General features: G+C 38.8%; 4 protein-coding genes and 1 long non-coding RNA gene across 14 annotated transcripts in view; 2 read left to right on the top strand and 3 right to left on the bottom strand.

Annotated features, from left to right (window-relative positions):
- Nucleotides 1–88,274, top strand: part of LOC308056911 — a 348,740-nt gene extending 260,466 nt beyond the window's left edge. Inside the window, exon 2 of the long non-coding RNA XR_013925018.1 lies at nt 71,219–88,274. This is a non-coding gene — a long non-coding RNA (uncharacterized lncRNA). The remainder of the gene's footprint in view (nt 1–71,218) is intronic.
- A 41,124-nt stretch (nt 88,275–129,398) lies between these two features.
- On the bottom strand, nt 129,399–227,829 carry IPO11 (importin 11). 6 transcript variants are annotated; one of them, XM_080372820.1, is made up of 33 exons: nt 227,604–227,829; nt 226,085–226,158; nt 222,376–222,451; nt 218,179–218,262; nt 217,757–217,900; nt 210,888–210,988; nt 204,193–204,265; nt 200,681–200,884; nt 195,551–195,683; nt 194,569–194,627; nt 193,855–193,903; nt 192,108–192,187; nt 190,606–190,798; nt 189,013–189,165; nt 188,712–188,755; nt 187,492–187,582; nt 185,999–186,046; nt 185,069–185,174; nt 181,477–181,603; nt 180,343–180,376; nt 180,132–180,172; nt 178,929–179,045; nt 177,436–177,549; nt 171,913–172,028; nt 170,256–170,332; nt 167,163–167,242; nt 166,525–166,605; nt 163,070–163,165; nt 161,453–161,566; nt 160,513–160,634; nt 140,322–140,417; nt 135,925–136,009; nt 129,399–129,720 (listed from the first exon to the last, which is right to left on the bottom strand). In XM_080372820.1, the coding sequence occupies exons 5-33, from the start codon at nt 217,892–217,894 to the stop codon at nt 129,556–129,558; spliced, it is 2,937 nt and encodes a 978-aa protein (XP_080228946.1). In that variant the 5' UTR covers nt 217,895–217,900; nt 218,179–218,262; nt 222,376–222,451; nt 226,085–226,158; nt 227,604–227,829; the 3' UTR covers nt 129,399–129,555. The 6 variants fall into 6 exon arrangements, with proteins under 6 accessions (XP_080228946.1, XP_080228948.1, XP_080228945.1 ...); XM_080372822.1 differs by having other exon boundaries at nt 227,615–227,829; XM_080372819.1 differs by lacking the exon at nt 227,604–227,829 and adding an exon at nt 226,834–226,932.
- Nucleotides 146,612–160,502, bottom strand: LRRC70 (leucine rich repeat containing 70). 2 transcript variants are annotated; one of them, XM_080372841.1, is made up of 2 exons: nt 149,607–160,502; nt 146,612–149,148 (listed from the first exon to the last, which is right to left on the bottom strand). In XM_080372841.1, the coding sequence occupies exon 2, from the start codon at nt 149,135–149,137 to the stop codon at nt 147,203–147,205; it is 1,935 nt and encodes a 644-aa protein (XP_080228967.1). In that variant the 5' UTR covers nt 149,138–149,148; nt 149,607–160,502; the 3' UTR covers nt 146,612–147,202. The 2 variants fall into 2 exon arrangements, with proteins under 2 accessions (XP_080228967.1, XP_080228966.1); XM_080372840.1 differs by having other exon boundaries at nt 149,691–160,502.
- Nucleotides 227,830–227,835: 6 nt separating the features above from the next.
- DIMT1 (DIM1 rRNA methyltransferase and ribosome maturation factor) lies at nt 227,836–234,387 on the top strand. 2 transcript variants are annotated; one of them, XM_080372855.1, is made up of 12 exons: nt 227,836–228,026; nt 228,308–228,381; nt 228,811–228,897; nt 229,282–229,343; nt 229,451–229,544; nt 229,634–229,683; nt 230,488–230,611; nt 230,720–230,812; nt 231,569–231,633; nt 231,925–231,988; nt 232,481–232,587; nt 233,764–234,387. In XM_080372855.1, exons 1-12 carry the CDS (start codon nt 227,966–227,968, stop codon nt 233,804–233,806), a joined length of 924 nt encoding a protein of 307 aa, XP_080228981.1. In that variant the 5' UTR covers nt 227,836–227,965; the 3' UTR covers nt 233,807–234,387. The 2 variants fall into 2 exon arrangements, with proteins under 2 accessions (XP_080228981.1, XP_080228982.1); XM_080372856.1 differs by having other exon boundaries at nt 227,850–227,974.
- A 1,538-nt stretch (nt 234,388–235,925) lies between these two features.
- On the bottom strand, nt 235,926–278,369 carry KIF2A (kinesin family member 2A). 3 transcript variants are annotated; one of them, XM_080372839.1, is made up of 21 exons: nt 278,183–278,369; nt 269,948–270,042; nt 268,569–268,670; nt 268,091–268,145; nt 265,962–266,093; nt 265,304–265,404; nt 262,894–262,989; nt 262,093–262,147; nt 258,631–258,793; nt 256,470–256,560; nt 255,665–255,728; nt 255,173–255,264; nt 254,781–254,923; nt 253,854–254,058; nt 250,435–250,545; nt 246,713–246,780; nt 244,904–245,017; nt 243,642–243,792; nt 241,938–242,039; nt 239,499–239,634; nt 235,926–237,668 (listed from the first exon to the last, which is right to left on the bottom strand). In XM_080372839.1, the coding sequence occupies exons 1-21, from the start codon at nt 278,244–278,246 to the stop codon at nt 237,583–237,585; spliced, it is 2,226 nt and encodes a 741-aa protein (XP_080228965.1). In that variant the 5' UTR covers nt 278,247–278,369; the 3' UTR covers nt 235,926–237,582. The 3 variants fall into 3 exon arrangements, with proteins under 3 accessions (XP_080228965.1, XP_080228963.1, XP_080228964.1); XM_080372837.1 differs by lacking the exon at nt 244,904–245,017; XM_080372838.1 differs by lacking the exons at nt 244,904–245,017; nt 262,894–262,989.
- Between the last annotated feature and the right edge of the window lie 9,989 nt (nt 278,370–288,358).

Here is a 288,358-nt window from a genome sequence, read left to right as displayed (position 1 = left end):
GGAAGTAGTACATACAGGTTGCTCTAGTGTCTGTAATTCAAGATGAAGTTTAAAGTGAAAGATATTGTGCAAAATTAACTCATTTGATTTTCTGTTTCTAGATATATTTACAACAGCCCCCACTAAAATAATAAGCCCCAGACTTTTTCTCATTCTGCCAAACTTTGTGTTCTAACTAGCAATAGCCTGCAAGATATTTTCCAGTTAAAACTTGATTTTCATTTTGTGAAAGAAAATGAAAGGAGACCTGGCAGAAATTTGGACGGGAATTGCTATACCAGAATGGCTAGACCCTTCTGGGAAATGAATGATCTGGACATCAGTCAGACATTTAAATGGATATAGATAGAAAACGGAAGAGTAAGAAACAATGGCAAAATTGGTCTCAAGAGGTCTGTCAAGGTCTCCCACTGCCTCTCCATCTTCCCACGTGTTAAACCTGTTATTTTCATTCCTTTTCAAACTGAGCTCTGCAATTTCCCCTGCCTGTGGGCTGGCCCACCGGACTGCAATGGAGCTTGGGTGACTGCATTTCCAAGGCTGGCCTGGCAAGATTTTCACTTTTCTCTTAGATGTTCCATCAGGAGCTGTGAACATTATGAATGTATAGAGACATCAAGAGTGGGTCTTTATGCATGGCATTGCAGCCACTAGGAATGCTACTATAACATACATCTGCACATACATCCTGTCATACCATAAGATTACTATTTTCAGCCATCCACAGACTTTCCTCCTGATTGTCTGTCCCCTGGAGGACAGGCTTCTTTAGACCTTTATTTCACTGTTTTCCCTGTTTGGCTTTCCTTCATTGCCACAGGGTGATCCATCTGCCAGCTGGCCATGGCAATGATAGGGGTGATCGCTGAAGAAAGTGTTACTTGCATGGGTTGCCAAGACCTGGGGACGGGGATAGGTACAACCGTTAGCTTCAGTTGCAGCAGATCTGTGAAAAGAAACCAGGACTGAATTTACTAGACACCCTCATAGCAACAATATGACCTTATAATTACTCAGACAGGGTTATATATTATATTTGCATAATATTAGTTATAAAAGAACACAGACATTTAACATTATTTTCCATTATTCCTCATCCTCTAGAGGTAAAACTTTTGCAAAACCAATACCTGGAATCAATTTTGCAATGTGTCAGGTGTTTTCAGCAGCATTTTCCTGGCTTTTTTGGCTCGCAGAAAATCCTTGTAGATTTATGCATAGATGAGGCATGAATCCATTGTAGCAGTTGCTGCTGCCACCCTCTAATAGCAAACATATTGGCATCACTGTGATCCCAAACACCTCAGAGACGGCGTAACTGCTCTCCAGAACTCCCAGCGCTGAGGTCCTCTCACTGAAGCATGACCACAGGCTCGGCTTAGAGAAAGCCTACTCTGCAAGACAGGCTTTGACACATGTTTCAGTGAAGTGCAAACAGATGAATGCCCATGAAGAGGCTTCATCCAAAATTCATGTCACTTTGGCAAATACTAAATTAACACTGTTTGATTTCCCCGTGTCGTGGTTTAACTCCAGCTGGTAATGAAGCCCCACGCAGCTGCTCGCTATCCAAGGGATAGGGATGAGAGTTGGAAAGGAATGTAAAACTCAAGGGTTGAGGTAAGAACAATCTAATAATTGAAACAGATTAAAAATGAAAGAACAATAATATCAATGGTGACAATAACAGTTATAATGAAAAGGGGGAGGGAAAGAATAAAATCCAGAGGGAAAGGAAGAAAGGAACACACGGTGCAGCTGCTCACCACCGGCTGACCGATGCTCGGACAGTCCCTGAGCAATGACCTGCCCACCATGGCCAGCCCCCCCTCCCCCCTGGTATATATACCAGGCGTGACGCCCCATGGTATGGGATACCCCTTTGGCTAGTTGGGGTCAGCCAGCCTGGCTGTGTCTCATCCCCATTCCTTGTGCCCCTCCAGCCTTTTCACTGACAGGCCCGAGGAACTGAAAAGTCTCACACCAAAGCCAAAACACAGCACCACACTAGCTCCTAAGAGAGTAATTAACCCCATCTCAGCTGAAACCAGGACACCCTGTTTCACATATGCTTTCTGATACAGATGTTCGTATCCAGAGACCACAAGGCCACCTTATATTCATCATGTCCTTAACCCCTTTTCCACAGGATTTTGTATCTCATACCATTCTCCCAACCGCACTAGCACATTCTTACACAGACTGCACATTAAGAGTGATGACTTCTGTGAAATCTTCCTTAGTCAATTCTTAAGGAGACTCCTAGATGATTATATTTACCAACCAATGCTCCAGCAAGTCCCACAGTACCACGCATGTGAAAGACATATAGAGAGCTATAAAAAGATATTGTTGATAATGTTTGAAGAAGACACGGAAACAGGCAGCTGCACCACTTTATTAAAAGAGAGGATCATAGGCTCTGAAAGTTGCTGAGTGCTGGGTAGGATCCAGCCCCGGGCCAAACTTGATGGTAACGTCCATGAACTTCCTATCAGCTCCTTGCTCAGTACTAGACAAATTCAACAAGACTGATAGAAGTTGCTTATGTTCAGTGCCTATCAAAGCTTGACACAAAGTAAATAAAATGAGACAGAAAGTAAGGCATGAGTGAACGAAAGAAAGATGGAGAGGAACAACCTATGGCTGAAAAACAAGTATGTGAAGCAATGAAAATGGAGAAAAGTGTTTTCTTAGCTCCTTCTGTTCTTACTGTTTCAGTGAATAAGGTGTTAGAGAGAGATTAGAAAGTAATAATCTTTTTTATGACCCACCTTGCCTTGCATTTTTCCCTGTCTTGCACTAGCCTTACGGCTGATTCTACATTTATTTACCTCTTGTTCCTCACACAATTACTCTGATTTCTTTTGCTCTTTTTCTGCTTACTTCAGAATTGATTTCCTGCCAACTTTACTCAGACTGCTCCTCATGATCACCAGAATGATGCCCCAAGATTATGCCTCTGAGGCCAAAGTTAACACATTAGAAACTCTCCCTGAGTTTTAAAATATTTCAGTATTCTTCAACTGTTTCTAGCCTAGTGCTGATCAATCTAACAGCAAAACAGCAATATAAAGCAGTGAGAAGCGAGTGTGGCAATTTCAGCACACGAGGCACTTAGTTTTCCCCATTTCATAGCTGCATTTGCAGGTCCATATAGTTTAACTTCTCTGCTTACTCAGCTGATCCATGAGGCATTATGGGCTCACAGTAAGGAGAGAGCATGGGGAAAAGTGATGAGACAGAAAGCCAAGATGACAAGCAGGGCTCATTCTCAGGCTTTAGTCAGCCAGAGTAGTTTGATGTATTTAGTTTCTTGACAAAGGATCTTGGCAGTTGTCACCATCTGACCTATATTACTAATTCTCCATCTGATACTGGCTGGAAGATAGCCATTCCTTAATCTGCTGACACAATGGCAATAGTGGACAGATTAACTTCAGGCAGGAAAGGAAAGAATTAAAAAATGAGATAAGTAGCATAAAATCCACATGGCTTCTAGGCAACTTAACAAAACAGTCCAGCGACTGGCCTTGAAGTCATCTGCTTAGCCTGGTTCCATGTGAAATGAGGAGTCTTTGACACAGCTTCATTTTAACGTGTTCTGTCCTCAGCAGATGCCAGGCACAGCACAAAGCAACACTGACTGGTCCTTTTACATCTCAGTGTAAGAACAACAAGGAATTTACACCAGGTGGTGATGGACTGTTATGGAGATTAAAGGCTTCTCTTGCAAGAAGGCTGTTCAGTTTGCAAATAGACATTGAAACCACTTCTCAGCTACGAGTCAGTTTACCATTTTAGACAGAACTCTTATTTATCTTATAATAACATACACAAATTTACCTTATATCACAACTTCCTTGTAGATTACAGTGAGATGGTGATAGTCCTCCCTAACACAGTGCAATACAGCTTCCACCATTGCCACAGGAGTAATAACATTTTATGTAACATATCTGGGTTTTTTCACAGTATGTGAAACAATTCATCATGCTTTATTGTACTGTCACAGTACTACAGGCAATGTCTGATCCCAGAGTTTACCCTGAAAATTAGTTAAATAATTACGTAAGTACAGCAAAGAATACAGAAGGAATTCAGTGTTGTATTAAAAACCTGGCATTCATGGTAGCAAGAACTGGGATCTTATAAGTTTTTAATATGCTGACCTTATAGTGGCAACCATTTATTTTGTGGCTAACCTTCAGGTATGAGAGATTAACATATATTCAGAGTTAATACTTGGTGTCTGCACACGATACAGTCTGCAATGCAATATACATTCTAGTTCTCTAAGATAAGAGAAGACCCTTGACCTGTGCAGTGAATCCACTGTAATGGACATTGTAGAGCAATTATCTGCAGTGTTGTTCTGGCAGAATGGGGTAAATCTGTGAAATTTTAAAAAAAAAGGTATGGTCAGCTCATCCCTGACTGTGTAAAGACCTACCAACATGATCTATAACTACATAGTCAAGCTTAATACTAATACTTTCCATGCAGAGGTCCTGACAAGAGACAGAGCAACTGCAAACAAAACTGTGCTTTCCACTTGTTTTAAAATTTGACTATTTAAAACACACATGTTGGTTTTAAACCAGTAATGATTTTTTTTACTAACTCTTCTGTGGTGATCAAAAAGACAAGAACTATATAAAAGAAAGAATAGATGCTGACTCTACAGGGCCAGACTTTTACTTGCCAAGTAAAAACTTGATTTAATTCAGAATAGAATGGTTCAGTTGGAAGGGATGTATATCATCTAGTCCAACTACCTGACCACTTTCATATTTAATATGGAAATATGCGAGACACGCAGGAGAGAATCACCAGGTAATGTCAACAGCCCCCTCTAAACTGGGAAGGAAGTTCCTGTCACCTTGAATTTCATTAAACGAAACACATCCGATTAAAATTAATTTAAAAATAATTGTGTCCTGAAAATGAAAATTTTAGGATCAATCATCACAAGTCTTCGGGAAGTCTTACAGGCCACCACACACATTCCCAATACATGTTTTAAAATAAAATGCAAGTGAAAGTGTTTAGTGGGTCACTATGTATCAGCTGCAGGTGACTTGCCCTGGCCCTACAGCTTGTCCACTCCCCAGACCATGGCTGGAGAAGAGGGACACTGTCACACCTTCAGACAAGAAACAACACCCAGCTTTTGGCTGGCATTTAACCACTGATATTGATTTATGTGTTAGCAACATTCAGATTTTTGTAATTGATTTCTCTGAGGATAAAAAAGTAAATGAAAACTCAGATCCATTTGTCCCAGGTATGAGTCATAGGAAACTATTAGTTATTTAAAGCAAAAACTTTTGCCGTTATGGCAAATACCTCTGAGGTTTTTTCCCCCATCTTTACTTTTTGACAAATTAATGAAAATAGACGATTATTTAAAATACGAGCACAAAACTACTGCTGCTTTGGTGAGTCAGCTACACATAGAAGCTAATACCATTTTGGCCTGAAAATGAAGAAAGTAAGATTAGAGACCAAAATAGTATCTTTAATCCCATTTTTCACTGCAAGAATACATGTATTTGAAGTCTTAGATATAATCTTTTTCTTTAATTACAAATTGCTCTAAAACACTTTAAAACCTGAACCGGGCATATGACATTCATAGATACTCAGAATCACAAGCAAATCAACATTTAAAAGCTCTAAGATTCAAAAAGCCTTTTTCACCGGTTGGTAGAGCAATACAAAGGATAAGTGTACTTTAGAAAGGTTAAAGATCACTCAGATTTTTTTCCCTTTGAATACCTACCTGGAAAATGTTCAGCAATCATCTCTGATTTCCAGGTGTGTTTCTGACAAATGGGAACCAGAAGAAGATTTCAGGGTCTAAAGCAAAGTGGAGGAGAGGAAAAGTGGACACAATATGAATACGACAGTAAAGAACAAAAACAGTTATGAACATTTGTTTTTCTAAAATACCTTTGGATGATATCATAATTTAAATGTCAAATTTCATTTTTCCACATTAGCACATGTCCAAGTCTATAAATACAGTGGAATATGTTTTTTATATTTAAATTGTTATTACACTACAATCTATAAAGAAAAAGGGTTTAATGCCACAAGCATTTAGATTCAAATCAGGTACAGCCAGATTTTTACTAAAAATGGGCAATTAACATTAGAAAAAGCAGTCTAGTTCCTACATAAACCATCCAAAATGCTCTCCCTTTCTGCTGCAGACATCCACCATTCCCGCATGAGTAGGAAAACCTTTGGTACAAAAGGCGGGGCAGATCAGTAGACTGAAAAGTAAGTACAGAATAAAATAAATAAAGATACTGAGGTGATGATTACATTTCCTGGGCCTGTTTAGTGCATCTGAATTCTGCCTGTCTCTTGAGTTTTGAGAAGATCTTGACAGATTTCCAACTTTATTTTCCTAGAGTTCAAGCTTTTAAACTTAATATCGTTATATAATAAACACCATAACATAGTGTCTCAGCTTCAAACATAACCTAAGCATGAAAAACTGCATAACTGAATGGCATGTAACTCTGATGCTGAAACTGTCCTACTCATCTTCATAGATTTTTCTCTCTAAAACTTTATTACTATAGCAATTTAAAGGAACAACTACTAATTGAGTGTTTCAGTTTTTTATGACTACTTGACATATAAATGACCTCTAATATGCTCAAAGTGAGCATCTTTAAACCTTGATCACTCTGCATCAGCTGTGAGGAACATTTCTTCTCTGGAGGCTGTTTATGAATTTGCTGGCTGTGACAATAACACATACCTTCGCATTACCCAATATTAATGTGAAAAAAAGACTTGAGATTCACCTTTAGTGAGTGCATGAACATTCTCAATGGCTATGCCAGATCAAAAATAACACTTCAAATTAATTTGGGTGAAAAAGTTTTGACTAAGCCTACTCTAGACATAAGCAAACTATGCCTAGAAATTTCCAGGACTACTCCCTCATTCTATTACCTACTTTCCCCTGGATGCACCTATGAGCCAGTGTAACCCCTTACTTGTCACCAAGTGTGAGCCTCAGTATTAGGAATTCTCTCTCCCAAGGGGTCCATGGTAGCAGTGGATTTTGTCCTAGCACAGCCCCTGCACCTGCACAAAAAGCCTTAATTCTGGCAACAGAGCAGTTAAAACTCTCCTCATTTTTTTGTTGTGCTCTACTCACTATATACTTGCTGTGGTAGTTTAACAATATCATTTCATGCCCTAAGGGCAATCAACGTTACCCTTAAATTTTTAATGGGCTTTGTCTTCAAATAGAAAAGGTTCTCAGTATCAATTACATCTCATTGCAGTTCATTTATCTGGAGAATCAGCTACTCAAAAGCATACTGGATTTGAGGCAGAGCTTAACAAATTTTTCCAAGGGCAGGAAACCAGACACTGTTAAAATAATTCTCTCCAGCTCTGGTGTCTGGCTCTGATGGTGACAGGAGACATCTGTCATGTCCAAATGGTGCTGGTTTATTTGCATTCTTGTATACTGTAGCTTTAATAGGGAATAACCCTGTTAATTTTAAGTGATATTGCCAAGATTAAGTTTATTTAGGTGGAAGAACAGAAGAATCCAATTGGAAGCCACATTGCAATAAAGCTAAACAATAGTTAGTTTGGACTGGAGTTATGATGGCAATTAATCCCCAGTGACTGTGCTCTCTAATAAGTACTGCATCCTACAGCTGTTCAAAAGCTTTCCATCACAATAACTTTACAAATGAAATGCCGGGTTTTTTCAAAAGACAAATTCCTTTAGGGGTAAAAACTTTATTTGGTAAAACATTCTGATATATTTCTTGGCAAATTTCTTTTGTGTTCTGCACAGTTCTTAAGGATTTTGTTCTAGTTGCAGTTAGTTCTGTTTTCAGCCTGTGGATACCTAAAAGTAGGCAAAATGAATTCTCCCTTGTTGTTTTCCTGAACACAGAAGTTTCAAATGAGTCCTGGAAAATAGTCCATTAATTTCCTCTCCTAATATACTTTCCATAGGTATTGCCACAAGAGTGGGCAATTCAACTTTGTTTTATAATTGTTTTTTAATGTTTTTTGTTATTTTTAATATATTTTATTAATTATTATTATTTTATATATTAATAAATTTATCATTTATTATATTTTATATAATATATTAATATATTAATGTATTAGTTATATATAAGTAATAGATAATTACTATATAATTAATATAGTAATATTAAATTAGTATGTTTTAATGTTAAAATATAAACATAATTTATAAGTGAGATCAAAGAAACAGAATTCAACACTGGCTATAATCTGAAATTATCAGCTTTAAACAACATATACAACAACAATTATATAGTGGCGTTAATCCGGCAATAACTCGTGATATCAAAAGAGAGAAATGTCAACATTTAAAAGATAAAGCCAAGCCTCTATTTTCTCACACAAAACCACTTTAGCAGGATTGCATAATATACCAAACAGTCCACAGGCTGACCCTTAGCAACAGAGGTGTTCTGATGTGCTTCAAGAGATACAGATTTCCAAACAGTGTTTAAAAAAGAAAAGAAAAGATGAAGAAAAAGCCACCGTCGGACAATCCCCAGAAAAGAAGAGCACAGAACCGGGCACAGAAATGAATCAGCACTCTCCAATATTAAAATATCCATTAACAAATATCAAGATGTCAGTAAACCCATTTATATGTTATGAATAGACGCAGCTGAGCTAGCTCTAACCTGTCCTTCCTGAGAGAGAGATGGGATGCGATTCTGGTAATGAGTTTTGAAATAAAATAAAGTTTTTATTCAGTGCATGTCAGTAAGAATTCAAGTCAAGCCTCACACAATTAAAGCAATATAACACTGCCCAAGTTATTGAATTGATGCAGGACTACCTGATAGCCTGTATATTACAGTGTAGAAAGGAAGTAATGCATCCTATCATTCCAAAATATAGATAAATTTAAAAGGACTTTATTTCTGCAAATAGAAAGTATAACTGGTTTGTTAATTACAGAGAGAAAAAAAATTCTACCAAGGTTATAAAGCATATTTTATATGAGTATAAAACTATATTTGTGTGCAGAATGTCTTGTAAACTAGATCCACACTCACAGTTCTGTTATAGGAAATCCTAGTGGATTCCCTTGGATAGTCCCGGTCACCTCTGTCCATAAGAAATTCCTTGATATGGGAACCTTCCCTCCTCTCTATAAGAGGGGGGACTGAAACATTTATCTCAAGTTTAAATAAAAGATTCATTAATGTGATACTGAAGTTGATTCAGAGAGGGGCAAGTAGATCAGTTAGAAGGATTTATGAAACTAAAAATATTCAGCACTTCCAGTTTAAATTGAACTGTGCTACAGACTAGCACAGAAAATCTCTGCTATACATAGAAATTAATTTCACAGATTAGAACAAATTACAAAAAAGATTGTTCCTGTGATGTGGAATTTTAAAAAAAAAAAACTGAAAAAACAGTGTATAAAGATTCAACCAGAAACTAAAATTGTAGGTAATAAAGACACAGGTGTAGCAAACACTGTGCCTTACTTTCAGTCTGCTATTCTCCACTCAAAGAAGAATAGTACAAGGCCAACTGCTGAAGGGCTGGAGAGTACCAAGATAGGAATAGTTAAGTATCATCCTGCAGTCATATCAATCACAACAGAATTCCATAGGTCAAGGAGAACTCCTCAGGACTTGTGGTATTTACTGTTCAAGCTTTAAAGTAAATCTGACCCCTGAACTGTAAACAAGAATTTGAAATTATAAATGTTTTCAGTGGTAGACTTGACCTGATAAGAACACAGGGATGCAGGAAAGTTTTAGAGATGTGTCTCAAGTCACTGGAGGTGCTCAGTGCGTGATGTCCTTTGCACATGAGATAACATATGCTTATCCATAGAGACCTTCTGAGCTCACATTGATATCCCTGCATCACTTGGTACACAGGCTAGAACCAAATCCTCACCTTCTCATCTTTGTCAGGCTCCAGGAGACATTGTCTGCGTTCCTCATTGAAGAGAAAGTGGGAGAGCTGATATGGTGTTACAGGCACCCCATCCCACAGAGCTTACAGGTCAGGCTGGGGGGAGAACACAAGGTGTCCTTCCAAACAGCTCAGCCAGAGAGGCTCGGGTGTCTCCTAGGGATCTCAGTATGGAGCCAAGACACCTTGAGTCACATCTGGAGCAAAGCTTCTGTATGATGGCAGACGTGGGAACAGCAGTGATCCACATGAGACAGGAAAGAGTGCCCCTGTCACAGGAATGGATCCCAGGCTGGTCAAGGAGCTCACACAGACAGAAACTGTCTTTTGGTTCTAAGGGAGCAACCCCACACCAAGCTGGCTGTGAGAATGATGTAGTCTGAAATTTGTAACTTTTGTACCTGCTGGAAAAGTATGTGAACATATCCTCTCCGGGCAAGAATTTTTTTTTTTCCTTTGTGTGTATGTACGCTCACAGGGCAGTGTATATGTTGCTTCATTTGAACTAGATCACCAGGGAATGAGAACACTGGAAAGCTACAGCCCCACTTGACTTTCAACTGAAGATGTGGGAAACAAAGAAATGACATTTAAAAGGCAAATCTGAAGAGCATGGTGACCACAAGCAGTCAGTAATATTTACCAGCTAACTGCAGATATTATTTTTATTTGATATGCCTACTAGTTTTATGTACACTATCCATTTTGACAGACTTATCTTTTTCTTTCTGTACCATATTTAAGGTATTCTTACTGAAGTTCTTATAATTATTTAAAAACCTTTATTTTCAGGGCATTTTAATTGATCTCCAACGTCCACACAAATGTAAGCAGACAAATATTGACTAAATAAAACGCCAATAATCTGAAAAGTAAGTATGCAATTTCTCATTTTCCAACAAAACTAAACTGTGAAATTTTAAAGTCCCAATAAATATTTTCTTAAGTAAATATACAATGATCCTGTACAACTTTATGGTCAACAAAATATACTGAAGCTATTATAATAATAATGCAGTATTTAATTTGAAATCAATATACCTTTGTAGCCATCAATCTATGCAAAACAACTTTTACAAGCAAACATTTAAACAAAAAAATGCAAAAGTGAGATTAAAATTGATGTTGCTGAGGTATATCAGTCAAAGACTGACAAAATCCTTTTGGCAGTGTTAGGCAGCAATCACTCAGGCAACTCCTTCTGAGCCTTTCTGCCAGCTGAAGCATTTGGTGCTGGTTTTCAGTGCTCAGCCATGTCTTCAGAAGGCACTTGAAGAGTAGCAATTGGCTTTGCAGTTATTTCCATCACTATCTTCCAAAGAGATGTTAATGGGCCATGTGTTCTCAGTAAAGGATTTATTTCTATTGAATTCCTCTGCATACTGAGGAAGGAATATCCTGTCATGTCACTGGGAAGTGTAACACAGCCTCATAGACAATCAAAGTACAGGTGCCTTCACTACTTTCTTCCTAGTGCAGGAAACAATGCCAGGTTACACTAAACAGACTTAAGCACCAACCTGCAGCAGGGCAGCATTGCTCCTGGAGTCTTTTGGTTCCAGCTGCAGTGCAATGCTGCAGTTAGAGCTCTGCTACCTGGTACGTGTACCCCTACAGAACATACTTGGCCAGTTCAGTGACAGCTGTCCCTGTTTCAATACGAGAAGCAGCACATTTTTTGCAAATACCAAATTATTTTTTTTTCTTGGTAGAAAATGCATTCACTTTTCACATAGGCTCCCACAGCCTTTCTGGCTTGTCTTGTCTTCAATATGGCTTAGCAACTCCCTGCTTCTTCCAAACCTGCCAAGAAACAAGAGTGTACCCTGACCAAAGCAAGCCCAGGTTCACATAGGTAAGAGCCCAGCTACAGACATCATGTTTGTAAAATGCCACATCATTTCTGATGATTGAAGCATATCTCAACAGCAAACAGTGCAAGTGTGTGGTGGAAATCTTAACCACTGTCTTGTTTTTTAACAACTTCAGCTTGTGAGTAACTCAACTCCCCTCCAGAGTTTACAGAGCAAATGTATATATTTGATCATAATTTATGTATATTCAAGTGATAATTTCCTGGTATATTATCATTTTGAATACAGTAATGACAATTGTAGCTTGCATAACATGCCTGAATTAAGAAATTAATTTTTGTATATTCACATTTCATGAATATTATCCCCATGAGCAGGAATAGTGATCTAATGCAAAATGTCCACAGGGAAGTAATCGGTATATCTGATTATGCTTTCGCTTTTTTAATTATTTTTTTTTTAAGGCAGAGGCTTTCCTTAAGCGATCTGCCTGAAATGTTACCTCACTCTCAGCATGCTAAAAACTTGACTACAAACTTGCATCAAATCTCACCAGATGTGTACGTGTTAGAGTCAGTGTCTTGGTGCAAGTCTTTCAGAAACCCCGGGGACCAGATCCTTACAGGTTGCACCACTCAGTGCAGCCAGGTGCAAACTCCTGACCTACCAATGCCAATGGGCAGCTTCCACCCTTGGGAGGCTCCAGTCCCTGCTGTGGAACAGGAGGGAAGCAAACCTCCTCTGGGGGACCTGCACCAGGAGAGCCCAAAGGAAATCTTGAGAAAAGTGCTGAGGCATGGGCAGCATGCACTGGGTTACAGGGGAGGAAGAGACTGCAGGCAGGTTTTGGATGGCCTGGACAGCCCTGGGTTTGGATGTCTTCCCTCCAGGCATCCCAAGACAAGCCTCCTCTGAAGCAATGAGAGCCTGGAGCCATTGCCAAAGCAAGCCAAAACACCCTCCTGACAGGACTCTGCTGCCCTTGGTAGTGTCTGGGCAACAGAAAAACACTTGGCCTTTCCATGGGGAATGGGAGAAAACTCCTGCTGGGCTTAACAAAGCCTTTTTTTTTTGTTTTTCCTGACTTTAAATGAATTCTTTTTTTACCTGTTTCAGGCTTTATAATCTAAAAGTTTCATTTTTTTCATACTTCTGTTTTGTCTGTATGTAAAACCATGCACCGATTTCTACACAAATTTTAAAAGAATTTCGGTATCCCACCACTCCAAATTTGGTAAGCAAGCTATTCAAGATCAATTGCCCAGCCCAAGTAATAGGCAAGAAAAAAATATCAAATGTTCTTCAATGATAGCAGGGATATTAACAGCGAGAGATCAAGAAACTGTGATATACATGTGATGCTATGATCCTTTGTGAGGATATGTACATACAGCAAAATGCAGGTATGGCTGCAGCATTGGCTAACTTCAGTTAGTTTAGGCACTGATGGCCGTGAAGACATTTGCATGGGCTTTTTCAGCTATCAGCAACCATTCCTACCTCTCCATGAGTGTTAGCTCTCCAGTTGCATGGCTTTATTTGTTAGTACTCACCTCACGCTGCTGTTTCTTCAGTGATGTTCTTTTATCCAAACTAAAGAGGATAAGTTTTTGCAGGTTGGACATCATGTGATACAGATAATTTCATGATGTGCCATTGATCTATCCTGCCTCACTATAAGGCCTTCTGGAGTCACTTATCTGACTTATTCCTCCTGTCTCCCAGGGGTCCTTTGACAATTAATGACTTAGTAATTGCAAACATTTTCACTGACATTTTCATATCATTTATGATAGAGTTGCATATGTATCTGAGAACGATTCGATGCATGCAAATCCCCATTAATACTCTGATTTTCTGCAATTTACTCAATAACATGTTTACCCTGCAGCTATCACAACCCTAGTTTTCTGAAGCAGGATTGCTGTTCCAAGACTGAAGAAGGTCTTTACAAAACATTCCCTTAACTTGTCACATCATTTAAACAGCTGTTGACTACAGTGTTCACTACATAGCTTTCAACGGATGTGTTCTTCAGCGAGCAAACTCAATGAGCCAGAGACTTGTGCACTCTCTCCCTCTGAGCAATAGGAGACTGTGTGGTCTTGTGCTGCAGTACCATCAGTAAGCTCACTTTGCACCCCCTCACCAAAATACATCTCGTTCAGGCTGAGATCTAACACCACTTTCTTGTTTGGAATGCCACGTTACATTTCATCAAGTCGTCTGACTTCCAAACCCTTCAAATGCTCTGCTAGGCAAGGCATGAGTTGCAGAGCCCATCTGTCAGCAGAGCCAGTTGTCTGGCAACACAAAGTAACATTTCTGAGCACCAGCTTCCAGAAGAGGCAAAATTACTGACGTTTGAGCTTACAGAATCACTCCAGCTCCCCTCTGTTGCTACAAATCACTGTCATGAAAGAGGGTAACACGCGAACATTGAGGAATAATATAGAAAAATTAAATCCATCAGATACTTAACACATCATTATAATTAATCATTATTTAATACAGTTTTGTATCATGTTAAAAATCTGAAGCCTTTATCAGGAACAATTGTTCATTATACTAATTGCTGTACCACCAAAGCAGGGCTGGAAGGAGTTGTGATTTGAATGTGGATTGGAGTGCTGATGAGGAAAAGGAGACTGTAGTGGAAAACAGTGCTATGATCAATGGTGAGGAAGAGTTACCACACTCCATTTGGTAAATGATATTTGAACAAGTGAATTATACAGAATATGCAGGCATATTCAAACAACATATTCTGGCATTGCAAACAAGGCATGCCAGCACAGTCCTCCTCATTTACTGCTGTAGTTCCCTTTCATCAGGAGTCACTGGAGGCAGAGTCTGAAAAAGACTTCTCAGTTACTATTTTTCTTTCTTTTTTGCTATGTTACTTTTTCATGTGTTTTGCAGGAAGACCAGAGTGCATTTACAGTACACAGCAATATATATTTCTCACAAAGAAAATAAAGGCATTTTTGGTCTTTTTGATGTATTTTTTGGTTGCCCAGCTTCATGATTGTCAGTTGTTTCTGCTTATGTAACAACAGTTTCTCATTTCCCTTAGCACACTGGTGTTTTCCCTTATCAACTAAATGTTTTGAAAACATGGAAAACCACTCAAAATAAGCAATGACTATTTTCCTCCCCTGTTAAGTTGCAGCCTTTCATCAACCCCATTGAGTATTAGTCAGCATTTGCTGTCAGTGAAGGCAGAGGTGATAATACTGGCTTCTTCTGGGAGAAACAATGTTTGCTGCTTCTCAAAGACCCAAAAATCTCATTCTGGAGGACAGGTCCTCAGCCAAAAGTTCTTGAAAACACTGGATGATCTTCCTGGAACTGACAGCACATATACATAATTTTACAGAGTTGTTGTTTCCATCTTTATCCAGCATCCTTTAAAAGACCTGTACTTCTTAGAAGGTACAGCTATGAGTGCCAAGGTGTTATCATTAATTCAGGCTTTCTCCAACTGCAAAAAGTGCTTTATGGAGGACAGGTAAGTTACTATAGCAGTGCAAAGAATATTTGTTGGGAATCCTCTGTGGCATCTGAATGCAAAATGTACCTGTTGAAGACACACATCCTAGCTAATGGGGCCACAGACACCGGTAACAATGAAAAGAAGTAGAATTTCAGTATTCTGTATTTCTGAGATACAGAACTAAAAAGAGTAACTCCAAAGAGCTAGTGCATTTTCTTAGTGCTGTGTATGTTACAATAATTAGGTTACTCGCCTCAAAAACTCACTTTAGCCAACCCATAATTTTCTATGCCATTGGGCATTTTGCTGATAATACAAATTCATATTAACTGCAGGAAGATGCCATGCCTTTCGTTGCCACACTACAATGCTGTCAGCACAGAAAGAGAAGCCAGGATTGCCACCAGGAATTTAACTGTGTTGGATGCCTGGTTCACAAATCTGAGGTGCAGTGTGCTTAGTTTTTGACAAATTATTTCAGATCTAGTGCCTTGCTTTCTTTCATGATGTCCTATAAAATTCTAACCAAATTAAAAAATGTTTAAATTATTCCTCAACAGTGATGTAAAAATAGTTTTAGGAGGGTAAAAAATCATTGTCATGCATTTAAAGTTGAGATATGTGGCCAAAAGAAAGCTTTTGGACCAGACATTCAATTGAAAGTCACTATAGCCAGGTCTTAACCATGGTTTAGAGTGGTTTGTCCAGGCTGTGGACACACACCCAGCACCAACACATCAGATCCAAGCAAACTGGAGCCAGGAGAGAGACCGGTTGAAATACTGTATGAAAGTAGCTGCCTTGCCTCCAGAGCCAGCTCCCAAAATCCCAAAAGGAGAAGAGGTGCAATGAAGAAGGAGTATTGAAGGCAGCCATCAGGGAAGGGGGACAGACCACATTTGGTATAAACCAGGGTAGGCTCAGGGTCCAAACAGGAGCCTCGCTGGTGAGTAAGTGGAGAGAGGGCATGGCTGGCCACAGGCTGGTGGAGAGGACAGCAAAGAGTGTTAGACCCAGTGGGGAAAGATACCAGACAGGGTATGAGTGCTGCAGAGTACCAGCCCAAAACTTAACCCAGGTCAAGATTTGAACTTCAGTCTTTATACTGAGTTGCAGTGTAGAAGCTGCTATAATGAAGGTCCTGAAGATTTCACTGTTCCCAATGAATCCAAGGAGGGTTTACCTGACTCTTAAAAAACAAAGTAGTAAATTAAAAGAAAAACGCTCCCTCATTAAGAAAACAGTAATAAACCTGCATCCCTGTAGGATGGTTTGGTTAGATGTAACCGCCAATAATCAAACATCTTAAACCATCTGCCCCAGTGTGCACAGCCTTTAATTTAACCCATTGAGTATGACTGAATTTGTGCTAACGCCCTTACTGAGAGACTGGAAACCAACTGCTGCAAGGAAAACAGTTAGTAAGAGGACATAAAGCCTAGCCTTTGGTTTCCTGGAGAGGAATGTAGACTAATGCAGAGTGGAAAAAACTGACGTGTGGAGTAATTCTGTTGTCACTGACATCAGAGGTAAAAAAGCAAAGCAACAAAAAATGGTACTTAGGGGAAATAAGAAAAGACTCCTGCATGGCCTCTCCCACTGAAAGGCAAAACCCAACAGCTTGTTTGCATTTTTCAGGTGCCATCATGATCTCATGTTCAGCAATAACTGGTTTTACACTGGTGTTCAGAATTTCAGTCTGTCTATGGACAAGCAGTTCCTTTGTCCTCAACTCTACGATCCTTCCTGCCTGTTTATTTACACGGGGAGAATCTGATAGTTTCTTTCCTCGTTCCTTCTGTGTGAAATGTTGTTCTTATTCGAGAAAGGAAAACCTGACAAAATCAGTACAAAGTAGAGAGAAGACATTGGGTGACAAAATCATAAGGAATATAGGATAAAGGAAAGCTAAAGTATTATAAAGTATCCTAAGCACTCAGCAGTTCATTGACAGCTGCTTAAAAAAAAAAAAAAAAAAAAAAAAGCCCATCAATAGCACATGATTACCCTGTTGCTTAGAAGACATTTTAAACCATAACATAAATTGAATATAACTTATTTTCACCTTATCCAGGACAAAGAAACTTACAATCCCTGGGATACATCAGCTATAAATAAAACAGCCTCAATGCTTTCTCACCAAGTGCAGATATCACCTCTCAGCAAGCAAAGCCTTCTGGGTATTATCAGTTAAACCATAAAGCTCTTGAAAGTGGAGAGGATCGCCAGGTCACAAACAAAGTGTAGGCTTTGTGAAAAACTGAAGATTCTCATGGATTTTTCATGGGAAAATGTTCTCAATCAGAGAGAGTTGTGTCGGAAGAGCTAATTGCCCAGCAGCGGGGGAAAACAGGTAAACCAGCTCTTTCTGCATAGAAGAAAGCCTCAGGTTAAAGTTTAACGATGTGCCATAAAATGGTGCTCTTGTTTTTCAGCCAGTCCTTCTCACAAGGTAAGTACCAAGTGAGAGACATCATGTTACCTTTTCTGAGACTACTGTTTCCTTGTGATTAAGATCAGAGTGTCATTTGAGAACATTTCTGAAGATTAAAGTGAAAGTAAAGATCTTTGAGAGTGGTCAGAAGTGTTCTGGGTTGTCCAAATAATTTGAATTATTTTATTGAAACAGAGCCTGGAAACATAATGTTCTGTACAAAGAGGACAAAACATGATTTTTTCCCTCCCTGTTTAATTGTGGGCTCCAGGTATCATGTGAGTTTCAGAGAAAACAATTTCAGAAAAATAGCTGTTTGATTTTGGAAAGCTTCCTCTTGTTTAATCTTAAATTAATTAAATCTAGAGATTTCTAGGTGTATTGGAGGTAAAGATCACAGCAAATAGATGTTTTCAATGCACAGAAAGTGAGCAGAGATGTTTTGTTTGATTCATCATTTATAGCTTGTTGCAGAGATTCCACAGAGAAAAGTGCTTTGGCCATCCATGTTGATATTCAGAAAAGCAGCTTCTGCATGCCAGACACTGCCTCTTTTATTGACTTTTCAGTCCAGTATCACAAGTTGCAATGTTATTTGGCCTTAACAGAAAATAAGAAGAAATGGAGGCTTAGGTCTGGGTTGTTATCTACTCTCTCCTCACAAATTACAAGCCTATTTTATTCAGCTTCACCATCGCTGCCACAATAGCTTTGTCCTTGCTCTTATTACTCGTTTTTTTATGGAGAGCTGAACACCCCTCTACAGCTGAAACCACTGTGGTGACCCAAACTGCAGCAAAGCTCAGTGTGTCAGAACAGGAAAAAGTAATGTCAAGCCAGAAAATCAGCCTCCTGCAGAACCTGGAGGCAAGACCCAGTCTCTTCTGCCGTGACTGGCCCTGGGGGCTCGGGGGCTCAGCAGCCACCCAGGGACAGAGTAGTGGAAGAGCTGTTTAGCCCCAGGAGCTGAAGCTGGAAAACCTCTTCTTTCCCTCTAAGCAATGCCAAACAGTCCCCTGCAGACCTTTTCTGTGGCCTTTCCAACAAGGGCAGCAGCCACAGGACTTCTGTGTAGCTTCACTGGCTGATTATTCTACTTTTTAGGTGAAAAGCTGGCTCTGCTGGTATAAAAATGGTGGTGGGGGTCAGGGCAGGTTTGCAGCCCGTCCTGTATTTCACCGGCAGGAAAGTTTATCTTGTCACTGGTGTTCATGTGCTGCTTGCTTTTTGTCATCTTTTCACGAAATCGGTCTGTCAGACATCTGGTTTCTGACTTGTCTAAGTCACTTCTTGCAACACAATGAAAGAAAAGTAATAAAAATGCAGTCAGAAGGGACTTTAAATCCTACCTCACCCATCCCTCTGCAATAGTAAATTGTAACCAAGCCACCTCTGAGAAATATTTGTTTCTATGATTTCTCTGCACAGCTTGTTCTAGTGCATCATTTCCTGCTAGTGGCAATCTTTTTCTTACCAATAGTTTTATTCTCCAGGTGCTCTCAGTTTTGCCTTGTACTATCCCACCAGACTTAGACATTCTTTTCTTCTATAGTAAGGTTTGAAAAATTGGAAAAAAACCCAAGTTCTTACGGCTTTGTTCATTCAGCTTTTTCTCAAGGGACAGCATCTCTTACCCCTGCTGCTGGTTTTCCTCAGATTGTCTCCATTTGCCCCTATTTTCCTTCAGGTGTGCTCCTCCAAACTGGGGGAGCTATTTGAAATACGGCTTCCCTATTTCCAAGATTATATTAGCTGTTGTTCTCCACAGCATCATTACTCTGTTGACTCATTGTATGTGAACACTTCTAAGCCCTCCACAGATGCTTTCCTGCTGGACTCCAGCCCAGCCAGTTATTCCCAGTCCTACACCTGCAAAGTTAATTTTTGATCTTTCCATGCCACGCGTTGCAGTTGTCCTCTCTGAATTTCTTCATGCCAGCTCTCGAGTTTATAAAGCTTATTTGTCGTCCAACCCTGTTCCCTTCTCTGCTTCGCAAGGCTCTCACTTTGGTGTCACCTACCAAGTCACTCACCAGACACAAGCCAGGACAGATACCTGCAGTGCCAATTTGAATTCTCCTCTAGGCAGCTCTCTTCGAGTATTAACTTGTGTGCTTATTTCAGCCTGATTTAATTTTTGCATCTATTTTTCAGGTCTCTCTTTGTTACAATGTCATGTGAGACAGCGTGAAGAGGCTCACCAGAGCCCACTTCTGCCCATCTAGTTCTGCAGCCCTAGTGGGAAAGAGTAGTGGCACTGGTGTAATTTATTTTTGAAAAATCTGTGTTGGCTTCCACCTCTATTTTTATTGGCACCTACATGTTCTTGAAATTAACTAAAAGTACTAGAATAAATATTATGCTGTAAACTGAAAACAGGCAGATTGACTGCCACCTTTCTATTAATGACAATCTTTGACAGTCTTTCATCCCTTGAACTTCACCAGCTTCAAAGACCTTTCTATTATTTTTTTCCTGAACTTTCTCCAGTTTTTCAGGATTAAAAGTTAATAATATCCCAAGACCTACCTTGCATGAAGAAGAATGGTCTATCAAACTCCAACAAATACATAATGAAAAAGTGCAGTATATTACTCCATGCTCTGATAGTTTGAAGATGCTATGCACAAACTATGAATCAGACTTGAGCTTATGAATTCTACACCTAAATCAGCCATGCAGTAACACACACAATACATCTGCTGGAGAAAAGCTACAGTACAAACAAAACCCAGTTAACAGAAAAGACCCTAATGAATCACCACAACCAATAAAGACTTAAGAGGAAACGTAGACATTTTGATGGAAAGGGATTTCTTTGAAATAAAGTAAAAATCATGAGGAATTAGTGGTTTCATTGAAAAAATGGGGATTTAGAAAGACAGAGGAAGATGGCTACAAAATAGGAAAACAACATTTTAGACAAAAAAAAAAAAAATAAAAATCAAAGGAGAATTGGAAGAAGGTAGCACTCAGGCATCTGCAGAGCAGAGTGCCCACAGTCATTGAACACCACTGACAGTCCAAGCTGCAAAGTTAACACATACTTTAAATAATTAGTGGAAATTAAACCTTCTGAACCAGGCAAAGATAGTATTGGAAGTCCGTGACTTTTTGTGTCAGAGAGTGTTCACGCTTTTATCTCATTCAAAACAACACTAATCTGATAGATCAGCCCCATTTCTTCCCATCTTCTATAACCATGTGAAAGCTTCTAGCTACCTCCAACAACTTACTCTCTTCAAGCTCTCACCTAAGGATGTATAGCAAATCCAACCTTCTCTTTTGGCCTTCAGGTCTTTTGTCTCTGGCATGACCCAAGCACACAGATTTTTATAGCTCCAATGAGCAGGGTAGATGTCTTCCTCCTTACTGAAAGTGAAATTAACACATAACTTGTGATTTAACTGATTTACAATAAACTGAGAACATCAGGTACCTAGCTTTTTAAAATATGTGTTGATCAAATTCAGTGTTATAGATGATCCAACAACTAATTAATATTTTACATTCTACAAGATGGTGGGCTACACCAGGTCATCTTCAGTCTGCAGTTGTCCCACACTGGAAGAAGTCTCTCTGGTATCTTCAAGCTCCTTTGAGGAACAGCACTATTAGAGCAAGGAAACACTTCAGCACTATTATATTTTTACTAAAGCTGTGCCCAGAAGCCCAGGCACATACATGAATGAAATAATTTTTCTCCATGAAAACTTCTTTCTGTAAGTGAAAAGCTAACAAAGGTGGAAGAAAGTGATAACAGAACAGAAGCAGATGATGCAGGACTCCCTCTTAAGTGAGCAAATGCAGAAAATGTCACGGTTTTCTACAAGTAAAGCTAAGCAAAAGCAAATTGGTATATTGACATACAAAGACTTGGAAGATGTCAGAACAAGATACTTGTACAAGGTAATGTGACATAGATGAAAACTTATTCTATAACGTGGGAGGAGGAAGAATAGGCAGGGAAATTACCCAACCATTTACATAGTTATATATGGAGTTAATGCACAGGATCCTGATTACAGAACATTTATGTTTATGTGTTATATACATGTATATGACCTGTGTGTGTGTATATATATATATATGCATATGACCATTTAGTTGAAAGAGATGATTCCTCATTTAAAATAGTATGCAATAAACAGGTAAAATAACAGCAGATGTGTTAATCTGAAAATCAAGTCATATCCGATCTTTACTCTCCCTTCTTGGTCTGGAAGAAGCAGTGTCCGCACCGCACTGGACCTGCGGCACACTTAGAAGGTGGGGGTTTTCTTCTCCAACAAATCCTGCACAGCCCTGTGCACTTTTTTAGTCTGCCTGTTTATCTTCTACTGAGATTTCTAATCTGCACAGCACCGTAGTAGCTACTCACTGACAGTTTTTAAGAAGTGCAAATGGCACTAACTGTGAGGGTCACCAGACTTCTTATAACTTGAGATCAAGTGCATACTGAAATCTGGGAGAAGGAAGTTAAATAAGCACATTCTAGCTCTGATCCTGCGGTGCACCTCGGCCCTGCTGAAAGGCTACACAAGAAACCCCGTGGCAAAGCCGCACCCAGACATGGGAGACATTTCACTCAGCATAGCAGTTTTGAGAGACACATTTTAGATCCTGTTTTACAAATCTTACTCCCTGCTTCACCTTCCCCACCGGCAGCCTGTGCCTGCTCAGGCAGTGGAAATGGGAGCTGACAATGCAGATCCACCTCCTGCTGTTAAGCGGACCTAGAGTCAAAAGACTTGCCCTCCCCTTCCCTTCACTTCTAAAGCAAGAGCTGAGCTTCAGCAGAGGTGTCAGATGAGCGGGGATTTTGGAGGACCATAACCAGCAGAAAGGCAGAGGACAGGGAGCATGAGCCACACTGCTCTAAATCTGTAATCTCTGCAGATGAACCCAGTGAGGGACTCGGAGGGCAAGCCCTATTGTAACCTACAGGAGTCTGCAGTAACTGCAAGCACAAGAAGCATCACACAAATCATAGGTATGGAAAAGCAGATACAGGAAATGAGCCAAAGATTAGAAGCTGAAGTATTCACACTTTTTCTTGATAGCTTTGGAAAGCAGAGCAGCCAGGTTCCCATATTCCTGCATGGTTCTTGCAGAATTTCGCATCATTCCAGAGGCAGCTGAGTGTGCTCTTCATACCCAGATTATGCCTAGAAGCTGAGTGTATTCAGCACCTGAAAGGTTAGTTCCCCGCTTTTGTCCCTAGGGATACAGCTCCCTAGGAAGTCTTTGACTTCACTGTTTTACAATAGGTGGTATAAACAATGAAATGAGCCATCCCACAAAGCACATTTTTTATTTTTTTTTAGATGTAGCTGTGCTAGACCAATGTTATTAAACTCTTATCTACTTGAAGCTAGGCATAAATCTGCACAACTGGTTATTCAGGAGAAAGGATTTCAGAATTCTGCATTATAAGACTATCCAGAACATCATTCTTGCTTATCACACATCGGTTCCTTGCTCTCTACTGAATTCAGGGAGCAGAGCTTACTCTGCCTGCATTGCCAAAACAACTTCATATATCAAGATGTATTTGTTACTTCCCAGGCTTATAGCTGATGTAAAGGTAGGTTAAGAGTTTTGAATAAACACAGCAGAGATGAGAATAAATTACCAGATCAAACAGTTAAAATGGTTTGGGGAAAGTGACAACTTAAAAGGTAAAATGATACTTTTCCAGCAATTTAACATGCTATTGTGATCAAGATTGCATTCACAGGATGAAAGAAATAATTTTCAAATAAAAGTACCACTGACATATCAAAACTTTCCACATGTGAAATGTAATTTATTTTTTTCCTGTCTGATAGTAGAGGATATTTGATCTTGTTGGCTTGAATACGATTCTGTCACCTCAGTTAAAAATACCTTTTAGTTTAAGGTTTACCCTTGAAAGATTAAGAGGATTTCCGTAAGTTTTCTGGCAAAAATCAGGACTTCCTTCTTATCTTAACAGTGTTAGCATGCTCTGTCCTGGTCATATCTGCATGCCTGAAGACACTGGGCTCTCAGCAACGCTATCTAATTGTCTGCATTCAGGTTTGAGAGAGAAGACCAAACTTGTGCTCTGACATTTAGGCATAGGAAGCATTGTTAAAATCTACTGGACACCAGCAGCACAGAGGAAAACATTAACAGATGGAACCCTGGTTTATGTTAATGTTACTGTTTCATTTCCACAAAAGATGTGGTTTCCATCTGTTCATCCAGAAGAATGCTATGCTTAAGGAGGCTAAGCCACGACTGCACTGAAGAGGTCACCAAGCTACCTGCTAAGGTTGAATTTCACCCAGTTTGGAGCATGGCTTTGATTAGGTACCTCCAGCAGAACTTCTTCCACCAGTTTATGATGTCCTGCTTCCCCACATGGATTTTTATGAGGTTGGCAGTGCTGATATTATACTGAAAAAGAACACACTCTTCCATGACATAACCTGCAAAGACACATCACTTGAGGTGATCCTCCAAAGGACCCTTTTTCTTGCCAGGAGCCATGGCTGCTCCTCTAGGACAGCCTGGTGGTATTTGTAGTCCTGTGGGGCCAGCAGAGTCCCTGGCTCAGCCAGCTGATCGCTGATGTGAGCTATCTGGGATCTCCCAGAGGAGGAGAAAGTTTGGTATGAAAATTAGGTACATACAGTGAATATGTAAATCTGTGCAAAGCAGAGATTTTGGCAATGCAACTACAGGAGACAAACATTCAAAGAAAGAAATCTTTTCTATCAGGAAATAGTGCAAAACACTATTAAATCTTTCATGACCTTTTACTGGTGTGTTTTTCCAATTTCTTTCTAGTCTTAAATTTATTATGCATTCTATTTCTGAAACAGTATTTCTCTCTCACCTCTGGAAATTTCTACCTGCACCTGGAGCTGCTCATCCCACAGGACTCTGCTGGCACTCTGACAGGTTTAGAAGAATTTAGCAATGGAGTTACTTGCAACATGACATTGCCTAAAGATCTTGTAACCATGATTAATGTTTATGAGATTATTGTCCCTCTGTAAATTAAGATATTTTCTATATATATTTGACATTTGAAATGTAAGTCACCTTCTGTTTATCTGCATTGTCACCTACTGAAAGAGAACATTACGGATCATTTCCCATAAACAGCAAATTATGGGGGAAAAATGTTATCCCTTTTCAAAATAAGTGAACTCAAGCAGTATCTGCATGTCAATTTTGTACCACATTTTAATGGATGGATGCATTGCAGGAGATACAGTAAAACAGCAAATGCCAAATACACTATTAAGTGTCTTTCTAGATGCTGGAATGACATGTTTGAAGCCCTTCCTGTGACAGGCAGGGAAGGAAAAAGTCTGAACACAAAATGTGTGTCTTCCTCACTGGTAGGACAGTCTGTCCACAGGGAAATGCCCGTCACAGCTTAGCAGCCCAGGCTGTAGCTGCTTGGGAAAGCAGACAGAGCTCTCATCCTTAAGCACTGGTGGGTATAATGCGTACAAGCCTTCAGCCTTTCTTCATCATTCTTGCAATACTTGCGCAGGATCCCTGCCATAAAAATCACACCACCAAATAGTCTGGCAGCTTCCTTTGTACATCAGCTGGGCAGACAGCAGTTCCCCTGGCACTTCACCGTTTTCTTCTTTACATTAGCCATGCTGGTACGTTCTCTGCCTTTCATCCCTTCCTTCCCCCCAGCCACATTTTCTGGTCTGCTCACTGAAGAATACATGGGACCTCGCCTTTTTGGGCAACATACCTCAGCTCTGCCTCATCTCTGGGACACTGCTGCAAGCCCCCAGAAGAGCCATCTGCCACCTGCGGACAAGCTGCTGCCTGCAAAGGCTAATGGCAGCTCTTGTGTTTGTACACAGACAGCTCTTCGTCCACACCACAGTCTGAGACCCACCAGTGAACCTGCAAAGAAATGAGCAACCACTCACCCAGGAGACAAAGGCACAGCAACACCCACAAGCTATTCTCCAATTTTCAACTACTAGCTCCTTGAATTTATTGATTTTTTTCATACCTCCTTTATCTTCCCCAGTAACTAACTCCTTAAGATCTCACCTGTTGAGGTCCTGTTGCAAACTGCTCTGTAGGCATCCTCCACCCAGCCTGAATGAAGGGAGCCCACGTGGCCTGGGCAGCCTTAAAAACCATATCTTGCTGTTTTGCCACTGAAACCTCCTTCCCTGTTCCCTCCTATTCATTCCTATGATCAAAGTAAAACAAAAGCAGCTTGTTAAGATGACCTATAATGGCTCGGCCAAACCATTCCCATCTCCCAGTCCCTTAGCCTTACTGCTCCTCAGCACCAATGCCTGGGTGACCAAATTGACCAATCTTCCACTACCTGTAAATAAGCCCAAAGTCCATCTGAAACACATTATCTGGGAACCTTTCTTTACACTGAAGAGCACCATGCAAAATCTTTAACTCATTTTGTGAGCCTTCTGTGGGCCGTTGTGCTGTGGTGCTAGGTACTGTGGCTGAAGGCTACAGCGGGGAGACCAGCCTGGCCTTTGGGAAAACTTCCTGCAGGAAAAGCACTTTTTTTGTTATACTGCCTGGGTCATGTATCAAGATACTGGACTTATGCCAGAACCAGATGGTTTGTCCAGGCCGAAAGCAGGCTGGGAAGGTTCCTGGCAATCCCTGATCAGAAGAAAGGAGAAGGCGAAGGGAAAGGGGAAGGGGAAGGGGAAGGGGAAGGGGAAGGGGAAGGGGAAGGGGAAGGGGAAGGGGAAGGGGAAGGGGAAGGGGAAGGGGAAGGGGAAGGGGAAGGGGAAGGGGAAGGGGAAGGGGAAAAGAAAAAAGAAAGAATAAGCATGAATATGGTCAACTCTTTATTTTTCACTTGTCCTCTTTCACTCTCACAGGCACATAGACCCCCTTGCCCTGTCCAGCCACACACAGACATACACACGTGTGCACACACTCACTCCTCTTTGGCTCCCAGCATGGGGGTAATTTTTTTATACCTTCCATAACTTTCAAATGTCCCGTAACTTGTCAGTGGGACAAAAGTCCCATTGTCTGCCACCCAGAAAACCCTCCCCCCTCCCACATATATGCTCTGAGAGCACATTTTGGGTGTGGTCTTAATTTCTTAATTAAAGCAGGTAACCTTTTCATGCCATCCTTGATATATGACTTTTCATAATAATTTTGCCTCATCCATTATAACAAATTTCTTACAGGACTGATTGCCATGACGTTCTCTTTTCCCAGTGCCCAAATGTTATGGGTATTCAAGTGTTACACAGGACTTTTCCCCATATTATTAATCTGCACATTCCTCAGAGTCCCCCAAAAAAGAGTACGAAAAGGACAAAAAACTTGTTTTGCAACACCTCATGTGTTCAGCTAAATATGAAGTCACGTGAGCTGAATAGAAGCCAGCTGAAGTCTGTGTAAAACTGTCCCATGAAAAAGGAGATGGTAGAAGGGCAGAAGGTTTTGAGGGAGAGGAACTGCTGTATTGGAAGATGGAGACCAGCTTAAAGGACATGGCAGAACTGGATCAGAGGTGCTTGTTTGAACTTCTAAATGCTTTTTCAGAAGGCCACAGAAGAAGAAATAAATATATTTTCATCCTTGCCTATTCCTTCAGATACAGTTGAATAGACTGCAAAAAAATGAGCCTGTATGAAATGCAGAAAATTTAGGGTTGATCTGACCTTTTATTCTTTTTTCAGTCCCCCATTCTTAGTGCCTTTGCTGATAATGATATTGGAAACAGGAAGATCAGTGCAAGGGAAATATACCATCCATGTAGGATTCCTGTTAGGGATCTCGCTAGGTTCCTCTGTGAAAACTAGAAAAAAAGTGGATTTTAGGTTATATTTCCTCAGATACATGTGCAGCTTCTGATGTAACTCTCAAGCTCGTGATGTTAGTATAGTTTCATCAACAATGTTACAGAGGTCAGTGTAAGTGCTCAAAGTAAGACAAAGAGCCACGTGCTTCGTTTGGCAGACCTTTGATATGCTGAACTTCTCACTCAGGAAACCCAGCTTCCTTTCAACATTTTGTTTTCAGCCAAACATTTTTGCCTATGGTAAGAGAAAGATGCTGAGTTTGTTTCTACAATTTTGCTACATTGTTCAGGAATAAAAAACATCTACAAAAATAATATGTTTTAAGGGTTGGATAATTTTTTATATTTATTAAGGTAACACATATCAAATGGAAAACTGTTTAAGGTTTTCTCTGGTGTGGTCTTCCTCTGGAACATACACCCTGGTTGACAAACTGTGCCTTGAACTTTTGTGGACCAGCAGTGAAAGCCAAACTTTCTGGAGTGAGCAGCAGGAATCCATTGACCATCCACAAACATTGTAAGCCTCTTGTGTGCCGGTACCAGCTTCCACTGAAATAACACATCTGGGTAGCTTGGGAAAAAAATAATGCTGCAAGTATTCATTGCTGTATCTGCCTCTACACAGGAAAAGTTAGGAACAATATTTTTCAGACCTGTTGATTCATTTTGACAAGATCATTAACTGCTCTGGATTTCATTAAATTTTGCACATTTTAAAAATGTAATTGTTTCTCTCAATGTAATCTCAATTTACACCTGTAGCCTAATTTTGAAATTTGTTGGACAAAAATCCTCTTCTAATGATAATACATTTAATGGGAATATTTACCTTTTTCTTCATTGACACTCATATTAAACTAATTATTGCAATGACTATAAAAAAATAAAATACATTGCCAGAATAGTGAGTGTCTAAATTTTGTTTATGCAAAAAAGCATGCTTAAAATATCTGTATTAACATACTTTTAAATATTACAATTTATATTTTTACATTTCAAAATATATTTGGGGATAAGTCAGTTATAGGTGAAGTCATTTTTGTTCCTTAATTACTGCAGGATGAAAACTATGTGGGAGTATTGCTAAAAAGCGGTATGTTTTTTATCTGCCTTTTTTTTTTTTTTCGCTTACCTTAGAAATTACTCCAGTCTAGCAGAGAACTGCCTGGAGGAATGAAGCAAGCTGAGTTCATCTGTACTGCAAACAAGGTTGAGGTCTATGCAGTTTGCAAGAGTGGGATGCCAGTAGACATCTATGCTTGAGTTCCCCTGACAAGGACACTGTGGAGAAATGCCCAAGCCGATTGCTAAATCCAGCACATAGCCACTAAAGAGAAACTAAAAGAAACAGAAGCCTGTTCAAGAGCAGTAGCTCTGTAATATGTTAAGAGCTACATCAGTATGGAACATCTGTGCAAAACAGAAGTCTAGAGCTTGAACTATACATTACTGAAATTTCCTGCCCTTTCTGAAGTCATCCAGTGAAGATTAATATGCAACGGCAATTAGATTTATGTCATGGGTGAAATTAGTAATTTAGAGTAATTATTCCTGGCAGGACTGCCTAAGACACAATGGGTGAATTTCTATCAAGTCCCCAACACATTGTTAACCCATGCTCCCACTTTGCAGCTTTGTAGGGTTCAACAGAATAATCCCTGGGCACACAGACACACATTAACTTATACTGCATCTGCAGGAGGACATGAAATAACATGTCACATCCCACTTGTGTAACAGTAAGGTCCATTTCTGCTGCTCTGGACTACTGAACAACATCAGAATATTCCACATTATTAAACAAATATGCTGCTGCTAAACCAGTATTTTCTGTTTCCACCCAAAGCACTGCACATCAATCATGAATGATTTCTTCATCTCTCTGTATTGCTGATCACTATTCATAAGGGTATTTTATCTTGAGACATTCCTCTGAAATTGTCTAGGGCCTTGCTCATTTTGTTTAGCTCATTTAATGCCCGCTTCTTTTGATAGCAGAGCTATTTTTTTGTGCCAAGATACCTTCCTAAAAAGTGTTCCTTTAAATTCAGAAGTCCTGATTCAAGATGTATATGGCAGTGAAATCACAGATGAAATTGTTGTAATAATACATCACATTTAGCAACAGGTAGTTTTTGCAAATATTGCAGCAATAAACAAATTCATGTGAGAAAACAGTCTATCCCAGTTTTCAATAACTGTACAGGAGTCCAGGATATTAGGTTTGCAATGTACAAGATTCACAGGCTTTTTTCGAATGTTCACCGTTACTAAAAGCCAAGGAATAAGTTGTGTTTGACTGTATGTAAACATGGGCAGTAGACCCCATGTTACAATGGTATGTTTTGTGATAATGCAGCACAATGCATTATATTATGATCTGATGTGTTTTATTTTAATATAACTGCATGTTTCAGGGAGAACTGTTGAGATTAATCCAAGTAAAACTCAGTGATGGCAACAGGCATTATTATATATAATACAAAGCACAAAACACTCCCCCTACATTACAAAACAAGAGCCCACTCACAAATGGAAGTTATTCTGATTGCAAGTAAATACATAAATATGATCACACAACAGAAAGAGTACCAAAAATGCTCAATACAGACATGTCTGTGTTTGATGTCCTCTTGAAAAGCAGACTTAATGGGACTGAAATCTGTCCCCCATTTCACTGGTTACTCTCTAGATGCTTTACAAACAAAACAAAACTGAGCCTAAATCAGGCAATCTGTTCTTAAGTGTGAAAGCTATGCCTATTTGTTTCCAGAGTGGCTTTTTGTTTTTTTCACTAATGGCTTTGCACTGCCTGAAGCTGACTGACAGGTACTCCTGAACACACCATTTTATCTCAGTGTTCCCTTCTGACTGAAATATGTGCAAAGTAAACGATCCTGATACGCGTGTGAGAGGTAAAGGAGAACAGAGGGGGAGGTTTTTAAGCCACTGTCCTTTAAAGTACTGCCAGAAATCATCTGTAACTGGACCACGCTCTGCCATCATCATTATGCTATAAGTATTTCAATTATAATTAAACTACCATCTAGAAATCAAAACATAATTTAAAGAGTAATTTCCAAACCATTTCAAGTCTTCCATTAAACACTATTATCTCTCTCTTTTGTTCACCTACAGTTCAATGCCTTCAGCTTCATTTCAATCAAAGCCTGAGTGGTACATTTCACTCCCCTGAAACCTTCTCCCCATTTTGATGAAATCATTCTGAAATGCCATTACTCCGCATCGCTATGCTTCACTTGAGCAATTCTTTGTTACTGCTGGGTGGTTCAGCCTGAATACCAGGCTACAGGCTACCACTTTAGCTCCTCAGCATTAGATATGACTGTAACTGTTCCATATGATAACAGTTTAAAAAATACATGTTTCTCTGAATGTTAAGTAAACATACTGTATTGGGTTGTGTGGCAAGGTTTTGGTAGCAGAGGGGCTACAGGGGTAAATTCTGTAAGAAGGTGCCAGAAGCTGTCCCTATGTTGGACAGATCCAGTTCCAGCTGGCTCCAAGACAGACCCACCACTGGCCAAAGCTGAGCCCATCAGTGACATTGGTAGCAGCTCTGTGATAACATATTTAAGAAGGGGAAGAAACTACTGTGTAACAGCATCTAGGAGGGAGGAGTGAGACTATGTGAGAGAAACAACCCTGCAGACCCCCAGGTCAGTGCAGAAGGAGGGCAGGAGGTGCTCCAGGCACCGGAGCAGAGGTTCCCCAGCAGCCCATGGTGAGGCAGGCTGTGGCCCTGCAGCCCATGGAGGTCATGGTGGAGCAGATACCCACCTGCAACCCATGAAGGACCCTACATCAGAGCAGGTGGATGTGCCCAAATGAGGCTGTGACCCTGTAGAGATTCCATGCTGGATCAGGCTCCTGGCAGGACCTGTGGCCCCATGGAGAGAGGAGCCCAGGCTGGAACAGGTTTGCTGGGGCTTCTGACCCCACGGGGGACCCACACTGGAGCTGTTCCTGAAGGGCTGCACCCCATGGGAGGGACACATGCTGGAGCAGTGTTTGAAGAACTGCAGCCTGTGGGAAGGACCCATGTTGGAGAAGTTTGTGGAGGACTATCTCCTGTGTAGGAAACCCACTCTGGAGCAGGGGAAGAGTGTGTGGAGGAAGAAGCAGAGACGTGTGATGACCTGACTGCAACCCACATTCCCTGTCCCACTGCAGGGTAGGAGACAAAGAAATGTGAAGTTGAGCCCAGGAAGAAGGGAGGGGTGAGGAGTAAGTGGTGTTTTAAGATTTGATGTTCTTCTTATTCTACTTTGATTTGATTGCTAATATATTAAATTAAATTCCCCAAGCTGAGTGTTTTGCCCATGAGAATAATTGCTGAGTGATCTCTCCCTATCCTTACCTCAACCCACAAGCTTTCTGTTGTATTTTTCTCCTCCTGTCCAATTGAGGAGGGGGGTGATAGAGTGGCTTGGTGGGTGTCTGACATTCAACCAAGGTCAATCCACTACACACATTCACTATCAGTACAGTTTGGTTTTATTGTGTGCACCTGTATTGCCTGCATGAAGTTATATCACCTTACCAAAGGCAAGGTCAGTGGTCAGTTTCCCAAGGCCACAGAACCAGCCATCAAGGAGCATTAAATATGTGTATTTCAGGAAGAACTTTTGAGATTAATGAACAAACAAACAAACAAACAAAAAGATGGCAACACATATTATTATACGTAATAAAAAGCAACTGGGATACCCAGGAATTTTGAGGGAGGCAGTGACTCAAAGGTTAAAGCATACACACCTGGTTAAATCCAGCTTTTCTGCAGAATTCTTACCAGGTCAAAGTTAGCACTGCAGCAGCCTCAGTAAAAAGTGAAACGCTGTCTATGAGCTATCCTACCCCACTCTGTGGGGCAACAAAAACTTGTACTTGCAGAAGAATATTGAATGCTTGTAAGATGTGAGATGTTTAATGAGAAAAATAAAGATTTGTTGAAATAGTCCTTAAACTATTTCCCAACACTTTTCTGTTCAAATGGATTGCAGACTTATTTAAGTTTTGGAATAGTATAGCTAATACATTTTCATTTAACAGATCACAAAACTGATCCCTTAAGTGTGTGTGGTGGGGTACCTGAATACCACAGCTGTATTCAGAGGGTTATCACTGAAAAAGTCCAGAAAAATACTTATCCTCCAGCTATGACAGAGAATAAAACCAGGTGTTTTCCATTCTAAAGTGACAAGTAGGTAAGCAGGCATGCTTGGCCTGATGCATACAAGTACACTTAACTTGAACTTGTTTTTGTACAAGTAAAAAACTTGTAAAGTAAAAAAGTTTAATTTTAAGTTAAAATTTTTTGTAAAGTTTAAGTTACATTTTAACTTTAAACTTTCTTTAAACTTGTAAATATGTTTTTCCTTCATAATAGCCATTTCAGGCAAAAATATGCACTCAATCCTTTTTACTTTCCTCATACTTCTCAGTTCAAAACATACCAATAATCTTCTGAGATTTTCATGTTACTTTTCACCACCCACTAATTCAAATAGCAGCTCTTTTCCAGCCTCCTAGCTAAGCCTGGGTCCAAGATGCATTTACCTGTGTTCCAGTACTACTGTAATGAAAGGGCCATGCTCTTTTCTTATCCTTGGTGAATGCAAATCTTATTTCTTAACATAACATTATAGTGCTTTAGACAACAGTGCTGTATATTCCACATAAATATATTCTAGCAAAGCTTTAAATGACGGCTCATGGACAGTCATATAAAAGCACCAAAAGGTTTGGTATTGATAGTCCACCTAATACTTCATCTCTGCCCTGGTGAGATGAGAATCCTGTTTATTGGAGTATTTGCTTGTAGTGGAGCTCTCACATTGTCATCAGGAAAGGACAATCAGCATCGCACATCATGGAAGTCTGAAGTGAGACTCAAACACATGCACTTCTGTCTCTGCAACAGAAGAGCATAGCTGGTCCATCACAGAACCGTGGGTGATTTCAACTGAGAACTAAGGGTCAGATTTTATTAATTAAATGACTGCTTAAATTTTCTCTTCAGTTCAAGAAACAAATATTTCAGAACAGATGCTCCCATGAACGTGGTCAGCAACATTTAATTACTCAAGCTAAAAAGACAGCAAAACAGTATTAGCATTGCTATTATGTTCAAAATGTTTTCACCTGCTAAAGCACTGCACCTTCAGCTCTGTGGGTGAGTTTAATCAGCATTAAAATGTCCAGAAAAGAAAACCTGAAGCACACAGAATTTCAATCATCATATTTTTGCAGGCTGTGCTACTGATTGAATAATAGGTATTTAGTGCATACCAAATAAATTTAAAAGCAAATGAAAACGCTTTTGGAATGTAAAATATAATCTCAGTTTTCTCTGTCTTGACAGATGTTAACGTTAATAGATTTGAAAGGTAAGGTTTGGTTTGGAACACAAATTAACTGAAAGTATCAGTCAACAAATAGGCTCATATCTAAACCCAAGTGATTTCCTAAAGTATAAGCTAGTATTACCACTATTTCAAAACTTAAATTTGTCTGAAATCCATTTTGTGGAAAAACCACCGGGGTGGGGGGTGGGGGGAATTAGACAAAATTGGGTCCTAGCAGAAGTATAGCATTACAGAAAGGTTTTTAGGGTAAAATGCAGCTATTAATGGCTTTCAGGATGGCTGGCACGGACGGAATCTCCCTGGCCAGGGCTCCCTAACCACACACCCTGCCGTCTGAGCACCTGCTGGTGGGAGTAACGGAGGCTGGAGCGGAGCGGAGACCCCGCGGCCAGGCTCTGCTGTGCTCCCTGCGGGAACGGGAAATCGATGGCTCCACACAGCTGATACGTGCATAGCGGTTGTCACACCAAGAATACATGAGAAGATGTCCACTGCTGAGCCGACCGTTGTGGTGAAATTAATTTTCTGGGATGAAACATTCTCATTGCAACACCAATGCACACCTCCATCCCAAAGTCACCCGCCTCTGGGGCACTGCCACACCTCACTGGGCAGGCGACACCAGCCCGTAACAGAAGTGTGTGTGACTGGAGTCAGTCAAGCTCCACCTAAATGTAAGGAAAATGGACTGGTCCTGGACTGGAGTAAGTCCAGAGGGAGGGGCGTTGCTGTCTAAACTCCTGGATTAACCAACTCTGATTCAGTGTTCAAAAAGCTAGGTTAATCTGACTCACTCTAAAGTTGTTATGAATGAAGGGACTTCTAATCAAAGTAGTCAGCCTTGGGGAGGATGAGAAAAAAAAGAACAGATAGTGAAAAGAACACCATTATCTAAATTACACAGAAAGAAGCTTTTCAGTGAAGAAAGTTCTGGCTATGGGAGGAAACAGAATGATAAGGTGTTGCAATCTACTGACATCAACAGAAAATTAGTTGAAAATAAGACAAAATTATGGCAGTGGGAGATCACAACCTCCAAATCAAATAGCCCCCCACCACAAAAGAGGGCAAAACCCCTCTTCAGGAGCATGCGTAGTTGGTAGAGAACTTCAGCAGTGGTCTCTGAGGGTGTGTACTGATTTGCATTAGAAGCAAGAAATTTGTAATCAACCTTATGTATGATGAATGAACATGCAAAGTACTATGAAGTATAAGAGGTGGACAAATGAGGGGAGAAGTTAGGAAAGACTCCACCGTAACTTCTGGGATCAGTCAACAGGCTGAACCTGCCTTCTGCCCCATAGGTACACCTATTGGGTAAGAACTTTGTCTTATGCATGCTAAATAACTAACTCACAATAGCCGTTATTAGTGATTATATTTTTGTTGTGTATGCTTTAGTTGTATATCACTTCAAGCTTGTTTTTGCGGATAGTCTCTATCACCAGCAATCACAAACCTTAATTTGTGATGGTTTTATATCAATGAAGAGTGTTATTCTGTAAACCGTTAGTGTGAGTCCTTTGTGGGCACCAGCAGTTGCCGGCAGCGGGTAACACACTCAGGTAAAGCGGGAAGACCTGACGAGGGGCCCCCCTGATGCTGTTGGCGTGTTTCCCTGAACAAGGCAGTCAAGCTGCCCCCTGATCCAACGGGGATGTTCATTGTGGGGTCCCTGTAACGTGACACTGACAGACTGGTTGGGCACAAGGGTCTCGTCTTTTCTAGGGCACTGATAGACAGATCAGACACCAGGGGTTCAAGGAAATCTGTCCCCTGCCCTTTTCATGTGACACATTTTAACAGAAAAGCATTGGGAAATATTTATTTTAAGGACTATTTCAATCAAACTTTATTTTTCCCATTAAATTTAAAGGCTTAAAGATCTCTAAAAATCAGAAAACTGAAAATGCTAACATGAAGGTAAAAAACAAGAGGTAATTAAAAACACATGGAGTCAGCAAGGCATGCTGATTTCTTAAATAGACATTTCTCAAATTCAGAAACATGCCTGAAGAGATACAATGCAAATGGGTTTTGTTCCACTTATGCAGAGAAGGAATACAATCACAGAATATATATATATATATATATATATATATATTTTTTTTAACAAAAATTCTAGCCAAACGAAAAATGCTGGGGAGCACATCCTGTCATGATCTGGGTTACAAACATGGACAGTTACTGCAATCCAATATTTAACACATGCTAGGAACAGAATGGTTAGATAAAGAAGCTATCAGGTAATTTTGCAGAGCTTTTTTACTTCCTCCTTTGAAAGGACAAAACTGGCATTCTAAGAATTTGTTACATATATTAAGGATATCAGCGAGAAGTGAAACAGCTGTAAAAAGAGGATGACCATAAAACCTGATGACTAGGAGAAGTAGGGTTGCAGCCTCTTCTCAAATTTCAAGAATATATTTCAAATAAGGAGTATGGAAGATGGCTAAAAATTCAAATCTCCATCCACCTTTTCTGGGTTGTTTATATCCAGTGTTTTATCAATTCCATTGCAGAGACAGGAGCTACCCAGTAAAATTTGCATCTGGATAGAAGTGCTTCAGCAAAGGTTACTTAGTAAGTTCAGTTTAATCTGTTCCTGCTTCAAATTCAACACTGTTCCAGGCCAGTTTCTTCGCATCCTTCTGTGTCAGTCACAGAAATAATTTTCAACCTGCTTCATTTCTATTTTCTTCGTATACCCCTGCCCAATGCAGTTATGTGATCTCTAATGAGGTGGAAATGTTCATGTCAACTGGAGAAGGAAACAAGACATAAGGCTAAGTATGATTAACATGTGAAGAATCAGGTACAGAAAAATAATGATGCTAGAACGTAAAAGTAATGGTGCATTCTCCCACAGTTTACTATTCACTGCACAGCTAACAACAAAAACAGAAAGGCTACAGGGAAACTTGATGGCTGATATTTTCAAAAGGACCCAAGTGATGTATGGGCTGAAATTCCCTTTAGAAATCTCAGTTCCATGTAAAAGGGACTTCAAGTGTTCTTAGATGCAGAAGCTTAATTACACTGACACATGCATCTGATTGGTGGCAAACACTTTCAAGAACACAGACCTTTAAATCTCTTTTGAAACATGACTTGGGCTCCTAAATGACTTTGTTTTAACAGTGCCATGTACGAACAGCTACTGGTTTAAAAAATATTTTGCATTCTAAGACATATAAGAGATTAAGAACAGGATTTTGAGTGTACTTCAGAGAAAGGAAATGGGATAAGCGATGCAAGGCAAAGTCATGACTTTTCAGGGATAATGATGCTGAGAATTACTAACTTACCAATGTCTAATAATGCAGAAATGGATGGAAATACAACAAACAACACACAAACCCAAAGTTTCACAACCTCCTCTAAAGTGCTCCACACTCACCCATGGTACTTAGTATTCCAGGTGGTAAGGCAAGGTAAGGCTCACATACAGAGGCAGTCAGTGAATTACCCCAGTAATTAGCATGGAACTGTGAGATGGGCTATGCCTGGGACCATAGAAGTCACTCTTCTTGCTGTTGAGGAAACTGAAATGTAAAGAACCACAGAATTCCAGAGACGATAGCGATGACACAAAATAAATTAAAAACACCAGTCTGACCCACAGTGAAATGCTACTGAAGTCTATTCCTCATAAAAAAATCTCAAGAAAGGCTTAAATCAGGTAAAATAATCTTTGGCTAACATTAAAATTAATGACTGTCAATACCTTATTATATTGATAGGTCACAAAATTCTGTAAGAATCAATGAAAAAGCCATGTTATGGTGACAGTAACTAACATCAAAAAGGACAAAATCAGAATGCCAACTGCAGATTGAAAGATATCCTGACATGTTGCACTTTCATCCAGGTATATAAAACAAACTTAAGAGAATGTAACAAAAAGCTCTTTTCTTACCCCAAGGCTTGAATTTTATTTTTTTTTTTTAATACTTCTTTAGTGGCACCTATCACCTTGTCAGTAAGTCAGTCATTACTGTATTGAAGACAGACATTAAATGCATGGATAATTTAGTCAAAATCCATTACTTTTTGTCACTCCACCATTTTTCAAGGGACCAAAGAAATCACATCAAGACTCATGATGATTCTTGTCCTTTGAATAAAAACCAGGACCCAGGCTGTGAGTCTAGTTCATCTAGTTCCAGCCCCCCGCCATGGGCAGGGACACTTTCCACTAGACCAGGTTGCTCCAAGCTCCATCCAACCTGGCCTTGAACACTGCCAGGGATGGGGCATCCACAGCTTCTCTGGGGAACTTGTTCCAGTGTCTCACCACCTTCATAGTAAATAATTTTGTCTTATATCTAATGTAAACCTACCCTCTTTCTGTATAAAGCCAGGCAGAAAATGTCACCATCACAGACAGTTGTATTTCTAAGCAACCCTGATAGTGGTGTAATTCACATGTCAATGAGAAAAATATTCTTCAAACTACAAACAGCCAAAGCACTAAAACCATCCACAGGGTTTTCCCTCTCCCTTCTTATTTAGCTCAGATTAAGGCAGCCATAGGTGGGTAGGTTTCCTGCTTCCTACCTTGTGGAATACCACCTTCCTCCATTTCCAAATCCCTTTTGTCCCCACAATAATAAAAATCTATAGTTAATTGGAAAATTTTCTTCCTCAACAACAGAAATATGTATTTCTATCTAAAAACAATCCATTTAATGACAGCAGAACTAATGAACCCTTGCTTCCTAATAGTTTATGAATCATAACTCACACCCTTATGATCCCAGTAGTCCCAGTGCTCTGTCTGTACATCCTGGGCTCTCCTGTTACCTTTTCTTTCCCAGGAAGATCTCAAAACCAGCCCATATTCTCAGTACCTTGAGTTCACAAAACTCTTCTGCCCCTGCTTTCTGACATTACCTGGATGGGGGCATGGCATCCTGCTGTTTCTTCTTCTCTAGACTTGTCCTTTGCAGGATGTCTTCAGACTCCAGCCTCTCACTCCTTGTAGTTGTTATGTCTTGAATAACTGGGAGAGAAAGTTAGACAGTCCAAGCCACACTGCTGCAGTTTCACAGATGACTTAGCTGGTGGATCACAACCATCTGGCTGATTCTGGACATGGGTAAGAGAGATGTCCTTCTGGCAAAAAGAGGGATCAAAGAGCAAAACTTATTAAATGCCTTGTTGTTTTGGAGTTTAATGTAAAGTCTGCAGCAGAGATTACAGGTGAAGGGAGAATTAATATGAAAACAGGTACATAAACACTATAGGAAAAGGGGCGGTTGGGGGGTGGAGCAGGGAGGCAAAGAAAACTGTGGATCTTCTTACACTTGAGAAACTCATCCAGCCAGGGTACTCTAGAGGCATCATAATTCTGCCCAAACCTTAAATACCCAAACACCCTTACAGGTTCCACTACAGACAGCATTTGCCCACATGCTGTTAAGTCAGTCGATTCAGTTTGGAAACACAAAGGTTTATCTTGGAGATACATAGACACAGATTTAGATATAGATGCATATGGTGGATTGTGTGTACAGGGAAATATCGCTCTCCTTAATCTCTAAGCAGGGTGATAGCTGAGCACCTGCATACGGTCCAGCTACAGTACGGTACCCTCCACAGGCTAACACTGCCAGCAACAAGACATAGCTTAAAACTGCTCAGTGATGTAGACAGGCTACCAAAATACAGCCTACTGCAACCTCTGGCAGTATTGTTCCTTAGTGCTGTAAGAAGACAGGCCATGTGGCAACTGGTCACAGTTCTGATCTCCACGCTGAGTAACTCCTGTAGAAATGAGTTCTTTTCCATTGAAAAAAACCTCTGGCAGAATAAAACCCCAGCTACTTAAAACAGTTAACCACTAATATCCAACTGTTCAGTTGCATTTTGTTTCTCTTTCTGAACTTTCACCGGAAGCCTGGGTTTAAACTTTCTGCTGTGAAAAGGAAAGGCGATGCTACAGTTGGAAGCAAATGCACAGGCCTTGACTTGGTCTGCTATCAGTGAAGTTTCACAGACTAAACAAAATAACTGATTACATAAACTACTTTGGCCAACCTCCCACCTAAAAAAAGCTAAAAAGAAGTAAGTTCTTTTTCTAGTGTTAAATATTTGGGAGATAGACACTGAGACTTGATGGCAGCTTGGAAACGGGGATAACATGCTCTTTGGACCCTTATGAGAAGCAGGCTCAGTTCTGGTGGATTTCAAGGGAAGGATTAAAAATCATTCTTTAGGCAATAAATTATGGTAATATTTACCCTTCATCTTCTCTCTCTGTATCATTCACTTACTTCTCCATGTTGCAATGACATTTTTTTGGCAGATGAGTTCACATACATTTATGAAATCCTCTATTTCTTTATTAAAGATGATTTGCAATGTAAAGTAGAAATTTGTTCATCTGCCTTCTCAAATAAAGTCCATGAGCAAATTTCCTGCTCATCTCCTCTTTGTTCAGTATTGAATCAGCAGTGTTGTTTCAGCATTAGAGGATTTTCTTTCCTTTTGTGCTTGTTAAGGCAACTGGCTGTACTCCATACTGCCTTGGAAATGCATATTACTTTAAATCATTCTTTCCTATTATGGGAACTGCACAGTACTTCATAGACAAAAGACAAATGGCTAAGTTCATCCAGAGAAATAATAGGAAGCGCAAACCATTCTGTCCTATGTTACTAAAGACTTACATCCAGAGAAGACAGGAAAAGTGGATGTTGTTCTACCTCTACTTGCCCTCAGAATTTCCATTTTCCTAGAGCTTTATAGGAATTTATTTTTTTGCTCCTAGAAATGTACAAACATGTAACTATATACCCAGAGCTCTTAACAGGTTCTTAAGAAGATTTTACTAGGCTCTGCTAGCGTCCACAATTTTAGGCCCAGGGAATTAATTTAAATAACATAAAATCTACATGAAGTGTTAGGAATATGTGAAGTGACTGCAATCTGTCTGGACTTAGAGCTGTTTAGTTTACATGACCAAAAATATGGGGGATACAAGGTGAAAGGAAAATACATCAAAAACTGCTTGGCTGGTAGGGAGGGTGGTATTAGAAGGAGACTCATGACATAGTCAGAAATACCTGTAGCACCTGGTGATACATCATCTTTGTGGTTAAATTGAGAGTTTGGTTTATCTCTCATTTTGGATCCTCCAAATACCTCCACCTGCTTTGTGGTGCACAAAGCCTGTCAGCAGAGGTTGCATTGCATTTGCCTGGTTTCTATTGCAGTAAATCCAGATGTAAGAGCCTTCCCAGCAGAAAGTCTGTGGGAAAGAAAGGAGGATCTTTTTGTTGCAAGGTCACACACCGGCAGCTCATGACTAGGCAGGTTCTGGATGTATTTGACTTACTCTTGAATGTACAAAGAGGTTTACACCTACCTTTCTGCCCAGAATTTCTTGGTGGTAGAGTCACTGGAAACATGGCAATCCTACCCTTTCTTTATATGTGTTTGAAACAGCAATGAACGACTCACGGGTAAAAGATAATCTGTATTTTATTTCTCTATCAAAATCATGCAGTGGATGCCTTCAAGAACCTAGCCACCTTAATATAACATTTACAATCTATGGTTTCTTCGGTTTTGATTTTTTGTAACATACTATCATTAATAACTAAGCACCTGACCTGTATAGAGATGTTTTTCTAATCAAAAGAGGGAGTTCAGAAGAACTTGCAGCTCTCTAGGGGTTACACAAAGCCACTGTCTAAACAAATTATGTCCTCTGGGGTTGGGGCTGTCAACAGTTACCCACACAGCACAGGCCTGAAATGCTGAACACTGTTATAAACCCTCTTCCTATTTTAAAACTATTGGTGGGAAATATTGAACAAGGCCTGCCACTTATTTCAAAGTTGAAATTTCTTATGGAAGAAACTGCAGCCAAACAGGAAAGACAGAGACTGATCAACTGTTAAGGGCAGTGGCTCCTACAAATGCTCTTCTTTCTCAATTGTTCTCAAAACAAGTAAGCTTCTTCTCACTAATCATTTCCTTTGGGATTTTGATACCTGTTAAAGAGTGCTGAGATTTTTAAACTGCCAATTCTTTAATTTCAATTGGATTTGGGAATTCAAATCTCCCAACACTCTTTAAGAGACTATCATGGTTGTAAGAGTAATAGAAGTGATGCAAAAACATTTCTTATATTCTTCTGCCATAATAAGAACAGTTATAGTTGCTTTAAATAAATTACCACCCACAAGCTTCTAATTGTTTTGTTGTTTCTGTAATTCAGTGTTTTTACAAATATCTGCCTACAACAGTGCTGCTTATCCAGGCCAGACTGATGATCTCTCTCAGTTTTCTCTCTATAATGAGAACAAATGGACAACTCAGGATCAGAGTCGCTTTGTTTTCTCTTTTCTTTTTTTTTTTTTAAACACATACACCACACACACACACCCCTCCAAATGTGGGGGAAAAGTCTTTAAAAAAATAAATTGAAGCCTTTTGTTTAAAACAATAAATGGAAGCAAGAAAAGAGCTCCAGATCCCTGGTGACATGCAATTTAGATGCAAGTTTTTCAAAAGGATTACTTATTTTGTTTTATTGTAATAGATCAGACACCTATTTTAAGCTCTGGGCCATTTACATTTGATTAAAAATACAATGTTCATCTTTAAAATAAAATACAATCCAACTTACGCCCAGCTCACATTATGTAAGTCTTTCTCTTTTCCCCATTTTTTGCAGCTTCTCAAATGCCTGTTTGTACCTGTAGCATTTCAGTGTTCCCTGAGGATCAAAAGTAAATCTGGGAGGACAATAGACTAAAGCAAGGGCACATCCCAAAGGCACAGCTGCACCTTCCAACAATTCCCACCTTGCACAGGAGAACAGTCTCTCTGAGATAAGTCCTGGAGGTTTAAAGCAAGTTCCTGTTTGAACCAGATCTGATGCTTCCTGCCAAAACATGCAGAAACAGTGACTACCACACACAGTATTTAAGATCAGGATAAAAAGGAATCAGTGAAATTATAATACTAAACGATGACATAAGATTACAGACTGAAGATCCAATTTCTAACACAGCCTGGATAAATCAAACTTGGTCTTTACCTCCTCCTTCTGGGGTCTTTTTTCTGCAGCAAAGATGCAGATATGTATAACTGTCCTTCCCTCAGCTGAAGTGGTACACACCACTACTATATTGTATAAAGGTGTTTTCTAATTCATAGTACTAAGGCAAAGGAAACCCTTATTCACTGGTACTTCTGGCAGAAATAATAGCTAGACCCTATGGCAGCTAAATATCTGATTCTCTCTCCAATGCTTCCATAAATAATTACAGGAGCTGAAGCACACTAGAACATCATGCTGGAGTTCTGTACGTGGGGGGATTGCCCAAATATTATTTTTTTTTTCATAAATAACTTTTAGAAAGCCAAACTCTTGAGAACCAAAACCATTTCAAGTAAGTTAAGCAGCTGAGACCTTTTTTCAGCAAAGATTTTTTCATTATAAAATGGTGTTTGTTTAGAAAATTGTGAACCTCTAGTTTTAATGATATTTCAATGTTATTGTGATATTTATTACCCCAGAATCATTAAGGTTGGATGGGATCCCAGAATCCTTTCACCTCAGTGACCAAAATAGCAAATCCTATAGCAGCCATTCAGGCAGTTTTCAGTGCAGTGCTCATTGCTGCTATTCCATAAAATAAGTTATTTCCTGCAGAACTCTGAACAACCTGAAAACTACGTCCCAGAGTTACAAAGCTGAGTCTGTGAGATAGAGTGGCTGCTTCATTGAAACAGAACAATGGAGACATCCAATGGACCCTCATGTTTATTACAGCAGATTATTTCTTATCATCATTTATGCCCATTCCACATTGTATTTAACTGCATCTTCTGATCACACCCATGTGCTACACCTTCAGTCACCACGTGCCTTACCTGTAGGCACTGCTCTCCATAACAGAAGACACTGGGATCCCTCACACTGTCATCACGTTTTCTCCATTTCAGTGCATCTTGGAGTTTTCACACTTTCTTGCATACTATAAGGCCCATCTATAATTTGCTACGTGGTGTTTCTTTGGATGTGACTGGATTTTAGGATTCAGTTGCACCATGGTTTATTAGTTCCTCTTCCAAATTCCATCTGCTACTGTCTCTTTCCAAACTGCTACATTATTTTTATAATTACTTTTTTCTTCTATTAATATGCTTTCTGCAGAAACATTCATGCAGATCGTGTTTCCTTTGTATACTGAAACCTGTAACATTTACTTTCTGTATCTGAACCCTTAATCACCATCACAAGTGAAGGCAAAGGCGCAGAGGGTCTGGGATGGCTGCTACAGTGAACCTCGCCCCCCATGGGGAAAGCCCTCCATGCCACCTCCCACACCTAACTGCCATTAGCCTCAGTGACAATTCTGCAAAAGGATTAGGAACATGATGGAGCCACAGAATCAACAGTCTGATTGCATTAATATCTTCCTTTCTACCTGATAATCAGTGTTCCTTCTATAAATATTTCCCAGACAATTAATGGTATTCTGAATGTAAGTATTGCATACATGCAGGCACATAGAGCCAAAGAATATTGCTTTTTAGTTTGTGAATTCCTCGGGAGAAGCACAAAAGAGGAATAAAAGAAATATCTCTAGGTCCTTGCTGCAGTAACCCTCTCAATCTTTTCATTAAATCTAAAAAATAATGAAAATTTGGATGTGGGATTGTTGCTGTATATAGGCACAAACTGCTACCAGGTGATTTATTCTGAAAGTGTTCTCTAGCTGATGTGGAAACCTCCCTGGCTGAAGCACAGATAAAGATTGCAGTATTTGACCTCTTGTAAAATCTTTGCTTTGTGGGGGTTCTTTATGTATTTTGCTTTAGATAAATGTACTGATGACTGAAAATTATTCAATTCAGGATGCAGATGCACTCAAATGAGACTCAAAGACAGCAGAAGGTAACAGCTGGTGTGCAGAGCAAAGGAATGGCTCCACTTATGTCTAACACCCAAGACACTTGCACATTTCAAAATATAAGTGATCTGTGGTCTTGTAATGCTATGGCTTTACTTGTTAGACTGCACTGATGTTAACCTCAGAGAAAATAAAACTTGACTAAAAAAATATATATATATATATATAGTGCTGTTGATGACCCCAAAGAATTGTTCCATTACTCTGTGACTGCAGTATAAGAAGGCCTTCACTCAGTTTCTGCTCAGTCTAAACTTGGGTAAAAATTCGTAGCAGCTCAAAGGGAAACATTCACCTTTGTGGAGCAGGGTAGAGAACAAAGCTCTAGATGTGGCTTTTAATGCTTGTTTCTCCAATTCTTTTTTACTCTGGATAGGTCCCAGCAGTCAAATTATTCTCATAACTTTTTTGGAGAGCCAACCAGGGATTCCAATAACTTCTAAAAATATACAAGCGAAGCATGCAAAAATCCAAAAGGCACAAATATATCAAAAATACAGAAATCCAGAAGAGGAAATGCATTTCCAGCAGGTTGTTTCTCTGCAAATTAGCTGCCATGCTTTCCTATTTCTGATGAATGTATCTGTGACAGATTGCACAGGCTGCTGGGCACAGACTCAAAAAAGAAAAAAAAAAAGTCACATCTAGTATTCTTCAGCAAATAGGACAATGTGTTTGTTAAGCATGGTTTAATCTTAGTTAAAGTATTGACATAATGACTGCAAAAAGGGGGTCCATATTGCCATCTATCAGCAGAACTGGGGAGGCCCTATGGCTGAACTGGAGCATATTGCAAGGACTATGCACTGTGACAGAGAGGCAATGCCAGTGGTTTTACAAGGCTGTGGTCTGCTCAACTTGGAGAAAGAAGCTTAGCTGCAGGACACATTTCCATGCTAAACAAAGAAGCCCATTCACAGCCCTACACTTGGGAAACTGTGGGCAACCAACAGCTTTTCTGTTTAGCAATTCTTCTACTTGGCTTACAAGAAACTTTCTTACTGTTTCTCCCCTTGTGCTGCATGGGATGAAGTTTAGAAGATACTGGTTTATGTTAAGTATTTGTGTCACGTGCCAAGTTGAGTACACTCAGTAAATTAATAGGCAACTGTAGATATTTGCAGTTTCTCCTAGAATTCTATAAACATTTTTATCATAAATTCAGTTTGAAATGGGAGCACCATTTCAACCTTACAGACACTATAAGGCACTACAGGCTTCTAATGTGAAGACTACATAAATCCTAAACAAGCAGAGGAGGAAAAGACTCCTGACAAGACTGCTCTGTGGTTCACAGCACTCATACAGAGCCAGGGCTGACCAGCAAAGTCAGCAAATCCCAAGACAATTACGCCTTGTTCTGAGAACAGCAGCATCTTGAATCAGTAACAGTGACCTCTTTTTTTGTTTTTCTTTTGTGGTAAGGAGTGTGACTCACAATAGTTCTCACAGATACAAGTTCTCCTACCTCAAATATTACCACATTATAATCTTCTAAAATGACAAGCAACTTCAGCAAGCTAGCACATCTCTGCTGAACACCATGGTTTGCCGCAAGTCTCTTCTTTTTGTGGCACTATAGAGCACAAATAACGCCAAAAAAACATGTTCTTGGGCATGAGGAGCAAACCACTTTTGTGGGCAAGTAACTACATTTGTTCACAGCAGAACTGTTTAAAAAAATAGTTACAAAGCTAAAGTCAGTCTACACATTAATGTAAAGTGCACTAAAAGCAACATGTGTTTCTCTTTCTGTAAAAAATACATGTAATGAAAAAGTTTCATTATTATGGAAGCTCTTCTTTCACAACACAAGGCGGTACTACTTTGACCGCTGTAAAATCATTTAATGGCACATAATTACAGTAGATGTGCCTTGATCCATCTTTTTCTAAAGAAAGAAAGAGCTCATAAAATAAACATTTAACCAAATAACATATTTGTTTGCAATAAATACAGAAATGAAAAGCAAGGATCGTGTAAGTAGTGTGCTACTATCTTTCTGTCAGTGTGCCCCACAGTCCCTGGTAAATAACCCACTTCCAAGACTATTATTTTATGTCTCTCTCCTTTCCATGGCCCTTATCTTCTCTTCTGCCTCTGTCCTTTTAGATGTTGCCATTGCTTCATTTTTATGGTCACAAGAAATGTGTAATTTTCATTACTGACATTCCCATTTGCATCTTGAGTTTGTTTGTGGTATAAAAGGAGGAACAGCATTTAGATGGACACTCGATTTCTGTTCAGTCAGATACAGCTGAAAAGGACAGTTTTCCTCACAGGACATATCCCTTTATTCAGGGGAGCACCCAGTGGTGTAACATGTTTAGGATTAACATAAGGATTAGTGATTCCTCCTCAGGCTGGTGAAATGGGAGGCATCCAAAAATCTACCCCTTGGTGACACCCTGCTCGCTGCCCATCCAGTGCTGCTCTCCTTGCTTTTTTACAGGCTTTTCACCTTTTTATCTCTGCTTGCCTATTCTAGCTTATAAGTCTTCCCTTTTTGTTTAACCCACAACTGATTTTTCATCTTGCTTTATTCTTGTGCTTATATACCTATATATACCTATATAACTATACCAAGGGAAAAAAAAAAAGAAAAAAGAAAAAAAAAAAGAAATACAGGAGTCTGAATACCCAGCTGAAATGAACATAGCTGCCTCTAGGAGCTCAGACATGAACTGAGGCTGAAACTGAAGGGCAAGGAAAAAAGGGGAGGGGAATTTGGCTACAGTACAAAATATTCCCCAGAAAGTGTTTTTTGGCAGACATACTTAATTTTGCCTGCTTTTGGCTTATTAGTAGTATCCAGGTTTAGCATAGTCATCATTCTTCAATCCTAGAAGAAAAAATAAAAATTGTGAAAGGCTTTTTTTGCCTTAGAGTGGCTACAAAACAAAATGCTTTTTTGTATTAAAGGTATTTATCATGTATCACCAGCAGCATTTGAAGTGTATTTGCATAAATATTAAATCTATTTATCTTAAATGATCCTTCATGTATGCAAGTACTTTTAATTTTAAATACAAATGGTATTTTTCTGTGACATAAACATATCGAGTGTGCAACTTCTGCATTTATTCAGTTTAATAATAGGTAACCATAAGCTTTTACTGCACTTACCCCTGCAGCATGAATACTGATATATAAAAAAAAGTTACACTATTTCTGTTTCATGCTTCAGTCCCAGCAAATCAGCCTGGCCTCTCTGTCTTCTTTTACCCTTCTACTTTGGTTCTTTTAAAAAAGAGTAAATGAGGTATGTGGTGGACAGAGAAAGTTCTTCACTTTCAAGACCTGTGTGCAAATAGGCACTGATAAAAGCCTTTTTCCCCGATGGAAAAAAACCCAAACCCAACAACAACAACAACAAAAATAGAGAATGAACTAGACTTGCAAAGGTTATTTGGGTTTTTTTAACTTTAAATTAATTGTCTTTTACATAATGAGAAATCAGAGAAAAAGAGTTATTTTCCTCCACTGCAAGCTCATGGCTGTACAACAGTGTCACAAAACCACCACTCTCAAAAGCTGAAGGAAAGAGGAGCAGGGTGGGCTTTCCATTGCTTAACTTATCCCAGCTCGACTGGGCTCAAATAGATCTCCCTCTCTAGCTGTCAGTATTAAACACCAAAGACCTTCCACAATGACACATAGTAAATGGATAAACAAAGCTTGGAATTAACGAAGTATGATATAATTAGCTTATATAAAACAATGGGTAATCAGGTTTATAAACAAAAGCATTCATAAATTTATATCAGCAAGGAAAAGGATCTAGAAAATGAGGAACAATTTTTAGAGACTATTCCTATCCTTTCAAGCTCTGATTTTGCAAACAGATTTACAGGGACAGTATTTCACATGGGAACACCACAAAACTGGCATTTCTCAATTGCCCTAGGGTTAGAGTCAGGGGCTTTACTGGTTTTTTGTGGTTTTTATTATATAATTGAGGTTATGAAGAAATCTTCCAGCTGAAAGCCACAATTAAGAAAGAAATCGGGGACAAGAAAAGAAAACCCAGTCTGCTGAACCATTTCCATCAAAAGGGAAAACGGTCAGACCATTTTCCTGTCTAGTTTATCCTGGCTTTTATCAACTTAGATAAGAGTTTGAGTATCCCATGGATTAGTTTATTTGTACATTGCTCCAGCATATGGTTAGGCAACAGATGGAAATTAAAATAAGTATCATGGTGAACCTTGATTAATCTGGAATAATTTAAGTAGATTTAGTAATTTTAATTCTTTACTGGTTTAGAGAGCTAGTGTTGCTAACAGAGCAAAGCTGAGGGGGAAAACCCTGTAACAAAGTAAATTTGCTGCAAACTCTACTCTCCTGGAAATACTTACACTTCAGTATCTTAGCTTAAATATCTATATATTATATATAAAATAATATAAATGGAAGTTATTTAATGTGTAAGAGAGAAGCATTAATCTATAACATTGGAAAGGTTGTACTCTCATCCTGCTCTTATTGAAGAAAAGCTTGGGTTTAGAACATAAGCTTTATAAAAGCCAACATAATCTCTTCACTGGAGATTTTTTGCTGCCTGAAATAACATGTATGTATTATTGGACTATATACCTAGAAATGGAAATTTCAGACAATTCAACCAATGTCTTTGCTATTTCACTACAGTACAAGCATTGAGCATCAACATGAGCCAGTGGCAAACTTTGCAACTATTCAGAATTTGGACAGACATTGACAAATAAGCTGTTTCTTACACTATCCAGACAGTTACAGTTCCAACCATTTAGAGCTCCCACAGCTTAGGAGCAGGAGAGGAATAATTTCAGAAAGACCCACAGTCACAGGCTGCTCCATCTCACTACTGAGATCAAATCCCATCAAGATTCTCATGTGGAAAAACAACAGAATTTGGACTTACTATCAAATATATAACTGCAGCAATTATTAAGCGCTCATAAAACTCTTTCTTCCTAATGAAATTACACACTATCTTTGTTCAAGAAACTAAGCATACCACGCTGAACTAACTTTAGTATCATGACATTGTGTCCAAGGGACAAGCGGTATGAATTAGAAATGCATTTTGTTTTAGCTTTATGGTATTCCACATTCACTGAAAAGCAGATTGCACTCTGGCAAGGAACTTTTGGATCTCCTTAGAAATAATTCCTTTTACAGAATAAAAAATAACAGATAACTGGATTATTAAAGCTGTTTGACTAAATCACTTCTTTACCTAAAAATGTAATGTCCTATTTTTTAATTATAATTAGTTTTGTGTTTTGCCATTTGACTGAGAAAGATATGTTTAGGTATTAAAAAATGCAAAATACGTCATTCAACAGTCATTTTTCACAGCAAAATAATTTAATGTGTGATAATTAGCTGCAATGCCAGTGTGCCTATCTGATTTAGTACTTTCCTCAATTCCATTTATGTTAACAGTTTTACAATTCTATAATTTTCTGTTATGTATCCAAGGATTTAACGATTGCATTTTGTACAATAAAACAGAGAGAAACTATTCAACTGAAGGAGATTAGTAGTATCAAAAACTGCAATGTGAGAACTGTCTAAATGTGACTGAACTTACAGAATGGGAAGCACTGTCCTTAACACATCACCTCTGGATTTCTTCAAAGATCAGCAAGTTTGCCAATGACACCATTTCGAGTGGTGCAGTCCACATGCTGGAGAAGGGGATGCCATCCAGAGGGACCTTGGCAGGCCAGTCCAAGCGAACCTCACAGAGTTCAGCAAAGCCAAATGTAAGGTCCTGCACCTGGGTCGGGGCAGTCATCAGGATCAGTACAGGCTGGGCAGACAATGGCTTGGGAGCAGCCCTGAGGAAAGGGACTTGAGGGTGCTGGTAGACAAGAAGCTCAACGTGGCCCAGCAATGTGTGCTTGCAGGCCAGAAAGCCAAATGTATCCAGGGCTGCATCAAAAGAAGCATGGCTAGCAGGTCGAGGGAGGTGATTCTGCCCTTTTACCTCACTCTTGTGAAACCCCACCTGGAGCATTGCATCCAGCTTTGGAGCCCTCAACACGTCTGAGACATGGACCTGTTGGATCAAGTGCAGAGGGGCTGGAGCACCTCTCGTATGAAGAGAGGCTGAGGGAGCTGGGGTTGTTCAACCTGAAGGAAAGAAGTCTCCAGTGAGACCTTGCTGCCACCTTTCAATACTGGAAGGGGACTTATAAGAAAGATGGAGACAGACTTTTTAATAGGGCCTGTAGCGATAAGACAAGGGTTGATGGCTTTAAACTGAAAAAGGGTAGATTTAGATTAAATGTTAGGAAGACGTTCTTTACTGTGAGGGTGGCGAGACACTGGAACAGACTGCCCAGAGCTGCTGTGGGTGCCCCATCCCTGGAAGTGTTCGAGGCCAGGCTGGATGGGGCTTGGAGCAACCTGGTCTAGTGGAAGGTGTCCCTGCCCATGGCAGGGGGTTAGAACTAGATGATCTTTAAGGTCCCTTCCAACTCAAACCATTCTGTAATTCTACAATTCTATTAGCCCTGGGAGAGGTCAGTGCTGGTGAGCTGTTTCACAGACACATACAAATGACATTCATTGAAGACACACAACTGGAACTAGTTGAACTTGGTATACAATGAAATTTCACAGTATAAATTACAAACTCAAGTCTCTGGCAAGATTCAGAGCAGTTATGTTAGTGTCCAAGTGGGAGTTTAACATTCAATGTACTTTTTAGACACCCCCACATAAGCATATGTAGAATTTGTTTTAATAGGAGGTGGACATTCTCCTGAACACAGGAGGCTATAAAATGGCATTTTAGATGCTATATGGAGGAATGCATGGTTTCCAAAATCAAAAGAAGGATGGCAGCCTATCCTAGATAAAGGGAAACTAAAAGCTTTTCTTTTGAAGACTAAAGAGTTGATGCCCATTATTCCTCAGACATTTGTATTGCTATTCTATTTTCACATCCTAGAAATACATAAGAAACCCACACGGGAGCCAATCCATACATAGCTTTGCTATTCAGGCTGTCTAAGGATAGATGGCTTTGCAATGATACAGATGTTATAGTGGACATCTTGCATGCAAAGGACATCCCAGAGAATGGCTGGAAAAGGGCCAGCAGAGAATAAACTCTGCAGTGCTTTTAGATCATTTGGTTTCCTCCATGGTCTAAACCTCGTGACACCTTGTGAGAGATAACACTGTTCAGACTTACAGACCTGGCTTCTCAGGGTGGCTGCTGCAGTGCCACTGCCTGGAGGCATCCCTCCTTCTGAGGGTGGGCTGTCCTGTGCACAGGCATGCACCTCTAGGTCCAGTCCTCCAACTGTTTTAATGAGGATACTTCAGTAGAGAGATGGAGGTCTGTTTGGAGGACCTGGCCACTCACCAGCATTGCATGCCAGAGGAACACAGCTGTCATGTCAAGAAAAATTAAGAGTAGCTCCTACGCAATATTTTTCATTTGCACTTCTATGTGATGACAGACCATCATCCCCACATACTTTGCACCTTCTTATTTGTGAGAAATCATTGTCTCTTTTTAGGAATCTTCGGTATGGCTGCATCAAGCACCAGAAACAACAGCTTCAGAGGGTGTACTTGCCTGGAAAAAACAGAACAAAGAGACCTTTACAAAAGAGTCCTCAATACCATATATTAACTTGTCTGCTGGAGCTGAAGAAATCTAGTATGCCCTTCAGCTTTATCAAACTAGCAGCCATTTCTGCTCACCGCATTTCAGTGCTTTCCAATGATACAATGCTAAAATACCTTACAAAGGGATGTTTAAGTTGTTCTTACCTGTAAAAAATCCAGTCTATGACTAATTCTGTATCTGTTTCTCAGGATTCCTACAGGTACCTACACACAGATCGTTACATTTCCTTACAGCTGCACTGTTCTTTAGCACTGATAGTTTCTGTGGTGTGAATGGGAAGGGTATGTCACCAAAGGATGAGTGGCCAAAAGCATTTACCCTTTCAGGATGGCAAATTCCTGTGTGATGGCCTAATTTCTCCCAGGTTATAACCTCAATTTCATCTTATCCCTTACTCCAAGTCTTTCCTAGCAGCACTATTACATTTAATCTCTTGACATAAACTCTCTTTTATTTTATTTTATTTTATTTTATTTTATTTTTTTATTTAAGGAAAATGACCGCATCCTTCAGTTCATTCCTGACTCCCCTTGTCCTGACAGATCTAGTGGAGTAATGACCTCCCACCAGCAGGTGTCAAAAGGCAGAGCAGGTAGTACCAAAATCTGCTGCCATTATGGAACCTCCACACTGTGATCAGGGCACACTTGCAGGACATTAGTGACACCTCTGAGAAATGCGTCTGTTTCTGACAGATGCTGAGTGGCCATCTAGAGCTCCAGCTACATCACCACCACACTGAAGCCATGTACCACAGCAGCAGCACGTGCAGCTGATGCAGCACTGGGTGCTTGGGCTTTGCAGCCCTTGTTTGTGTGAAGGACTCAGACACCCACCTAAATATGGCTGTGTGAGCACTGTTTAAAGCACACATTAGAGAAATGTTAATGCTGACTGATTTCTTAAACGTGAGAAAGGCAAGTTAATTTACTAATAAACATACTTCCCTGCATAGTTTTCATGTATTCCCATCTTCCTCAGAATTTTTCACCTTAAGACCATGGCAGGCTTCTTTGGGTAAGGTGATGCCTGGTGTCCTCTCCTCTTCTGGTTGAACACTGAGAGATAAAGAGGGCTTGTCTGGGTCCTGCAGAGTAAACCAAAATCAACCCAAATAAAGTGAGAAAGTCAGGGTGAACCCTAGCACAAATGGATGTGTGGAAAACACATCCTCGTTCAAGGTAGAGAGCAAGTAGTTAGGAATTGGATTGCATGCAGTAGGGGCACAGACTGTAACAGCAAAGGTCTGATACACTTTTGTGACTGGCATTTCATATCAGATGTTTATTGACTTAACTGGTACATTTTATCCTATAACTGAACATCCCTGCAATTTCTAACAAAGAGGGGATGAGGGGAAGCACAAGGAAAACCCAGCAGTTCTGAAACGCTTCATCTGCATCAGCAGGGGTAGCCTTCACCATATGGATGGAGACAAATGGAGGGCATTTTAAAAGCAAGCCCTTCTTATTTAAAAAGACAGTGGATTTTAAAATTAACGGAAGTGTGGACAGGTTGCATCTAGAGAGAAAGTTTTGTGATCACTGGAGCGCAGCAAACTGGAAGGAAAATTAAGGAATAGGTATTAAACCTTCCATCTCCTTGTCACACCAGAAATGTAGGTGTGGTGGTAACAAGTACTGATGAATATTTAATGTTACATCACTGATGAGATCAAAGGCAGTGTTGCAGCCATTACTGTCAGATGGTCAGATGGCTTGAATAAGCATGGAAGGAATTATCAAAAGATGATGTACCAGCACATAACAGCTGAGGGCTGGTTCAGAGATAAAAGTTATCGATTGAGAAACTAATTTTCATTATTTGCTTCATCTTGAAGCAATGAAAGCCCAAGACTAGACAAGTACACAACAACACAGAGAATAACAACTCAATATGAGGGAGTAATAAAGCACCATCATTTTGCCTAAATGTATACAATCTGTAAATCATATAGGCACCTATACTAATTCATTATGTGGCTGAATCTTGAATGTACATGAACATAACAGTGCATGAGACCTTATTCAGTGGCAATTACATGCTTCTTCAGAAGCAATGTGGCACAAGTGGATATACCATAGACACACAGTGTGTTTTTATTATTTATAATACTAATAATTGTTATATAAACTTTTTCTCTCTGACAACCGGAAAGCAGCACACAAACTTTAAGCAGTTCAGGACACAAGACTGGGAAAGGCAGGCAGACTAGTACAGCAGAATCACAAAGACCCCTGTAATCTCTGTGTTAAGTGGCACATGGTCAGTTATGCCACTATCCTGGAAACTATATTGAATGCTTTATAAAAAATATTCCTGTTGTCCATCATCTTCTCCAAGGAGGAGTGTCACACTCTGGGGTTCTTTGTGCCAAGTTGCTTCAGTTTGGTGTTACTGCAACACACAGCAGAGCGCACAGACTACAAGGGCAGCCTTATGTTGCACATTCTGGGTTTGATTTAACCAGTTGCAAACTGGAGAATCAAACTTGCTGTTTTCTTCTTTAGGCCATAACTCTATGTTAAAGCCTCAAACTCTTTCCTCATTGTTATGATTTAACCCTGGCTGGCAACTAAGCCCCACACAGATTCTCACTCGCTCCCCCCGTGGTGGGATGGGGGAAAGAATCAGAAGGGTAGAAGTAGGAAAAAATCGTGGATTGAAGTAAAGACAGTTTAATAGCTAAAGCAAAAGCCGCACACACAAGCAAAGCCAAACAAGGAATTCATTCACTGCTTCCCATGGGCAGGCAGGTGTTCAGCCATCCCCAGGAAAGCAGAGATCCATCATGTGTGTTGGTTACTTGGGAAGACAAATGTCATCATATGAAAGTCCCCCCCTTCCTTCTTCTCCCAGCTTTCTATTAAGCCTGATATCATATGATATGGAATACATGTTTGGTCAGTTGGGGTCAGCTGTCCTGACTGTGCCTCCTCCAGCCTTCTCGCTGGTGGGGTGGTGGGAGAAGCAGAAAAGGTCTTGACTGTGCAAACACTTCTCAGAAAAAAAAAAAAACTTCCCTGTATTATCAACACTGTTTCCAGTACAAATCCCATACATAGCGCCATACTAGATACTATGAAGAAAATTAACTCTATCCCAGCCAAAACCAGTACACCCATGGGTGATCTTAGGATTGCATTTGCTGTGGGAGATGGTTAGAACTGGAGATCTTCAACAGGCTGCTGCTTCGTATGTGTTGCATACCTTACTCTTTAGATACATGCATGCTTTTGGCTGTAAGCCTAAAGCAATGATGAAGGCCATGAGCTGAAATGAACCTTACGGAGTATGATAAAAAGACTGCTACTGTTAGGGAGAGACTGGGAAGCAGTAATGCATGGCAATCTAGAGTCTTTCAAAATAAAGAGCCTTAAACAAACATCTAAGTAAGAGACTACAACATGCCTGGTTTGCTAAAAACTTAGTAAGGAAAAAAAATACTAGTCAATTTAATCAAGGGAATAATAGTTTAAAAAAAAAGAGCCACCAACAGACAAAAAAGCAGGCTACACTGGAACAGCCAAGACAGACAGCAGGACAGGGAAAAACAAGAAATTTTAAACAAGTAATAAAGTTAGATTCTGCTTTTCATGAATCACGTGCATCAGGAAAGTCATACTAGAGCAGTACCCCTGGTTATTAAGTAACTGGTGAGATCATGTTCATTGCTAATCTCAAACCAAGAATTTTGGGCATTATTAAGCTACAGCATAAAATAAAAGTGTGATAGAAACACTACAAGGCTTTAAATGTGGCAACAAGAGCTCTTCAGGGCAGGCAGGTGATGTCTGTGACAGATGCTGAAAAAAGACAATGGTTCGAACAGTGTACAATCTCCATCTTGTTTCCCTTCAAAGGGGTGAAATAAATATGTATATCATGTACATAATGTATATCATAAGTATAGCTTAAAAAGCAGGAGTCAATGTTCTCTTAAGAAATTGTTTTCTCCCTTTGCCATTCAGTGAGCATGGAATTAAATACTCTAGCTTTCAAACAAATAGTATTTAGCCTATAAGCAGTTTTATTGATTTTGAAGTACAACCCGTTCTACCTGTAGCAGAGACCTATCATGAGTCTCTGTAGCCTGCTTATGGGTTCTCATGCTGCATATGGCCTAATTTACTTGAGCAAAGTGAAAAGGTGAAACTATTTCTAAGTTACTCCAGTAGTGGAGTGAAAGAGGAATGAACACACCATTTCATAATACCCACAGGGACCGGGACCAGTACTTTCAAGTCACTGTTTTATAAATGAGAAAGGCATTTAAAGCACACTTGAAATCTTGCATGTTTTCTGCATGCCTCTCAGAAATATCTCTATTGTGGTAACACCCCACTGCCCCAGAGTCAGAAAAGCATTTTGCCAATATCATACAAAACACTGAATAGAATTACCTCAGTGAAACAAGGGCCAAGGAATGAACACAGACTGCTGGAAGAGTACCAGAAAATGATGCACATACCTAAGCCCTATGGTGGAGAATTGTGGGGAAGTCAGAAAGCAGACAGCAAGGTGATAAAACAGTAGTGCAAGAGCTACAGGGAGTTTGGGCCCAGGTGGTTACTGCAGCAGGTCTATAGGGGCTGGTGGGCACAGCAGTTGCCACTACAGTCACCACAGTCAGTGTGGCAGATGGTCATCAAGGCACACCTGCCTTGGTAAAATGATGGAAACTACCCCATAGACCCCAGAGTGGCAGCCAGCCCATACAGTGGTTTGAACACTGCTATAGGACACACCTCGTAGATCTCAGGGAAATCTTTTGCTCAATAGAAAAAAAAAAAAAAAAGAATATTAAATAAAATAGATGTATACACTTCACTAGATCAGGCTCCAGGGAGCTGGTGGCAGAGCCTACCAAGCCACTTTCAATCAGTTATCAGCAGTGCTGGCTAACCAAGATGGTTCCAGCTGACTGGAGGTTAGCAAATGTGATGCCCATCTACAAGAAGGGCAGGAAGGAGGATCCCAGGAATTACAGGCTTGCCAGCCTGACCTTGGTGCCTGGGAAGGACCAGATCATCCTGAGTGCCAACACACAACACATACAGGACAACCAGCCAGCATGGTTTATGAAAGGCAGGTCCTGCTTGACCAACCTGATTTCCTTCTATGACACGATGACCCATTTTTTGACATCATCTCCCATAGCACTTGCTTGGAGAAACCGGCTGCTCATGACTTGTATGGATGTACACTGTGCTGGAAAAAAAACCACCTGGCTGCCTGAGTCTGTCCAAAGAGTGGTGGTGAATGGAGTCAAATCCAACTGGTGGTCAGTCACAAGTGGTGTTCTCCAGGGCTTAGTATTGGGGCCAGTTCTGTTTAATATCGTTATCAATGATCTGGACGAGGGGATCGAGTACACCCTCAGTAAGTTTGCAGATGACACCAAGCTGGGCAGCAGTGCTGATCTGTGGGAGGGCAGGAGGCTCTGCAGAGGGGTCTGGACATGCCAGACCGATGGGCCGAGGCCAGCTGGATGAGGTTCAACAAGGCTCCGTGCCGGGTCCTGCACTTGGGTCACAACAGCCCCACGGAATGCTACAGGCTGGGGCAGAGCAGCTGGAAAGGGCCTGGTGGGAAAGGGCCTGGGGGTGTTGGTTGGTGGCCAGCTGAGCATGAGCCAGCCGTGTGCCCAGGTAGCCAAGAAGGTCAACAGCATCCTGGCTTGTGTCAGAAACTGTGTGGCCAGCAGGGCTGGGGAAGTGATCATCCCCCTGTGTTCGGCACTGGTGAGGCCGCACCTTGAATCTTGTGTTCAGTTTTGGGCCCCTCACTATAACAAAGACACTGAGGTTCTGCAGCATGTTCAGAGAAGGGCAACAAAGCTGGTGAAGGGTCTAGAGAACACGTCTTATGAGGTGTATCTGAAGGAACTGTGTTTGTACCCTTTGTTTGCATATAAATCTTCAGGAAATGCTTCTGAATATTCATCTTCAGTGACAAGTAGAGACAAGAGAAATCTTTGTAGTTTGTCTGAAAAAAATGTTTCTGTTAGGTGTACCAGCCAGCTGTCATTCAGAGTTTTGCAGCTGGGGTGACTTCCCTCACTGTTTAGTCTTGGTGGCTTGCTTCTTGTGTGAAGAAACTCTGACAACAAGTTTTTAAAACTCTGAAGTTTTTAAAACTTGCTCTGTAGCGAATGAACAAGCTGACCACTTCTATCAGCCTTTTGCAACAGAGTTACAGGAGATAAAAGGGAAAATAGATTGCAAATATTTTTGAAATGTATTACATATCCAACAGTGCCCAAATGGCTGTAATCCATAAAAGTTTCTCAATAAGCAGAAAATGAAGATAAATCTCAACCCAGCAGAAAAGGAAGATGAAGCAAACTGGAGACTTTTAGTGTGGGTTTTGCTTGCTTGTTAGTTATTTCTAGCAATTTGTCCTTGGCTGTGTGACCTCAAAAAGTGTTTACGTTTTACAGTTCACAACTGCAGGAACATATTTTTTCTGTTCAGTCCACAAGATTTCTTTATTTAGCTGGGTTTTTTTTTAATCTTACGGTGTCTTCCAGCCATAGAAGTGTGTATCTTTTAGGGAGAAGAACTACTCATTTGTTTTAAGTAGGAGTGAAAGCCCTGTTGCCACAGGATGATGTCTCTTTCTGCACTGACACATTGCTGTTTTCATTGTGGGTCTGCTCCCTCCCTGACATAAAGTGAAGAAAAAACTTTACATAGCATTCAGATCAAAATGCTGAAGAAATACTGGTTTTAATGCTTTCCCTCTGCAGATATACAGCCTACCACAAAAACAGTACAGCTTTCTTAGGGAGCCATCTATGAAAAAATCCATACCATTACTCCCAAATTGTTCATGCACTCAATACCTCTTGACACTGAAGTTACTTGAGAATCCTACTGCCAGGTACAATGATGGCTGAGAAATCTGAGAGCTCTTTAGCTCTTTAGAAAGTTCCATGTACTTTCTTCACTAGGGACACAGACTGTTATTACCGCTTCTCTACATGGCATGGCAACAAATTTCAGGGCCTGCACTAGCCCTCTTATGCAACAGGTAAAGGTATTTTGTTATGACAGACCTTCACAAAATAGCCTAACTAGCACTGTTTGTACAAAACATGCAAGAAATGCTTTCATACGGACATATAATGTATAGTTATTAGACCTGGAAAATACCTCCACACAAACAACAAAGCACATGAAAAACCACACAGTAAGCTAGAATCATGTGATGTTACCTTGAGCAATTGTCTGAGTTTTAAGACAACTTTTGCCAAAGTGACCCAATAAGTCAATGGTAGAAACAGAAGTAGAAATCCAGTTAGATAACTTTTACAACATACTGCCTCCTGAAGATCAGATTTTCCCATCAGCTACTTCACTATAAAATACAAGATCACAGATGTATTCCCTTCTGCTCCATAAATGGGTCTCAGAGTTTGAATGTGTAAATTCCCTAATGAGGCACAACAAAGAGTATAATATCTACCAGGAGCTCAACAGTCATAGCTTTTTAGATTGGAAAGGTTTATTCAGAATCCTTGCCTCTGACAAGGTACATGTTAATTGATAAGTCAGCTCTGCACACAAAATAAAGACTCGTTTAAGGCTGAAAAGCATGTATGCCTAAGGTCGGAGACTCATTACTGCCTCTATTTCATAACTATGCAGTAGAATTAGATGAGTGTCTAAAGGATGCCTCATCAGTAATATTTTAACTTAGAAAACTTAGAGAAGTATTGGTAAATTATTAATCTCAGTTCTTAAATGCAACATAAATACACCAATGGTTTGATAAATATTTCTACAATTGAAACAGTCAGTTTAGCACAAATTTGAAGAGCAAAAGCACACAGTTAACATATTCTGTAACAGTCAGTGTAAAGACAGTTAAAACCTAGTCCTGTTCTTATAGAAAGTAAATAGACTTTGATACTCTCAAATTAAAACATAATAGAGCCTTTAATTTTCCATTTGAACTGATTGCTAGTGCTGTCAATACAGTATTTTCTGTGAATGTACCCCGTTAAATTACAAGGCTCTCCTCAAGCCTTTCAAAGGCTTACTCCTTAAAGCTGAAATTGCATCCTCATTGATAGAAAGGACTTTTTCAGGATTACATCATAGGCTTTCTTACAGAAGAGGTCACCTAACACAACCTTCTCATGCTTTTTTTCCCCTAGAGTGACTTATGTCAGACGCTTCAGTGGAAGGCAGGATACTCCTACAACCCTGTCAAGAGGAGGATATTTTACGACAAAAGAAAAAAATGTCTTCCTGACCCTACCTGATGATTACCTTAGGTCACGAAGCTTCTTGCTTCTACAATGCCAAAAAGATAGTTTCATCTTTAGCAAGGAAATCACTTTATTCCTGGATTCTGTATCTGAACTTTAAGGAAGATGTTGAAGACTTACATCTGTATTACAGCAGAGTACAAGACAGAAAACATGCCAGCAGCAGCAAAATCAAGACACATCTGCATCTCTTTAGTACATCATTTCAACCCATAAAAAAACACCATCCCAAATACATGCACAGGTGCAGTTTAGAGCATAGAATAGCATTCATTTTAATTGTTCTTCTCAAGCACTCCTTTTGCAGAAACATAATAATAATGCAATATAGGTTTGAAATATTATCTAACAAATATATCATAATATTATCTACAGCGCTACTCAGTGGATAACTTCACAGTTTTGACTCATCACACACAATTAAATTCATTCTAAGAAACAAAAATAAAGAGGATGAAGCAATATATAAAAGCGACTGCAATGACTAAAAACACTCTCTACTTAAAAATTGCATGTGCATGTTACTGTGCATCTCTGTAATAACTCCCTACAAAATCTCCCTATTTATTCAAATTAAGAAAAAGAAACTCTTACTTTCTGAAACAAGTAAAACTCAGTTACTTCTCAGCTCCTAGAGAATGACCACCCTTTTACTGTGCGACTTCACCTGATGAGGACTCTTTATAGCTGCCATCACCGTGCAGCAATGAACAGCTCGCAGCAGGCAGTAGCATTTCCAGGAGTGCCTTCAAGACCAGTACTATTGCAAGGGACCAGACAGGTTTGTACACATATGATTATCAATACTGCCAGAAATACACAGTTTTTCAGCCTCCTACTCTGAAAATCCTTGAGAAGTCAGAAAAATGAATGCCTCTAAAAAGGTTGATCCTCTTTCCTATTCCCCGTTAATGTCTGTAATCTGGAAATATTATCCACCCACACTTACTGCTGCATACAGAGATCTGTGGGATCCAGTAGAATAATTGGCTTGTGGGTACTGAAAGAGACCACTTCTTTTCTTTAGAACTACATGCAGCAGGACCCACAAGTGGGTCATAAAGTGTCAAGATTATAAAACACAACAAATGGCAATTCCTCTACTCATCTCAGCACTTACAATGCTCTGTGCTTCAGCACAAACCTGTCTTAATTGCAAAGAAAGTGCCCTGTGCAGCATGCAGAGAATGGACATGGTGAAGGCACTTCAGCCAGCAGGCACCGGTGCTGGCGACCCTCAGCAGCTGTGGTAGAAGGGTGGTTTATCTGGGCTGGTGTCAAAGGCTACCTCTGAGCCACCACGGACATCATGATTGCTCACCAAGGCATCAAAAGAGGATTTGCACCCTCTTGTAGTTTGAATAAACAGCAATGAGCTGTATCCTCTGCTTTACTTGCTGTCTGACATAACTTAAGTCTGTAGCTTAGATTCGTCTCTGAGCAATGCCAGTGGTACTGCTGTACTTAGTCGAGATTGTGTTAAAATGTCACCATCGCCACTCCACTTCTCTAGAGCTGCCATAAAATGGTATTAAATGTTCTCTCAAAAAGTTCAGAGTATGTGTGATGTTTATACTGTTCTCTTGGTGTTTGTACTAGGGTAATACTAACGTGCATACAGTGTTACTGGAAAAAAAGTCTGCAGATAACTGTTTTACTTCTCTTATACATTTCTAAATAAATTGCTGTCATTGTACATGAACACTTTTGTAATGCAATACTTACTGCATTGCACAGGATTCTGTTATCTTGCAAAATCAAGAAAGTGCTTAATGCCTGCTGAATTAAGAATCCCATCCCAGAACCGGTATGTTGCATACACAAATGCCCCCTCACTAGTCATTACAAAGGATTTTATTCTTGTTTGCTTGCCTTGGTTTTTAAATATAGACTAAGAGAATTAAAAGCCTCTCATATAATACATTTCAAACCTTGAGTATTCAGAAGAGAAATAGGTATTTTAAAACATTTACATTCTGGATTAACTAGGGGTAAATCTTACTTCTTTCAAGAACGGGATTACTTCTCAAATATTTATGCACTGCCACTACATAGCTGGTTAACAGCAAGCTTAATTCCTAATGTAAAGATAATTCCACACCTTCCTAAGCTTAAAAGAGGGATGTTAAATTACACTGTTTTGATCACATTCCCTTTGAAAGATTAACTTTAGATTCTTAATACAAACTGCATTTTTAGGAAGGAAAGCACCCTACGGGTTTGATGATTTTCAAATCAAAACAAGCCTTACAATGCTCCAGGAGTTTATGGAGTGTCTTTCCTACCTGGCTGTTTTTCATATCATAAATACAAGATTTCATATAAGCTAAACTAAAGATAATATTGAGTTCTTCTTGGGCTTCTTAGATAACTAGTCTGTACATGCCATCTGCCATAACATTATTATAGAAGGCTATTCTATAAATCTAGCCAACCAATTTACATTTCCTTGCTTCATGTACCTTTCCAGATTTTCCTCCAAGCAATTCCTTGTTTTAGAAACCCCATCTGCCATCATCTATCCTCTCTTCTTTTAAACCCCTCTTCAAAATGCTCTTCATCAGACCTGAAAATGCCAGTCTGCCTCCTTGAGATATGGTATAACAATTTATATTTTTGTTGAACTCATAAGTTATGCATCACTCACCTATGCTGCATTCTGAAGTTGTTCATGGTCATTTTTCTCATATGCTAGTAGATTTCTAAGTATTTTTAATGCTTTCAGTTTTCAGCTGGCTTTTACTATGGGATGCAGTTCAGTAAAGTTTAATTATCTGAAAGAGTGTTTGCTGGTACCAAACATGGGTTTTGTATGAGACCTGAATAAAATAGTGCCTTTTTCTGAAAGAATAATAGAATAAGAGGGGGTTTTAAAGACAAATATTTGCAATATTATGATTTTTAGTCTACAAAAAACCCACATTTGTGTACTTGTTCATCAGAGCTATTTGAAATTTGTTGCTTGTTTCAGATCAGAAGGGGCCCTGCAGGGAAAACAGTTTAGCCAATTTTTTCCAGCATGACCATCAATCTACAAAGGATATTCCCTCTTCCAGCAACCCTGCTTTTCTCGTACCCTTATCACAGCATTGGTGCAAGACTGCAAGCTTAACTTCAAAAAAACCAACATTTTTAAATAAATAAGAAAAAACATAAGATTAAAAGATTACTTCCATACAAATCTTAACTATGCTGCATATGCATTTTCTGTTCCTTAGTCAAGTTGGCAGCTGAATAACTCTGCTGCTCACTGCATGCTGTACAACGTGCCTATGCAAACACTGCTGCTGTTCCTGACCTTTTAAGTATTTTGTGCTATCTTAATAGATTTATCTGTATTTAATAATCCATGCCCATGTACAATCTGTTCCTGTACAGGCAAGTCACATTTCCACAGAAGGCAAAACATCCACACCAGCCACTCCAAAGAACTGGGAAGAATAAACATGGCTATGGCCTCCTCATCTCTGAGAACCACCTAAGTGGAGCTGCTACATAAGTTACCTCAGAGGAAGGCATTGACTCAACAACTTTTGAATTCAGCAGTAGATATGCTCATCTGATACATTCAAGGATTCACACAAACCTTGTGTAGTGCCAGAAACCTTGTCCTGTTCTTATCTAATAAACTAGAACATATGGTTTAGTTGGAGACTAGTTTCCAGGAGGCTAAACCAAGCAGGATCCAACATAGTTTATACTGAGGTGACTCTCTTTGCCAGTAAAGGTCATCTAACACATACACTTTTCATAATATTGCAGGTGTAATATAAGATGCAGGAGGACCCCATACAGGATTTCCTCCCTTCCTTGCTGCAAAGGACATGTTTAGGGAGAATTTACACATACATACCTTCATGAGATGTAAAAGATTTTTATAAGGTAGGCATGATTCTTAACAGAGCAATAGCACAGAGGAGACAGTTCAAAGTATTGTAACAATCTTCCCCTCATCTCCATCTAAAGTTCAAAGCACTTCCCAGCTATAAACTTTAATTGTGTTCCTTATAACTCAATGCAGACAAGACACAGAAACTACTTTAAAATGAAACTTATCTTTATTTTGTAAAGTTGTGATTAGCAGGGAGAAAAACACTTAGCCAAGGTCCCTCCAGATCAATGTGTCCTTTAACCTGTCTATCTACAGATGTCCACTGTACAGCAAGGTACCGAAGCACTTCTTTCGGACTGCGCTTCGCAAACAGCATGCCAAAATGTGTCAGAAATTCCAGTTACAATGCCCTTTGAAGTCCTCCATTTATCACATATCCTTACGTTCCCAAAGATGTAGCCATTTATAAGAGAGAGAATGTTAAATCATAATCTGTTCTGTCTCATAGCACTTTTAATGTATCACATGGTCCAACAGCAACCAAGTTCAGTTCCTCTGGGGACTCCACACTTGCTCAGGTTCCTATTAATCCAGTGCCCAGAATTCACAGCTGCATCACACAAGTGCTGTTGGCTCTGTTTCCCTAGGAAAGTCCCAGGTTTTAAACTTTTATTTGAAACTGAAAATCAAGGAAAGTCAGAAAAACTGCACTGCTATAGGTGTAAAAACTGAGGTGTGCATTGAGAATGACTTACTGTGCTTCGTAGTATGGAAATTGTAATTGATCCTCATTTTTGCTGAGTCAGAATCCAGTATATGCAGTATAGCAAAGATACAGTTATGTCAAGCTACAGCTTAACATAAGGGAAGCTATGCAGCTCATGAGTACTTTTCCACTGGCTATTTTTATATTGAGAATCACATGCATGCTGCAATGTTATAAACTAAAGTGTATTAGCACATTGCAAAATTGTCTGTTCTGCATATGATTCAAAATTAACAACTTTCACCCATCTCCCTGTTTCACACAGAAGTTATTTCTGCACAGATACAGGCTGCGTATGAAATGCACACCTGCACTACCCAGAGCATCACATGAGGCCCGTCCACTTCATTGCCTTCTGCAACATTGTCTAACCCCAGACAAACAATTCAGCTTTTACCAAGAGACAGGACAGGTCTCCAAGGCTATTATCCCAAACAGCTCAGTCTGTTAGCTCTGCGAGCTTTCTGACTGGGTTAATATAAAATAAACTTCTCTTCCCTACACCTTGGTAGGTTATTTTAGGTCAATTTTTGTATTACACCCTCAGGCATCATTAATGACAAAGGGATATATCAACCACCAGACATGACGCAAAGTTTATAAGGTGAGTAACTTTATGGTTTCTCTGAGTTTTCTCACAAGATTTGTAGAGTAGAGTAATGAAAACGAATGATGAGCTGCCATTAATTATCAGAGATCTTATGTGTCTGTCTGTGTAGGAAAAGTCTTGAAAGAGGAAGATGAAGAAAAAGTACTTGTAAAACTGAGAAAGACACACAGGAGGAAAAACACAAGTGGAAAACAGGTGAAAAATTTACATAATTAACAAAATCAGAACAAAATCTGCCTGCCAAAAGGAAAAAGGGTGCAATAGTCTTTCTAAGGAACAGCAAAAAAAAGTGTAAGCTATCGTAAATGGGGAGAAAAACAGGCAAAGTAGCTGCAGAAAGAGAGGAGGAGTTTATTGGAAAACTCACATAACATTGACATCCTAAGCTCTGTAGACTAAAATCTTCCCATCCTGAGCCAATACAGGTGGGAAACAAAAGAAGCATTATATGCTTTTTCTGTCTTTAGCACAAAACATGAGAAATTGTGTAATAAGCTGATGAGCATTTTACATTGCCATTTCACTTTCTGCAGTTTAACATACTGAGCACTTTAAACCAGACAGCGATTATTGTCTTCTCCGATTTTGTAAGGGAAAATGTGTTAACTGCAGAAACAATGAAAACATTCCTAGAGCTCCAGTCTCCCAAACTGCAATACAGAATAGGAAAAATAACTATTCTTTCTCTAACACCAATGCTGCTGACATATGAAGAGCATGGTTTTACCAAAATCTGGTCTTCTGCCTGTATTTATACAGGAAAATCAGGAGTATGTACACGTGAATGACTAGTAATAAGCTTCATTGCCTTTTTTTTATAGGCAAGCAAGAATGTAGAGTTGACAAAGATGCATGTGGGTACCTGAGGTTTTGAAAGGCCAGTGCTGGCTCTTGCTACAAAACACAACAGATGCTACTGTTCTCACCAGACATGGAGAGCAGCAGGTTCCACAAAGCAAGGCCTCTCATTTTAATTGGACTATTTTTAAGTGAAAATACAATTCAATGCCCAGGATCTGACAATTCAAGTACACACAGAATAATACTGTGCTGCATAGTCCCTTAATATATGTAACATTCATTGATATTAAAATGCTTTTAAGGTGGACTGATTCGTTTATTAAATAGCTGGGTTTCCTGAACTGGAGGTGGTACTAGTGTTTTGCTTGCATTAATCCAAAGGAAAGATTTAGAAGCATCCCCTAAAAGTGCAAAATTTCAGATTGAGGCAACCCTCTATAGTACTTCTCTATAGGTGGACCCCTCTGACAACAAACAAATTTGCCTGAACTTACCCTGAGGCTTTATGATCTGCCATTGTTTGACCTGTGACAATGGCTCACAGTCCAATTTTTTTTTTTTTTTAATAGCAAGTTGAAGCTTGATCCATTAATTGGGTCTGTGCCACTTGGGATATGTTCACCACCTTTGCAGTCAGCCTCAGGGTGGCTAAATTGCAGAAATTCCTTCTGAGACCTATTGACCTTTTGGGAGAAAGGAATACAAATTTTGTAGCAAGCTGGAGGTTAGGTGTGACACTACTGGAAATTGCATCTTTGACTCAACCAAGCTTTGCACAAATGTGACCAATGGGGTTGTGTGTCTTCTAAAGAAGCTTTTGACCTTCCCTGGGCTGGCCTGGCTCTCATTCTTGAGCTAGGACAATCCTTGTAAAAGGAAACAGAAGGAGTAATAAAGCCACAAAACACTAGGCAAAGCAGAAAATGGATGAAGTTCAGTGCAGAAAAACGCTAGGTTTGCACACAGGGAAAGGACAGGCCCTGAGCTGTGCATTAATACTCAGTAGTGAGACCTTGCAGATGGGACAGGCTCTTGCACAAACCAGAAGCTCCAGGTTCAGCAGCAGTCAAAAAACCAAGACATGCATTGGGAGTTATTAAGATAGGAGAAGAGAACAAAACATAAAATGTAATTGCATCACTGTTTGCAATGCATTGAACACTTCAAGCATTCCTGATACCCCAGCTGCAAAGGACACTCATCAGAACTGGAAAATTTTCAAACACAAGGCAATAAATATACTCAAAACTCTGGAGCAGCTTTCATGAAAGGTTGAGCAGACTAAATTTAGACAGCCTGGTAAAAGGAATATACTTAGACAGAGGCTTGCAAGATTGTAATTATCATAGAAGGAGTGGATAGGGACTGTCTGTTTCCTCTGCTAATGCAAATAAACAAGGCCATCAAATGAAGGTGGCTGGAGCCAGGTTCAAAAACAGTAAAAGGTAATACAAAACTGGTCACACACAGACATGTGGAGCCCCTTGCTAGAGGATCCTGTGGATACTGGAACTTCAGGTGGCTTCAGGGAGTGGCTAGAACAGTTATTTTGGATTTTTTCAAAGCACCTGTGAAGCAACAATTAAAACAAAGCCCTGCTGCAACCAAATGTCCTAGCAGCAGCTGAATCTAATCCAATAAAAGAACAATGTTAAAAAAACCTCAAAACATACCTTACCTTGCTTTCATCCAACCTGCTGCAGTCTCCAATATGTAAGTCTGCCAAAGATTTGAATCCTTTTTAACCATCTGAAAGTTTTTAACAATGTTGTGTAGCAGATGGACAGTGGTATGAACCAGTCATGTTCCTCTTTAGGTCTGGTGGTACTGCTCTGGTCCCTTTCACTGCTCCATGTGCTCTCAGGACAGCAGATATCCAGGCATGATCCAAAAAAATCAGTTCCTCTGCAGAACAGCACCACATGGCTGTGTTACATTTCACAATAACACGGGGGAAAGCAAGTTTTTAGCTCCTCAGGTGCAGGTCACCAACACTTCTAGTTACACCTAGCAGACACTAGTGAGACGTGAAGCACAGGAAGATGCTCAAGAATCAAGACATGGGGAATAGATTTCAGGGAAACCTTACTTGCAACTTCTGCTAACCTCAACATCACACTCATGTATGAGAGCTAAATACTTATGATTTATGCTGCAGATCTACTATTGAAGGTTTTTTAAACTCTACCCTTCCTTCATTAAGTGGATTTATAATCTGAAATATAAAATGTGAAAGTTTAATTTGTAAAGGATTTTGAAAATCTTCACGCAGCAGTAGCTAAACAACATTGTATTCCCTCATGTCAGAACACTACAAGCCTAAAGCAGCCCACAGCAACCTCAATTACAAAGAGCTTTGTCAAAGCTGTGCATTTCACAAGGTACCTGAGTGCTCAGAGATTATGAGGTAATAGAAGCTCAACCCCCATGGTAAATGAAAAAAACATGCCTGTTTGAAGGGATCTCAGATGATGTCACCTCCAGCAGCAGTGGCAGGGTATCTGAACAGGCCAACTCAAGACAAAAAAAAAAAAAAAAAAAAAAAAAAAAAAGGTGCAGCACAACTCCCAGAGCAAGCAAGCATCATCTGCCTTGTCCCATTCCTAGTAATTCCTGTACAGTCAGTTGACAGTGTCCAGCAACAAGCCCTGCTCCCTGCACCCACCAGCCTTAGGCAGCTCTCCAGTGAGCCCATTCTAAACATCTGCTCTCCCACCTTCATTGCTCAGTGCAGCACTTCTGATAGTGTGCTAAAAATAGTTATCAGAGATTAAAAACCTAACAAAAAGTTCAGCTTCACAGTTTTGAAATCTCTTCTGAAAACAAAGAGAAAACCCAATCTGAAGTAATGAAGAACACACAAAGATGGGGGAGACTTTGGGAAATGAGAAAGAAACAGTCTAGAGATACACTGGCTATGCACAAAGGTGCCAAGAGGTGCCATAGGGACATAGACCATTAACCCATGGGTCAAGAGTAAGTTGAAGCTAGCAAATGTCATGTGGGATCTGTAAGGAAGGGACAGTGGGATGCTTCACTATTCAGCAGAGCTCAGGCACTGTGTGTGTATTTTTCTGTATTTGCCAGGTACCTTTCCAGAGAGAGCTGCTATGGCAAACTGTCACAGAATACAGAACGGTCAGGGTTGGAAGGGACCCCTGGAGATCATCTAGTCTAACCCCCACTAAAGCAGGTCTCCTAGAGCAGAATTGTATCCATATGAGTTCTGAATGTCTCCAGAGAAGGAGACTCCACAGCCTCTCTGGGCAGCCTGTTGCAGTGCTCCATCACCCTCAAGGTAAAGAAGTTCTGCCTCATAGTCCAGTGGAACCTCCTGTGTTGCAGTTTGTGCCCGTTGCCCCTTGTCCTGTCACTGGGCACCAATGAAAAGAGCCTGGCCCCAGCCTCTTCACACTCACCATTAAGACAGTTGTAGACATTGATAAAAGCCCATCCCAGTCTTCTCCAGGCGAAGCAGGCCCAGCTCCCTCAGCCTTTCCTCAGATGGGAGATGCTCCAGCCACCTCACCATCTCTGTAGCCCTCACTGGACCCTCTCCAGTAGTTCCCCGTCTCTCTTGAACTGGGGAGCCCAGAACTGGACACAGCACTCCAGGTGCTGCCTCACCAGGGCAGAGCAGAGGGGGAGGATCACCTCCCTCGACCTGCTGGCCACGCTCCTCCTGATCCCTCCAGGATCCCACTGGCCGCCTTGGCCACAGGGCACACTGCTGGTTCATGGGCACCTTGCTGTGCTCCAGCACTCCCAGGCCCTTCTCCGCAGAGCTGCCTTCCAGCAGGTCAGCCCCAGCCTGTGCGGGTGCGTGGGGTTGTCCCTCTCCAGGTGCAGGACCCTACACTTGCCTCTGCTGAACTTCATCAGGTTCCTCCCCACCCAACTCTCCAGCCTGTCCAGGTCTCGCTGAATGGCAGCGCAGCCTGCTGGGGTATCAGCCCCTGCTCCCAGCTCTGTATCATCAGCAAACCTGCCCAGGGGACACTCAGTCCCTTCATCTAGGTCACTGATGAGTAAGCTGACCAGGACTGGACCCAGTACTGACCCCTGGGGAACACCGTGAGCTACAGGCCTCCAGCCAGACTCTGTGCCGCTGATCACAACCCTCTGAGCTTTGCCATTCAGCCAGTTCTCCATCCACCTCACTGTCCACGCATCCCACCCACACTTCCTGAGCTTACCTATGAGGATCTTATGGGAGACAGTGTCAAAAGCCTTGGTAAGGTCAAGGTAGACAACAACCATTGCTCTCCCCTTATCTAGTCAGACAGTTATTCCACTATGGAAGGCTATCAGATTGGTCAAGCATGCTTTCCCCTTGCTGAATCCATGTTGATGACTCCTGATAACCTTCTTTTCCTCCACAGGTTTTGAGATGACCTCCAGGATGAGCTGTTCCATCACCTTTCAGGATGGAGGTGAGGCTGACTGGCCTGTAGCTCCCTGGGCCCTCCTGCTTGCCCTTTTTGAAGACTAAAGCAGCACTGACCTTCATCCACAGTGTTACCTACAGGACATTCCTTCTCACATCTACCGAACCCTCACTCTGTATAATACGAGGAAGAGAACAGCCCAAATTAAACAAGCAGGCAGTTCTCACTTAGCAGTTTTGAATAAATGACAGCTCTGCTTAGCAATATCAGAACCCAGATCTATATTAAATTTTCACTACTATCTTTTGGAGTTGTAGTTTCATTTACTGAACAAGACGGAGAGGAAATAAAAGGAGAAAATTAATTATACAGGGTATAAAGTTTGTTTTCTCACTGCAAGTGGTAGTCAAAGCACCATAGCCACACAGTCATGGGGCAGTGCAGAAAAACCATAGGACCTGCAACTTAGTTAGCAGACGAAGAATACAGAAGGACAGCATGGGATATGACAAAAATCCAGCTCCTGTAGATGAAGACAAAAGTTCTAACTGACCAGTATAAGCAGTTTGAGGTCAAACAGATGAAAATGCTTCATCACTTTGTTTTCAATATTATACTATGCATTCAGAGACAGGGTCAGTTTTCCAATAACAAGCAGGACTTCTTTGGGGGTTTCTAACTATTTTTGGAATATGGAGAACAGAAAAATGAAAATTCTCATCTAAAACGAAAAATACGTTGTTATTTTGCTCATAGAGATGAATGACAAGTCTCACAGCTTGAAAAATTAACTGCATGTAAAGTGAAAAGATTATTAAATGCTTTCATAATTATTTATAATACATTAAGAATCTGATCTGGCAAGCTCTTATATCAGATGCAATGTTGCTATCCCTGATGTTTCACCTGCTTCAGATCTTGAGCAGATCTGCTACAGCAGCAGAACCGGACAGCACAGGGCAGGTTTTCACAATCAAATGTTTTAAAATCAAGTGTTAGGAAAATCCAGCCCTTTAAACTGTTCCTATTTCAGTTTAATTTCACTGGCAATGTTAGCATATTAAATTTAAAAAACACAACACCTTTGAATGAAATGGAAAACAAATGTTCAGCATTTCTGATGAAACAGAATTGTTTGTATTGATTTGAAAAGGATTTGTTTGGAAGTTTCAAAATATTTTTAAAGGATTTCCATTTTCATATTCTTACATAATTTCTTAGCCCATCATATTGTGATATCGTTGTTAAAATGTTGTGGTTTTTTCTGTGAGTGTTTGCTATCATATTTTTAACCTTAAGGTTAATTTCTAGAAAACTTTGGGATACTACAGCAAAGAAAGGAAGAACATTGATCCAGAAGAGAAAATATACCATTTCTAAGTAGCAGCAGCTTTTGGTAACTTTTACAAGAGTAAAATTAGAGCATGTAATCATAGCATGCCAGCAGCAGTGATAGCATGAAAGAAGGTTTTTATAGGCTTAAACTACTTCCAATAATAAAAATCATCACTTTAGAAAATGAAGAAAACTTCAACACTACTTCTTACATTTTAATATATTTTTGCATGGAAGCTTTTTGTGACTTTCCCAGAAATTTTGCAAACAAGCTAAAGCTTGAACAAAGTAACATACTCACCCAAAATCAAAAGCTTTAGTTCTTTATAAATAACCTAAAAGCATTTAAGAATATCTGTTGTTCTTCAGTATTTTCTTCTTTATTTTTAAGGAATGCAAAGTAAAGACATTTGGAAGAAAAGACCACATTATTTCTTTTCATTAAATATTAGTCCTAAGGTGTCCAGGAGACGGGACTATACACCAAGTTTAATTCATTGTAAAATTATATATCAGAATGATTGCTAGTTTAGAAAATGAATATACATTTTTAAACACAATCAGTTCTAACTGGAAATTAGGGAAGCAGATACATATGTGAATGTGCAAGTGTTTCTCAACATTAATGAGATGTCACAGACAATATTGAACGAGATGCTATTCCAGATATACTGGCAGACAATATTGAAAGAGCTGCTATTCCAGATATACCAGCTTATCTATATCACTTAAATTTATGACTTCTGTCACCTGAAATCTATTTCTCTGACTTAAAGAGCTGAAGATAGTGTTTATATTTGCAGCCTACCTTCAGGAGAGCTTAAGACAGCAGAAATAATAACCATGACCTGTATAAGAAACAGTAGGACTTTTCCCCAAGCGCCAGGATTTACCAGAATGATCTATAAGACAGCACATGAAACTGGGCACCTTACATTAATTGCAGCAGTCTTGCTCTTTCTCCTCTTGACTAAAACTGCAAGATTATGCTTCCTCTATCATAGTTTCCCTCTATTCAGCCTGACATCACAAATCCACTTTTTTTCCCTTGCTATTCTCATTATATAGAAAAATCATGCTTAGCTACAGGACTTGCTGATGTATTTTTAGGACAAGTTTAAAATTCTATTTTTGCTGTCACATGTTGCAGCTTTACTGGTGACAAGACTGGATGCTCGTATGCATCTTTGCCAGATCACTGCACACAGTCATCTGATCTTCTTTCTTTTTTATTTTTTTAAGATTATGATGGTAGCTGGACTACTTTTTCCTAGTTGATCGCTTGAGATAAGGCATACTGAGAAATATTTATCTGGATAACTCCAATCTGCCAATAAGCCAAACAGAAACCACAGCAGGTGCAGATAAACTCAATTTTAGTGTCATAATAACAATAAGTAAACTGGCCAAATTTCAGTCCTTGAAGAAAGCATGAAATACTGCATTATGGCTGACTTCTATAATAAGATTTGCACTAAAGACAAAAGGAAAAACCCTCAGAGAAGCTTTATTTTTTCCTAGGTTTTTCTCTTTCAACACTAAGATTTAGGTAATGATAAGATAAACTTAGACTGCCACTTCAGCTACACTTACCTATAAACTTCTCTTTCAATTTTATATGTGAAATATTGCGGTTTTCCATATGTCCAAATTTTTTTTCTAAAAATAGATGGTTAAATAACTGACTTGGTTGCAGCTTCTCACCCATGTCTTTAATCACATCTTGCCACTACATTTATACAGTAAATGGATGTATTTCATGTACAAAGCTATACAATAATCCTGTCCATACCAAATGAATCATGAAAACAGATTTCCCAAAATGTTTTTTCATGAATCAAAATGAAAATTTTGTTATTGATGACTTCATTCTAATTATTTTCAATCCTTTAACAGAAGAAAAAAAATCTGAAAAGATTAAAAATTAATGATACTGGAACTCAAATGAAAAATATCACACTGCATAAAACTGTGTTAAGGGAAGGATCCTACTACGCAGCAGCAATTCACTTGGTTGCTTCCTGGTACCATCTTTCACAGAGGATCAGGAGGGACTTCACATCAGCAGGAAGTGAGAAAAATGTTGTTGGCTAAAGGGGAACAGTTCAACAGGACAGAGGTAGAGTAAGGAGAAACCATGTCTGCCTTATCACAGAATGCGTGGGCACGCCACACAGCATCCTTCCCGCTGCCTTGCAGCACTAGCATCAGAGGCTCACATGGCCAAGCTGCTCCATCAGAAAACCCTTCCCCAAAGCCTCACACCCACTGCACATGGACCTGCTACCCTGTGGTCTTTTTGCCTTAAAGCAAATTTATCAAAAGTCCTTCACAGGACCTTTGAGTATGGGTCGCTGAGAAACAGGCATATCTGGAATTCATATCCTTTGGGGAGAGAGGTTACATCTTTATCTTACTTTCTGAGAGAGAAACCACCTAAACAGGACCTAGAAGGGCTACCAACTGAGCTCCCAGTGGTGGGTCCCTGATATGGTTGGTCTTGCCTGTGTCGTGGTTGAGCCCTAGCCAATAACGAAGTACTACAGAGTCGCTCAATCACTTCCCCTCACCCAGAGGGAGGAGAATTGGAAAGGAAGGTAAAACTTGATGGTTAAGGTAAGAACAATTTAATAATTGAAATAAAGTAAAAACAAGAGAACAACAATAATAATAATAATAGCAATAACAGTTATAATGAAAAGGAGGGAGCGGGGAAGAGAAATGAAATCCAAAGGGAAGGGAGAAAAGAAAACCCGTGATGCACAATACAGCTGCTCACACCCACTGACCGATGCCCAGCCAGTCCCTGAGCAACGATCAGCAGCCCCGGTCAACTGCCCCTCCCCAATTTATATACTGAGCATGACATCCCATGGTATGGAATACCTCTTTGGCTAGTTCAGGTCAGCTGTCCTGGCTGTGTCTCTCGCAATGTCTTGTGCCTCTCCAGCCCTCCCGCCAGCAAGGCCTGAGAAACTAAAAAGTCCTTGACTTAGTATAAATATTACCTAGCACCACTTAAGAACATCAGTGGGTTACCAACATTGCTCTCACACCAAATCCAACACACAGCACTGCACCAGCTACTAAGAAAAAAATTAACTCTATCCCAGCTGAAACCAGGACAACCTCACTTGGGAAGTCAGACCACAAGGCTAAAGGAAGGTCTCCTCCTTGTCCCTGCAAGTCACAGCTACTTCCCAGGGGTGAACTGATGCATCGTGAAACCTCTGATCTGCATCCCACAAAGCTCATTTCGAGAAGCAGCTCTCCAAGGGGTTTGCCAGCAGACCTCTCATTTATGGAGTAAGCACCCTTGCTGCAATGCGTAGAGTGACAGGTAGCTGAAAGAAGAATTGGATCGTTTTCAGCAGCTGAGTATCCAGAAACTTCAGAGATCCCCTAATCATACATTTCCTCGGTTAGAACAGAAGGGGTATTTTTGCATTTTCTGCAAAATGGAATGCCTTAAGTCACCAACACAGACATTCAAGAGCAATATTAATAAGCAATAAAAGAATGTTTGCTATCACCAATATTCTCTCCAAGTTGCTTGCCTATTTTTCCCTACTGCAAATGCACACACTACAGTTTCGTCCACAGTGGGAGTTATCAGCCAACCTCATCAACCATCTCCAAAGTCTTGCCATTTCAATTTCCTCTCTTGTTTCTTGATGTACCCTTACACAGACTTTCAGAGCAATTTGATGTCTGCAGCCCATGTCAGCAGCTACTGTGTGCAGTGACGTTCATAAATCTCAGAGCCAGCAAATCAGATGAAAAATGAACACCTGCATGCAAGGGAAATTGTTAATTATGAAGCTGAATCACTTTCCCTACTCCTCTTAAAATCAGAGCAGCAGATAGTACAATGTTCTTTGGCACCTGAAGACCCCCCTGGATAGTCACTCTAAATACCCAAGGGCAGCTGACTAGTCAGACACATTACTGTACAGCACCAGCAACCTCTGAACAAACTTGTAAAAATACATGACATACCACTCAGTAGAGCATACCTGCTTCTTTCCAGTTCCTTCAGAAACATTAGGTGAACAAGAACAGCAGCAAGCTTAAGGTGAGATAGGAATCATGTTAATACCTTCCATGTTGAACTTATTTTTGGGAGAAAAATTATGTGCTTCTCATACACACCAGCTTTTTGTAGCGGCATTTTAGTAAAGTAGCACTTCAAAGATCTGCTTGCAGTCAATCTAGTTGACGCGCATTGTAAGAACAAATACTTAAACTATCATTTATTTAATTAGTTCATTCTGTAAGTATTCCCTGGTAAATTAGCACTGGGCAATGGATACATATGGCATTACTAATGTGTACAGGGCTGCAGCTCAGAGTTATTATTATTAAGCAGTCACAGCAAATAAGGAAAGAAACAATGTTCAATTTCAGCATAATTTCCTTTACTTGTTTCTTATTCATTGTTTCAAATGTGTTTATTCTCCACTGGCCCTTATTCTTTTCATTAGAAAATGAAATGACAATTATTCTAATTAAATCATTTGACAGTTCTTTACTTTAAGAACTACAATAATTAACTACTAAAACATTAAATCCAGCTGAAATTACATCCTATGACCATTCAAGACATTTGGCACATTCTGATCCATTTCCATTCTCAGTGGTCTTGAGTGCTATCCCACAGCCACAGAAATTAAGCCAACTCTCAACACAAAGAGGAATACCCTACTGATAAAAGCTATGTTATTTTAACTCTGTAATTTGGCATCCTGCATACATTGATACAGTTTAAAGGTTGCTATTTTAAGGTTCAATTCCTAACCTCCACATTATATTCCTCATTCACACACCAACTCTACATTTGTCCTGGTTTTCAATTTTTAAAACAGGTGCCTTTTTTAGATTCTTCTCTTAACCTTTATTGAAGGCAACCTTGTTTCATTTACTTAAGTCACCCATTGTTAAGAAAATCATAATGGTTCCCTAATTTCATAGCATTGCATTTACAATTAGCAATCTATAATCTCCCAGAAAATACATCTGGTTACTTACCTAGAGCTTTAAAGACTGTCTGCTTCAGTAATTCTATTAAATTTTGTGTCTCTGCACCAACAGTACTCCTCAGAGAAGGATGACTGAAATCTTTTCAATGCATAGTAAATGAATGATACTGTATTGGTTACAGGTTGTTCGGTGTTTGTGAAACTGAAATTACGCTGTTTTGTAGGTAGCTAAATCTGAGTATGACAACTCCCTTCTTTCAGCATTATGCTTTATTTGAATTCTGATAAGTATACAGTATTCATGAACAAGTTAAAGCAATTCATTACCTTGAACTTAAGTGTGGTACAAAGTCCTAGGAGGCAGAAACACTCACTCATCATCCTTAATTCTGGAAAACACAGATCCCATGGCTAGCAGGCAGACAGCTGTATTCTATGCAAATTTTGTTTTTTCTTTTGGAGCACAGAGCGCATATATGCCTATATGACACCTCCTATGGCATCACATACCTCTGAAGAAATGTGGCTCAGTGAAGAGGGTGCTACACTCGCATTGATACATGCAGGGAGCAGCAAGTCTTTATGAACATGAATAAATCTGCACATTTTCTTTAAAGGGATTTTATTATCCCTGCCGAATAAATTTATTCTTGTTAAAGGCCAGTCTGGCTTTAGCCTAAATAACAACAACAATAGGAAATGTGTTAAAATATCAGGACATCCTTATTGATGAAGCTTGCTCTTGTTATGAAAGCATGGGCTACAAGAGCTGCAAACCACAGCAGCTAAAATCCTGCCTAGCTAGCACAGGGGAGCTTGTTGCTTTGTTTTATCCTGATTGCACAGCTACCTGCTGGAGCCATATTTACTTTGTCATATTTACACTTAATCCAATGACAGATTTAAACCAGGACTTTTAGTCCAAGCATAGAAACTATCAGGAAGTTTCTTCCTGGTTCAGCTCAAGCAGTTTTGTATAGCAGGAAGCTATAGTCTGCACTCTATACCAAGAATCAACGGGGTATGTAACACAGAAAGCCAAAATGTCTCTAAAGAGAAGGGTCAAAATTATAGTTTTTGAAAAGCAGCAGTCTAATGATAAGATTTCTGCAATGCTCATTCTGTTATTGAGAATAACAGATATTGTATGGCCTTGTGTCTGATGATTTTCTACACAAGTGCAAATTAGTTGTGGTTTCACTGCATTAGATGTAACCGCACATGGAAGACTGATGCACAATTTACTTCATCAGTAAAATCATGAGTATGAAGACATAAACTATAAGCCATAGGGTTATAAAAAGTTTGCCACAGATTAATTTGATGGAAACCACAGGGACTGTCTTTCGCAAAAACTCTCTAGTGATATGACAAAATATTCAAAACCTAACATTTATTCAATGACATGACTATCCCAGTAAGAACATCTCTTCCGATACAAAATATGATGAGTAAAATAGCATGAATGCAATAGGATAATTACTGATTTTGGAAATGCTAATCTTTGAAAATCAGGTCAAATATAAGAAACCTTGGAAATTATGCAAAGCTTAAATTTCTCTGAAATTCTAGGCATTAAAGACTTCCATACCCAGATTATACAAAAATGATGTAGATCTTCCTGGGAATTCAGGTAGATTTGGTCAATGTTCAGGCAAAGTATGGTTTTTACACAGTCAATTTAAAAAGTCCTTATTTATATTGAAGTTATCTATGGTACTGTAATTATCAGTCTCTGGAACTGGAGAAGTCTTCTTTACAGCTGAATCTATTAAAATGTCAGGCATTAATACCATGAGATACAACTAACAAACAATGAACATCAATATATCAAGAACGCCATTTCAAATAAGGAAATTTCATATAATTTGATCAAAACAATATCTGCCTTGCTTCAGGAACATTCCTGCAAAGTTAGAAATCAGACTTTCTACTTTAAATAATTATCAGTCTTCTTCAACGTCTGATAAATCTCAGCAGATTATATTTGTTGAAATTACATCCTATTATGAAGAAACCACAGACAATTTCAATAACCCCTGAACTCCCTCTCCTCACTTTTCAGAAGTGGCCTCTCTGGCCTCCTGTGGGTTTCTATTCAAAACAGTTTCTATGGAAGAGCCTCATTTCCCACCTTATCTCTTGCTTATGTGTATCAGCACAGCCCTAAAGGGTATTGGGTGTATCAATACAATAATTTACTTAGTGAACAAGATGCAGAGGAAACTAAAGGCAAATATTTGATTGTATGTACCAAGCTTTATCACACAAAGTGCCACTGGATTCAAGCACAATATGCAGGGTCAGAATATCAAGCTCTGTCCGAGCTGGACTCAGACAACCTATAAGAAGTCATTTACATTCATGACCACAGCATCTTTATTAACTTATCTTGCTAGAAAAGCTATCCTAAAGTTGACCTTCTATTACATTCCATATCATGTGCCATCTTGTTTTATTTCCACCCTTTAGCCCTTGGCAATGGTTAGTGCACAGCGGCTGCTGATCACACATTTCTATGGAGGTGTGACAGATACACTTCGCTCCTAGCCATGCTTTGGTTCTGGCTGACTAAGGAGCAACAGACCTCCTGTCCCTGGGGTGAATTTATGAGCTGGAAAGCCCTTGGCTTGTGAACAAGGGAGTGAAGGTGTCTTGAAAAAATATTTCAAAAGGTGGTTTTGAAACCCAAAAGGGCAAGATAACTGAAGTACAGAAGAAGATACCAGAGCTAAAATGAAGACATTTGTTCTGTTTATACTATTGACTAGTATTCACTCTGTACTACTGGCTAATAGTCACTCTGAATATTACCATCAGGATGGGCCCAATCTGAGCGCTCCCTGAATTGCTGGACTGCACGCCAGATGACTCTGCCCTTAGGTAGGGATCCCTCTCAAGGTTAGAGATTCCTCACCTGATACTGAGTCCCTTCCTCATCAAAGGTGGAGAGATCCCTTACCCTATGAATATGAAAGTATTCTAAATACTATGAAGCATTACTAACCCGTGTAGCTACTCACTATTATTATAAACACTGTATGGATAATTCCACTAGACATAAACCACTGGCCAAGTCCAAGACTGGGATTGGATCCAGCCGTGCCGAGGCTCCAAAAGGAGTTTAGAAAGCATGGGGGGTTGCTCTGCTCTGAACTTCATGACTCAGTGAAAGAGTCCTCTTTACTCTTTGCATCTCTAGTCTCTGTATGAATCATTCTAAGTTGATTTTAACTCCGATTTTTTTTTGTATGTTTCTTCTATGCAGTAATTAATCAGGCGAACCTTGCCGTCAAACTCATTAAACCCCACTAAACTACTGTTAAACTTTGTTAAGTTCCATTGAACTTACTCAACTCTGCCAAATTTTTATTTTACCTCAATAAAACATACTGTTCCTTCTCCCTTTTGAGTGAGGTGCATTCCACTCATCCATGACAATAAGAAACATAATGTTCCCTGATTTGAACAGATTATAGTTAAGGTAAAAATATCAGTAATGTGAGAGCTTGGCCAGCAGAAGTGATTCAGTTTTCCTCCATATTTAATTTCATTGAAAATCATTCCAGCTGCATTGGTTTTGGAACCCATCAAAGTTCAGAAATAGACTCAAATTCTTTCTCCAGAGCCACATGTCTGCACTGTCTTCCATTCTGCTGCTCTTCAGACTTGTGCTAATGTACACAATTTCCTTCCTTTGGCTACATCTTTCTGAGATCCAGCATATTCCTCAGCATCACATATCAACTGCAAGTAAATACATCTGACAAGAATGTACACTGATCCTACAAAAACATACACTTAGCCAGCAAGATTAACAAACACATCTGAAAGCTGGCACTTCCCTGCTTTTGAAGACAGTGGCCTTACCGTCTTTTCTTGGAAATGTATGGAAGATGGAAATGTTTATCTCTTCTACATTTTAAAAATAATATCATGTTTTTAAAAAATATATTTTAAAAAATAATAATATATGTATATATATGTATGTGATCCCAATATTCCATGAACCCCATGTTACATAGAGGACTTGGGACAATTATTTCATAATTTAAATTGACTAATTGTGCATGCTTAGAAGCATTTCTACTGTCTGTAGTAAAATTTATTGTTTGCTATCTGCAAAAATTCCTGATTCCCAGAAAAGTTCACAAATACCACAAGGAGGACTGAATAAGCCTGGAATGAATTATGCAAACATTTAAATAAAAAAATCATGAAAACTCAGTTTCATTATTCTGGCAATGATCAGATTCTGTGCACAAATCATTCCTAAAGCCCCAAGAGATCACACCAAGCATAAGGAGGGATTTGAGACTTTTTGTTTTGAGCTCTACCTTTCCAATTCAAGTGTTGATTTTTCTGGTTTGAAATTTCAAATCCTAATCTTCAAAAATGTTGTTCCCAAGTGCTAATGCCATATATCACATGAGTAGTGCAATGCTGAACCCCCCAAACAAACACATCAATAAATCAGATTAAAATTGCAGTGGAATCCCATCTCAAAGAGTTTATCTGTTTTCCTAAATCATTATGTTTGTATAGTTGATACATTTGCTTGCACACTGTTCATGTAAAAATCTGGAATTTTTTTATGCATTACTTCATATGCATTACTGAGCATATAATATACAAAAAAATCACCAAGGAATACCACTTATTTTTCTTAGCTTTCTGGAAGGCTTACCTGAGGTGCCTTAAAGAATTCAAGCAAGTAGAAACTGCTTGTTTCAGTTGTGCCACTGTAACCCCTAGCCTGGGGTTCAGCTACTGTCACCCAGGCCCCAGATCACTACAGCATGGCTGTATATCCCTGATTTAGCTTTACAAAAAAAAAAAAAAAACACCAACGGTTTCTGTGCTGTGACAGGGTACAATAAAACTAAAGCCAGACAAGGCAGGAAACATTTTGAAAAAATAAAATAAAAGAGCAGAACTTAGGTCGGTAATAGTAACTCAGAGAAAAACACAACATGAACTGTATGAAGACCCGAAGGAAAAAGCAAGACTGAGGAACAGCCTGTTTCAGGATTGATAAAGACAGACATATCCTTACCTGACTGGCATCTGTCCAAACAGCAGACACCCACTAAGTCACTGCAGAGGGAAATGCTTGATGACTTAAGTCCCACCTGGAGCCAGTGCTATCTATATATTTATTTATTTTTACTACTTGCACTTTTTTTTACTAGTCTTGCAGTGTTGGCAATCATTGTTCTTTCCTTTTAACCAGCTGATGATTCTTATACTATTTTCTTTGTTGGAATGATCAGGCTTTGGATGATGAGCAGCAGGCTGAAGCTGATGGCTGTGAAAGACCTGATCAATGTATTGCCTTCAAGATTGCAGGAACTCTACATGTCAGCATTGTGCAAAAAACTGAAGACCTGCTGGACTTCTGCCTGTATTGTGAGTAAAGTACCAAGTTCCAAATACTGGGGGTTTACTTTGTTTCCACACTTTCTGTGGTTTTATCCCCCTTCCCTCAGATGGGGACTGTGCACTTCCATCTCCACCATGGGCTGCAGTAACTCTCCATTCCTGAAGCTGAACATGAGGATGAGGCAGGTGTAACATCTGGAATTTGATGGGGCTACCTGACTTCATCATGACCCAGCCTGCTGTGGATACCATAAGCTTGAGCTTATGTTGCTCCCCAGGGACATTCTGATGACATCAAATGCTTTTAACTCTCATTTTCACTGCTATTAATTGACAAAATCCAAGGAACATCAGAGAGTGCATTTTTGCTCTGTGAAACACTGCAGCAGCTTCCCTGTGTAAGAACAGTAAAGATAAAGCCACAGATAAATCACGTTACATTTGACACAGGCAAAAGTAGCTTGTTTCATTTCAACTGGTGGTAGACTGCAAAAATCTACCAAAGGTTGCAGTGGAATCTGTCAACAACAAAATGTTTCATCACTAGTTTTCTGAAGAATACTCCAGGCCAAATAAGAATTTAGGCGAGGTCTAGATACTCTGTCGATATAAGAGATCAAATCACTTGAACAAAATCTTTTCTAGCTTTATATTTTATGAGAGAAGGGCAAGAAGATATTCACACTAAGGAGATTAGGCTAGGGATTACCATTGAAATTAATTGAAAACTCTGGGCATCTTCAGGTAATGTTGCAAGAAAGGTTTTCCACCAGTAGTAATGCTCAAGCTCCTCCTCTCACCCTGTTGTCCAAACGGTATGCTAATTCTCCCATGCAAGGAAGAGGGCAAATGCAATCCAGATCTATTTGAGATTTCATCACCCCTATTAATTTTACACAGAGGGTACTCTATAGTTACCTACTTTCTGTAAAGTTAAGCTTACTTTAAAAGTTTTAATGGATGTGTGTTACACCTAACTGTAGTCTACCTGAATATTTTTGCATGTTAAAGTCAGAAGGCTTGACTGCATATCCCATACATGCCTGCACATCCATTCATTATGGAATAGTGAATGGTTCCACGTTCTGCAACACAGACAACATATACTCCTGAAAACACCTTTTCCCACCATCTCACTCCATACTGTGCACTGCCAGACCCACTGAGTTGACACACCTGAATGTTACATAGTCACTGCAGAGGGACACAGAGGACAGAATTCAATTTGTTCCTTTATCCACCTGTTCTACTGCTGCTGCTCAGCCTGACAGCAATGGTTCTTTTCTGATATCCTCATATACAATATGTATATAATCAGGAACAAGAGAAGTCCAAGAAGATTTCAGGTTTATGATTTTCCAACTGGAAAAAAAGGAAAAATAAATAATGCACAAAATGTAAAGAAATTTCTAGAAGTTACTACATGCCTTCTACAATTCTACATTCTACTGGGCAGAATTTCTATGAATTAATGACATGCTAACAAAGCTTTGAAGATCCCGAGCCTTTCATTCACACACATTAATTCAATAGCTTATCATATCATATCCTGAATGGACATAAACCTAATTTTTAGGCTTACCAGACTGTCTTAGACACTACCAGAAAGATTTATTATTTTGTAAGTGAACTATTGAAAGCTTTTGAAGATTTTTTTCACTCTTGATTTAATTGCAGAAGAGGGGGTTATGCAGCAAAACATGTAACATTTTTTGCCAGTAAGGATTTATCTGTATGGAGAAAAAAACCTTTGATTCCTCCCTTTTAGCTGGCACCATAACAGTCTAAAGTGTCTTCTCCAGGGAATATTAATTGGGTGCACATCACCAGAACACATCCAAGCATTCAGCTCAAAATACACATGGGTTCTGTGCACTATTTGTGTTTGATCTTTTAAAAAAATAAAAAATGTTAGAAGTAAGACCAAGCTGTTGCCTCTCAGCCAAAAACAGAAGAGAAATACTACTACATGGAGAGCTGCTGTATGTGCTGCCTGTGTGTTGAAAGACTACAGCATTACCGCTCCTATGATTGTGTTAAAATGCTATGCAAAAGGATGAACTAACATATCTGAGAGCTCAGATTTTTCAAGCAGCACCAACATTACAGAAACACTCCTGCACAGCTTTGGACAGGGATGACTAAACCAGATGGTCTTGGCATCCCTTTCTTCTATCTTATTTGCAGGAAGCCAGGTACAATCTAGTTCTTTGCTGTGGAATATGCATATTTTCATTTTTGTCTATAATACCACTCTTTTTAAAATCTTGCTTATTTCTTGTGTTTTGGTGTTTTTTCTTCATTTTCTCAAACCAGACCCTATAGTGTTAAGTCAGACAAAACTCTCTTGGGTGTCAGTAGGAGCTTTGTCAAACACTCCATCACAGACTTCAGGTTTTATACCACATGATGATAAATTTCAGTAGCCTCACTGAAACTTCAGAATTATTTGTACATGCTCTCATAAAAATGAAGTTTCAAGGAGGGCTTGAGCCTTGGAAAAAATCCTACCACAACAAACAGAAAAAAGTATCCATGGTGCAGGAAAAAAATCTGTGAAGGACGGTCTAGTGTTCTACAGAACACTTTGCCTGAAGTTTCTTCATAATAATTTGATAATTTTTTTTGTTGCTTTTCTCAACATGCATACTGATCTTTATCTGGAAAAACATCACTAAATCCAGTAATCTTTGCAGTGGATTGTTAAAATATTTGCATCTGAACTATGAAACTCCTACAATGATAAACACAGCTCTATGTTGGCATTGGCACAAATCCAGAAATTCAAAGGGCAGCGTTCTACCCAGTCACTACTCCATGTTCCTATAGTCTCAATTGAAAACTATCTGCATTTTCTTATTCTATCTTTCCTTCCTCCAAAACATCTGTAAGCACACTGTTTTCTACAAAATTACATAGCTATTTCACTCTGTGCATCAACAAAGAATCAGAATAAACATTCTGCTTTACTTTTTTGAAGCACGTATCACTATTCCATAGCAACTCATTCCCCATGTTAATATTTGAATAACATCAGTATGGAAAGCCCGGTGATATGTTGCTCACAAGGTCATCATCAGCAACAGGTTAATCAGCTTCCAATTTGGCACAGATAATAGCCTCTGTTTCAGAACCCATATTTGTCTGATTGTATCAAGTTTTACATGTGAGGGCATTACAACTCCATCTCTGACTTGTTCCTTTGCCATTTTTTCCTGGTATCAAGTCCCAGTGTTTATAAAACAAGAACAAAAGCCCTTAGTAAAACATTCAGAAATTTACATACAACTATTATAAGTCAAACCAGGAATTGGTTATGGCTAATTCTGTACTTAGATACTCAAGGGCTTTAATTGAAAATTTACTAGCAGAACATTGCCAAAAACAGGTGCAGGGGCATGGTGCTGCATTTTTACTATTGCTGATACTGTCATAATGGTTTGGGCTTCTGGGTTTATTGGTAAAGGGAGACCCTAGTGCTCTAATTTCACTGATCAGCCATTTTTTTCAAGAGAATATTTTTATTTGTAAATGCTTGATCACTTTCTTATGCGACTTTCATTGGGGTTTATAAATTAAACACAAAACCACATTTAAAATAATGACTGTTGCCTTCATCAGGGCTAGTACTTCAATTCATTTCCTGATAATCAACACAAAGTTAATAGTGACCATCCTTTGGGACAAAACAAAATTAAGGAGACATTAGCATCTGGTAAAGGAAGATTCTACATATACATGTCTCTTCCCTAATGTGAAAAACCAAGCATGTAAAGTGCTTTCCATTAATATTACAGCATCTGCCCCTGCCCCAGGAGGCCAAAGGTGTCAGCCTGGGATGGCAAACACTACCAGGGTGCCCAGGGATTGCAGTGGGAGGCAGGCTGGATTTCAGGAGAAGTTAATACAAAAAGCAAGAACAGGAGGAGGCCAGGACTGCTGGGCACCATATGACTGCCTCTCAGGCTCTCTCTCTCATTTTCCATTGCCCTTGGACCTCTGCTAAATGCTAAAGGCATAGCTCCAGCAGCAGCAAGACCCAGCAGCAAGCGTGCCCTGAGCCTTCCTTTCACTGTAGTTACATTACCAGTCTTTCTCCCAGACACCGAATTTTGCCTCCTTCAGGTCTGCACTCCCAGAGAAATACAGCTCAAGCATCAAAGATTCTTTCTCAGCAGAATACTTTTCTACCAACATTTAAAAAAAACAAAATACCCTAAATCATTAACATTTCTAATATGCATGTAGAATAATAGATTTGTGAACAAAACAAGACAAATAAATTGAGAAGTGATACTTTAAGATGGCAGCATTTCATTCACCTATAACCCATGGATTTATTTCATTAAATAAATTATAACCTTTTTTTAATAGTGTCTTTTAATTTCCACACTAAAAAGGAGAACACAGATCAAATACTGAACTTAATTCCCAACAGCTCCTTAAAGCTTGTTCTCAAATCTTTATCCCAATCTTTTAATCCTAGACCACATTTATGCTGAACACAGAAACAAGTTAGTTGTTTTCTCTGGCATACATCAGCTGAACAGTAGCTGTATCAAATCTCAGTATCTCAGTTTAGCAGGAATTGTAATAGAGTAACTCAAAGCAGATACTGTTGTTGAGAGGAAGGATCTGGATAAATCTCTGATCTGAAATGAGTCCTTCCCAACAGTACACAGTAACATCAAGAAACTCTTAAAAGATAGTATAGAGAGCTGTACAACATTTTCTATTAGTAGATATAAACACAGCCACAGGTGAATGTGAACTGAATTAACTTTGAGGCATTCCTTTAAAGGGGCACACTGGAAAAAGCAGGAGTTGAGAGACCTGCAATATTCCACTGCTAGATGATATTTCAATCTAAACTGTCACCACTATATAGGAACAGTCATCTGCACTACTAGAATAAGAATATGGTAACTTTTATAATATATGATAAATAATGGTAATATATAATGTTAAATATTACAATAAAATTTAAAATAAAGATCTTAAGAAACTTGAACCCATAATGAAATTTTAAAACATTATTTTGCTCTATGATAGGGTTGAGAACCATTAACATCCCTTTTTTAGGAACACGAAGAGATCAGCATAGTGACAACCTGAAATCTCTACATATCTCTTACCCTTTTTTCCCCTTAAAAACAATGTTAAAACAGACATCACAAGATAGGTTGACTCAAAAAAACCCTTGAAAACTACTGGTCCTCAACTTGAGCACATTCAGTTGTCCTTTATCTCCAACATTCTCTCTACAGAAACAGGCTTTAGAACGTACCCTTGGTAGTTATTACTTTAATACCTTGAAAATAAATGAGCCATACTGACAGGACACTGAAACAGAAACTGCACGTCCTCCTTCTGTGCTGCACTGCATTTATAAAAAAAAATAAAAATTCATCGTGAGCACCATACACTTACTGCTCATGCCAAACCAGGTAAAAATGAATAGTAATCACGTACCAAGGTGACAGTTTAGAGGACACCAGAACCTCCAGTATTACTTGCTACAAGATTGCCTGCGTTTTTAAGGTGGGTTCATTACTATTCACGCCATGTGCCCTTTAAAGATATTAGCCATCATCCCAAGTGTTCTTTTGGGTAAGGCAGGACTGGTGCTGACAGCTGAGGGATTTAACATCAACTATTTCAGGATTGTAATACCTCTCTATATGGATTTAATGCAATCTTGACATCAGTATAAGTACAGCAACACCCATAGTGTTCTACTGATAACTGTTCATGGGAATTTCCAGGAATTTAAAGCTCAGCTGTGAGAATTTGAACAAAAATTTGACATAAAGTCAAAAAGCAATACTCTGTATGAACTGTAACCTAGCTAGCTCAGTCTTATTTCAGAGGTTATATTCTATAGGCATGTTTACATTTAGTAGGTACAGAGGACTCCCTGCCCTCCTAAACTGTTTCTGACCAACCAGAATCTGCCCAAACCACATTTATACATGGTGATTCTTAATTCTTGAAAACAAAGCTACTTTTACTAAACTTTTGTACTCCTGAATCATAATGTGAAAAGTTCCCAGCCCTCCAAGAAAGTATGTGGGCTCAAGTCCTAGTGTGCTGAATACCATGCAAGTATATAATGAGACATACTCTCTAACACAAATCTTGTAATTGTAATCTAATAGTCCGATCACTGCTGAGATGCAATAAAGTCCTGGCAGCTAAGAAGCATTTCTGAATAACCAGTGCAGTGCCTGTGCTAAGCAATGGCATTACTATGAAATGTCATTAGATTGCACCCAAACTCACCTTTTACTTATCTCTAAATGCATCTTGCTTTTGTATAGTGATTCAGATCTGTGGTCTTCTAATGACAACATGCATCCTGAAACTCTGCAAAGACTTTCTGTACGTTCATTCACCAAAGAGTAGGCGTCGACATGTTTTCAATTTCTTTAAGAATTCGTAAGTACAAGTCCCTTAAGCATCATGACTGCAGGAACAGCTAGACCATATTCAGCATTTAGGAGAGAAATTTCAAGGCAGTTATCACTTGGATTTTAGAGGGGGTTTGGGGTAAAAATTTTTGGAACCTAATTATGTTTTTCTTTTCCTGGGGACCTTCATTGAAAGCTATAGTAGTAATTTGTTTTAAAAGCAAACATGTGGAGTTCCCATGGAAAAGTAGAAGTTTGTTTAATACTTCTATATATTTACATCACTTAAGATACATTAAATGAGGCTTTTTAACTTTTTTTCAGAAAAAATTAAAGGCAAATTGTTTTCTGGAGTGCAAATTATTCCCATCTCTCTGACGACCTCAGCTCTCCACTGATCTCAGCAGCACTTCAGCTAGCAGTGCCTGCTCTCCACCACAGAGACAGCCCTCTTGCTTCCTCAGTACGGAGTCCATACCCTCTCCTTACAAAAAACTTTTCAGGTACCTAAATGCAAAAACGGAGTTAAAGTAATTCCATCCCTCACATTAGTGAAAATGGGCTATTTAGGAATTATTATTATTATTATTTAATATAATAATAATAATGTTTATATATTTATATATCATCATTATTATTTAAAGGCTAGTAATAATTATTAGCCTTTAAAAAAAAAATCCCCCAAGAATCAATGACTGAGTTTATGCATACCCCAAGGTAATGACTAGCTCGAGGCACCCTCCTTCAGGCCTGTAGAAGGTTCTTTCCACTGAGCAGAATCCCATCCCATCACGATGCTCTGTGTCTCAGATTTAACAATACATACTGTGTATGCAGCTAATGCATAAAATAAAATGTGCACCTTTTCAGCGTACATTTTACAAAGGTCAGGCAAAACACAACAGAAATGACTGTTCCATCAGTCCTACAACAGAGCAATGCTTCCCTAGGCTGCTATCGTATTATGTTCTGCAGGCAGTGTCTGATTTAGCATTCAGTTTCAAATTAAGTAGATTAAATAAAGTATAAATAAAATTGTGAAACTGGAAAGAGAAGTACAAAGCATATTTCTTAAAGTTGGCTGTACCTGTTCCTGGCCCAACAGGGAAAAGATTTAATCTCCTTTTCAAGTAAATCCTGGAGGGATATAATTACACATAATTTGTAATGAATTACAGGAAACTGAACAATACTTTAATATTGCATCATGATTTTTTATTCCTCAGCAATTACTTTCAAAGAGAATGATTTTGCAGTCCTTGGAAGCCAAAGTTGCCAGCTAGCCACTACACAACTGGATTTAAAAATTTTCCTCATTGGGTAAAACCAGCCTGATACAAACAGGTAGCAGCCATGCCATTTTGCTGGCTGGATGCTTTAGGAATAAGGAGGCCAGTCAGAAAAGCCACAGGTGAGCTGGCTTGTGCTGATTCAGCAGTGCCAGAGGGAAGAGAACTGAAGAAGCCTCATCTTCCTCTAAGTATGGCTCATATCAGAGTCCCATCAATACACCAGCTTCACAGCACTGCTGGATTGCAAGTGTATGAAAGCCAGAAAGCAATCAAAATATCAATTCACTTCTTTTCATCTTAGAAGCTGATGAAAAGAGAATTCAAGGCAAGATGATCAACAGGGAAAACCAGCTTTAAGAATATTTCATTTTGTAAACAGGAAATATTTCTTTTCACCTCAGATATGACAAAGATCAGACAAGAAGTAACTTTGCCTCTGTAAATGAGGTTTTATTTAGCATGGCAGGCATGGTATTCAGAGGTGTGAAGCACAAAACTCGAAGTCAGGAAGAGTGTAGTCATTCAGCACCAAGAAAACATTCTGAAAAAGTATCAGACAAGGATGTTTATGATACCAGGTTCATGGTTTTATTTTTATGGGGAGAATGCTAGTGTAAGAACTGATTTCTAGGCTTTATGGAATTTACTCAATCAGTTCTGTAGTTCTCCATTAGAAAACAGAACCTCTACCCTACTGCCACCTCCCCCCCCCCCCCCCCCCCCCCCCCAGCTGTTACCAAGAAAAATTAAGGTTTAGTGACATAGATGTAAACAGCTTTGGGCTTCAACTTCTTGAACTTACGCAGTGCAAAGGAACTTCTCCTCAAGAGAGAAAACTGACATAATTTGCACTAAAAATTGGTGATGTTGAGGAGGCTCAGGTCTTTGAGGATTTAATCACACAGATCTCCAGTATGAAGAAATGCTGGATTTTTACTTTTTGTGTTTTCCTGTGTTATATTTCATTGGTGGAAAATCACTTACCTAGCAGTCCTTTTCCCACCAAGAGGTCATGTATCAATTCAAGTTTCAAAAAGGTCTTATTTTTTTAATGTCCCATTGTTAAGATAATCATCTTTAATATAATCATCTACCATATATGTATGACCTTTATGAAGAGTACTAGTCCATAAAGAGATTTCTGTTCAATGCATAGATCATAAAACAATGAAATGTCAGTGATCGTTTTTCAAGAAAGGTGAAGTCTTTTATAATACAGCCAAACAGTTTTCCATACACAATGGAGTAATCTTTTCATTATCTTTGTATGAAGGATACTGACATCATCTCATTTTTCTCGTTGAATCCTGACATTAAAAAAAAAAAATATCTAAAAACTTTCTTACATATAATCATCCTTTGATGAAGCGCTTCCTTTTAAGCTCCATTCTGTATGTTTGGCTTGTGTTTCATTTGGCATAGTTATACTATGTATTACAATTATGTATGTGAATAATCTCACTTAAATTCAATGAACCAACCCAAACATTCCCTGCACTTGCAATCAAATCCCTGATTTGGAACAATGCAGATAATTTTGCCCTCTCTTAAGAGTGAGCTGCACTTGTGAAACTGGAACCAGAAGCAAACCTTTAAAAGTTTTAAAATATTACACAACATTTTCTGAAGAGTCTGTATTACAAATAAAAACTACATATTAATAAATTAATTTTTATTCTCCTGTCTTTCCTTCTGAGCTGGAAGTCACTTGTTATGGAGCTTTTTTCCTACAACAAAACATTTAGATGTCCAAATGATTTGCAAATTTTTCAGCTGCTCCCTCTTCTTTTGCACCGACTTGCACCTTGGCCCAATGATTTCAATAAGACCCGCTAAATCTTGGAAGGCTCCCCAGAATGATGTTTCAGTTAGGTATGGGGAGAGGTTTTATACAATTATGGAATGCCTTAGGGGAGCTTTGTTTGTTTTTGTTTGGGGAGTTGTGGTTTGGTGTGCTTTTTTTTTTTTTTTTTTTGATTGGTTGGTTTGGGTTCTTGAAGAAACTGCTAGATCTTTTATCTTTAGCCTAGAAATTGTTCAAGTTTTGTTTCATTCTTGTCATAATTTCAAGTATTCTTCAAGTATCTGCATCTTTCATCCAGGCAAAATCTGAATTTCAGACCAAGCATATAATAGCTCAAAACTTTTATTATCAAGAACAGCTATTTTTCCTCTGCAAATCAAGAAGTTGAAAATAATATCACACCAATTACTTATTTCCTTGCAGATCATCCTTGAAATGAAGAAGGATAGAGCATGATACAAGAAAAGCAAGCAAATAAATAAACCCCTAGAATAATTGCATTTTATTCTACCAGTTGTCCATATCACCTTGAAAAGCAGTGAGAGTTCATCACAGAGCTGATAGATTTCCATAGACTCAGCTGCTTCCTGCTATCAGCTTTTGTAGTGCAACAGCAACAAAGTAAAAGCATTAATGTTCATAGATGAACTGGATATGGAGGACCCTTTCAATGCAAAAATGGTATTAAATGATGAAGAAACATATTCATTTTCAAAAAGCTTTGATCTTTACTGTATGTTCTATCATTCTGGTAAACATTAGCCAGTATACCTTTCAGATATAGTCCCTGTTATATTTCAGAATTACCTTTAAGCTGCAGTATTTTATATCTCCTTTTATACAGTATTCTATGGTCTGTGCTGACATTTAGCAGACATTCTTACTGCAAAGGGTGGTCATTTTAATTGTATTGGATCAACTGCAATAACAGAACTATTCAAAATTTGACTGCAGGTGCCAAGTGGCATCTTGGTTCCTTAAGATCCAAACTTGCTCTGTAACTTAGAGATGATTAGTTTGCAAAGATGATACACAATGGAAGTAGTTGCTCACAACTGCAAATTATTTAAGGTTTTCCTAACCTCTGGCATGTTATTTCATTGCCCACTTTACACTATTTAATCATGAAAGCTGAGATTTGTGTAGTAATGAAAATAAAATTTAAAATACTTTCCAGCAGTGTAACACACAGACATAAAGCAAGCCATGTCAAAATATCACACAGGAAAATAGAGAACATTTTTCCAGGAATATAAGGAAAAAAAAAAAAAAAAAAGCCAGCAACAAAATACCTATTTTTGCATAAGACTACTATGGCAAGGGTTCATGCCTTGAGTTGTGAACAAAGACAGAAAGCCAGTGAGACCACCACACAGCTTTGTATCCCCTCTGGGGAAATAAAGGGATTACTCCACCATAATGCCATCTGGGAAAGAAAGAACTCTGCCCTCAGTTTATGCAGATACCTATCTGGAAGCAGGTTGCATGCTCTGAAGACTTTCTTCTGGACGTCCCTGGAGGGGATTTTGTCATCCAGGCAAACCATATTTCTTAGGTGTTTCACTCAGCTACACTGTGTTCACTACAGGCCAGCACCGTCAAAAGACAACATCCAACAACCAGGTGTCACAAATGCAAGAGAAAGAACACCAAATCAAGTGTTACTATCTATGCACCCTGTCCAAGGCAGTTTATACCCTAAGCTTTTACTTCTCCATAAATAGGAAAAACACACTGGCAAAAGATACTTACATGGATTTTGATTCCTTTTTAAAGATTTGAAAACTTGACAATTCCAACTATGCTCACTCACTCCATTCTCCTTCTCAAGCTAGGGTAGCTATTTTCTTGGGAAATACTTGTGAAATTCTCCCACACAAAGCAAAATTTAAATGTGTATTTTTTTAAAATAGTATTACTAGTCAGATCTACAGAGTAGACATGACCTAGTTTCTTAGCACTCCGCCAAAAAAACCTCACATTTGAAGTATTTATTATTCAATCCCTGTTATACAAAAGTATATCGTACACAAAAACAGTATTTTTAAGCAGAAGGGTTGGGGGCTTTGGGGGGAGTTTTTTGGTTGTTCCCACAAACACCCTGTGTCTGCATTGTTGATAGCATGATGGACCCCAGAACTGTCGTTGTGATGTGCTTAATATAAATCTATCAATAATAAATATTGGTGGAGTACTGAGTATAACCCATGATAACTCATATTCAGCACTTTAAACAACCTCTGCACATCAAGTGGATTTGTTTCACTTACATAGAGAAAAAGGTCTAAAGATTTCTTCATACCAGCATGAAGGGCATATGAACCAATGAAAAAAAGTTCTGTCAAATGTGTCTTGCCTACGTCTGGATGTAACTTAAACTAGGAATGTGTTCTGGGTTGTGGTATGCACATTAGAAATGCATGCCATTATGTTTAATTCAAGAGGAAGCTTGAAGAACATGCAACTGAAAAGATGCTTTAGATAAGCTGTGGGGAAGAACCATGATTCCAAACCTGTGAAATGCTACCTAGCTGCAAGTTTTTATTCATTATCCACCTCTTACATGCGAAAGAACAATCAGAAAGGCTTGGACACTCATTTGAAATGCTGAACAGCACAGTACATGCCAGTGTGGCAGTACCATTCACTATACATTGTCTCAGAGGTTGCCATGGACCTTTGCCAGGGTACACTTTACACACAGAATACCACAATCTATATCAGAAGGTTTGGCTCAAACTAAATTTTTACATTTTATCTTGTAAATGTAAAATATCTTTTTTTGCCTCTCAAGAAGACCAGTTATTTACACAATTTAAATAGGTAGGAGAAGAGCAGTATGGATTATAGGCTCTGCAGTGGCTCTGCCATCTGGCTTCGTTCCAGGCAGGTTTAGATATCACTATTCATTTGATTTTGCACTCAAATAAACCCAACTTTACTTGGCTTGAGACAAAGTCTGGTAGTAAGGAAGTTCAGAGAATCATTACTCACTCCAAGAGGGACGTTGAGGTACCAGAAAAGGGCAATGAAGCTGATGAAAGGTCTAGAGAAGAAGTTTTACAAGGAATGGCTGATGGAACTGGGGTTGTTTAGTCTGAAGAGGAGACATGGGGGGGATGCTGTTGATCTTTACAGCTACCTGAAAGAAGGTTGTAGCAGGTGGGGGTAGGTCCCTTCTCCCAGATAGCTAGCAACAGGACAAGAAACAGCCTCAAGTTAGGCCAGGAGAGGTTTAGATTGGATATTTAGAAAAACTTCTTCACTGAAAGGGTGGTCAAGCATTGGAACAGGCTGCCTGGGGAGGTGGTGGAATCACCATCCCTGAAGGTATTTAAAAAACCTGTAGGTGTGGTGCTTAATGACATGGTTTGGTGTTGGACTTGGCAGTCCTGGGTTAATGGTTGGACTTGATGATCTCAAAGATTATTTCCATCCTAAATGATTTTATGATTATGTATTACAATGCCACTAATACATCCATTCTGAAAGACTGGAGTTGAATTTGAACAATATACTGGCACTGGCTTGCTCCTCTGGACAGAAGCAAATGCCTTTATGGTACCACTGGAAGAAAACCACAAAGCACCTCAGTGGTGGTGTCAGAGGCCAAGAACCCCAACCAGATGTTGTGACATAAGTTACAGCATTATATGTCCACTCTTGCAGAACTCAAGCAGTGATGCAAACATCAGATTTTTACTAACATTTTCAGAAGAGAGCTGCCAAAGTACATAGATACTTTAATACACTGTATGAATTTCTGCTTACACTGACAGACCTACTTACTCAAATAAGTCATCTTACAATGTTCCTCTGAAAGCAGATACATAAAAAAAAGCTAATATTTGCCAAATGCTCCAGAAGGTCAAAGGACATCACAATAAGCTTTATTACTTATTATCAAACATAATTCCCTCATTAAAACATATAGTAATTTAAATAAGACACACTTGTTGTCAGAGTCCTAAGCACTCACTGGCCATTAGCAATCAAGATTCTGGAGAGCTGAGCATCTTAGAAAATTTCACCACTATTTTATCAATGACAATCCCTTGCTTTAGGCATCCAGGTGAAAATGATCAGCTTATTTCTACAAATAAGGTTTCTTAACTGAAGAGGAAATGTATGTTTCTGAACAAAAGCAATATTCCCACAAAAAAAAAGAACTGTATTTTGCTATTTTTTCCATCTAATTAAGTATGTATTTGTTTTAATTCATTTTTTGTTATAAAGTCAAAGGCGGAATAAGACAAAAAAAATTGCTACTCCAAATCATGAAAAAAGATCCCAAACTCTCTGAAAATGAAACGGTATGACAAAGAAGTATTGTGCACACCAGAGTTTGATACAGGTGACAATGAATACAATGGCTCCAAAATTTTTTCTTTTTTACTAATAAAAAAGATCAAGAATCTTTTTTTCTTTTCTACTAATAAAAAAGTGCAAGAATCAAAATGATGGCTGGACTGACTAGGAAGAACTGGAAAAATGAGAACCAAGATGAGACCTACTTAGATGTAAGCTTCCATTTGCAGATTTAGAGCATTTATAATCTGGAAATTGAACAATGATGAAAGCATTTCAGCTTTAACTGAGTACCATAACATTGATACAATTCATTAATCCTGAATGTTGACATTACTTAACATTCTTTTCTGCAATAAACCTTTTAAACTTGAATTATTTAGCTCAGTTCTTAGTGACTGTAAGTTTTCCTACTTTCTCTATTTTTTTCTTTAAATTCGGAGAGGTCAAATACCTAGAGAAATATCACTGTGGAAAAGGCATCTATATTTCTGGCAAAACACAAAACCAAAAGCAATAAATCTTTCTTTGTTCACAGTCTCAGCCGCCATCAATCTCTGATTACTATGTTAAACATCTCTGTAGATGTATATTTTTTCTGAACAGCCTCTACTGAGACCAAACTTTTAAAGGGCTTTATAAATAGTGCAGCTGTGTAATTTTGTTTCGTTTCCAATAAATATCCAACCACCCTCATCTGACTCCCTGGACATATGGTATAGCCATCTGTAATAAAAACAATTTACCCCACTACAATGACTGATATAGAGAGTTCTATGGTGGGAATAAATGGGTAATTGGAAATAAATTATTTGATAACCAGTATCCAAATCAAATGGCTGTGGAGTTCCTGTCCTGGGAATCTGAAATATATTTTTGAAAAAGAAGGCCTTGGGGCAACAGTCAATGGAAATGATGTCAAATCTGTATGCTTCTCTCTGATGGTAGCCTTTAAGCCCTTGGACTTTGCCTTTGTATTAGCACTAAAGAAAAAACTAAATCATAGCACTTCAAGCAATCTATATTTAGCCTTAAGAATCCCTTCATATTTCTGTGTTCATAGTCCAGTAGTACCACATCAAAGGCCCAGTAACAGCTAATTCCCTCTGTAACCTTGTTCCGACAAGTCTATAAATTCTTTATAATTCTTTATAAGTCTTACGTAAGGGAAATGTAGCTCTTTATAATTCTTACACAAGTCTTTAGAATCGAGGAAGCCAGAAGTAGGAGAGTAAGCTTTCATTGCATAGAAACCAAAACTGAAACAAAGGGAGTAGCAGGTGAGAACACCTGGGGCTAATGGTGCCAGTAATGCAAATGCAAAGAGCAGGCAGGAAAGGAGACTTTGGAAGAAAAATGTACTTACCTTGTATATAAAATGATACATCTGGATTTTTCCAGTAACACAGAAACTTTCCAGCTGAAAATCAGCCTGCTTTGTGGTGTTCAGCTTTTAAAAGTTGCACATGTTAATCTTGCAAAGTCCAAAACACCTCTGTTAAAACTAATAAGGCAACCCATTGGTGTAAGATGACTTATCCCAGGTCACAGCTCTGCCCCCGTTTTGGTTTTGTTTGTTTGTTGTTTTTTTTTAAATGATCTAATTGACTTCATGAAGTCTGTAATAAGGATCCGAATAAGAATTCTGTACTCTTCAATTTTCCCTTCAATCTTCTTTGCCCTCATGAAATATCTCGGTTTTTTGATGAGGAAGGTCAGATTCAGGGTTCCTTCTGCTAAAAGCTGCCTTTGTTGTGCCTCAGCCAGCTACACTTCCATAACTGTTTTTCTATCTGCCTGCCAGTCACCCATCTGTTGCTGGAAAACTAAGTGCAAAGTGGGCCTAGAGAACTTGTATCTAGAATCAGCTTCTTCGTAGAATCCAGACAGTAATATAAAGTTCTGAAGTGGACACAAAGGAAATTTAAAAATGTCTCTTAAAAGGAAATGTCAGAGGATTTCTTGAAAACTACCAGTAACTTTTGATATCTCATGGCCTCTGCTTATCTCAGTCTCTATTACAAAAGACAACATATTTTGAAAATACGAGCTTGTAGGAACTAGTCCCTGTTTACAGCATTGCTGTTCAGCAACAAGAGGGATGTCTTAATAATAAAAATATTACTGGACATAGTAACATAATAAGGGTAACTATTTGATATAAATTTATTTTCATAACACATTTTTGGTAAGAAAGGTCTTAAATGAGGAAGCAATCTCCAAAATGCAGTTTTTTCCTACAAAAACATATTTTGAAAAACTAGAAGAAACATGTTCCTTGTACATTATAAAAGCAGCCTCAGCTCTGAAACCCACAGTAACAGAACAAAACCACAGTAGTTATAAACAACATTATAAACAACAAATACTTATAAATCTACAGGCAAATCTACAACTACCCAAGCTAAACAGCTGTTTAAAATGTAAAGGTCTGCTGCTTCTCTGCAAAGGTTGAGGAACATGTGCAGGAATACATACTTGTGCTACAAGACAAACTCGGTTTAAAGATGATTTCTGAGGTACTAATCCTTTAAATCTTTTAAACATCTGGCTTTAAAACAGCATGAAAGTCTTTTCAGAGAAGCCAATATTCCTTAAGCTGCCCCCCTCATATGTTACTCTAGTTCCCAAAGATCTAGAAATTTTAGCTTCTGAGAATTTTACATCCTTAGTAGTTTCTAATTCTGAATGCTTAATTGGAAAATACTTGCACTTTCAAACTATTTTCCATTCTGACTTTCAATCTTCTCCCAGTGCACACATGAAGACAGAAAAATAGTTTCTCCTTTGACTCACCTTTAAAGAAGTGGCCAAGCCCATCAAAGGTGCTACTTACTGAGTGATTTATAAGGTTAGTTCTCCTTCAAAGTAGACATTTTACCCATAACTCCCACACTGAATTTTTCATAAGTGATTCTACAACATTTTGTTGATAGGTTCAGTCAACATAGATCTGTAACTGAGATTTCTGATGTCATAAACCCACATGTAGGTACACACGCCTTAAAACCCATTAATAAAAAAATAACAACAGTAGAAAGGTACACCCACATTGAAACCAAAATCAGAGAAAAACATTTTCCTTCTACCTCTTCAGAGCTCCAGTCTTCGGACCACCACTCCGGAGGGCCAAGCCTCCATCCTTGGCATTTTAATCTATGATTAAAGGATACACATGGAGAAAATGGGAGAATTTTTTGTTATCAAATGTATTTTATCTATAACCAGTATAATGCCATCCTATTTGACTGCATTCAAGAAGCATGTTGAAAAGCAACAAAAAAGGAAAGGATACCACTGCTAGAAGTAGGACACTTGTTTCATAGCTTCAGAAAAGTCAGAACTTGGCGGCTAGGAAAACCACTATTTTCCAGGTGCCAGAGAGAGTAACAGACTGATTTGCTAAGCTTTAGAGCCTGACCAAAAAAAAAAAAAAAAAATAAAAAAAAAAGTAAGCAGGTAGAGAGGTGAGTTTAGTTCAGGAAAGTAAGATCAGGTTGACATTGACAGAAACTTCCACAGCAAATGTTTATCACAACATGAAATAAAGTAGTATTACAAAATAGGAAATAAAATTAATTTTATAGTTTTATCTTGTCTTTTTCTGCAATGTACCCCAAGTTGAATAAATAGTACATTTATAAGCTATTTTTGAATGACTGATTGTCATGGTTTAACCCCAGCCAGCAACCAAGCACCATGCAGCCGCTTGCTCACTCACGTGCACCCGGAGGGGTGGGGAGGAGAATTGGAAAGGAATGTAAAACTCAAGGGTTGAAATAAGAACAATTTAATAATTTAAACAGAATAAAACCATAATAACAATAATAACAGTTATAATGGAAAAGTGGGGAAAAGGATAAAATCCAAAGGAAAAGGGAGAATGGAAAACAAGAGGTGCACAGTACAGCTGCTCACCACCCACTGACTGATGCCCAGCCAGTCCCTGAGCTATGATCCCCCCATCTCCCAGCTCACCCCCCCAGTTTATGTACCAAGCATGATGTCCCATGGTATGGAACACCTCTCTGGCCAGTTCAGGTCACCTGTCCTGGCTGTGTCCCCTCCCAGTTTCCCGTGCCCCTCCAGCCCTCTCACTGGCAGGGCCCAAGGAACCAAAAAGTCCTTGACTCAGGATAAACATCAGCCAGCAACAACTAAAACCATCAGTGCGTTATCCACATGTTCTCACATCATAGCCAAAACACAGCACTGTAATAACTACCAAGAAGAAAATTAACTCCATCCCAGCTGAAATCAGGACACTGATCATATAATATTTCAAGTTATGCATTGCATGTACTACAGGTGCAAGAAAATGGGTCAGTATATGGGCTTGCCTTTTTTCCCATGAAGAAGCACACAGTACCCTGGTCTGTGTCCCAGTGCTTTGTTGCTGTCTCCTCTCCGTGGCTGGACTACAGCTTGTCAGCCTCACGAGGGGAAAGTCATCATGCCTGTCTTCCAAAAGGTGCTCTCAGGAGAAACAGAAGGCATCCAAAGCAAGACATGCACTATCACCAGGATGAGGGCATTTTCAGACACATGGTGAATCTGCTAGAACAGAAATGCACAGGTCCATCCAGAGACAGGAATCACTGCAGCTACATCCACCGCTGCTGCTCCTGGCCTTCCTCCCACCCCGGCACTAGCAGCAGAACAGCTGGAACATAAGTTACCCTGCACTGCTCCAGCACAAGTTGGCACCCTTTCCCCATTAAGGAAGGGTTGAGCCAGTTAACTACATGAGGTTAAAGCAATAATAATTATGTGCTAAGCACTGTGACACTGTGAAGAACATGCTGCAGTGGATTGTTCTGCCACAGATCCTCTCACTGACCAGCCAAACAGCAGTTGGAAGGACAGAAGCAGTTGTATAGTTGGAAATGGATGTTCTCCTTCCTCACAAATTGTGAAATCATTTTCATCTCCTACATGTGATTGTCCTCCTGCAGGTTTCATGAACAGATAAAAATGAAACGTGGAGATTTCTGTGTGGCATCTACTCTGTCTCAGCTCATTTCCATATACAGAATATGGGGCACATTTTATGGTTCTCAGTAACTCACCCTGGATCACCAATCTTACAAAATGCTGCTGGTAGGAATGTCAGGCCCACTTCATTGCTCCAAGATAGTTAAGTTCAGACTGATGCGCTAATAATGCCTGCCTGTCTGTGACATCTTATGGGCTGTTAAAGGACAGTTCTTGCATTTTGCTCACTTAGGGACATCCAAAGTCTGCATTCAAAACAAATTATATGAAATCAGCTGGGATCAGGTAATGCAAATTTGTTGTATTTTAAGACAAATCTATGAAATCCATGAGTTTCCACATAGGAAAAATTCCCCAATAATAGCAAAGTGACTGAGTGGCACCCTTGTGATTTAATTTTTATTTCAACGTCTCACTGACATTTATTTTTAGAACATGCTTTCATTTCAAGTGCCACTACTGCCATATAAAACTGAAGCACAGAACACATTGTTCATAACCGCCTCATACAGAGTTTTATGTGTATACATAAATTTATCTGATTTGTTTCATTTTGCACGGGGCTCTGGAGGTGGAGGTACAAAATATGGATCATTTACTTACTTTGTTTTGCCAGCTCATCTGCCTCCTTGCTTATTATCCTGAGCCATGATGATGACTGATGGCATGATTACTAGGAGTGCTTCAGTTCCTGGGAAGAACAGCTTTTTGCTCAATGTTTACAAAGGTGAAAACACGGGGGAAGGAGCTGAGTTATTATATATATATATTATTCAGGTGTAATTTACATGTAACATAAAACAAAAAGAAATTTTAGAAGTCATCTATGCTGATTTCCTGTTGAGAATCCTCCAACAAACCCACTTTTTAGGCCAGCAGGACTTATAACACACTTAATTCTGTGCATACTGGGTCTTTCCTGGATCTAAAACTGGAAAAGGGGTATTTACCATTAAATTCTTCTTTAGGTGTTTCTGTCCAGTGTAGGCAGCACTTAGTTTCACAATGCTATAGGTTAATAATGTTGCTTGTACCTACATCGTAGCTAATAACTTGGCCATGACGTTTTACCTTCAACATGTATATAGCTTGAGATGGCATTGCTGACATGGAAAGCTGGCCAACAGGTACAGTAAGCAAGCACATAACCAGTGGATGATTTCTGAAGACAGCTCTAACATCACTCCTTCTTATCAACTAAACATTACAAAAGCTAGGTGAACATTACCTCTATCCACAACTGACTTATTCTATTCAGTATTCAAACAAAAATTAAAGCACATATTGGTACAGCTGGCTCACTTGACCAAACCTGATTTCTTACTACAGAAAAGCGTTTAGCTGAAGACATGCATAAGAAGACAGATGGTCTTGCAAGTTCTGCTAAGCCAACAGGTCTTTCTATTAATAAGTCAATGACAGAAGCTATGAAAATTAATTTACCTACTGATAGTTTTATCTCTATTAAAGGTGAAATCTTGACAACTGCTAATAAATCTACTTACACCAGACACTGTGTGTTTGATGGAAGTTCAAGACAAGGAAGACAAGTGCTGCATTTCAAAAACTCAATAGGTAATGAAGGTCCAGTGTGATTAGTAAAAACTTCAAATTAAATATACGAACCAGTGACATTCTTAATCAGTTTCCACAGAGCACAGTTTTGAAGTAGGAGGCTGCTCAGTCTGTGAGAAGAAGACACCTATGCAGAGTAACTCAAGGCAAACAGACATACAAAACACTTTAGTGTTCATTCTAAGCACAATCACAACTACAATCACCTTGATCTGTATGGCCAAGTTATCTATGCTAAGGACAGGACTTCAGCACTTCAGGTGCTGTGCCTCATTAACAATGCTGTGATGGTTGCCAGCCATGGCTCTAGCAGCAGCTGTATAAAGGAATTCATCTCATGAAAGTGAGCAAAAAAGGCGAGGAAGAAGACCTATACTGGCTGTATGTAGGGAGATGTGAAGCGCAGTCATCCCCTAGCCCAACACTGCTCAGCACCACTTTTATTATCTACAATTAGCAAGGGGTCAATAACAGAGGAGTATAATACATAGGTGTTATTCACTAAAAGGCTGTATGAGCAAGTAGGATTATAAGAGAAACAGTAAATCTGCAGTCCCCTCGGTGGCTTTAGAAGGAAGTTGGAGAATAAAACCTGGCACTTTGAAAATAAGAAGACTGTCAGGCCGTATTTTCATTTGTTACTGCAGCAGCTTACGACCAGAACCTCCTGGCAGATTATCTGCGTACCCTTCAGGCCATGATGAAAGCATCAGTTTTACTTCTCTTTTTTTGCACAAATTCCTTTGTCCTGGTCTGAAAGCTTTCTATTCTTTTTCCTCTCTTTTTTCCTTTTTTTTTTTTTTTTGGTTGATTTAAAGAATCAGTCACCAATATTCGAGTGAGAGGAGGCTATCTTTATTCAGCAGCACTGGGTGCATGGGGGATCGCTCCACCAAAGTCATGCACCCCGAGGGAATTTTTCAGTGCCTCCTTTATACAAGCAACTCATACCTATTCATTAACTTTCCAGGAAATCGTTTACATATTCATTACAATTCTGAGAATTCATTTACATATCTCGAGCCTGCGCAATGTCCTTGAGGAGTTGTCTCTGCGCAGACTCTATTCCTCAGCGGCCATGTTTAAAGTCTTCATCTTACCATGTTGCATGTACAACAGGGATCTAAGACAAAATGTCCCTCCTAAAGATAACCAACCCAAGGACTCAGCAGTCTGTACCTCTGTCACATTGACAATAAGGGTCCTTGGACATTTCCCAAGTTTTAACTAAACATAGCTGTGTCACCCTTTACATAAGTGGTACAGCATTCACTATTCATTCCCCCCTTTTCTAACAGCTATTGTAAATTCTTCTACAACATCAGAAAATCATCATATCTTATGATCATTCTTCGACAGCACCAAACAAAACATTGAAGTAATATACATATTAATCCTAAAACTATCACAATAAGTATTATAATTAGTAATATCATGTAAAATCTGAACCTTGTTCCATATCTTATGGATGTCTGTTTCATTTTGATTACTTTGGTCTACGTATACACAACAACTTTGATTTATTATCATGCTATAACCTTGTAAGTGGGTGCTATTACAAAAATCTATTACTGTTGTATTTCCAATTTGATCCACATTCCAATTTCCCATCCATCAGATTGGGAACAAGTATTTTGCCCTGGGTTTCCAGGACATGCTCCTCCTGTCTTGTTTCGAGCTTTCCAATGACAGTCATTATCACTTTTCATAACTACTGTGGTGGTTAGGTTTAATATTTGTAAATCAAATCTGGGACCCAACTCATATGTTTTATTATCAAATAGGCAATATCCTCCACCATCATTTGGCCTTTTCCAAAAGTCTGGCCATGTAGGTCGTTTGCCATCTAGATAATTCCAGTTTTGGGAGGCCACCCCATACAGGGGTGTTATTGGGCCTCCCTGAGGAAGAGAGGTACATATCCAGCATTCCTTAGCTTTCGTGGCATTAACAATTCTTTGCAGTGTTTGAAGACAGGTATTGTTTATCCATGCTTCAGTTTCTAAAATCTCTACAATTATTACAATTAAGATCAGAATAACTCTACACAAATATCCCTGATCCTTTTGACAGTCCATTGTGTTTCTAGAAATTATTACATGGTTATAATAAATTTAAAATCCCTGAACAAATGTTCATGCATCATAATATTTACTGAAGAGTTGCACAATTTATGATCTTCCTATTTGGAAGCACTGTTCTTTAGATTTTGGTCTTTGTTATCATAAGTTAGATAAGCTTCTGCCCTACACGTCCAAACACTGATATTTCTAAGTATTAATTCTACATCTTTAAGTCTCTAAAGGCAATAAACAGGAAGAAATGGGGCTGGTAGGTTTGAAATCAGCTGAAGAACAGGAGACAGCTGACTTTCCTTGACAGGAGTCAAAGAAGATGCAGTTTGCAGAAGTTGTAAAAATAAGCAGCTCAAAATCTAAGAAGTTAACAGCATTAAAATTTTTCCAGTTTGTATATCTATAGAGCTTGTTCCATGAATATCTGAACAATGATTTTGGAAATGGGCTTAATGTCTCACAGCTGAATAACTCCTGGTTGTGTCATATTAGATATGTGGGGGTTTTTCTCTTCCTCAGATAAGCTTGCTCAATTCACAACCGTCACAGCCTTTGGAGAGAAAATCCTAAAGGAAAACATTTATATTTTGGTAATACTGAGGATTTAAGTGCAGAGTGTGGAATATGTTATTGTTCATTTGAGATAGATTTGAGGGTAAAGTGTAAAAAGCTTAGCAAGCAGCTAATTAAAAACTTTCTTTTGCATGTTCCATTAACCCTGCCCTGAATGCAAATAAATTTAAATTATTACGTGGATGCTTCCAGGAGCAGCAGTAGCCAGGGTGGAGCTAACACCATCTTCTCTGGCTATAGGCTCTCCTTCCACCTCCTCCTGCCTTCTCCCTCAGGGAAGCAGGGTTAGTCCCCAGTGCCACCCACTCCTGACCATCATCTCCTCCCTTTCTTTATTGCATTTTCCCCAACAGCCTAAGCTGGGTCCTGCCTTAAAGCAGGAAAGTAAGATTGTTGGATCAAACCTTGGAGAAAACTCTCCAAACACAGCTGAAACATAATGAAGCATTATTAATAAAAACCCAGAATTATGACAGGAATATTTAGGTCAATAGTTTTAGTAAATGGTGAGAGAACTTTTAAGTACCCTTTTCTTCATCACAGCTGAAGTAATTCTGACAATTGTCAGGACAGATTTATCTCCTTAGATATACAGTATGGATTAACTTTCAAGTATATTATCCATTTTATTAAGTTATAATTTTTTCCCATATCAGCAAAATGGATTGTATAACTGCAAATAAAAAAATACTTTCTAAACTAAAATATTTCTGATAAGCCACCATCTCATCCACTCAGCCTAATTAACTACTTCAGTTCACTTGCATCAAGTCTGATTCATGTTTGTGTTTTGCAGTGGCAAACACACCATCAATCCTGCTAATGCAAAAGAACTTATGCCAATAAGTGCTGCTCAGTGACATATACTACAGTCTTTAAACCCACAGCACATACTGGGATGGTTTGGGGAAATGGTTTCCTCACCACAGAGGTAAATTTTCCAGGAGCTCAGGGCTGTGCTGCTCCAGGATGCACTCTAAACTTAAGAGCACTCTTAAAAACACAGACTAACAAGTCAACATTTCTTTTTCACATCAAATTATTTAAGGGAGAGAACGGCATCATGGCAAGGAAGTATTGGCTGGGTCAATGATGCTTTTGTAGAGGGTAATATGAGGACAACTGGCAGACTCACTGGAGCACAATCCTCATCAAAACCTTGTGAACAATTATTGCCCTCCAAACTGAACTGACCCCAAATCACCCTCTGATAAACATACAGTCACTCCCTGCAGCCATAGAGTAGGTTTGCAAGTAGGTCCTTGTATCTGTAGGACACCATTGTGTCTTCCTCAAGAGCAGCTCCAGAGCAGCCAGCAGGAATGCAGACCTGTGCTAAGTACTGGCAGTCTCCAGGGTAACATTTACTTGATAAATCTTAGCATCACATTTCTGTTGTTGCAGAACACGAGCAAGGTGCCCAGGGCCTAAGCTGCTACTCTCAGTGAAGATGATCACTGCAGCAGCAGTGATGCTGCCATCACTCTAAGGATGCACCTGGAAAAGGGTGTGCAGTGCTTTTGCTCCCTCAGCTGGATAAAGCTACACTGCTTCTACCTCACTGTACAAGTCAGAACATGCTGCAGATGAGAAAGCAACAGCAGTTCTGCCTTACACAATTAATCCATCCTTAACCGACACTAACAGAAAAAGTACCACACAGTGAAGGCTAGATATCACTCAGTATTGACATTGGCAAGAAAGAATAACCTAGAGTTAATAGGAGAAAACACTAACATAAGGTGTACAAAATTAACCACTGATCATATCTATTTGATATTTTAAATTCAGTGTTCTGTTTCTGAAGCTTGCAGTAATTATTTTTCTAGATCTGCAGGCCAAGAGAAAAAGTTAGCTGAATGACAAGATTTGAAAGTGTTGACCAGAGATATTTCAAGGCCACCGGGCAATGAAAATAAACCAAAGAATCTCACACCTCTACTTCACTTTGCCAGGAAAAAGACCATTAGCCACACATGCCATAAAGAATAATAACCATGATGAAACAACAACATTGACTAAAAGCAAAAAAAATTCACAGAAAACTGAGAAATCTGTACGTGCATACATGCACATAGGTAACACTGTAAATATATATATATATGTTGCCTGTAAAAGGTGGTCAAAACATAAATTGATTCCAGTATAGCACTTGCAAGAAGTTAGATATTAATGTCAGCAAATCATGCTTAACTAAACATAAAATTCATTTTAATCTAGCTCTCACAACTGAAAACTGATCACCCCAAAGCAAACTGCCAATTCATCAGCATATGTGAAAAATGGGTATGCAAATGTAATAGCTGGATAACAAACAAATGTTATTGCAGACATACCTTCCAATCATACTGGCTCTCCAAGATGTCCAGTCTTGGAGCAGACTCTCCAGTCCAGAGTCACCACTAATGTGGCATCTGTCTGCAGTGCTTGCAGCTGGCAGTTTAAACTACCCTTCCTCTCCCTGCCGAGACAGGTGGGTAAATAATACGTTTGTCTGTGAGCAATGAAGTGTCAAGAAATGCTAGACCTCTGAACCAAACAGCTCATCCAGAGTCTGCTACCAAAGCAACAGCAGCCAGAAGCTCACAATCATAGAGATTAGAACAATAATGCCCTATTAATTCATCCCAGCTAATTCCTCCAAAAACTCAATATCCCTGCCAGTGGTTTGCACAGTTCTCTCTCATTGTTTTTATTGTTGCAGCTTTTTTCTTCACCTTTAGGGTTAGAAACACACTGAGGCAAAATAGCTTGGAACAGTAAAACCTGTTTATCTGCGGAAAACTTTCTGATCTCTCCCATAATCTTAATCTCAGTTTATGAGAAAAAAAGGTAAGGAAAGGACAAAGGATTGTCTCAGTATCTTCATCTTCTAAAATGATTGCTACAATTTATGTTTCTGAGCTGAACAAAAAAAAAAGTTATTTTTAGTGAACTGGAATTCTTGTCTGCTGATGCTTTCTACCCTTTAAACTAGTCGTTTGGAAAAGACATGAGGTGTAATGGTTTCAAACACTTCCAATTTTTCTGTATTTTGTTCAGGTTTGTGGTCTATATATTTAATTTTGTTTTCACCTGTAATAACTTAATCTGCATATATATGATAGGAAACATAAAATGGTGAGGTATGTCAGCAGAAATGTACCTTCAAAGTGGGGGACCCAGTGACCTAGAACATCTAACAAATTTGTTATTCAGACAACGTAGATACATTAAAGTTACAGAAAACTAAACTGAACAGAGTAAGTTAAGGTAATCATCACAAATGTAAGAAATACCTAGTGTGAAAATTCCAACTTTGATCTGAGTCAATCCTCATAAAACCAAAGACACGAGTTTCAGACAAAACAAAAGACAATTCCAACATAATATTGCATTTCAAAACAGTCTTCTGAAAAGTTAGTATAACATTTGAAAATGTCTAACAAATGCAGATGCTTGATTTCTGAAAGCAAGAAAATTAGAAATGGTATCTCCAGAGGCACAACAAAGAACCACCACTTCTTGAATTGAAATACAGGATCAATTAACCCACAAGCAAACTGCTGAATACAACATGTTACTAGTTTCACATTAACAACAAAAATAATTCCTGTCTAACAAGAGTTGCTGCTTAGCTCTCTCTCAAAGCAATGATAAGAAGGAATGAGAACTGGTGTTTTCCAGGTTTATTTTTTCAGGAAAAGAATTTAAGTTTTGTTGCAACTAAATTCTTCCAGCATGACATAAGCTTCAATGTGTTGATGGTCAGACACACATGGAGAGAGCACCAATCTTTGCAACCGACAACTTCCTACTACCAGACTATTTGGGAATAAAAGGGGAATAGGGAAAGTGAGTGACTCCTGGATAGAGGAACAGAGGCAGATTTGGCCCCAGAAGAGATATCGCCTTTGAGAAGTAAGGAAGCAAACAGGAAACCTAACCGTGAGCAGTATTTCTCTCTATGTACTCGGCACATTGGCTTCCCAAACACCTAGTGCATGGTAACAGAAAGGCAGGAAAAGTCCCATTTACTCGGTATTTTTGGACAAGCACTGGCTCCCAGATGTAGTTTCAGACCAGAGGAAGCTGACAGCACACCCCACCCAAGAGCCAAAGTCACACTCCTCCACTTCTGGGCTGGTCGCTCCGGGAACTCTCCCTGGCACCAAAGTCATCAGCCTTCACTGCTCCAACGGATGGCAACACAGTCTGGGATGTTAGCTATCTCAGTGGGGGCAGGAATGTTTCCCAAGATTTGGGATTGCACCTTAAACCATACTAATCCAGAGAGGAAAATTTAGAAGGGGCATTGAAAGCACAGGGACAACAAAACCCCAGCTGGGGTCCGTCCCACCCCAGACCTTCCTGCTCCCTCCCTTGGACCAGCAGCACTGCAGGAGCAAAGCCATTAGCAACAAAACCACAGACCAATTAAATAAGCTTTCAGCTGAAGCAGGTGACAGTATGGAGACACAGGCAGTAAGGCAGGATCAGCCTGGCTCTTTCCCCATGCCTTTCAGCTTTATGACCTCTGTTTCCTAGACAACTGCACTGGCACCCTCACACTTTCGACTCTATTCCCCCGTGCACAGCCCTGCCTTCAACATACAGAGCCAAAGTATTTGTAAGGAGGTGTACCATCTGCAGTGTTAATTTCTGTAACATCTAGATTTAGTTTGACAGTCTCACACCTACTCATTCTTTGCCAGCTGCAAACCAGAATAGATTTGACAGAGTATGACCAGAGCTCAGCAGCCCAAATGAATACAAGGGAAACACAGAGTATTCACCTCTGCCCCATACAACTCTTATTCTTAAAATTCCTCCCGTATCATATTCTGACTTCAAATAAAACAGCAGAAAAGGATTTGATCTCTGTAAGGATTTTTTTCATAAATATACACCTTTGACTCACAGAATATTGTTTTTAAAATCAATAAAATTGTATATATCTCTATATATACTTGCATGTATATATCTCTCTATATATATATAACTCAAGCAGCTGAAATGTTTCTTCCTCTGGCTCTGGACAGCATAACAACAATTTCTTGAAGCTTTAACCTTCAAGGCATTATTTGGTATGAGAAAGCATTTTAAGAAAATAGTATCTTACCAAAGCAAAAGCATTGCAGATAGTAGAAATAACCATGAAGGAAAGTTACCCCACATCATAAAATAAGAGGCTGTGAAAGTAGTTCCTGCTTCAGAAAAAATTATAAGAAACAGCCCTTGTGCATCCTTTGTGGCTTTCCCATAAAGTTTTGGGGCTAAATCCTGAGTCCTGCTGACCCAAACTGGTCTGTCAAAGAGACAAACTTTCATCAATCAGCTCCCATATTTCAAAAAAGCACAAGGTTTTACTTTGTGGGTTTTAAGTGGTTTAGGAAATGTGCCCAGACAAAGACCCCAAAGTCTGAATGCTTAACCAAAATTCAACACAACCAAACTGGCTTGCAAAACAGGCCTCAAATCCCACCAGAATTTGCTGTAACAAAATTTTTTTGTGTCATGATCCAGACACAGCATGACTTCTATTCCACATTAACTGGGCCAAAGCATCACACCTACATTTTATTCTCCACATTTTAACATCCTTTTACTCACTCCAGAAACCTCACCTTACAAAAAGAACACAGTAGTGCACCATTACTTATTTTATCTATATCTAACTTACTATTTGACCAGCCCATCCCAACCTTTGCTCAGTGTGAACATTAAGTTCAACAACAACAAAGCTGATTCTGGTTCCATCCGACCTTGTATTGCCTTTTGAAATTTAGCAATCCCTTCAACCCTTTAGTCAAAATGAAGTTATTCTCATCTTAAACACCATCATCACCACTAATTAAACTAAGCTCAGAACATGATATAACCTATGCAGCTGTTAATGCTGTTCACTAGACACTGCAGATTATGAACAGGATTTTCCTAAGATTTGATAACCAAAAATGAGACCAAAATCCAGTTTATTAAGGCTCTCTGCCTCCTGTTCTCACCTGCATAACATAAACCGCATCAGAATAAAGGAAGGCAGCGACAATGGTTTAGAAACTTGCAGAGCTATCTCCTTCAAATAAACACAATACTTTAAAAATAGGAGTGTCCGTAACAGGCAACCGAGGAACAGCTGTGAACCTCCCACTCAACATATGCACATACACACACTGCAATTATTACAGAAAAGCTGCAAATGGTAAGAGGTCCAAAGTGTTTACTGTTTTTTATTTTTAAAGGATTAGCCCTTGACAAGAATCATCCTATCAACGGGTTCTAGAGTATGACAAGAGCTAAACTTTCAAGCCTTCAAAAATCCTCCTGCTTATCCTTTTTAAAGAATTATATTAATACAGTGGACCAAATAAATATCTGATGAAAAATTCCACTATCTCCAGTGAAATTTTTCAGTTGTTAGTAAATTATTATTTTTTAAAAAAGGACATTTTATTTCTGTCTTGACTTTGTTCACAAGCACACTCAAACCACGGCATTCTCAACAAACCATTGCATCATCTTATCTCCATGAGCACTTCATATTAAGGTTTGTCATCATTACACAATCCTCTGTAATATTAATGTATTCTTGCTAAAAGCCTATCAAGAAAACCTGTTATTATGCATGAAGGTCAGCTTTTGTTCACTGAAGAAGATTAAAAATCTCCTAAAACCTTTCATGTTATCAGCATGAAGATTATTTCTCTCCTTTTACCAGCAAAAAGCCTTGCAAAGAAGAAGACTCAAAGCAACAGAAACGGAAAAGAAAAACAGATGAAGCAACTGAAGTACAGTAAAGTTGCTGCAGAAGTCTCTCAATACTAATAGAAGCTGATTTTATTTGATCCTCATGTTTGGCTCAGCAGTCAAATACGCTTCATCAGTGTGAATGCCTGCTGTTACTATATTAGTACCTTAAGATCCATACAGGTTCCAGAGCACCGGCCCCAGAAAATCTCAGTATCTGCATGGCAAGAACTGCAGGTCAACCCAAAACTGACTGAGGTGCTCTGAAGTAAGACACAGTTATGAAGAACACCACCAAGATTCACACACAGCAAGGAAAGATTTAAGAAGACTGTTTAGCAAAAGATATACCTGGAACAAATTAATTATCCATTTCGCCTTATTGACAAATGTTTGGAGGCCTAATTTTTAGTTTCAGGCATGGCAGATACAAATGATTACAAGTTCTGCTTCTGCCTAAACAACAAGAGATTTGCAAATGTATAATTAGCCTTACAAGTAAAATGGATATGAAAAACTACATCCATACATTTTAAGGGCCAGAGCACAAATCAGTGGCATACAGTCAATAGGGTCTAAAGCTACCTGGTTTTATCCTTCCTTTCAGAAAGTTCAGCAGGTATAGGTGAATGTGAAAGAACAGTTTAAACTGCTTCAGGAGAGACATCAGCAATAATAAACTCTAAAGAAGGCTGTTGTAACCTTTTCATGCATTTTTACAATGTGCAAAAAGCTAGTTGGCATTCCCGTAAGTACAAATAGTCCATTCCCCCATGGAGTAAATGTATCTACCTAGGCTGCTGTACTGCTAACGCAGAGAAACCGCTACTTTTGCATCTGATTTATCTGAATTATTTCAGACTGTCCCTGTTTGGGGACCTAAGATGACCAACTCTGATGTATGCACACCTACTCTAGGGTATTTATACTTCACAAGGCTCTTTGTGCCATATTAAAAATTACACAACTTCACAGGTATTCGCATACATGAAAACCATTAATGCCCTTTAAAAGGCTGGCCAGATGCATAATTGCCAAAAATCAAGTAAACTCTGATAGTTCTTGTTTGAATACTGCATACTGTTAAGCTTATGTTGGAAAAAAAAACTATGCAAAGAAAAACTGTTTTCAGACACACCACATACTGGTTCTAAAGCTGTACGAATACACACACATTGTCCCAGGTTTCTGCGTAGTGATTCTCTAAAAATGCAAAACAACTCAGTTTTCATTGAAGCAACTTTCTCTTCTCCCCAGTCTTCACGAACTCCTGAGTGCACAGGGGGGAAAAATGGAAAAAAACAAACAAACAAACAAACAAAAAACAAACCCTGACAACTTGTTTTAAATGTTTTGCCAAGTAAACACCATCTATTTAATCTGTGACAGCTGTAGACTCAACAGGCATCCGGCATTCATCTAGGCTTTATCAAGAAGGCTGCACAAAACAGATGCCCCTGAACATTTCAGAGGCTCACAAAATGCCCACTGTATCCTGCGGGAGACTATCTTCTGTTTTCAGGTGATTGTTTTTAAGCAAGTTTCTCAAAACCACATGCAGCTGGTGAACAGCTTACTTCACACTGCCTGATGATTTTTCTGACACAAACATTTTCCTCAGAGAAAAAATCCTCTTACTTCTACCCATCACAGCCCTCATATTTACCTCAAATATAACATCAGAATTATCAGAAGCTCGTTCTCAGCCTACTTGCTGCCTCATTAATGCTCAGTGGACTGACATTTGCAAGCAGTCCAGTAACCAAATTGCTGAAATACTGCTTTGAAAAAAATCAAGACCCACATTTTCATTGTGTGCTGAACCATATCACTAGACAGCATGGCTCAGTATCTTTTACGCAGGTTTCAGTGATTTTCCACACTGCATGCAAAGAGTCTGTGCAACTGGGTGAGATAGGAAACCTCTTATATCCTTTGTATATGTTCTGGGATCCACAAACTGCACAGTCATGCTTCAATAATTTGGGATTCACTCTGCACACTGGAGGAGGGCTGGAGCAAGGGTAGCATTACACTTAGAAACTTAGGTTGCATTTGTTGGTTTTCAGATTACATGGCTCGTCCTACCTCAGGTAACACAATGGTGTTGCAAGCACATGTACGTTACGGCTCTGTATCTCTGCAATCCCTCTCATTGCTCACAGCAGGTGTTATTGCATATACTTCTAGACTAAGGATGTACATGGAAGTCACACAATCTAGACTTAAAAGAGAGACAGATATAAAATTCAGTGCCTTGCAATTTGTTCAGAAGTAAAAACCCAAAATACGATTTGTCATGTGAAACACAGAACTTGCTTTTTGTCCTGAAATACCAATTCCTGGGGTCATTACACAACTATAGAAAGAAAAGGAGTTAAAAGTCAATTGCAGAACTTTAAAACAAAAAATATTATACATTCTGGATAGCTGAAATTATAGCAATGAATATACCTGACCTCAATAAAAGTTAAAAAAAAAATTAATTGCATATATATTGCATCCTACTAGCCTGTTTCAAAAAAATAATCTCAGGAAAAGCAGTTGTTTCCTTATTTATAAACGATTGAGCCAACCCAAATTCCTATGTGTTAAATCTTCATGAGACGATTTGCCATCACATACTTTTTCCGTATATGAAAAAATTACTAATTTGTGCAACAAAGTATTAGAGGAAAGTATGTATAGGTTTATACACTGCTATTTTGCAGGAACTGGTGGCGTGTGTTTTGGAGAACTTAAGCTCTGCTAACAGCCTTTATTTTAATATTAGTACAGAAGCATCACAGCAGTAGTGCAACAGAACACGTGATCTGATGGATTGGCAATACTTGGGGTTAATGGCATTGCCCATATTCAGCTGTAGAGTTGAATAAAGAGGTCCAGGGTAAAGCCTGCTAATGTAAGCAAGTCCAATAAATTTATCCTAATTTACCCTTCCTGAACATCAAAAGCAATAACCCCTCAGGTATAATTGTCATTCTGTATTCAGAAACATTTCACCCCAGAAGAGAACTACTGGTTGGGCCTTTCCATTTATCAGTTACAGGGACAGACAACCATATCATGCTGTTAGGATGTGCTCTGCCATGATAATTATACTCAATACAGGATTATACCTCCTCCTGTGTATTACCATTAAAAATTGCCATTATCCCATTTATATTGCTTTTGTTCTTCCTTTCCCTCACGTCCCTAATCAGGAAGCTTTGTTCCAGTGGGACTCTCCTGCTACAGATAGGTTGTTCTCTGCTTATTAGTCCCAGGACTAATGCATATGTCATCGTTAACTTAGGCGCACTGTAATTTGCAGTCTGCTCCAGATTATACTGATTTAACCAACAGAGGAATTTGTCTTCATACTTCTGGTATTTTTGGTAGTAATCATTTAATGCCACATCATTTATTAGCTCTTGAGTTAGCAAAAACCTATTAATTTTTCTTTTTGTCAATTTAATGTGATATAAAGCAAGAAACATCATCCAATGAAAAAGAGTCTTAGAGTTTTAGCTAGGCTATTTTACTACAACAGCAACAGCCCTTACTTGTGAAGTGTGACACACAGAGAAACACAACATACTATGCCTAGGAACAGCCACAAGTTCCAAGAAGAATCTGGAGCCAAATCAAAAAGATACAAGAGCAGTACTTCAGTCTGCAGTGCCTTAATCACCACCTCTGTCACCGCAGTGAGAGTGTACCACGTGGTGCGATACAACATCAAGCCCTTGATGCCGCCTAATGGGAGCCCACAATGCCCAGCACCTGCCTGTCCTGAAGGCAGAAACAATGAGTAAAATACTGAGACTGCAGCTATATAAGTAATGCATATAGTCAGAACTCCACACAAAGCCAGTATGAGTAAGCATGAAGCAGTTTTCTAATTCTTTCCACTGTTCATCCAATCCATAGGGCTTGCATTGCTCCCATAAGAGCCTCCCACCTTAGAAGCTGAATCATGGTTGCTCTTCAAACACCTCCCATCCAGCTCACATACACTCAAGCAGCCACAGTACAGAGCTGGATTTCTAAATTTCAGTACATTATCTGAAAACAAGATGAGCCTAAATAGAATTGGCTGTACTAAAAATGAAGGGACCACACTTTATGTTATCTAGACTCCTGTTTCCTTTGCACTTTTACCAGTGAAGGCCAACTGTGGACAAGTTAGACCCATCGAGGTATTTTTAAATAGGCAGTAGTGTTGCTGTGACACCATTTTCAGTGATGCATCAGAACATCCAGGCTGCAGATTAAGAGGGCGGCAGGCATAAAAACATCTGAATTGCCATGCTGTTGATTGAGCTTGGTCTGGCAATATTTATTAGCTCAGATATGAAGTAATTTGAGCATAATTTATAAATTCCAGGCTCATTCAGACAGATAAGCAATACAGCTACTTCAGTGCTATGAGGGCCCATAACAGGCTTTGTCTGAACCTACACATGCAGATCCAAACATGATGCTTCTGGCCACTTTGCTTGACTTAGGGATTCTAGATACAATAGCACATGGATATCTGTAGCAACACCAGCTCTGGTGCAACAAAGGTCATCAGTTTTGGCTTTGCATGGACTTCACTAGAGCTAAGGTGATTCTTGCAGAGCCTGTTACCCATGAGCTAGGTTCTGGGAAAGTATTAAGCAGCAGGCTGTGTCCAGCACCAGCATGGAGGCAGCAGAACCCCAGAACTCAAGTCCTGGAAACATAGTACATTAAGTAGCTCTGTTGGAGCAAGGACAGCCAGCTCCGAATCAGTCTTAAACCCCTGCTTAAGGGTCCACATGGTGTGACAGAGATCTCTGCACCATTTCTCACTGTGTTCTCCAATACTGACACTATCTGTTGCTGTGGTTTAGCCTCAGCTGGTAGCTGAGCACCACGCAGCTGCTCGCTCATTCCCCTCTCACCCAGAGGGGTGGGGAGGAGAACTGGAAAGGAAGGTAGAACTCAAGGGTTGAGAGAAGAACAGATTAACAATTGAGATAAAATAAGAGCAAGAGAACAATAATAACAGTAACAGATATAAAGAAAAGGAGGGTGAAGGGGAGAGAAATGAAAACCAAAGGGAAAGGAGAAAAGAAAACAAGTGATGCACAACAGAACTGCTCACCACCTGCTGACTGATGCCCAGCCAGTCCTGGAGCAATGATCAGCAGCCCTGGTCAAACCCCTCCTCTTCAGCCAGTTCCCTGTGTCTGCCTCCCCAGTTCTTGTGCCCCTCCAGCCCTCCCACTGGCAAGGCCTGAATCAATCAAGAAGTCCTTGACCACACTCTTCCCACACCAAATCCAAAACACAACACCACCAAGAAGAAAATCAACAGGACATCCATGCAGTAAACTGTAATTATTCTGCTGTAGGGACCCCAAAGCAACTCAATGGAGAAAACCTAAATCAACCTATTCCTTACCCCAAGCACAAATAATTTGTCTATTCTTGACCTACATGTTGCAATTTCATTATCATGAAAGACAGACTGCAGAGAAATGGATGCCCTGGCTTAGGTGTCATTTACCTCTACTAGAGTTCTTAACAGTTTCCTGCAGCGATAGTGCCTATTAGCTTATTACTATCACAGCTTTTTCACTTTAAACTGTGCCTCTCTCTTGGGTAGAGCCTCAACTAAAATGTGTCCTATTTATGGGCCCTACAGTTTGTATTAACAATTTACTGCAAAACAAAGATGAGTTAGAACTTCAATTTAATCTGGAAGATGCACACCTTGTACTTTTCTGGATTTAGGTTTGGATTTTATTACTGTAAGATTTTATTGACTTTGAAAAACAAACATAACTGTGGGCAAGGGGAAATAATACAGATTTCAGTATGATTTCTACTGAAAGAAGTGTTAAAGTAACTTTGAGTGAATTTAGTACTTGGTAGGCTGGCAACTCCAGAGACAGGATCATGCAAAACACTTTCTGAAGCAGGAGGCAAATATCTTAATGGTATTTTTTTTTGTGGTTTGTTTCTTCTTAATCAAACCCATAATTCAAAACCACTTTTTCCACTGGTGATGCTTACAGTAAGGCTTTACATCTCCATTTGGGGTGTGCAAAAATGATCAAGAACAATTGTATTGTCACTTGGTGACTTACCACTGATTTGCTGCTCTTGAGCTCTGAAGCCCCAGTCCTACCTACCTTTGGTGTGAGTTCATGGTGGTTTGAAAAAATGCATTGTACTTCCTATATAAAACAGGAGGGGATCATATACAGACAGCATACTGACTCTGCCACGTAGTAACTCAATATGACATGATACCTATTGATACTGTATGAATATGGCTCTACGCACTAAATAGCTTCTCACTCCAAAGTCCTGGCAAATGTCCTTCTGAATGCACTCACATGCAAGCTTCAAGCGCTTACCTCATCGGGGGAGCTCTGAAAAATATGGCAATCCTGGTAACGGTCATAAAAACACAGGTGAGTGCATGTAGGTATGCCAACATGTACTGAACAGAACATAATTACCCTGACACTATTGCTTTCCATTCTTTTATATTAATCATTTTCACAGTTTGGTATCATTCACTTATTGCCTCTGTTCCCATATCAGCTCTCAACACCTTCCTCTTTCCTTTTCTTTTGCACTCTACTTTTCCTCCAGAACTCACTTTTTCTATGCTTTTCCTTCCTAAGGCAGTCCATTTCTCTTCAGCTCCTACTGATGGTATCTTGTACTCACCTGCCTTCTGTAAGCAGGCAGTTGAAATTGTCCTACCCTGAGCTGTGCAGAGAAACCACACAGCAGAGAATATAGCCCGGCTGTGTTCGAAGTCTGCTGAGGAGTCACTGGCGGTAATGCGCAATTCAGACAAAATTAATCTGCAGGAGTGACACTGTTATGTCCATGCTACCATCCCAGTCTTCAGGCCAGAGAGAACTAGTTTAAAAATACAGTAAATAAAAAAGGCAAACTGGGAATCATTCTCAAGTGCCCATGGAAGCAAACATTGAATATTTCTGAAAGCCCGAGAAAATATTCTCCTTTATTTCTACCAGTCCAGCAGGATTCTCTAAAGCCACTGGGTTTTTTTTTATTATTTATGTGCAGCTTTTAGTTAACCTTCTTATTCTATATATATCTGTAAAGGTAATGAAGCATAGTAACAGTGGCCTAAAGAAATATGCATTGAAAAGAAAAAGATCTTTATTTCCTCTTTTTGAATCTGGTAAACGGAATAGGAAAATGCCAACCTAACACTAACTAGTCAATCAGAAGCAGCATCCTGGTATCCTTTACAATAGATAAAAGAGGTTCAAGATAAAATATAAAAATAGAACACCCTCTGATATGGTCTGCTAGGTTAAGTGTTCTGTACCACTCTAATGTTACTTCAAAATATTGAGGAAGTGACAGAACCACATAACATTAGTAAGTTTCTAAAGCTGCTTTAAGTCATTGTTTTACTATTTACAAAGAGATTTTACACAAAGTGCAAATTAAACCAGATTATTCTACTCATTGTCTGTAGGCAGTAAGACATTAAACATGTCATGATGTCTTTGGTGATTAACTCACTCTTACAGCCTTTTATATTAAAACAAGTGCCTTGAACTCCAGAGACAGTGAGATCCATGGGGATTGTCATGCTGTGATGAAAAAAAATAGTTAATATCCCCATCTCAAATTAAGGTAAATATCTTCCTTACTGTTCTACAAATGGTCCAAGCCAATACTGCTGGTTTTGTGTGGAGATGCAAGTATGTGTATGGCTGCGTGCATATGAGATGTCTCCAAACTAAACAACAGATTCAGGGTTCATCTGTCTCCAGTTGTGTAAGTTGACCTAAGAAAACAGGACAAAATGATTCTGTCTTCCACTCTTCAACCTCAGAACAGACTTTGTGAACAAATGCAAACTTAAGTACTATGACATCAAATCATTTCTTCCACAATCAATTTGCCAGCTGTAGGCCCTCCAGGCAGAAAGCCTTCTCCAAATCCTGTTCTGACCTTCCCCAAATCAGAAGTCCTCTCTTTACAAGGAATCAGAAGAAAATACCATCACACCTTTCCTGAAGAGGTTCTTACCCCCTTCTGGTCTTGTTCCTGAAATACTGTCTTTATCAAGGTTCAGATATCAATACAGGATTTCTCTAAGACCCCTCCAGTCTGTGGAAATCCATATCCTCTTGTTACTAGAGTCCCATCCAGTCTCCATAACCTAGAACCGAGTGGTTCTCTGTTCTAACTCACAAACAATCCTGTTTATTTTCCACACCAAGTAACCTTAAGATTCACTGAGTTTCAAAATTTCATAGCAACATAGAATTGTGAAGGTTGGAAAACACCTTTGAAATCAAGTCCAGCCACTAACCCATGACTGCCAAGTCCAACACTAAACTGTGTCAGAAAGCACCACATTGACATGTTTTTTAAAGACCTTCATGGATGGTGATTTCAACACTTCCCCAGGCAGCTTGTTCCAATGCTTCACTTTTCAGTGAATTTTTTCCTAATATCCAATCTAAACCTCCCCTGGCATAACCTGAGGCCATTTCCTCTTGTCCCTGTCGCCAGTTATCTGGGGGAAGAGACCAACTTTCACCTGCCTACACCCTCCTTTCAAGGCAGCTGTAGAGAGCAATAACATCCCTCCCCCGAGTCTACTCCTCTCCAGGCTAAACAAACCCAGTTCCTTCAACCGCTCCTCATAAGACTTGTTCTCCAGACCCTTCACCAGTCTCGTTGCCCTTCTCTGGACACGCTCCAGCACCTAAGTGCTGCTCCTAAAGTGAGAGGCCCAAAACTGAACACAGTATTCAAGGTGCAGCCCCACAAGTGCCCAGTACAGGGGGACAATCTCTGCCCCAGCCCTGCTGGCCACACTGCTTCTGACACCAGCCAGGGTGCTGCTGGCCTCCTTGGCCACCTGGGCACCCTGCTGGCTCATGCCCAGCCGGCTGCCGACCAGCACCCCCAGGCCCTTTCCCACCAGGCCCTTTCCAGCCGCTCTGCCCCAGCCTGTAGCGCTGTGTGGGGCTGGTGTGACCCAGCTGCAGGACCCGGCACGGAGCCTTCTTGAACCTCATCCAGCTGGCCTCGGCCCACCGGTCTGGCATGTCCAGACCCCTCTGCAGAGCCTCCTGCCCTCCCGCAGATCAGCGCTGCTGCCCAGCTTGGTGTCATCTGCAAACTTACTGAGGGTGCACTTGAGTCCAGATCATCGACAGACACTAAGCAGGACTGGCCCCAGTACTGAGCCCTGGGGGACACTACTTGTGACCAGTCGACAGGTAGATGTAACTGCATTTGCTTTCACTCTTCGGGCTTGGCCATCCAGCCAGCTTTTAACCCTGTGTAGAGCACAGCCACCCAAGCCATGAGCCGCAGTTTCTCCAGGAGAATGCTGTAGGAAAGTTCATCTTCCTTAGAGGAAGGCTTTGTCCAGTCTGCCATTTACTCTGCAATTTTCCTGCTGAAACCTCGCCACAGTAAGAGACAAATGTTGGAGGGATCTTGGCAAGATGTATAAATACCTGACAGGAGGGAATGAAGAAGAGGGAGCTGGACTTCTCAGTGGTGCCCGCTGAAACACACAATTCTTTCTGAACACAAAAAAACCCCCACTCTTTCATTATGAGGGTGGTCAAACAACTTGCTCAGAGAGGCTACGGAGTTTTCATCTGTGCAGACACTCAAACCCCAACCAGACACGCTCCTGGGCAACCTGCTGCAGCTTACTGTGCTTGAGCAGGGGGGTGGACTAGATGATCTCAAGACATCCCTTCCAACCAAAACAATTCAGTGAAGTCTCATTTCCAGCTGCATGAGCTTGTTCAAATTCTCTCTCCCTGAGCAATTGGACCCTCTAGGTTTCCATTTCACTGGCCTTAAGGAGAACATGACACATTGAGGGCTGACTGAACAACTATTGTAAAGCTGATCAACATTTCCCAGCATTGAAGCCTCATCTGCCTTTGCGTTGCTACACTGCTCTGCTCAGTTATATTCCTTGCAGTTGCTATTCCACTGGCAATTTTTGCCAGTTCACTATTCATCAACACTTCCAAACCATTAATAAAGTGATAAAAATCAGTCCTAATACAGAACCTTGTGGCAGCTTGCTGTGAATCTTTTGCCAGGTTGCAAATTGCTTATTCACCCTCTTGCTTTCTAACTCCCCGCTGTTTGGACATTACAACTTCATCTCTGACTGCCCAACCACCCAGCCTTCTTACCAGCTTCTGTGCCACAGCTTTCTGAAAGTCGAGCTCCTCTCATTCAGCAATGCCTTTGATACTGTGCTCGCTGAACCTCACGAAAGAGACACAAATAAACACGTTGATTTCTGCACAGGTATTTCAGGAGGTGGAGGAGGGAAAAGCACTGCTGCAAGGCAGAACAATTTCGCTTGCAGGGCTCTGGGCCTGATTACAGAAGTCAGACAGTACATCAAAATACTTCAACAATGAGCACAGCTAGTAGCAAAAGGCTAGAAGAGGACTCTTGGGATCTGAGGACTATTGACACGTGCTGCATTACAGCACCACTGATTAAAGTGCATAAGTAGCCTTGAAGGCAAATAAGAGAATATAGGACACGCACTGCTTCCTACATCCACAGCTGTAGGACTAATGAATCTCCTGCCTGTTTTATCCCTGACCAGAGTGCTCGGTGGCCTGCATACAAGGCCTTGCATTGTCTTGCAGCTGACCAAGACAAAAACATGTTGCGGCATGTACAGTTATGCCTGTGTGCCTCCTTGCACACACACACACACCCCCCCAGCGTGTTTAAAGATTGGATGGGTGAAGCTGATGTTTTTAGGTCTCTAATGTTTCCTTTGCAAGCTCAGGTACTGAGTCAGGAGTCATAAGCTCTGTATTCATGTACAAATTCCCACATTCCTGCTGTATGACAGCTTCTGGTTTTCCTTGGTATACCAGAAAAATGGGGGGAAAGTAACTGCAAGATACCTGTGTCAAGTTTGTTAAAAAAAAAAAAGAAAAAGGTAAGGAAATCAAAAGATAACTACGATAAACAGAATATTTCCCATTGCAAAAAAGACTGTTTGGTGCAAAACACCTGAAGAACAAATTCAGGAATGATTCATGGCATATTTTTGAAGCACTACCATGCAGTAAAATAACCAGATATACACTTTCTCTGCTCATAGTTTTCATATAGCAATTCCAATTTTCTCAGGTTGGTAAGTTACTGGACAATACATGTCGACACAGTATGATTTATTCAGTTGATTTCCTGAGTAACTTATGAAACATTCTTAGCTTAAAGAACATTCACTGACGACTAGACAGGCCCTACAGAATTCTGCTCCTTTCCCTGAGTAACACCAAAGATTTTGCTGGTGTAAATACTGGAAAAACAAATGTAACTTTTGGGTCAAACATTCACTTCATTTAAACATTTTCTATTTTTAATTGCTGCTTTAATAATCCTTCTTGCTAGGAAGCAGTTAAAATTGCTGTGGGAAGTGATGACAACCCACAATCACAGTCAACATGACTAATTTGTTTTAAACATTAGTGTGTCACCTTATTAGCACTACATTCCATAATAGAATTGGATAAACTTTCTAGAGGTTAATAAGATGCAGAAACTGAAAACTAGTTTCTTACCACCTCAAGCAAGATGCAACTTCAGCGAATTGTTTTACCTAAGAATATTTATTGTACATGTTCTAGGCTTTTGACATGTTTAGAAGTGACAGCTTGACTTCAAAATATGTTTATTAAAAGCAGGCTAAGAAATTAAACCCTGCGTCAAGTAAAATACTTTTGCCAACCCAATATTTTTTCACTTTCTTCAGAAAGAGAATGAAAAAGTCAATTACTTGCACAGCTCCAGCCCAGAAGACATGCTTTGCCACCTGCCAACAGCTGCTGCTGACTTCAGAAGTGACACGTACCTCCAATGTGGGATTTTATTCTGTATAGTCAACTTTTAAGGGGCATGCTTTAGTTACACTTAGGTATTGGTGGTGGAACTCCCTTGTTTGCGGAAAATTTACTTTTGCTCCTTCTTACTTCATTTTAGATCACTCTTTGGAAACTGATCACCCATTTTGTGTAGACTTGAAAACAAATTATTTCATGATCAGTATTTTTAAGCAAGTAGTATATACTGGTCAGTGCAGCAGTATGCACTCAGCCTAACAAAATGGTGCCTAGCCAGTGGGGAATGGAGGATGTAGCACTCCTTATGAATCCCCAATACATTTTTAAAGGGCGCTGACTCCAGTTAATTTGATTTCATTTTCCCCACAGTCAGCAAAATCTGGTATGAACAAGCTATTGTACCTTATGAAATAATTCTACAGAACTATTCAAATCTGATTATCTGATGATCAGTCATCGTTATTAATCACAGCTAGCAGCAAGACAGAAATTGTTAACATTTTAGGATTAGTGATTTTTTGAAGCAGCAGCATTGAAGCAAGACAAGTAAATGAGTTTGGAAAGCCTTCAGAATGTGCACCTTAATTACAAAGGTGCTGCTTTTGCTAAGTGAAAATGCTGCATGTTCAGCAGTTCAAAAAACACCATGAACTACAATTTAGGAGCATCACAAGATTTTGGAACTAAATAAAAATTTAAAAAAGAAGTGAAGATTACTAAACATTATTGAATTATATTGACCATAATTCTCATAGCATGTCTGTGTCAATCTGAGCTATAGAAGTGATTTTATTATTGCTGATCCACCAGAGAAATGAGTCCATCTGTTACAATTTGCAGTTACGAGCTATGACTCCACTTAGGACTTTGGCCATCACTCCTGGCACCCTGGGAGGAGATGTCTGACCACCTGTTGGGACCAACAAGAACACAAAGAGGATCTTCAGGAGCACCTTTGCTAAGGAGTACACACTATACAGTGGCCCATATTCAAACAAAAATTGTGGTTCGTATCTTGGAAAGTGGACAACTTCACAAGGATGAAATCTTAGCAATTCAATACCCTTTTCCTCAGTGCTGTATTTGCTCAAATAATGCCACTTGCAGAGCAACTGCAACAGCTCTTCCTCAGCGACCTGCTAGAGCACTGCAGGAGCCAGGTTTCCCTCCTGGAAATCTCGAGGCTTCCCTAAAACCGCTGAACCCCTTCTCAGCTGGGGCACAGCCAGCAAACCACCTCCTGCCGACCTGCCAGTGATGCCATGAGCACTTGCTTACCTGACAAGAAGCAGTTTTCTCCAGCAGCTCTGCTCACCAGGGCCTTCGGGAGGGCACGCACCCACCACGCTGCGCGCTCTCCCTGCACCCCCCGGGCCACCACAGTGGCGGAGGTTACCGGGAAATGGCCTGGCCCTTGGCCTGGTTCACAAATGATGCAAAAAGCCCTCCATCACTTCACTGAAGGCAGAAGGCTGCAGCCTCCTTCCCAACGAGGCAGGGAACATGGTGCCAGCAGACCACCACCCCTGCCCATGCCCAGCATGGCGGGGGTGTCAGACCACCTCGCCACGGCACAGGGCACTGTCCACAAGCAGGCAGCTGTGCCCCAACGCCACCGGCCCCGCCACAGGGCACCCGCGGGGACACACGGGTGCCTCACACCCCCCAGACCCACGTACGCATGATGAACATCTACCTACGTGCACATTTCATACATACCTATACAGTTGGGGGTTTTTACTTTACAAACCTAGAGCTTTAACACACTTCAGGTTATCGTACTCCATGTTATCTATCACACTTCAGCTTATCTAACCTGAAAGCATTTGTAGGAGTGAAATTATTCCAGTAGTAGTTTTGTATGAGACAAACACCTGGACTATCAAACAGGATTAAATTATAGCATTGACAAAATTACCTTTAGAAGCTGGGGAAAAAAAAAATCAATGAAATGCGATGAGATTAGATGGGTTATTAAAAGTTCAGTTAGGCCAAATGCCTAAAAATGGTCATTTCACTGATACCAAGTTTTTTGGGTTTTTCTTGCAGAAGGAAGCTGCAGAATTAGTCCTCTCAGTTTCTTTCAGCACACATCTTCAAAGGCATCTAACTCTTACCAGAGACAGAAAAAGTTTTGTCTTCAACTCACAGTCATCGCCCCTTCTGAAAAGTAAACTGATAGAACTTGTAAGCCTCAACTGTTTAATTGTTCTGTAGGAAATAAAATGGATCCTGATTTAAATTATTTTTTGCCTCAAAAAACAACGCTCAAAGTGTGACAGGATCAAAGATCCTCCCTCACTAGAACTTTAGAAACTGTATTTCACTGCTTCGGTGTCAGGCAATTTGTTGTATTTGGTTTCTCTTCTTCCCCAGGAGGCTAAAGTCAGAAATTTCAACAGCAACAAAAAGGGCTAAAGCTTGCTGCTGTCCAAACCCGCAACCTTCCAGTGAAAATTTAATCCTATATATAAGGATTTAATATAGAAGGATATTATATATGAGATTTTCTGCTGTTTTAAGCTGGTATTTCCCCACTTTCTCAGTGCTATACTGCTGCTGAGGAGAGGGACACTTGTTTTGCAGTGAGCTGACAGTGGTTGTGATATAAGCAGTTAATGGTGATGACAGTCGTTTTCATTTATAGTCCAAGCCTTGCAGTACAATCTTCCAAGATGAAAAGCTAAACACCTAGTGACAATTTTAACTTGTTCCCAGCACATACAAAAATGCATACATACACTTATTCAGAGACATTACTCAGAAAGTTAATCACAATGTTATTGTGCCATTATTAGCCAAAAGTATGTCCATCATTCCTGACAAGAGCCTAGGTCAACATTATTTACCATGCACTAAAACAGATTGCAGTTAACACTCCACCACGTGAGGTAATGGGGGTTCGGGGGTTAGAATGTCTCAGAGAACAACGCAGACAGGCAGGTCTGGCTCAGCTGCATGCAGCTGTGCTGCCAAGTTTGACCTGGCTGCAAGACACTTGGAGGCTCCGGCACACAGCAGAAACGCAGAGAGCATGCGGCCCTTTTTGGCCAGGGCTGGACTACAGAGGGTAGGACCTACCTCCCTCTGAAACATCAGGGAGCACCATTCAGTGCTGCGCAAGTGATCATACCAAACTGTGATAGAAAAGTATTGCTTCCCAAACCGAGGTTTTCTGTACGTCGTGCATTCATGCAGTACAGGGTCAAAACCCACAAGGCTGACCAGATCTGTGCTAGGTTTACACTGAGCCAAAAGCTGAGGGTCTCTGCAGATTAACTATGCAACAAATGCAATTTCAGTCAAATGCCACCCGGTTCTGGTAACTATAGTTCACAGCTGAAAGGGACTGTGAGCACGCCAAGTCCCCTCCAAGCACCAAAGATAACTAGCCCAAACTCTTAATTGTGAGAATTGATGTTGGTGTACGATTGAAGAAGCGACACGCAGATAATGTACAAACTGTAACAATTCTTCTAACAAACCTCCCTGCACCAAGGTAAAAAGCAGGAAACAATGACTAATCAAACAACTTCTGCAAAGAGATGCCAGCAGCTGGGTACAGGGGAGGTTTTGCATTCAGAGGTGCAGAAGCCCCAACAGCCTCTGGCACTGAAGCCGAAGGAGGAGGAGGGAATGGTCAGGCTTCCTCTGCAAACAGAAGGAAGGTTTCAAAAACGATTACTACCCGAAGGGCCATTAAAGAAAAAGATTCAGTTTTTTTAAAGCATCTGGTTGTCTGGTAGGTTTATTAAAAGCATGTAGGTGTCTTTTAACATCTAATCCCCTCGGGGGGCGGGGAAGGAAATCTGCCTTAATACCTTAATCATCCAAGAAAATAAAGTTCACTTCAACTTTGAAAGTGGAAGATCAGAACTTCAAAGGAAAATCTCAAAATGGAAAAGGGCCTTCTCTCCGCCCTCCCACCCACAAGGTGCTGAAGACAAAGGCACACAGAAATGAGCAGCTCTACCCTGTCGTTCCTGCAGTCACTCAGGTAAGTAATTGTTGTAATAATTGTAAAATTGTATTACAAATTAAAATTGTATTTACAAAAAATTGTAAAAATGTTGTAATAATAAAAAAAAAAAAAGTTGTAATAATTACAACTCAAAGAGAGCCTCGCATTTGCAAATAATTATGTCAACTGTGACCACCTAGGCTCAAACTTCTCAGTAACAATTATGAAGTATCCTGATGATAAGTCTTTGATGAATAAAAGCCAAGAATTGAGATACTGAACAATTGCAATTTTAAGCAGCCCAGGTATAGCCAAGAATTAATTGGAATTAATTACTCATCTACCTCTGGTGATTTCCTCTGTCTTATGACACCTAAAAGTAAGATAGAAGGGGCTCAAGAAAGCAAGAAATCTTTCGTAACAGAAATAAAGAAATACGTGGTAAAACCGAAAACCCACATTTCCAGATAGAGATATACACTGATATTCTATAACACCACTTCAAATACAATGGAAGTGTTAAAATTAAGTTTCTTTCTCTGTGAGACAATTCAAATGGGAATTAGCATTCTCTCATGAAGGAGTATTTCTGCTCACAGTCTTACTGCCTTCCTAACTCCTTCTACTTGTATGGTGAACACACAGTCAAGAAACAGTAATACGAATGGGAGAAAGTTATAGATACATTTGATATATATATCAAGACAAGCACCTCCTGAAACTGAATTATACTGCTGGATTAATACACACTTCTCATTAATACAGATTACTAAATTCCTTCAGACCTCTCAGTTTATGACAGCTTCGTGAACCAAAAAGCCAGTAATGGTACCAAAAAAATAGTACTACCTAGGACAGCATATACGATGTTAGGAATCATGGAAGTGTTACTCTGATGATATAACGCTAACTACATTATTAAAAAAACAACAACATAAAACATTACCAAAGTTAGTTTAATAGCAACAGAAACTAGTTTTTTAACACAAGTTATTTTCAGCTTTCAGTAGGCTCTTCCATACAAGATGGAAGGCTAGAGTTCTTTATTTTTTTAAAAGGGAAATTGGACACAAAAAAATCTTATGTCTACTCATTTAAAAGCCTTGTAAAAATTCCTGTAGCTGTGCAACTATTTCTGTATCCACTGTTTCCATAAGTGCCTGAAAACCTTGTTCTCCCAGTAATTCCTGCTGTGCCTTTAGCTTCTCATAGACGAACTGCTGCAATGAGACAGTGTGTACAGGGTCCTTCAGTGCAAGCTGTGGAAAACATGTAAGAGAAAATTATATAATAATGCACTAAAAAAATACTCTGAGTTACTCATCTGTTTTATAACCTCAGGTCAAGAAATAAATCTCCTTTTCTTTATACTTAATTGAGAAACAAGAGGAAAAACTCCTGTAAAACGAAGAATAAATCATTATCAAAACCAAGTATCAGTTTAAAACTATTGGAAATAGTCTCAAATCATGCACCCAGACTGCTGTAAGATTTCACTCTTCTATAAGATAAAATAATTTCAAAGCTGCTTTGTTAATTACTGCTGAATGAGTTTCCCATAACTCCTAAAAAACACACCAGATATTACCACGATAAGCACTTTAGAGATGGGGTGAACTATGGTCAGTTATACTTTATCAATAAGGAAACCAAACACCGAAAATGTTGAACTAGTTTAGATTATATGACAAAAAACAGCTAAAAGAAACTGTTCATATGCATAAAGGATAGACACACTTCTTCAGCAGTAGTACCTATACAATCTCATCAGTCCAGCTGGACTATGCACTTTTCCCTTGGGTAAGGAGGGACAGAGTATTTGTCACTATTTTCCACAAGTTAATTGCTTCTTCATGAAAGTAAAAAAAAAGTAAATGGAAGGGTTACATTGACAGAGGACCTATTCAATTTCAGTATCAGAAGACAGGTTGGGCAGGTTAAGTTCAGGGATAGTTCTGCAGCATTCATCCCTCAGTCCACCATGCTGGAGAAAGGTGGGGACACCTGAAGCTTGCAGCATCCTAAAGTAGTAGGATCTTGAAATAAACAGGAAATTACTGTAGACCTGTGACCTGTTCATCTTGGTATCAAACAACACTACAGTTTATGCTGGAAGGTCAGGAAACAAAATATAATGCTAGATCTCAAAGCCCACTCTAACAGCAGACTTCAGACTTCGTAATACCCTGCTATAGTGCTATTTCCAAAGAAATGAGGCATATTAAACATGCACAACTGCTCTTTTGGCATGAAAAAATCAAAAGTATTTGAATTTTAATATGGAGTGGAAGACATTAAACCTTAAGATTATTCACCTATTTATTAAGCAATATTATTCCTAAAACAGGGGGAGATACTGAGTGAAACAGACAAATAAATATAACACACACAGAGTAAAACATCAAAACCCACTGTAACTACTGCTACAAAAAAAGTTAGTCTTATTTCTTATGAACAACTCCAGTGAAAAACTAGGCTGCTTTTTAGCCTCTTCTATCAGTGCTTGCAAGTTCTTCTTTCTTATTATGGTCATCTCACCTTTCATATTGTAAATCTCTTAATCATTCCCTCAATATTGGAATTAAATTTTTAAAAAGATTTCCAGAACTTGAGAGATCTCTTCAGTTTAAGTATGGATACATTGATACTAAAAAGGGAGCAAGAATGCTGGACATAAAATACTTATTCATCACAAAAGTTAGTACCTTGTGACCGTGATGTTCCGTGGAAGACTGGAAAAATCATTTAAGAGGGGAATGTATCCTTTACTTTTAACAGTGACTATAAAATGGAGCCAGATGATACGAAAATTTCCTAACACCAAAGCTTTTTAACAGTGTGACTCACATTAAATCTGTGGCTAATTTGTAGCTTAGGTATATAAAGAGAAATTCTACCCCAAACAATGAAGTATTACTTCTAGTAAACCACATTATCATGTAAAACTTACTCATTTGGCTTATTATATTGTAACTTATTTATTTATTTTCCCAAAGATATAAAATTACAATTAATTTAGTTTCTTGCCATACTAGCACAGAATTAAAAAACCTCCCAAACCTGCTATATATACATATAAGCATCATCTAAAACATGTACCAGCATGGATAATTCAAGTTTAAATACAATAGACTTTTATTGGTAAACAGTTATCCTCTCCATAGTTTCTAATAAAAAGCTGAGAAAGCTTAACACCCTTCTTGAACAATGATGCCAGAGTTCTTCAAAACATACATTAAGGGCACATAAAAATTAGTCACCTGAGGTCTATACACTATGTGCAATGCAAGGTCATGAATCACTCTCCACCTATTTACATTTTCCTCTGTAATTGCAATGAGGCTAAAATACAGCAATATCTGAAAATGTCAATTACAGAAAGTTATCATAAACTTATAAAGCACTGTTGTAGCTAAAACTCTAGTAATTATGAGCTATGAATAATAATAAAGAGAGGTACTAATGACAGGATAAAGAGACAGATCAAAGAAAAATATCTAGACTCTGTGAACACGGGAATGTGATACTTGGCATGGGCCATGCCAGTTTACCTTTTGTCTCATATTAATGGCCTTAAAAGTTGCAAAGCAGTATTATTTTGAAGGAGAGAAGCCATTTATCTTTTCATTATTGTTTTATGAGGTTTAAACTCTGAGCCCTGATACAAACTGCTGATTCAGCCATGGAATTTACAAGAGGGTAGAAAACTCTTGCAGCAATTAAGTGGGACAAGACTAGAAACTTTCTTAAATCATCTGCAGATTCCCTTTAGGTTGTTCTTGATCTTCCTCTTCTCATTTCAAATATTTGTTCCCACTTCTATACCAGATGCCGCTTGGTACTGTAATTGTTCTAAATGTCACATGAATTGAGTGTGTGCCCTGGATGTTCATACAGAGAGGAAGAAACTCTGGTACAGGTGGGTAGGAACGGGCCCAGGTTGATGTTTTGTTTTTAACTCAGTTTCTCAAATCAAATGCTAGCTGCACTTTCAAAGCCATGACTAACAATCATGGTTATTATTTGACACTTCTACTACTAGTGACCTACCCAAATGACCTGTATAATTTTGAAATAAACAGCCATGAGAAGTAGCCAGTCTCAATTTCTGCACCATCCACAAAAATTTATACCAAGCAATTTCAGCTGAGATTCAAAATAAATTTATAGCAGACTTTCTTAACAACTAGAGTTTGCTTGCTTTAATGGCTGTGACAAATTGCAAAGGAATAAGAATACAGTGAATACTAAAGTTAGCTTTAAAAAAAATGACAGTATAGAAGACTCAAGTCTGAAATATATCCGGAATAATCAGCTAAATATGGGAAAAGAAGAGTGAGCTACTCTTACAAAAGAGGATTGAGAGGAGAAAACTAATGGATTCTTATAATGCTTAGGAATCTAGAGAACAGAGTAACCATGGGGATAGTTACATCTAGATTACAAAATCTGAAACAAAAATAAAGCTTCAATGTTTGTGCATGACAGTTTATTCCGTGTAAACCTTCTATGAAACAAAGGTGTTTAAATCATAAGCAACTGCTTACAGAAAACAGGAAAGTGACATGCAAGGGAAGATATTTTTCCCATGTAAATCAAAACCTGCTTTGTCATTTCCTTATCAGTTTTGGCTTGTACTTACCAAAGCACAGCCACTTCTCTTTATTCAATGGACATTGTCTCTATTGCATGTAACCCCAGAACAGTTCCCTCATTATGACTGCGTTCATCAACACTGTACTGGTGCATTGTATAACATCATAAATCAAATCAATGCCCTACTTTTCATTTTGCCTGATATCTGCACTGAAGGTAGTTGTTCTGGTTTCAGCTGGGATAGAGTTAATTTTCTTTTTAGTAGCTGGTGCAGCGCTGTGTTTTGGATTTGGTGTAGAACGATGCTGATGGCACACTGCTGGTTTTAGTTGCTGCTGGGTGATGTTTATACTAAATCAAGGACTTTTCAGTTTCTCAGCCCCTGCAAGGGAGAGGGCTGGAGGGGCACAGACATTGGGAGGGGACACAGCCAGGACAGATGAACCAAAGTAGCCAAAGGGACATTTCATATTATGTGATGTCATGATCAGTATATAAACTGGGGGGAGCTGGCCAGGACCAACCAAGAGCTGCTTGGATGCTGGGCATCAGCCAGCAGGCGGTGAACAATTGTATTGTGCATCATGTATATTTTTTCCTTTGTGTTTTATTCCCCCACTGACCCCTCTCCCCCATCTCCTTCCTTTTCATTACAGTTGTCATTGTCGTTGTGATATTTCATTTTATTTCAATTACGAAAATGTTCTTATCTCAACCCATGAGTTTTACCTTTTCCCCCATTCTTCTCCCCAGCCTGCTGAAGCGGGGCTGGAGAGAGTGAACGAGCAGCTCTGTGGTACTTAGTTGCTGGCTGGGGTTAAACCATGACTGTAGTTGTCCTGGTTTCAGCTGGGATGGAGTTAATTCTCTTCTTGGTAGTTAGTACAGTGCTGTGTTTTGGCTATGATGTGAGAACATGTGGATAACGCACTGATGGTTTTAGTTGTTGCTGGCTGATGTTTATACTGAGTCAAAGACTTTTCAGTTCCTTGGTCCCTGCCGGCCAGAGGGCTGGAGGGGCACGGGAAACTGGGAGGGGACACAGCCAGGACAGGTGACCCAAGCTAGCCAAAGGGACATTCCATACCATATGACGTCATGCTGAGTATATAAACTGGGGGAAGAAGAAGGAAGGTGGGGACATTTGGCATTATGGTGTTTGTCTTCCCGAGTAACCGTCACGTGTGATGGAGCCCGGCTTCCCTGGGGATGGCCGAACCCCTGCCTGCCCGTGGGGAGTGTGGAGTGAACTCCTTGCTTTGCTTTGCTTGTGTGGGTTTTTCTTTACCTATTAAATTGCTCTTCTCTCAACCCTCGAGTTTTACATTCCTTTCCCATTCTCCTCCCCATCCCTCTGGGTGAGGGGGGAGCGAGCGAGTGGCTGCGTGGGCTTGGCTGCCGGCCAGGGTTAAACCACGACAGCAGTCCACAGCAAATCTAACAACTCTACATTCCTTAATGTGTATCCAAACTATTAAAGTTAACCTGTAACTGAAAAATTAAGATAATTTCTGCAAGAAAGTAATTAAAACTTTAGATAAACAGAAATAAAATCTGAACATATTCAAAGAAAACTAAGAAAATGAAAGGACTGTAGATTTAAATTCACTTTGTTTTTTTACATTTGATTAACAAACCAAACTTATCTCTCTCCTTATTGATATATAGACATATCAATTCCTATCAATAAAAGATATATACCTATCAATATGTCAAGAGACTATCCAAACTCATGAAGAATAAATATTACCATTTCCAACAAACACCTAGAATTTAATTTAAACCTGCAAACTGGAAGAAAGTTTAACCAAATTTAACAGAGTCTAGAGATGCTTTTAAGAACAAGTGAATTACAGTTATCTAATACATTTTTAAGGACCATTGAAAATAATAGTTCCATGGGTTTTTTAAATCTGAAATTGCAAGATACTAAGAATTTCTCTTAAGGCATTACTAATAGCAGAAGAATAAGCATGAGTGTATGTGTTATCTTTTTAAAAAAAAATGGAACCATATATTGATTAGTATTTAAAAGAAAAGCTTACTATCTAACCAAAAGCATCCAGCAGCTTAAAAAAACCAAACCCAAATTAAAACTATCAAAATCTATCCAAACTCTTTTCTGCTCCTACAAGAAGAAATAAAGTACTAAAGAACTGTTCCCAGCTACCCTTTTGGCTACATGTAGGTCAAATGCATGACAGCAAATGCATGACAGGGACACACACATCTACTCAATCATCCAACTCTACATTTTGCAATTACTCAATGCCAAGCAGTTCAGACTATTTTATTCCACAGAATTTCTACACTGCAGTTTTCTGTGTGAGGAACCAGTTTTCCTGAAGTCTTAGAAAAATAAGTTAAGTTATGAGATGCTGACAGATTAAGTTGGACAAAAACAGCACAACTGCATGATACCTAATCCAGATAGCTTCATCTGAATCAATGCTTTTTATTAACAGTTCTTTAAATTAAAAAAAGGTTCTATGCAGATCAATAACTGTTCAGGTAAAACACATAATCTAATATAATAAAGATTATTAAGTATGAGAAACTTGGCCTGCCATTACATTTCGGTAAGCTCCCTGCATTTTCCAATAAACCCTTTTTGCAGTATCTTAGTATTAAAAAGTCCAGAATTTGCGAATAGATGATGTTTATTTTGGCAACATTTTCTAAGACTCAAAAAGAAAGCAGAAGAGTTGTGGCTGCAAAGTTTGCCATCAAAGCATTTTTCTTTTTTGATTCAAGAGATGAGTTTTCCAAGAACGATAGATGAACCTAATTCAAAGGCAAAGAATTTAGTCTGACACAAGTGAATTACATAATCAGTTCTATAATTGAATAACAGATCTAAAACTTACCATTTTTTTCCTTTTGTCTTGTTCTGTAGGAGGTTCCTCATCTTCTGTACCTTTGGGCTCTTCAAAATGGAACATCAACATGCAGCTAAGAATGGGAATAAGAATAGTTTTAACATACATTGTGTTTACAATTTTTTTAAAGCATTTAAGTGCACTTATTAAAACTAATATGGTTACTGCTACTGGTTCTGGACACTAACATCTGCAAGACACTGAACAATAATGTTTTAGGTGGACAGAAATGAGCTAGCTTCTGCAGTCATTTATTTAAAGAGTTTTTTCTAAGCAGGTAAAGCAAAGCTTTTAAGTTTCCTATTTTTTTTTGCTCCACCCCCAACTCGTAGTTCCCTACATGCACAGGTAACAGCCATATTTTAACTATTATTTTTGTAGTAAGTATAAAACCAGGAAAAAATGGGAAAAAAAAAGTAGTTTAAATGCCAGAGGTTTTTCTGTCTCTTGAACCAGTCTGAATGGACTTTATAAAGACACTGCTGCGATCTACAGCAAACATGCTTTAGATTCACTTTACCTTCTCTACATTGAAAGAATACAGAAATATTCCATCAGTTTACCAAACTTTTCCTAGAAAATCAGCTTTAAAAAACAAAAGGATTTAAAAACGTCTCAGGTGACAACAACTTGACACTGTGTATTAGGTATGTTTTATGGCAGGAAGGACACATAATTCACATATTACAAAGCACTGAGACAGACGCACATTATTGCTCACGTTCACCCCTGTACTACTGTGCATTTTTCATTGCTGCATTCCACTAGCAGGTGAAATGTTCCTGCAGCTAAATTGAATAACCTGTTTTACAGTTACTAAAATGGAAAAAGTTGTGATCCTATGTGAAAATGTTCAGATTTACTGTTTATATATTCAATTTATTATTAACATGTGTTTAGAGCTGTATGCAACCCTTGCTAAACAGCATGGCAGAAACGTCAGATCAAACACAGAAGCCACTTCCAAAAAAGGTATTAGTTATTTCAAAATAATACATCAAATCTCGTGTCTCCTTATAAATGCCATGATTTCTCACAATTCAGTATATGAAAGTAAAAGGAGACAAATACGTCAATTGCCAAAGCATAAAAGATTTAATTAACTTTTCCAGTCCTTGATATGTTTTAGGTACCACAAAGAGTAATTCAAAAAACTACGAGATGAGGGAATAAGAAAAAAGAGTTTGTATAATTTGCAAAAGTGTGAGTATTGATGAGACAAGACTAGAGCAATGGAATAACGCTCCTCTTTCCAGCAAATGTGAGGTCTGTAATTATCACTACAAGGCAAAACACAGAACACTAGGAAACCTGCTGAGCGTAATCCCTTGTACTGTAAGCCTGGGCACCATGCAATTATTTTCATAACCTGATCAAAACTGTTTAAAGACTGTTGACACCTTTTATCTCTGCACTGGTATTTGGAAAGGCTCTTCCAAAATCTCACTGCTCTAACTAAAAGTGTCCTGATTTCTGCTGGGATAAAGTTAATTTTGTTCCCAGCAGCCTGTGTAGAGCTGTGTTTTGAATTTGGTGTGAGAACAATGTTGGTAACATGCTGATGCTTTTAGTTGTCACTGGGTGATGTTTACACTAAGTCAAGGGCTTTTCAGTTTCTCAGACCCTGCCAGTGAGAGGGCTGGAGGGGCACGGGACACTGGGAGGGGACACAGCCAGGACAGGTGACCCGAACTGGCCAAAGGGATATTCCATACCATGGGTGTTATGCATGGTATCTAAACTGGGGGAGGGGGCAGGGGGGTGTGAGTGAGTGGGTGCATGGTACTCAGTTTCTGGCTGAGGTTAAACCATGACAGTCCTTTTTGGCACCAAACATGGTGCAATACAGCAGAAATTTTTTTAAAAGGGAGGAAAATAGTCCAAATCCTTCTGGGAAAATTGAACAATGTAATGGACTGTTAAAGACCAAGCTGAAAGCAATGGGTGGTGCGACTTCCACATACTGGGATACTCATTCAGAAAAAGCCACCCGGTTAGTCAGTGCTAGAGGACCTGCCAGCCAAGCTGGTCCTGCCCAGTCAAAGCTTTTATGTACTTAGAAGGTGATAAAGTTCCAGTAGTACACCTTTAAAATATGCTGGGGAAAACATAGTCATTCCTGCCTCAGGCAAAGGCAAAAAAGGGATTGCTTTTGCTCAAGGGCCTGGGAGCACTTGGTGGGTAATGCACAAGGATGGGGAGGTTCAATGTGTGCCTCAAATGGATTTGATTTTGGGTGAAAACAGCCAATGCATTGAATTGTGCGATGGTAATTGCTATACGACATTGTGTACTGTCACTTCCATATATCCATTATTGCACCAGCTGCCACAAGGCACCCATCTCTACCACTTTGTATTTGGAGATCTGAACCCAACTCCCCCAATTGCCACACCAACCAAGAACGATTTGGGTGAAACGAGATCCTGAGTTTTACACTTACCTTTCTGATTCTCTCCCCCATCCCTCTGCAGTAGGGGGCTGGGGGGGGTGGGGGGGGGTGCGGGGTGGGTAGGGCTCGGGCATGGGAGTGAGGGAGCAGCTCCGTGGTACTTAGTTGCCAGCTGGGGTTAAACCACAAACGCTTCCTTAGAATTTCCAGTTTAAATGTATTAATGGTCAACTTCCACTTAAGCCAACACTGTCATTTAATTTGTAGAATGTACTCCCTATGCATGTTTATGCCCTCTTTCATTCTTTAGTGGCTGCATTTCTATATTGCTTCAGCCTCAATCTTCCTATGCTAAATGTTGTTTTAGTCTGCACTACAGTAATTAGATATTATGAATACACGATTTTTTTCTGAACCAGTTCAGGCTTAAATCATTCTTCTTCAACCTGGAGAGCCAGAATAGCACACACAACTCCAGATGAGTGCTCTCACTTCATTTACTTTCAGACTATGTCGAAAGATATAACACATGTCAGAATATTTCAAACAGTTCATTCAGTGTCTGTCAAGAGAAATGGTTTTGGTTCAGCATGACTATAATTTTATAAGGCAAAACACTGCGTCCAGAGTTTGGAAAAATACAATGACAAGTTCTATAAGCCTTCAAGCTTAAAATATGAAATTAACTAGTACGAAGTTTTACTTATTTCTCAGTGAGAACTCTTTTCACCAAGTGCTGGCAAAGCAATGTTTAGAAATCGAAGGGACACTATAACATTGTCTCTGATAGTAAATAGAACACAGCACCAAAGCACATTCCCAGACTTTGGGGTTGCATCTTCTATACTGAGAGTTGGGGGGGGGGGGGGGGGGCGGGGGAAAGAGGGAAAAGTACTTTTGCAAGCAATTCTTGGGCATATTTCAGGCTCAGCACTAGTGTGGACTATTCTCAGTGTGCACTTATGTGCATACCACCTGTTTTAAGTGGAGCAAAACTTAATAGATCCTATGCAGGCTATTCCTTGCCAGCTGGCTTCAATGTCAGCAAACATCCCCTTAAGCAATTAATTAATTAGTTCTGCTACAGTCTGTTCCATTATAAGTAATTATCTGAAAGTAAGAAAATGTTTAATTCTTAGAATCCGGTAAATACTGTTATTAGAATAGTGTGTCTGTAGGGACATCTTGCAGAGCACCTGTATTTAATGTCATACAACTCTCCATCATTCTAGAACTACGTAAGCATTAAGACAACAAACAACATTAAGTTCTCTGTCCTAAAAAATCCTTACTATTCAGTGTTTTTTTACTTTTCCATGAACTTTTACATCAATGGAATACCGTCAGTAACCTGGAAGTCAGGAGGAGATAAATGAGTGTGGGGCTGGGTGGCAGTGCACTCTGAGCACCCCTGACACCACCTTCCTGCCACAAATGAACTCTAGCTCCCAGCTCTGGAAACTGTCTTCTAAGGTATGCTCTGTAGCAGGAGGTGTGTTAAGTAGAGCAACTGAAGGGGAGAACAGTCTTTGTGGGATAGGTGTTCAAGTTCTCCAGGCCGTGAATTATTCCACACTAGGTCCACTAAATGAGGCTGAGGCATTTTGAAAAAGATCTTTGTTAAACTGCAGATGTCACACTCAAAGAAACTCCTGAGTTACCACCCCATCAACATACAAGCTTGCTGGATTGTAATTTTAGATATAATAGTTAAGTAAGCAAAAAGCTAATCTAAGCATATGAACATTTTTAAGACATCATTTAGTAGACAGCTTAATGAACAATATGAAATTATACTAATTTTGAGCCCTCCCTCTGCCCATTACAACTACTTTTCCTTAAGGCTAAAACTTTCCTATCTTACTAAAACACTCACTCTTGTGAAAACAGAACTCTAAAAAGCATGACTTAACTGCCTACAGATTTTTCCAATCAAAACACTATATATAAAATAGCACTACTACCCCAGAAATTAATTAGATTTTCCACTTACTCTTTGTATGTTCCTGTTTCAGGATCTTCAGTCATAACATCATGCAGCCCTTCCACTGAAATGTTGATGATACCACAAAATTTATCTTGGATAACACTGAAAAAGAACAAAATTTATCTTGGGCAACACTGGAAAAGAACAGGAAAGTGACTTAGCTAAAGGAACTAAACAGGAAATTTGCTTAGTAACTGTAGAGCACATTTACTGAGCAGTATTTTCACTGCTTACTGCTTAGTCAAACATGCTATCAAACAGCTAATTCAGTTGAGTTTTTTTATTACACAATGACTTCAAAAATAGTCAAGAAACATTATTCTTAAATAGAATAAAATCTCATGTGCACCTCCTGAAAACCTAGAAATAACTGCAAATGTAATAGAAGAAGAAATACATTAGCACAGGACTGAAGAACTGAGTGGGGAGGGCATGCTCCTGCTAGCACGGAGGTCAGAACTGGCTTCTGTTCCTAACACATTTACACATTTTCTTCCATCGCTATCCAATCCAAAACCTACACACAAACTTGTATAGATGGTAAACTCCCCTACTGTTTTCTCTCCACAGCCCCAGGAGTATTTCGTCACCTTCCCTAGGCAGCTGAATGACACCTAGTTCTGCAGGAATACTTCTCTTAACTGCAGAAAGGAAGGTGGGGTGGGATTTCTCTGCTTAAACACAGGCACCTCCGGCTATTTGAAACACTAGGCTATTTAAGATAACTGCAAAGAGCTGGTAGGGATCACTTGGGATCTGAGAGAGACAAGCACCTTTCCCCAGCATGAGCTGAAGGCTAGACTAGATATACCCCAATACCCTAAATGACACTAAACACTTACATTTATACACTTGCTCCAGCTTTAAGAACAGATGTGCCAGCAGGGCAAGTGCACAGAAACACTAATTCCCCATGATTGGTAAAGCTGGTACCACCAGCTCCTGGTCAATGGACAGCTGCTGTTTGTGATGAATTTCCTGCTACTGTGGACCTAATGCCAAGGATGCTATTTTCGGAGTGTGGTGCACGGACTCCCACTCTGTGAGCTACAAAAGGGTGAAGACATACAACAAGTGAAAAGCTGTTCATCTTGGGGGATGACTGCTAAAGTTCCAGCTACAAGCAGCTGAGAAACAGAAAAGGCCTAACTGGTAATGGTAAACCACAACTCTTCCTGCAACTGCCATTGACTGAAGCATTTTATTACTCCCTTATTCAGAATTTTTGGCTTCTCTTTCCCCAACAGATGCCTGCTTCTGCCTACTAGACAGCAGCAGTATGTCCCCTATTTGTTTAAAAGTACTGAATACCAAGTTAATGTGTTGTGGTTTAATGGTTGTTTTTATGTAGATAAATATATTTCTTAATATTCTTTCACTTCCATTTCTTATTTGGGATGAAAACTGAAAAACTGCATAAACTTGTACATTAGTTACTGCATTTGAAAAACTTCTTGTCAGACAAATAACAATTTTACATATATGACAAACAGACTTTATACAGCAATCGATGCTCTGGAAAAAACACGTATCAAGGTAGAACACTAAGTACATAAAGTATTTATTTAAAATTTAATTTTGATAATATTATGACTCAACTTATAGCAATTTTGTATCCAAAAGATTACTTTTCCCCTTATTTATTCAGCTACTGTTGAACACCATGATCTGAACTGTATTTTATATCACAAAACTTGAAACACCCCAATCCCACAAAATGAAAATGGACACAATTTAAATTGTTTGGCTTATTCTTACTATCACTGTCAAGTATATGTTTTACAAGAAACCTTCTTCCTTGCCAAAAAGCTTCCCCACCTCGTTCAGAACAGCAAAGTATTACATGCTGTGAGACTGAACCTGTGGGGGGTTCCGCAGACAGCCAGCGAACAGCCTACTGACCACACAGCACTGCTGAGAACACTGCCCACTCAGCAGCCCGCAGGACAAGCCCTCAGAGACACAGCAGGTTTCTTCACTTGAGTCAGAGGTTCCTACCTAGCACACCTCCCATTAAAGCTCTTTTTCTTCATACTTTTTTTTGAAACACAGCTCCAGGAAAATGCCACTGATGTGGTTAATTTTTTCCAACATGAGAAAGGAAACAGATGTCCTTAGACTCATGTCAATAGAGGACAAGGGGCATTCAACTGAGAACAAATGCAAACACTTTGCACCCTTATATAAGTAAACTATGCCCTGTACATATGCTCTATTTAATTAATAATACGGGTTGCTACCCGTTACCTGGTAGTTATGTTTCTTCCTTCCAAGCTGCATACGGAACCCCTAACTGCCACAGAAATTTTATATTGGGAGGGAAAAGAAAGGCATTTGACCCAATGAAGGCATAGCCTTTCCATCAGCTGCAGGGCTAATTATGGTCAATCTATTCAGGGAGGTTACTTTAATTAATGAACATGTAAACAAATTCTGTAGGCGTAGTGCTCATTAACCTTATGGGTTTCTTCCAAGTTTGCAGATTGCTAGGACGAACACACAAGGAGGCTCATTTCAGTAACTTCTGTTTCCAAGGACCAGTGATATCTCCTGAAGAAATTGAGGACAGCGACTGAAGACGCAAAATACTGTTCTTGATAGTTAGCTCCAAAGCACATAGAGAAATCATTGATCTCCTTAATTGGAGAGAGTATTTTTACTTTATGGCATAAATATGAGGAATGGTATTTTACCTCTCTCTTCAGTGAAAGACAATTCATGGTAATTTTTTTTGTTTGTTTGTTTGTTAGGAAAGCAAAGCTAAAGAATACAGAACACCTTTCAAAGTGGGGTAACTTGCCTGCAGCTTTCACTAAATACCTTTTCTTTTCTCCCCTTTCTTTTCCCCTTTAAATGAGACATGAAGTTTCTTCTTACCAAAGACTCACTGAAATATTTATCAAGCATAGAATCATTAACAATGCAACTATTTTTAGAATACAAGACACATGCTGGTGAAAAATAAAGACAGCAAAGGTTCATTGTGATTTGGAAAGAAGAAACCTCAACTGAAGTTCAGTGCAAATATAAAATGCATCAGGCCTTATTTTCATAGAAAAGACAGCCAAGGAAAATACTGTAATACTTTTTAAAAAGACTAAAATCGGCCTGCTTGTTTCAAGAAATACTTTAGAAAGTCACATGAGTAGATTCAGAAAAGACAAGGACACTGTATTTAGATGAATGTTTGAAATCAAACAGTTAATATTGTCCCTACCAAAATCTTTACTCCAGAGGAAGGCACCATTTAACCAGTTCCCCCTTTGAATTGCATATAATCCAGATCAGCAACATAATAACAATGGTGTCAAGTTATAAAAGTTTTTATTATTTTTTTTTGGCAACCACCTGCTTTCCCCCAGTTATCAGGACAAAACCTCATCTGTTATGCAGCAAAAATATCAAAAAACAGAACCAGAATTAAAGCATTATAACATCTGTAAGTTGTTAGGATTAACCCACTCCAGAATTCAGTTTCAAAGATACAATTAACACATATTAACATTATTTTTTTAATTAGGGCTTTTATGCTGTCTGTAAATACAATTCACCTTGCCTATAATGAAAACAAAATGTAGCAAATATTAGGGCAGCTTGTGCATGAATAATCTCAAAACTTTTATTTCAAAGTTTGCATAATTTGTCAGATAAAACCTTTGCAAGGGAAAAAAGCCAGATCACATCTGTTCTAAAAATAAGTAATACTTTTTTTTTTCTCATTCTGTCTATCATTTCTAATACACTCAGCTATATATTCAACATCTTTATTACCCTGAGGTTTTACTCAGAATCTGTATTTCCATTATATAAATAACCACTGTAAACATTTATTATCATAAAACATATATAACGATAAATTTTCAGGGGTAATTAAATAAAATGGTCCCCATGTCTGCTATGCATCTTCCTCAGCCTATCAGAAAGGGAGAAAAAATTCTGTGTGAGAAAACATACTTCATTTTAGAGTTTAAAAGTAACATAAGAAACTTTTCCACTTTTCTACCTCCACCAGGGTGAAGCAGCCAACAGCAGAAAAGGGAAAAACTTTAATTTTGTATCCTTACTAGTGTACAGTAGATTTGAGAAAGATGGATTCTTTATTCTTATCTCATTAGCCAAGAGAAGAGGCAGAGTGGGACAGAGATTACTTTGCACATATAAATGTGAGCAATGTAAATGACTATTTCACATGCACACACCCCTCTTACGAACTGCACAGTGCTAAGGAGCTCCTAAACTAAGACAACTTTCCAGGGGAGTACTACAGCTGACCATAAAGTGCCATTTTGCTTCATAAGGGTAGACTTAAAAATCTGCTAATGACTAATTAATCTAATGATTAATAGTTAGATGCATGAACCACACCTGTAAATGACAGAATCTGTTTCCTAGCATGAACATTTAAAATACAAAAGTTACTAACTGCAAAAGAAAGGTATATCCCCCACAACTGCATAATGAATCTCCCAATTCCTTACTAGTCTAATCCAGATTGTTGGCAAGGTGGATATTAGAGGATGACTCCAATCCGAAGTATAGCTTCCAACTGCTCCAACTCTTTGCTTGCAAAATCAGCTCTGACAGTACCGGCTTCCTTTCATGCTACATCACTACAGACAGTGAGATTCATACCTGGCAAACAACTCCTACAGCAGCTGGAAGGGATACACTTCCAGAGTGAACTTGTCATGCCCTTCTGTTGAGCTGTGGAAATCAGAGCCTAAAACAGAGCTGTCCCCCACCAAATTATTTTGAGAACTTGTTTTCTTCAGTCTCAACCTTTGCCACTCCCAAAACTCCTCTCTAACAAAGGCACAGCAGCATTTCTAGCAATGAAAACATAGTTAACTAGCTTCCACTGAATTTTAAGTCCATTATTTCTGAAGACATCCATATAAAATTGAAAATCTAGAAATACAGCACATAAAACTGCAGAACCTGCTACTCTGCAATCACGGACTGTGCAGCTGTTATAAGTGAAAACAAACCTAACACTTATCATGAGGAATTATGTAGGAGAGGCGGAAAACAACAAAAATGGATTAAAGAGGAAGAGACCATAATGGATCAGCCACCTAAAAAAAATTTAGCATGAACTACTCAATGTTTCTTTCCTCAAAAACATCTACCCATTACATTTAACATCTGATGTCCAAGTAGAAAATTATAAGAAAGTTTTTACTCAAGCAATCCACAATCATTTAAGCTTTTGTCTAAGTAGCTGAATTAAGTGTTCCATAAAATAAAACTATTTTATTATACAGTAAATTACAGTAAAATGCACTATTAAAATATAGTAAATTAATATTTCATGACATTCAATTGAGACACTTAACAAGCACCAAGAGGCACACTTGCACATCCAACACGCACACAGTGCAGTCATAGCACTACATATGTACTAGTAGCAGATAGTATCTGTAATTTCTGGAAAGCAGCTGGAGATGGACAAACAGCATGATAGGGAGCAGCACAACACAGCCACGCACAGGAGTTGCACCAGCAGAAAGCAGGCGGGCTAGAAAAAGAACCCTGATGGCAGTTCTGGTTATCTGGAGAATGCCCTGGTCTCCAGGCTGGATGCTGGAACAGCAAGATACTTTCACACTACTTCGATTGATCCCATGGAGGACAGACAATCAAAACATTATTCTCCATTTTTCCTTGAGTAAAATGACCTAACGATAAATTGTACTGCCTGTAAACCAAGTGGTTTAAGCCTCCAGGGCACAGGCCTGTAGAAGACAAACAGTATCACCAAAAGTCCCATTCAGCTAGGTGAACATTTTACAGGATTGGACTATCTGGAATATACTTTTATGTTCTATTTCTTCCTGAATGAAGTTTAAATTACGGAATCACAGACATGCAGGTTGACAATAAAGCTACACCACACCAGACGTCACCTGACAATAATGCAATAGAGCATCAATACTCAAAATGGAAATATAAAGTTAAAACAAATGCAAGCTATATAGTGAAATAACATCCATCTTTCAAAGATGAAGCCTAAAATCAGCTCTCCACTAAGACCTTACACTTCCAAATATACACCACAAATATGTAAATATCTTCACCAGTTAATCTAAAATTATGTATTTACAGTGTAGTATATTTCTTATGTAGTACACCTCTTATCTAGCAAAAAACTCCTGACAACAAGTCTTTTATTGACAATAATTAATCAGATCTATTACCTTAGATATAATAAAGTTGGTCGATTTTTCAATCCAATAGAAATCTAGTTTTCTTATTAACTCTAATTTCAGGTATTTTCATAAAATGATACAGATGCATACAAACAAAAAAATCATTTTAATATGCTCATTATACAGACCGAATACACAATTTTGTATATTAAGATATCATATGTATAAATAAAATTATTATAATTTTAAATTTCTATTTTCCTCAAGAGTTTGAACATGCTAGAGGTAAATATACTAATTTTTTTCCCCACTGTGATGATTAGCAGAGGCAGAGTAGAAACTACATTACAATAAATAGATGAAGCATTAATGTTTTTTCCCCCGTTCTCCCAGGTTTCTTGGCTTCCTGATCCTGCTAAAACCTGAGGTTTTGCTTGCTTCAAAGCTTCAAGTTAGCTGTGGAATTCCTACAGAAATTTATACCATTAAGTATTGCAAAATAAATATGTGTGTACTTTATACTGCACATATGCTTGAGTTATAGATGAATGATTCCTTCTAATAAAATAAACATCAAAATATGCAGGAAGCAAATGATGATGCAGAACCCAAATTACACCATTTTCCACAATTCGACCAACTGATTTTCATCAGTGAATGTATTTTTAGAAAACTGAATTCTTGATCTCTTGACATTTCAGACCACAATAAAGTTAACATCAAATGAAGTGAGATAAATTACAATGATGAGTGTTCAAATAATATGACCTGTGCCTGACTTTCAGATGCTGTTCGCTTGAGCAGCCTAATTTGGTCTAGTTCTGAATGCCCCATTGAATTCCGAGTTAGAGACTGCACTGGGTCTGTTACGTTGTACCTCCCAGGCTGATAAAAACCATAATATTCTATTCTCTTTTCCCCTGAGTTTTCCAGCACCTTTAGTTTCTGCCTAAACTGAACAATTTTACAGGTTAAGAATAGGATCACAGCACAAGCCAGAATGAAAAAGGCTAGTAAAATGTCAAAAGCCTGATTCAGCTTTTCAACCTGCTGTGTACAAAACAGAGATGTTTTTAACGATACAGGAGCAGCATCTGTTGGAAGTAACCCTTTTTCTTCTACGGTTCTGTTAACAGGTACAATCTGTGCTGGCATTTGCACTGCTAATGTTGGTAATACTGTGGTTGCCCGTGACAGAATTTCAGCAGCATTTTCTTCATAGGGCAATGGGTTAGCAGCTGTAGCTGTAGTGCCCTCCCACAAAGCAACATATTCAGTTTCTGCATTGACAAACTGCTCAAACGGTTCAAATGTGTTGTGCCTGTTTCCCTTATGCCACGCCATCAGCAATGTGGTAGCACTGTGACGGACACCTGCCGACCCCAGACTCCAGGCTGTATCTGGGCTGGCAGTAGGGCCACTGCAGTTTGCAAACTGAGTCCACTTAATGTAATGCAAAGGTCTACCACGCATACTCGGGGGATTCCAACAATGAATTTTTACAGAAATAGGAGATGATGCTAACCAATTAAGTAACCCAAGCATTTCGCAGCTGCAGTTCCAAGGATTATAATTTACCTGTAGATGAGTTAAAGATGCTAAGGGCTTGACCACTTCAGGGTGTAACTCAGTAATATTATTGAACGCTAAGCTGAGTATTTTAAGTGACTGCCCCATTTTTTCAAAGGTACCATCACCAATGCTGGTTATTTTATTTCTGTCTAGCTGCAGATACATTAAATTATTCAATAAAGCAAAAGTGCTGGAATTTATATTTTCTAGATCATTATAACTTAAGATTAATTGACTAAGGTTGCTTAATCCAAAAAATCCATTTACAGCAATATGGTTTAGCTTCATGTTTTTTAAAGAGAGATATCTGAGCTTGGTAAGTCCTTTAAATGCAAAAGGATTTATCGATCCAATGGGATTGTGAGACAAAGAAAGTCTTTCAAGATTTCTGAGCCTTCCAATAGCTTTTGATGGCACAAGTGTCAAATTATTACCTTCAAGAAACAAATATGCGAGGTTTTCAAGATGATGAAATGCTGAATCTGATATCCGTGAAATCTTATTATTGGCTAGGTTAAGTGTTTGGAGACTTATCATTCCTAAGAAAGTCCCACTTCCAAGGACACTGAGACGATTTCTTTGAAGTGTTAAATATCTAACAGAAAGGAGATCACTAAATAATCCTCTGGGAACAAAAGCTATTTGATTATTCTGAAGATATAAACAATGAAGACTGGAAAGACCTTCAAAGATTCCTGGATCCAGGCGTTTAATATTATTGTTATTTAGATGCAAGTAGTACAGTTTCGGGAGTTCCACAAAAGCTTTTGGGTGTACATATGAAATACTGCAGTTATCCACGTAGAGCACAGCAAGCTTCTGAAGGCCTCTTAGTTCATTCGGAGTGACACACGATATATTATTCCCACTGAGGTACACAAGAATTGTTGTTTTTGGAAAGTTCCGTGGGATGCTCAAAAGCCCTAAATTACGACAGCTAACTTGTCTCCCTGTGCAGAGCTGGCAAGCAGCTGGACAGCCAAGAGCCACCTTCTGGAGCAGCAACACAAGAAAACAATTAAGGATATACAGGAATGCTCCTGGGCAGGGTGGAGAACTTTGCAGACCACTCATATCCCTGTCTTTGGCCTTCTCACTCATCTCTGACTTCACTAGTAGAGATAAAAAGAAGTTTATAAATATTATTAATTTGAAAGTTTAAAGATTCTACATCTACAGTCTTTAAAATATAAGCATTGCTTTCCAGATTGGTATTTTATATATTCCCCTTTGATGAGGGGAATAAGCAGTTTAAAAATAAAACACACTAGGACTGAACTACACTGAAAACATTTTCAAAGTAAACGAACAATGAAACAAATGCACTGCCAACCTAGACAGAATATATTTAATTGGTTCCACCATAAAAGCAATTAAGCTGCCAAAAGAACAGCTTCTATTAAACTCAAAATACTTCATATTAGCCGTTTCCTTACAGTTAAGAACAACTAGATGTTTCAATAGTATTCAAGTAGAAATGAGCTTCCTTTCACTGGCGGCTCATTTATAATTTGAATTTTACTTTTATAAAGCTGAGTTACATTAAAATAAGCAAAAACCAATTCCTTACCCCAAATCTGAAGTGCACAATTTCTGTTATCTTGCCGTTTTGCAGTTCATTGGACTAAGTTACAAGCTGACCAAGTATACTTACCTGTGAAACCTCTGTAAAGGCAGAACAGCTGCAAACTAGAGCACTCACATTTTGCCCCACGATTTGTAACTGTTCGCTCAGGAAACTAAGAAAGAAGTGGTTAAAGTCAGGTTGCCATGGATACAGGAAACCCTGGGACAGGAAGCCATTTTATCTGTGCTTCAGAAGTATTGTTGGAAAGGAAATCTCAATGATTTGTTTCTAGAAAACCAAGAACTATCTTAGTTTGTAACTGCTGCTGTTTGGCGGTGGTTTTTTTTAAACTACTGTTTTTAACTAGGAGAGCTTAAAATATTTTTATCTAAGTTAGGTATAACTTTTAGAATGAAGCATACACATTTGTAACAGCACTATTGCATTACCTGCAAACCCTATATCTTTCAGTGGAACTCCAAAATGTGCTATTAAACTAACAGCACCACTTACACTGTTGACACTCTGCAGAACCACCCTGCCACCACACACACACACACACACCCCGCTCTCCAGCAGCCCAGCAGGGAGGGAGAATCCAAGGTCCGGTGGGCAGAGCCCCAGTGCCTCCTGCACTCCCGCAAGGCGCACACACCGACAGCCTGCCCAGGGAAGCTCAGGAAATCTCAGAGATGAGAACTGCGCGATGTGGTGCTAAACTGCTGTCTATCTGTTGTATTTCAGACTTGAACCAGGCCCTTTGCTAAGTCTCACTTTAGGCCACTTTTTGTAAAGCCAGTTTATCCACAGAGCACTACGTATATCCTTACAGCCACACCTCTGCTCCACAGCTTTCACTTCCTGCAGTGTCCTTTGTGCAGAAAAACACTTCGTGCAAACATCTGCACTATAAATACCTCCTTTGCCTAAGTACCGGAGATTACATCCTCAGTTTATCCATCACAAGGTCATACTACCTGCAAAGTCCAGTCACGTCAAAGGAGGAAAGGGGAAACAACAAAATGAGATGGCAAATGAGAGAGTAAGCCTACAAACAACAGTGTTACTGTAAAACCACAATTTATACTGTAATGAGACCTTCTGCTCAGCAAAATGAAGATGACAAAGCCTATCGGTAGCAACAGTCAAGGAAGAGACGCAACAGCAAAAGAATTAAAAGTCACTGCTGCCACAGAGATCTCATACAGGAAGCACAAGTTCACACAAGGGGCGGAGTATCTCCCAAATACCTTTGTCTGTAATAATCCAAGCTGAAATGCATGAAGCACATGAGCAAAGGAAGCAGAATAGACATGGGTGTGCTCTTGAAGAGGCTTTCTTCCAAATGCTGCCAAAAGAAACTTATATTTCTGAAGTTTAAGAAAAAAAAAAAGGTTTGCCCATACGTAATGTTTTTTTTTGTTTGAAATCTGTGAAATACTCAATATCAAAGAGAAATATTCCTTCAATTTTTCAGCTTGAGCTGACGAAAATTACCTTAAGTTGGGATGGAGGGGAATGTTTTAAAAAACAAAAAAAACCCAAAATTAATGATTTTCAATTCTATCAGAGTCAATACCTCTTATAAAATCTAGTTTAAAGTAAGAAATCAGTAGGACAAGCACAAATGATTCACAGGCCACTTTAGATAAAGCCTGTATTAGTTACAATGCAGAATTTGAACTGCATTTGGCTCTTCTTTTCCTGAGACCACTAAAACAATAGGAAAACTAATTGTTCCTTAGATTTAACTATTTATTTTCACATCTTAGTTTTTCATGGTATTTAATACAATAGTTGATCTAGAGGAAAGTAAAATAAAATGGTATGTCATTTCCTTGAAGGGAAAACACTTCATAATTTTGAACGGCTCCCAGGATGATTAGGGAATTATCCCAGATATGGGGGAAGGAACAGCAAGAGTAATTGGAAAAGATCATCCAGCTCAAATAAGAGTCAGGTGAGCAGAAAACCAGAGATTGACCAAAAATGAAAAATTACTTAAAAAGGGAAATTACCTCCTAACTAAGCTTCACTACCTATAGCCTATTCTATGCTAATATTTACATGGTTAAAGAAATTACTAGGAATTATTTCTTCTAAGATGAAGAAGCGCTACAGGGTTAAAAGAAAGTGGTTCCAATCTAAAAAGTTTTAGAAGACAAATGTCAAAAAGATCTCCCTTTCTGCAAAATGTCAGAATTAACATTTAGAAAACGAGCAGGAATTGCTAAAGCTCTATAGGCTACCAGCACACAAATACAGAGAAACCAATAGAATGGGGGCCAGAAAAAAGCTGTGCCCAGTAAGCGGCCGAATGTCTCTGTGTTCTTGTATTAAACATGCTTTTCTCAACATTCACAAAAATGTTGCTCAAATCCTAGCTGCCACTGTCATTCTGAGGATATCACTGACCTTTCTGAGTCTCAGATCCCATGCACACATAAAAAAGTAAGTATCTTAATCCAGGTCATGGCTCCTTGCAAGTTGCTCTAGGAAATGTGGACAAAGTCCTGTCTTGCACTTTGTAAATTTGGCACCTGGAGACCTGCAGATCTGACCGGATTGTAATGTCCAGGTATTGCTTCATTAAGACTACACACTACCTGTTAAAGAATGAGAAGTAAAATAACATGCCACATAACTGACACCGTTTTGGGTAAAACCATAAAAAAGATGGGGATATATATAACTTTTATCAGCGTTTCTCAAACTGGCTTGTATTTAAAACAATAAAATTTCTACTTGGAAACTGTCGGGAAAACACTTCAAAGAGGGAAAGCCCGAACATGTCTTTCAAACAAGCTTAGGCATAGGCAGCTCCAACAGTGGTATATTTTATTCACTGTAAATTCTGTTCTCCAGTGATAGAAATACCAGGTTTGTATCTCAATACAGCTTCATATTGCAATAGAGAAAATTATTTTTAATCCTGAAGTGAGTTTTATCTTAATATGCCAAGTTAACTAATGTCATTGCTTTTTGACATATATAAAAGCTAGTTCAACAATGACTCCTTGTCCATACAACCATGAACTCTGAGCAACAGCCATTTGTGAAATTGTGCATAAAATGACAGGTCAAAGTAATGGAAAGAACATATGAACACTGCCTTTCCAAACCTCCTCTATTTTCTCACTAACCCATGTTAGAATAAAGCAAATATAATCCAGGTTATGAATATTAGCTAGCATAAATAGTAATTCAATTCCAATTCATGTATAGCAGAAAAAATGCAACAAATTAAAAAACAGGTTCTAAAGTTACTCACCTTTAAAATGTATTAAAGCCAGTTTTTAAAGTGGGATTTAATTCTCGTAATCACCATGCTATTGTTAAAAGCTCACAAAACAGAGGAAAACCAATTTTTAGCACTGTAATTATTCTTTTGAGTTTAAGAATGAAACAATCTGTTGCCCTTCCACTGCGCATTTAGCAAGTACCTCCTCTTGCAGGTCTTCCATCTACTTTTACTCTCCACAGGTGAGCTATGTACAACTTTCTTGTTTCGTTTTCAAATAACCACCACCTTCTGCCCACATCATTCTCCAGGTATGACCACAAGTCAAAGTATTTCAGCTACTAACCAACTGCTTGGGTAGCACACACATAATTTAATTCCATTTCACTGAGCTACATCCAGTTAACACCTGCTGTGGACACCTTATTAATGTTAACTTACCAGACCTCAAAACCCCTTTTTGTTTTTCTCATTATCACACCTAATATCCCAGAATTTCTGCTTATCTCAAATTTTGCAGAATCCTTCTAGTATTTCGTATTTTCACTTAAGTAAAAATCTTGATCTGTTACCGAAAGTTTCTCTGTTCCAGAGTGCTATTCCAGTCTAGTAATAGCAACAGCAACGATGGTAGTTACAAAGGAGACATAGGCACAGAAATTGTAATACCAAATAAATAACCCAGAAAAAACACTCCTGTTTAATGACCAAAGCATTTGTATATGTAAACTTGTATCATGAAATCTATTTCAAAAATATGAAGCTTTTAAACTATTTTTCCTTTTTAATATTGGCATTTATTATTTTTGATTGAATTATTAAGCAGGTTTTGCAACATGCTGAGAAAGAGTAAGAAGTGAAAACTACAGAATTATTTTTCCCATTGAGGATAAGAAAGTAAGTTTCCCTTCTATAGATCTTATTTGGCTTTAGAATCTAGTAAAATAATATGACAGAAAGTTCTTATGAAACTACAAAATCACTTTGAGAAACTGTCAGAGTAAACTTCTCACTTAGTTGTAAATAGTTTTTGCATGTAAATAGTTTTTGCATGTAAATTGACAAAAAACAGTCTACTATGGAGTGAGTCTGTGAACAAACCAACAACAAATAAAGATGGCCAACAATGAAATCCACAGATGTGGTATGCTTGGAGTAACTGTATTTATAGCTTTAGCTTTTACTATCCCCTGAAATATATAGTAAACTGTCACAATGATAAAACCAATAAGAAATACAGTCAATATGAGTGCAATTCAAACCAAATGGTTTGAAGAACTTGAAGAAAAGTAACTTCGCAAATTTCAACCAGAATAATTAATTCATGTTCTAGAAATTGATTCAAAACTAAATCCAATTGCCCAGCTTCCTGCAGCAGCACACTTCCTTCTAGTTTAGGCACTGGGGTGGGCATGCACTTGGATTAGCAACTGATAACTTTGAAAAATTTTACAAAAAAGGAAAAAAAAATGATTGCATTTCCTGAAAACTGCTACAGAGAAAACACACACAATATATAAAAGCTACCTCCCTCCTTAAAAATACAAACATTCTTTACACTAGGCGTTTCCATAATATCAAAACCTGATACTTTGTTTTAAACCCTCACTTTCTTATTTTTGAATACGAAATGTAAATTTTTAAGACAGCACTTATTTGCAGAATTTCTTGTAGTGACACGGGTTGTGCTGTTAACAGCTTTTGGTATCTCATCACAATAGTCTGGGCACTGTTAAGAAGTCACCAAAAATATCAGCTACTCTCAGGCAGTCTCAGATTTAACAGAGTAGAGGGCAGACAGATAAGCAGGTGTACCAAAAAAGATCAGAATAAACTCGGGTGGAAAACCAGCTACAAAACTGTATTACATTTTTTTAATGTTTGTTACAATCTTGTGATTTTTACACATTTTTAATAATATGCTATACTTCAGTCAGAGCTTATTTAATAACTAATCTGCAAACGTGCAAACTACAGAGTACAAAGGACAAAGATAAAAAGTTTGATGAAAGCTATTTACTCCATTGTCATCCTTTGCTGTCTCTTACATAATTAAAACATCAAATTCTAGGGTAGAATATATTTAGAAGAGTTTTCACAGAATCACAGAATGGTCAAGGTTGGAAGGGACCTCTGGAGATCACTTCCTCCAAACCCCTGCTACAGGAGGTTCACCTAGACCAGGTTGCACAGTCGCATCCAGGCAGGTCTTGAAGCATCTGGAGATACCAGAGAAGGAGACTCCACAGCCTCTCTGGGCAGCCTGTTCCAGTGCTCAGTCACCATCAAGGTAAAGTTCTCTCTCAATTCAGATGGAACCTTCTGTGTGGCAGTTTGTGCCCATTGCCCCATGTCCTGTCACTGGGCACCAATGAAAAGAGCCTGGCCCCAGCCTCTTCACACTCAACCTTAAGACAGTTGTAGACATTGATAAAAGCCCATCCCAGTCTTCTCCAGGCGAAGCAGGCCCAGCTCCCTCAGCCTTTCCTCAGATGGGAGATGCTCCAGCCACCTCACCATCTCTGTAGCCCTCGCTGGACCCTCTCCAGTAGTTCCCCGTCTCTCTTGAACTGGGGAGCCCAGAACTGGACACAGCACTCCAGGTGCTGCCCCACCAGGGCAGAGTAGAGGGGGAGGATCACCTCCCTCAACCTGCTGGCCACGCTCCTCCTGATCCCTCCAGGATCCCACTGGCCGCCTTGGCCACAGGGCACACTGCTGGCTCATGTGCACCTTGCTGTGCTCCAGCACTCCCAGGCCCTTCTCCGCAGAGCTGCCTTCCAGCAGGTCAGCCCCAGCCTGTGCTGGTGCGTGGGGTTGTCCCTCCCCAGGGGCAGGACCCTACACTTGCCTCTGCTGAACTTCATCAGGTTTCATACTAACAATGAGCTGTACAAGAAAAAGTAAAGGAGATTGTGAAGAAGGTAAGTTGCCAGAGTGCATCCTCTTGCCAATGCTATGATGTGACATACAATTAAGGAAGTCACGATACTATATGTAACACTCGGAAAGGTGCAGACTCAGACTAAGAGAAAAGCCACATTTTTCACTTATATCGTTAAAACTGCACCATTACCTTGCAGGCAAACAAACCAAATCCAAGGCCAAATATGGATGACAAGTGCAAAATTGTAATTTAAGAGCTCCTTATAATACTAATAGTCTATTAGATGTGTGGGTGAGCACACCTGTGACTAGAGGAATTAAAAAGAAAAAAGGAGGGGAAGACAGGGAAATAGCTTCAGAGTGTCATCCCTATAAAGAAAGGACGATGTACAAGTTAGTTATGTAACAAATTCTGACTTTACAAATGTGGACATAAGTACCCTGAAGGAGAACTTGGCATTTATTAGGCACTTTCTTGCCACTTCCTAACATTATATATAGACAACTTCTTGAGAAAAAAATTAAATTTCTAACAAAGTAACTTAAATGACAGAGGAATAACTTCTGTAATAACCTAATGAGGAATTATAATAGCCTACTGTAAGTACTTATACTTGCAGAACGCCAATTATCTAATCAGCAGAACTCATACTGACCGACATCAGATTTGATACACAGTAAGAAAAAGCCGCCATTTATTTACATAACGATTAGAAATGAGAAAAGCAACCTGGAGAACCTCTCAGGCTCTTAGCCTTTATCCTCACAATAGGTTTTCTAGACAACACATTTGACTCAAAGGGGAAAAAATTAAGTGGCATCTGGAAATACTACTCATGTACCACAAACTAAACAGGAAAAAGACAAGATCCATTAAAATGTTTCATGTTGCAAGCGGAGCAGTCTCCTCTCCTTTCAAGTGGTACTATTCTACACTGTTAGGTCCACAAAGAATGAACCCATCCTTAAGCACCAGAACTAAAGGGACTGTTTCGGAAAGCACTGACTTCAAGCAAAAGCAAACTGGGCAGCCTCCCATTCAAGACTGATAGATGCAGCATTAATATCACTTAACACCAAAGGGGAAGAGTTTTGCTTCCAGCATGGTGTCAAATGCTACCTATACTTACAGTTAGGTACCAGATGAAGCTAATTATTGACAGACATCTTGCCAAATTTTCTTTACATTTCCTATTAGGCACTAAAATATTCCTATAGCTATTAAGCATCTTCCAGTACTGTTTGCATTCTACACAGATACAGAGATAATAACTGGAAGAATAAAAAAGAAATCTATTTTGCCAAATAAATCATTAAAAGCTTTCGATATCCCAAAATAAGAACATTCCAAAATGCTGTGCTGCTGACATTGTACAAAGTGACAGAAGTGCAGTAAGCAAGATGATTGAGGTTATTTCCAGACATACATAGGTACAAGAAGGAGAAGAGGTACAATTTTCATCACTTTGGTCTCAGGAAATACAAAGAATGCTGAAGAAGTGTACCTCAAAATGTAGCACCTGAAATAGTGCTGGGGGCCCTGCTCCTTTCTGCCATGGCCTAAAATGTTAGGCTGCTGCTCCTGACTGGGGTCACTAGGCACGATTTTGGGGACCAAGGGCACATCTAGTAAACCCCAACTACATCTGCTGTACTGTACTAGAGGAGTACACTTGAAGCTGTAGGTTCAAAACCAAGCCACTAAGATTGTAGGTAAACTGGAATATAACTGAACTAGACCAGGAATCATGACATTTGTGAATGTACTCATCCAGGTTGCTGTCTGTCACCTCTCACATCTCACAGTAGCTCAGATTATTCTCCTCCACCAAACTTCAAGTTCTTTTGGTTTTGGGGTTTTTCTTGTTATTTTGTATGGTTTGGTTTTTTCTAAGACCCTCGCTGTTCTAACTACTATATGTCTATGCATACTTCCCTCATGCTGAACACGGAGACAACAGTACTCTGTAAATACAGAATTACTGCCCATATCTTCTTACTGGACCCTATGGTACATACACCAGTTTGAAGACAAAGGTCCTTATTTTATGAAGTATGAAGAGCTTCTAATAAATGAATCAAAATGCACGTGGGTAGGTATGAGTGGCAAACAGGCAGTAAGAGTACAAAATGTCTAAAATAATACAGATGCATGTATCAGACACAAAAAATGCTAACATTGAATGACCCGACTCAGATAGCAAGTGCAGATTAGGTAGTACTTAGTTTATGCGAAACCCCCAAGTAATACCAGGAAATTACTGCTAAGTGAAAAGGTGTCACAACACTAATCAGGAAAGAAGCAGTTATTGTTCTTTTTTTTAAATACAAACTTCTAAATACTAACACAATGTGCAGCTGTGTGTAGGAAGATAAACAGGATGCTGGATTGAAGGACTTACATGCATACATGATAAAAATGCAACGGTACTGTTTATACTAAAGACACTTCATTGCATGTATCTCTCAAAGATATTACTAGACAAGAAAGCTATCGTTTGGCTAATGAACTGTCACTTCATAACCTGCATAGTCCAACTAATTGGCTGAAGAATCACTGTGAACTACGACTGCTCTGCAGGGATTCCCATCTTAACTGCTCCAAAATCCTTCGCTCTAAGCTGTCAAAGGTGCTATATTTGAAATAGGAAATTACTTTTGCCATACTGGTTTGAAATGCATAATGATGGAAACTTTACTTCCCCTAAAAAGCAGAAAGTCCCAAGTACACATACGTATAGTCATAAACAGGACTACTAACTACAAGAGTACCTAAAAGCAATGAAGTAGTAAGAGGGAGAATAAAAAATGTCACTCCCTAATGTTTTCCCCAACGTTTTATCCATAAAGCAACTCTGAGGGAAGAATGCAAATACACGTTATCTTAATTTTTCCCCAGTTCTTTTGTCTATTCCCTCCCTTTCCCCTTAAAATAACCTGATCCTCTTGTGACAGTTCCTATCATAGGCTAGAGGTAGCAACTGGCAAAAAGAGCACAATCCTCAGGAAGTGCTAGACACAGCACAGATTACCTGTACTCCCCTACAGCAGTCTTGAAAATCTGAGCTTGCTACTGGTACCACACCTGATGATCGCACAGGAGCAAACTGAGGGTAGAACCTCACCCTCAGCTTTGCATTCCCAAGTAAGCTTGTCTCACAGCCATTGTCAGGAGACAAAGTTCTGTTGTCTCTGCAGCTGAGAAATCTTGAACTGGCTTTGGATGTCCAAAGTAATCTTGGTTAGTGAGGTACTCCAAAAGGAAAAATTACTGAAGCTTTTCTTGAAAACGTTTATATGAATTAAAATATTTTGTTTAAATACTGTATTATATTTAAAACATATGTACTCCCTACAAAATGGCAAAACCAGAGTGACTCACATTGTTCAAAAGCAGAAGGAACAATCACTTGACAATCAATTTATCTGAAAATATGTTCGGCTCTGGCAGTCTACCAGTTGTATAGTAAAATTTTCATAGCTTTGGCATAAATATGTCCACTGGAGAGAGACTTTTTATTTGAGAAGTGGCTTGTTTAAATGATTTGAGTATCTGAAAAATAAAGCTGTCATTTGCTGAAGGTTTTATTATCTTAAGGACTGCTAGGAAGGACTTTCCAGAAGGAAGCTTGGAGCAGCTGAATGTAGTTCAAAGCAACACAGTTTGATAAAGCAATTTCTTTTTTCCTTCCTCTCTTTAAAAGAAACTTCACAGGAAGACAGACCTGTAGTTCTGCACCTGAAATTTTAGATAACACCTCTTCAAGAACACTTTAAATACACTCATAAGTAACATAACATTGCTACATCTTCTGAAAGAAACAGAAGCTTTCTTGTAAAGCAGCTGCTTGGTTCACCCTTGGCTGGATGTTTGTCCTGATGATCTGGGACAAAAAAAGAAAGCTTCTGGGCACAATAAAAAGGAATGAAGCCTCTTGAGTTTTACATGTAGGAGTTCCCTTATTTTTAGGTAGTGACTACATATTCTATAGCTTTATGGATAACCATAGCTTTAGGATTTGTGAGCGACATGTAAATTCCTGTTAGACAATACTTAAAACTTTTCAGGAAATCCAGCAGACTAAATGTAACCTCATGCAGTCCTGTCTTCCTGCCTTTCAAACAAACAGGAATAATCTGAAGTATGGACTGAACATGTGTTATACATGAATTCTAGTAGTGACAATTTAGAAGTCAGTCTAACACTATCCAGCATTTTCGTTAAACACTTTTCTTTTGTATGTATATTCAGCAATGCTGATGGCTACAGAAAGGAAAGTAAAAGCTGATTGCTATAGAAACCTACAATGCAAAAACTATTTCACAGTCTTTCAGAGAAACTCTTCCATTTAATGTCATAAATGGGAAAACCATTATTAAAGTTCAGATATACCCACAACAGGAAACAAAACTAACAAACACTGTTCCCTGTAAGGGACACCAAAACACTAACAAGTCAACTAATCAACTACTTTATCACAGATGAGAGAAGCAGCTTGTTCAATATTAGTATGAGACTGGAAAATAAAATCTGCAGTGCTGTTTCTTCACTTTGACATTTTCCATGAAATAGAAGAAAGGTTACTATATTGCTATGAATCCAAATAAAAAGTTAACATAATGTAGCATGAAAATTCTACATTTTCTCTTGGGGAAAAAAAAAAAAGAAAAAAGCCAATAGAACTACTTGTATTGCAATATTTACCTGTGGAATTGTGAAATACCTCAAAAACCATCTTAAGGGCCTTTGAAACATTCTTAAGGCATTGTACATTTACTTACCTATTCAATGATGGCAGAAGTGAAAGCAATGCCAAAGCGGAAAGTTTTCTTCTTTCTGGTTGACTGATGTTATCCATCCGATCAACCCACATTTCAATCACGCTCCCAAGAATTTGGTCCAACTGCAATGGGAAACAGAACATTCCTTTTCATTTATAAGTACTTCAGAAAGACACCGTACAGTTACATACACCTGACCGAAGCTGCGAACAACAGCTGTTCTTCAAATTTTCTGCGACAGTGCTTCTAGGCCCTGAACCCCATCTCACCAATAATTGTAACCTAGAAGTTAGAAGTGCATTTAATTCATGGACAGAGACTTATTCAGAGTAGTGTATTACTCAGTTTTCCTATAACAGTCTAATACATACAAAGCATGTGAACTTTGTTTCACCTTCACTGGTAACAAATAGAGAGGCTTGTCTTTACCTGTTTGAGAAATGTATTATACCTAAGGATAAGGAAACTACTAATATTTCACTTAAAAGACATAGTAGAAAGAACACTTGGAGCAAAAGAACCTCAATAATGTCATCAGTAGAACCAGAGCATGCTGAACCCCATACTCCTAGAAACTCACTGGAGAATGATTAGACCATTAACGAGGATGCAAGGCCCCTCAAGGTGGCACAAGGAAAGTAACTCTCACCCTGCAATACCATGCAAACTAAAGGGGTTTACACGGCTTATTGTGGGATGCACCGGGAAGAGAATTTAGAGATTGTATAGAACTTCTAAGGAGATGTTTTAAGGTAATCATGAGAACATGTACAACTTGTTACACGATGTTTAGAGGAAGGACCAAAGGAGGGCAAAAGACCGATTTCCAAGGTAGACTGGGCAGGAACAAGCATGGAAAACAGAGGGAAAAGTTCTTTCAGGTCAAAGAAACACAAGACTTTCACATGCAATCCAGCTGAAATAAGACAAAAATCCTTACCTCCTGACCCAATTCACATGCCATTTGGCTCAGAAGTAATGAAAAAACCCTTGCGTTTTGTAGTAGAACTCTGCCCATGATCCCCAAATAAGTAGACATCACCACTGGGTATCTCTGAAACAAAAGTAAACCAAAACAAAGGAGGCTTAGCTTAATTAAGAGAAAAATGCTTCGTATGCATCCTTTATGTATTTTATTAAATTTAAAATCAGAAATTGTAATTTAAAAGCTTCTAAGAATACAAGACTGATTGAACAATCATTACCAGTCTTTAGATTCTTACAATAGGAAAACTATAACAATCTCAAAGTCGGCTTCCTCCAAAAAGCAATGATAATTTGCTTAGTGATTTTGCTTTAAATTTAAAAACCTGCATCTTAAAGAATAAACAGTATATTGTACCATTTAAAAATTACTTTCACAGTTGATTATGGTTCAAAATCACTTTTTACAATTGTAGTAACATTAAAAAGTGCTTAGTATTTCTTAAGTTGTTACTTATTTCAGTGACAGAAACTGTAATACATTTGCCAGTAACCAGTTTGTTATCTCAAAATTAACTGGATACAGTAATAAGCTCATAAATTTATTATGTTGTTATTACTTTTAATTTCAGAGAAGCTACATATTTCCTCATATTAAATTCAGCATCTAAGAATATAAAAGTATTTCATAGAATTGCCTCCTTGAAAAATGAAATGCCAGCATCTACCTGAAAACTGTACCCAGATCAATACCTTTTTGAATAGGAAGCAATTTATTAGTCTTAAATCAGAAGACATTTCAATAATCCACTCTTCAGTTTTGGGTCTTCTTAAACTGTAAACTACTCTGCTTTGTGTTCTGTACAGCAAAAAGTACATAGTTAAGTAATACTGCCTGGCTTATTCTTGGAAATGTCTTATTTAACTCAGTAACAATGGGAGCCAAATACTGATATCTGAAAGTCTTCAACTGAAAAAAACCAATTTGATCAAAAAAGTCAAAAGCATACAGAATTCTTCCCACTCATTCAAGATTTTTTTTTCTCCTGCTAGCACTGCAAGGTTTAACACAGTTAAAGCATATTGGATTTTACTCCTTTTTACTGAACATGGAATTTTGAAGGGAAAAGAGAGAGGAAAGGGAGAACTTAAGACATTTAAGCAAGCTAAATCTTAAAGCCTCTTCTGTCTCACACAAAGCATTCTCACAACCTTTGAATCCTGACATACTAGATATTTAAATAAGAAAAAGGTCAAGTCAATCTTCTTGTCCAGTTTGTTCTTCTATAGTGCAGGTGCATTTAAAAAGGAGTGTGTGTGTCTTTAAAAAACTACAACAAAACCCCTCCCAACGCCTACAAAGGATCTAATTAAACACAGTCACATGAATAATGAAAGGACAGCAAATAAAATGTGTTATTTTATTAAAATAGATACTAGATTACAAAATAAATGATATGTCATTTTAAATCTTGCACTACTATGTGACTTTTAAAATAGATGTCAAAGCTCTATCAGATGCTTTTAAAATAAGAGAAAATGCAACATCAATATGAAAAAGCTGTGCCAGAAAATGGAAAGTACTTTTCTGCTCAAAAGGAAAAGTAGAGAGTAGTTCAAAAGTAACTCTTACCTCCCCGTCTATAATCCCCCTGAATATTGATGGCAGAAGTGGTTGAAACACTTGAGGACCCAAAACAGGGTTCACTTTTAAGACGTTTTCCACAACCTTAAGAACAAAATTGAATTAGGCAATTGAAGTACTTCTAAAAATCTTAACTGAAGCTTTAAAACTACATATACTGGTCTATATAGAAGGCCCTGGTAGGATGTTTACCAATAAATACCAGGTTTGCTTTTTTAATATTATTTCAGATTGCTGAAATTATATTCTAGTGAAGTACTCTGCAAACCTGATCTGCATAACAGACCCGACGAAAACCAACATGCCAAGTGAAACCCAGCCAAGCATGTCCTCAAAGAGCCCACTCCTCTCACTAGCAAAGCTATGAAGTGGGTTGGAAGGAAGGACCCTGATAAGGCTCCAGGAAAAGCAGTTTGATAAGGTGCATTGGCAGGCAGGGGCGAGTACCAGCAGTTTAAGGCTTATTTCCATTCCTTTGTCCTGACACTTTTTTGAAGAACCATTGATTGGGACCTACCATTTTTTTGCTGGCTATCAAGTAACCACAAGTGCTCTCAAATGTGTTAATTCTAAGTATGCTGCTCTGGTTCCCAGTTTTAATATTCTTTACCCTTGGCTTCTCCGTTCTTTTTTTTCCCCTCTGTAAGCTGTTACCTGAACTAAATTCCCCCCCCTCCCCTTGTTCTTCAGGCTTTCTTTACCCCAGCTGTTTAGGGTCTCCCTTTGTACCAAGATGAAGAGGGGAAAAAGCTGTGAGAACAATGGGCTGATACCTGTTCACTCCTATGGGTATGTAAAGACAGAGACCATGCATCTATACACTGATGTGTATAAAGTCTATAAAGGTGCTTCCCTTAAACACTCTTCTCCTTAAACCACCTACTTTCAGCTCAGAGACACTTCAACAAGGAACTACTCTTCCATGCTCTTGCCCAGTCTCCCCCAAATCTTTTTTTTTTCTTTCTGAACCTTGCTCCTGCTAGCTTCATTTAAAGTCCTCCACTTCTTGAGAGAGATGTTAACCAGTTGACCCCCTTCAATGCCTCTCAGTTTTGTAGACTTGTAGTGTTGTATGGAGATGAACGTTAAGTTTTTGTAGACATATAGTGTTGTATGGAGGTGAACATAAATTTTTCCCCATTCATCTTTTCCAGGCAGTGGAAGTTTTGGCTAATTCATTTGTTCCTTGTATAGAGCCTTTTCTAACCTTTTATTGTCTGCCTCAATTAGAAAATCAAGTCACATCAAGCCTGAGCAATCTCGTGATAAACAGTCTTATCAGTCTAAATCAGTATTTTTCAATCTTATCCATTTATTTACTGTTCTGATGTATTTTCAATCCAGCCAAAGCTGTTTGTAGGAAAATATTTCAGAGAACATCCCCAGATGTTTCTGTTCCCAGTATTTATCTTAGGGGCTTTTTGTTTAACCAGTCAGCACAGTGATGCCTGACAAAACATCTTCCTTCATGTGAAAAAACATGGCTCAGATATCCCTCTGGAAGCAAGCAGGCATGTTAAGAAGGTGTAAGTACCATACTGGACAATAGCCTTGTAGCTAATGCAAGGCCACACTGGGAGCCAAATGCATAAACAATACTGTATTAGCAGCAGCATACCACTCTAGAGATCTGATTAAAAGCTGCGGCATCAAACGTTTGCTGAACTATAAACTCTAAATAACAGTAATGATAGAAAGGAATTGACATTTCAAATTCCAGCACTAAAGTCCTTGAACTCCTCACAGAAGGAACTACAAGTTGGGAGGACTATCAGCTTCTCCTGTCTTCTGTCCTGCATTCTGCAAGCAGTTGTGCAACCTACCAAAGAGGTAGGTAGGATCTAGGTTTTTTCCTCCAGTGCATATATAATGAACTGAATTCAAGTTGAAGTTTTTATAAGCAACAGAGTTCCCCGTTAGTACAGCCACTGGAAACTTAAGTAGTAATACACTACAACTGCTGCTCAATTATCTTGCATTGCAAACTCCAGCTTTACTTCCTGAAATTCTTCAAAAGGCACATTTAAAGTATTGTGCTTAATATTGCAAGAGCTTATGATTTTTGTAACATCTCTTTCATAATACTATTTAAGTTTGTGCAAAAATAATTAGGGTTTTAGTACTTTGAAGAACCTCTAGCAACTCTATTTAAGCAGTTGCTGCCATTACATTAGCAACTTATACCAAAAGCAAAGACTGTTTGAACCCTATGTCATGGTACAAACACGAAAGCTACACAAAGCAACGTGAGAGTACATACATTCAACATTCAGTGAAGACCAGAAAAGCTTGGCTCTAGACCTATTATGTGCTAGGGTCATACAGAAATGTAGAAAAAATAAAAATGCTTCTTGATCATGTGATGCTTATTTAATCACAAAATCGCACAAACAGTTTTTATAATAATACACATGTGCAGGCTTCTCACTTAACCTGTATCTTGCCAGTTTTTCACATATGCGGTTACTGTATGATTATTTTTCTTAGTAGTATTGAATACTGAAAAGGAAAACTAATATTGAAGAAATTAGTAGATATTATTGTTGTTTGTGTTAGCAAAAGGATCAATACTGGTTGATAGAGTACAGATAAAACTCAGATTCGGATGGCTAGATACAGAAATTAGATTATTACCTTTGCACATTTTGATTAGAAACACTCAAAATGAACCTAGATTTTTAACATACCAGTACTATTTTTACTTCAGGGTTGAATCATTTCTTGAAGTTGCATTTTTGTCCTAATAACGACATTTTTTCTGAATTGTGAACCAAGCTGAAAACTGAATTGGGACAACTCTCAAACTCATTAATCAGATTGATTTTGCCCTTTTATTTTGCTATGAGAAGCGTAAGTATCTTTTGTGTTATATTGCAGTACTCTTCTCCATTCTAAAATTCAACTAGAAATACACAAATTTGGTTAGCTTCCATAAGCCAAAGATTAAATCATGTTACTCTGACTCAAAATACAATCCTTGTTTTCAACTCAATGCTCTCGAGATTTTCTATATATAACATCTTCACAATGCAGTGACTGGTCATCTGGCTGTTTAAGTGTGCTTTTGCTGAGAACAAACTATTTTCATGAAGATCCAAGCCCTCACCAACTACAACTTTTCTCTAGTAATCTAGAAAAACATCAAGTGGGAAAGTTACCAGGGAATCTTAATCTAAATCTATCTGTACAAAGAGGCCACAAACTAGCTTAGAACCCATTTACCCAAGGACAACACTCTGGAATCACATGAAGTAATGAAAGCATTGGAGAGAGGGTACAGGAATAGTGTACTAGGTCATTATCTTTTAGGGTACTCTATTTAAGGCTATACTGACCATCTTTTGGGAAAAGTAGTATTTTTAATACATACATATGTGTATATATACAGTCTCTACACACATGTTAAATATGTAGCTCTCGATATTAGTTTTATTACACTCTACCTTTAAAACTTGAACTTGGCCATCAGTAGTTACGTCCTTCAAAAGTTCACAAAATGATCGGCATAAGTCAGCAGCATACATCTGAAATTAAATGAAAAAGGAGATATTATATGCAAACACATTTTATATCTACACACATATGTCCAAAGACCCAGCTTCTATTCAAAGATCATATTTGCAAAAATGCTTGCCTTTCCTGAACTCGTGAAAAGCTAACCTAAGCATTTTGCTGTTTTTTTGTGACTTTGCAGGTTTTTTAAACTGTCTATCTCAATGAATTTTATAATGAAGATGTGAGAACAAGGCATAATATCTCTAGTTTTGCTAGAATTTATGATCATAATTTTAATCTGGTAGGATAATTAGATTTTACTATTACTACCCTGCATAGGACCTTTTCAGGTATCAAAGTACTAAAACAATCCACAAAACATTAATTTTGAATAATAATCTTTCTCAAATCTGATTCGATTAAGCATCCACCATGTGCCATAAAGAGCTAACATCAGGACAAAATGATAAATGAATAAAAGTGTAAGTGTTTGAATGTACAATATTTTCCAACCGACACGAGAGCAAATAGTTTGCCAGTAGGGAACCAAGGTGCTAATATGAATCTTTATATAATGGTAACATACCTGTAAAAATTCAGATGATGATAAGAAAACATAAGCGTTGATTATCTTAAAGCAATTTTTGACATTTTCTGAACTCAGCTCTGGAAAAAGAGAAATCACAATTCAGAACCTCATCACCAAACTGAAGTAAAACCAAAAAAAAATTGCTTCTAAAAGTTGTTTTTCCTCACAAAGCATTTAGGTGCCAGATGCCTAGAAATAGAAAAAAAAAATTATCATCTATTCAGTACCATTCTGGTTCTGTCTCCCTGCCAGAGAGTAACAAGAGGCACAAGAGCTCTCATGTCCTCAAATGGAAGCACAAGAAATCCAATGACCTCAAAAGCTAATGCTAATTAAAAAAAAAGTCAAGTTTTAAATGTGATGCTGGGCTAAGAAGGTATTAAAGATGGAACAAATGAAACAGATACATAAGGGACCTGCAATTACTGATAAATGATCCCTCTAACATTTGAGTCAATAAATCCTGAGTAGAAAGAGTGAAATCAGGATTGCATTTCTGCCCTTCTGACCCAGGTGCCACATCAACTGGCATTCAGCTTTTGGATTGAAGCACACGGAGCTTTACGCCATACCTTGAGTATTTCAGTAAGGAAAGCATATCCATTTAACAGACAGATACACACAGAAGATGGTATACAACAACAGTTTGAAGAGACAAAAACAGATACGTCCTCAGGCAATACCTATCAAACTATTTAAATAAATAGAAAATCACCCCAGAATATCTATAAACACAATCTATAGCAAAACAAAAGATGTCGAAGTTTCACATGGAGGCTGATACTAGTGCAGAAGGCCAACAGCCCTCGTTGTCTGAAAACAAAACAGAAAACTAAAACAACTCAAAGGGCTTGCTAAATTTTCTTAAAACCAGTTTGGGAGACAGACTGTTCTTGGTAAAGTAAGTGGACTTCTACATCACTACCTTCAATTAATATTCCATTAAAATCATCAGGGGAAGCCAACAGGAAAATACTTTTACATAACTTTATTTAAAAGTTCCTTATCAGATTAAACTACCAGCAGCTGGCTAAGATGTGGTATGTCTCCCATGGCTTACATAATTGCAGCCTATGTGTGGCTTACATAGCAAAACTTCCACAGAAAATACCACATGACAGAAAGTACGGCTGGTTTTCCATTATAACATCTGAAAAGTTCTGGGGAGTTTTAGCAGTTTCTCCTCTTTTCCCTTCCATTAGAAAGAACATTAATGCTCCCATTATTCGACATGGCTATTGGACAGCTTTGAATACAAGACTAATTTCATATCTCAGTGCTTGGACAGGTCATGTCTTGTTATCACTTGATTTGAATATTTGCGTATCTTTACTTGAAAGGAGGTAATTTTTCAACTATCCATCCAATAGCTTCATCAAAAGATTCCAATACATCTACAAATTAGCTTCAGCAGCACATTAACTAGTGTTAAACATTCTTTGAAGTAACTGCATTCTCCTTACAGGTCTGTAGGTTTTTTTCTTCTTACTGGATGCAACCATATTTTAAGGTTCAAACACGGATGCAGTAGGCAAATTGTAAAGAAATGGTCATACAAACATGAAGTGCTACCAAGCCTTCCGTAACTTTCCGTTCTGTGGTAACTGATACAAAGATAATAAAGTATGAGCAGCAAAATTTCAAGAAGTTAGTTATTTCAGGCCAGAAAGAAAAAACAGGTAAGATACATGTCATGGAAATGAGAGAATTTCAGTTACTCATCTTTGCATAAAGCTCAATGTTTAGTAAAGGCATTTTTGTAGAAAGAGATCACCTTCAACTGATTACATTTAAAACCCAATTATGCATCAATTCTCTTGCCAGGTTTTCCTGAATCAAACATATCTTTTTCTGAACTAACTCATGTGCTCCTCTGGGTTTTGTTGGGTATCAGAGGAATTATTCCAGTTCCAGTAACCTGCTTTTTGCCACACCTTTAAAAGTACAGCACAGGCACATTAAATCTGATGCTTCTTGAAACAGGTTATGTCTCACTTTGACCACATTCCCAAACTGAAATTTTATAAGATTTAGCTGTCATTTTAAGCGGTCTCAGCGCAGAAATGTATCCATCCTCAGAGAATTAGTGTATTCCTCCATTCCACATTATTCAATCTGCTGCACTGAAAGATGGATTAAGGAGCCTCTGCAAGGCCTCTATAGGGCTATTATATTTCAACAGAATTTAAACATTAGCAGTAGTGCTGACACAAAAATCAAATGTGACAATTATGCTGTGAATTATTATTCTACATCAGTAATAGCACCACAGCCTTTGAGGGAAGGTCAATTATGCAAGTGAAATCAAGCCTTCATATCAAATGCAACATTCTATTCCTGTATCTTTAAGGATAGCATTGATTACTTTAAAAGGCAAATCTAACTGATTTTGTACAACTCCTCTGACATGAAGTTCAAACAGCAGTAGTATCCTGAAATGGATATGTAAAGCTCTTTTCAGAAAGGCATATATATCTGGAAAGGAACAACTACATGTTACTTTCTGACTAGTTAATATTAAAAAAAGTAAAAAAAAAAAAAAACCACCAAATCCTCATTGCTATGTTTATATTTTGTCAACAACTACTGCTTTTATTTTCAGTGCCGCTTGACTGATATGGTTACAGACATATTTAGGTAGTTTGGAAACATCTTACGTAGTTATTAACTGTATAATGGAAAAGCTAATAATGGAAATTTAAATTCTCCAGACTAGAAATCATCATTGTGGTTGTAAGCAGAACAGGCAAGTATTCCATATAATCAGTATCACTAAAACTCCACACATTTCATGATAAATTTCTGGAACTTCTTTAAAAAAAACTCTGAAATGATAAACTGAAATTTGTCTTATTTTCTGGGTACAAAGCAGCCTCAATTTATTAATAAAAGAGGGTAAGTAGATAATAAATATTCAAGAGGATGGAAAAGTCAAACAATAAAAAGCTGTTCTTCATATTTTAACAGTTACAATTTTGCAAGCCCCCTCAGTTCTTTAGCCACAGCAGCGTTAATTAATGCACGAACAACACAAGGAGTAGCAAAAAAAGAACAAAAACCACAAAGAAATTTTATTAGTAAAAGACTTACCAAGAAGGGCAGACATGTTCTGAAATATTCTCAGGAGCTCAGGTGTAAGACATGGACTATTCTCCAATGTCACTAACCTACCAATGGATTAAGCAAAACATTTAAGATTATCTATGAATAACAGTGAGCAATCATTTTGACAGATGTAAAACATAGTAACTTCCAGTAACCATCTATATGATCTTTAAATAATGTGTAACAGTTACTTGAAGCATATTTCAAGGGCAGCAGTAGCCCTCACAACACACACATCAGTATAGGCATGGGTCTTGCTATGGTAGGAAAAGAAAGAAAAACGTGCCACTGTCTTTTTATGAAGACAATGTAACCTCCAAAACGCAGCTGTGACAATGTTTAAGTACCCAACCTGGGAACTCAGAGAAGGTGGGTAGAGAGGGATATTCACGGTATAAGGACCGCGTGTGTCGTGCTTTATACCTCAAAGGAGCAGCTGTGGTGGCAACCAGCTCACACTTTTTTCTTTTCTTTTTTTGAGGTCTACAATGATGCATTGATTACAACACATAAAAACAGAACTATATGCTCTGCACTGTTTGTAACATTCCTGAGGTTTGAAAACAGTAGCTACAAATCAAATTCATACTTAAAGCCAGAGTATCACATTCCAATTTGTTCCTAGATCTTAGGTGTGAGATTACTATATTCAAATAATATTTCTGATTACGTAAAGTATCTTAGTAGGAGAACAGCCTTTGTTTCAAGAAGCCATTAGAGTCCCAACCATGTCTGCCAACTCCATCCAGATTCCTCTGATGCTCTAGGACATCTTAAAATGTCATTCTTCTGCATAAGCATCAGAATAACAACCTCAAGACCAGTATCATTAACAAGACATAAAGGCTCTGAACCGATACATTAGAAGGGCCCGTCTTAAATTTTGTGAAGATATTGCACTTTGGCTTGCTGCTCCATCACTAACAGCATTATACATTTTAGTTTTGCAGCAAATAAAACAGAACATTTGTAGATTAAGTATCTGTAATTCAAATACCCATCTACAATTTAGATCAAACAAATTGCTCAGTATTTCAAGACAAACTCAATGTATTCCTGTTCTGTAGGAAAGGAATGTGTTGAACTTGGTCCGGCAACAATTTCCTCCTCCTACAGTGGTGTCAGCTGCACCAGAAACATACAAATTGGGCTCACGGCAAATTGATCACAGTGCCACTTCTTGTTCAGTCACCAAATAGCCTGAGATCTGGAAGATAATTTTTGTATTTTACCCTTGTAAACTCATAATCTCTTCCAGTAACCAGCCCTGATAATCACTGGATCATTGTGCTCCCAAAGTCAAACACATTCAAATTTTAGTTTAGCACACAGATTATAGTGAGTCTAGACTTTTTGACTTGCTGTTTATTTTCACAACAGAACTGTATGTTCACTATCAACTGCCTGAAAAATAATTTCTATTTTTAAATTTTAAAAAGTTATTTTTAAAATGTGTTTCTTCTATTAACATCATAACTTCATCTCTTCTGAGAAAAGGTATATAGATGATATCAGGGTAAAATAACAATATATAAATTCTTAATGCAGTCACAGGGTTTTTTTAAACCTCTTTCTCCGCCCACCTTCTGGGTATACCAAAACAACATTTCAAAAATTAGAAACTAATAAAAAACATTCTTACCACAACTCCAAACCATCTTCCAGAAGATAGACATGGGGAGGCTGAGAAACATCTGTACTTAGCTGAATAACAGGAAGCAGGAAAGGATAGAGATTTTTGCTGTCTGCTCCCAGTCCCTATAAAATAAAAAATGTTAATAAAATACTTTAAAAACCTCAATTGAAGAATTTCAAGAATAGCATTGAAAAAGGTCTGTGATGCTGTTCTATTTGCATACTGTAAACGTGCATTCAAGAAATCAAATGTTGAACTTGCATCCACTTCATAGAACAACAGAATAGTCCCGATACTCCTGAACTTTCTCTTAATATATCTTGAGAAAATTATGTAAGTTTTTTAAAAACAAGCAGCTTATCAATGGACTGCAAGAAGAAAAAAAAAAAACCAACAATACAAACAAACAAACCTAAAAACATTCACCGGTCATTCACTGTCTAGGAGAAGTCACAGCTCTAACAAATATGAAATACTAAATGCTGAATAAAATGTTACAAAGATCAAGAAAAAATTACTCCTTGGACCTTACCACATACTACATCTTTGACATATTCTGAGAATCAGGAGAAGGATTTGTTTTCATTGCTACACAGAGATTCAGAGCTGACTCCAGGGATTTCTTTTTTTGAAATGATTCATGAGCCATACACAAAGACGTCTCCTCAAGAACACAGAGGTGAGAATTTTTTCAGCAATCATTTAACAAGAAAACCCAATTTTTAAAAGTAAGCTAAATGTAACTATTGTCAAAACTAATCATAAATTAATCCTAAAAGGAATAGAATTCTTAAATTGGGAACTATCTGCATATTTTTTAATATTACTACTTAAGAGAGCTGAGACTAGTTGAATGCTTCATTTGCATAATATACTATATTTGGAATCTGCTAAGTTTAAAATTATTTGATGTTTCTAAGTGAAGGTGGAATTATTTAAACAAAGTTGCCTTAAAAGAAAAAGAATCTTCTACAAACTTCTCTCATGTCTTTGTGTCCACCTATATTTCTGACCTCCACTGGGACCAGTAATAAGAAGCTCCATGATTTGTGTGGGAAAATTGCTTGGAGAGGGGAAATTACAAACCTAACAGAAGGTGTAGTATTCTAACAACCTTTTTAGGGAAAAATACAGTTGCCACTTTCGGACAGTTGGCATGCACAGAATCTACTCCACCATGGTTCCCTAGGCAACACAACCTGCTGTCCTAGAGGAGCAGTGGAGGTGGAGCGGAGTGGAGAGCCCCTGGCCAGGTTCTGCTGTGCTCCCTGCAGGACTGGGAACTTGGTGGTGCTGTACAGCCGATAGGCTGCACAGCAACTGTCAAATGTGAAATGTAAGAGATGTCCATCGGTGAGCCAACAACTGTGTTAAAACTATTCTTAGATGAACCTTTCTCATTGTAATCTTGTTACAATACGAACACACATCTCCACCCCAAAGTTACTCACCTCCAAGGCATGACCACCCTTCACTGAGCATGCACTATTTCTTACCAACTATGTCTTTAAATGAAAGCGAGAGGAGTTTATACCAATCAATAATATAAAAATGTATGAGTAGAGTCACTCAAGCTCACCTGAGAGTAAAGTATAAAAAGTGGATAAATGAGGGGAGAAGTTAGGGAAGACTCAATCGTAACTCCTGGGATTAGTCAATGGGCTGCACCTGCCTTCTCCCCCATAGGGACGCCTATTGGGTAAGATCTTTGACTTATGGATGCTAAATAACTAACTCGTTCTAGCTGGCATTACTAATTAATGTTTTGGTTGTGTATAGTTTGGTTGTATATCACTTCAAACTTGTTTTTGCACAGTCCCTATCACCAGCAATCATGAAACTTATCTTGTCACAATTTTATAATGAAGAGTGTTATTCTGTAAACCGTTAGTGTGAGTCCTTTGTGGGCACCAGCAGTTGCCAGCAGTGGGTAACACACTCATGTAAAGTGGGAAGACCTGACGAGGGGCCCCCCTGATGCTGTTGGCGTGTTTCCCTGAACAAGGCAGTTGAGTTGCCCCCCAATCCAGCGGGGCTGTTCAGTGAGGGGGCTTTCCTGGGGCACTGATAGACAGATCAAACACCTGGGGTTGAGAGGATTTCCCCTCCGCCTCTTCACATGACAATTTGTTTATTGTGAAATATGTTTTATCTTTGTTCAAATTAACTACACTTTTAAAGGAACCCTAATTGTCCCTTTAGTTGCAACGACTAGTCATTCCCCTTCCACTTTCTCTACACTGTTAACCTCTACAATACTATCTCCTTTTAAATCATGCATTTCCAGAAGTTCAACATTGCCTGCATATTCACAGTCTGTTCCCCTATGGACACTGCCCTACAGCCTAGGAGCACTTCTTTTGATCTTTGCTATTCCTGCTCTTTTTGAGATGTAGTAGGGTTGGAGAAAGTGGGATGGCATATAGTCCATACTAAAGCAATGCTGAACAGCACAGATTCTGCAGGTAATCTAACCATTTACTGGCTTATTTGACAAATCTTTTCTCAGGAGCATACTACATTTATTTACATTTTTACTACCTACAGAACAGATATTCCAAGTGCTAGCATTAATTGATTATACCAAGATCTTTTCCTTCACTAATAAGAAATTCAGTTAATTTTAACTATCGTCTCTCAATAAAGCAAGCAGCTAGTAATTTTTACAGGCTTTCAAAATTCTCTGCCAAGGTATTGCAGTAAGCCTACAGAGGAATTAGGGAATTTTTTGTAGATGTATAGAAAAACAGGGAAGTTACCATCAAGAATCAAAACCACCCAAGAAGCTCATTTTGAGTGACATCATGCAGCACATCCAGGAGAAGCAGGGGATCAGGCCCAGCCAGCATGGGTTTATGAAAGGCAGGTCCTGCTTGATGAACCTGATCTCCTTCTAGGGCAAGGTGACCCACTTAGTGCATGGGGCAAAGGCTGTGGATGTTGTCTACTTGGACTTCAGTAAAACCTTTGACACCATCTCCCACAGCATTCACCTGAAGAAATTGGCTGCTCATGGCTTGAATGCACATACTCTTCACTGAGTAAAAAACCAGCTGCATGGCTCTGTCCAAAGAGTGGTGGTGGTGAATGGAGTCAAATCCAGTTGGTGGCTGGTCACAAGTGGTGTTCCCCAGGGCTCAGTACTGGGGCCAGGTCCATTTAATATCTTTATCAATGATCTGGATGAGGGGATCGGATGCACCCTCAGTAAGTTTGCAGATGACACCAAGTTGGGGGGAGCGTTGATCTGCGAGAGGGCAGGAGGCTCTGCAGAGGGGTCTGGACATGCCGGACCGGTGGGCCGAGGCCAGCTGGATGAGGTTCAAGAAGGCTCCGTGCCGGGTCCTGCAGCTGGGTCACACCAGCCCCACACAGCGCTACAGGCTGGGGCAGAGCGGCTGGAAAGGGCCTGGTGGGAAAGGGCCTGGGGGTGCTGGTCGGCAGCCGGCTGGGCATGAGCCAGCAGGGTGCCCAGGTGGCCAAGGAGGCCAGCAGCACCCTGGCTGGTGTCAGAAGCAGTGTGGCCAGCAGGGCTGGGGCAGAGATTGTCCCCCTGTACTGGGCACTGGTGAGGCCGCACCTCAAATACTGGGTTCAGTGTTGGGCCCCTCACTTCAAGAGGGACACTGAGGTGCTGGAGTGTGTCCAGAGAAGGGCAACAAAGCTGATGAAGGGTCTGGAGCACAAGTCTTATGAAAAGCAGCTGAGGGAGCTGGGGTGGTTTAACCTGGAGAAAAGGAGGCTCAGAGTAGACCTTACTGCTCTCTACAGCTGCCTGTGGTTGTCGATCTCTTCTCCCAAACAGCATGTGATAGGACAAGAGGAAATGGCCTCCAGCTGCACCAGGGGAGGTTTAGATTGAACCTCAAGAAAAATTTCTTCACTGTAAAGGTTGCCAAACATTGGAATAGGCTGCCCAGGGAAGTGGTTGAGTCACCATCCCTGGAGGTACTTAACAAATGCGTAGATGTGGCTTAGCGAATGGTTTAGTGGCAGACTTGGCAGTGCTAGGTTAACAGCTGGACTCAATTATCTTAGTCTTTTCCAACCTAAAGGATTCTATGATTCTAAAAAGGCAATAGTTATTTACCTGACTACAGATTACCAGCAACTTCCACTTACATGCAATGTGGGTCAACATAGCTATTAATGCTATATGGCAAAATCTGGGACCTAAACTCATCTAGACTTCTTTAGTTTTGAGAACTATAAGACACTAAGTGAATTAAACAACTTACCTAAACAACTAAGGGGAAATGAAATCTAAGGGTGATAAACGCAAGCAATATATTCTGGAAAGGAAAAGTTCCCGACAACATACAGATGTATATTTTTTAAAAAATTACAGAAAAACAACAAGATATCTATTTAAAAAAGAATTACAGAAAAACAATGGTCTGAGATCACTATGTTCACCTCTATTCTTAATATGACTATCACTTGTTACACTTAGAAGTCACAGTCACAAAGGTAAGGTGTTAGTTGCTGGCTCACAGCCATTTCAATAGTTCTGACCATTCGGTTTTAAAATGGACATTAAGAAGTAGAGTGTTCAAGTATAGCTAAAAATAAAATTATGAGCACAGATAAATTCTCTAAAGAAGAAAAAAGATCAGAGAGATGGAAATAGAAGTAACAGGATGTGATACAAATTAATTACATAACAAAGACAGCTCAGAGCTGCTATTTAAAACTAGGATATTTAAGAAGGGATGAAATATTCCCATACGCTACATAAAAAATGTTGCAGAAATCATTGTAAAAGGATGTAACAGATATCAGAGGCTATGCAGTAAAAATGTAATGGTAACAATAAAAAGGTTGGAATTTCAAATAAACTAGATGACCCATGAGTTGATGCCCTTGAGAGACATTAAACCTAACAGTTATGATTTAAACAAGAAATGTTTTACACTAGTCTGAATTAAAATGCAAATCTAAAGAACAGGCAAAGTGAAATTTGCAGTGGTGACCCATACCTTGGCCTGCAATTTAAACATGGATCATCTTCACAGAAGGTTTGCAATCAAAATAGAAATTCCACATCCCTGGGAGCTGAATGGAAAGCAATGGGGAAACAGATGTGCCTATAGTGCAGAACCAAGTCTGAACCACACACGACTATTGTGAGAAGAGACCAATACTCCTACTGCCAGCTGGCAAATACAGGGAGCCAGAACAAGCTCTTTCACATAGTCACTGAAGACGACTCAATTCCATGATTACAAAACCAACCCCTGCCATAACACAAGCAAATCTGCCTCAAGAACTGCTTTTACTGATCAAGCCCCTGGAAACAAAGTAGTTAAGTGATTAACATTAGCCATGCTTACCTCCACTATCAGAGAACCTTTATTGTTAGATATAGTATTTATCTTTATTGTAAGACCGAAAAGCATTTAGAAATAGCCTATAAAATCAAAATATACCTTAATTTTACCTATATACATATACACACACCGAAAATGTAGGCATGTCTGAGAAAGAACTGTAGGAGACACTGACATTTATGTGTTTCTGACACCTTACCTGGACGAGATGGATTAGGGTGGTTAGAATGGCACATCGTAGCATATTGTGTTCCTCACTCTGTTTCCAAAGGAGCGGTAAATACTGAACCAAACATCCTACATATGGTTGTATCTGAAGTTCAGAAGACAAATTTGTTTCTTAATGTGTGGAACAAGGCCATCAATTTATCCCAAGCATGATTTATGAAACATTTAAGAGCTGCTTTTTTCATAGTAAAAACACAGTTCGCTTTAATTTACTCCCTCTCCTCTTTCTAAAACCCTGTATTCCGTACTCTATGACTGAAGTAACCTCTGACTGCACAGCATTTTGAAAAGAACACATTACTTAGGGTAATATTTGTGCATGTCAATTGGGCCTAAGTAGTAAACAGAACACACAAAAAAATACTTAATTTGATAACCAGATATATTTTCATCTTAATATATTCTTCACTTCAGCGTAATTCCTAAGACGCAGTAAAAAAAACCCCAAAACGCTGAATAAGCTCTGAAGTTATCCATCCTTTGAGCAAGGGTTGGACTATATGCCTCCAGAGGTATGTCCCAGCCTAAAGTTTTTCTGTGATGTTCTACAATACTAAAAGGTTAATCTATTTGTCTTCTAAAGTATTTAATTAGGAATTAACCAGATTTAAAGGTTCTTTCTCAACTTGTTTTTTTCTGCTGCTTCTCTTAACTGATCTAAAAAGGCAGGGAAATCTGTTGTCATGTTGACTTTTTTTCTACAAGGGACAATTAGGAAAGCTTCATTTGGTGGTCAGACAGGATTACTTGAGAAAGGAGGTAAACTCAATTATGTCTGTCCTTAAAACAGCCACCCCGTGAAAAAAAAACTGAGTCAAAAGCAGTCAACAAATCCTTTTTTAATTTTGCAAAAACTTCTTCAATTTCTTTATGTGTAAGCTGAAGAATATAATTTAACACTACGAAGGAAGTACTGAAAATTCCCGATGTGAACTTGAAACTTTTCATGCAGTTAAGGAGAGTGCTGTACAGGCACCCGTGATCCCTATCAGTACCAATGAGAGATTACCAATTTGACTGTGTGGTCCCTAGGAGTGTGGAAGAGTGTGGAACATCTTGTTCCCTAAAATGTCTCTCCTGATATGTAAGATTTAATAAAACCCTAGTTCAGATACAAGATGATACAATTAGAATAAATTACTATTAAAAAAAAGAAAATTGCAAGAAAAGCAGTAAGATAAGCAGTTAAAGACTTTCTGTGCTCTAAAAGGTGAGCCAATAAAAAAAATCCAAAGTAAATAAAGTAGTAACCGAGCAAGAACATTTTACAGAAAAGACAAACAAGAACTGAAAAGTGAAAAAAGAACCAAGTAATGTAAACAATGCAGGCATCTACCAAAAACAATAACCAGTCTATTAATTCATGACATTTTTCTCCTATTTTTGTAAAAGCCAAAAATATCAAGTCCTCCTCTGTGTTCTTAGTACAAAGCAAACACTGAAATGTATCTTAAAAAAAAATACCTGCATATTGACTCTTTCAATCACACAAGACAGAACGTGAAGAACATGCATTTTGGTATCACATTGTGTTACTTCCTGAAGTAGTTGAAAGAGCAGTGTAAACATGGATTCCAGATACTACAAGAAAAATAAACAATTACAGATTAGACCACCACAAATAAAACTGGTGACATGGATTGGTGATTTTCCTGTGTGATTATAACTTCAAGACATCCATGAACTTTAAAAGACACGTACAAAGTGTGCAAAATGTTAGTCTCATTTGGAAAAATGCACGCTAGCCAATCACTGCCTAAACAAGAATAAAAAAATTCAGATATGCTCTTATGTAACAGTTCACACATGATCAGTTTGAGCATATATCCTTTTCACGTTTTGGTAAGCGTGAACACAACTTCACAGATAAAATACAATAAATAAAGCTGAAGGCTGTCTCTCTAGAAGAAGCACTTTGTTAAGAGCCAAACCAAAGGAAAGCCTTCCAGCTTTGGGGTCAGTAAATAAAATTTATATAGTGAACTCAAAAAGACATCTTAAACAATTCCAATGGTTACAGTGTAGATGCACTCTGCATTTTTATTTTGTTTATTCTTAAGTGAGTTGCAATGAACATGGAAGTCAACTAAATAAGAAAAAGCACCTGCTAAATTTGAGTGATCCAAATAAATCTTTGCTGTATTTATTGCTAACATTTCATTGTTTACCTAATGACAATAGTAACGACCACTGCAAAGAACACAAATATAGAAGACTGAGAAATTCTGTGGGTTTTTTAAAGGCACTATTTAACCACATGCTTATATTTAGTATTTGCATGAAACAGCAAGTTGGAAAGTAGTGTGTGAAATAGGCATACTGGAAAGCCACACTACTGTGGAGATGTAATTATTAAAATACAGCATTCATATTGTCTTAGCATGAAGAAACCTGCATCTGATAACACACGGTATATATAGTACTAAACACAATACTAGGAAGTTGCAATAGTCATAACACTAAAAGGGTTTGAATTGTCTCTCTGTATATTTGCACATTAGCAACCTTAGCAGCAGCAGTATGAAGACTGGGGAAAAAAAAAAAAAAGACATACACACGTACTGATTACTAAATAGTGTGGTTTAAAATGAAAATGATGGGTTTTTTTTCCTGCTTTCTCTATGGATCTGTCTGCTTATCAGAATATACCCATATAAATGCTCTTACCGGTAAGAACTGGTCAGTTCTGAACTCGAAGTCATCTACAGGTAAACAAACATTGAGGAAAAATACAGATTGCAGATGGATACAAGACTCAAGCAAATATTCCACAGATACAGAAAAATTATAATGTGAAGAATTTGGTACCAAGTTTAAAATTATTTATTTTCTGGTAACTCTGGAAACTAATCAAACATTTTTGCCAATAAAAGGATATTTAACTTCAGTGTCGTAGCTGTCTCAATACGGACCTGAAAGACAGAAGTAAAGAAGCATCATGCATACATCCATTAAACTTTTTGATATCTCTGACAATATCAAACCAGCTGCTGTTTTGGCAACTGAATCATCCTATGCATTCTGTCCTCCTCTAAGAAACATAGTTAGTTCAACTAAAACATATTAATTTGCTTTTAGTATCCTTTACATTTTTATTTGGCATTGCTATAGTGGTACCACCTGGAGAAACTACTAGGGCAAAATCTTCATGAAGGTCACAAAAGAATTAAAGAAGATATCTAGCCTGTTATAAAAACTCCTGCAATAGAAAAGGAATTTAGTACGGAATTATCTTATGGCTTGCTGTCACCCAAAAAGTATGTATGGGCTTGTTCTTCCCTGGTAGATGGTTCAGATGCTCAGAAAGCATTAAGTGAAAACAGTCACAACGTTGACACAGAAACACATCCTGCTCTACTAAAGCTGTCTGCAATCACAGAAATAACTGTTATGATTGTCAATTACTAACACTTAAATAACAAACTAGCTAGGTTCATTTGTTGGCTGCCAGGTCTGTTTGTTTAAAAATAAAACCAAAAGAAACAGTCTTGAAACCAGCTTCTCAACTCAACCTCACCTGCTAGTAAAGTGAAATTGTAGCTTAAAACCGCAGAATTTTATTCAACAGCTTACCAACCAATGCCATTTATCATATTCTACCAGCAGATAATTATGTTGATGCTTAAATAATACTGTATACTGCAGAGACTAGCCACAGAATAACCCTGTTATACCTACACAGAGTGTTCATTTGTTTATAAATTAATCTGAAGACACTTCACAACTGTCGCCCTACAAAGCGGACTGTTGCTGTTGCCATTCATTTCCCCACCAAAGACATCACCTAGTAAATACTTTAAGAGCTCGTCTCATGTTTTTGACCTTGTTGCTCAACATCTCCCCAGTTCAACACCCCCTCAATTCCCAACAGATTATCTTTTGCAAGACACAACAGACTTTAAGGTATGATGTCATTAAATTCCAAATCAAGTTCACACAAGGTATGGTATTTAAGATTCACCTGTGTTTACAGAACAAATGTGTAATCCAAAACATCACTTACTATACTTACCACTAAGTCCTGGTCTTGAAGCAAGTTACGAATTGCCTCATATAACACAGGTCTCAAGTCTGATTTGAATTTTACAGAAATCCACTGTCCAATCAGCCAAATTACTCGTCGGCGTATTGGTTTGTATCTTTAAAATCAGGGAAAAAAATTGTACTCATTAACCCATTATACTTGCTGTTGTTGAATACTTAGATGAAAAAGAAATTTAAGAGTCACTAGGAAAACAGCATTCTTCAAAACAATGAGTAAAAGATTTAGTTTGTCAAGATCAACTTTAGAACTTTAGTACAGAATTCCTTTTCATCAAAATTCTTCACTAGAAGGTTTAGTATCCAGCTTAGTCTGAAAAAGAATTTTTATCCTAAATGACTGAATCTTGAAGGTCTCACTAGAGATACAGTTTGTTCTTCAAACAGCACACCAATAAAATAAACAAACAATAAATCTTATATTTATTACTGCCATCACGGCACCTACTGCTTTCACCAGTTTCGAGCAGTTTCCTTGACATTCCTTTTATGCTCAAAATTTTAGGTCAGATCAATTTAAAAATGCAAACTTAACTACTGCATTACAGCAACAGCTGGAGTATTTCATGTCATCAGTCTAAAACTATCCTCAGAAAAAAATGACATTAGCTTTAGAGTCAACAGGACGAAAAACCAGGACAACAATAAGCTGAATTGCCTAACAATGACTGAGAAAAGCACTCCCGACAGCTGCTGGTTTTCTCTGCTGATCAGGAACAGTAGGTCAGCTTTAAATGTTTAACCTGCACATACAAAAAGCTATGGAAGATGAATCCTATACAAAATTTTTAACTAGAATTCTTTTGCCTAAATATATTTTCCATTCGATGAACTTCTGCCTTGTAAGCCATCAAGACAGCAATTTAAACTGAAGTTACTGAGGCTTCTTTACATTTAATAAATGTCATTCATTAAACATTCCATAACCGTGAGATAATTAACAAAGCACACCTTCTGAGAACAAGAAGGTTGTGGAAGTAGCATGTATGCAGCAGTTCACTCGTCTGGAACATAAAGCTAAAAAGCAGTAGAAGTATTCCAGTGTTGTCACATCAATACTTTTTCTCAGCAGGAAAAGTTGCCTTAAGATTTAATTACTGCAAAAAACTGTAGTCAATAAATTACTATCCTATTACAGAAAAGTTTCTCCTTAATTAGTACAAAACTAAATGTTATAACAAGTGATAAATTTGGCAACGCAATGTTTCTAAAAATCTTTAAGAATATTTTTTCATTAATCTCCTTTTTCTCCTACTGCTATAGTCATGGTTGACAGTATCAACTGAATAATGGGCCATATATGATTTATTTAAAGAAGGTGTGCTCATGTTTATCTGAGGAGACCCTTATTGTTAACTTGAGGATGTACTAAATCCTTAAATTAACTTGAAGATGCACTACATCCAAATGGGTGACAGGGAGTGTGCTAATTGTCCAGGCACAAGATATGTTAATAATGTTAACCTGAAGATATACTAAATCATTGAATGAGAATGTGTTAATTGTCCAGGTTCGAGATATGTTAATGACTTCCCAGACTGTTAATGAATAGACATGTGTGACTTGTATAAAGAGGGGGCTGAAGGGTTCCCTCGGTGTGCATGACTTGGGTGGAGCGATCCCCCATGCACCCAGCGCTGCCGAATAAAGATAGCCTCTGCTCGCCTGAATATTGCTGACTGATTCTTCAACTCACAACAGACAATGAAACATTCAAAGAAAACAAAACACAGCAAATGCTATGGTCACTGCTAACAAGACATAGGTTTGTGCTGCCAAACATGAACTAGTTTGTGAACATGCATGCTAATCACCACGAGGCATTCTGTGGGGCAGCAGATCATGCCCCCCAGTCCACTTGATCTGAACTGCATATGTATTCCTGAAGCTGTCAATAAAGCAGCACTCCATTGAAACTACTATTACCATCTCCCCTTATTGACATGGTGGCCTCCAATGATGCTGGAGTAGAAGCACTTAAAGCAAACAAGGCTTCAGACAAAGGATAACTATAGAACTTCTGCACACTTCTGTTCCCAGAGGAATTTCATCCTGGGACATCACAAACTCCAACCAAATGGTTAGACAGGTGTCTGACTGACTGTAAGTACAACCATATCAACTGTAGAAGACTTCTGTCAGTTTTACTTATGCTGTTTGTGGATATAATGAAAATACTAAAACCAGCATGTGCTGCAAATACCATGGTGGCTTTGTTCAGAGATCAGTGCTGGTGTGGCATAATAACAAAGGATCAATCATTCACAAAAGTGCTCTCATTTTTCCTGCTCTTCTGACATTTAACCTAACCATTAGAAGTACTTGGCCACTGGTAGACAGCACAGTGAAGTTGAGATCAAAGACTAATGAGAGAACGAGTAAGAACATTAGTAGACACCAGGTAGACAACTGTGGCAATCATTCTGTGACTCTGAATTAAGGTTATACATCTAAAAGTAATTAATTTTTTATAAAAGTGCATGGTAATGAAAAGAAACATTTTGATATTACTAAGTTTAGCAGGATTTTCCACTCTACGTGAAATCGTACTGTATTTGTAAATCAGGAATTTTTAACTAGCATTTGAAGAGTATTATCAAACGAATCAGGTAACAATTATGTCTGGGACAAACTGCAAAGGTAGGAGAAAAAAAAAACAGTAGAATTCTTCAAAGGACACTAGGGTCACTGCTAATGACTGATGAAAGAAACAGGACATATTTCTTCAGAGTCAAAGGATGATTTGGAACTCATCTGATGAGGATTAGCAGGTACAAATGCAGTCACTGTCCTTCTGCAGAGGGAAGAGTGACAGTTTGAGGAACAGGGAGGACACTGTCTTCTAGTCTGTAGAGATGGACAGCTCGGTCTGTACTCAGATGTCAAAAAAAAATATCTTTCAGAACACCCCATGATATCTGCTAAACTAAAAAAAAGGTACCCATGTGAAGGCCATCCAAGTGCAAGGGACCTTGGCAAGAAGGAAAATCCACAGCAGATGGGCTATATAACACTCTATGTAGAATCAGCCTGTAATCATTCACACTTTACAACACAACCCTAATAGTTACTTCCCCACTTTACTGCTGGCAAATTTAACAGAACAGTGCTACAAAGGGCTTGTATTTAAACTAGGAGAGAAAAGCAAATCACTACTTGGGCTAAGCTAGGTTTTACAGAGATTACCCAACAGGTTTCGGTTGGACTTTTCTGCCTAAAGGGCGCCGGGGTCCCAGGAGACCTAAATACCTTCCTTTAAATGAGCAAAGGTGGTTGTCCTGAGAAAGTTTAGTCAAACTCAAATATATCCAAAAGGACAGCCATAATATTTCTACAGAACTCTCAAAGTATCCGCTACACAGCAATTTAAACAAACAGAAACTGTCAGGAACACTGTCACTTCTGTGACTATCAGTTATCTATGTCATACCTCTGCTCACTTAGTAGATATGTTTAAATACTGAGTATTTTTCAAGCCTTGCAATTATGACATTATACATTACCAGATTTGTTTCAACACTTCATATTTAAATGATGAAGGCATAACAATCCAAGGTGTTTACCTGTTATGAGAAACCTGTAGTTCTGCTAACAGTTGATTTTTAAACCACTGATCAAAATCCACACTATCAAATAGTTCATAAGCAGCCAGTCCAACAGCATTATACACTGGGGGGAAAAAAAGTTATGCTTTTTTAATTTAATGTGCAACATTTAATTTGTAATACTAAATAATTGGACTGATTTAAGTTTCAAAAAACATTTTTGATAACCTGAACGTAATAAAAAAACAAAACTAAAGCACATCTTTCTGAAGAAAGATATTACATGTCTATGCAATTGTACAAAAATTATAGGAAAACTACATGTAAAATCTTGGTAGCTAAGTAACCTGCCATTTCTTTATATGGAATGCATTTTGGGTTGTTTAAAAAAATATTGCAACAGTTATAACGAAAAACTGTAAACTAAAGTGTGCCTTATAAACATAATTGTTTACAGAAACACCTTTACAATGGTGAAGGGAACTCTGAAGGGCATTTTAGTAAAAGAACGGTATTACACAAGGCAATTCAGACTCCTGAAAGTAGTTAACAGCCATAAGAACAATTAAGATCTTATTCTAACATCAAAAATGGTTCCATCAGAGGTCTTAAACGATTCTTTTCTTTTGGCATAAAATCTCCTTACTTGTAAAATGGACGGAGTATCTCCATGGAAGCACTGTAGCTCATTTATTTGCAGAGAGAATAGGACAGTAAAAGGGATTGTCTAAGGGCTTGTTTCACAAAAAAAGCTGAAAAAAGCACCATATTTTTACATAAGCATTTTGAAAAGTGAAGACTGACATCAAGTGAAAAGAGAAATAGGATTTAGGTCCTACTTTCCAAATGTCTTAAAAAAAATATCTTGTAAATTCTTCACAAAATCTTTAGTTGAGCACATACACAAAAGCGGCTCTGTTACTTCAAAGTAAAGCAAACATAATTTACCAGCATCCTTAATCAGTACAGCATTGGTATCTTCCACGTTGGTAGATCCTAAAAGATAAAGTTAAAATAAAGAAAAAAGCATAACTAAAAATGCAAGCGACTTTGCACTTATACAATTCAAATAAATATGCTGTGAATCAAGACTGCTTAACTGTTCTTGTTTCATTCACAAATTCACCTATTTCAGTTTCAGTATTTTCTTCAGTGAACATACTAACATCAAATCTCTGCTTTCATACCCTACTTTTGATTGACTTCAGAACCGAACATTTTTAACAGCAACATGCAAGTAAGTCAGAGGCATTTAATTTAAATTAACAGACTCAAAACCTGCAAATTGCTGGACTGTCAATGACGTGGAACTATTTCCAACAGAGTCCTAGACATAGTCCCTATATACTTTACTTACGTGTGCATGTGTGCTTACAGCAAAGATTTCCCAAAATACTAAGAATTAATGAATTCTTAATATCATCTATTAATTCAACAGCAACTCTCACAAAAAAGGCTACTAGGGGCAAAAAGAAAAAAAAAAGTATGTGTGTCTTTCAGCATGGAAGTATTAACTTCCATAATTCTTGGAAAAGAATGAAAAACTGTCATCCTGCTGTAAGGAACATTTTACCATTTCCTGTATCACAGCACAGCAAGCCATCTTGAAACTTACGTACATAAAATATTTTATGAAAAAATTCTGTGAAGTCAGAAGCCACCCTCAGAAAATTACTATTATTTCAATTTAATAGAACATACAGATCCATTCTGGTAAGTTCAAATACAAAATACTGAAGTCAGGTCAGATACAACCTGGGGAAGCAACCTAAACTGAAATGACAGGGAAAATTAAGTGGGAGCTACCATGCTCATTACCTTTCATGGCCACTATAAAACTTAGTTTGAGGGCAAACAATCATAGAAGAGAACAGAAAGAAAACTTGAATAATATCTCAGTCTATAAAAACTTCAATCTTCATGCAGGAAAACGTCAAAGTTTTAAAGCCAATTCTTCAGATTCAGAAAGTCCTCTAGACTCTCCAAAATGACAGCTTAACTTGAACTTTTTCTTTCTTTTAAGGGTTTTTGTTCCCCAGGATCTTTGCAGAGACATGGCAGAACTACCATTTACTGTCTTGCAACATTTGAACGCGAAGTTTCCAGCAAAACAACCTACAGACCTTATTAAGCTTGTTGAACGCTCTCAAGGCGGCCTGAAACCTCATGACAGTAGAAATGCCCCAATCTTTGTCAGTCATCTACAATAGTTATGACAAAAAGTAAAGAATCCTTAGGATTCCCTCCTCCTATATACACACTACATTTTCCTTGTGGTAGGTTTAGAACTGATTTTGAAATACTAACAAGTTCTTCCAAAAATACACAGTGAATGTACTATGTAAAGCTAGATATCATAAAGTAGAATTGTTTAACAGTTGACAAAAGCAAATATAAAGAATTCTACGCTTTACAGTTCCTTTATTTTTTAAAATACTTACCTTGTAGACTCTGAACCATTTCTAAAAGCACAGGGGTAAGCGTCTGATTGTATTCATGGAAGATATCAATAAAAAGAACTTCTGTGCACGGCTGAAAAATACAAGATCTCTTTTAGAATCTATCAAAATAAAGGCAATTAAAATACACTATGCTAAAATCAAGTGCTGAATATCTCACACAAAATGTCACCACTTAAAACGCAATACCCTGTAGCAAAATTAGTATTATACGAAATACCACCCTTCCTAGTATACAGTATGCCTAACACTAGCAAGACTCTGACGACTGTATCTATATCAGCCAGCTCTGCCACAGAAGAAAAACAGCTCTGTGGAGAGAAATAGCTGGTGCTGAGAAGCCAGTGACTACGCTGTATGTCATAGTTTCTTTCTGGATTATGTAATAGCTGAGTCATATGGACTGAACACCCATTTGCACCTGGAACACACTAGATGCACAGGGTGGGGTTTTTTTTTTTAGTTTTAAAATGAAAGTAACCCAGAAAACAAACCTTGAGCTCTCCCTCCAAAGGAAACCACAGCAGTGATAGCTGGAAGATTCACTACAACAGCATACTTTTGATCTGAACTAAAACGTTAATAGAGAATCATAGAATCATTTAGTTTGGAAGAGACCTTTAAGATCATCAAGTCCAAACATTAATCCAGGACTGCCAAGTCCCAACAGTAAACCATGTCCCTAAGGACCGCATCTATGCTTTTTTTTGAACACTTCAGGGGTGGCGATTTCACATCCCTGGGAAGCCTGTTGCTGCATCTAAAACTTTCTTCATTCATCATGCCTACTAATGAAGTCCTAAGTGGTAGTAAGTTGCCAGTTTGAAGAAGAGACAACTTCTACTGGGCTTAATCATAGTCAGATACTACACAGTACAAACACCTGACAAAATTCCTTTTCTCTCCCTCCCAAAATTCCAATGTATTTCAGCATGTTTGAACATTATAAAGGAACAAACTTAATTTACACTAATTCTAGTTAAATTTCTTTAACTAAGTATTTTTTGAACTAAGTATTTTTTTGAATAATATTTCTTTATTTTAAAATCTAAAAAATAAATATTCTAAAATGAATTCTTTAACTAAGTATTTTTTTGAAAAGCATAAGCTTATCTTTCTACGAAATATCTTTTCTCTTGGTTACAAGGCTACCAAGACATGCATGCAGAAATGCTGAATGGTTTTCAAATTGAAACACTTACCCTGAGACTGTACTTCCAAGAATCTCCTCCTGTCTCTTCTACAGCTATTATTTCACAAAGAGAAAAAGTATTATTTCACTATGGTTCAAATCGTTTCATATTTAGATATGTGGCTATCACAGACCACTGAGAAATCTGTTGTTAACAAAACAATCTCTAGAGGCAGTATCTGTACATGTAACAAGACTGCAGAAAATAAAACAGCCAATATGGCAGTAACGAACTTGCGGAGCCAACCTGGATATGAAACTTTTACACCAGTATCTAAATAAACTGCAACCAACTATACAACGTTTCTTACTGAAGCCTTCTGGGTCTTCCTCCCACATGGTTAATTCTTCATTTGTCAGCAGAAAATAGTGAGTGACTAGTCTCCTACATATTTCCATTAGTGTGGGGTATGTGAAAAATGCTGTCTTTATCTTATGCGCTTCAAGAGTTTCAGGACTGCTATCTGAAATAAGACACAGAAAATTCCAAATTACAACTAAGCAGCTTAATGATCAAACAGTAATCTAATAAAATTAGAAAGAAATCAACAGAAGTTCTTATCCTCAGAGGAAAAGAGAAAGAAAATATATATTTTCATGGCAAACTTTCATAACAGACTTTCAGGTGGTACCTTTTCAAAGCAACTTAAAACCCAAAATTCATTTACTTTTAAGAGAGTTCTCTAACAGCACAATTAGACTGAAGGGTTGTGATGGCTTCACAAAGTATTTATAACATTCTTCAGCTAATATGTAGATGAAAAAACTTACCCTGCTGCTTTTGGTGTTTTGGTTTTTTTATTTAGCATTACTGAATTTAAAAACAGACAGAATGCAAAGGAAGATTTATTTATACTTATTCATAAAGTTTATCCAGATCCAATCTTAAAAATAAATTGGGGTTTTTTTAAGAGTTAATATTGGTTAAATAAAGCAGCAATATAACTAAGTACTGTATACTATAGAACCAACAGGAACACTGTATGTCAGGCAGAAATTAAGAAAAATTTTCTAATTTTTTTAATCAACTCGTTCTCAATGAGTCAAGGGCTATAGCTTTTATCAGAACGTGCTATATTCTTCTCGTCTCAAGTGACCACATTTCTATTTCAAAAACTCAGACACAATTACAAACTTTTGCACATATAAATTTCTGTTAATAATCAGTGGATTTAGGACAATCTAATATATTATAAAATTAAGGAATAACACTGAAATATATCAGTACTTTGAAGAACTTTTAAATGCTGGGTTTGTGTCATCTTTCTGAAACATATCAGTATATTCACAAAACTTCTATTCCCCCAAGTATAGAAAGAGAATGCTAATTGTAATCTAGTCATTGCCAAATGGTAAACCAATGTGGAAGGTCAGTTTGTTGTTTTGGGTTTTTAATATAGTTCACTTCCATTTTTCATTACACATCCATACATACAACAGTGTATGAATTATTCAGAATGAAACACAGTCCTACTAAGCAGAACATATAATTTCCTTTATATACGATTCCACATCAAATTTACTGTGTTTCTGTATTTCAGAGTACTAGTATTAGTTAATCACACCAAATAACCCATTTTATCAAACATTCCTCAATGGAAAGATGCATCAAACCAGCTGATGAAAATAAACCGAATTCCATACCTCAACACTTTTTAAAACCAAAGATCATCACACTCCTTGTGTACTAAAAATTACTTTAGCAAGTCAACATATATATATATATATAAATAAATATTTTAAACATCAAAATAAGAATTATCTACATAGAGAAAAGCTTACATTGCTAACTATTCAAACATTCAATGCTTCAAAAGAATGTCTTAAAGGAGCTTTACTGTTGGGAACAACTAGCAAAACGTTTCTCAAAATATAAAAATGTTTTTAGTAAATAGCAGCAATACCTTCAATATTTTTGGATGGCTTGTATGCATAATTTTTTACAATCATCTTAATAAGATTCATGCACTGTACAATAAATTGCTCAAATACAATTCCTTCGCCAGCCTCTGTGAAAGCATAGCTTACAGCAAACTCCAGTGACCTCTGAATCAAAGGTGTGAATGAAAAAGGATGTTGATCCAGGAAGTCCAAAAGCTAAAAATTAAGGAAGTAGAACAGCAAGAAAAAGAAATCAAATCACTTTTCATACAACTCTTATTATAAACTAGTTATCAAAACTAAGTGATAATTTATACACGATTACAGAAAAGAAAATTGAACAGACAGGAATTTAGGAAGAGATCAGTATTAATGGTAATAAAGCATTATTTTGCCGTGCAACTCTTGATTCATGTTAAAAATTACCCTTTTTTAAGATTAAGGAACAATATGCATTTTCAACTAGACCAGCCTCCTAGCAACACAGTATATAAAACATACCAGCCACACTTAAAACCCTGAATATTTTAGCAGACAACTCATCCCTATTAGAATTATTTTAACTGAAAGAGGCATGAGGGAAATAACTTTTTTATTATTTTTTCTCCCCCTCCACTGCAGTACAAGCACTTGCTTCTTCAACTTCTTTCCCAGCTAGCTGTCTGGAACGCACTGGTCAGTTCCTTTTATCTCCTCTACTGCTGCAAAAATGCCTAAGCCTAAATGTTTGCAGCTGAATTTCTACAGGTGGTAGATTATGTACTTCCCTACACTTTTACGAAAAAAGATACACGTGCCTCACATACTTTGCTTATTAGTTCACAGTAAGAAGTACTATGACAAAGACAAAAATGTTGGGCCAGAGCGCCTTCTGTTCGATTTTTGTGAAGCCAACAGATGCCTCCCACTTCTGATAATTATGCTGAATACTTAAATAAGATCCATGGCCCCAAAATAGAATCTGAAAACAATGGGAATTCTTTAAGTTTGACATCTTTTAAAAACAGAGCAAGTGACAATGCTAAAATTACCTTCTGATAATATATGTAATTAATGGTTGCACAAAATTAGCTGACAACTCCAAATATATATTATGTAATACAAAAGTCACAAAGGTTAGGACAGTCTTCGTTAATTTTCTTTCGATAAACTGAAATTGGCCAGTTATTTAATAGAACTAACAGGGCCTTAGAAACAGCAATCTAACAAACTAACAACAAAAGATAAAATACCAACATTTTAGCCTAACTTCCAGAATTCTTTTTTGAGCAAAATCCTAGCTATATAATTTACTTATGGAATGCATTTAATTTTGTTTGAGCTAAGGAAACATAACTTATGTCAGCACCAGTAAAGAGACACCCTTGAAATACTTTCAAAAATGTATTTTACAACAAAGATGTTTTAAGTTGCATTTCTTTAAAAGATCTGAAAACTATTGGCTTTAAGGCACATACGTATCTGAATAGGGGTGGCTCCTCCAGAACAATAAACTATTCAGTAACTGAACAGAGAATTTACTTACCACTTTAGTAAATAGAATTATAGTCTTTTCTAGACGATCTCTGCATACGTTGTCTGCTCTTATATTTCTACCTGGTAAATCAGATATTTAACAACTCTCATTTTTTCAGACTTTTCGTTCTGGATAGCTACGTTTTAAAAAATTAACAATGGAGAACAAGTTGTTTTATCTGTAGTTCAGGGATTACGGCAGCTAGAAAAAAGTTCTATGGCAGAATATATTCAAAGACAAATTCAAGGTAATAAGTACTGGGGAAAAACAAAAAGTAACCTTTAACAATTTTCTCGTTTTCAGTGAAATTCACTGTGACTGATCAGAATAAAACAATCAGGACATCATTACAGACAACTCAATGATAAAAGACAGTTAAAATAATGCAGGCAAATGCTAGCATAGACAAGCAAAAAAGCACTGAAAAAATAAAAATGCCCTTTTATTAGAACTATGGTATATCCTTACTACATAATACTACAAGCTTTCCTAGAAACTCCATCGTAAAATAATGAAGGCATAGAGGCAAAACGCATGTAATAATAAATGTAAACACTAAGCTTGTAATGTATTTATGACTGCTTTTGCAAAACAGTTTATTAATTAGGGAAGTGTAAACAGGCAGGTTCAGCTCAGTTTTTATCTTAGGACATTCAAACCCTGGAGTCCTCATGTTCTAGGAGACTATGATAACCACCAAGCTTCAGGATGGGATGGCCTCCAATTCAGCCTACTAAAGCTAGGCAGCTATCTTGCCAAAAATCAAAGGGCCAGAAAGAGCACGACTGTAGTATAGTAGAAGGGGCAAAGAGTTGCATGCAAAGAAGTCTGCAATTTAGAACAGAGATAGATTTTTGTTTAAATATTGTTTAAATTTTAGATATCTTTGTAAATAAACCATGTTGTTTATTCAAACATTGAACACAGTGGTAGTTTCTACCTTTACTAGAAATGCGGCTCAGAGCCCAGATCAGCCCCTCTCATCTAAGTACAGACTCCTGAGTCAGCAACCTTCACTAATATAAAAAATATTCTTTCTACTTAGTTTAGACACGTTCTCAGAAAAACTGTTGAATCCTTAAGGCTTTAGGATTGAACTGACAGGCTTGTTGAACCTGACAGACTTCAAATGAATGAACGGCTTGCACCAGGTCTACTACAAGTGTAAAAGCACAAAAAGAGTGAGTTCAGAAGCTACAGTGACAAACATCTGCTTTTTGCTTGCTTCAGGTAACTTCCCTGCAAAAGCACTAACACCTGCCAATTATGCTCACATTTCTGTTGACTGTGTAAACATGTGGTTGCCTGTATCAGACTATTACTCTTCCAGTTATAAAGCACATACAGCTGAATGCGGCCTTTATTTCCCATTTGATACACGCCGAAACATATAGCAAACTCCAGAAAGAAGAAAAAACATAAAATTCCAAAAGAAGAAACTTCAACATAACCCGGGTTTTAGTAGCATATACATATTTTAATAAGGATACTCTGTCAATCCATGGCTTATCTTTCATATTTTTTTTCACTGCCATTAACACACCAAGTATAATTTTGGTGGAATTCTAGTTTGTCCATATAAAAGATTTTTACTGAAGCCTTTTCTGACTGATTCAGCAGCATTTAAAGTAACAGCTGTGTGCATGTAAAAAATACTTTGCACCTAAATGATTATCGATGATGCACTAAACTGCATGTTTTCATCCAGCTTCTAATATTTAACAACCAATACAAGGAAAAATATACAGATACTTACTACACTCCAGAAACTGTTTTAGGCGTTCAAACACTGCATGTAGAAAACCCTAAAAATACAAAAGTATATGTTCTTTTAAAAATGAAGCTTATTTAGCACTGTACTATGAGAAGAAAGCTGAGTTCAACTGAAGTCAGTTCAGATGCGTTACAAGCTCAATCACCTTATCACTTTTAACTGAACTAGTTGATTGTCTTGTACAAACGATTTCCTCATGAAACAATTAGCTACCTAGCACACTGCATAGATGATCCAAACTGACCTTATTAGTACCACACAAACAGCACAGCATTTTTCTAGCATAACAGCCTTCATCTCAAGATTTCACCTCAGATTAATTCTATCAATGGAATTTGATAGGAAAAACATGCCATTACATCTGTCTTTAAATTAAAACATCCTTTTCAAATGATGGGGGAGAGTACATATGACATCTCCCAGTAGGCAACAGGGGTGTCACTATCATGGACACATAAATCAGAAGGGGTACCTTTTCCTTTTTTAAACATCACATCTTTTGTGTCACAGTTTAGGATGTATCTAAGATCTGACAGTTCTTAAGTGATGGCAGGAAAACTTAAGACTGTGTTGCTTATCTTCCCTTTACATAACACAAATGTGTGCCTTTCAACAATTTTTCAACATACCTCTTACACCTGAAATCATCACAAAAGATTTCTAATCTAGAACTAGAAACAGATATATGTCACTTACCATCACTTCTACATTGCAATGAGGCTCTACAAACCCATGGACTGTCAGTTTACGAAGCACTAAAAAGAAAAAGCTATTTGTGTTAGTATTTATCAACCCTTGTTCCAATAGGTTTCATAACATGACTACAATTAGAGCTACTGTGTCTTTCTTACAATTCTCCATATTTAAAAATACATTTAATTTTTGGCTTTTGGATGCCTCAGCCATACCTACCATGAATCTGATCTTGTTGAAATTACTTTAAAGTTCAGTACTTTATGTATAAAATAATGAAGAGAACTCCAAGAATTACTGAATCAAGAATTCTGCAAAAGCTGTAAGTATTCAACCTCTGAAAGGTTCTGCAGCAGGAAAAGTGCCCAGTACAGTCAACTTGGGCCCATAAGCCATCTTATGAATTTTCTCAGGTTCGCCACTGCCAGTAGGCCACATAAGGCGCATTCTGCACCTTCTGAAACAACTCAAGGCAGGTATCATCTACTTTGCAAGCACTGCAAACAAACATCTCGGTTATTCAAAGCCACAAAGTACAGTAAGGATATTTATTCATCCCATTGATAAGTACTTGAGCACCAACCTAAAAGCTAAAGCTACCTCTTCACCGAATGTAAGATGAACTGAACACATCAGAATTCATAGCTCAGCTTCTTCAGCTAAGTGCCTAAAAGACAGACAGATGCAAGCCTAAATTACCACATACATCAAACAGCATCCCGTTAGGTCCTCCACTTTCCCACCTCCTAGACTATGGCTTCTTACAACATCAGAATCGTGCATACCGAAAAACACCTTCTCCCTCTTCTGTGTGAACAATCCTCCTTCTGCCTTGTTAAAGGTACAGCTAAAATAAACCAAAATTACTGGTTTTCTCAATGGGCACAGCTCTATTAGGGAATGCATACTCTTTACTAAAGAAATCTTACTCATCCACTGGGAAAAAACTTGATTCATTGTATTTAACATCATTCTATATTATTACCTTTCAATGACAACAAGGTTCTTTCTAGTGAATTTCTGGCTCCAGCTTCATCACCTGCACAGATGTGCTGTAGGAACGTATCAGTGTGATGATTCCACAAGGAACATGCAAAGCCATAAATACCTGATGCAAGCTGCAAAAGGAAGAAAGACCAACAATAAATAATATTTGATCTCCTGAATTTGGCTACAGCGTAATAAATTCCTTAATTTTAAAGGCTATTTTAGACTGTGAAATTATTTAATCCATCTTCTTCTATATCATGGGTCACCGTATTTCACTTGCTTCTTTGTTGGACTGTTGTTGTACTGATCCAAAGAGGTTTTCCAGAAAAATATCTTGTCTTAATTTGAAGTTGTTATGATAGATTCACCTCCTTCCTTGACTACTTGGTCTTTGACTCTACTACTTTAAAGTAACTATGCAGGTCTCCTTGATTTTCGTTAAATACAGCCACAGGTCTACAAAACAGCATGAGGCTTCAAAAAAAAAACCTGTCAGCCCTCCTCATCACCTCCTCTCCCACAAGACTTAAAACTGTCTTACAGCACAGTTAATACCTAATTCAGCTTACTTACCCTGGGACACAGCAGTTACATGACTATCTCTAATAAAAATGGTATGGCACAATGCCTACAGTGAAACTAACTTTACTTTGTTGATAGCTGCAAACTATCATTTAAAAATTAAATAATTTTGCTTCAACTTACTTAAAACACAGAATGACAAATAGTTTCTAATCAGCTAGCATTGAAAATCTCAAACTTAATTTACATTGCAGTTTCCAAACAGTGCTTACCTGATAAAGTTATCTGAAGTATAAACAGAAGATAAAAAATTTCTCATTCAGTTATGGTAGCATTTGACAGCTTCACAGTTAAGGAAGAACTGCACTTAGTCTGATACGCGTTACATCAATGGAATCAAAACCACAGATGACCTGTTTATTCAGTTCCTTTGACTGAGTAAAGATGAGACAGTAGAAACTCTTGATAATTATTCAATGATGTGTTCATGGAGTTGCAAAAACACATCACAGAATAACTATCAACAGTTTCAACTTACTCATGTTTTGGGGGTTGGCTTTGGGTATTGGGGGGTATGTCTCTTAAATAAAATACACTAATACTAGCCATAATAGTAAGCAGTAACAACTCAGATTAAAAAGAAAAACAAAACACAGTTCAAAGCAGCAATAATAGTCCTAATAGTAGAATATACTCTAGATTAACCCATTTGTTTGTCATCCATTCAGTGTACCTTAGTACTAAAAAAATTGAAAACAATTGCTTTATTAAAAACTGGGGGGGACAGAATGACAAATACACAGTATCCACTAGGGAGGACCCACCACATTTTTACATTTGAAGTCATTCAACTAGCAATTATATATATATATTATAATTATAATTTTAAATATATATATACATATGTAATTTGTATTATACTGCAGGACCTAAAGACCTTGTCATGGCTACCTTAAATTCCTCTAGTCACTAAAACAGGCAAAGTGTGCTGGTGGGTGATACTGTATGAACTCACTCTAGGACAGAATGAATTTTGTAGTTAAAATGTAATGAATATAAGATACATGACATCCCCAGCCAACATCTTGTGAGGCTGTTGACATCCTGTTATCTGTCGGCATCCTAAGCTAAAACACACCCAAGGAGGAAAGACAGATAGAAGGAGCTGGTTGAAACTGGTAACTCACCCAACTCAGCATTTTCTGGCAAAAGGTAAAAAGTACACCTTGAGGAAGACCTACGGCCTTCCTCCCAAAGACCACTGCCCACATCCCAAGGACCGCTGCCCACAGTTCTTGGAAGAATTTGCACAAGCAGAAAAGACTGATAAGCTAATTAACATCCAAAGTGAGAGTAGGCGGGTTTAGGTAATGACTATGTATAGGCGTTAATTGAATAGTCATTGTTTTATGGTATAAATATAAAATAGTTAGTTACTTTAGACATGCACAATAGGCGGAAGGATCCCCCGTGCATCCAGCACTGCCAATAAAGGATACTTAGTCACTAAGAAATTTTGACTTCGTTCTTTAAATCATGGGGGTAAAAAGATACTGAAGCTAAAGAATAAAATGAATTATCTTCATAAACGAAAACTGTTCATGATGAATAGTAACAGTAAAAGCAAAGATGGCAGACCTGTTCAATGCTGGATTTCATAATTTGCCAATGATCACAAGGATTCCTATTCAGGATTCCTATTTATGACCATATTTCAAAGATTCAGCAATCTCCAAAGCAGCAAAGAAATGTGAACAATCATAAAAACCCTCAACGAAGTTCAATGGGGAGACTAAACCGAATGTTGTATATCCAGTAGCAGAGGAGGTACCCAAAACCTTCTTGTACCTTATGGCAGGACTGTAAAGAAAAGCACTTCTAGTTTAAGATGAAAGTTGCGCAAAGCTTCACAGTTTCAGGAAAAAGAAAAGTTTCAGATAAACTGTAAAAATGTAACAGCATTCTTTCAAAACCAGAGCCAAGAAGCAACAGGAAGACTCCAAAGCTTAATATCAAATGAATGAGAGGAAAACACTGTAACTTATTTTTGCGGATTTGCAATAAATTCATGGGATCACTTCTCCAGTATGTGCTATTAAAAAAAAAAAAGAACATATCCAAATACTGCAGGTTTTAAGACATAAAATCAATAAAAACAGCAGAACATTTTTATTAGATAGAAAAATAAAACTCACTGGTTTTACTTCCAAAAGACATCATCCTCATTGAATAAACTAAGTCCAGAAAAGTAGGCTCAGAAGAAAATAGAAGTTTATAAGCAGTATCACCAATATAAGCAGGTATATTTTCCTATGTGTACTAAAGCAACCAATTCTACCTTGAGGATTTTTAACATAGTTATAACTGTACTATTCACAGGAAAGATGAAGTTATAAATAAGCTGCATTTAGAATTAGCGAATCACAATTGTTATGTCATCTAACATTTTTCTCCTTAAACATCGAGTAACAGAGTTCAGCAAGGGATGCCTCGTGTAAGCAGGACCTTGTAATCTTCAAGTACCATATTACCTGAAAAATTTAACATGTGTTTCCAAAGCTGTACTAAAAAAAAAAGCTGACACTGTAACTATTTATCTGAAGGTATCAAGAAAGTTTGAAGTATTACTTAAGTTTTTAGAACTTCGCTTTTAGAACTTCCATCTTCAAATGGCTTCTTCCATAAGAAAGTTTTTTTGACTCTCCAAAAGTCACATGCCACTCAACAGATGTGAATTCCCCTTACCAGGACACAGAAGCAGCAGACTTCAAAGTTGTCCAATTTTGCCGTCATTAAAAAAATATTAAATTTCAAAAATCCTGAAATGTGAACACTATAGTGCTAGATACTCAGAAAGTTTCCTTTTCCCACCTAAAGTTCAAAAAACTGTGAACATATATTTTATTCCCAACACAGTGAAACTGGATGCACCAAAAATTTTCACTCGCATCAAATTAGATGATAGAGGAACTTTGGATACTGAACGTATCCACAAGTTTGAAACCAACATTTAAGTATAAAAAGGCTGCTTAAAAAGGGTATGCTTGTTAAAATGAAATTTCAGTGTTACTTTTGACAAATACTGCCTTGTAAATCCAAACAAAGAATGTTACATGCCTTTTCTTTGCATGTCTGAAGTTGTCTCACTCTACGAATAAAAAAAATATACACACTGGAAAAATGGTATTTTTCCTTTCCATAAGGAAAAAGGCTCATAAAAACATACCAAGTTTCTTGGAAATATAAAAGTAACTGAGCTTTTTTTGAACCTGGTAAGCTGGTGGAAATGCAGCAAAGGTACTGCTGGACATGACAACTTTAGCAACAAATACTGGACCTTAGGACCTATAAATTCCTTTCTGTCCCTCCACTGAGACAGTATGTATTCAGCTGTTTTATGAAGGTGAGGCTTTGGGATTGCATTTTGATTTTTTTGCTGTATCCTTGAGCATCAATAGTATTTTCAGCTGCATAATCAAGCTGTATAAGCAACACCTTGATTTAGGAGAGTTTTACAAAAGAAGTCATTATCTCACCTGCTCTTCATTGCTTTGGAATTAATATCTGTGAATTTACCAAACCCTTTATATTTTTCAATTATCCAGATCATATATAATGGCCTAATAAATTTCATAATATAAACTAGTATTCCCTATGCAGAGATTATATTCATCTGTACCTACACATGGCAGAGAGAAAACACTGTTCCTCTACATACACATCTCACAGCAACATAGCACTGTTTCAGATCCTGTCCTATTACAAGAGCCAGTCTTCAGTGCCTCAGACTCCTGACCATTAAAATTTCACCTTAACTATTACACAGCCAGAATTTTTTTTCTACACAAATAGGTAAAACTTAATAGTCTTCATTATCTGCATTATGATCTCTTCTTTAAAATGGAGGAATAAAATAAAATTTTGTACATTCAAACGTAACATGTTTGGAAAAGATGTTTAACTCAATAGATTTAGTTAACTGTACTATCATTGCCTAGCTCCAAATGGGATCTGAGATGCAACAACCTACAGCCAAAAACCTGTGTTCTAATCAGTGGATTCTTAAAAGGGAGAATGCAGGCTGCATGAGACAAGATTTAGCATTTGCATTCACATCTTGCCTTTTAATTAACCTGGAGAATGAAGCTGATCTGGAAAAAAATCCAAACACATTTCCACTGACAATACAACCCAAAAATACTGTGCTATGGAAGCCTAAACCCCAGTATTTTTTAAAGACTATATTGAATTATGAATCCAGAGCACATTTACAAAAACACTACAAATTCATATACAATAAGATTGGCTATATGACATGATGACATAAGACTGATACACAGATATTGTTCTGTAGATGAAGCTCTGCTTCTTAACACAGGTTATTATAACAAGACTCAAGCTGCAAGCATAATAACGTTCTCAAAAAGATTTCACCTAGAAGCTGACCTCCAGTTATTTCTTACTGTACACCCAAGGTAAAAGCACTTTGTTTCAAATGCAGACATTAAAACCTGCCATTAATGCACTGCCAGCTAACTACAGGAAGCGGCAAGCATGCAGTCTGTGGTTTGCATGCTCTACAATACTGCACCACGTTACTTACATCATAGAAAAGTTTCCTATCTGTAGCAAGCCGTTTAGATGCCAGGGTCTTTGTAACATGATAAAAGGTAAGCAGTGCTCTGTGCTGTTGAAGATCGTCCTGAACCTTCACAGATTCTACAAGAGTGGGTATAAGTTCTGGCCATTGCCTTGGGCAGTCCACCCTGGCAACTTTAGCAATCAGTACAGATATCTGAGTTGCTATCTGCAAAAAAGAAAACAAAACACAGATACCACAAAGTCAAAGTTCATTTAGAAAAATACAATGCAGAAACTAACAGCCAAATAAAACCTGAAACAAAAATACCCTAGCACAGATTGCTAGATTTTTGTATGTTTTTTTCTCAAACTATTTTTAAATTAGCTGAATGCAAGTAAGTATGGAGAAAAAATAGGTCTATTTCATGTTTATAGTAAATATCTACATAAAATGCTGTAAATATTTACATAAAATAGCCATAAGGTGGCTACTTTGTTTAAATTTTACATAAAGACCACCAAATGCATTTTTTTCTAGAAATCATGTAAATTAGACATTTGGAAACCACTTTCTACTTTGCAGTGTTTTCCACCACTTTCTACAAACAAACTAGATTGCTGAATACACATTACCCTTATTTCTGCTATATCTGAGTTTTAGCTTTTAGATAGACGTATATCACCCCCACCATCTGACTTTGGTTGCTGGCACCAAACTGCACTGATGCCAGTCTTGCCAGCAGCTGGCACCTAGTCCTTGCAGCATGCACACAGACTGAGCTTACACAGGAAGATACTTAAAAGGATTTATTCAGGAGACAGGACAGATGGTGGTGATTAGGCACCAGGTTTGTTCAGACATGGGTACTGACCAGCCACAGTTTACACATCGCTGGCCCTTTTCATACCCTCTCTCTGTCTGTTTCCCATTTTGCTGCTCCACAACTCCCTTCCCATAAACATTCCTTAACAAATTTTGTATAGTCCCTCATAACTTCACTTCAAACATTTTTTGAAGTTCAAATATTTTCATGTTCATATTTCCCCATTCTTACCCTGTTCGCATTGAAAAGGTTCCCTGATTGGATTAATGAAGCAGACGCTCTCACCTTCAACATACCCTTACAATTACCACCACACTTCCAGCCTAGGGAAGAAGTTACCACCTTACGCCATCAAAAAGAATCCAAGCAACTTAAGGGCATAAGAGGGAATACCCATTTACTGCTTCCTTAGCTGTTTCATCTGAAGTCTGACCACCCCACAAAACTTCCTACAACATTCATTCCTACCTACTTGCTTACCAAGAAGAATTGCTTCAGACAACTGACACCAACATTTGCAAGGAACAGCTGGGAGTCTTATCTCTTTATCTTATATCCTATATCTTTCAGATCAAGTGCTATCGATTGGCAGGAGGGAACAAATAAACTCTTCTCTGTATGTGATACAAGAAGAAACCTCTCCAGGGATGCCAAGAGTACTTTCTCCTTGAGGACTGGCTTTTTAAGTGAAAAAAAAAAATAAAAATCTGCTGTCACACATTTCAAGCAATATTTTGCTCCTCTCTTTCCTCCATATGGTAAATATCTTCAGAGGGCATGGAAATGATGCTCCCAACATATGGCATGTTCTGTTTTCTTCTCTCTCTCACCTAGAAGTCAGTTTGTATCTTCACATCTCAATACTGTCTAATTTCTTATATTTTGGGGTTGGGTTTTTTCTTTTTTTCTTTTTCTTTTTATACACACAAGGGTCATAATTTTTCTGCCTTTGATGATGCAGGAAGCCCAAGCATGTAGCAACTGTGTTGTGAAGTATCTGCAACTAGAAAAGAGCACTCATTGGGAACACAAGATATCAGGCGTATCAGGCAGACTGGGGACTAAATGAAAGGTGCCTCTGAAAGAAAACCTCAATATATGTAATATACAGATTGGGGAACAAGGGACCAAGAAGAGGAGATGGATTCTGTAAACATCCTTCAGTATCACAACAATTGTTTGAACAATTATTTAGGAGCAGGCTGCTAGCATAAAAACAAATCAAAGTCCTCTATATCCTAAAAGACTACATCCCAAAAATATCATAAAGACACACAAACCAATACATGAAGCTGCTAGTCTTTAAATGAAAGTTAAAATGTTCCAATCTCAGCCGGTAACTATAATCTCAAAACTGCAGAACTGTTCATTAGCAGTGAAATTTATAACTATAAAACATGCCATACTATTGCCTTAGCAGGCAAACTGATTAAAGACTAATGGAGATATGGGAAAAATTATTGATAAAAAGTTTGAATTGTTTTACATACAATGCAGTTAACATTAGGTTTTCAGAAACATAAATACCATGCAACCACTTCAAAATTAAATATTTGATAAACTTTATACTACCTAGTAGTAGCATAAATGACACACATTTTATGGTGCAACATGACATACTTCATAGTTATTTTGAAAATAAAGACACAAGTTAATATTTGGTCATACTTTTTACACTGAAACTATACGTGGACTACAAATTTAAAGATATTTCCTATGTATACCTGCAATAAAAAAACCTGCATTTAAAATAAAAACTTTAAATTCTAGTCAAAATTGTAATTGCACAAAGGTCTTCTACAAACATTAAATTGCCCTAATTTTGATACATTGCTCTAATCCTACAAATAACATTAAACCAACTGAGGAATCCTGAAAAGTTGAAACAGAACTGTCTGCAGAACAGAAGCTTGTTTGCTATACTTTTTCTTTTTAAGTTTTACGTCATGCAAATCATTACTGTATTTTCTTCAAAAAAAGTATTTAAGATCCTAGCTTAAAATATTAGCAAATACTTCCTTGCAGAACCTCATACTCACATGAGCAAGAAAAAGTTAGCAGAAGGAAGACTGACTCATCTAGCTTATGGATATTCTGAGGCCCTAACATTAGCTCTATACTCAATTTAACAATAAAACCTTGCGCTAATCAAAATAGTAGCTTATAATTAGTCACTTTATGTAAGACAAGACACTATCACACTGAAGCTTTATTATGCCTATTTAAATTAATTAATGCTGTAATTAGACATGTGACAGCAACACTGCTTAGGTGGGTTTATGCAGCAGCATTCTCAACAGCTTATTCCTGCTACACCACCACCACACTTCCTTGTATGGCTATACTGGGAGTCAGATCAGATAACAGATACAGCTGAAAAAAGAAAAATCACTCAGGGCAAGGTTATTTTTGAGCTACATGAGTTCCCTGAACCATTTCACCAAATGTTTGCATAAACAGCAAGGGACAACATCAACTGCCACTGAAAAAAAACCCAAGAGACAAAACGTTATTTCCAACCTAAATGATTCTATGAATTATGACCTTTGGAAAAAGATCTCACTTCAACACAAAGATCTGTCTGAAAGGCAACACATAAATTGCAACTTGTCAGCTTTATTATTATTATTAAACATTTTGTAAAGAAGGAAACCCAATTATATACCAATACAAGTATTTGCTGGGAGAGTAATAATCGTTCAACACTAACCTGATTCACTGGCTCATTGAAGTTGCTGATAAGTCCAGCACGCAATGTAGTTTTTTCTTCTTCAGAAAGAGCGCTGTCAGGATATATTTATTAAAATATTATTTGACTCTCAATACAAAAAATATTAAGTAATATTTAGAATTATTTTCTCACTATTACTAGTCACAAAAGTTGAATGATCATTTCCATTAATGCATCTGCGTTTGACGGGATGAAAATTATTTTTATACACCATTTTCTTGAAACTAATGTATTTCAGTTTGATACACTATCGAAAGAATATCCTTTGTTTTTCCACTATCTCAAATACACTTAAAAAGAGAGGGAACAGTGAAACAGACAAACATTTGAGGCCTTTCAACCTCAGGTTTTCACGTGACCTTTGTAAACACAAATGGCCGAAGAGAAAGTTCAGAGAGTAAGGTACCCAGATACATTATAAAAATACGGGAAAAGCGTACAAACTGTAAACTGATTGTTATTATACAGTTATTACTGTGGGGACTGATGACTTGAGCATGACTTTGCCCATGCACACTAATGCATAATGACAAAAGTGTCCAGTATAAGGCAATAAGGTATCAGACTGTTGTCTCACAGAGTTCATTACCCAGGGAGCAGTGTCAATTCACACACTAATTTTTTTATTGCACGCCTGCACAGAGATGGGTGCTAGGTGGTAAATCCACAAAGCTAGCACACATCTTAACACACAGTAAAACACTTCATAGACTTTGAAAAATTGCTTATAATGAAGTTGAGCCACACTTAATTCTCAATGGTTCTTGTAAGTCTTGACTCCATTTAAAGGTACAGCATACCTTTCCACTGACCAGTTCTGTGGGAAGCGGGCTTTGTTAGTAGGGGACTTCCTTTTTTGCTGGAAGGTGGATCTTTTAATATGGTAATGAGGATAGTTCACACATAGCTATAGTTATTTTCTGTTTGGTCTCATTAACCATTGGGTTTTTCCTAGGGTTTATCTTGTTATGCCCCAGGCTTGACATTTATTAAGGAGTCTATCCCTTCTCCCAAGCCATTCTACCTACAGTCTGTAACATCTTCTCTTTTCTCAAATTCATTCTTGTTTTTCACTGTAGACATTTACATATATTGTCTAAGTAACAGGCTAGCCTTATGTTAATAATGTATGTGCCAGCCAGTCGACTGCAAGATGACAGCTCTTTTTGCAAAAGCAATAATCCTATTCTACAAGCAAGCCATACAGCTACACTTTAAAAATATGGATCCTCTGAAAATTACAGATTTGAGTGAAAAATATGTTTATAAAGTCTTAAAGAATGCAGGGAAAACTAATCTGAAGGATAAATTCTAAGCCTTAAAGATTAATTTTCATTCAAGTGCAGCTTTACACTATCTTTATACTTCCCTTGAAGTGACCTAGTCATCAGTTTAAGATTACAAGTTACAGTATCATATCATTCCTATACTATTTAAGACTGTATACGACCCACGTAATTTTAAGTTCCAAACAGGAAACAAAACTGCTTTTAAAAATGCTTTGTTGGTATCTGAAGATTATGCAATCAGAAAAAAAATCCACTTTCATTTGCTGATAGCACCTAGAAAGGTGTTTCTTATAGAAAAAAGACTTATGTTACCAAACAAGGTTGTTTAGATGAAACTGTTTCACCCAACATTGCAACAATTTAGAAGCATGCATGCAACCATGACATCTCCATGAGGTCTAGTGGCTGGAAATAAAGATGATTAAACACAGCAACACAACCACTTTCTGTTGCCTCACCTCAGGTACAAATACTGACCTACTGGAGTTTTATACAGTGAGACTTAAAATGATGCGTAAAGCTCACTAAAACAGTTTTTACACTACTCTACACAAATACTAAATATTCACCTGAAAATAACAGGAGAGGATTTACCCCAAGATCAAACATTTGCAACAGTATTAATAGTTTTCACTGTTTTCCCCTCTGTATATAACACAAGTACTCACTATTTCCTAAATCAGAAACCTACCATTCCAAGTATAGTACTCAAGAAGAGCAATTTACTGTTTCACTGGTGACTCATAAATGCACACTAAGTCTTATCTTCAAAGGTAATTTATAGCACTCAGGAACAAGATTTAAAGGGCTTTTTATGAAGACTTAGGCTTTAAAATATTTTAACATAAAATTAAATTATGCCTACAAACATTCTGGGTAAAGTTTACAAAGATTTCTGCAACAGTAAATTTTTTTCTGCAGGGAACTATTTCAGTTATTAATCTAAAGCCACTAGATGATGTTTTAGGGAAATAAATTTCTGTGGTCTTTTTTTTTTTTTTTAAGATTGCAGTATGTAATTTCTGCACACACAGGCATACTCTGAAAGGTTCATAAAACTTGAAAACTTACTAATACAATTAAGAAATCTAATGTCAATTAAATGTAGCTTGTACAATACCTCACCTTCAGGCATAACAGCATATAAAACCTGGTTTGTACAGGAAAAGGACTGTTCTGCTATATTTTTTACCTTGTTTGTGAGCTCATGAGACCTTTTGCCTTCATTACTTTTCCATAATTACCATTACATTAATTATATCATACACATATTCCAAGAGCAGTAACCATTCAATTTGTTACTATGAATAAAAATGCTGTAATTAAGCTCTTGCCATTACACGCAAAAGAAGGAAAAGAAATAGACTCATGAGGATGAGCACCTCAAATACAGAAGCTTACGACAAGCAAAGTCAGCGAAGAGTAATGAGAAAGAATAATTGAAGAAATCAATGCAGACGCAAGCAGCATACTGCATTATATGACAGGATTGCAAACAGCTCACCAGAGAGCGGAGGGAGGGATTTACCGTTTAGGTAATAGGACAGTGACATCTGCCGGGGACTGGATCCCCCTGCTACATGCTCACCCCTGCAGCAGTCACAGAAACAGCCACGGACAGCAACACCTTTATCCTCCTTTAATAGACTGCAAGAAAGGCCCACAGCTCCATACAGAAGTTACAGGCACGCTAGAAATTAGGAAGAATGTGTATCACTCAAGTTATTTCCCTTCTGCACTGGATTACACCAAATCAAAAATCAAAATAAGGTCTTCTAGGGATGAAATTTATTTATGTTGTAGTCCTTTACAGTTTGCAATTTCAAGGTTTCTGATCTTTTCCTGTGTTTGTGGTATGGGGAAACAAGTATCCAGATATTTAAAAAGTTACTTTGGAGCTTTTTAAAAAAGGTCTATTATTTCATAAACCAGAAATTCAAATCTGAACAGTTATAATTATCATTCAAACAAATCAGAACATGGATTTGAAATGCATTATTACAGTTTCCAGTATTCAAATCAAAGAACAAAGTCCACAAAAACCAGGATGCAACAGCAACTATCTGTAAAATCAAAAACGTTGAAAAAAAGGATCTCCAAGAAAAGCCATTTATAAGCACACATACAAAATCATAAAATGAGACCACCTTTGGAGGATGACCACAAATACCAAAAAAAACAGGCCAAACTGCCCAAAAAGAGGCTATGACAACCCTAGGCTTTTCTCCACGGCAATGTGGAAAGCTGCCTGAGAAAGCAGGAGGAAAAAAGTTCACAGGCCCATCTCCAAAATCACGCTCACTGGAAAACATGGCTGTACAGCCAAGGCATAATAAGTAGCATGAATAAGACAGACAGCATTGGTGAACAGGTGCAAAGAGCAAAGTATTTCAGAAGGCTCACTTTTTCTTAAAAAAAAAAAAGTTGTTTGTATTCACTGTTTGTTGCTATGTATTTTAGTATAATGATTAAGTCAACTAATGCACTGTCCCGAGAATTCACGATCTCAACATTTTCCTGCTTTGTAGCAGCAGCAGCTGAGAAACCATAAATGCCCAGCAGAGAGGTAAAGCTAGTTCTGCTTGCTTCAACTGAAAAATAACTCCAGCACACCTGTACAACTGAGGCATTTAACTTACCATCAAAATTCTTGGAAAGTTCTTCACAAGTACATAAATATTTAAGACATATAGTTCCAAAAGAAACTGTATTTGGCTCCGATTTACTAAGTAATTAAGGTTATATGAAAACATTACCTATCTGTAGGAACCCTCCTTCAATTCTCATAATTCTTCAAACTACCTACCAAATTTCAATCAAATACATTTGGCAAAGAGCAGAAGTGTCAATGGTATGTTTTTCCTTAGATTTTGTGAAAACTGTAAACAGCCGAGTAAAGCAGACAGACCTAAGTTACCACCCCATGGAGAAAAACACAAGTATGGAATTAGTCTTTCCCTTCAAAGAGGCAGCAGAAACCAGTCACCTCCAACCCAAACATCTGCTCTTCTGAACAGGCTGGGTAGATCAGAACAAACTTTGAGGTACTACAATGGACAGACAAAGCAGAGCTGCTGATGTGACAGACAAGATGAAAGACAAGAATTTTGCAAGGGCAACAATCCCTTCAAATACCATGAAATCCAAAACATGACTGGTTCACAAAACAATCAACTGAGAAATTACAGCTTAATTATGGCATTTCTCAAAATGCCCTCAACATATTCTGCTGCTAAAACAAAACTATTTGGGTAACTGCAAAATACTGACAAGATGTCACACAAGAAATCTAGGGAAAAAAAATCAGAACTGGAGAAACAACTGGATAGAGTGGAAATGTACTTAATTTACCGCATGTAAACTTTAACAGCAGCCAGTACTTTTTTTATGCTTTAATTGCATGAAATTCAGAGCAGAAAAATTAGAAATGGGGGAAAACTGTGGTTGTATTTGAAATTTAGTATAGATTTACCCTGTGGAATCTTTAATAAATGTGGGGGTTGAACTTGGCTGGATGCCAGGTGCCCACCAATTTGGTCTATCGCTCCCCTCCTCAGCAGAACAGGGGGGAGAAATTAAGATTTAAAAAAACCCTTGTGAGTCAAGATAAAGGCAGTTTAATGAACCAATAGCAAAAGTCACACATTTGGAAGGGAAGGAAAACAAAATATTTTATTTTCTACTTCCCAGCAGCAGGCTACATTTGGCCACTTCCCAGAAAGCAGAAGACAAATGTAAATAATACATGCCCCCCACCTCCTCTTCCTTACTCTTAGCTTTTATATCTGAGCAGATGTCATATGGTATAGAAAATCCCACTCCCACTAGTCACTTTTGGTCAAGGTCCTGGCTATGTCCCCTTCCAAGATCTAGCCTAGTGGTAAGGGGTGCGGAGAAAGGCTGGAGAGACAGCCTTGACGCTGGGTGAGCCCTGCTCAGCAGCAGCCAGAACCCTGGTGTGTTATCACCACCTTTCCAGCTACCAAACCAAGCACAGCACTGTGAGGGCTGCTGTGGGGCTCAGCCAGATCCAATATAATCATGTTTTCTGGTGTTTTTTTTTTTTAAAATCACATTAAGTTTTCAACAGGAAAAGTACAATGAAAGACTGTTACTCAATTTTTACCTTGGTTCAAACAATAAAATTGTAGTCACTACTTCTGCAGAAAATGAACCATGTTTTTTTTCCACTGGAAGCGCTACTAATATCTATCTAAAAGTATTAAGAAATTGGAACAGTATATTTTAATTGCTTCAAGTAATGCTTGCTAGGTACCTGTAATGTAAGCAGTACTACCCCATCACTTCAACCAAAATGTCAAAGATACATGCTATCTTCCATGCATTTTCCTTTCACATAAGGGAACCCAAACACTTGCAGATGTTTTGCAATTGTATACTAATCCACATATACAAAAACTCTAGTGCCTTATGTAATGATGAAGGAGCACTACACTATTTAAAACGTCCTGCAGACATAGAATTTCATCACTTTTCCCTCTTTTGGTAGATCTTTGGAAAAGTTTACTATGTAAGGCAAAATACGTTAAACTATCTCAAACAAAGAACACAATGAAAATCATGCATACTTTGTGAACTAGCTGAGATTCACGATCCATAAAATCCATCTGACAGTGATATCCCACCCATTTATATAACTAGCACTACGAGAGAGACTGAATACTTCCAGGTAAGTCTTAGTTCCTGAAAACAGTGAAAGAAAATGGAAACTTTTTGAAATTACACTTTTTAAAGCAAAAAAAAAAAAAAGACTTCACAAAGAACACTGAAAAGTATATAATTCTGTAGGTGTTACAAATTACAATGGTACTGTTTCTAACTATTAAGTAAATGATGTGGTACTCAAGAATACAGATTAGATTTTTAGCTTCTTTGGAGAACTTTTTGACATGTATTATCAGCACCCACATACCAGAACAACAAAAAATGAAGACCAGAACTTGCTATCATGATAGCTACTGCCCCTCTCTCATGTATACATTCCATATTTTGAATGAATTAGGAATCAGCTTAAATGAAATGTCTCCCTAATAATCTCTCCCCAAGAGACTTCTAATGTTTCACATCTCTAACTATCAGGAAGTCCGGGTGTTAACACTATACTTACAATGTCACTTCAAAATCTGATACCTATGAAACAGCCTTCCAATCCAGTTTTCCAAAGTAAAACATGAACAACATGAGTTGTAAGAAGTAATATGAAAACAAAATGGCTCATTAGCAAGTCCTAACACTGAAACATTTTATCAGTTTCACCATTAATTCTAAAGTAACTTCTATCAGCCAAGGGTTTGCTGTTGTCCAGTTTGGCAAGTATAACAAAACCTGCTGTAGAAGGTTAAGTGGAAGAAAATCAGAACTTACTGTGGTGCAACCCGTCTCCAGTAGCGATCAATTCCATTTTTAAAGTACAGCACAGCTAACCATCTTACATTCACATCCAAGGTATGATTTGTAAAAATATTCTGTTTAAAAAAAAAAGATTTAAAAAAGTTTAAAACTGCTCACCACACCACAGACAGGATAGAAATCATTTCAACGTATGCACTGGTGTACATTTAAATACACACATCTCTGTATGTACAGGTGTATATAAACAAAATGCATTAGCATTTGACAGACAAGTGAAACAATCTGTTAAACATTAATTTTTAAAGACCAAAGAAATCTTTATCACTCACCCTAATACCTGATTTATTAATAAACCCCAACATACAGGACAAATGTATTTCTAATCTCAGCCAGTTGAACAAGCAATAAAGGGGTAACAAATACTAGCACTAGTTAGCTATTATACTCTTTAATGACATAGCTCTTAGAAGTCTGAGGCACACACAATACAGAGTACTTTTCTATTCTAGTCAGAATTCAGCTTTTAAGAGATTTCTTCATTATCTTGAAAAGTGCTAAGAACCATCCTGACTACCAAAGCTGATTGCAAAACCGTGACCTTGCAGGACAGCAACTCTCGAATGTGCCTACACTGATTCTAGGAAATTAGTTTCTACTACTAAAAAGCTATACACATACATGTATATCTCTATACACAGATGTATATCTGCATCTGTCTATATACACTTTTATGTACCTGTATGTACATACAGACAAACACAGAGGAATTACTTTATATAGTGACATTGTGACAATCAGGAAAAGCTATAATAAAGGTAGGCTACTGAATCTTATTACAGGTACTACTCTGGCTCTCTCCCTGTTTTCTACTGCATCACATGGATCCTTCTCGAGGGGGTAAGATATTACTCCCTCCTTTAGGGAGCAAATAGGTGTGGGCTCAGTGGTCATATTACACAGGAGAAAAAGAGTGCACCACTTGTATCAATTGCTTTTAGAAGGCCACTAAGAAAGAACATGAGAAATGCAGGAATTCAGGTCAAGAACATCTGCTACTCTTGGGTGCCACAGCTGAAGAACTATAAAGTCCTGAAATAACTCAGCATTATAAAAACCTGGGACCTCATCAAGCATTTTCACTATGAATTCAAAACTTAACCTTCTCTCAAACTCTGTTTCTATAATATAAACAGCTTTTTAGATATAATGGCCAACACTAGAAAAGCCCTCACAAACTCTAATCACGAGAAAGCAAAAAGACATCAACAAAGGTATTCAACTCAACCTTTAGAAAAACATGAAAAATGTTGTAGCCCACTGATGAACACCACACAACATGAAAAGGATGTATATAATAGATCATTCTTTCCCAAAGCTCATCTAGGAAGAAGGACTGAATCTCTGAAAGATTTTCCCTGAGGCAACTTAAGCATTTTACTGATATGGAGAAATAGTGTGAAATGGGGACAATGGACATCGATTGTGATTGTATATGTCTGCCCAGGAACGTGGGTATGGTGACTGGTCATGGGTGCGGTGTCTGGTCACATAGGCACTCACATAGGCACACAGCCTTGAGGAGACGCCTACAGTTTTGAGGAGATGCCTGCCCTTCTTCCTCTAACAAAGGGGCTATTTAAAAAGAATGAGAAAAGGATGAGCTATTCCAATGCTATCTAGAGGGAGGGAGTGCTAAGTCTCCTTGCTGGAGAAGATGGGATGGTCACAAGGACATGAATCACCTACAAACCTGCAAGACCACCACATTGCAGGCAAAGGACCGATAAGCTAACTAACATACGAAGTGGGGTTTAGGTAACGAATATGTATAGGCGTTAATTGAATATTCATTTGTTTTATTGTATAAATGTGAGATGGTTTGTCACTTCGGGCATGCACGCTTGTGGAGGAGCGATCCCCCGTGCATCTGCGTGCAATAAACATACCTACTTTATAACTTTTGAGTTATAGAGTCTAATTCCGTACGTCATTTGGGCAAGCCAGGCAGGAGGATTTCTGCTCGGCTGAGGGACCAGCTGCGGAGCGGACGCTCCCAGGCGCGCCCCGGGAGATTTCCTCAGAGGAGCCTCCTCTTCTCAGCTGTTCCCCCGGGAGCAGAAGAGAAACCCCTGGATCCACGGATAAAACGGTATGTTTAGTAACGGGGCGGCTGGTGAGACGCACGGAGACGTCCGGCGCGCAGCGCAGTCCCCAGGAGGAAAAGTACCTTGGGAGGGGGTTTGCTGACCAAGGGGTGGCCGCTAGCGATCCTGAGGGCAGATCGAGCAAACCCGAGGTTACTGCCATTCCTAAAAGCCCGGAGGCCTCGTGACTGAAAGCGGGGGGCGGGACGGAATAAGGCGGAATCTCACAGGAACAAGAGGGACCTCACAGCAAAAGTAAAAGGGAAATTTTTGCGTAGGAAAAAAAAAAAAAAGAGGAAAAAGGGGGAAGCTAAAAACTTCATTTAGGTTGTCTTAAGAATTGGGGAATTCCTAGAATGTAACAACTGAAATAGCGCTCTATGTCTTGTTTGTTCTATGTGTTGTCTTGTTACATGTTCAAAACTTGGGAGTTATGAAATGTGTGTTGAAAAATAATATTCTGGTAATTCTAGGCAAATAGCGGAAAACTTAACAATCTGCTTAAGACCGGGAAAAATTTGGTTTTTGTTTGATTGTTTGGTTTTTGGCAATTGTTCATTGAAATGCATACTTTGTGAACTGTCAGTGTTCCTAAAAGTTGTACATAAGTGCACGGTACTGTATAGCATACTGCTTGTGTGACTGAGGGCTGCCCGGAGAGTGTGAATGGTGTGATTGAGATGCGCATTTTGATTTTCCGTGTATAGCTTAATTATTTTGACTGAGTGTGAGTGCAAGAGTGCTTGAGACACGCTGTTCGAGTGCAAAACGAGTAAGGAGCTCTATCCGCGTTTCCGACCTTGGGTGGCTAAGGCGGCCGGATAAAAACAAAGTAATTAAAATTGCGAAATAGGAAATGGAAGGAGTAAGCCCTGTGAAAAATCGCCCTTAGGTTGTATATTAAAACATTGGAGGGATATCGTAGGACAGGGTGGCACCAAAAATAGAAGGAAATTGATTAAATATTGTAATCAGTGGTGGCCTTTGTATAAATTGGAGAGTGATGCGAAATGGCCTCAGGAGGGAGGAACGTTAGATTATAACACTCTCCTGCAATTAATGTTGTGTCTGAGAAGAGAAGGAAAATGGGACGAAGTATCATATGCAGACATGTTCTTCGTCCTCCGGGACAAACCCGAGTGGCAAAAGGACTGTGGATTAGTACCCCCTCGGGATCCTATGGTACTAGCACTAGAAAGAGTGTGGGATTAACATCACCTGATCTTTGATTATGGCTCTAGAAAAGAATAGAAAAAAAAACTGAGACCTAAACTAGAAAGATGTTCTTGTTGAAATTTTTGTGTTAAAAAGCTCAGGTTGTGGTTCCTTCTGTGGAGCAACCAGAATGAAACACGTTGTAAGATAAAAACTTGCACTAATGTATGTAAAACCTGAGGCGGGGGGTGTGGTGCGGAGTTGAGAATCAAAGACCTTGTGAAAGTGTTAAAGTATTGGGGTGAGTTTGTACAAACCCCCGTACCCCCTCGAAGGTGCAACTGAATCATGCTGGGATGCATGGCAGGGTGTTTGCTATTTGCCTGCGAAGGCATGATATGTAAGAACACAGACTTAAAGCAACAAGTAGCAGATTTGCATTCAGGGTAAGAAAGAGTCAAAACAGAAGTGCTGTTGCAGAGGCAGGCCTGTGTAACCTGCAGAGCAGGAACAGCATCTCCTGCCCCGAACCCTTCTGCTGGTGAGGGGGAGGGGTTGCTATTGCTGACAATTGAGCAGAAGGACCTGACAATGTCACCCCAATTGCTGCAGCATTTGCAGTACAACAGGACCGGTAACGGCCCCTTTAGGGCAGGCAATGGGTATGAGGTGGAATTTTAGTGAATACAAAACCAACTTATTTGTTAAACCTCAGTGAAGAAAAAAAAATTTAAAAAAAAATTGTTACAGTTGTGGGAGCTGCTGGCCACCAGGAAAACATCCTGAAACCTTTAAAGTACAAACTAAGAAAACAAATAAGAATGCCAAATTCACCAAAATCTTTGTTGGGATGAGATTTATTAGAACATCTAGATGTTTAAAGGAGAAATGAAACTAAAAGTTAAAAATTATCAAGTAATTGAAATATTGAGCTTATCTTTAATTCAACAGAAAAGAGGAAAAGAGGACCTCCCTGGAGTAAAAGAAATTTTTAACCAGGTGTATCTGAAAATAAATTCCAGGAAAGGTGAAAAATGCTTTACCTGTTACAGTAAAAATGATAAGGGGGAGGCTTGCCCAGTTCAGATAAAAACAATATCCCTTGGTCAGCAAGGCTGTGGGGATATTGGCAGAAAAACTGAAACAAAATACACTCTGTAGTAGTTCTACTAATGTAAATCTGTGTGTTTTGCCATGGCAGTGACTTGTTATGGGATGTGCAGATGAAACTCTGCATTGACAACAAAGTACAAGGAATAAGGTTGGTCAGGTGCCTCCTACCATAGTCAAGGGCAAGACTGGGTTGGCCTCTGTGTTTGCCACCAAGAAGAATCTTGAGCTCCGCTGTTGGCTGCAACCCAGTAGGCGTTGAGTGGTGGGGACATATGCCATGCCAGACCTTGATGTGAGGAATGGCCCCCTCTGTTATAAGAAGGAATTCTTCCATCCAGGAAGGAAGAACATAAGATGGCCCATAGAGGCACTGATTTGGAAATTGGAAACCACCTGGCCGACCCTGAGGCCAGACAAGTAACAGAGGAGGTAGGAAAGGAGGAATTATCCTTAATACCAGACAATAAAATCCAAACTGTAAGTACAGATCAGGAGCCAAACTATTCTAAAGAAAACTTAAAGGTAATTCAGGACATGAATGATAAAATAAAAATAAATAAGTGGACTTATTTAAGGGATGGTCGTATAGTGGTACTGATACGGAGAAATAGAGTGAAATGGGGACAATGGACATCGATTGTGATTGTATATGTCTGCTCAGGAACATGGGTATGGTGACTGGTCATGGGTGCGGTGTCTGGTCACATAGGCACACAGCTTTGAGGAGAGGGAGATGCCTGCCCCTCTTCCTCTAACAAAGGGGCTATTTAAAAGAGAATGAGAAAAGGATGAGAGACATTCAATCCATCTAGAGGGAGGGAGTGCTAAGTCTCCTTGCTGGAGAAGATGGGATGGTCACAAGGACATGAATCACCTACAAACCTGCAAGACCACCACACTGCAGGCAAAGGACTGATAAGCTAATTAACATACGAAGCGGGGTTTAGGTAACGAATATGTATAGGCGTTAATTGAATATTCATTTGTTTTATTGTATAAATGTGAGATGGTTCATCACTTCGGGCATGCACGCTTGTGGAGGAGCGATCCCCCGTGCATCTGCGTGCAATAAACATACCTACTTTATAACTTTTGAGTTATAGAGTCTAATTCCGCAGGTCAAACTGTCTTACTAACTCTACTCTCCACCTATGATCACCTGCTTCCCCCCACCCTTTTCTGCTCCACAAAAGCAGTGCTAACTATTTTCTCTCCCAGCATAATCGAGTTAAAGTTTAGAAATTTAGTTTAACTAAACTAAACTTAGTTTAGAAGATTACTATTCATATTTCACACTTGAAGAAAGGCTGATGTGTCCTTAAACAGGGTTACTTAACCACAATAATAGAATTAACAGCATTTGATCCTTTTCAACGCTGCGTTTTTAGCCCTTATATTTAAAACTAACACCAACTACAGCTACAGCTGTGCATGCTCAACTTCTCTACAACCTGAGCTGTAAGCTCTCACAGCAAACATCCAGAAAACGAAGAACACTGTCAGTGGCAATTTCTGCTCTTTTGTATCAAGACTGTTTATCACCACAGAAACACTACGGCAAAGGCAGTGGGTTACAATGCCACTTCACAGCTCAGAAGTCAGATTTTCTTTTACCTACATCCCTTACCTTCAACCCTCTGAACAAATGAAACAGAGTTCACAGAAAACAGAATATGGCACTACACAACCCCAAATCATTCATCCTGTGCACCGAAGACAGATGTTTGTAGGAAGAGCAGTCTATCTGTGTTTTAATTTAAGACTATTATAAACATACACATAGGAATCACAGAATAACACCACTTAACTTTGGAGTGTCTTCTCTGGAGCACCTGTGTCTCCTCCTCTGATGAAGTTTTCGTAAGTTTGCACCACATTGATGCACCTATTTCATCAATGGTCATAGTATCTTTGCAAGTATTCACCTTTCCCACTTCAGGAACCTTATTACCAACCTGGTCAGCTAATCTCCCTGCAAGTCTCTTCTCCATTGACAAGAAGGAAAGCAATCCCAGCTAAGTATCAAACTTAATGCAATGAAAAGCATGGGAGGACTTCTATGAAAACAGCCATAAGATCACCTCCACAATAAAGAAAAGGTGGTTACTGCCTTGGTATATACAAGCTACCCTGCCTCATAGGGTAGTAAAGGTAATTCCTTTGACAAGAGTCCTCTTGGCCTTCTATCTAAAATTCACAACAGGCCAACAACAGGTTTAGCAGTAAAGCCCACCTGCTCATGCCACTGGAAATTGGATTTCCTCCTTCTCCTGAATGCCTGAGAACAGAGCTTGCTTTGAGACACAGTGATGACAATGCCTACCACAGAACAGTATAAGGATACTAGTAGCTGAACCATGATGACCCAAGGCTTCTCTCAGCCAGAGGTCATGGTTCAACAGTATTTTAGACAGCCACATTAAAAATTACTCTAAGTTTACTTAATAGCACTTTTCCACTGTATCTTACCAACAAGACTGAATAAAAACCTGGCTGGGTCTCCCACTGCTTCAGTTGTTCCTCAGCCGGCTTCAATACTGCAGTATCTTGACTAGTAGCTTGGGTCAAGACTTGCAACACAATACTGCTAGCACTATTGAGATCCATGAAAATCTGAGAACATTTGAAAAGGATAAAAAACAGTTAAGAAAAAACCCCAGTAAATACAGACAGGTATTTTCCATTAATATTACATAAGCACCCCACGCTTTTCATTAAACTACAGTAAGATAGCAATACACCCACTCACAGGCAGTGTCAAGGTACAGTGATTAAACTATTCTGCTTTCAGAAATCTCTCAGCAGGAGAAGCAAGCAATAAGTCTATCATTGCAAGCACATCTACTAGATTTGAGGAATTACAGGAAATATTTTGATTTAATATCTGTTACCTCTCCTGTGAAGCACAGCCAATTAAGAGCAAAACCACAACTAGCAATGACTTCAGCTGTAGGCAGAGTAAACCATGGGGTTGTCTGAAAGAGGCAAAGATGCAGAGTATCAACAACTTTGTATTTTCTGCATAATTTTTCCCCTCAGAGAGGAACCGATCCATTTCAGATAGCTAAATTCCACAATACAAATTGACCTAGACATTTTGTCTCAATTAAAAGACGATGAAGTATGATTTCACAATTGAGTCCTAAATGAAACTGAATCTTCCTCAATATATTTGTATTCCTGCATCTTTTAGCATACCAAATGCTAATCAGCTGAACTAAGAATGTTAATTGCCTGATTTCCAATATAAATGTGCTTGCACTCTGTAAAGACAAAACAAGAGGTTGCTCTCCAGATGACAGAGACTACATTTATATACATGTAATAACCACAGAAACAGCACAACAAAAAAACAACATATATAGAAGCAACTATGAAGTCTGACAACTGCTTTTCTGTCTTTAAAACCTTCTGTTTATAACCTATGTAAACTTTTTGTCATACAGATAGATGTTATTTATATACCTAATTTTCTAAATATGTACCTAATATTGTCTAAAAAACCAAGCAGTTTCTCTTCAACAAACAGGCCTGAGGGTTTGTTTTTGTTTAACACTAAAATAAGTTTATTTTTCCATCTTCATAAAAAAAAATGTGAAGTGTAAAATTACTATGGTGAGAAGCTAGAGAAATGAAACTTTTTTCTGACATTGGCTTAAAATTTCATATTTTTGAGAAAACAACCACCTTAATAAAACTAGGAACAAGATTAAAGACCTGTTATACCAGTAATAGCCCTGCACAATTAAAAAAATAAATTAAAAAAAAATCTAAGAACTCTCAATCCATAAGTCTCCAATCATGCTCAACAAAGACAGACTAAAAACATAAGGCTCCAAGCTTAAAGAAAGCATGCTTTAAAAACTATGAACCACAAAATCAGATCTCTCTTCAGAGCAATAATCGAAAAGAACACTTAACTCAATCTCTGCTTTACACTTCCCATGTGATACACATTTTTATCCCTCTGCTTTCGGCAGCCTGTGTATGGAGTTTGCATGGCAAGGTTTTGGTAGCCAGGGGGCTACAGGGGCGACTCCTGTGAGATGATAGAAGATTCCTCTGTCTGACAGAGTGAGTGCCAGCCACCTCCGAGAGGGACCCACCACTAGGCAAGGCTGAGCCCCCTCCGCAACAGTGGTAGTGCCTCTCAAATAACTTAAGAAGCGGGGTGGGGAAAAACCTGTGCAGCTGCAGCCAGAGAGAGGAGTGAGACTGTGTGAGAAACAACTCTGCAGACCCCAAGGCCAGTGAAGGAGGGCAGGAGGTGCTCCAGGCACCGGAGCAGAGGTTCCCCTGCAGCCCATGGTGAGGCAGGCTGTCCCCTGCAGCCCATGGAGGTCCATGGTGGAGCAGATATCCACCTGCGGCCCGTGGAGGACCACACACCAGAGCAGGTGGATGGGCCCTGACGGAGGCTGTGACCTTGTGGGAAGCCTGCACTGGAGCAGGCTCCTGGCAGGACCTGTGGCACCGTGGAGAGAGGAGCCCAAGCTGAAGCAGGTTTGCTGGCAGGACTGTGACCCCGTGGGGGACCCATGCTGGATCAGTTCATGAAGAACTGCAGCCCCAGGGAAGGACTCACATTGGAGAAGTTTGTGGAGAACTGTCTCCCACGGGAGACACCCCAAACCAGAGCAGGGGGAAGAGCATGAGAAGGAAAGAGCAGCAAAGACAGCGTGTGTGAAGGACTGAGCGCAAACTCCACTCCCCATCCCCCTGTGCTTCTCTAGAGGAGGTAAAGACGACAGTAGGGATAGAGCAGCTCCATGGGAACCTGGCAGCCACCTCAGGTCAACCCAACTCACCCTGCAAAACCAATTTACCCATTTCTTCCTATCTACTTGTGTCAAGTTGTTTCAATTTTCATCAATTTGAAGATTTTCTAAAAATCTTCCTGCAATTATGAGGTCTTTGCATAAGAAACTTAAACATTCAAATTCAGAGCACAAAGAAACTTATAGAGTAAGCACACACAAGAAAAGCAGCAATAAAAGAGAGATTCAGATTTTTCTGGAATCACCACTGTAGCACTGAGGCACCTGGTACAGCTAACAGAATTTCAGAGCACTAAAAATGGCAGTGAAGGAAAGGGCGAGTGGAAAAGAAAGATATGAGAAAAAAAGTTAACAGAAATTGGTGTAGAATTTGCACTAACGAGGAAATCACAACTCAGTTCTGGCAAGACCCAAACTACACTTCATATTATGAAGTGATTATGTTTATTTCCACTCAAAAGTCAAATTATATATTTTCAAAAGAAATAGTCTTCTCTTACACTATCAAACAAGACCTGATAAAAGTATAATTCTGAAGCGCTACTCAATTAGAAAAATAGCAGACCATCAGTTTGATTATCAGAGGAAAACCAAAAAGAGAGAACTTCTGAAAGTCAGCAAGCTGGCAGAGCATATGTGCATTAAAAAAATGGTAATTAACTTCAACTTTGGAGAAAGTGATTTTAGGCCTTTTGCTGAACAATGTTCTCCAAGTAATGAGTTGCAACAGGGAAACTGCATGTGTAGGAACAGTGAATCTGCAGCACACACCCAGACATTTGCTAAAGAATCATTGCAAGGACATGTTTGAAAGGAAAAAAGGTGAAATATGGACCATTCATGTTAACAGTTGATTTTGCACTACAGATCTAAGATAAATGAATACTAAATGAAACTATCTCTCAGCTACATTCAAATCTAATGTACAAAAGGAGGGTTCCCCACCCCTAAGGGAACAGTGCTTCTACTATAAATTTATTTACTTCACCTACAACAGTTCTTATCAAAAGACTTACTTACTTAAGTTACTATGTTACAAACACAGAAACCTAGTGGGTCTTTTATAATTTTCTTATTTCAAAATAATTGTCTGGCAGTCTAGAAATAACAGCAACAACAAAACCTACAGAAAAATATTCACAAAGTTTCTTTCTTATTAATGCTTCTCATACTTGAAAAGGTTTGTGTTTTCATTTAAGAACTGGAGCAGCAATTGCTGTTCCAAAAAACCCAAGAAAAATGAAACCAACCTTAGCAGGTCAGGACAAAAAAATCACTTAACCCAGTGTTCTGCCCAGGTCAGGACAACCTACTAATGATATTTCTAAACAATGCTCTCCAATTCTTCAGAAAACTGTGACTCAAGCACTTCCTAGTAAGAGGCACGGAATTTAAATTTAATAGCCTTCAAGAGATTTAGTCTTCCATTAATTTCCTCAGTTGCTTTTTGACCCCCCATGTAAACAGCAGTCCTCATACAGCACTGGATGAGACTGTCACAAGCAAAATAAAAACAATGAAAATAAAAACAATAATCTCCCTGAAGATGGTGCAACTTTTAGATAAAGACTATAAATGGTGTAAAATATTTAAGGAAGTAGTATATTCTGTAGGATTTGGATGGCAAAAAATTAACTGGAAAAACATCTGATACATGTACAGCAAATACAAACAGCAAGAGGCACAAATGGCAATAATGCTCCATTACGGCTGCAATTCTGCAAAGTCCACTGCAAACTTATCATCAGAACCCATACAGAACAGAACAAGAAGCTGTTCACTACTTTTATGCTTAAGAAATTCCTCTGAATAATTTCTGCTTTCTTCTGGTAAGTCACTAGATTCTTACTTTCACAATTACTTTCCTTTTTTAAAAATATAAAAGTAAAAAAATACCCAAGTATTTCAAATCAGTCCTACACCAAACTCAGATTTGTAGTTTCAGTTAGCTACCAATGAGTTAAGCTGATACAAAGAGAGGTATGGTCATTAAAATAAATTGCATGACCTCTGCTTGTCCCTGCACCTCTTAAATATTGGCAGCTGAAGCGAGCAGGGAAAATGCATAGGGTTTTTGTTTGGATCAAGCTCCTCAATCATTTCCACACCACACTGCTAGACAGGTAATTGTGCTAGGCATTAAAAAACAAGCAAAACCGACATAAGCAGCTTCTTCACTGTGCAACAGGTGTGCTGCTTCTTCAGCAGCAGTGATGGCTTATGCCTGCTTAGGGTGTTCACCAAACTGCAATTTTAATAAAGGCTATGACAACTACTGGGAAATCCATGACTTTATACTACGGTGCTTACCTAGGGTGCTGGAAGAATGAATGAGTACAATGCTGTGGTATTTGCCACGCCTTCTTCACAAAAAACAGCCTTAACACTAGAGGGGAAAAAATGCAATAATCTTAAATCTTAAAAAATTAAGAACAAAATACAGAAAAACAAAACAACAGCATACATTCAAGATGGCTTCAAAACTCTTGTCAGCTAAAGAACATTCAGGTAAAATTAATTCGTAAAAGCAAAACCACAAGTTCCCGGGATCTAATCCTGTATATCGATCTTCTTTTGTTCCTCTGTCTTACCAAAATGTGAAGTGAACTTAGAGAAAATTTACATATTATGATAGAGCCAACTTAGTAACTGCCTCCAAACGGGCAGAAGGACAGGGGTGAAGGGTGTCATGACACAGACAGACAAAAAAACCAAGCCAAAAAGTCAAGCCATCTGAGCACAATATTCCACAGACACCAGAAGTGGCTAAGGGAAGAAGGAAGAATTCCAACAGCATCAAGCCACTACTGACTCAGGTCCTAAACAAACCATTTCAGCTCTGATAAAGTCTCTTCTTACATCACCTTCTCACCAACGGGATTTCTATTGGAAACTTATCTGCATGAATTCTGTAAAGATATTTAATTCTATGAGGGCATTAGCTTGTAACTCATGTTAATGGCAACGTCCCAAAGCACAATTTTAATTACTGCCATGTACAGATGCCTTTGTGAAATCACTTCCTGCAGATAGAACACATCTGTACTTTAGGCATTTAAACCCAGATCTCTCCAATCTGAATTTGTTGTGATCTCCACACACTACCCTCCTTTACTCTCTCCACCCATGACCTTCCCCCCCCCCCCTTTTTTTTTTCTTCAAACCAATGTGTTAGGGCCTCTTCAGATTGTAATTTACACAGAGGACATAAAGATGCTCTAAGACCTCACAGAACAGCAAAAGCCCATTAATATTGGCTCTAATACTGTGGGACAGAGAGAATTTTCACCTCTTACAAATCAGACTGCTGTTGCAGAGGGAAGTCAGAAGGACGAAGGACGTGGGTTACACCATAGATGGGTTGCATCACAGGGACAAGGATTTTCTCCAGTCTGTTGGGCACTTCTAGAGCTTAACCCACTGTTGAACAAGTTCTACGAGACTGTCTTGGAGATGAAAAAGAGGAGGTGAGTATTAAGTAGCTCATGTTCTCTGGGTACCTTCACATACATGAGGAATGTATAGAGAAATACTGGTAGAGTTTGTTGACCTTATAAACAACATTTTCATAGAAGAAAGGCAGGGTTCGCACTTCAAGTCACAACAGCTATAATTTCCAAGTTTGATCATTGGGTAAGATTAGTGTTTCCATCTTTATTTACTAATCTCAGACTGTCTTCCTAATAAAATGTGAAGAATTTCAGGAGTGTTGCTTGCTTCCTGCTGCTTTTTCTGTGGTTCATACCCATTGCTATTGTAACTAAGTAGCGCCCATCAGGTGGGGGAGGAAGGAAAAGAAATCTCTTCCATTAGAAAATGTTCAATACCATCAGCTGCAAATCCACGCATGGCTCTGCCATCATGCTGGGATTTTTTCTTGTCCAAGGGAAAAGAGTTTAACCACAAACAAGGAAAAGCTGCTCTCGCAAGATCCCACTGAATATGCACAGAACACAGACAACAGCATAATCTCGAGTCTCAGTTGACAGGAAAAAAAACCAAACTCAGTCACACCTAGAAGATAAGCAACACATCAAATACAACCCCTCAGCACAATAACACGGTGTCTTCAGAAACCACAAGTACCAATACCAGTTCCTCATCGTTACCATCCAATCTCCTGCACTTCCATTCTCACTCTCAAACTCCTTCATCTCCTTACACTGGCAAAAATCCAGGACTCAAGTTCTGTTCTACTCTTCATTCTTTAATTCCCTTTCTAAGGAAGTATCTGCATACAGTTTACTTCTGAGTCTTTTGTTCAGAGAATACTCTGTCTTTTAAACGGTTTGCCGTGCAGGTTTAATGTTTTCCCTGAATATTCAATCCTTCTGATACAGGCAAAAAAAAGTATCCAAGAACTCTTCCCATAACACTGAAATACATCCAAATTAACATCACATGTCAGTTATGAAAACAAAACACGGATTGCTGTACACCTCCAAGGGAACAAAACAAAGGATTTTATCCATAAGCACTTCCATACGTCACTTTTTCTGGACTTCAGAGAACCCAGTATAACAACTTATTCATATCTGAACAATTAATTGCGTACATTTCTTGTTATCTTTCGCTAAGACTTGAATAAATTCTTTCACACTGTAATGAGGTGCAAGAACAGATTCAGTTAAGATCCTATGAAGACAGAAGGACAAAAAGTGGCAAATATACCACCCAAAACACATAGTATGTTCCCACTGGCAGTAATGCAAATACATACTGGGCTACTTTAAGAGGACCATAGCAAGTAGCTGGAGGGATATCACTATCCTTTACTCAGCAGTACCTGAGACTGCTTCTAGAATGCCATCTTCAACTTTGTAATCACAGTTCTCCCTTTCCCCAGTTCAAGAAAGAAGTGTAGAAACCAGAGAGAAACCAAAGCTACTAAGATGGTCTGGGGTGTAGAACAAATTACTTATACAAGGAGAGGCTAAGGACTTGTTTAGTAAAGTGGAAGCTGAGGGAAGACTTCATAGATACAAAAAACTTCCTGAAGGACACTTACAATGAGGACAGAGCCAAACATTTCCTGTCAGCAGATTACACAACTAAAGCTACAAACTGCAGCTTGGGAGGTTTAAGTAGAAACTTAAGACTGTCTTTCTCAGCACATTTTTTTTAAGAAGAACAGTAAAAACAAAATATTAAAAAAAAAAACACCCACCCTGAAAAATTCCTAACAGAAAAAACAGGCCGTAAAAAAAAAATAATGAATGGGACTATTCAGAATTTCCTTGGATAAAACTCCTAAGAAGCTCTGTCACAGCGTTCAGTACTGATGACACAGAAAAAGAAGAATCAATACAGACAACAGAAGAATACTTTTGATGTTTAATAGCAAGCTTATAGGGATAACCAATCTCATAAAACCACTATCATTCCTTTGGTTTCTTTGTAGTTCAGCTCATTTTAACAGATCTTCAAAAAGTTACGACACAACATCTGGTAACAACCCGTGTGCAACGGCTGAAACAGAAATGCAAGTTTCAGTCTGCCCTCATGCTCTGAAACAGCAAAAAACATTTCAGTTTAACCCAGTTAAAGCCTGCTTCTGATAATACAGTTTTAAAATTTTATGTTTGTATAATATATACATTATAACATTATAATATAATAACATAATATATATATTTTTAAAGTACTAGTAACAACAACCATTTTTACATCATTTATACATATAGTAATAAATGCCCTTTCTGCAGAATAGTGCAATGAAAGAATGGGGGCAGAAAAGTAGAAAGTAATGAAAAAAACTGGTGTTGAAAGGAAGTTTCAAGAAACCAAAACCGATAGGGAACACGCTATTCGTAAAGACTGGCGTAGTTCTCACAAATTACAAACGCTAATTTGAAAGCCATGTCAAATACATTACAGATGTTACTTCACCTGTGAGACATCGGAAGCAAGGTACATAGAAGCAGAAGCCTTAAGCAGTATCAGCACCATATTTAAAGCCATGTTCTTACGTTGTTACACATGTTATCTTCTTAAGTTAACAAACTGAGAAATAACTCACCAGTGCTGTACTGACACTGCCTTGATTTTAGAGCGAATCAGCTTCACGGCAAAGTTCCACTACAGTTCTTCACCCTGTACGAAGAAAACAATCACCTTTAATAAAGGCCAATACTTGCTATTTCCTGCAAAACCCCAAGTTCTGTCAACAAAACTTTGGAGCTTAATGCACCCTATTCTTCTGGTGCCTTCGCACCAGTTCTAACCGGACAGAAAGCTGTTCCAAGGAGAAATCAGGAAACAGCTCCCGGGAAACGGGTAACTTCTCCTCTTCTGACTATGAGGCAGCACTTTGCCACTACCAAACAGCATAAAACGTAACGCTGCGCTGCCTCACCCTCGGCGGGCCGCAGGGGCCGGCACACAACACGACACACAACGTAAAAGCCCCGCTGCTGCACCGGCTCGGCACCGCTCCGGGCAGCGCCCGCGAACACCGCAGCGCAGCTCGGGGCTCCCTCCCCCGGGCGCCGCCTGGCCCCGGCCCAGAACCCCTTCCGCCCGCTCTCCCTCGCCCCGGCCTACCGGCCCGCCCGCCGGCGTGGTGCCGACCCCGGGCCCAGCACCAGCCGGCTCCGCATCACGCCACCCGCCCGCCCGGCCGCCACGCCGAGGAGGCGGGAGGCCGCCCACCACGCCAGGGGCGCAGCTCGCAGCCACCGCGCGCGTCCCAGCAGCGGTGCCCGCGGCGGCGGGAGGGCCCCGGGCGGCGGGAGGGCCCCGGGCGGCGGGGCGCAGAGCGCGGCTCACCGCTCGCGGAGGCGGGGCGGGCCTGGCGCGAGAGACCCCAGCGTCCCTTACGAAGCTCGCGCCACAAGTCGCGAAGCGGCACTACCACTGCGGCACCCCGCCTACCTCAGCGCGCCGCCGTGACGTCACTGCGCGGCGACACTGCCGGAGGGCGGGGCAGAGGGCGGGGCCGCGGCTCACGGCCCCCAAAGCCGGGCCGAGCTGGACGCGGTTACCGTCCTCGCCCCGACGGTCCTGCGGGTTCCGCCTGCCGGGGGGCGGGCGCGGCTGGGGAGGAGGCGAACCCGCGGCAGCGGCCTGCGGGTGCCTCCCGCGATTACCCGAGGCTGGGGCGGAACTGCGCGGTACCAGCGCTGCACGCAGCTGGGCGCTGAGCCGCGCGTCTGACTCGCGTTTTGCTCGCTTGCTCGGGGGCAGCAAACACAAACGCCGTGCCCGACCAAACCCACGCGGGGGCCCGGCGACAGCCAGCGCCCCCGGCCGCCGTGCCGCCGCCGTACGGCGTGCAGAGGGCGTGTGAGGGTCCTGCTGCCCCGTGGGCAGGAATCACCGAGAACAGCCTTTTAAATCGTGTTTTCAGGGTCGAGAAACGCGGCTGCGGGTGGGCGGCAGGGAGCGGACCGGAGGGAGGCCCCGCCAGGGCGGCGGGAAGCAGCAGCGGCGCTGGGTGTGCACGCACGGCCGCGGTACAAGCAATCCTCCGTTTAAAAAAGAAATAAAGAAATAAACCGCTTCTTTCGCCTTTCCCCTTCTTCCTCGGTTTCTCCTACCTTCCACTCACCCGCAGCTGACGGGGACTGGGAGCGCTCCGGGCCGCACCCCCTCTGCGCGGGACCGGGGGCCACGTGCTGCACCGGCGGCCGGGCTGGTGTAACTGAGCAAGCGCGGCTGCTGCTGCAGAGCACGCCCGCCGCGCTGCGGGGGCTCGCTCCGGGTGGGGTCGTTACGATTTTCCTGGGAAGATCGCGCTCCGCTCCCAAAACGCGCGGGGCTGCGGCGCGGCCTGACGGCGCGGCCCGATCACACCGCCGGGCCGCCTGGGGGCGCTGTCCCCGCCCCCGCCGCCGTGCTGCCCGGGAGCCGCGGGGCCGCGCGGCACGTGCGCGGGGAGCGGGGCCGGGCCGCGGCCGCCATGCTTAAGGTGCGGGCGGGGAAGCGGGCGCGGCAGGAGCGTCGGGAGGGCTGCGCTGCCGGTGAGTGCGGGACGGGCTGGGCGGCGCCGCCCCTGGGAACGGCGGGCAGGACCGGGCCCGCCGCCCGGCGCGGCCTGCTCTCGGCCCTGTCCGGGGGGCGCCGCGGTGCTGGGAGCGGCCTCGCCGGCGGCCCGGGAGCGGTGGGGGTGGGAGGCTCCCGGCGGGGAGCGCCGCTTGAGCGGGGAGACGCGTCCGTGTTGGCGGCGGAGGAGCCTCGGCCTCGGCCGTGGCGTTCCCGCGGCGCGGGCTGGCAGCGGGAGTAACGCCGCTCTCCGCCCTAGGCGTTCTCTTCAACACCGGCGCCGGCCAGCACATCCTCAAGAACCCCCTTGTCGTCAACAGCATCATCGAGAAGGTGCGCGGCGGGCAGGGCCCGGGGGGCGGCCGGGGCTGGGGGAGCTGGGCCGGAGAGGGGCGGGCTGGGCCGATGGGCTGGCGCCGGGGGGAGCACGGGCCGGGGCACGGCCGCCTTCCCCGAGTGTGGCCGAGCGGGCGCTGCGGAGGGGCCTTCACCTTCACGTACCGCACCGACACTGCCTTTTTTGCATGGCTTGTTAGTGCGGCTGTTTGCTTGTTTTTCTCCATTTCCAAAGGTCTCTCATAAACTGGCTTTAAGACATTCTTGTTCTCACCGTTTCCCTCTCGTCCCTTTCCAGATGATGCTCGTGTGCCTCTGCTAGCTGACTGCAGCTTTTTCCTGCACTGCATGTACCTCTCATTTTAAAATTAAATGGTTGCTTGAAACGGGTTCTAGAAAAATAACTGAGATGCCCTTGTTCCTTAGGCAGCCCTACGACGCACAGATGTCGTCCTGGAAGTCGGCCCAGGAACTGGTAACCTGACAGTGAAGATGTTGGAGAAAGTAAAAAAAGTGAGTGTGAATTTCCCCCCCACGCCTTCCCAAGCTCTAACCGCATTGTGGCTTAGACTATGGCAGATATAAGGATGTACATCTGCTTGATTCAAATAAAAGACTTACTTGATAGGTATTTTTCTTAACTTTTGCATAACTCATTTGAGTTCTTAAATGTTCGTGTAATTCTTGTATGGTTCTATCAAAGTATATTGCTGTTACCCGTTTATGTGGTAAGGCTCACATGTTTCTGAGGAGCCAGGAGGGTGCATAGCCTAATAGGGATTTTTTAAGAGTTTTTCAAACCTTTAGCAAGAGATACAGGATTTTTTTACAACTGAAATTTTAGTTTCATTTAGGAGGAGTTGTATGAAGTTGCAGACATATATACTTTGTTTTCAGGTTATCGCTTGTGAAATTGACCCTAGACTTGTTGGTGAACTTCAGAAGAGAGTCCAGGGCACGTAAGTATCAATGTGAAAATAGCAAGCATTTAATGCAGTAGGGCTGCTTGGGCAAAACCTTTGGCAACAGGTGTCTCTGAGGATAACTACAGCTTATTTTCCACCAGGTGTCTGGCAAACAGACTTGAGATCAAGGTTGGAGATATCTTGAAAACAGACTTACCATTCTTTGATGCATGTGTGGCTAACCTGCCTTACCAGGTATGGGCTAAACAATATGGTTAAAACCTTTTTCTTTTTGAATGATAATTGCCCAGAAATTATACTAATGTTATTACTCTTTTCCTCAGATTTCTTCACCTTTTGTTTTCAAGTTGTTGCTTCATAGACCTTTTTTCAGGTATGTGGAAGAACAGAGCTCTGCATTACCTGATAGACAAAAAAAATAGTTGTAAAAATACTCCCCAAAATTTTTTTCGTTCTCTGAAATACCAGTTTGATGGATCAGAGCTGTGCCAAAATATTTCTGTAAGGTGAAACCTGCTGGTGCCTGGAAATTAGTTTATGTCAATGTATTAAGCATGAGGAGAAGATTCAGCTTTGGCATCAGTGAGTGTCCAGCTGATGAAAACTGGAGTTGCACTTCTTTACACTAGTATTATAACTAATTGTCGTTCCAGGGATAAGTAGGGCATCATAGCAGTTCAAATGCTGTCCTACCTGAGAAAGGAAGAGTGGAAAGGGTAGCATCAAAACCGAGACAATTCCTTTTGTCTGGTCTGAAAATATAACTGCCCAGGTACTTCTGTCTGTTCAGTTCTTGATTTCTCTCACTGAAGCACTAACTAATATTAGTGACATTACTGGTCAGTTTTTAGAGCTAGAGAGTTTGGATTTGAAGGACTTACGGTAGAATTATTCAAAATGATTTGTTACAGTCAGGCACAAAACTCTGAGACTGCCCTCTGTCTCTTTGATCCTGATCTATTTAGCAGTATGAAGAATCAAAGTCTGTTGTAGCTTTAAGGAGATTTAGATGGTTTCACCAAGTTTTGCAGGTTTTTTTTAATGCATTTTGAGCTAATTAATGCAGAGTTCATTTATAACAAACTTGCATTGCTTCTAAGCACTGAGACAATCCTGTTGGCTTTTGACATAAAAGTTGATTACTTAGAATACATTTTCTCATTTCTGTTCTTCTCAGGTGTGCAATACTTATGTTTCAAAGGGAATTTGCACTTCGCTTGGTTGCAAAACCAGGAACTAAACTGTACTGCAGACTGTCTATTAATACTCAGTTATTAGCTCGAGTGGACCATCTGATGAAGGTACATCATTCTGCGTTAGCTAACAGAGCTATTAAAGGTAGAATAATGTTTCTAGGAATGTGAGGATTTGCTGCTTATTCATACAGCTGCCTGACTTCTGACTAATAGGTTGGAAAAAACAACTTCAGGCCCCCTCCCAAAGTCGAATCCAGTGTTGTCAGAATAGAGCCAAAGAACCCGCCACCACCTATCAACTTCCAGGTAAAGCATTGTATGCTCTAATAACAGTATAACGTAGTAGCGGTAATACTTAATTTCATTTTACTTTCTACTTATTAATGTAATATAGTTCCATCTGCTGTTTTCACTACTAAGCTAAGTACCAGTTATTCACTGGCATTTACTTACATCCAAAACACTTATTCCTCTACTGATCAGGCTTGCGTTAGGATGTTACCTGAATGTGCCACCATCAATTCAGGTACAGCTTTGTTTACAGTATTTCTGCCAAGACTGAGGTCCCATCCCCTTGTTGAAGAGTTGCTAGTAATAACATCCCTTTCATTGTGGTTTATATCTCCCAGAGACCCTTCTGGCTGATGGCTTCATTCGTTATGATCAAAGGAGTATTTGTGAGAAGCCTTATTCTCAGATGAGTGTGTATATTCTCAGAAGACAGATGTTACAGGATAGTAAAATATACTTTTAAAACGCTTTGATCTTCAGTACCATTGAGTAAGGTTAGCTGTATTTTCCAGGTATCTCCATTCTTGGCACATCAGATCTGGCCAGTAGGGCCTAGGCACAAAAAAGAACAATTCAGAGGTTTTTGAGGGTGAAATACCTCCTCTGTATTGCTTTGTCCAAGACAGGACTGCTTTTGTATTGTTTAGAAAGATGTTTTCCTGAAAGATTTTTCTTTGTGTTCAGTATTACTGTGAAACAGTCAGTAGTGACTGTTCCTGTTTGTAGTAGCTGTGTGTTGCTTTCTGTAAATTCTGAAACTTTTGATTTCAGGAGTGGGATGGTCTGGTAAGGATAGCCTTTGTTAGGAAAAACAAGACACTCTCCGCAGCATTTAAGTAAGTAACTCCTGTTAAAGTCTTTTCAGAGTTTGAGAACCTATCCAGTTAACCATTGCTTTTGTGCAGCTGAATAAATAGCTGCATTATATGCATGCCAGCACAATCAGAGGTAAACCATGATGGAGGATTTATGCTGCCATCACAAGCTTTTTCTTTCCGAAGACTAGGCATCTGTTTAAAAAGAACAGCTCTGTGTAGTTGTCAGATTTATAATAAAGATTAACAACTAATCGAGTAAAAAAAACTAGCTGAAGCTCAGTTTTCCTTTTAAACTTCTATTTCTCTCAGGTCAAGTGCTGTAGAGCAGTTGCTGGATCATAATTACCGAATTCATTGTTCCTTACATAATATAGTAAGTTCCTTTCTAATATATCAGATTCTATTTCTGTGTACTGTGACCTATATACTGACTTTTTTAAGAGTAAAAAATTAACAATGAAAAGCTTAACATGGTAAAACATTTTCTGAGAGGGTTTGAGGGAGGGAGGAACTTACCTCTTAATGAAAAATCTAAAAGGGCACTAAATTCTCAGTGAAAAAGCTGAGTATGTTATTAATACATTGCTTATACATGTCTCAAGGACTTTTACTAATCTAGTAAGGAAACTTCCTGTGTCTGCTTAGCAATACTGTTCTCATTCATTTTTAGTGAATGAGCTGAAGTATAAGAATTGAGATACAGGAACAGAAGAATGCAATAGTCCATACAAGAAGAATACACGGCTTATTTCTGTGACTTGAAAGAAGAACTATTTTAAAAGCAGGGAAAGAATATATGACTTAAATGAACACTTTTCTGTGCTATGAATAGAAAATGAATTTGTATCCTATTTTCCATTGACAGGAAATACCTGAAAACTTCAAAATTGCAGAAAAAATACAGACAGTCCTAAAAAATACTGGTTACTCTGAAAAACGAGCCCGTTCAATGGATATAGATGATTTCATTAGGTATTTTTCTGTCTTTTTCTTTTTGTGCCTCCCTCTTAAGTTTCATCAAAATCTATCTGCATCTGTACCTGCGTAGCACAGGTTAGTATTAGGTTATGCAGGAGTACTAGTGTGTTCTTCTCAATACCAGACGCTCCTTCCTTCCAGTTCTGAACATGAGTAAACACTTAAACTGTATTTTAGCTGCTGCTTACAGTATTGAGAAACTACTAGATACAAAGATCCCTATTCCTGGTATGTGTGTACTAGACCCTTCTGTGTCTCCTTCAGAAGTGGCTTTAAGATGATCAGAGGGCTGAAGCACCTCTCCCCTGAAGACAGGCTGAGAGAGCTGGGGTTGTTCAGCCTGGAGAGGGGAAGGCTCTGGGGAGGGAGACCTTATAAGCGGCCTTCCAGTACCTAAAGGGGGCCTACAGGAATTCTGGAGAGAGAGTTTTTAGTAGGGTGTGAAGTGATAGAACAAGGGGTAATGGTTTCAAATGGAAAGAGGGTAGATTTACATTAGATGTTAGGAAGAAATTCATTACTGTGAGGGTGGCGAGACACTGGCACAGGTTGCCCAGAGAAGCTGTGGGTGCCCCATCCCTGGAAATGTTTGAGGCCAGGCTGGATGGGGCTTGGAGCAACCTGGTCTAGTGGAAGGTGTCCCTGCCCATGGCAGGGGGGCTGGAACTAGATGGTCTTTAAGGTCCCTTCCAATGCTAACCATCCTACAAATGTGTTATAATTTCACTGGAGAATTACACAGCCCGTCTGTGTCTTCAGGATTAGACTGTAGTCTATAGCATAATTTGGAAATTTGGGTAATTAATTGCTGTATTCTGCTTTGACTTCTAGTCAGTTGATTTAAGTGGCAACACAAATCCTTTCCAAATTTAAGATAAAAATTCCTCTGTTTCTCAGCATGACACTGCAGCTACTGCTCTTTAAAGAAAGGTAGTAAACTTGATAAGATACAATATAACTAACTGCACTGAACATAAACCTGCATCCCCAAGATGGAAAAATTGCCAATTTCCAGTTCTAAGATTTATAACAGTTCTTCATTGCAGTTGAACAGTGATGGCAGCTTTCATGCTAGTTTCGTATGTTCTTTGCCAGCCAGCATTTTTAGAAGTGCCTTAAGCTGAAGTATAAATTAGTAGAAATCTTAACCTAAATATTTCACTCTTTCAGATTGCTGCATGGCTTCAATTCAGAAGGCATCCATTTCTCATAGATTCTACTAGAAGATGAAGGATGCTCCATATTTTTAGTCTTGCCTAAGGCAGAGTGACTGCAGGACAAGCTCTTCTTGCAGAAGCAACAGAATACAGTGTACATGCTCCAGTTCTAAAACATTACGTGGAATTTTATCACAGATAGTAGGCAAGAAGCTGCTGCTCTGTATTTTAAAAGCAACAAATTTTCATCACTGAAGTGAGGCGCTGGACGTCCACATGAGTGTATTTTTAAATATACCAAATAATGTGGATTGATGCTGCCATAATTCATGAGAATTAAAATTCATCATAATTATAAGAGAAATCTGTTCTCTCATCATAAACTTCACCTCAGTATATTCTTGCACAGTACTCAGCCTGAGTTGACCAGCAGTCTGGTCTGGTCAACAAAAAGTTGTCATTCCATTTTTTTGGGATTTTGTTCTTTGTTTTAAAGTGCATTTAAACACTTCCTTTTGATTGAAATGCTTGTCTCTTCCATTTGTCTTCTGGTAGCTAACCTGCATTACAAGTTGGTTAGTAATCTGCTTCTCTTGGAGAAATCCCGGTAACTGTTTCTCATAAACGTGAGCATTTATCTTGTGGTCTTGGTATTATTTACAGAAATCTTTCTTAAGGTACATGAAACTACTAGTGTCATCTCCTTTACCCCTCCTTACTGTCATCAAACCATTGCAGGAACCAGCAGGAAACTACCCAAGGGCCACTGCTCATAAAAGCATAGATAGAAGTGGCTTTTTTTGTCAACTGTAAATTTAAGCAGCTGGTTTTGCAAGACTGTCACCCTTCAAGGTAAGGAGGATTTTTAGCATAGACCAAAGCTTTCGGTGAGTTGTAAGAGCAATGCATGCCCATGTCCTGACAGACTTACTGAAGTGTCTTAATATAGTTTGAATTACATATGTTTGTTAATAAGGCAGACTTTTTCGCAAGGAAGTCTGCATTACCTTTGCATAGCAGCTGTCAAAAACCCACTTTGTTTTGTCATACAAGTAAGTAACTGTTAACCCTGGGGTATCATGCAGGGGTGACTGTGTGACTCTGTATTAACTACTGTATATAAAGTTATCTCTTTCCATAAGACAACAGTATGTGGGGAACAAGCAGATTAGCAAAAACTCCTCCAAGATAGAGGTGTATAAAATGAAGCTCTAACGTCAGTTCCTTAAGTGCCATTGATTTAGAAAAGTGTGCAGAAATACACACTTGAATTTGCAGGCATCCCAAGAGGTTGTCTTGGAAGACTGAATTGCTTATTTAATAATTCAGTGATTCTAGTGCTGCTTCACTGTACATGGGCGATGTAGGTAGCCACGGCAACATCCTCAGTAGTATGGAAGGAACAAATGCTGAAGATTGGCATCACACTTCCTAAATGCTTTTCTAGGATGGGAGCCAAGGATAAAAAGCTTGTCCGAGTCCCGTTCCAGGTAATTCTAGTCCATTGTGGTAGTGGACCACATATACTCCAGTGCTGTATCAGTTTATCTCGAGTCTTGCTGCTTCAGTATCTGTAGATCAGACCTTTACAGTGGGCTCTGTCACAAAGACTGACTTAGACACAGCTTAAGGTGGCATCTGCTACCTGACAGGACACTTCACTTACAAGGCTTGGTAAAAAGCTGCTGAAATTGTAACTGCCTTTGTCCTTCCTGGCCTCTTTAGAAGCCACTGTAAACCACAGCCTGGTTGTGGCTTCCATGGAGGAATAGCAGGGAAGCCACTTTTTTCCTCTACATAGAAGTCTCAATCTTCAGAGGCTTTTTACAAAGTACAACTTCTCCAGAGCAGCTTCAAAGAAACCCTCAGGTATTACACAATAACCTGCACCATCATCTGCTAACACAAGCAGACTTTATTTATTGGCTCCATTTTCATTTTTTTTTTTTTTAAAGTAATTAGGCTCAGATATGTGACATTTCTTCTCAGACCTGCTGCAAAAACTAATGTCAGGGCAGTGTGCTGGGGAAAGTCTGTCTGTATGGCAAATTTGTACAGAAGAGTTGGCTCCAGAAGCAAATACTCATTCTGAGATCAGCCCCTTTCAAAAGCAATAACTGCAATGTGCTTACAAAGTAAAACCCTTCCCAAAGAATGACAGAACTTTCAGAGAAGTGAATTCTGATTTGTACTTTATTTAATAGTTTATTTTTCAAACACATTTAAAATTAACATTGTTGTTTCAGTTTTCATGTTTACACATGGGAGTTTGTTTTTTCTTTTTAACCATGATGCAGTAAGAGCTTGATGGCCTGCCTTTGTATGGGAGATACAAACAAATGCTACAAGAATCCCTGGCTCATGTAACTCTCTTTTTGGGCCAGGCCTTGATGGGAATAAAGGGAAGGAAAGGGAAAAACGGGCTCTTACTCCAAAAGTAACTTTTAAACAATTTCAGGGAAAGTGCCAATAAGAACTCCTAGAAAGAGGGAAAACTCCCAGAAAAGTCTACAGTTGTTCATCTGACAAGAAGTTCTTACATGAAAGGTCAATCTTTTTTGCATACTGCTTTGCAAAAATAAAAAGTACCACCACCCAAGAAGTGCTGATACACATGGCACCGATTCATGAGAATTCAGGTGCCTGTGAGATTTCTGTTGGTGCTAGGTAGAGGTATTGTACATAATCCCCATATGGCGCAATTTCACCTCACTTCAGCTGCCGGCATGGTACAAAGGGAAAAACAGGTATTGGCTACTTGTTTTTAAAGCAACAGTGCTACTCAAACTACAGTTAATGTACATGTAAGTTTGTCATGCATCAAAAGCCAGATTTTAACAGTATGTGAAAGGCCAATATGTATTTAGCTGGATCCCTGAACTTTGACAGTTATCCTATCCATATGCAGAAGTCAGATCGTACCTTTAATCTGCCAGCATTATCACACTATACCACATACTGTATATCTGCATTATCCTAAGATACAAGTCTCCTCAGTACTTAAACATTAGCCTTTTTTATACATCAACTAATTTGTATTTTTGTTTCTTTGTTCTGATTTTTTTTTTTTTACAGATAAAATGTTAGAATTCTATAACCATTCTTTATGGTATTCAAATAAATCTAAATTCCAGATTTTTTGCAAGGAAGTTTGTCCACTCCAACAGCTCTTGCAGTTTCTGTTCAAATGATATGGCACATCCTTGTGAAATCAAACTAGCCACTAAAAAAGCCAAAAAGTATGAGAACACATTAAAAATGTGCACACGCTAAAGTAATTTATATTGACAAATAAGGAATGTTGTTTATTAAGGCTGTGCTTTAAAAAGAGGATGTTTAGGGTTAAGTAGCCTTCATCAAGGCACAGAACTAGCTAGAGGTAAGCACAGCTGTCTGTACCAGACAAGTTATGTACAGCCACTAGTGAGGTGTGCATGCATGCAAACACAATTTAAAACTGCACAGCTGGTCTTTGTAACAAAACTGACCATTGTTAAAAGGAAATTCTTTGACTTTTCAATGGCCAGTTTTACTTCATTATTAAAAACATGGCAAATATTCCCAAACATAAAGAAGTATTTTAAACAAAGTGCTGCACAGATCTAAACCCTGCATGGTTGTGCTGTCTGGTCTAGAAGCATTTTGTAGACATCATAGGAGCATTTCACACAAAACTGAAAATGTCATTCAGATGACTAAAACAGGACATTTCCACAGACATTTCTAACGCTTTTACATTTTCAAGTAGTCGAGTTCTTACGGCCACTGGGTTTTTAAAATGTGTGCTACAGCAGTACAGGTTCATGGATTCCTTTAGCAGCAAAGGCCTACTTCAAGGGGCACGTGGTCTTTTCAGGTTGATCTGTTTACTGGCCTGTTCTTCCTCTTGTAGAGCTTCCCGGAAAGATTTCACTTTGTCTTTAATGAAAAAGAGAGAATGAGTAGTGAAGTGCCTGTGCCCAACACAGATCTTGAAACAAAGCCCTGATGCTCCACAGCCCGGCCCTAATGCACAACAAAGAACATTCCTCCACAAAAAACAGCTGACGCCACAAACAAGGGGATTAATATAAGCTTCAATTCAATACTCGCCATGCTAACAGGCTGCTTAGCAACTTAGTCCCTTTTTAGATGCTACTCCTGTTTCTAGGCAGGATAGGTCTGGAAATGGCACAATTTCATTCCCAGCATGTAACCTGTTGACACTGAAATTCTGCTTCTGACTTAAGAGTATAGGGAGATACACACCAGATGCATCCTTTTCCTTCCTAGCACCTTCCAAACCATACTTAGAGGCACACACAACAATATTTAGTGTACAATCAGGCACTTCTGTACATTCTAAAACTAGGTGGAGCAAATTCTACCCCCTCCTGTTTTTCTGTGAATGGGAAAGCATTTGTGATTAAATTCTGGAAGTTATTTAATAAAAACAGATGCATACATCATTCACGTATTTCACTGTAACCATAACAAGAATGGGAGAAACCTGAGAGAGGAAGTGTGGCATCCTTTTGTATATCTATTCCTGTCCCCCTCCATTCCCCAGTCATATTGCCAAGAATGGGAAGAAGAAAACTAAAATGACAGCATAAAGGTGTCAGTTCCAGAGTGACTGGAATAAAAGCTGAAATACTCTGTGATCATTATGTGCCATAAGCAGAACACACAAGATACTGGGAGAATGAATTTTTGACTTAACAGTTCTTCCTGTAAAGCTATATATGCATCATGCTGCTTGTAAAGATGCAATAATCTCTTGGACAGCCTTTACCTCCAGTACATTGTTTCAAAAGCAGTATCTAGTAAGTTCTCAAAGAACAAGAAGTCACCTAAACTGTGTTTATCACTGCTGGTGCCTCAAATGGTCTTCTGAAGAAGAGGCCATCATCCATACATAAAAAGCAAAGGAATGTACCTCCAATTCTTTGCTAAAGTATGCTGGCACCAATGCATGCTTACAGGGCAAGCAGGCCACGTCTTACTTGCTTGATGTGTTCTTCTAACTTAGAGAACATACTCAGACTAAGTAAGGAGTAAGATTATCTTATAAGGAGTTTTTTAACACAGATGAAAAAAACTGACCCCCACCCCTCAGCCCCCAACCTCACCCTTGAACTTTTACCAGTATAGCAAATCTCCTGGAGTCCAAAGAGTTTCAGAAACTAAACCTAAAAATTCAACTCCATGAGGTACCAAGCTGACAAGCTGATTTTTGAAGACAAGTGCAAGAGTCAATTTTGGGCACTAAGAATTACCCCCAGTTTGGTTTTCACCAAAGAAGCTGGCAAAATTCAGGCAGAAAGACTACTGAAGCAAAAAGTAAGCGAACCACCAAGCTACTCAGCTTGATGCTACTCTTAAGCAAAATCTTTAAAATGACGGCCAGCTCCCTGCTGCACTGCAGACTGCAACAGAGCAGGAACTGGAAATTCCTACTCCTTTTTCCTCATTGCATTACTTTATTTTTTCACAGAGTTCATTTGGATTTTCTTTTTCTCTCCTCTATTGTTTTGGAACAAAGGAAAAGAAAAGGAAAGTTGCAGGATCAAGTTTATACTTCCTAGAGGTAAAGCAGGTAATTCTTCCTAAAAACTAGATGAACTGAGCACAGGGCAGGGTAAGGGAGAAGAGACCCTAAAACGTAACTACACTCTTTTCCCCCTCCTCATTATTACTGTGAGTCTCCATGCCATATGAAAACACATGCTAATAATACACAAAAAAAGTGATTAAAAAGTATTCTACCTCTAAGTTCAGTCAGGGTATCAATTTTTTGTTCTAGAATTGCTTCAAGTTGGGTAGCGTAAGAATCCACATCATAGTCTACTTCTTCCGTCATCGCAAGAAGAGCTTTTTCCTCTTCCAGCCATCTAATAGATTCCTAGATAAAAATTAAAAAAACTAAATACATTAGCAAAATTTCAAGACAAGCTTCAAGACAAAGAGCTCAATTAGACCTTTTCTCAACATGACCACACTTTTTAGTTTCTAGTCACCTCAATGTAACAGATTTCAATCCTAATATTAAACTTTGTTGTTAATTCGGCAAAACTGAAACCTTATTCCTAATTCAGCAATACTGTATGTTTTCTACATTGTTTCTTAATGCCAGCAGTCACACCACTAACAGGTAACCAGTTCTCTTCAAATCTAGAACATACATGGTTGTAAACCTAAGAAACTGAACAGAACAGAACTTTATGTCACGACTATATCCCTTCTGACAGGTATTGAAATTAGAAGTCAGACTTCAGTCTTAAGTATGGGCTGGTTGCCACTGGCTATAACCATAGTGTTATTATACAGTCAAGGAGCCAAGACAATTCTGTTTGGAGAGTTTGGAAAGCAGCTGTATAAAAGAGCAGCTATTTTAAGCTCACTATTGCATGAGCTAACTCCCCAGATACTTAAAAGTACAGTAAAGGTTGGTTAAAGCAGCTCTTAGACATCTTTGCACTGCAAGTATTACAAAAAATAAAAAAGAAGGGGGGTGGGGGAAGTCTTGCAGCAAAGAAGAATGCAACCAGCATCTTAAGGGTTACAGAACCATGCAAAACCGATCAGGAGAACTGTCCCCATTGGAAATGCTTTGATTAAAAAAAAAAGCAAGCAGCTGACAGTTCTAGGCATGCTGTGCCTGAAATACTAAAATTAAGTCTTTCCCTCTGTGCACAGTAGCCCAATATTGAAAGCATGGTCCAAGCTCCGTGTATATTTTCTGGTTTTTAGGACAGATTTGGATTTACATCGGGATAGGATTAATCTCATCTAATGTAAACTTGTACATCCTAGACACAAGGGAAGACCAACACCTCCAGAGCATGATTCATTCTGTTGGCCTATTTTAGACCTTTTGGTTAGGAAAGATGTTTTGTATCAGGAGCTTCCAGGAGGAAGCTGACAAAAGACAACTTCTACCTGGTACAGGTGGTAGATTTTGTATTGGTGCAGCCCACCTCCACCCACAGCATGAATGAATAAGCTACGCTCCAAACAAAGGGAGCTGTAGCTCAAACACATTTCCTTCCAGCGGCTGCTGGGAGGAGCAGTAATCTCCAGCAGAAGGCCAGATGGACACACAGAGGCAGTAACATCTTCACTAATGCAGTTTGTCTCTCCAGAAGTTGCAAGCATTAGGAGACAGCTTAGGCATATGGCATATGACTTCCACACTTCTGCATGTTTTACTTCAGGGCTAATGTTTCATAATAACTAAATCTCTACATCTGTTGTAAAATGTGTTACTTAGCATCCTGCTGTATTATGAATGCACATCAATGTTCCACCAAGTTAGATATCTAAATTGAGAAGAGTGTGTATTCCCTATAGGTTTAATAGTCTGCTGTTTGCTTGCAGCAGATGTGCCAGACAGTCTGCCTGAAGACTCTAAGGTTACAAACAGAAGCAACTAATATTTCCTTCTGAAAACTAGTAACTCATACTTATTGCTACAATTTATTTGTGAATATAACAGGCTCCATGGCGCTGACCAGCACTACACTGCATGGGCAGTATTCCTTCCAAAGACCCCAAAGGGCAAGTGAAACCCTTTATCTGTAAAAAGGAAGCAAACAGGCAATTAGAAACTATGTGTCTCTTCTGGATCTCGCAGGGGGTGATGTCACAAAAGGATACTCAGATCAGATACTGGGAGGGAGTACTGCAGTATCTTAGAGGGAGACTACCAAACAGAAATGCTGGTGATAGAAACATTACTATTAATTTTCAGCTCTGACATAGGAATATTGGCAGTGAAATTGAAAATTTCAAAACCCATCTGAATAAACTCCCTGTAACTAAGGAAACACAGTCACTAATGCTGGAAAAAAAAGACTACAACAAAAAACACAGTGAACAGTAAAAATAGTAAAAAGAAAACAGCAACTTTTCTTACAATGAATGCAGTCTAGTTAGGAATATTTCTTAAGAAAAGGAACATTTTACTAATTTTCTGGGATCATACAGACATATGCTTCTCTCTCATCATGGGGAAAAAGGTAAGTGGTTATGGGATCTATCCCTGTTTGTTTGCCACAACAGGCTTAGCATAATAAAACAGTTTAGAAATCTCTGACAGCAATGGAATGACCAGATGACATCCTCCATCTCCCAAGAGTTGCACTTTCATTGGGAAAACCTGAATTCCTAGATTAGGATAAAAGAAAGTAAAGCTCCATCTTTTACCTGGAAGACAGTCCTGTGATCTTCTACCACTTGCTCTTCCATTTCTACCATTTGTGACACAGCTTCATGGAAAGTAAACAACTGTGGAGAAACTTCCTCTTCCTAAAAACAATAGTTAAGCTTGTTAGTCTAGAAAAAACTGGCTACAGGAAATACATTGAACATGATCCATCTCTTCACAGAAGATAAAATAAATATGCAGAAGGAAGAACTTGTCAAAAATAGAATTTAATACTTCTATCAAGAGAATCTCCAGAGATATGTGGAGAGGGCAATAAATTCAAAATACTCATATAGTTAATTTTAATTTATATTCAGTAAAAATTTCCAGCCGCTAATCCTAGTGAATACCAGAAAATAGAATATTCCACGTTACAAAAACAAGGTAAAATAGTAATAGAGGAAGTCACAAGGCGGCGGCTAACTTCTAATAGGTTTTAATGCCTACAGAACACTGGTCTTCTGTCAGGGCTTTTTTTTGCGTGTATATTGCAACAGACAGAAAACAATTTTCAAAAAAAAGAGAACAGCAATTATATTCAATACATTTCAGGAAATCAAAATATAATTGATCCTTTGGAAAAAAAATGGAATAAATGTAAAGTGGGAAGTCTAAAATGTACACAGTGACTAAGATTAGAAGATTGCATAACATGGATTTACAAACGGGCAAATAGGGCTTCTTTAGAAACAAAGAGTTAGCAATCAAAGGGGAAAGCATTACGTAGGCTGTAATTAAGGTTTCAGCAAGTCAGTATAGTTCCTTATATGATGCCTCTGAAATCTTTTTAAAAACATACTGTAAAAATTTATTTTTAATTCCACACTAACAATGAAAAAGTATGACATGGAAGAGTATCTGCCTGGAAGGACTGTCTAGTAGGAAACTCTAGGAGTCACTAGCACATTCTTATAAAATAAAGAGTCCTGGAAGAAAAGCCAGTTACTAAAATGTGAAATACAGCAGACACCATGAAGTATCTGAGAAGACAGAAAGTAACTTAGGATAGTAAGAATTTTTCTTTTCTATCTTCCATCAGCATTTTCACAAATCAAATTTTAATCCCTGTTGAACATTTAAGGAACCAGGACTAGAGCCGATAATCGGCAATGAGGGGAAAATGCCTGTTAAAAGATGTCCCAGCAACCTACTCCTGCAGCCCGGACAGATGTGCTGGGAACATAATGTGTTCCCCCAAGCAATGCACTGGGGTTTCACCCCAGGAAAATCTGAACACCAGGAAGAGGAATGATGGGTAGCTAGATTTCTAAAGGCAAAGAAAGGCAAACGCGATTGAAATGGGTGTGGCATTCAGGGGAAACAACGCTCAAAAACACAAGGGTGTTAGAAGTATCCTGGGACACTCATCTGAATTTAACTGCCTAAAAATATCTGAAGCTATACAGGAAAAAATGCACACTAAAGAACACCAGAGACTAGAGCAGACCCTGCCTAGACATTAAAAACACCAGCCTGCAAGGGAGAAAAGTAACACATTCTCCTCTCACACTTCAAGAAACATTTTTGGTTTTGTTTCTTTTTCTGTTATGGGAATGCACAAAACCATAAAGCGAAAGAGTGAAGAGGCATGCTGTCTTTACTTAATGATCTTGCTAACAGACTACAAATACACATTACTCTGGATTTGTTCTGCCACTGTATTTATCATCATTGCTTTCCACCTAATGCTGTAAATAACTCACGTTTCGTTCACAAAGCAGTTTGAGATCATCTCTCTGAGGAGAGCTCCCCACACCCCACTGCACCTCCAAGTCGTCAACCTGATTGGAAGCATGGTGTGTAACGGGACGGCTCTCTCCTGAAACACCAGGCTCAACCATCAGCTCTTTCACCCTATGAGCAGAAAATGTTTCATTTGTGAATTAGTAACTTCACTTGTAAAAAAGTCGCAACAAAAAATAAAGCTCTACGGGTTTATGCACAATTAATTCATTTAATAAGGAGGATGATGTCAGCTTCACAAATTTAATGTACCTTTAGTGACAAAAAGATGTTTGACCAACTGCTAAAAAGCATGGACCGTTGAATTTCAACTACTTACAGGTGCATTACAGTCCACCCTCTAGCAAGAGGCATTTTCCAACTAAAATCTAAATACTTTTAAGAGGGCAACCACCTCCAAACCCTCAATATTAACTCCTTAACAAGTGAGTAATATTTGAAAGAAAAGTTTGTTCAGCACCCTAAGCCTGTCTTTCTTTTTCTATGCACACAAGCGTGCTTTAAAAAAACTGGTCAATCAGTACCCCACTAGCTGTCATAAGCAAATCCACCAAGCATTATGAGGAAAAATAATCTGCAATCAAGTATCTCAGAGAATAAATCAATCCTTTAATTAAAATAATTTCAAAGGTGAAAATATCTTAATAAAATGTTATGCTCTTTTAGCATGAAAATTGTTTAAAAGACTGATACTGCCTGTCAAAAAAAAGGCCATTTAAAAGCAAGTTTATGAAACAGATACATCAAAGTCTGCAAGTATACCAAGTTTTAGAACATAGGTTTTCTTAAAGGGAAAAAATATTTTTTCAAGTAGCACTTATTTACAAGAATGTAAACAGGTTTTCATTCATCTTCAGAGTGATGAAAAGTTTTAATAATATGTATGTATGAAAATTGTTTTCTTAGAGATATTCAAATTACCCTTAACACAGACTTGTCAGATTTGGTCCACTAAATGTACAAAGGTGACATCACCATTTTTTTAAAAAATGTATGAAGGAAACTAGCAAGCCTGGATACAGAGTGTGGATGTTTAAGGAGGGTGAACAAAATACTGGGAAGATGACTGCAGATCATGCAGAACCATCACCTGCCAAACAAAATAAAAACAAGAGTATGTGTGACTTCAGGCAAGGGGTCTAATGAAAGGTTGGGTCTGTAAAATTACATGGCCAAAAAGAAAACTTAAAAATAAAGATTCCATGTATAGAATGAAGTAGACCTGGTGACTGAAGGAGAAAAGTCGTCATACTCATAGGAAGGAGAGAGATCAGAGCGACTGCCACTACCCTGTGAGAAGGGAATGTCCGAAGGACTAATTCCAAATTCCTTTACTCTGCAGCAGCAAAATACACCAGCAAATTAAAAGAAAAATGTTCTCATAAACACAGTTAAAATGACAGTTCTTTTGTTTAGCATGCTTCTTTAGCTAGTTTAACTAATTTTTTTTTATATGAAAACACAAGTGTGCCAACATATTCAAATCTTCTGTGAACAAAGTTACAGATAACTAACAACTGAACAAAACCAGTGCTGCTGATTTGCAGGGGACTATAATAGCAGTGTAATCAGAAGAGTAATTTCAGATTTCAGTTTGCACAGTTAAAATTTGTTCTACATTCAGTATTTCACCAAATGGCTCCTTTTAAAATGTCAAACAACCACAACTACAAAACTTTCATTTTATTCTGCCCCATCTTACGCTGCGCACACACTGGTGTTCAGCACCTAAAACCCAACTGTACTATGAAAATGATACACTGCTAGAAAAAACTAAAATACTACACAAAACACATGAAGCTACTTTACAGTGACAGGCATTTACTCCACAACAGCATACAAATTTAACACCAATGAGGAGAAACAGTTTCAGCACTAGTATACTAAAAAGTAGGTGTTTAATTGCTTTTGCAGTGTCTTTTTCTGGAGTATGTATTCTTTAAGGGGTAAAAGACCCAACGAGTCTTGACAAATATGTAAGATCCTTTATTATGTTACTGTAAGCAGAGGAGTAGATGCCTCATTCTCACCAGGAAAAAAAAATCACACAGGTGGTCTAAGCGAGGCAGATTTGCTACTAGCTACCTTGATTCAGACACAGAGAGATTTGGATACAGAGAGAAGTGGGTGATAAGCATTTCTAGCAGCCCTTTGTGCCAAGTTAGTGGCTGGCCGGAGTGCCCAGCCAAAGAGGAGATGTGGTTCTGCTCTATCTTTCACTAGAGCAAGCAGGCCACTAGATGGTAGTGTCTCCTGGCAAAACCAGGGTTTCTGATGGCCCAGAGTCTTGTTTGCCTACTTTGTTCTTTGCAGCATAGGGGGTCTTTAGGTTGCAGGTCTGACTGCAGAGACTCGCAGGACCTGATCACCCCATCTCCAGAAACATTAAATGAAGAACTGCAGCAGGGGAAGGCTTCTTTACCACTCACTGAAGAGAGACAAACACTTCCAGAGAGAGCAGTACAGGTCTCAGAACTGCAGCATTAGCCTCTGGAGGTTCAAATTTGTCTACACTGATATAAAGTGACCATTGGATAATAAGACTTTTTACTCAGTGGTCTCAGATATTTGCCCGAGTTGGGAAGTATAAAATTTCATTTTATGTACGAAATACACTAGCAACTGCATGCAATTCCACCAAGGGGATTAAAAAAAAAAAACAAACCACATTGCAGAAAGGCATTTCAGCTAACAGCCCAGGGAATCATCATGAATACTGACTACCCTCATGCAAGAGATGGTGCCTCCAGAGCCAGGGCAAAACTAACTGTGGCACCTCCCACATTCCTTGCAACCCATCTCTAGATAATGGCTTAAATGCAGTTTCTACTGATTCTATTTTACATTGTAAAAAGCAACTATTTAAATCAAATGTGAGCCTAGATCAGTAATTGGGTTTAATCTTATTAAGAAATGCAAGTGTGATCAAATTATTCAAGTAGCTAAAATAATTATACATCATTGATTAACACTATTCCAATTATCTGTCATCAACAACTGATACAGCTAAAAGCAATAATATTTTCCATACCTATTTGCATATCTTAATGTATTTAGAGTGTTTTCACATGATCCCATCCCCGGGGAAATTGTAGCAATCTGGAAAAAACAAGTCACACATTAATAAATCACTTTGCACAGATGAAAGGTAACTACATTTTTTTTTTTTTTGATTTCCAGTTTCACTTGAGATCTTCTACAAAAACTATCTACTATATACAGCTGTACTTATACAATGCCACCTCAAGGAGATAGAGTCAAGTCAAAGCTTCAATTTAAGTATTTTAACCAGACCTGGAATATTAAGAATTCACAGAAATTCAGTAAACTTCCCCCCTTTCACTGTCTTGGTAACATAATCTGTAAATGCAAAACTAACTGAAAAAATTAAGACTCCTCAAAAAAGGAAGTATGTAACTCAAAGTCTAATACATCCTGAAAACAATTACCAGATTATTTTTTAATGTATCTTTGTAGGCTGCTCTCCATTCAAACAGACTGCACACTGATTTGAGATCTTTTTGGCCACAGTCCAAAACTGTACTTAATACTAAAGGTAAGTATGTGTTTAAGTAAAGATTTCTTTTTTCTCTATTCGAAGTTCTCTGTAAACAATACTTGAGAGCTAACTTATCAGATGTATTTGGAATCTATAGGTCTTTCCTTTTCCACTTAAATAAAATACCCTGAAGATCTCACCTTCCTTCCAGCACTCAGCAAAAATAACTGATCAAGAAGCAGTGGCATCATAATTTGTCCTAGTTTCTTTCAGTAGTCCAATTTTTTCAACTGTGCTCCTTTCAGACATTACTCGGGACAAACACTTCTATGATCCTACACACTAATATTTTTTGTGGCAGCACAGCATCAGGAGACTGAAACTGATGAAGACTAGATAATCCTGGTCTCCTCTTTCCTCCTGCTGCTGACATAACTGTACAAAAGCACAGGTAGTCATCCTGAGAGGCATTTTTTCTACTGGGGAGAAAGGAAAAATATGTGGTGGGAGGGAGTCAGTCAGAAAGTCTGAAGAGCCTGCTACCATACAGACTTAAGTTTAAGCCTCTAATACTGGTACACATTGGTTACTAATGAGAACAAGTGTAGCCTTAAAAAGATTATCTGACTGCGAGTCTCTTTATAAAGTGTTCTGGGTGCTAACAAAACCCTCAAGTTCTTAAAATCCTTCCAAACTCATTTAACGTGAAAGTATGCATCTCTTCCATCAGTTCAAGTTTCAGAGCATACCCAACACAGCACCTGCCATTAACACCAGGGGACTAGTCGCTCCGTTTTGAAGCGTTCCAAGTACAGCTGCTGTAAGGAAGTGCCACTGTAGGTGCCATCAGCTGTGTGGATACCCCGTGCAGCGCACAAGACTTGTGTCTGCTGAACACAAGTGTCCACTACATCACACATCGTTCTCCTCCAGCAAGCCCAGTCCAGGCAGGGACAGGAGAACCCCAACCTCTCTGCTGCTTGCTTCCTCCCTCCTAATTCCAAGTGAGGATGGGAAAAACTGCACTATTTATGGACAGCAATATCTTTAAGACTCACAATTACCATTATTCCGATTTCAAATGTGTCTGCATTGCTTACAAGCCATCACAGTGGGATCAATGGCCCTTTTGGGACACTGAAGTCTGCAGGTTCCCACTCCCATCCCAGCAGGCTGAGGGGTCTAGTACTTCAGCCTATGACTGCAGCATGTCAGGGATGCAACACAAAGATGCAGCACTGGTTGAAAAATGAGCCTATTCTATGTAGCTACCTTGCAAATTCCAGATGATGATACATTATCCTATTGTGGAACTCTTCAAAAACAAAACTCTTTCAAAACTAAAGAGTTTTTGAAACTACTGAAGGACAAGAACTTAGTAAAACTGCAATGACTAATAACATCCAAAACAAGCTATTTATGCTGACTGTATGCCTCTGGATTCCTTTAGAATGAAGCAGATCCTAGTCATAACTGTTCACATTATGAAGCTATTTTCCAAATATTTTTATGAAATTAAAAAATATTTCCAAATCATGTTTAACCTTACATATAGAAGGGAATGCTTCATCCTCAAAGGTCTAACTTTCAAAACTGCAACAGGAAACCCGTAAATGATGAAAAGTCAAATAAAAATGAAGTGTAGAAATTACCAAATAAATTAAGAATAAATTTTGCTGATGAAATCCTTGATAAAAATTACATGTAAACAAAGACTAAAATCAGAATGTCACAAGTGGTCTAATACTGAGAAACTACATGAAGGAGTAACAGAAGAATGAGTTTGAAACATTTCATCATGAAAGGGTTTTCTTAATTCTTCAGAATTTTAAGACAAAATAAGAAAATGTAAGAAAACAAAGAAATATTTCAAGCACATTTCTACTCACTTTTAGAGGGGACATTTTTGCTTAATTTAGAACCATATTAAATATAAAAGAATGCAAGCTTTATCAGAAATTGAACATCCATATATCATGCATTATTCCCAATGGCATTCTTACACATCTAAATGGTAAAAAATGTTACAACCATCAGAAGAGTAATAATTAAATAAAAAAGCTTCACCAAAACAAAGGCAGCTTGTTAGCACTTTAAGGAGGTAAGGGTGATGGTGAGAACGTCAAGAAATATTCACAAATGTTAATGATTCTACATATAGAGAATAACGTCCAGCAGGCTACCTTTCCAAACCTTCTTAAGCTGTCTGGATGCACTAGCTGAAGATGCACACCTTAGCTTTCTGATCCTGTACAGGATTTATGAAGTTATAGAATCATTGAATCGTTTGAGTTGGAAGGGACCTTTAAATGTCATCTAGTCCAACCCTGTTGCAGCGAACAGGGACATATTCAACTAGATCAGGTGTATCTCAGTGGGAAAGAAAACAATCCTGTCTTTTCATCATCAGGAGACTTAAGGAGAAAAAAGATTTTTTAAAAAGCTATTTCACCTCCATTTTTGAATTAGAACCATACCTAACAGCTAATGGGAAGACTAGGCTGCCCCAACATAACGGTTTTCATGTGGTCTGAAGGCTTCTTTGGTTTCTAGACTAATCAGGAGTCTGCCAAAAGTAACCAACACAAACAAGCCTAGCAATGGGTGACCACTACAAAGAGCTTGCATTTCTTTAAGGAGAAATGTTAAGAATGCATAAATAAAAACAACTGGACATCAGTGTTTTTATCTGTCCTTTCCACCATCTGATTAATTCTGTTTTACAGTCTGATGCAAATGCACATTTATACAATATACAAGCATTCATCCCATCTATCCAAACTATCTCCCCATCAACACCCAGAGCATATTCTGTTGTCTTTGATACCAACTTTAGTCTTTGTCACTTTAAGATCTTAACTCACCACCATACTTCCAGTCTACACCACCTTTTCCAAAATTTTGAGTCAAACAATACTCTCATATAATTAAGACCTTATCAAAAACAAACAAAAAACCAAACCTCTTAAGGCAGAAGTCTTTCTAGCTAGGTGCCTAGCTAGGAAACTAGAAAGAGCAGTAAGAAAGAAAATAAGAAAATAGAAAATAAGAAAAAAGGCCAAGGAAAAGTGAGAAGGGAGCATGTTATCTGAAAAGTCTCCAATGAAAGTCTTGATCCACATAGTGTTAGTGGATAAACTTAAGTCCAACACATTGCCAGTAGCATGAGACCCATTTTAAACATAAAAGCCTAAATGCCCAGCATCTTTTCTCTTTGTAATTATTAGACCAAACAGTTAACCAAATCAACTTACCATACAGGTACGTGAGTTCTCCCCAATGAATGAATCTCTTAGTACCTGAGTAAGTTTACTTGCTCTGAAGGGCGTATGAGGTTTATTTCGGCCTAAGGCTCTAATGCACTCCTGAAAGAACAAATAGGTTTATGCATTTTTCTTTAACATGGGATGAATAAATATAATACAAATTCAATTCAAAATCAGAAACCACAAGCCTTAGTTATTTTGCTGTCCCCTAAAATATCATTAAAATTTACCATTAAAGCTTGCATTCAAGACAGGTTAGGCTTTTACCTCTCATTAAGTTCAGAAGAGGTAGGAACTTAAAAAGGAGTTAGGAATCTAAAAATTTTAATCTGTTTGTAAATGTAACGTAAATGTAAACATCCAAATTGATTACAACTACTGTAACCACCACCACCACAACAAAAAAAAAAAATCAGTGCGGATGTTCAATGTCCAGACTAACAATTACTTATGGTTATCAGCTGCAAAAACCTGAATGAACAACAACCTCCACCAGCAGAAGCGGTGGGGACTGGGACATGTGTTGACTATCAACTAAAAGCAGTAGCTTTGACTTTGCCTCTACCAATGACTTAATTTACAGCTCAGAAGAAAACAAACTTTCTGAAAGCATCCGCAGCTCACAAACCTAGTAAGCACAGTTCTCTATTGATATACTCAATATTGGAAGACGCTGAAGTATTAAGACAGTTAAGACACTTGCTTTAAAATATTCTTCCTGTGAAAAAAACAGGATAAGGTTTCCTCTTCTGCTCACAAGGCTATGAGACTAAACTAGTATTTGCGATTGGTTGGAGAGTTCCTGTGAGAAATATTTAATAATATTTACATCTATAAAGTAACTACAGAAGTTAAAGCAGCAACTAAATACAACAGTGCAAAACCAGGACTCCACTAATCCAAAGATCACTTCTGCCCACTCAGAGCTCCAACATCAACTCATAAAACACTTCTTATACAAACAAACTTTAAATTTAAGTTTTTTTGTTGTTATCATATTTTCGTTATTAATTCCAGTTTCTGCCTTTGCATTAATACTTTGTGTACAGGCATCTCTTTAGAAGCATGGCTCCCTTCATACAGTTTTAATATGTCTGTACACACAACTTCAAACAACTATAATTCAAAAGCTTTTAAAATTAGAGCTTTGGTTTTAGCAGCACTAAGGGACAGAATGGATGTTGTGTTACAGGAATAGTTCTACAGCAGTTCAGCTAATCCTCCGGCTGCAGCCATATCCTTGTGGCCTTTTGAAATTTCCTAGAAACAGCTTCCTCTAAAAGCCAGGGTAGAAACTGTGGGATGATAATCCAGGAATGCATTGCAACTGTGAAACAGCATAGACCAGAACTAAAAATGGGCTCAGAAGAAAACTGCCATGATACAGAGAACATAACACAGGCAAGTTGGCTTTAACTACAGTGAATATTGAAAAAACTCAGCAGTAATATGAATTTCATAGAATGGACACAGCTCAGACAGACTGAAGCTTGCTGAATGTGCTTTTCATATGCAAATGCTCAAAAGGACTCAAAAACTTACAGGTGAGCAAGGCAGTGCACTCCTTGAATTAAGATTTGTACATTATTATACTTACATAAGGAGAAAAGCAGATTAGACAGGAAAAGCGACAACAGATTTTCAACAAGTGACATTACAAACTAAAAAAAGTATCAAGTGTGTGTTGAATTACTAATACGACAATCGGCAAGTTTAATTAAGATATTTTACTGTAATAAGTTTTACTTTGCTTACTCCTAAAGAATCTGAATTGGATTATCTCCTTATTAGTAAAAGGATTATAGGAGGACACTTCCAGCTTCTATATTAATGGAGTTTTTAACTACTTTTGCTTTTTATCACAGCTCAGACAACCAGGTAACAAAATGACAACACTACTTCCACGTAGAAACATTACAGAAGTAACTTCCTGTAACAAAAATCTGAACAGGTTAAGACAGGACTGATATCCATATAGAAACAGCAAATCTTGGATTAGCACCAAAGACCACTCCTCAGAGCGCACTTATTTAATTTGAACATGACATTAACATTCAATATTGAATACAAATGGGAAAAGCTGTGTAATATTTTTTGGGACAGAAGAAAAATGGAAGACTAGCCTATCATTGTATCTTCTGGTACTGCTGTTTAGACCTCTGCAAGACCTCCACCAATTTTTATTTCCCCTTCCCTGTATAATTTAGACCACAATCACTAGTACAGCAGCAGCAGAACCTTCTACTGTAATTATGAAAATGAACTAAGGATGTTGTCTGGGTATTGCACTGAAGGCACTAGCCAGTACAAAATCAACAGGTAAACTGAAAAGAAAGAAAAAAAATAAAGAAAAAAGCCAAACCAAATCAAGCAGCTTTATTCAATTATATTTGGAAACTAGTGATAACATCAACAATCACATTATTTACTTTGGTGCTAAATCAAACCAGGCCACAGTTTTGGAACTGTAGCTTCCAATTCTTCCACACAATGTGCCACACAATTTTGTAATGGCACACTGTAGGTTACAATGTTGTGGTGTTTTGTGAGATCTGCTTAGTCAGATATAAGCCTTCCCCTAAGTTTATACTGGGGATAAAAAAGTAAATACAGTGATTTGGGCGTTCAGATTCTTTATCAAAGCCACAGTGGTGGTGCTGAGGGTAAACATACGCAAAACCAAACAACAACAGACATAAGTTCTGAGACATTGAAAACTGTTGTTTTCCCAGCTAGGATCAAAAAATTACATTCCCTATTTAGACTGAACCTCTTTCAAGCATTATAAAACAAAGAACAAAAAAACGCATATGAATATTTAAATAGTATTTCTTAGTTCTCTTGATGCGTCCTGGATTAATATATGAAAATGGGTAAAGTAACCGTATCAGACAGTTTGCTACAAGGAAGAGCAGTCAAAAAAGGATTCCAACTTTCAGGGGTTATTTCAATCTATTTGTTATTTCTTTCTGGATAAGTTGCTGTTGTGCTGCTTTACTGAATAATTAACAGTGGTAAATAATTTAATGTATTTTTTTATATATATAAAAAAAACCAACTGAGTTCAGTAAGAATATTTCCAGTTAGCATTTCAAACCTTGAATACTCAAGTCAGTCACCTGTCCTCCCATTTTAGATATATATCAATAAAATCTTCAAATTCAGTCATTGGGGTCTTTTTGTTGAAGGGTTTGTTGTGTTTGGTTGGGTTTTTTTTGAATTACATGCAAGTCGATAGCACAATGTTTCTGCAGTGTTTCTTCAGGCATTTAGAGGAAAAATCAATACATTATTTTACCTGTCACATCAGCAGACAATGTAGACAAGCAAAGTCTGCAAAAACACTCATTGCTATAATATGTAAGAGGTATCCACCTACTCAAAGGTGATGGAAACAGTTCAATTACCTTGAGTGCTAAAAGGCTCTTGTTAATTTCCGCACCTTCCAGTCGTGTCTGCCTATCTGCACTTGAAGTATCCGCTCCTCTTTCGTTGCCAGCCAGATCAATCAGAGAGAATTTACCATGTAATTTTCCTTTCTTTCTGAGAATGATCTGAAACACTGCATGGCTTCGAGAAGAGTGTGCATTTGCAGATGTCTGGCCAGATGTCCTTTGAACAGAAGAGAAGGGAAGGACATAGGAACAGGCAGAGGACCAAACACATCAAACATACTAACCTCAGAACATTAGTTTTTTTCAGGGCAGAGTCCTGTATTTTCCCACATTTGTTGACCGCATGTCTAACGTTCTTGTGGACACTAGAGATGCAACCTTAGTAAATGCATGTACACACTACAATTATACCTCTTTTTCCATCTCTTCGAACAGAAATGGAAGATTAGTAACATTTTACCTCCCTTTTAAAAGCAAGAATAATCAAAGATTTCAAAGAATCAGAGAGTTTGCATGTAAAATGCTGATGGCATTTTAATTTGCACAGGCAGTAGTCTAAGCACAAGGCTAATTTTAAAAACAGTGAAGCTAGATTCTTAAAAAAAAGTTACGCTTAACCTCTGTCACTACGTATAAAGGCCTTTTAGAGCTGAAGAATCTGGCAGTATTCCAGATTATAAATGATGTGAATTTAAGTCTGTAAGCTGCTTACATAATGCATGTAGTTCACATCCTGTAGAAAAATCAGTTATTTCTCTCTACGAGAGAGAGGAACTGTAAATATCTTTATTTAAAAGTTAGGCAGATTCCTTTCATGCAGACAACATCACCAAAAACCCACTGAATTTTAAAAAGCCATCACTATGAAAAGACCTGAAAAAAATCTTGTTTCTGATTCTTTAATGCAAATGAAGAACTGGCATGAACTATGGGAGATACCTGCAGCTGTTGCCCATTTCAATCAGCTTAAGAACATCTTCAACACTTCTGACTTCCCGTTCCTGTAATCCCACCACCTGGACTTGCTGTTTACCATCTTCTAACACTCTTAATTTTGTCTTCCTGTTCAACAAGTCGAAAACCTTGGGGTGGGGGGGGGGGGGGAACAGAACAGTTAAAGGGGAGTTTTAAAAGACATTTGTATTTCAAATCCTGTATCAAAATATGCAAAGCATTCTATGGAAAAAACATGATTGGAAGAGAAGTGTAAAGAATTATTTGAAATAAAGATTTTAATACAAAGAGGAAAACCATCTTTTATGTGACAAGCTCAAAATCTTACTTGTGAAAAAGAAATTGCCCCCTTCCTCAGAGAAAGATCAGGTACTTACCTTACCACTGTAGATCTCAAAAAATGTTGCATATACTTCAAGTTCTAACTTCTTATAGCTTGGTTTCTTCAGCATCAAAAAGACATCTCGAGCTATGAACACATTTCCAGAATAAAAAGATACCTCATTATGTGTTTTTATTTAGTGAAGACCCCTCAACGCATAACAGCCTATGTAACAGCATCTCTCATACTTTTCAAGTATAACACATATGGTCAGTCAGCCAAGTTTAAGCTGCCACACTACAACAGATGATGCAGAAAACCTCAAAATTATACACTCGATTAATCATCCATTATACTTACTACATTTTTGGAAATAATCTATATATACATTTATTTTACTGTGTAAAGACACATCTAGGAACTACTTTTAATCTTACCAAAGCTCCACTGTAATGCAAAATATGTAGACCTTTATGTTTGTATGACAGAGTAGAAAATTTCTTGATCTCAACTAATTGCAAAATCCAATAGACCAATAGAGTCTCACCTGCGAGTGCATATATTCCTTTAGAACAATCTTGGTTCCTTCCTGAAAAGTCACCACCCATAGTCTAGATTTAAACAACAACAAATCAAAAATACGCTACAAAAATCACAGAACTATAACTTCAGTATTTTTTACTTATTAGAACTTCTTAAGTATATCATTGACTTGATTTTGGCTGGGATAGAGTTAATTTTCTTCTTAATAGCTGGTACAGCACTGTTTTGGAATTAGGATGAGAATAAAGTTGATAAACACACAGATGTTTTAGTTGTTAAGTACTGTGAACTCTAAATGAAGGACTTCAAGTTTCCCATGCGCTGCCCATGAGCAGGTGCACGAGCTGGGAGGGAGCACAGCACAAACAACTGGCCCAAACTAGCTGAAGGAATATTCCATATCATAGAACATCGTGCCCAGTATATTACTGGGGGTGAGCTGGCCAGCATCTGTCCATCACTGCTTAGGGACTGGCTGGGCATCAGTCAGCAGGAGTGGGTGGTGAGCCATTGTATTGTGCATCACGTGTTTTCTCTGGGGTTTATTCCCCTCTCTTCCTGTCTTTTTTTTTTTAATTATAATAATAATTATTATTAACAAATTTCATTATTAAAACTGTTCTTATCTCAACAAGTAAGTTTTACCTTTTTCCAATCTTCCTCCCCATCCCAGCCAGGGGACTGGAGGGAGAGTTGGGGGACTGCAGGGCATGAGCAAGTGACTGCATGATACTGAGTTGCCAGCTGGGGTTAAACCACAACCATTATATATAAAAAGTATATTGCTGACACGTATAAAAAATACTTACATGGGTCTTTCCACTGCCTGTTTGCCCATATGCAAAACAGGTGGCCATTCCCCCTTCAAATACCGTCTCCACTAATGGTAGAGCTGTAAACCTTAAATGCAAAAAACAGTACCTAAGAAACTGAGTTACTTTAAGAGGCCACTACCACAAGTTTGCAACCTTGATGCTTCAGAAATGTAAACTCTGGGCCTCCTTTAAAATGCAGAAGGCATACCCATTCAAACTAGTGCTTTTTTGAACTAGCATTCAAACTAGTGTGTTTTTTAATATTAACAAAAAGTTTCAATCCAGCATTGCAGCTCATGGATTAAAAAATATTTAAAATTACAACTTAACCAAAAAAAACAATTACTAAAGTTACTTTCTCCCTTAAACTGAAGAATGTTTTCCAGTACAAAGTGAGCAATTTTAGTATGTTGGAGAAAACTGGAGTAACTTGCCACATTATCATTTTCTCCACTGTGATCCCACAGTTCTGGTGAGAGCAGATGACAATAACTGTCTTGCTCTTACTTGTGCTACTGCAGAAGGCCTTGAAGCAGATTACCCTTCAAGTAATAATCATTATTGTGCCATATAAGGGAGAAGGAGAAAGCCTGTACTGCTACACAGACCAGAGATTTACTTTTTCAGTATGAATACAATCATTTTTCAGTATTTTCCATTTTTGCTATGAATTTATTAATTAACTAATAAAAATTGTCTGGATAAAACTCAGTACAAAAATACAGCAACACTGTATGCCAAAAACAACCCTCATATTTAAACACTATGCTCAGAAAGACAAATAACAGGAAGGAGGAAGATTAGAAGAACTGATTGTCGAGCGGGAAAACTTGCAAGAGGCACATATCACCAGCTGCTTCACTCCCCTGCAGCTCTTCAGTGTTGAGAAAGGAAATATGTTATCAGTAGACAACCATTTGAAACAGAAATCTCCAAGGACACAGCTTTGCTGTTTGTAAGTCTTCTTTTGTTGGTGTAAACTAACAACTATACAGATTTTCATTTTGCTACCCTTCTCCTGCTAATTGTATCAAGCATTAAGACAGAAGTTTTAATTTTCAAGGGCTTTCAATAATTTTTACCATGAATTTTCTGTTATCCACCAACAGGATGTTAGCATCCAACATCAGGACATGATCCTAACTTTCACCTCCTAGTTGCTGTATTTAAGACAAAAATTAAGATATTTCTGTCACTACTCATTAAGGCTACGGGAAGCACCTTCCAAGCATAAAGAAAATGATCTTCATCAAATTAACTTTGAATACCAACATTCCTTGCAAAAAGTTCCAAAGTATTTAAACATACCAATATTACAAGCTGTAGTCGTGTCTAACCTTGCCTGCTACTGTGGTCTACTCCACTGAGTGACTTGTACAAAGTAAACAGCTACTTCTGAACACATCTTTAAAGGCACTATGGGTATTATTCTGTGCCAGCTGTGGAAGTGGCAGGAAGCATAAAGGAGAAAACAGGGGTCCAAATACATTGAGGCTGGAAACAGATGTGTCTGTTGCCTTTGTTTTTTAAATCAGAAAGATTTAGCATTTTGAGCAAGATAACCTAGCTCCATACACCTCCATGTTACATCAGCCACACTTCTTCCGGTATCCCAGTTAGCTCAATTACCTCAGCAATACACCAATATAACCTGTCTTGCCTTCCTTGTCCTCTTTCCCTATGCTGTCCTGATTTGTGTCTCTCTCTTAATTATCTTGCATACAAACTGCAAGCTCTTTGGAGCCTAGGCTGTCCATTTCTTCAAGTTTCCTGCAGACCAAAAGCCATGACTCAGGTTCCTCAGGTGCTGCACACACGTAATAAGACAATAACCCTGAGGCAAATGGAGAGCCATGAAGCTGTTCAAATATTCCGTAGCTGAGGAGGCAGGCAATACACAAAAGAGCCTGGAAACCAGCAGGGCTTGGTGGCAGACAGAGCAGGACTGAGGTCAATGGAGGTGAAAATGACATTGCAGGTGAAGAATTCATGATAAAAGAGTTAAACCAAAAGTGAACAGGCAAAGAATGGAGGTAGCAATACAAATATCTGGTAACATAGAGAACAGGAATAAAGACAATGACCAAAGTAAGCCCACAGTTATTGGAGATACAGGAGAGAAAAAAGATTCACCAAAAAAAGCATATACACATACCTGTAAACCATTTCATTAGAAGCTGTGTCATCAAAGGCATAGTCAAAACGAAAAGTTTGGTTTTCTAGGTACCTTGTTAAATCCACCTTTTGTTTTGGTTCATGTACCATCACAACATCTTTACTAGGAATTGTTATTACGTCAAGGTCTTTCAACGAAGTTTCTATAAAATAAGTGAAATACACATCTAACTAGCAACACATTTTTTTTTTATTTTTTTTTTTTTACATTTTTTTCCACTGTTTACACTCTTGTAACATCTCAGATAACACAGCTCCTCCAAGTAACAACACTGCAATGGATCTGGGCTTCTGATGCCTAGGTAGTATTCTGCCAAGTAAGAGATCTCATTTTGGAAGTCTAGTCATCCTATCCTACCAACTGTTAGAAATTAAAGAGTTTGTACAAAGCTGGTTAGAAAAACTGAGATCATTAATTGCAGCACTATCATTGTAGCTTGTTATGTATTCTATAATAACACTTTCCATGGATATCAGTCCTTTTTCCTGGGGACTTCTATACTGTTTTACAGATTACTGCCATAACCTTTGAGTTTACATAAAAAACCTCTCTACCAGAGAAACACTGAAAGCCCTGTACTGCTTGGACTGACAAACCTGAAAATACAAAGAAAATAATATCCTTAAAATAATCTGCTTTATTTCAAAATTTTATCATTGTATTTTCCCCTAAAACCTGAATGTTAGTCATATGCTCACATCTTTCAAGAAGAAAAAAAATCCTTTCATTCTACACAGACATTTTCATTTGTGTATTCCTCCCACAACCTGAAGTATACATCTTTTATATAAAATTTCTTCAAAGTAAAACCCTTTCTAAAAACTACCTTGTAAGCAGAAAAAGCTGAAAATGCTAATGATCTTGCCTATCACTGGGAATGAACAAAAGCAGTCTCAATGTTATTTGAACAATGAGATCCCTGGTTATAATTACCACACAGCACTACAATTTATTGCTAATTGTTGTATGAGATATGAATCAGCAAAACAGAATCCAGTGAACCATGATATGCACAAAAATAAAGATCTTTTGTATGTACAGTTAGGATCACTAACGTGTCCTACTTGCATTTCTATGTAAAATTTAAGGCATGCAGCTCAAGAATTTGATGTGAATTAGACAGACATCTTTTCATTGGTTAATATACTGATCAAACAGTACAATTGTTACCATTGCAAGACGTTACACACCAACAGAAATATGCACTCAAGTAACTATATAATCAATTTTTCAGCTGCACTGCAATGAAATAAAAAGCAATTATTCTGCAGTGACCACAGAGAAAAAATAAAGGTACAGTGATGAAAAGAGATGTATGACAGTAAATTCTTTGCAGAAAAGCTTTTTAGTTTTAGTCAAAAACTGATTTTTCTTAAATAATTGTTTGGAATAAGACATTTACCTGCTCCCAGCTATCTGTTATGACAACCTGTATTCCTTGTTGATGAAAATTTGTAACAGTGTCTCTGAAACGTACTATACATTTCTCAATTATAAATATACATCACTGAAATAAAACCTTAAAGTGTCAATCAGAACACCTACTTCCTGCAAAGTCAATCCACAAAATGATTCGTGCTGAGAACACCTGAAGATTTTAGTGTTTGTGAGACTGACAAAAACTATTTTTCCTCTTCAGGGGGTTACACATTAGTATCATTGATTCTTTTATAATCTTATATTTTAAAACATGGCATGAGAAATACTGTTTCTTATGAAGTGTGTATTTTCAGAATATTCTATCACGTGGGTATTAGATTATCTCCATGGTTCATCCCCTGCATAGATTTCATCAATAGAATTCATTAATATAATTCATTCATCTAAATAAGCCATTAATCTAATGGCATATTCTTTAAAATGTAAAATAACTTTGGTGCCAATCTCATTTTTACTTAAGACACTCATCTTCCTACAAACTCCTCTGAACTATGTTTTTCAATAGCTCCAAACCATTAACACCCAGGACATGTAACTTTCACAAAATACTCATGCCCCATGATAACCTGCTCTCATTTACTGCAATTTCACTTTGTTCATCTTCAGCACAGGTAGAAGGTGACATTTCCCCCAAATGTATCAGGTTTCTAAGTCATGTTTTATTAAAGATAACCTTCAATGTTGAAACAGAGATTCAACTGCTGCTACCGGACCTGCATGTTGAACATCTTTATTAATAGGTCATGCAAAACAGTTTCAATTAACCAATTTCTGAGATTGTGCATTCTTTGCAGATCACTAAAAGAAAAAAATCAGGGAATAAGAAATAGTAAAAGTCAAAAAGAAGAAAAAAGTGAAGTAGTGGAAGCAGCAATGTGGAGGCAAAAAAATACACTATATACTAACTAACTATAAGCTAAAAACTAACTATATACTGGTATCAACGTGTTTTCCTTTCCCATACATACTCCCATTTTCCTCTGGACATGCTCCAGATAATCCTCAATGTGTAGTTCTGACAGTACAAAAATAATAAATGCATCCCATGTTGTTTCAGAGTCAGAGCAATGCTCTTTGAGTCCTTTAGCTAAACAAACCATAATAGAAAGAGAAGGAAAGAAACTTCCTTCAAAATGAAAGTCAGCTTACTTAAGTGCTGGATTCAGACAGACTGCAATCCAGAAGCATTTGCATTCTTCCCACTGAAAGTAAAAAACTTAATGGGAAGATTGGGATCTAACTGGAGTTGAAAACCTGAACTTTTTTTTTATTAATACAGACTCCAGGTTGATGAGCAGGTAGGAAGAATAAAAGTTGTGATATTAATCATGTATTTAAAAACTCATTAGGGAGTCATTCCAGTGCCTAACAGTTTTTTAGTGGTATTTCACGCGCCCTAGAGTATCTTGCCCAGCGCTGGGCAGCAATACCAGGGGATAAAAGTCTCCAGTTTGTCTGTAATCCACTAGCTTTGAAAGCATGTCTTGGATGCCTCTGGGCACCTATCATGTCGTAAGACATTAGTATTTAAGCACCTGAATTGCTCCCTTAATGTCTGAACAAGACTACTTCAAAGTATAAAAATATTTGTACATAAAGTGTGTGTGAAAGTTTTTAACAGGTAGCGCTCTGCTCAGGAGATCACTTAAGGATAGTTTAAAAGAATGGTGATCCTAAACATAATATAAGAATACTGAAGAAATTACAGTAGAATTAATTCCCAGATTAACTAAATGCATCCTAGATTACCATAGATGGAAAAAAAAATGCAGTCGCTCTGTGCCTGAGCTCCCAATCCATCAAATTGTGACAGTTAAACTACTTTTCTCCCCATCTTTATCCTGGTTATGATGAGTCTATGAATTCTATGGATCCATCACGTATTGTCTAGTGTAACTGTTTCGCCTTTGATCTAGATCTTTTTAACAGAAGCAATATTACTAACAGAAAATAGCTTTTCAGAGAAAAAAAAAAAATCAGCAAAATCTTCAACAGACATACCTTTTTTATTGAGTGGTCGTTTCCGTACACACACACATATCCTGTGTTCATCAACCTGCAAAGGAAATGGTCTTTCAGTGAACTGCACCCCAATTCCAGTTATGTAATATTTTATTTTACTTCTGTTCTTGAATTAATTAACCAATCATTTAAACAAAGAGAATTTTCCAAGGCCATGAGTCAAAAAGCCCCCTGTGTCTGCACAATAGCCAAGAACCTGACACTGAGAACCATACATTAACAAAACTCCCTGCAGACAGTGTAGAGTACAAGACTGAAATATTGGAATACTGCAAGCAAATCCAGCTCTAACAGGGTATACAACACAGAGAATTTGTCACAATCTCTGAGATCTGATAATCCTCATCATTTAAGGGTTCTGCTTCTCTGACTTCTCTGCAAACCAAAGGTCTTCATCAGCTTCAAAGATCAAACATTAATCTTTATACTCAGCAGGGTTTTCCAGAGAAGCTTAATGGTTTTATGTGCACATCCCCTGGAGTCTCAGGAAAATTTACAATACAGAGTCTGAGTGACTACTTAGTATACATTGGTATTATTTTAAAGTAAAAAGATATTTAAATGGCATAACATAATTAACAGTAATTTAGTAACCTAGGGCTTACAACACCTACTAATGTTAATATAATCAAATTACTGAAAAAACCCCAAGTTATAATAGATACTCATATATATTAAACTACTTATTTTTGTATTTACAGACAGAAGTATACATTGAAAAAACTGAAAACAGCAAAACCACAGAAAGATTAAAATTTTCGATGTTGCTGGGTTACTTACAGGATCTGCAGTTGTCAGTGGTCTATAATCCAAACTTCCCCTGAAATCTCTTATCATACACATAATTTCATAATTTGGGTTTGTAGCATCAACTTCCTACGGAAGTAAGCAACAGAACTTCTAATACACTGTTTTCCCTAAAATGTACTAATTTCAGTATCTTCTGTACTTATCTAAAAGAAAAATATACATTAACTGAAATATTTCTGAAATTTTGGAGAAAAAATAGTGTCTCAAATCCAAGTTGAACGCCTTTTTCCATTCTGTTGCAGCTAATTTACTGATGATACAGCAAACCAATTACATGCTTTCCATTTTATGGTTCTGGTTGGCATTTAACAGAAAATAATTTTTAAATTGAGGCCTCATTAACGGCCTATTCAAGAAAGAAAAATTACTTCCACCTTCGCCAGAATCTTCACACTAAAGACACACCTCCAAGCAACTGCACAGCACCAGACACCATACAGAGTCAACACTTAGGCTAATTAAAGTAAGGCAGTCCAACAGATGAGTGGGTAACACTCCATTACGCAGGTACAACACACCCCCCAGGGGACCAGTGCAGGCACCCCAGCTGCTGTAAACACAACCCTGAATTCAAGTCAGTTAAAGGAGCTTGATCCTACTACTGGTCCTGAGTTAACTGCTACAATGCACTGCAAACTCATTTAACAGTCCTAGAGCCCCCTAAAAAGCAGAAGCAATCCCAAGGATACATAGGACACTACATCCAGGGTCAGAAGACCTTGCACCCCTAAACCTGGAGCCATCAGTATCAGAGCAAATGGACACCTTAAGAGGCCATACGTGGAGCCCCTCCAAGTCCTGCTAGGCCTGAGCCTACTGTGAGCTGAGCTGGTGCTCTGCAGAATAAACCAAATGTCCTTCCTGTCACTTCTCCCTGCAGTTGACAGTTTTTACACCATTTCAGGACATGCTGCTGATGCCATATGTAGCCAGCTCTGGTGCTCAGACCTTAAGTTTTTCATGGCTCCCCTCAAATGATATAAAACTCTAAATCACAGCTGGTTGTGGAAACAGCATAGGCACTCTCAGAAAGCACTGCACTGGGGTTAACAAGCTGGAAGGGCACCAGCTCATGACTCCACACCTGTGACACAGCCAATCCTCACCACAGATAAAACTGTCCTGGTAATCAGAAGCTGAATGTACTGTGATGTTGTTCACCCCGATGACAGTGAACTAAAAACTGCTGACAGTAAGTCCACACAAAAAAACACTGCTGAAACATTTCCTTCTAACATGTAGAAGGAGCATTGCTTTTTTTATGGAAAAAGTGTTTGATTATTCTTCAAACCATGTTTAAAGGTCTTGGCCACCTGAAGACAGTGCTTGGCCAATTATTGCTGCATTTCACAGCAGCAACAACAACAGAATACACAAAGCAACACAAAGCACAGGTACATACAGATCCCCAAGAAAAACAGAGCTTCCTGGAGCTAAGACTCATATCCAAAGACAGTTTTCACAAAAGCAAGAAAAAGAACCTTTTAGGTGTAATACCACATCAAAGTATTTTAATAGATAAAGTCGAAAAAAAATGTTTGCTCCTCACACATAAAGACACAGTAATGTTTTGCATTTGAGTAAATGGATGGAGATTAGAGAGTATGAATTCACAGGTGATTTTAGGTCAGCTTCAAAACATCAACAAACCATGAAGTAGATTGCCTGAATTATTGACACGGTGGTGGTACTTCTCATGTCAGTAGCGAGCTGGTACTATCTGTTCAGACACTAACACACACAAGGCCACCAACAAGATTACACTACTAGTTTTGCCAAACCTTTCACACCACTGTGACAGGAATTAATTTAATATGAAGAGACTTTTTCTCACAGGATTATCAACTTCGTTTCTTTTATACAAGTTTCTAACAACTTGCTGCCAAGCTCCTTGCATGATGCAAAGCTAAATTATAAATGCGTATACTGGGTTAAAGAAAAAAAGTTAAAAATCACTGTTCAAATTGATCTATAAAGCATCAAAGATCATAAAGAACAATTTATCATAATGTTGTAATACTTCTTGTAGAATAACAGAGCTATCTAAAAGCCAAAGGTCTGATTATCTTCAACAATATATTTTCCCTAAGAAATGGCTCTCATCAGCACTCAACCTTTAAAGACCACGTGGCAAGACAAGCCATTGTAAGCAATTATTTCTGTTGAAAGGAAAAAAGAGGGGGAAAACTGTCTAAAGTAATAGCTATGACAGCAATGCAACCAAGCACCAAAATTATTCAAACTTGTATACAAAAAATGAAAACATTTAATTTCAAGATTACTGAATTTCATAAAAATTACTAAGGACTGAAAAAAGTACAATGATTTTGCAAATTTCTCTTGCTGACATACGTTTTCCATTCTAACTAAAAATACTAACCTGAGCTTTTTTTTCTCTGAGTTCCTGCTGCTGTAACCTTCTTTTTTCACGTTTCTCTTGCAGCTTTTCAACCTCTTTTACACAATTTGATTTTCTGCGTGCTTAAAGAAAATGAGATAATTTTAGAGTATTTTGTGTTGCATGTATTTAGTATTTACAATGTAACATTTCAATTATATATTGTCAATAATTAGAATGCATTTAAGTCAACTCAAGCAGATCAGTATAGTACTGAATAGTTATGGTAATTTAATTTCTAAAATTCATAAAATAAATCATTTAGAAAAAAAATCATGGGAATGGGACAATAATTACATGACCAAAAAAATATAAGTACAATGACCCTCAAAAAAATATTTGGAGAGATACATGTGATCTCTTGGTTCGAATTAAATGAAAGCCTAGGCAAATTAAAAAAAGAAAACAGCACTGCCGTAGTTTAAAAAAGATCAAGGAAAACTAAATTCCAAATACTAGCACAACTGTGACAAAAGTGAACACCTGTTTAGTGACAGCTCTCTGAAAAAGCTCCTTGAGGAGCCCACAGACAACTGCACATGTAGACAGACCCTCTGTCATTTATGGACAACAACATAATCCAAGAGAATGTACATGTAATGCCCAGAATGAATGAATCCTTGATATGTGGTTTACATACAAAGGGGTCCAAATTCCTTTTTTGTAGCTTGAATTGGAGATAAATCTGGTAAACCAGGCAAACCACCATTCTGTTGAGAGGAGGAAGGCTGCTCAGGAAGCTGACTAGGTCGTGCACGTACAGAACCAACCACTGCAAAGGAAAAGAACAAAGCTCATCTGGACATAGAAGAGTTAACATTTCTACTCAATTCTGAACCACTTAGTTATGAGGACATAAAACAAGGCCCCTTTCCAGACACAACAATTTATTAGGGGTGAGGGGGAGCCATCCATGTAGAACATCTATTAATAAAGACATTTGGTATGCAGCCTTTTTCATACACCAACACAACATAATTGAGTACTAACACTGCACATGCATATTTTCAAACACTCTACTGCAGAATTAATACAATTCATTATGTGCACAGAATGAAGGGTGTACTGGGAGATAAGTAGTCCTGAAGCTTAAAGTGCTGAAATTTTACTTATATTGTGATTATACCCAAAAACCGAGTGACAAAAGAAGCCTCACTCTGTTCCACGTTCTCTAGATGTTACAAAATGGTACCACCCCATTGAGCCAACGATCTCTGAAGGAGCAAAGGCATAGAAATGAAAGGCAGCAAAGTGCAGCTCTACCTGTGAGCGGAAGTAACAAACTTCTTTGACACTATACTGGGATACAGATAAAATCAATATGTCTAAACGTATGCATCGATTCTACTTGTGCTAAGGATGCCAATTTCTGAAGATGTAGTAATGTCTGTTCCCAGTGAAAACAGTGGGAGTGGTGAGCATGCAAGCCTCTTTGGCAGAGCTGAATGCTTTAAATTGTTTCTCAAAGAGCTGCTTCAAGCACCTCTGCTTCAGTTGACCCATTTTCTACACACACTCCTAAGAGTCTGCCAGAACAGCAACAGAAGTGAAGGTATCAGTTTTGATTAGCAGCCAGAGATGACACTCCAAACAAAGGCCAGCTCACTCTACAACATGAAGACAACTATGGAAACAGGTATTCAATGGGACAGCCAAGATAAATGCCCAAATCCTTCCAAATATGGTAGGAGATCTAGTTTAGAGCACAAATTGACTACACAAGACAAGTGTGCTGAGAAAAGCTTAATCACAAAGCCAACAAAGAACAAATACTTGGGTCAAATCTCAATAGTAAGAAGCATAGGACATACTAAAATAAAAGTTACAGGGTTATTCCATACCCAACAGACCATTTACTACAAATGACATCATGTATGGATGTGATGAAAGCCCATCAGTGAGGTGTCCCAAATTTAAATCATTAGTTTGAAAAAATTATCCCCTCCTCATAAGATTTTTGATTTGTTTAACATCCCCAGAGCCAAATGGCAGAAGGGCGCAAGTGGTCTCAATCATGCACCAAAAAACTCTGAACACTTGCAAAGATATGCAAGCCCACTTGTTTTTCAAGTTTCAACAGATGGACCGGAACCTATCCAGAACTAATGACAGTAGATTAATGTTTGGAAGAATAACCATCACTATCATCAGTACAAGTCAGTTAAGCCTAAAGCAGGAAAGCAAATTAAAGCAATAAGCAGTAACTATTCCTTCTCATGTTATAAACACATTACATCTGTATTCATCCCATACATACTTTTCACCTATGTTCCCCTGGTATTTCAGCAAAAAATCTACAAAAAATGCTGTTAATTGTAGAGTGAGAAATAACCTGTAGGGCTTAAGTACTCTTTGAATGAATGTTTACACAAAGGCTATCACAAAACTAAATTAAAAATGCTCATGTTTTCAATATTTAAGTACACTACTTAGTGTATATTGAACACTCAATTAAGCTGAAGCAAATTAAGGATGCTTTAACTTGGAAGAGTCCACACATGATTTAACGTAGCACAGCACCTTCAGTTCATTCAGCTTAACCTTCCTAACGCTATACTGCTTAAACTTGCATACAAATACTGTTCATACAGTATGAATTCCTAAATATACATAGGAGTTACTCTAGGAAAGATGTACCGTGTCTTTTACATGTCACACACATACATATCAAATGAGACATGCAGAATTACTAAGGAACGTTAGATGAGCAGGAAGTTAAAAAGTTTCCACATTTTTTACTTCTTTGAAATGGAAATAGGTAACATTTACCTTTGTTGTCTCTGGCAGTGTTCTCAATCTTAGCAACTCCTAAAGTTCGTCGAATCTACAGAGAAAGCAATCTCTGTTATTTAATCACCATATTACTGAAAACACAACCTGCACCCCCACCCACTGCTTTCCAGTGAATGCAAATAACATCAGCAGTACAGAGTTGATGGCTGCTAAATCCCCCGCTGAAGAGCCCAGGGTGAAGACTGCTTGAACTACACGTACTGTTTCAAAACCTCCAAAACCTTTTCTATATTTTTCCTTGACATACAATTAGTTATATAAATATTAGTTCCCGACACCCTCTCTGCCAAACCTGTTCTTAGAAAAAATTTTGGAACTCCTATTAACCAGAGGAAAAAGAAAGGAACAGAGTTATTGAAAGCTCCACAGACACAAAAGTTAAAAATTGAGGCATAACTACATGTATACGAGTACTGTAAGTTTAACATGAACATGTTGTATAGAAATTACCAACCTTCATTCTGGCTACTCTGATTGATGGATTAGCTGGAAGTGATTCAAGATCTTCATCAGGTGCAAGACCTGGGTTAAGTGAAAATATACTATCCAACTCGATCTGTATAAAAGAGTATAAAACACATTTGTTTGATTCCTAAAACAATATTCACCCAGTCCATGTCTCTTGTTATGTTTGGGACTAAACAGTAAATACATTTAGTGTTTTTACACCATCATTTGTTAATTCTAAAACCTGAATAATCTTGTTTTATATACAATAGAACCAATGCAAGCTTTGGTCTTTGTATTAGTTGCAAATACACCCTTCAAAAAAGGGATTAATTAAAAAATGACCAATAAATATTTGTAATTTTTTAAAGTAATTAAATGAAAACAGCAGCAAATTACCACAGTAATACTAGCTACTTCTAAATATGACATACTGTAACATAAAAAGAAAGCAATCTCAATTATTTGAAATTTCCTTTACAGTGCAAAAGAAACAGAGGAATTACAACCACCCAAAAAATAAAAGCATAGTTGAAACCATGTTACATTTATCACGCTTTTTTTTTTTCTTTTAAGTGATCCTTATTCAAAATCCTGTTAAGATTTAAGGGCAGAGGAACAGGATCTTAAAAATAACTGGCTTCAGATCTATTGAAACCTGGTTTCCTAAAAAACTTAAATAGCTTTGGTGTCCACAGACTATCATTTCCTCTGGCTGGACCTTTCAAAGACCGCACTACTGTATGGATTCTTCGTATCCAGAGGGATGAGCTCAGCTGATGAGATCACCAGGACTTTCTCACAACTTTTCTTTTACTTGTGTTTTCACAAAAACCAGTGAAATATTTGAGACGCTTCTCAAAATCTCAGCTGAAACTGGCTAACATGGTCCAAAATTTAAAGGAAGAGAGGATAGCAAAGTGTTACGAAGACACGGTTTCTCAGAAAAAGCAAGGCTAGAAAATTGCCAAAAATAAATAAGCAAACAAACTAGCAGTTCAAGTCCTCAATAATATAAACACAAAAAGATTTCTAATCTAGCTTTCTCACTAGTTTCCCGTCTGAACTGCAAGTCATTCTCCCCCTCAAAAATTTTATTTTTCTACTTGTAAAAAGGGCATAACAAGGTGAGCCTTTGTCATCTGCTTCAAAATCAGTAGATTAAAAAACTATTTAAAAGCTATGACACAGAGATCAGGAAGTCTAATTTATTACAACAGAAACAAGCATTTGCCCAATAGATGCAAGACAAAACAGACTTTAACCAAACAATCAAGTAAATTAAGGCCTGTATCTTGTTTTTGTCTCTAGTCCAAACTCCAAACTAATATTCATGTATATTACACATCGCTTAAAAGAGAAAAGTTGTAAAATAATTAAGTTTACCTCTTTCCCTTTAGTATCTCCATTTTCAATCCATTCAACAGTTACGCTTTCACTATCTTCATTTAGAGATGTTACCATGGCTTGGTGAATTCGGCCTAGAAAGCAAACACAAATGATCATTTATTAACTGGTGGAAGAATTTTCCAGAAGTTATTTTCATCCCCCGACTGAGAGGTGCAGAGAAAGGCAGGAAGAAGAGGATCAAAAATAAGGTGATAAATAGAACGTGATTCCTGGCCACACAGTGTGAAGACCTGATTCACCAGTGATGGCTCTAAGGGACAATCAGCATACAAGTGAAAAGCTCAATGAACAGAAAACTGGGTGGTAATTTAACCAAAAACACCACATGAAAGCCACACCACTCAGACTGTCTTTTCTTGAGAGAAGAAAACTCAACACCATGAGCCTCCCACAGGCACTAAAATCTCCTGAGATGTGCTCCACAAAGGCTCGTCTGTGCCCCTTCTAGGCTGATACAACATCACGTGTCCCAACATGGGAGTAAAGCCTGCTGAAACTGTATTCTGATATCTGTTTCTTATGGGCATCCAATCAGTCAGTAATTCAACTAAAATTAAACTGCCTGCAACACTAATACAAATCATCATTTCAAAACCAGCTGCTTACACAGACTGCTGAACTGGAGATAAGGTGCCACTGGTTTGATTTCTCCACTGAAAGACTCAAAGTCAATGTCCTGGTTTCAGCTGCAATAGTTACTTTTCTTCTTAGTAGCTGGTACAGTGCTGTGGTTTTGGATTTCATATGAGAATAATGTTCCAGTTGGGTTTTACTCCTCTCTCTTTTTGTTACCTCCCTTTTCATTATTACTACTACTCCCACCATTGTTATTTATTATTATCGTATTTTACTTTATTTCAAGTTATTAAACTCTTATCTCAACCCACAGGTTTTACCTTTTTTCTGATACTTCTCCCCATCCCACCAGGTACAATAAAACAAGTAAACTTTCAGTATGAATATGGATTTTTCTTCTTAAGTATGTAGAGTACCACAACTTTTTTATGTCCTATTTCCTATGCACACGAGCAAGGAGCACTTGGAAGAGCACAACAGCCATGCACTGACACAAAAGGATCAAAGACCCAGGTGTCACATTGATTTCATATCTGTGCTGTGCCCTGAGTACCAAGAACAGGGGTTTCTAAAGAACAGCAGCCCAATGGAACTGCTCCTGCAACACCCTCCTTTAACAAGCTATAGCATGGACAAGCCACCTCTCACTCCACCTGCCCTGACCCACCTGCCAGGTGCCCAGGAGCCATGTGCAGCTCCCAAAGCACAAGCGACTGTCCTGGAGCAGGCTGTGTATATGTCGCCGCTGCGCAGTGCTTGCTAGGGGCAAGCCACAGCAAGGTTCCTTACACATCTGTCCTGGGCTGTCTCCCCCACCCTGCACCTGTCTTCTTCTGTAAAGCTCACAGCCTCCATAAATCCATTCCAGTTTTCTCCTCCACTGATTGTTTCAAACTTCTGTTTTAGCCATTTCAATCATAATTTCCAAAGTTCATGTTTTTATACAGTCTAAGCCTCTTAGGACCTGCTGAGGGACAGAAAGGAAAAAAACCTTGACCGGTATCCTGGATTACCTCACCTAACAGCACAAGTAACAAATGTATACTGTTAATATTTATTTTATTGAAAAGGCTGCTCAACATTCACATCTAGTTAAAATAAAGCAAGATGACAGACTATGGGGAAGTCATGAACAGTAACGGCAAATCTATGTACTCTAACATAACATGCAGGGGAAGAGACTAACTGAATTAGTTAACTGGAAAAGCCTAGCACTCTAGAGACTCGCAAGGCAGGCAGCAGCCCTGGGCACCACTACTTTCATATCTGCAGCGTTCACCTCCCCAGCAACATACATTACATATACATTTTACAACCTCTACACTTGTCCTTGCTCAAAGCGTAAGATTCACCCCATCACTAAAGAAGGTTAATCCTCCCCCTTTGCTTCACTTTGCTTCCTTCTTCTAGCATTTGCTGCCTTTTATTTCCCTCACCCATGTTTTGTCTGAACAAACTCTTCCATTTATGCTTCCTGAGCACAATTTTCACAGGCGCCCCAGCTGTATTTGCCACCCAGGTGCTGCCAGGAGATGAGCAGGCAGGGACCACACCTGTGCCCTCCCTTCCCTGCATGGATGCTTCTCCCTTTCCCCTCACCCCAAAGGACATTGTCCAGGCATGCATCCTGCCCTCAGGACCCTGCTGAATTCTGCTGGTTGCAGGGCTGAAGCAGACTCACCAAGCACAATGCTCTTGCACCATATATCCTTGGACAAGCATTTTTGTCCAAGTTTTCTTTGTGCAAGATCCTAAGTACACCTCTCCATTGTTTTTTCCACTTTTAATAGCCTCTAGGGACTTAATTTCGTGCAAGAACACCCTGTTGTAGAACTGTTTCAATTAGCTATCTGGTCCATCAGCAAAATAGCAACAGAAGCCACTGTCCTTTCTGCAGAGTGCCGCTCCCACCACTTCCACAAACAGCATGCTGGAACCACAAAGACACAAAAACTGTGGGAACTGAAGACTCCTCAAGCTTACGTTGGTATAATCTTCTGCTATTCTTTTAAGGCTTGGCCCAGCTATCTGCAGGATCAAGAGAATAATTATGTATGAAAAAGTCTAACTTAAGCAAAACATTCTGAACAATATTATGATAATACTTTGTATGTTACTGCATTTTATAAATTTTGAAGAAAAGCACTATTCACAGCTGAAACTTGTGACACTGTATTAGTCACAGAGCCATCACGTAAGTCCTCTTACCTGCTTCTCTATTACTTTTGACAGAGTACAAATAATAATTTAAAAAGGTTTAACCTTTGCTATAACAAGTCCAAGAAGATCAAAGCAGGCTGATGGATCAATAGAAAACACTGAACACTCTCACAAACACAGTAAGCCAGCATGCTGTAACAAAAGAATCACAATAGACCTTCCATCTCTGTGCCAGATTTCATCTGTTTCCTGGCCAAGAAAGTCAGGACTGAATTAAAAAAAAAAAAAAAACACTACTAACAAAAATAAGTGTTATGCCCACCTTCCAAATATGCTCAACTTAGATAGAAAATGTGTACTATAATGTTTAAACTGGCAATGTACCCATACAACTTGTTTGTAAAATTTCTTTGTTACTAAAACTTTTACATGTTATTCAAGAGCCAGAAAGCACATTTACATCTTTACAATTGCCTCTTGCTCTCTGCAAACAGTATTCCATTATAGTTTTCTAGTACACAGCTGAATACAGCAGCTGGGAAATTCAGGAATGCCAGCAACCAATTAGGCTGGCATAAACCTCGTCTAGCATATAAAGCAAGACCAAGCTGCAAATCCTAAAGCATAAGAGCCAAATCAATCTGTAGAGTGGCTGAAGGCAACATCCTTGATTTGTGGTGCATTTTCTAAGGCTGGTATCAAAATGCGAAATGCAAATATGTATACGTAAACACAAATGTGCATTATGGCAAACTGAAAAATGAACAAGTGATTCAAGAAAGACTATTTTCACACACATCTCGAAAACAAAAGTAGACTCATAGTGCTCATACACTGACTCTTCACTCAGCATGTCTTTAATTTCTAGCGCCTCTCCTCACATGATTAGAATTCACATCAGAGGCAAAACTTTTTCTGAGAAGTTGTTCCATTGCTGTAGAGCTCAAAAGTAATGTAGAAGTTATTTCAGAAGGTTATTATTTGTATAAATATGTTCTGTCACACAGTGTGTGGCATCTGGCTTATCTCTACTGACTAGAGCATGCAGAAAATATTGCTCCAAATACAGTAATTCAACAGGAATGTATGTTAAGCCAACACTTTACAATTACCTTAAACACACATATAATGTTCTCATCCTAATCAATACAAGAACATAAATTTCTCCATTCCGGCTTCCTAGTCATCTGATGAACATTTGTCAAACAGAAGAAAGCAACTATAAACATCTGCAGAAATATCAAATAAATCCCCTCTATTGCAAGAGTCCTTTAGGGTAGCTATGGGTGCAGAAAAAGCTTCAAGCGGCAGCAGCAAAAGCAAATAATCAAGGCTAAATCAAACATTTTAACTAACTCTCAACCTAGGTTGATCACATATACCAAGTTGTATTTGGGTCCATACCTCTAAGCAAACCAAACTTTTTCTATCAGCAAAACTTCTCTAAACCACCGCAATTCTGAAGCAGTGATATATGACAGTACTAAAGCCATGGCCTTTTCACCTTCCTAATACTTTTCAGAAACCTAAGTTAGCAATGTTAAATATGGGTGGTTGTTTTCTAAATTACAGTCTGGGCTACAGCACTGGCTGACATGTGACTCAAACCCCTTGGCGCTCTCCCAGGTGACTCAAGAAATAAGGCTAGAAGACAACCTCAGCCTTCCCCACCCTTTGACATGATTGAAGTGCACTGGCCCTAAAAGCCACTGTGCCCACACATCTCATGCAACAGTTCTGTGAAGTATCTTTTGAGCCATAATAATGAAAAATTTAAGCACAGGCTCTGATCAGGTTATGGAGAAGAAAGGCTCACAACTTCCACTATGACCTTCTCATTCCTCCCCCAAAACCAGTGTAGCGGGACTCTGCCCGGCAGCATCATGCTATGACCATCACACAGTTGTTTAAGCCTTGTCGGCCCAAACCCAGGCAATTATTTTTAGCAGGGCTAGGCTACTGCAATGTTAATGGGCCTGACATTCAGTATAGGAAACTTACTGCTTGTGTTACATTCTCTGAACTTACCACTTCTTTAGAAGCCCACATCTGTTATATTAGTTCAGGCAGTGGTCTGTCAGCTGAGCACTTTAGCTTTTCTGTATGCCTCAACAGTAGATGTTTCATAGTGCAAAAATACACTACAACTTAACATCTGCTACAGAGGCTTGCTGTGGATGACCACTGCAACAGAAGCTACCCATCCCTTCAAAGACTGTAACAGCCATTTGTGAAATAGCCATAATTTTCCTAATCATGTTTATGAGGAACTAGCATGAACATTATCTCATGTAGAGACATCTGGATAGGATTGACCTTCACCCTCTGCCACTTGGTCTTCAAAAATTAAAACTGCAAAACTTCACTTTCTTTCAAAAATAACGCCCTAGTTACATATACAAAAGAAACATTTAGGAGAAACATGAGGCTGCAAATTCAGAAGCAGCATTTGCCAAAATTAGTACGGTCCAGAAAACTGCCTCCTGTGCTATGGGGTCCAGACCTGGCAAGTCTGGTGGACGGGTCTTCCCACTCTTCACAGAGCCCAGGAAGGTGAAAAATAATCCTCTCCTCACCAAACAATGCCTACACCAAACTTAAGGGGAAAAATCCCATGGAAAAAGAGAATTCCAGGCTCAGTATCTCCAGTGATGTCAATTGTGATGACATCCCTATTCAGGCAATCAGGGCTTGTCATGGTCCTGCCTGCACTACACAGACAGCCCTGCTGCTGATCTCCCAAAGAAAAACGAGCAGATGTTTCTTTCTCCACAATACTAAACATATTTAATTTTCTTTTGTTCCAAAGTGTAATTTATCCACAAACAAGCAGCCTTTTGTTCTCTTTTGTATCTACCACGGGTACATGTTATTTTTGTTTTACTTAATCATATAGATTTGTTCTGGTTTTGCCAGCTTCTCTTATTGTCTTACCTGTTACCTTATAGTGTTATCACACTGCCAAATGGGTCACTAAACATGCACAGCACCTGATACATTTCTAAAGAAAGCTCTTAATAAAATACATATTTAGTTAAAATTATATGGGGTTTTAATATTTTTTTATTTTTGTGAATGGTCCCTAGCTACCAACTCATTTTGTTTTATCCTCTAAATTACCACGGCAATACCCAAGTCCTTCAAGTTATTACCCAAATCAAGTTTCCCATGTCTGCCTGTATATTTCAGGTTTGAACTAAAATCCAACTTAATCTACTCTTCCCCCATCTAGAAAGGTAACAATTTCAGGAAAAAAACCCCACACATCTAATATATGTATCCAATTTCTGTGTAAAAAACAATCACAGACAGTGCTTTAGAAAAACAAAGTTCACAGATCTTACTGGCAGGCCACTAACAAATGAGATGGGGGGGGGGCGAGGTGGGGCAGAACAACACAGACAGCACTGTTGTCATGGGTTTTGCTTCTCTAATGGTTGTTCAATCTGCAATCTCTTCACATTGTGATTCATTTTTTTTTCTGCTGACCTTTCATTTTGCAAATCAATCTCTAAAATTTCCCTTTACATTCAAAACAAGTCTTCTGTGGTTTCCCCAGTTAGGGGAATACTGGATTTTTACTTCCCTTCAAGGCAGGTCCAGTTTCTTTTGGGAGTGGGGAGCTAGTATTCTTTTAAGCGTATTTCAAAGGGCATTATTTTACATTAGTGAGCTCCTCCTAAAACATCTTCCCTTTATTTGCTTTCAGAAGCTACAGTGACAGTGAAATCAATGGCAGTCATCCCACAGGCTTCAAAAAAGGTTGTCAAGAGCATCTCACCACCATAGCATTCAGAAGCTACAGCTACATATTGCCTCTGGAGGCATCAGTGTCAGAGCAAGATAGGGGGCTTGTTTCTGGAGTGGCTCGATTCATAAATAAGTGTCACATCATGATGGCCAACAGATGCACTGACATACAGGTATTTAGCAGCAAGTTATCTCAGATGTACCATGCCAGTCATCCTACCATTTTTAAGAGTGGGTAAATTTTGCACATTACCTTGGTCACAGAAAAAGATACTTCAAAGGAAGCACCTGTCTACATCTAATACACAGCAACATTAAGTCCCCTAGTTCAATAAACTGAATACATTTCACCTTTATGTTACTTCAGGTGACACAGAAGTTATTAAGCACCAACTGAGAGGCTAGGTATAATATAGCCTCCGGCCAACACTGACCATTATTTGATTGCAGGACTGAACTGCAGTATAGGATACATGAAAGACAAGCTGCATGAAGCTTGTTGGCTGCTTGTTTCCTGCCTCCTGACAAAACCATCCTAACTTCAATGCCTTTGACCTCCAGATCTTTCTTCCCTTAGAAAGATCTGCTTATTCTTTAGCAAGCTCCGGAACCCTGGAAAGAGAAAATACGAAGACTTTCCAGAAAATCCCAGCAGAACCCCACCCTGGTTTAGCAGGCTTCACAGACCTCACCAAGGCCAAGAACAGATGACATATTCCCACTCAAATTAAAGACCTGAGGTCATGACTGACCTGCCATTAATTCAGTGAACTTCTCATATCAGTTCTCTCCTACCAGACAAATCCGAAAAGCTAGCACCCTAAACCTGTCACACATGCCTCCTTTATTCATGTATATTTCTAGACAGCACCATGCATCCTCCCGCCAGAAGATACTTACCGAAATGAGAAACACTGGATCGCCCACAGAAATAACTCATGGGCATTATCAGCAAACATTCTTGTTACATTTTAATCATAAAGAGCATCTGATACAATAACATCAAGCTTTCTATCAAGTGATGGAAGACATGTTCAAAGACACTTCTGTCCGGGCACGCTGCCGTGCCGTTTATTCAGAGCCCAGCTTGTACACCAGAGCAAACAAGTTTTGCTTTACACTGTAGGCCTTTACTCCTTCCATCACCCAATCCTCCGGGCAAGGCCTTCCCATCTCTCGGCCAAGGGCTCCTCGGGCTCCCCTCCCCACCCACGCCCCTCTCCCCCCCGGATCCCCTCATGATGCCCATCCACGGCCACGCCGCCCGCACGTCTCGCCGCCCACCTCCCCCGCTACCCCCCGGCCACGAGCCCCGCCCCCCCATCCCCGCTGCACCCTCCCGGCCTCCCGCCCCACCTCAGCCCCCGCCTTGCCGCCGCCCCCCCATCCCCGCTGCACCCTCCCGGCCTCCCGCCCCACCTCAGCCCCCCGCCTTGCCGCCGGCGCCGCACCCCCCCCACCCCGCCGCGCTACCGCAGCCCCTCTGTCCCCCGCGGCGGCGGCCGCCGCTCGCCCCGCGCAACCGCCCTGCGCCGCCAAGCGCCAGCGCTCCCCTGACAACGGCAGCGCGCGCCAGGCCCGGCCACTCCCCGGCCCCGCGTACACAATGGGCCCCGCGCGCAGCCCCTCCCCGCCCCCCGCAGGCCGCGCACCGGGGCGGCAGCGGCGCCCGGCCAGGGCCCGAAGACGACAGGCCGAGCCGGCCCCTACCGCCGCCATACTAACCATCGCTGCGCTTGATCTCCACGTTGACGCCTATCCGGATCTTGCCGAAGTCGGCCGCTGCCATCGCTTTATGAGGCAGTCGAGGAAATCAGAAGCACTGCAGGCCGGATGCACCGGGGACGAGAAAAGCGCGTACCGCTGTGGTAGCCCCGACCGCGGCGGTTCTGTTGAGGGAGGGAGGGAGGGAGGGAGGGAGGGAGGGAGGGAAGGAGGGAGGCAGCTCTTTGACGGGGAAAACGGGGAAAAGGTGAGAGAGAGAGACGGCGCCGGCCGAATATAAAAGGTGCTGGGCGCTTCTGCGCTTGCGCGGTGTGGCGTCACGTGAAGGACCCACTGACAGCGGAGTCGGGGGTAGAGGTGCTGCCGCCGCGGCCTTCGGTAGCCGCTCGCTGTCCCCTCTTCCCCCTCCTCCCCCCCCCCCCTCCTCCTCCTCCTCCTGCTGCCTCGGTGGAAGGGGGCGCGCGGCCCTGCCGGGGCCCCCCAAGCCGCGCCTGCCGTCATGGGGCGCCCGGCGTCCCCTCCCGGCGGTCTTGGGGCGCCCCACCTCGGCCTCGCCCCCCCGCTGCGCCGTGGCGCCTTGGCTCCTCCCTCGCCACCGCCCAGCGCGGCACCTCGGCGGGGCTGGCGCAAGATGGGTGCCCCCGCTGCCCTGAGGAGGGCGGCCCGCGGGAAGCCAGGCTGCGGGTCGCGCTGCCGCCTCTCCACGCTCGGCTGGGCCCGGGACGCGAGACGCTTGTCACAGACGCGGGCCGCCTGTGCCAGCCTCAGCCTCTTGGACCTGTCCCCGGCTTGGGAACGCGCGCATATTTGGCACCATGTGGTGACTGAGCTGCTCTGAAGTTGTAATGTAGTAACTTCAGCTATCTCCTGCTTGCTCGCAGGGCTCCCCTGTGCCAAGTAGGGCAGCTTAGAAGCGTCGTTCATGTTCCCCAACCTGCCGCGCTGTCAACAGCACCCATCCATACTTGCCTCATGGCTGCCCTGAGCCTCACACAGCTTTAAGTAAAAAGCAAAACACACTGTAATAAGTAACTAAGGGTGATTTGCTGATCAAATGGGCTTTTAACAAAAGAAATGATCTTGCTGCAGCAGATTTGAGAACGTTCTGTCTGGTGAGAAAAGAGTTAACTATGAGGCTGCGAGATGTACCTTCTCAAGGCCAATGTTAAATGTCTTCATGCCCAGCAAAGCCAGTCTATTAAAAATAATCCCTCAATCCACATATGAACAGGTAATATGTAATGACAGCTGACACTGCACCCCCCTTCCTGAGAGCTGTGCCTTCCCAGCCAGCTGTCACCCTCCCTGCCTCACATCTCCTCACCTCTAAGGGCCATGAAAGTGATCAGGGGGATGGAACACCTCTCCCACGAGGACAGGCTGAGAGAGCTGGGGTTGTTCAGGCTGGAGAAGAGAAGGCTCCAGGGAGACCTTATTGCAGCCTTTCAATATGTCAAGGGGGCTTATAGGAGGGATGGAGAGGGACTTTTTATCAGGGCCTGTAGTGAAAGGACAAGGGGCAATGGTTGCAGGCAGAAGTGTAGGTTTAGATTGGATATAAAGAAGAAATGTTCTGTGAGAAGAGTGGTGAAATACTGGAGGAACAGGTTGCCCAGAGAGGTAACAGATGCCCCATCCCTGCAAACCTCCAAAGTCAGATTGGACAGAGCTCTGAGCAGCCTGACCTAGTGAGGGACAATGCTGCCTGTGGCAGGGGTGGTTAGAACTAGGCGACCTTTGAAGTTCCCTTCCAACCAAAACCATTCTGTGATTCTATATCTACACACAAAAAAAAGCCAGAAGAGGAACTGACAAAAAGTTAAAACAAACAGCAGCAACCACATTGCACAGCAAGATTAACACTTTCAGACACTGTGTGTCACTCTCTTTTTAAACTCTGTTTACTCTTCTTGCCTACCTTTGTTTTTACAAGAGAAATTTAGGTCTAAACCACATTATCATAGAAGGCATTTCTTACTGTGGTTATGGTGGAATTACAATATTAAAGGTATCAAGATATGTCCAGCAAAACTACTTTGGATTTTTAATTTAGTCACTGTCCGTTTAATTCAGACTACTGACAAATACTGAAAAGCACTCTGAAAAATCCCTCTGAAAAAGATCTGATGCAAGTAATACCATGAAGAGTCCAGTACTTTTAAAAAGGCCTCTTCTAATTATAACAAAATCAAGTACATGCTCCTTTTATCCTATAGATGGTTTTGAAATAAAATAAAAATGCAACAAATTTTTTAGACTTACATAAGAATTGGGCAGGGACTAACTCTGAATTAAAAAAAAAAAAGTTTCTTTTACCCACTGTAATTCCAAGGTATTTCAAGACTTGAACTGAACATTTTATAATGTTCTTTTTGTACAAATTCTACTGCATAGACATACCTTTCATAGTTCAGCTTTGTTTTGGAGAAGAACCTATGACAGACTTGGGTAGCCATTGCTTGGTCTCTGTTTAACTGTTATATTTATGATCCATTTGATTAAACATTTTCTGGCGGTTTTATGTAATGTAAAAATTAAAAAAATCAGATTCTAAGATTAGAAGGAGACTAATTGAAAACCATCTCATTTGAAATAGTTAGATAACAAATGATAACTTGTTTTTTATGCTATTTGCTCTGTCTATTCCATAAACGTTAAACTGAAAAATTTGAGAGGTAAATTATGTATAATTTTATGGAAAATCATTTGTCACTGCAGAAATAGATGGTTACTTCTAGACCTAAATCATCCCATTGAGGTAAAGTAGTTGTATCTTAGAAACACATAATCAAGTGCTACTCTAAAACAAAATAGAACATAAATATCAGTTTGGAGTTAATAATGAAATCTTTGAAGTACTTTGGCCTTAGTTCAATAAATTGTTTAAGAACATTCTAAAATTTAAATACAAATCTGAAGTTGACTCATGAAGATAAGACTCAAAGTTATTATTTTGTTGTATGCTCTGTGACAACTGAGTTTTTTGTTATTGTCAAAAAGCACACATGGCGGCTTTCATAGAGCAAGTCAGCAATGGCCAGAAAATCACTTGTGTGTGCCTAGAAAATGTACAGCAGTAATAGTAAATACATTCAAATGTTTTTAAAATATGGCAGAACATTATAGGAAGTTTTCTTTTGCAAATAAAGATCTCTAATACTTTGTTGGTTCTTTTTAAGCAGGTGTTGCTTTTCTGTTTTTAAGAAAAAGCATCCAAAACTGTACTCCTGAGTAGCAGGTCTTTCTTACCTAGTTTTATAAATACATTTCTCTTTTCCCAGTTTCAGTTAACAATACATATTCAATCCAGCATTAATAGAAGAACAAAAGCTTTCAGGTCCAAAATTTGGTTGTACATTTTTAATTGAGGTGCAGGAAAATTTTATTATATGGAGTATGACATTTTATTGGTCCACTAACATAGACTTTCTCTGACCATTTTTTAGAAAACCATATTCATAGTTTCTAAAATAATTTTTGCAGAATTCCCAGAGCAGTATGCATCTACCTGTTACGCATCAGTACATGGTACATGTGTTTTTTGAAAATACAAATAATACAATTACTGAGACTTTGGCATTACATTAAAAACTTTGGGTGCTTTTGGATTAGTAAGATATCAAAAATAGTGGAAAATGATCATGCACCAATTATGTTTCAATTGTCAGCAGGAATTCTTGATTTTTCAACAAACACTAGCATCTGCTTGCATTTCACACAGACAAAATCATATTAATTGCAATGTTAATTCACTGTATTTATATTTCAAAATCAAGTTATGAATATCACTCTACCTCCCTTATAACTTAAGTCATTGATTAAGTATATGAACTATTTCACAGCACTAGTGAACAAATATAATTAATCATATTACACTTTTGTAATCATAGTAGCTTGAATGCAACTGATATTAAATGTGTATGCAGGACAGTCAACAGTCAAGTTAAAGGAACATGAGGTCACTTGTAAGATTTAAAAAAGTCATCAACATATTTATTACATAGAAACAATTTTAAAAAGGAGGCACCATAATACTGTAGCTTCTCAGGTCATCATAAGAACCGATTGCAGTACAGAAAAAAACTGCAAAATTACTAACAGATAATGTCTTCCACTTAAAAATCAGTAAATATGCAATAAGAGCCTGAATTAGTTTGAGGTGCTAGTTGCCCGCTTAAGACTGATAGGCTTTTCTTGTCCAGTTCAGTACTTCTGTGAAAACAGTAACATCTGAGCTGTCCCACAGATCACTTAGTGCTCTTTTTTCCTTTTAGGCATCTCTTCATCTGTATTGTATTGCTATTTAAAACTTGCTCCTGCTGGACACAACACTCCAATAGCATCAGAAAGTGATAAAAAGAGAAGAACCACCTTACTTACAGAGACAAATAATGTCTAAGCATAATAGCTTCTCTGTATTAGAGAATGGATGGAGGTGCTGAAACTATTGCTATAAAACTCAAACACACTTGTCCTGTGCCCACCTTAAAGCAGTCAGTGAGCTGCTGATTTTACTGCAATCATGAGAATTGGAAGAATTAAGTTGTTCTTCTGTGTTTTGTTAACACAGCAAATTTAGGCAAAAGTTTATAATTGCTCTGTGTCAGTCACCAATGTCATCCTGCAGCACTCTGATAACTCCTAACATGGCTTCTCTGTCACTTCTCTGTATGCTCCCGAAGAAGGTCAGGTTTTCTAAAAGCCTCTCGTCTGCATGAACAGGACTAAATAGATCTCTTTGTATGTTTTTGCAATTCTAGCTACTTTTCTTTTATTACTTGATTTCTATGCAGCTTCTCAAGGTAATTCTTATAAGAATCCTTCTAGCAGCATGCATAGGGCTGGCATAAAGGTGCATGATCTGGCCAAAGATAGTAAGAAAATGTGAGGCTTGCTGACCTCTGCTATTGTGAAGGGGATCACTCCACATACAGCAGTTTTGGTACACTTCTACTGGTTTCAATGGTCAGGCAAAAATTTGGAGAAAAGGAACTACTGAGAAAATTTGCTCCTAAATCAAATGCAAGTATATAAATAAAATTGTTTTTTCACTTATTGCTTTATTATTCTGGAATGCGTTCTGCTCTTAAAGAACTTTTGCATGCAGAAAAGTGGAGCATTGCTAGATACTAGACAAAGAATCAACAAGTGAAGAGTGTGAATGTATTGCAGTCTCTTCAAAGCAGAAGACATGAGAAAAGCACACCTCCTTCTCTTACTGTGCCCTTCATTTCAGCTCTACATTTGTAGCGACGGTGACATCTTCTGCTCTTCCCTGTATTCACAGGTACTTGTGCACATTGGCTGGATGTCATAACATCTAGCTAAGGTTAAAATGACAGTCCAGAAAAACTACACTAGTTCAAAAGTCACAAAATAATAGAAGCACTGAAGAATAAGCTGGATGTGCTTATTGCAGTAGACAGCAGTGTGGTCATTATGGCTCTCGCACATATGTTATGTATTCTCTTACTCATTCCATATGCTGCTGCTGAGCGTCTGGCCCACGGCAGCTATGTATCTGAGGTCATATTTCATTATGCATTCCTATTGATTGTATGAAACACAGGCAGAATTCCTGATAGGTAACAAACTGCTTCAGAAAAAACATGAGCAAAATAAGATGAACCTCTGTCCAAGCCTCTTGCTGCCTACAGGTAAGCCCAGAACAACTATACTGCAGATATTTATATTTAGTCTTAATCCTCCTCTTCCTTCTTTCATTTCTCCCTTTTCTCCCCTGCCCAGATCATCAAGGGAAGTCTCAGAGGGATTGTGGTAAGAAAGCGATCTGGTCAGATTATTTAACTGAGTGATAAATACACATTTCTAACAGCCTTCTACTATCCAATGTAACCTTTCTATCAGAAGGAATTACCCTGTTCATATTACTTGTGAAAATAATTTTAGCACAAATGCATCTACCTTGTAGCATAATCTAATAATTACGTCTCATCTTTGCACTACCAGTAAGGCTTCTGCAGCAATTCATGTGGACATATTCTGCCTTATAAAAATTGAATTGTTTCTTTACTTGTTCTTGGAAGTTTTTCTATAGCTGTCTATATGTTTCTGTGTCATTGGTACACAGTATTAGCAAATATTCATACCTGAGGTACTTTTGTCTTAACACACAGTGTTTTAGCACATTATGTTGGCATTTGAATTCATGTAGCTTGTCAATGTGCTTGTTTATGATTTTATGTCTTTGTGGGATTTTTTTTATGCCTTTTCATAAATCCATTGTAAAGTCCATGTAACTAGGTAGAGCCACACTGCATAATGCGATGGCAACACCCAAGCAGGCACTGGACTTGGTAGCACACCCAGAGGATGTGGAACTCAGTCCTGAATATGCCTGTTCCTCAACATACAACAGGGAGGTGAAAAATATGCAAGAAGAGCTATTTGCAATTTCTCATCATGAGGCAGTCAGGACCTAAATTCAAGCTAAAAGGATATTCTAAAGGAAGATAAGTAGTGAATTTGATTCCACAAGTCCTGGAAGATAGAAAGCATGTAAATAAGTATGATGACAGATCAATCCCAAGCTTCCTTCTAAACACTAGCACTACCCTTCTGCTAGTACCCTGACTCTGCAACTGGAGCACATTTCTGGCTGCAATGGTATGTACTTTTATGAAGTAAAAATAGTGAGGCAAGTTTTTTGATGGGTTTTTATCAAAGTCATCAGAACTGCATTTTTTATCCCTACCCTACTTCAGATAAAATTTGGTGCAGTCAGGTGCATTTTTGTTCCCTGTGGTTTTTCGCATATAACAAACTTGCATCAAATCTTCTAAAACAAAAAGGGATAGTAAAAGTTGCTTTATTAAAAAAAAAACTACTAAATAAAATTATTTTCTTAAAATACAATTGTTGTCTAGTAATTTGATTAAAATAGATGTTTACTCTTTCTTGACAGATTACTTGGAAAAATAAGACATTTCCTTGCAAATGGATTCATGTATGTTTTTATTTTCATTAATGTCAGGGAATAGAAAAGATTTATCAGCTTTTATACTCTTGCAAATCTCACTGTATTTCCTATCCATTCACCTTGGAAACTAGATAGAAATTATATGTGCAGGCTGTTCTGATCAGTTATGCATTTGACAAATTAAGTTGCTAGCATTTGTCACAATAAAGATTTTAAAAAGTATTGTAACAAAGGCTATTTATGTTTAGGGAGCTCTTACGAGTTATGAGCACAACAAACTTGATGTTTTGTCCTTAATGTGAAAAAAAAAATCCCAGACATTGTAATTGCTTATTGTAATAACCAGAAAAGCTAAAAGTTATTAATGTCCTGTCTTCTGTTGTAAGCCAGCCCATATATTATTTTTCTATATAATTTCTATATAATTGATTAACCCTACTGTATTCCAATCCCTAGGCAAATGTCTTGTTGCTTCTTACTTTGCTAAAGCAATAAGAAAGAAATATTGTGATTGGAAGAAATTACTGCAGTAATTTCCCTGTTAAAACCTATGTTAACCTCAGTACAGTTTCAGCTGAACTGCTGCTTTAAGATTATTTGAAATCAAGACTTCCTTTACATTCAATGAGTAGAAGGGCAACTCATTGAAAGAACTCGGGCTTTTTATGGCAGGTGACATGGATAAACACTGAAATCCTACCCATTTCTAAGAAATAAACAGCATGGGGATGGATTCTGTAGCACAGATCTCCATCAGGGTCAAAATATATATGAGGTGAGATTGCAGTTCGTGTAGAAGGGCCCCAGCAGGCAGCAGTGCTTGGGCAAGTCCTTTTCTGCTCAGAGGAGATGGCAGGAGTTCTAGGTCTCTCTGAAGGTGGAGGCACAAGAGCTGTAATACTGAATTGTGGACCTTCAAAGAAGATGCAATGTCTGGCTGAAAGGCATGCATGGCATGGCTACAGTCAAAGACAGCTTTTGGTGGAAAAGGAGAGGAGTTACTTGGAAATAGCAGCGCACCTTGATACGCTGTGAATCTAGTGTTAAAAGCTCTTTCATCTGCATGTTCATAATTGAATTCAAATGCTTCCAGGCTCACTAGATCAAGTGCATAAAGGAAGAAATGAGACTAGAGTATTTTGGATCCAGCTACTGGAATATATTTAAATGTACTTAAGCTTTTTACACTTGTACTAAGTAGTACACACATAGTGAAAGTATACTGGGAAGAAAACTGCTTTTTATGTTTAGCTCTGAGAGTGGGTAGGCAGTGTTTTGAGGTTGTTCTTTTAGCTTAAAGAAATATATTCATATTAATTTCTGGTTACTAAACCTCTGGATCTATACTTGTGGAGTGCTGTAGAGTATCATCTAAGTCCCAGAGCCTTCCCTAGGGAAGATCATTTCTTACTTTTCTTATTTCCTCTGGCAAAAGTATAACTTAATTTTTCTTAGTGTAACATTGATGAAATTCAAGCAAATGGTAGAAAGACTTGTGAAAGGTGAGCAAGTTTCATTTTATCCCCTTTGGACTTGCTCATAACAATACTCTGTAGAATGCCTTGAAGAGCCCATCCACAAAACTTCCCCCAGGTTTCTTTTTAAAAGTGACCTTTTTTTGTCTTCTTAACATGCAGTTAGAAGAGAGGGAGCAGCTCAGAGAGACACACAAGTGTTGGTAGTGTTGTGATTAGCTCAAAAATGCAACCTCAAAGGGCAGCTTTGTCCAAACTTGAGGAACTTTGTCATACACAGTTTCTTATAGGAGCTGGGAAGAGTGCACTTGGATGGCATCAGCAGGCCTAGCAGGCAGGCTGGTCTAGCACAAGCAGCCTCTTGACATATTGGGCATGTGGAAGAAAGTTACAATTCCCAAAAATTAGTACAGCTACAGGTTTAAATGTGATAATGACAGTGTTAGACTCACAAATGAGAAGTGACATATTCAAATGTACTGCCCTAGGATGCATTAATAATGCTTTGAAAGGTCCCCTGGTGTGTACCCTAACCACGCTGAACACAACCCGTTTAATGCTCTTGCAGAAGCAACAGCCAGTGCGGACTGGACATGTACATGAAGAGTACTGCAGGGTCCAGTATAGGAAAAATATTTCTGTTTAAGCATAGTTTAAGCCTAGTTAAGCCCTGGATCATATTATACAGGGCATTTGTCATAATTCTCAGGTGAAGGTGATTCAAGAAGAGATTAAGTATCTCTTAGACATGGTGTATACCCTGTCTCTGAGCAGGAGGATGGGCTCTTTTGGATCCTCACAACCTTACATTTCTATCATATTTATGACAAATCCCTTTTTATGACCCAAACCCTCTCCCTCAGCTGGATTAACAGATTTTGTTTGAACTTCATGGCTGTTCTAATCTTAGCAAGGAGTTTAATACATTGTGTTCAACCACCACCCATGTGATTTACCGGATAACTTGGGTGTGCCTGAACTAAGGCACCTGAAGAAAGAATCCCTGCCTTTCAATATGTTGGCGGAAAAGGTGGAGGCTTTTTTCTGAATAATTGTATATAAAATTGCTGAAGTGCCCTTCAGGGGCATTAAAATTTGGTTACTTAGTAATTACTGAGGTTGTTAACAATTACTGTCACTTTTTGTTTGCAATGCTAAGGTTATAACCTCAAATAAGGAAACAAGAAACAACAGACAAACCCAGGCAAATTCAGGCAATGTGAGCATATGCAGTACATGTGCACTTACATCAGAAACCTTCCTGACAAGTTGTTTTCTGTTGCTTACAGGACAGCAGCCATCAATACAAAGCAAACAGGAAAAACCAACAAGACCCTGTTACAATGAGAATAAAATCCCTACCCTATCCTGTAACTTTCCTCCCTTCATAACTTATAAATTCTTTATATTAACTTCCTTCTAAAAGAGGATTACACAAAGAGGTGATTTTTTTCACAAATTATTCATTCTCAGAGAAGAAAGAATTAGTGAAAAAACACAACGTACTGGGAAATGATGAAACGGGGTCATACAGGCTTCCACTCCACAGGTTACAACCCATGAAGTTGCCACACATTTTATAAAACAGTGTTTAAATCCCAGGTGTTAGCTTACAGGAACTGTAACTATTTGTTCCTAGCTGTGATTACTTATTAAAAAAATCCTTCTTAAAAAAGAAAAATATCTTTGAATTATTTAATTCTTTTAGTTCTAATGAGGGCAACTGTGGGCACTAAGCACTGAGAGAATGAGAGGCTGTAG

Source organism: Falco punctatus (genome assembly GCF_963210335.1).
Source record: "Falco punctatus genome assembly, chromosome: Z".
NCBI classification, from domain to species: Eukaryota; Metazoa; Chordata; class Aves; order Falconiformes; family Falconidae; genus Falco; species Falco punctatus.
The sequence above is the reverse complement of the archived record's forward strand: the minus strand, read 5'-3'. Positions and strand labels throughout refer to the sequence as shown.

Excerpts from the sequence above, each read along its gene's own strand:
- IPO11 (XM_080372820.1), bottom strand. The coding sequence starts at position 217,894 with ATGGATCTCAATAGTGCTAGCAGTATTGTGTTGCAAGTCTTGACCCAA. Across the intron at positions 194,628-195,550 it reads AACCTTGTTGTCATTGAAAG|TGCTTCGTAAACTGACAGTC; the intron begins GTAATAATATAG and ends TTTTCTTTTTAG. Across the intron at positions 160,635-161,452 it reads CATGTGAATTGGGTCAGGAG|TTGGACCAAATTCTTGGGAG; the intron begins GTAAGGATTTTT and ends TTCCCATTGCAG.
- LRRC70 (XM_080372841.1), bottom strand. The coding sequence starts at position 149,137 with ATGAGTGAGAAGGCCAAAGACAGGGATATGAGTGGTCTGCAAAGTTCT.
- DIMT1 (XM_080372855.1), top strand. The coding sequence starts at position 227,966 with ATGCTTAAGGTGCGGGCGGGGAAGCGGGCGCGGCAGGAGCGTCGGGAG. Across the intron at positions 230,813-231,568 it reads CACCACCTATCAACTTCCAG|GAGTGGGATGGTCTGGTAAG; the intron begins GTAAAGCATTGT and ends TTTTGATTTCAG. Across the intron at positions 232,588-233,763 it reads GATATAGATGATTTCATTAG|ATTGCTGCATGGCTTCAATT; the intron begins GTATTTTTCTGT and ends TCACTCTTTCAG.
- KIF2A (XM_080372839.1), bottom strand. The coding sequence starts at position 278,246 with ATGGCAGCGGCCGACTTCGGCAAGATCCGGATAGGCGTCAACGTGGAG. Across the intron at positions 255,729-256,469 it reads CAGGCAGTGGAAAGACCCAT|ACTATGGGTGGTGACTTTTC; the intron begins GTAAGTATTTTT and ends GTTTAAATCTAG. Across the intron at positions 243,793-244,903 it reads TTTTCTCCTTCAGTCACCAG|GGTGAAAGAGCTGATGGTTG; the intron begins GTCTACTTCATT and ends TTCTGCTCATAG.